The following is a 243,793-nucleotide window of genomic DNA, read 5'->3' on the forward strand; positions in this document are numbered from 1 at the left end:
TTGTTACTTTTTGGCAAATATCTCCCTAGATTTATTTTATTTACATTTTTATTTTCCTTGGTTTGAAATTCATAAAAATCTGATGTTTTTAGTTATCATGTTTGTTAGCATTTTTCTTTGGTATATGATTGGGAGAAAGGTGGGTGGAAAGAAAGGAGGAAACTAATCTATCAATAATCTATTCTAAATCATGAAATTTAAATTTTTTTAAAATAAATTTTATTTTGCATACTTAAGGCAAACATCACATTATTGGATATATATGGATAGTAAAAAGTGAAATAAATTAACATATGCATCACCTTACATAATTACCTTTTTTTAGGGCAAAAATAGCTAAATTCTACTCTTTTCACATAAAATACAGTATAATATATTAGCCATTCTTTGAATGTTTCTTTTTCGTATTCCACATACAAGGGAGAACATACCAGTATTGTTTGTGTCTAATTCTCTTAGCATCATGTTTTGTAAGCTCATCCAACTGTGGCAAATAGCAAGATTTTATTCTATTTTAGAGCTGATTAATATCCCACTATACACACACACACCACAGTTTCTTTATCCATTCATCCATTGACAGACATTTAGGTTGTTTCTGTGTCTTAACTATTGTGAATAATGCTGCAGTGAGCATAGGAGTGCAGATATCTTCATGAAGAGAGGACTTAATCTCTTCAGGGCATATACCCAAAAAGAGATTTCTGGGTCATTATAGTAGATCTTTTTTAACTTTAGAATTCCCCATACTATTTGCTATAATGCATGTACTGATATACACTTGCTCTGTGCTCGCTTCGGCAGTACATATACTAAAATTGGAATGATATACACTTACAATAAATATACTAAGTAAATTGTATTGTTAATACACTTGAATTCTTGCTTATACTTACATTATATGTGTATATAAATATACATATATTTTAAGCAATATACTTATTTGTGATGCCATCTTTCTCCTTTAATAAATTTTCACGTATAGTATGATGTTTCAACACTGTAATATATTTGTCAAACTTTTATACCTGCTCAGTATACATTATATTCAATAAGGAGAAAATGACAATGTATTTTATATCAGGTAGGATATGTTTCTTCTACTCCCTTCTTTTTTCTTTTCCACACCACTCTTATTATCATTAAATTACTCATCCAGATAAAATTAAGAAAAAAGTGCAAAATTATCTTACAAAAGTTCTCTGAGAACTTGCTTTGAATTTCACTGAATTTCTTTATAAAACTTCATTATCCTATTCATAAAACCAATTGTCCATTTATTTATGTAGACATTGTTTTTCATGTTTGTCTTTAATTTAGAAGACCGCACTGATCTTGATTTCTGTCTTTTAACAGCTTCTATTCAAAAGTTTTCTTTTTGTTCATTAATTCTGATAATTGAAAGTTGTTTCTATTACTTCTTAAAAGTCTTAGAAGTTTCTTAAAACTGTTAAGTTTAGCCATTGTTCCTTTTGTGAGTGCTTTTTACTATAATTTCAATTTGGTTACTTTTGGTATATAATAGCACAAAAAAATTATTCATTTTGTATCTGACCAGTTGTAGAACAGGACTGGTTCTGATGTTTTTTTGGCTCTGATTTTTTTAAGGCATACAATCAAATTATCTGCAAAGAATGTTTGTCAGTTCTCTCAATGTTTGTTTCCTTCATATTTCTTATTGCATTTTGGCCAACAAACTCAGAATGTTGAAAAATAACTGTTTAAATATGTCTGATGATTATTTTTGTGTGTGCCAATAACTCTGCCAACCCAACTGGTTTTAAAACTCTGGAAATGGAGAAAGAATATGGATTTGTTTTAATAAACAGATATGAGAGATTAACCAAGGAGAATTGCAGGAAACTTTAACCTTCAGTTCCAGCATTTTTTAGGAAGGAAAGCAAGCTGCGGGTTACAAAAATAGTGAGGAGAGTGCGTGGGAAACAGTTTGAGAATATTTCTGTCTCTTTTTTTTTGTCTTCTTTATAATAGGCAGAATAATAACTATCTTAGATGGACTTAGGAAGCATGAAAAATAAACTATTAATAATGATGGGCACCAAGAGATGCTCAGTAGATGACAATTAGTGTTTTTGCTAAAGGAATCTGTGGAAAGAGATAAAAATGTTTAACAAACACTAGGGAATGTTTGAAGACTGTTACTGAGTGCAACTACCAAGAAGGCAGCTATTTTTACTTATATCCAAAAGAACCCTCTGTATGTGGGAAATAAGTGAATGTTGGAAAGGGACAGAATCACAGAACACTACTTCTTCCTTTACCTTGACTTTCCATTCATTGCTTAGAGTGATGATTATTTAGAATTATCTTGTAAATATAAGGAAAAAACCATCCATCATAAATATCAAAAAATAACAATATAAAACTCTAAATGGCTTAAAGACACAGCAATTTCTTTGCATTGTGAGCTGCACTATAGTCTTTTTAACTACTACTTTCTAGGTGGTCCAGCTGAAAGTTGGTTAGGTAGAAAACTCAAAATGATTTTTTCCCACTTGTACTAGTAAAAGATTCAAAGTGAGAAATAATGGAAATGACTTTCAATTGTCAGAACTAATAAGCAAAAAGAAAACTCAGACTTTTGATATAGAAACTGTTAAAAGACAGATATCAAGAGCATAGTGTTAGATACTGATTAATAAAATAACTAAGTGATTCACATTTTCTGAAATACATGACTAATATATTTCTTTTCTTCTTGCTGGTCTATAAATAGGAGCAAACACTCATGGGAGAGAAGAACCAAACCTCTGTGGTAGAATTTGTCTTCCTGGGCCTCTCACAGGATCCAAAGACACAAGTTCTGCTCTTCTTCCTGTTTCTGGCCATCTACCTGCTCACCGTGCTGGGAAACCTGCTGATGGTCGTGCTCATTCACATAGACCCCAGGCTCCACACACCCATGTACTATTTCCTTAGAAACCTGTCCTTTGCTGATCTCTGTTTTTCTACCACCACTGTGCCCCAAGTGCTTGTCCACTTCCTGGTGAAGAGGAAAACCATTTCCTTTGTTGGATGCTCAACACAAGTAGTTGTTTTACTTCTCGTTGGGTGTACGGATTGCGCACTGCTGGCGGTGATGTCCTATGATAGGTACGTGGCCGTGTGTAAGCCGCTGCACTACTCCACCATCATGACACGCGGGGTATGTGTGCAGCTGGCTGTAGGGTCCTGGGCCAGTGGGGCCTTTGTGTCCCTGGTGGACACCACATTCACATTGCGTCTTCCCTACCGAGGAAGCAATGTCATTAACCATTTTTTCTGTGAACCTCCTGCCCTCCTGAAGCTGGCTTCAGCAGACACTTACAGAACAGAAATGGCCATCTTTGCGATGGGCGTGGTCATCCTCCTGGCTCCTGTCTCCCTCATCCTCATCTCCTACTGGAATATCATCTCCACTGTGATCCGGATGCAGTCTGGGGAGGGGAGGCTCAAGGTCTTCTCTACCTGTGGTTCTCATCTCATTGTTGTTATTCTCTTCTATGGCTCAGCCATATTTGCCTATATGAGGCCAAACTCCAGAGTAATGAATGAAAAGGATAAAATGATATCTGTGTTCTACTCAGCAGTGACCCCCATGCTGAACCCCATCATTTACAGCCTGAGAAATAAGGATGTTAAAGGGGCATTCAGGAGAGTAACTGCAACATAGTTTGGGGTGATGGTGATCTGTGAGTATAATGACAATCTTGTTGATATGGAGTGAAGGAATTTCCTTGAAAAAATTTCCTAATTTTGTCCTAGTCCTGGGTTTCTCCCACTTTTAATATTTTTTCTCAGATCATTTCAATAAATTTCCTATTCAGAGCAAAACACTTTGGTATACAGAATGAAGAAATTAAGTGAAAGAAAAATAAAGAGAAGGAAATGAGGGAGAAAGAAAAGAAGGAATGAAGAGAGAAAGAAAGAAGAAAGAGAAAAAAGAAAGTAGACAAGAAGGAGGGAAGGAAAGAAGGGAGGAAGGAAGGAAGGAAGGAAGGAAGGAAGTGGGAAGTTTGAGTGAGGCCTCTGAAAAGTTGACATTGTGCTAAGAATGAGCTGAAAAATGTTGCTTAGGAGCCATATGTACCAAGAGAGACTGACAGACCATTCCAGATAAGGGAGATGGTAACTGGTAATGTTTGGATGTCAGGATAAGATTTATAATTTTGAGAAAGATAACATTAGTCATTGTAGACTCCTAGAACTAATAAACTCAAAAATGTATCAGGATACAAAATCAATACACAAAAAATAGTGTTCCTGACAAGACCATTGAACCCACCAAGAAAGGAAAACTATTCCATTCACAGTAGCTTTAAAAATTATACACCTAAGAATTAACCTAACCAAGGAAGTAAAAGGCTTCTATAATAAAAACTAAAGTAGTCTGAATAGATTGAAAAGGACATCAGAACATGAAAAACGTCCCCTGTTCCTGGATAGACAGAACCAATCAAAATGGCCATGTTAACAGAACTGGTATATATGTTTAATGCAATCCAATCAAAATACCAACATCATTTTTCACAGAACTAGAAAAAACAATCCTAAAATTCAGATGGAACCAAAAGAGACCCAGAATAGCAAAAGTAATCCTGTGAACCAAGAGCAAAGCAAGATGCATCATAATCACAGGTTTCAAGATATACAACAAAGAAAGAGTGATTTTAAAAAACAGCATGATACTGGCACAAAAACAGACATGTTGCTCAACAGCACAGACTTGAGAATGTAGAAACAACTCTAGGCATATTCAGCCACTTGATCTTTGACAAAGATGCTGAAAACACATTGGAGAAAAAAAGACTTTTTAAAAACTGGTTCTGGGAAAACTTGTTATCCACACTTAAAAGAATAAATCTACACCAACAGCTCTTATCTTGTACTAAAATCAAAATGGATCAAAGCAACATAAATACTGAGTCTGCTGGAAGATTAAATAGGTAAAACTCTTGAAGGCATAGGCAAGGACTTTCTGAACAGAATCCTAACTGCACAAGAAATAACATCAACACTCAACAAATGGGACTATCTCAAATTAAAAAGCTTCTGCATGGCAAAAGCCCACAGAATGAAGAGACAACTTACAGAATGAGAAAAAAAATTTGGTGAGATACTTCTCAGATAGAGAGAACCAAAATCTAGAAAAAAGAACACACATGAAAAATCTTCAAAATAAAATAACCCAGTTAAAAAGTGGGAAATTCAAATAAATAGGCATTTCTCAAAAGAAGTACAATAGCCAATAAGTACATGAAAAGGTGCTCAGCATCTTTGGCCACTAGAGAAATGCAAATAACACTGAGATTCCATCTTGCTCCATAAAGAATGGCTACCATCACAAACTATAAAAACAACAAATGCTGGCAAGAGAAAAAGAACCCTTCTGCATTGTTCCCCAAGAACCCCATGTGCTCATAAGTGGGGCTCTTGGAAAGTGATTGGGTTATTGAGTCTTATAGCTGGGTTGGCCTTGTGAGGTGGGGCCTAGTCAGAAGATCCTGGTTACTGGGGACATGATCTGGTAGGATGTATCCCCCTTTCCTGCTCTTCCTTTCATGCTGATTCCTGGATACTATGCCTTGAGTGATTCTCTTCTGCCCTGCTCCTGTGTCATGCTGTCCTACCTGAGAGTCAGCTAACTATTGCCTGAAATATGAGCCAAAATAAGCCTCTCTGCCTCTAAGGAAAAACAACTGTGGGTGGAAGGAGACTGGGGGGGAAGGGGAAATATAAAGTATCAAGACCCAATATGTATATGTACCAATTTCCCAGAATGAATGTATCTATTATGTATTGGAAGCATATACTAATAAATAAAGAGAAGATCAGCCATTGTGTTTGAAATATGTCCATAGAGCTCATAGTTTTCAGAAATTCAGGATGCTGGAGTAAAAGTTTAAGTTGTATTTCAAGTGCGGTTAGAGCAAAGTAATCCAATTTGAGTTGCTTTTAAAGAAAGACTTCTAGACATTCTTTGAATGCTGATTTTTCAGGATTAGAAGGTCCGGAGTACTACTCAGCCATAAAGAACAAGAAACTAGAGACATTTAAAGCTAAATGGATGCATATTGAGGCCATACGCTTAAGTGAAATAAATAGGACACACGTGTAAATAACAAATAGTTTCTCTAGTGTGAGAAACTGAAAGTGTAAATAAGGATTAAAACAAATAATTGATAATTTGAAATAAGAAGAAAAGGTCCAAAGGGGTAGGGGAAGTGGGAGGGGAAGGGGAAAGGAAAGAAGGGAAAGAAAAAATTATGAGAAAAGGAAAAAATGGAAACAAAGTCTATGTAATAGGGAAGGGTGAAGGGGGTGAAGGGTGCACAGGTAATGGGGAAAAAATAAGAACCAAGATTCATCATGTTCAGGTACAAGCACCCAGTGATAAATGTAAATGCATTGTATACCTAAAATGTACCAATAAAAGAATTCAAGCAAAAAAAAAAAAAGTCCATATATGATAGATTTAAGAGGCTTCTATCAGAATGGTATCTACTGACAGTGAAAAAAAATTCCCAAAACTGGAAAATATTTTATTAGTAGAGCTAACAGGATTCCTGACATAGAAGAAAACAAGACACCTATTATTTAATCTTTCAATTTAGGATCTTTTCAGAACAAAGTTATAGAATATTATAGTGCTTAAAAGAGCAATCACAATACAAAGAATGAACTCAAGATATGTCCCTATACAGTAGTATGCCACATAGTGGTGTTTCAGTCCAGGACAAACTGCATACAAGGTATTGATCAGATGACATTGCCTAGTGCTGCCACAGCCATCTTCCTTTAAGTGCAGTCCAGGATGTTTCCACAGTGAAGAAATTCTTTTTCTCACTTCTCAGAATTAATCACTATCATCAGGTTACTCATGACTATACTTTAATACAAGTGGCTCAGTGTTTATTAGCTGAGAAAATTGCACAGGATATTAGAGCACTAAATAATTTGATATGATGATCAATAAGATAATCAGTTCTATACCAATTCTACAACACATGGGGGAGCTGCTGCCATAGACAGCAAGGTTTGGGATCTTGTATTCAGTAAATATATTTGATACCTGAAATACTGCTTCCCTCAGGACAATTGCTAGTTTGTGAAAGCTAAAAGTGAGGAGCAAACATCTTATATCAGAGCTGTCATGTGAGAAATCCCTGTCACACAGGCTTTGTGACACACCTACTTCATCACTGCATCCCAGATGTGCTTTCCTTGATAGTTTTGATTTTGCCATAATCAATTAAGTTATTATCTGTGGGAAGTGGAATAAGAATGACACGAAAGAAGCAATCCCAAAGCCCATGAACTACGAAAACTTAGCTAAAGACCATCCCAGTACTGCAAGTCTACATTTCTCCTGCCAGACATCTTATGTATGGCACAGACATGTTCCATTAATTTGTGCTTCTTTTCCCCTGACTTTTCCCATACTTCTGCCATGGAGCTGCTTTAGGATTCTTATCATGTAAAGAATAATGTTGCTAATTTTGGTACAACTTCCCCTTACTTTAAATACATTTATTCCATCATTCTTTCCATTTTGTTAAACACTACTGAAAGTCTTCTATTTTGAATGTCTTTATAAAGTTTGATTTAAAAAAATTACAGTGAACACTGTTGCTGAGTGTCATCTAACAGAAAGGTAGGCTTATGAAAACTTTAAGGTCTATGTATATTCCTCCACCTAATTTAATCATGCAATTTCTGGCTCTTCTGCAAATTCAAATGACAATGAAAAGTAAATGCCATGAATTAATTCAGGACACTGAGGCAGCCAGAATAAAGCAACTAAGATATTCATAAAGAGGACTTCTGGAACTCCTTCAGAAAGTGGCAACAATGATGAGATGTTTTCCAAGTGAAGGGGGACATTTCGAGAGGAGTTAATGGCAATGTGTCATTTACTGTAATAGACTAAGACAGTATACATTTACTGTATTTACACATTGAGCTTTTTTTATTGCACTTCATTTTGACTCTAAAAAATTCCTTCCCTCCAATATTTGAGTGCAGGACAGAGCACTGTGGAGTGATGAAGTCCAGTCACATGTGTACTCTGACACTGCACATGCTGTACTCTGACACTGTATACTCTGATAAACTTCTTGCCAAGACTTGTCCTGCCCATCACCACTGTACCTCCTGAGAAGTGCTATTGTTAAGTTCTCACTCCTCTGGGCCATTGCTGAGTGATGCTATTGTAGAGAATGTGTCCCCTCAGGCATTCTGAAACCAATGCTGTTGTTCAGCCACACCTCCCATGAGATTTGCCCTCCACCAAAGTTGGACCAGTAAGTGCAGCTTGTGGACCTGCCCTTGTTAGTATATTTCAATTAACTCTATCCTTTGCAGTTAATGCTTTTAAATAAGTCTTAATACAGCTTATGTCTCACAAGCTATCTTCAGGTATTTTCTTCAGTCTCTCAGCAACATGCCCCACTGCCCAAACACACGTGGGGTGTGGGTGAGACAGGCTATCACCCAAAAATGAAAGAAAGTAAGTGTTGCGGAAGACATAGAGCCAAGCAAACCCTTCCACACAGTTGATGTGAATATAAATTTGTATAGCAACTATGGAAAAAAGAATGGAAGTTTCTAAAAAAAATGAAAGTACTATAACCTTCAGTGATCTCATATTGAGTGTAATCAATGCAAATGAAATCAGTACTTTGAAGAAATATTTCTACTCACATAGTCATTGCAGCATTGCTCACAACAGCCAAAATGTGGAATCAATCTTAGTGCCTATCGACAAATGAACATAAAAAACAATGTGTTATACATAAGGAGATATTATTTAGCCTTAAAAAGAAAAAATGTATCATTTGCAAAGGTAGGAATGAATGAGAAATACTTAAATTGATGAACTTGCTAATTAATTTATTTCAATTATTCCACACTACAGGCATTCCTTGCTTAATGACCGAGTTCCATTCCTGGGACTAGGTCATTAACTGAACTGGTTGCTAAATGAGAAAATAGATATAGTACGTGCATTACAATACTCAGAAAAAAGAAATGGTCAAAGGAAATGTCAACTTGATGGCTTTGCTTTTATTTGCATAACTCTAAAACAATAGTACTGTAGAGTACAATCAGCAAAATTTACAATACTGTAAACAAAGTGTACTATACAAAAAAGACACTGAGGATCTATCAACAAGATGTACAGAACTGTACAAAAAATGGGTCATACCCAATTCAAAAATGGGCATCTGAAATGAAGAGACATTTCTCAGACAAAGAAGTAAAAGCAGCAAATAAATATATGAAAAAATGTTCAGCATCACTGGTCATTCGAGAGATGCAGATGAAAACAACACTGAGATTCTACCTCACCCCAGAAAGAGTGGCTGCTATCAAGAAATCAACCAATAACAAATCCTGGCAGGGGTGTGGGGAGAAAGCAACCCTTCTCCATTGTTGGTGGGAGTGCAGACTGGTGCAACCACTGTGGAAATCAGTATGGAGACACCTCAAAGAACTAGGGCTAGAGGTCCTGTTTGACCCAGCTATTCCCCTGCTGGGGATCTTCCCCAAAGAATTAAAAGAATCATACCATAGCAATATATGTACACCCATGTTTAAAATGGCAGTTTTTAATAGATAAAGCTCGGAAACAGTCCAAGTGCCCATCAACTGGAAACTGGATAAAGAAGATGTGGTTTTTTTATAAAACGGAGTACTACTCAGTCATAAAGAACGAGAAACTAGAGACATTTATAGATAAATGGATGCATATTGAGGGCATACTTTTAAGTGAAACAAATAGGACACGTGTAAATACTGAATAGTTTCTCTAGTGTGAGAAACTGAAAGAGTAAATAAGGATTAAAATGATTAAAATGAATAATTGATAATTTGAAATAGGAAAAGGTTCAAAGGTGTAGGGGTGGTGGGAGAGGAAGGGAAAAGGAAAGAAGGGAAAGGAAAAATTATGAAAAAAGAAAAAAATGGAAACGAAATCTATGTAAATAGGGAAGGGCGGAGGGGGTGAACGGTGCACAGGTAATGGGGGAAAAAATAAGAACCACGATACATAATGTACAGGTACAAGCACCCAATGATAAATGTAAACATATCGTATACCTAAAATGTACCAATAAAAGAATTTAAGGAAAAACAACAACAACAACAACAAAAATGGGTCATAAGTTCAGGTGCTGGGTCATAAGTCCAAACAGCACGCCTGAGTTCTAAGTCCAAACAGTCATTAAACAAGTAGGTCCTTAAAACAAGGAATTCCTGTATATACACATATCAAATTTCACTCTGTGTACCATAATTACATACAATTTATAGTTCATCAAAAACAATTAAAATGAAATGACATAAAGTGAAACAGACAAAGAGCATTGGTAGGATTTTTGTAGTTTCCTGGGGCTGTCATCTCAAATTACCAAAATTTGTTTATTAAAACAGGAAGATTAGGCTGGGGATTTAGCTCAGTGGTTCCATTGCCTGCCTCACAAGCACAAGGTTCTGAGTTCTATCCCCAGTAACAAAAAAAAAAAACAAAAAACCCAAGAAATTTAGCCTCATACAGTCCTAGAGGACAGAATTTCAAAGCTGAGCTGTCAACACAGTAGGAGTACAAACACACACAAAAGTTAGTCTTTGTTACTGAGTCTCAATTGCTGAGTCTCATTGTTGAGACAAAATACCCAATATTCAAAGTTAAAGGAGGAAAGGTCTATTTGGCTCACAGTTTGTAGAGGTTTAAGTGCATAAACAGTTGGCTCCAAGGCAGGGTGGGATGGCAGACAGATATAACAGAGGTGGAACAGTTCATGGAGGACAGAAGGTAGCAAAGCAACAAGGGACCCTGGCAACATCTTTCTTCCCCTTTCATCTTATCCAGACTACTTAGGGCAGGGAGCACTCACAACCTTAATCTTACTTTTTTTTTTTTTGGCACTGGGGATCAAACTCAGGACCTTTCGCTTGTGAGGCAGGCACAGGAACCACTGAGCTAAATCCCCAGCCCATCACACCCTTAATCTTAGTGCCTTTGAGCCTAGCATTGCACCATAAATCAATTCCAGCATCACACATTCTAGATCCACCCACCTCTGAAAAAGCCACACCTATGATTGCATGAGGCTTTGGAGGGACATCTAAACACAAGCCATAACATTCTGCCCCTGGCCTCCTAAAGACTCATGCACATCACTTCATACAAAAAAGCATTTAGTCCATCTCTAAGGGTTGCTAAAGTCCTAACAGTTTCAGCATTGCTGAAAGTCCAATGTTTTCTCTGAGATTTAAGGCAAATTCTTAGCTGAAGTCCTCTGTACATATGAAAAGAAAGTTAGGGGCCTCCATCCATCCTGCCTTTCCTGGCCCAGAGGAAGGGGCTTACAGGCTGCCATCCATCCCTCCACTCCTGGCCCAGAGGTAGGGGCTTCTGAGACACCATCCCACTGCTCCTGGTCCAGAGGAAGGGGCTTCTGGGCCACCATCCCTCCCGCCAATCCTGGCCCCTGTCTGACCTCTCCCAGGTAAGAGGAGGTGAGATGCACCAGTGCCAACAGCATGCCCTGCCTGCTGAAATGATAAGACATGTAAATGAGTCTCAAAACCAGACTTTCAGATCACATACAGCAACCCCAAAGGGAAATGAGATGGAATGCTCTAATGCTCAACCACCTGGACCCACTGAAATGACAACAAAAGGGGATCTGGAAAAAATAAAATCAGAAATAATTTCTCAGATAACAGCACAGATTGTGCTCCTAGTGCAAGATTAATAAATCTAGAGAGGAGCTGAGGAACATGATAGAATCCCAACATAGGAAACAAATTGAATCCAAAAAACAGGTGCAAATGGATTTCCAGGACATGAAAAACTCCATTGAAAGTCTACACAGCAGAATGAGCCAATGTGAGGACAGAATTTCAGATATAGAAGATAAGATTGCAATTAATGACCAGAAAAAGAAAAATTACTTCAAAATTAAAAGAGAACATGAGAAATCAATCCAGCAGGTGCTAGACGATGCAAAGAATAACGTAAGACACATCAGAGTCAATGAAGAAACAGGAGAGAGTGCAGATGACATAAAAAAACTCTTCACAGAAGTAATGGCAGAAAACTTCCCAAGCACGGGAAAAGAACTTGACATACAGATAAGTGAGGCATATAGGACGACCAATAGCCTTGATCAAAAAAAAATCTACACATAGGCAAATAATTGTTAAGATTCCAAAACTGAACAGAAGAACAAAGTCCTACAAGCAGTTAGAGAAAAGAAACAAATCACATACAAAGGAAAGCCCATCAGAATCACAGCAGGCTTCTCAACACAAACCATCAAGGCAAGAAGAGCTTGGAGGGACATATTCCAAGCCCTAAAGAAAGGAGCCTCCAACCCGGATTGATGTACCCTGCAAAACTATCTTTCAAAAGTGATGGAGAAATAAGATACTTTCATGACAAAGAGCATCTTAGGAACTTTGTGAATACCAAACCAGCACTCCAAAAAATTGTACACAATATCCTAGGAACAGACATTGAGGATCACAACCCCAGGAAGCAAAGCAGAATGAACCCATCTGGCACGACAAAAAATTGAATGTAAAAGGGGAGAACCCAACAAAAAGAAAAAGTCATGGCAATGACAAGTCAATACATTTCAGTTATAACCATCAACGTTAATGGTCTCAATTCACCAATCAAAAGAAACAGACTGGCAGAATGGGTCAAGAAGCAAAATCTAACAATATGCTGTGTGCAAGAAACACACTTAATTCAAAAGGAAACTCATAGACTGAAAGTTAAAGGGTGGAAAACAATACTCCATGCGACAGGAACCTGAAAAAAAGCAGGAGTAGCTATCCTCTTGGCAGATCAAGTAGATTTCAAACCAACACTGTTGAAGAGAGATGAAGGACACTACATCCTTGTAAAGGGAAGAATCCAAGAGGAAGAGGTGACAATCATAAATATCTATGCACCAAACACTAGTGCACCCAACTATATAAAACAAATACTAACAGACATGAAAAGTCATATATGCACTAATACAATTGTAGTGGGGGACCTCAACACCCCACTGTCACAAATAGATAGATCAACTAGACAAAAAACAAGTAATGAAATACTAGAACTCAATCGAACTCTTGAACAAATGAACTTAACAGATGTTTACAGAGTCTTCCACCCCACAAAATCAGAATACACATTCTTCTCAGCTGCACATGGGTCATTCTCCAAAATACACCAAATACTCACTAAAAGAACATGTTTAAGTGAATGCAAAGGAATTGAAGATATCCCCTGTATATTATCAGACCATAGAGCGATGAAATTGGAGATCCATAGCAAAAGAAACTCAAAAAATTTCATAAACACGTGGAAATTGAACAACAGACTTCTGAATAACCAATGGGTCACAGAGGAAATTAAAGAAGAAATCAGATAGTTCCTTCAATTAAATGACAATGACAATACAACATATGGGAATCTATGGGACATAATGAAAGCAGTCTTATGAGGGAAATTCATAGCAGTGAATACACATATTAGGAAAACAGAATGAGCCCAATTAAAAAACCTGATGATGCACCTCAAGCTTCAAGAAAAAGAAGAGCAGGACAACCCCGGAGCTCATACAAGGGAGGAAATTATAAAGATCAGAGGAGAAATCAATGCAAAGGAGACTAAGAGAACAATACAAAAAATCAATGAAGCCAAGAGATGGTTCTTCGAAAGAATCAACAAAATTGACAAACCTTTAGCCAACCTTGTCAGAAAAAGGAAAGAAAAGGCCCAAATCCATGCAATTAGGAATGAAAAGGGTGAAATGACAACAGACCCAGCAGAAATCCAGAGGATTATCAATACCTACTTCCAGAACCTATACGCCAATAAGATGGACAACACAGAAGAAATGGACAGATTCCTAGATACATATGAATTACCAAAGTTGAACGAAGAAGACCTAAAAATTCTGAACAACCCAATATCAACCAATGAAATTGAAAACGTAATTAAAAACTTATCAACTAAGAAAAGCCTGGGCCTTGATGGCTTCACTGCTGAATTCTACAAGACATTTAGAGAAGAACTGCTGCCACTACTGTTTAAACTCTACAGTGAAGTTGAAAGGGAAGCAATACTCCCAAATTCATTCCTGGAAGCAAACATCACCTTGATCCCCAAAGGAGAGAAAGACCCAACCGAAAAGGAGAACTATAGGCCAATCTCACTAATGAACATAGATGCAAAAATCCTTAATAAGATAATGGCAAACAGAATGCAGAAGATCATCAAGAAGATCATACACCATGATCAAGTGGGATTCATCCCAGGGATGCAGGGATGGTTCAATATATGCAAATCAATCAATGTAATACACTATATCAATAGAACCAAGGACAAAAACCATATGATTATCTCCATAGATGCAGAAAAAGCATTTGACAAAATCCAACATGCATTTATGATAAAAACCCTACAAAAAATTGGAATAGATGGTCTCTACCTCAAACTGATAGAAGCCATCTATGAAAAACCAACAGCCAATATCATACTAAATGGTAAAAAAATGAAATCCTTCACACTAAAATGAGGAACAATTCAAGGATGTCCACTATCCTCAATCTTGTTCAATATAGTTCTGGAAACATTAGCCACGGCAATTAGACAAGAGAAAGAAATAAAAGGAATAAAGATAGGAAATGAAGAAGTCAAATTGTCATTATTTGCAGATGACATGATACTCTATATAGAAGATCCCAAGAACTCCACCAAAAGTCTTCTACACTTAATAACCAAATTCAGTCAAGTAGCTGGTTACAAGGTCAACACACAAAAATCAATAGCTTTCCTCTACACCAATGACAGACTCACTGAGAGAGAAATAGGGCAAATAATTCCTTTCACAATAGCATCCAAAAAACTGAAATACCTAGGATTCAACCGAATGAAAGAAATCAAAGACTTCTTCTCTGAAAACTATGGCACTCTGAAAAGAGATTGAAGATGATATCAGAAAATGGACAGACATCTCCTGCTCCTGGGTAGGAAGGATTAATATAGTGAAAATGGCCATACTTCCAAAACTGCTATATAGATTTAATGCAATTCCAATTGAGATCCCAGCAGCATATTTCATGGACCTTGAGAAAATAATCCAAAAATTCACTTGGAACAAGAAGAGACCCAGAATAGCAAAAGCAATTCCAGGTAACAGAGACATGGCACGGGGTATCACAATCCCCAACCTGCAGCTATACTACAAAGTTACTGTGATAAAAACAGCATGGTACTGGCAAAGAAACAGAACTGAGGACCAGTGGAACAGGTTACAAGATGCAAAAACAACACCAGACACACTGAGCCATCTCATCTTTGATAAAGTAGCCAAACACCCTCACTGGAGGAAAGATAGCCTCTTTAATAAATGGTGCTGGAAAAATTGGGCTTCAACTTGCCAAAGATTAAAACTAGACCTGTATCTCTCGCCATGCACTAAACTAAAGTCGAAATGGATTAAAGATCTAATTATTAAAATAGAAACTCTGAACCAGTTGGAACAGAGGTTAGGTAGAACTCTTGAAAACATCAGTGTAGGAAAAGATTTTATGAACAAAACCTCAGTTGCCCGTGAACTAGCAAAAACAATCAACAAGTGAGATCTCTTCTTATTCAAAAGCTTCTGCACAGCAAGACAGACCACCAGCAGTGTGAAGAGACAACCCACAATGTGGGAAAAAATCTTCACCTGCTCTTCCTCAGACAAAGGTCTACTATCTTGAATCTATAAAGAACTTAAAAAGATCAGACCTCCCAAATTTAAAGACCCAATCCGAAAATGGGCATCTGAAATGAACAGACATTTCTCAAACAAAGAAGTAGAAATAGCAAATAAATACATGAAAAAATGTTCAACATCACTGGTCATTAGAGAGATCCAAATGAAAACAATGCTGAGATTACACCTCACTCCAGAAAGAATGGCTGCTATCATGAAATCAACCAATAACAAGTGCTGGCGGGGCTGTGGAGAAAGAGGAACCCTGCTCCACTGCTGGTGGGAGTGTAGACTGGTGCAAGCACTGTGGAAATCAGTATGGAGATACCTCAAAGAACTAGGACTGGGAATCCCATTTGACCCACTATTCCACTGCTGGGGATCTTCCCCAAAGAATTAAAAGAATCATAACACAGTGATATATGTGCACCCATGTTCATAGCAGCACAGTTTGTAATAGCTAAAACTTGGAAACAGCCCAAATGCCCATCAACTGGAGACTGGATCAAGAAAATGTGTTTTTTTTTTAAATGGAGTACTACTCAGCCATACAAAATGAGAAATTAGAGACATTTATAGCTAAGTGGATGCACATTGAGGCGATAATCTTAAGTGAAATAAATAGGACACACATGTATAAATACCAAATAGTTTCTCTGGTGTGAGAAACTGAAAGTGTAAGTAAGGACTAAAATGTATAATAGGTCATGTGAAATAGGAAGAAAAGGGGCAAAGGGGAAGGAAGTGGGAGGGCTAGGGGAAAGGATAGAAGGGAATGGGATTAATATGAGAAAATGGAAAAATAGGAATAAAATCTTTGTAAATAAGGAGGACTGGAGGAGTTGAAGGGAGGGCTGGGCAAGGGTGAAAAATAAGAACTAAGAGAGACTATGTAAAGGTGCAAATTTCCAATGATGAATGTCATTATATTGTATACCTAAAATGTACCAATGATTAGAATGAATAATCGATAATGCAAAATGGGAAGAAAAGGTCCAAAGGGGTAGGAGTAGTGGGAGGGGCAGGGGAAAGGAAAGAAGGGAAAGGAAAAATGCTGAGAAATGGAAAAAATGGAAATAAAGTCTTTGTAAATAGGGAAGGGTGAAAGGGGTGAAGGGAGGGCTAGGAATGGGGAAAAAATAAGAACCAAGATGCATTATGTAAAGGTACAATTCCCAATGAGAAATGTAATTGTGTTGTATACCTACAATGTACCAATAAAAGAATTTAACAACAAAAAAGAAAATCATACACCCTAATCAAGTGGGATTCATCTCAGGGATGCAGGGATGGTTCAACACACGCAAATCAATCAATGTAATACACTATATCAATAGAGCCAAGGACAAAAACCATATGATTATCTCCATAGACACAGAAAAAGCATTTGACAAAATCCAACACGCATTTATGATAAAAACCCTACAATAATTGGAATAGATGGTCTCTATCTCACACTGATAAAAGCCATCTAGGAAAAACCAATAGCCAATATCATACTAAATGGTCAAAAAATGAAATCCTTCACACTAAAATCAGGAACAAGACAAGGATGTCCACTATCACCACTCTTGTTCAACATAGCTTTGGAAACATTAGCCACGGCAATTAGACAAGAGAAAGAAATAAAAGGAATAAAGATAGGAAATGAAGAAGTCAAATTGTCATTATTTGCAGATGACATGATACTCTATATAGAAGACCCCAAGAACTCCACCAAAAATCTTCTACACTTAATAACCAAATTCAGTCAAGAAGCTGGTTACAAGGTCAACACACAAAAATCAATAGCTTTCCTCTACACGAATGACAGACTCACTGACAGAGAAATAGGGCAAATAATTCCTTTCACAATAGCATCCAAAAAACTGAAATACCTAGGAATCCACCTAATGAAAGAAATCAAAGTCCTCTACTCTGAAAACTAGAGCAGTCTGAAAAGAGAGATTGAAGATGATATCAGAAAATGGACAGACATCCTCTGCTCCTGGATATGAAAGATTAACATAGTGAAAATGACCATGCTTCCAAAAGTGCTATATAGATTTAATGCAATTCCAATTGAGATCCCAGCAGCATATTTCATGGACCTTGAGAAAATAATCCAAAAATTCATTTGCAACAAGAAAAGACCCAGAATAGCAAAAGCAATTCCAGGTAACAGAGACATGGCACGGGGTATCACAATCCCCAACCTGCACCTATACTACAAAGTTACTGTGATAAAAACAGCATGGTACTGGCAAAGAAACAGAACTGAGGACCAATGGAACAGGTTACAAGATGCAAAAACAACACCAGACACACTCAGCCATCTCATCTTTGATAAAGGAGCCAAACACCCTCACTGGAGGAAGGATAGCCTCTTTAATAAATGGTGCTGGAAAAATTGGGCTTCAACTTGCCAAAGATTAAAACTAGACCTATATCTCTCACCATGCACTAAACTAAAATCAAAATGGATTAAAGATCTAAATATTAAAATAGAAACTCTGAACCAGTGGGAACAGAGGTTAGGTAGAACTCTTGAAGACATCAGTGTAGGAAAAGATTTTATAAACAAAACCTCAGTTGCCCCTAAACTAGGACAAACAATCAACAAGTGGGATCTCTTCTTATTAAAAAGCTTCTGCACAGCAAGAGAAACCAGCAACAGTGTGAAGAGACAACCCACAATGTGGGAAAAAATCTTTACCTGCTCTTCCTCAGACAAAGGTCTACTATCTCAAATCTATAAAGAACTTAAAAAGATCGGACCTCCCAAATTTAAAGACCCAATCCGAAAATGGGCATCTGAAATGAACAGACATTTCTCACACAAAGAAGTAGAAATAGCAAATAAATACATGAAAAAATGTTCAACATCACTGGTCTTTTGAGAGCTGCAAATGAAAACAATGCTGAGATTACACCTCACTCCAGAAAGAATGGCTGCTATCATGAAATCAACCAATAACAAATGCTGGCGGGGCTGTGGGGAAAGAGGAACCCTGCTCCACTGCTGCTGGGAGTGTAGACTGGTGCAACCACTGTGGAAATCAGTATGGAGTTACCTCAAAGAAGTAGGACTGGGGGCAGGGGATTTAGCTCAGTGGTTTCGCAGCCTGGTGTCCAAGCTCAAGGACCCGAGTTCGATCCCCAGTACCAAAAAAAACAGAACTAGGACTGGAAGTCCTATTTAACCCTGCTATTCCCGTGCTGGGTATCTTCCCCGAAGAATTAAAAGAATAATACCACAGTGATATATGTGCACCCATATTCATAGCAGGACTGTTTATGATAGCTAAAAGTCGGAAATAGCCCTAATGCCAATCAGCTGGAGACTGAATAAAGAAAATGTGGTTTTTTTATAAAATGGAGTACTAAAGCCATAAAAAATGAGAAATTAGAGACATTTATAGCTAAGTGGATGCACATTGAGGCCATACTCTTAAGTGAAATAAATAGGACACACATGTATAAACATTGAATAGTTTCTCTCGTGTGAGAAACTGAAAGTGTAAATAAGGACTAAAATGTATAATAGGTAATGTGAAATAGGAAGAAAAGGGGCAAAGGGGAAGGAAGTGGGAGGGCTAGGGGAAAGGAAAGAAGCAAATGGATTAATATGAGAAAATGGAAAAATAGGAACAAAATCTTTGTAAATAGGGAGGAATGGAGGGGTTGAAGGGAGGGCTGGGCAAGGGTGAGAAATAAGAACCAGGAGAGATTACTTAAAGGTGCAAATTTCCAATGATGAATGTCATTATATTGTATACCTAAAATGTACCAATGATTAGAATGAATAATCATTAATGCAAAATAGGAAGAAAAGGTCCAAAGGGGTAGGGGTAGTGGGAGGGGCAGGGGAAAGGAAAGAAGGGAAAGGAAAAATGCTGAGAAATGGAAAAAATGAAAATAAAGTCTTTGTAAATAGGGAAGGGTGGACTGCGTGAAGGGAGGGCTATCCATGGGGAAAAAATAAGAACCAAGATGCATTATGTAAAGGTACAAGTTCCCAATGAGAAATTTAAATGTGTTGTATACCTAAAATGTACCAAAAAAGAATTTAAGAAAAAAAAAAGAAAAAAAGAAAGTTAAACACTTCCAACATTCAATGGCGTAAGATAGACCCTTCCATTCCAGAAGTTACAAATGGGGATACAAAGAGATGGGACCAAAGCAAGTCCAATATCCAGCAGGAGAAACATTAAATCCTGCAGCTCCACTTTTAGCATCCCTAGCAATCTGTGGCAAGTGTAAACTCCAAAGGGCTTGGGTCGCTCCACCCCTATGTCACTGCTAGTGGTTGTAGCCCCCATGGCTTATCTCTGGCGTCATCTCTGCTCCCTCCTTGCAGCTTTCCTCAAATGATGCACATTCCAGGCCTCTCTGAACTTCTTGGGTCTCCACTGCCCCTTTGGCTTCACAGTCATAGCTTCACACTCTGCCCTCTCATGGGCACACTTCCTGGCCTTCCAGGTCTTCTTCTGAGTGGAAGCCTTCCTGATCCCACAACTCTTGCATTCTGCATGCACCTAAAACCAGCACTACATGGATGACACCAAGATCTGCTGCCAACAGTAGCCAGGCTTCCTTCTCTCTTGGCTGTAGGAGTCTAGTGCCAATGAACCAAATCCTGAGGAACAACTTCCCTAGGCTTGATGCTCTGGTGGCTTTATTTTAAAACAAAGTCACTTTTGCAACTCTGAGGCTGCAAAGGGTGGGGTCCTGTTGCTTCTTGTGATGCCCTCAGTCTATCTTTTCTATTCTCTTGTTCCTTCTCAGCATTCAAGATCTCCTCTACCCTATCTTTGCAGTCCACAGCTTTACTGGAGCTTCCTTTACAGCCAAACTCAAAATGTTTTGCATCATTCTGCTGGGCTTTTTGCACTTTGGGGGGGGGGGTACTGGACTTTGAACTCAGGAGCTTGCACTTGCAAGGCAGGCAGTGGAACCACTGAGCTAAAGCCCTAGCCCTCTTTGCTCTTTATTTTCAACATAAATCTGACTGAAAGTCCCTAACAGTGTCCATGCCACAGCCTCAACATTAGACTGCCTTGAAATTTCTTCTCCCAGATCAATAGTCCACTGCCCTTAATCTTAGTCTCAGGAAAAGTCTCTGGCCATGAGCAAAATGCAGACAAACTTTCTCCCAAGCTATAACACACATTGTCTGGAGTCCAGCAGCAAATGTAGTCCTTCCCAGCAGAAACCTCCCAAGCCTGGTTTTTACGGGGCATCATTTCTATCAGCATTCTGGTCTTTCGAGCTCTGACAAGAGTCTCTCATCAAGTACAGCCTAAGGCATTCCAGCTCTACTTTTTCAGCCAGCATCTCTGAACCTTTCCAAACTCTTCCCACAAGCCAGTCCCAAATGATCTTGAACCACATGGTCAAGGATAGTCACAGCAATGATTCAACTTCTCTGATATCAAATTCTGTCTTAGTTATTTTTCTCATTGCTGAAACAAAATACCCAACAACCAAAGTTAAAGAAGAAAAGGCTTATTTAGCTCACAGTTTGTAGAGGCTTCAGTCCATAAATGGCTGGGTCCAAGGCAGGGCAGCATGGCTGACAAATATCGCAGAGAAGGAAGAGTTCATGGTGGACAGAAGGTAGCAAAGCATCATTTTGCCCCTTTCATCTTATCCAGACTACTTAGGGCAGGTAGCACTCACATTCTTTTTTTGTTTTTAGGTTGTCAGATAATGTTTATTCAAAAACCCTAAACCATTCCATGTACAAGAGAAATCATTGCAAATGTATAAAACAGCAGGCATATGAGGAGAATACCAAACATACTTTATCAGCACAAAAAAATAAGTCATAACAAGGCACAGCAAACAGAAACATACATTAGAAGTCAAAGGGTTAGTGTTGCACACAAACACAGCTTTTCTCATTTGTAGCCTTGGCAATAGCCATAGGGATATAAAATGACCTTCTGTAGCAGCTAGTAAAGAAATTGGCCCTACAAACCACATTAACAAAAGGATGCAAGAATGGATTAATGTCTAAGACAAAACTGAAAATTCAGAGCACTCATATTCTTAATCCTAGTGCCCTTGAGCCTAGCACTGCACCATGAATCATTTCCAGCTTCACGTACTCTAGGCCCAGCCACCTCTGAAAGAGCCCCACCTATGACTACATGAGGCTTTGGGGGGCATCTAGACACAAATCATAACAAGTCATAAAACCCCTTGACAATTCTTACTTTGGGATGTGCCATCTAGATGATGTAGGATATACTTATGTCATCTACTTTGAAAATTATTTTCATTATTTAAACCTGTATTTTAAAAATGCTTACAAGGTACTTGGAGGCCCCTGATGTGCACTGGGTGTTCTAAGAAATATTAATATATTCTCTGACACCAGAAGATATTCAAAGATGGCAGTGTGTGATTATAATTTTTAAATACCCCATGGATCACTTATTGTAGAAAAGCTTTAAAAAAGTTAACATCTCATTGCTCCAGGGAATGTCCTGATTATAATAGCTCTTAGAACTCGAGTTTGAAAACTTCCTTCAGGAAAATTCCCCAAGCCTAGTTCCTTAGTGGATTTGGGCTGGTTCCTTGGTGAATTGGGGATTGCTTTGGCTGGGATAGAATTAGACTCAGCCATATTTGGGAAACTGCAATGAGGTTTGTCTATTAGAATAAGGATGCGAGGGCTACAGAAACTGATGTTTCTTCATTTGCTACATCTTTTTCCATTACTGCACTGCCCTGGTTTGCACTGCCAGTGTTCTAGGTGAGAGTGGGTCAGATGCTGAGGGGGAATTAATCCTTTTAAAGAGTGAATCTTGACTCTTAATGAAAGAGGAAGGCTTTGCTTTCCACTTTGTTGCTTGTCTTTCTTTCCCATTTGGCTTCTCAGGAGAAGACATGCCCCTCTTGAATCCTGTTAAGCAAACTGCTCTGGACATGGTTAAGCTCCTGACTAAGATTACAAGAGTAAATGCAAGAGCTGTGAACAACCACTGCTTCTCTTAGCCACTAGGGTTTGGGCATTGGGAGCAGGCAGGACCAGGACAGAACCTGAGCCTCCTGCTCCAGAGGAACAGGCTAGAACAGCAACTTTGTGAGTCACCTGCAGACATTCAGACCCTCTCCTGTTCTCAGGACAACTAAATCACCCTCCTTCATGAAGACCTGGCTTGTAGAGAGTTCATAAACTCTCTTTAACCTGGTGATCAGTCCTAGGGCTAAGTCAAGACCTTATCAACTCCAAGTCAGAGCAGGTCACATAATCCCTCTTTTCATTTACAATCTTGAGGGAGTGAATGTATTACTGTGAGAGAGTTGGTATAAGCCTATTTATTCATTCATTGAACTAACTTTTTAAAACCTCTACTATTTGTTAGGTGATATTGACATTGTCATTTAATTGAGGGAACTGTCTGATTTCTTCTTTAATTTCCTCTGTCACCCATTGGTTATTCAGAAGTGTGCTGCTCAATTTCCATGTGTTTATGAAATTCTTATAGTTTCTTTTGCTATTGATCTCTAACTTCATCACACTATGGTCTAATAATACACAAGGGATAAGTTCAATTCCTTTGCATTTACTTAAACATGTTCTATGAGCGAGTATGTGGTCTATTTTGGAGAATAACCTGTGTGCAGCTGAAAAGAATGTGTATTCTGATTTTGTGGGGTGGAACAATCTGTAAACATCTGTTAAGTTTATTTGTTCAAGAGTTTGATTGAGTTCTAATATTTCATTACTTATTTTTTGTCTAGTTGATCTATCTATTTGTGACAGTGGCATAATGAGGTCTCCCACTACAATTGTATTAGTGCATATATTCCTTTTCATGTCCATTAGTATTTGTTTTATATAGTTGGGTGCACTAGTGTTTGGTGCATAGATATTTATGATTGTCATCTCTTCCTCTTGGATTCTTTCCTTTATAAGGATGTAGTGTCCTTCTTTGTCTCTATTAATCAGTGTTGGTTTGAAATCCACTTGGTCTGCAAAGAGGATAACTACTTCTGCTTTTTTTCGGGTTCTCGTCGCATGGAGAATTGTTTTCCACCCTTTAACTTTCAGTCTGTGAGTGTCCTTTTGAATTAAGTGTGTTTCTTGTATGCAGCATATTGTTGGGTTTTGCTTCTTGACCCATTCTGTCAGTCTATTTCTTTTGATTATTGAATTGAGACTATTAACATTGATGGTTATAACTGATATGTATTGACTGATCATTCTCATGACCTTTTCTTTTTGTTGGGTTCTCCCCCTTTACATTCAATTTCTTGTGGTGCCAGATGGGTTCATTCTACTTTACTTCCTGGGGTTGTGATCCTCATTGTCTTTTCCTAGGATATTGTCTAAAATGTTTTGGAGCACTGGTTTGGTATGAAGTTCCTAAGATGCTCTTTGTCATGAAAGTATCTTATTTCTCCATCCATTTTGAAAGATAGTTTTGCAGGGTACATCAATCTGGGTTGGAGGCTATTTTCCTTTAGGGCTTGGAATACATTACTACAAGCTCTTCTTGCCTTGAGGGTTTGCGTTGAGAAGTCTGTTGTGATTCTGATGGAATTTCCTTTGTATGTGATTTGTTTCTTTTTTCTAACTGCTCATAGAACTTTGTTCTTCTGTTGGGTTTCTGGAATATTAGCTATTATATGCCTATGTGTAGATTTTTTTTGATCGAGGCTATTTGGAGTCCTATATGCCTCACTTATCTGTATGTCAAGCTCTTTTCCCCTGCTTGGGAAGTTTTCTGCCATTATTTCTGTGAAGAGATCTTTTATGTCATCTGCACTCTCTCCTCCTTCTTCATTGACTCCAGTCAGTCTTATATTCTTCTTTGCATCATCTAGCAGCTGCTGGATTGATTTTTCATGTTCCCTTATAATTTTGAAGCAATTTTTCTTTTCCTGGTCACTAATTGCAATCTTATCTTCTATATCTGAAATTCTGTCCTCACATTGGCTCATTCTGCTGTATAGACTTTCAATGGATTTTTTAAGTCCTGGAAATCTATTTGCATCTGTTTTATGGATTCCATTTGTTTCCTATGTTGGGATTCTATCATATTCCTCAGCTCCTCTCTAGATTTATCAATCATATCTTTCACTATGAACACAATCTCTGCTGTTATGTGAGAAATTATTTCTGATTTCATTTTTTCCAGATCCTCTTCTGTTGCCAGTTCAGAGAGTCCAGGTGGTTGAGTATTAGAGTGTTCCATCTCATTTCCCTTCACGGTTGCTGTAGGTGATCTGGAAGTCTGGTTTTGAGACTTATGTGTCTTCTCATTGCAACGATGGAAGGGGTGGGGTGGGGGTGCTGTTGGTGCCCTCGCAGCTCATCTCCTCTGCACTGGAAGTGGTGAAACAGTGGCTCAGAAGCCCCTTTCTCTGGGCTGGGAGAAGAGGAATGGTGGCTGGGAGGCCCTTTCCTCTGTGCTGGGAGCAGTGGAACCTGTGTTAGGTGATATTGAAATACTGACTATATAAATAAATGATATATGTTGCACAATGTTGGAACAGTAATCCAATCCAGGAACATGTGAACAAATAATTAGAAGACAATGTAACAACTGCATGAAGAAGTTCCTGAAAAATTTTTTTCTGAACATCACAACAATATAGGTCTGTGGTTTGTACCACCAGTAAAAACATTAGAAATTGGTAAGCTATTTACATAACTAATGGGAGGATTGAAGACTAAGGTACCAGGGCCAGGGATTTAGTTCAGTGGTGCCATGCCTGCCTCACAAGTGTAAGGTCCTGAGTTTAATTCCCGGTATCAAAAATAAAAAATTTTAAGAAAGACTATGATACAAGAATGCTGTAGTGAAAACACTATTAACTAATGATAATTCAGAGAACTTTTGTCTGAAGCCCAGAGTAAAAGGTGAGGAAAAGGTGAAAACGTGCTGTACAGTAGTCTCCCTTATCTGTGATTTTTCTTTTCAAAGTTTCTATTTCTGTTGGTAAATCATCGATGAGGAGAAGGTTGAATACAGTATAATAAAATAGACCACATTTATGTAACATTATTATAATATATTGTTATAATTGTTTTATTTTGTTATTGATTTTTATTGTAATCTCTTACTAAAGTTTATAAATTAAACTTTATCATAGGTATGTATATATAGGAAAAACATAGTTTAATAGTATATATTGAGTTCAGTGTTATCCACCGGTGGTTTTGGAAGGTATCCCCTTAGGTAAAAGAGGACAACTGTTACAAAATTCTATTCATCTTTTAACAAAAAAGAAATGTTGTCCTTTGCAACAATATAGATCAATTTAGAAGTCATTACGTTAAGTGAAATAAACCAGGCACAGAAAGACCAATTCTGAACAACTTCACTAATGTGAAAAATCATGCTCAGTCACACAACCTGAATTCTTCTGGAATCTTTTCTCCAATAAATTATGAGGATACTCATCATCTCTTAGTTAACTAGTCAATTGTCCTAGGCATCTACCTCCTTTTCAGGCAGCCTCTACTAATACTGATGTCTGTTCTGACCCATGATTTGTCTTCTTATTTTTTAACTCCTCTAACATTATTTTCCTTGTTCTCATTTACACTGTCTGTATTCTATCATAATTTCTTCATGCATTATCTTAAATATTTATTTTAAATAATTTTTATTTTCTATTTTACTTAGAAAACACAGGCTAAATTTTTTAAAAACCCGAAGTTATTTTTAAAAGTTATTTTTTAAAAGAGAGAGAATCTCTCCTCAGCCATTTGCCCTTTTCCCACTAGAATACTACTTCCTGAGTGAAAACACTATTAACAGATTATTTCCTATGGATTGACTACCCAAGTATACAAACTAGTCTGCTATAACACAGCAATAATTTTTCTAAGAATATTTAAATTTGTTTGGAGACAGATATAGCTATAGATGCACATCCTCCCTCCCCCTCCTGGGGAATGAACTCAGGGCCTTCACACTGAACCACATTCCTAGACTTTTTTGTGTGTGTGTGTAGAACCCAGAGTCTTCATAATGAGCTACTTCCTCAGCCTTGAATGTTTTTTAAATTTTGAGACAAACTCTCACTAAGTCACTAAATTTTCCAGGCTAGGCTTAAACTTGCAAACATTTGCTTCAATCTCCCACGGCTAGGATTACAGGAATGCACCACCATACACAGTTAATTTTTGAGTTTCAATTTTTTCAAATCTATTCTAATTTCAGACTTATATGACAATTTTGGTTTATCATCAGAGTTTTAAAAATAAAAGAGTTTAAAAATAGTTTTAAACAGATTTTATTACAATCAGCTCTAATAAATTAAAAGATCAATTAATTAATACAGTAGAATCTTACTAACAAGTACTTGCAATTCTGTTGTACTAGTCTGTATGCTTTTATATATCTTTGAAATTTTTCATAGTTAAATAAAAGTTCAAAAAATTAGAACAACCTGATTAAATTTGACACTTGCCTTTGCCCCTCGTTATGTGTGCTAGAAGGTCTTTGATTCCCCTTTGTCACATTTTCCCTCAACTTTGAATTTGCTAGAGATACAGTTCCAATCCCAACAGTTAAAAATAAAAGAATGTTTAAAGTAAAAACAATGAGAATAATCAACTTCCTCGATCAGTCTCAGCAGGCATGTGTTACTTTGCTCTGTCTGTAACAACTGTTTTCTTAATCTTGCAATAATAATAGAGTCTAGATCCTAATCTCATCACTATAGTGAGATGTTATTTAGTGTTGTAAGGCAGTCTTATTGTTGCCCTAAATTCTTTAAATTGTTTATGTTTTGCTGGCTTTATGTGAATGCTATTACATATGTGTAATTTATATCACCATTTTAGAGTGTAGTGATGCTAGGTCAAGAAAAGGTAAGTATTTTGTTTTGGTCGCGCATAAACTAGACAAGCCAAGATTCTGTGTAATTTCATATTGTTTTTAAAAAATTTGAAGACTAGGGCATTTTGAATTAATTATTGCTTATACTTATATGTGTATTTAAATATTCATATATAAACATATATATATCAATTTTCTAAAGTGAAGAAGCAATTCTCTCATGCCTTTTATTAAGTAATACACTTATGTAAATAAAACCTTTATTATATTGAATTTTCATTCATACTAAGATGTTTCAATTCTGAAATATATTTATTGGGCAAATGTTTTATCTCTATTCAATATACACTAAATAAAAATACTTTTATAATACATTTTATATCTTGCATGATATGTTTCCTCTATTTCCTCATTTTCTTAATTTTTTAATTTTAATTGATATGTCACAATTATTCATATTTATCAGGCTCAGTGTGATACACATACAATTCATATTTTCCATATTAAGTTAAAATATGCTGTTTTATTTCTGTGCCTAATTTATTTTACTTAGCGTAATGTTTTCCAGCTACATTCATGTCACTACAAGTTATAGGATTTCATCCTTTTTATGGCTGAACAAAAGTCCATTGTGCATATATACCACATTTTCTCTAACCATTTATTCACTGATAGATATTCTGGGGTACCTTGATAATTGTAAATAGTGCTACCATAAGCACAACCATTTTTCCTTTATATATTTCATGTTACATCATAAACTATTTATTATAGATCTAATTTAGAATGAGCTCTACAAATTTGCTTACTAAAATCTTCTGTTAACTTGGTTGAAATTTTACTCTATTTATATATTAATTCAGAGAAATAAATAGCTTCATAAAACTGAAGATAGTATATATTTCATAGTTTTCCTCAGGTACATGGTTAATGCTTCTAAAGTGAATACTTTGTTTAACCATTGTTCTTGTTTCAATTTTTTTCATTAAAAATAAGGGGAAAGGAAAGAAGGGAAAGGAAAAATGATGAGAAATGGAAATAAAGTCTTTGTAAATAGGGAAGGGTGGAGGGCATGAAGGGAGAGCTAGGAATGGGGAAAAAATAAGAACCAAGATGCATTATGTAAAGGTACAATTCCCAATGAGAAATGTAATTGTGTTGTATACCTACAATGTACCAATAAAAGAATTTAATACAAAAAAATAGTAATAATAATAATAATAATACAGGAATGCCATACCACTTTTCTTCAATTATCAAGGCTTGAAATAGCTCTTTTTAATTAATTTTTATATGTGCAGTCAAATTATATGGAAACTGTTTTTTATTATTCTTTGAATTCCTTCTATTGTCCTTTGGGTAATATCTCAAAATGCTGAATACTAAAATTTAAAATATGCCTGGTGTTCCTTCTATTTACTTATATAACTGCCATTAGTTTAGATGATTAGCTCTAAAAACCTTAAAATAGAAAATCTTTTTGGCCTATGTTCAAGAAATGGATGTGAGGTATAATTTAAACTTTTCTACAAACAATTTTAAAAGAGAAAAAGAGACTGGTCTAATGGCAATGAATTCCTTGATTTTGCTTGAGACTATATATCTCACTTCTAAAGGTTAGCTTTGCTGGATAGATGCTGTAGTTTTAATTTTGCATGTACCCCACAGGCCCATGTGTTTAAGCCTAGATCTCTAGCCTGTGGCAGTATTAGGAGGTGATGGAACTTTTAGGAGGTAGGGCCTAGTGAAAGGAAACTAGGGTACTGGAAGCATGTCCTCAAAGGGAATAAGGGAACCCCAGTCCCTTCCTTCCTCTCTTGGCTTCCAGCTGTCATCAAGTGAGCAGATTCCCTCCTGCCGTATGCTCTTGCATGGATGTACTGCGCCACAGCGTGATGTAGTGTGCCCAAGGCAATAGGGACTGAACCTTCTGAAACCAGAATAATCTTTTCCTTTTGCAAGTTGATTATCTAGGAATGTCTTCACAGTGATGGAAAGCTAAAACAGTATAGTATAGTATAGTGTAGTATTCTTGACTGGGAGGTTTTTAATTTAACATTATAAATAAATCACCCTTTCCCCCCCTAGTCTGCAGGTTTTGTGTGGAATCTGCTGTTAATCCAATAGAGATTTCATTATACATGACTTGACATTTTCTCTTGCTGCTTTTAGGATTCTCTCTTTGTGCTTTACTTTGGCATCTTGATTATAATGTGCCTTGGATAAGAATTTTCAGATCCCTCTTCACGGATCTGGATAGGCATATCTCTCTTAATATTTGGAAAGTTTCCAGGTATTATTTTCTCAACTATGTTTTCTTTGTCTTTTTCCATTTTTTCATTTTCTGAAGTATTATGCAAATACTTATTTACTTAATGTTGTCCCTTAGGCCTTTTATTCAACAGTTTTAAGTTATTTTTTATTTATTTTCCTCTCACTGAGTTGATTCAAGAGACCTGTCTTCAAGCACAAAAATCTTTATTTGTTTGGTTTTTTGTTTTATTTTGTTTTGTTTGAGACAGGGTCTCACTATGTAGTTCAGGCTATCCTTGAGTTCACCGTGTAGCCCATGCTGGCCTCAAACTCATGGCAATCCTTCTGCCTCAGCCTCCTGAGTGCTGGGATTATAGGCATGTGCCACCATGCCTGGCTTGCAAAAACCCATTCTTCTACTTCTTGTAGTCTGTTATTATAGTTCAGAATTGTATTTTTATTTCACGATTCAGAGTAATGAGGGCTTAGAAAAACCAGATTGATAATTCCTCTTTGTTTCATCATCTACTGGGGAAAATAACAGACTCATATTGACTAAAAGAAAATTTAACAAAAGTGAAAGTAAAGACACTATTAGTAATGATAAGAGGGTGCTCAATATATGAAGTTTATGTTATTATTGCCAAAAGAGGCTATGAAAAGAGATAAGAGACTGTACAGCACAGATTAAGGATTACTTAAAGGATATTGTTGAGTACAACTACCAAAGATGTAGTCATTTTTACTGTTACCCATCAAGATCTTTTTCACATTGAATATACATGACACAGGGCTATGGTCAAAGGATGGGACCACAGATATCTTCTTTAATTTCCTATTCCTTGCTCAGAATGTTCCTTTAGGATTAGGTTATAAAATGAAAAAAAAAAGCAGCCTTCATAAGTGCCATTGGTTTACAAAGACTCAGTCATTCAAACATACATCAATTTGCTTCCCAAAACTATATAAAGGAAGGGTGAACTGTAAGGGTCACTTTAGTCTTAGTACTACAAGTCGTCAAGGGGTAAAACCAAGGATTGCTCATGTAGCATACTCACAACGATTCTTTCCCACTAGTATTACTAGAAGATTCAAGAAGAGAAAAAACCAGAAATAGATTTGTTAAAACTGCAGTACAAAAAGAAATCTCAGCATTAAACCAAAAGTACAATTTTGGATACTAATTAATAAAATAGTTAATTGACTCAGACTTTCTGAAAGAGGTGATTAATATTATTTGTTTTCTTGTTGCTTTTCTGTGAACAGAAGTAAACATTCATGGGAGAGGAGAACCAAACCTCTGTGGTAGAATTTGTCTTCCTGGGCCTCTCACAGGATCCAAAGACACAAGTTCTGCTCTTCTTCCTGTTTCTGGCCATCTACCTGCTCACCGTGCTGGGAAACCTGCTGATGGTCGTGCTCATTCACATAGACCCCAGGCTCCACACACCCATGTACTATTTCCTTAGAAACCTGTCCTTTGCTGATCTCTGTTTTTCTACCACCACTGTGCCCCAAGTGCTTGTCCACTTCCTGGTGAAAAGGAAAACCATTTCCTTTGTTGGATGCTCAACACAAGTAGTTGTTTTACTTCTCGTTGGGTGTACGGATTGCGCACTGCTGGCGGTGATGTCCTATGATAGGTACGTGGCCGTGTGTAAGCCGCTGCACTACTCCACCATCATGACACGTGGGGTATGTGTGCAGCTGGCTGTAGGGTCCTGGGCCAGTGGGGCCTTTGTGTCCCTGGTGGACACCACATTCACATTGCGTCTTCCCTACCGAGGAAGCAATGTCATTAACCATTTTTTCTGTGAACCTCCTGCCCTCCTGAAGCTGGCTTCAGCAGACACTTACAGAACAGAAATGGCCACCTTTGCGATGGGCGTGGTCATCCTCCTGGCTCCTGTCTCCCTCATCCTCATCTCCTACTGGAATATCATCTCCACTGTGATCCGGATGCAGTCTGGGGAGGGGAGGTTCAAGGTCTTCTCTACCTGTGGTTCTCATCTCATTATTGTTGGTCTCTTCTATGGCTCAGCCATATTTGCCTATATGAGGCCAAACTCCAGAGTAATGAATGAAAAGGATAAAATGATATCTGTGTTCTACTCAGCAGTGACCCCCATGCTGAACCCCATCATTTACAGCCTGAGAAATAAGGATGTTAAAGGGGCACTCAGGAGAGTAACTGCAACATAGCCTGATGGGCAATGGTGATGTCTGATTATGCTGAGTACTTCAGAAATGTGCAGAGAAACACTTGCCTTTTTTTTCTATTTACATCCCATTCTGTCTTATTTTTGCTTCCTTCTGCTTTCCTACTTCTCTTATCAGATAAGTTCAACAAATTGACTATTAAAACTACAATTATTATTTGTCATTTCAAAATAAAATTGAAAAGAGTAAAAAAGAAAGCATCTTGGTAAATGTGGAAAAAAGAAAGGAATAAAAGGAATGGAGAAAGGGGAAAAAATGAGAGGGAGAGAGAAAGGAAGAAAAAAATAAGAGTAAATACAGTCACTATTCTTCAAGTCCATACAATCTAAAAAGGAAATTTGTAAAAGTAGGAACATATCTGTATACAAAAAATTAAACAAAGAACTATATAAAGAAATAAACTTACAAATAGGAAAAAGTATACAGATAAATGGATCCATTTACTTATTTCTTGCAAGCATTTAGTAAATATTTTTTCAAGTGTTTATATATTCTCAGGTACATTCATAGGAGCTAAGAACATGGAAATAAAATACATTCTTCATGGTAATATATTTCAAAGATGGCATCAATTATAAATTTAATAATTTCTGACAAAAGAGCACATTTAACAAATAGTGAGTGGTAGATTTTCTAAATGTACATATGTAGTCAGGAAAATAGCAAAATAAAAGGGTGATAAGATGAAAGGTTTGGAATGAAAAGTGCTTTGAATTAAATATTAAAGAATCTGCCCAGCATTTAATTCTGAAAAAAATAGTTGAAGATTGGACTGTAGAATTTAAGATGTGATGATTAATCTTGATTGTCAACTTGATTGGCTTGAAAGATGCCTCGGAGATTAGTAAAACATACTTCTTGGTGTATGTTGATGGGCAATGGGAGTGTGAGTTTCTGTAGCGTATCTGGTCCTTTCCTCTTTGGCAATCGTTCCCTACTCTCTGCTTCCCAGATGCCATAGGGGGTTAAGCGCTTTCTTCCACCATGTCTTTCTGCCATGATGTTTCTGCCTTGGAGTCATCTATCCATGTATTGAAACCTCTAAAACCATGAGCCAAAATAAAAATCTCCATCTTTAAGTTTTGAGTGTCAGATATTTTGTCCCAGGAGTGGAAAATCTAACTAACACAAATGGGAACCATGATAGAAAATGATACAAGGCAACAGGAGATCTGGAAGACTGTCTTATCCCTTGGCAAGGCATTTGACTCTAATGTAGAGCAAAATTTTGTATAATATTACTATAATGATTGCCAGGTTGCTTGTCAAAAATAATATTTCTCAATAAAGAATGAGCGGGGCAGTTGACTTCAGTTATTTCCACGTAAAATAATCCCTGGTGATTCCTAATACAATTAAAAAGTATATCACTCTTTTTAAGCAATGGGATAACTATTAACGTAAGTGAGGTATGTAATTATTTGCTTACATCTAAATTCTCCATTAGATTTCAAACTTTATGACTATAAAGCAAATGACTGCTTTGCTGACCTCCGTATTACCACTGCTGTAAAGTGCCCAGCCACTGGTGTTACACAAGCAATAACCTCTTCAACTACTGAATAAAGTTGGAGTATTATAAGAAATATTGGCTAGCAAAATCAATTCAGATAGTACCTGAAAATAAAGAAAAGTGGAATTTGACACATCCAAGAATGTGTGCCAAAAGTTTTAACTAGAAAACCAAATCATTAGGTGAATTTATTAAAATGTGGTCCTACCACAGACTGTGTGAGCAGTGAAGGTGTGAAGGTGTAGGAGATATATGCTCTATGTTGTGTTAAGGACTCAAGGTAATTCTGTAGCACAATCCTGGATGAGACTTCATGTGGTAGGAAGTAGTGGGGTAGAACCAAGACAGAATCCTGGAGCTGCCAACAATTCAAAGGGGACGAGGAGTAACCCACCGAGAGTAGAGCAGCAAGAGTCTGAGACTCAGAAGCGCCCCAGTAAAGGTGTTTCAGGAAAGATTTCTGTCTCAGAGTTTAATGTAGAAATAAAAGGCAAACAAGTTTCTCAATTATTTCATTGTTGGCCTTGGCTAAAACTTTTCAACAGAATAATAGAATCACACAGTTATAGACTTTTAAAAAGAGTAAAGAATACATTCTTGAGAAGGTGCATTTAAGTTAAGAACTAATAAGAGTTCACCAGGAAAGGGAATAATGGCATGGAGGATTTTATATTTTAAGAGGGGCACCCCTACCCCTAATATAATAAAAAAATTTCTCCCACAATATCTTCTATTTCTACTTTTCTTTTACTTAAGGTAACAATCGTTTCTCTAATGTAGAGAACAGGAAATTTTTGAGTAAAGGGTCAGATAATAAATATTTTAAATTTTGTGGTCTATACGCTTCCCACATCAACTATTTGGCTCTGCTGTTATGATGAGAAAGCAGTCACAGACAATATGAAATTGAATGTATTTCAATGAAACTTATTTATAAAAGAAGGAAGATTGGATCTTGCCTCAGTGCCAGAGTTTACTGACACACTTCCTCCCCATTACTGCAACTCAAAACAATAAATCCTTAATCTAAATTTTTTAGAGGGAAAAACATGTTTTTCCCATACATAAACCCCAGATGTGGGACAGAATGACAGGTGGGTGGACTCAAATTGACAGCAGAGCAGGTCTTTATGGTTTTCAAGGGTTCCTCTTGCTAATATCCAGAAGATGGAGTTAAAATGTTTGTTTATTGGTAGGTGTTTTTGGCTTAAACAGTGCACAGATCACAAATGCTCACATTCCATTCATTGCAACTCAACCATACGGCCCCACATAAATGCAAAAGGGGGCTGGGAAGCAAGAAAAGCATGTATCTGGGATGCATAGCCTATCACAGAAAGCCTGTCACAGAACCCTGATTCTAATCATTTGATCTATAAAATATCTGGAATTTATTTTAGAAGAATACATATTTGTGAGTTACTATGGTAGTTTTTTTCTAAGTATTTAGCCATTTCTTCTAATATCATGGCCAGTCCTTCCTTCCCCATTAACTTGAAATGCTCCCATGATATATATTCAACTTCACCATGGATGTTGGCATAACTGTTAATGACTGCACTTGTTTCTTTGCATTTTGACTACTAAAGCTTTACTTTCAAATTTTATTTCAATATTTTTGGATTATTCATATTCTTTCTACTTTTTAGCATGTGAAAATCCAGTTTTGAAAATGCCATGGGAATATTGGTGGCTCTTACATTGAATTTATAAGTCATTTAGAGGGGGAAAATCACCGTTTTAAAAAATCTTAATTCCTGGGCCGGAGGTTTAGCTCAGTGGCACCAGCGCCTTCCTGGCAAGTGCAAGGTCCTGAGTTTGATCCCTGGTTCTGAAAAAAAAAGGTTAATTCTTGTAAATTAGGAACTTAGCATTTTCCTCTGGTTTTTAGTGAAGATATACACCCACACTCACACATCCTCTTTCACATGGTTGTTTTAGAGATTGTGCCATAGGTGTCATTAGATTTTATGGAGAAGCAGCTGTGATACACACATAGCAATAAGTCTGTACTTTTAAGCTTACATTGTGGAGGGTGGAATCAGACAGTAATGAAGTAAACTAAGGCATAAAAAGGCAGTTTTGTATAATGATAAATACAATAAAGAAAATAAGACAAGATACATGGCACTGTCTTCTCATTGGGTGCATGCTAATTAGAATGGTAACTTCTTTGACAAGGTAGCATTCAAGGAAAGATTAAATGATGTGGACTAGTAAAACATGCAGTTTTGACAAAAGAACATCACAAGCTCTGAGAACTGACAACTGGCTCTAACACTGGAATCATTTTGGAATGTGTGAAGGACACCACAGATGTCAATACAGTGAAGTTACAGTGAGCACAAGAGGGCAGTTTCAGATGTGGGCTGAGAGGTAGGCAGAAACAAGATCGTTTGCACCTGTGTGGAAAAGCCATGTGAGCTATTTTATATTTATGGAGGTCAGTCTGTACACTGGGGAGAAAACATTATGGCAGGAAAGAGATAGTGCAAAAAGAACTTTGAGGAAGGTATTGTTGAGCAGCATGGATTACGATGACTTGAGTTGAGATACAAGCATAGAGGATACCAAAGCAAGTACACATATGTAGAATTTACTGTATCTATAAAGTCTGTAGAATCTATGTGTTGAAACAGCATGGCAAAGGAGAAAACAATGTTTATATTTAATAGTTCGATTTGATCAATTGTATGAATAGTGATGTTGTTTGGATAGAAAAAATGAGGGCAGAATGGATTATTGAGAGATGAATCCAAATTATATTTTTGATTGAAAAGAGAGGTAGTCAATTAGATATACAAGTCTCTGATTTATGCAAGTAAATAGGTCTTTGCGTTTCGAGAGCCATGCAGATGGCATTTAAACCTTGGATGAAATTACTCAGAAAGAGATAAATATTGAGGGAAGAAAAAAAATATTGAGTGAAGAAAAGGGGAGTCTGTATTAGTACCATGGAGAACTTCCACATTCAGAAAGAGAAAGGAATCTAAAAAGGCAAGAAAGTGGAGAAGAAAAGTGACAAACCAGGAGTGTATTGTGTCTAGAAACCAAGAGAAGAAACAGTTTCAGAGGAAGACACTCATCCTCTCTGTGTTGCTCAAAAGTTGAAGAAGGAAGATGTGAAAGTGATCGTGTTTTTTAGTACACCAGTGATAGCATTAGCAAAGAAATAAAAATCGGTGGGAAGAGAACAGAACTTGACTGAGAGTGAGTTAAGGTGGTGAACAGAAAAATCAGAAAGATGAAACTCCGCTTGTGATTTTTTTCTTTGAAGTAGAGCTGAGAACACATGACAAGAACTGACAGGGATAGAGGCATGGAAAGAATTCTCGATGGAGTTAATCAGAATGTATTTTATTGTTCTAGAAATGGAAGAAAAGGGCTTAGGAGGAAGGGAATCTGCAGGAGCAGAAATTGGAGGAGGTCAGTGAGACTGAGACCCAGAGTGCTAGTGGAAGATTGTACACTTGTAAGGAAGGAAAAGACAGTAATATGTACAATCTAGGTGCAAGTGAGCAGGAAATTTGAAGGGGGGAGGTAAAGGGATTTTAGGAAGTATATGGGACAAAGTAATTAGGTGAGATGAAAGACGTGAAATAGTCTTTTTTTTAAAGGGATAAGATTTAATTCCTTATTCCCTTCCTTTTACTGTACATGTTTGCAGTATGTAATGTTTACATTCCTGGTGTGCAGTTGGTACATGTGCATAACCCAACCCAATTCCTTGTTTCCATCCCTTATCCCTTCCCCGCTTCTCCTTGTGTCTCTTGATCCCCTTCACTTTTAAGAACAATCTATCTCCCTACTTCTTCTTATCTATCTCTTCCTTTGTTCTGTATTTTTACTCTGAATTAAGATGTGTCACGTACATGTACCAACTTCCCACAAGAAATGTAAACATGTACTACACACATGTACTAATAATCTCAAATAAGAAATATTTTTAAAAGTGTGAAGACTAAGAAGTATAATAGTATATAACGTTCTGAAAGGCAAGGCTAAGTACTGCAAAAATTCCCCAAATAAAAATTAACTGCGAAGTCGAATATACTCACAATCATATTTCCAGTGGTCTTTTAAGATGTAGTGCATGAAATCAAATGCCTTCAAAAAGAATGAAGAGGAAAAACATGCTAGAATTAAGGAGGTAGCTAACATGTGGCTTAATAAAACACAAACTGTGAAGGAGATAGGATAAATTAATGGAACATGGAAGAATTATTTCAAAATATTATTAAGAGATTGATATATTTTGTCAAGATAAGCTAGAAATTGATCTTAAAAGTTAAATGTAAATTATAAAATGAATAAGAAAAAATTATAAAATATATAAATATTTACCTAAATAGAGAAGAGAAAATTATATCCAAACAGTAAAATAATTAAAAGAAAATATGGATGTCTTTGACTATGCAAATATTTTAACTTTTTCTCCATTAAAAATCTGTGTCATAAAGCTGGCTGTGGCGGTGTACACCTGTAATATGTGTACCTGGAAGATAGAGCAGGAGGATTGCAAGTTTGAGCAAAGCCTATGTGACTTAGTGAGATCCTAAGTGTTGGAGGTCTAGCTCAGTGGGAAGGGCCTGGGTTCAATACCCAGTAAAGGGAGAAAACCCTTTCATAGCGATATTAAAATGTCAAATAACAAATTAGAAAGGAACTAATTAGCCTGAGTATAATACTCAATGTATCTATGTCCTCAATCTTTAAGTTGCAAAGAACTACAATAAGAAAAATATAAACTTGTTGTGCAAATAACATAAAAAATTTAAATGGTATATGTAAGAAATTAATATAGACTTTTTGCATGTAAAACTTAATGAAAATGTTTAATATTTTAAAGAAATCTTTAGTCCTTTAATATCAAGAATATTAAATTCATTTTAACTTTGACTTACATCATAGCTCCACTTACAAGAATTTTCCAAAGGGGAAAATAATCAGTCACACATCCAAGAGATTGGCATTATTGATATAATACACACAGATGTACACATAAAACATAAACATGCAACAGTGATAACATAGCTAGTTACAGTACAAAATATCCATGTGATATAATATTATACCATCATTTAGCATTTTCAGGATGATTTAATCATTGAAGAATTAGGACTTATGTAGCCATCATTATATGCCAGATGCCTCCCTAAATGTTGAAATAGGTCTTTCGTTATTGTCAATTTAAATCTTAAAGGCTGCAGGCTAAAGTTGATACATCTAGATAGTATGCTCCATTTATAGTTATGTGGGTTGACTGAATTCTAACCTTTGAACTCTGACAACTGACCCAAGGTGCTCTATACTACCACCATGCCGTACAGGGAATAATATCTCTATGCACAAACAGGTCCATTCTACATGATCATATCAGATCAGTAAAATTTATGCCTGCCTTAAAAACAGAATAATGGGCTGGGGATTTAGCACAGTGGTGCCTTGCAACCGTTACAACGTCCCGAGTTTGATCTCCGGTTCTGAAGAAAAAAAAAAAAAAGAATAAAATTCATCTAAATATGTGTAGAGTTAAGAAAATTTTACAAGACTTTTTGCCTATTTATAGTATATTGACTTTAATTAATGTAAAAGCTTCTCATTTATTTTAACTGTTACATAAATCATAAAACATACATATTAGTGAAGTACCATGTTATGTTTTAATACATGTATATATATCATAATATTTAAACTAGGGTGAACACATTTATCTCCTCAAACGTTCATCATTTCTTTGTGGTGGAAACTTTTTTAAACCTGTCTTCTATCCTTTTGACATATGCTTCACATTATTGCTATCCAGTCACTCTACAGTGCAGTAGCATACAAGAGCTTCCTGTTCCTATCTAACTGTAGCTCAGTATCCATTAATCAGTATTCCACTATCCCTCTCCTGGGCCTTCCTCCTCTGTTTCCATAGTGATCATTTTATTTTCCATTTTTATGAGATCAAACTAAAAATTAACTTCTTTTACTGTTATAAATGAAGCAGTACTCTTCTATTTTGGGGGAAAAACATAAAAGGAGTTAGCTAATTTCCAAAACAAGTAATATTCCTCAAAAATAGTGTTGCTCATGATCAATCATGTTATTTTTGAGCTTCAAAATGGAATTCACATCTTCTTTATATGGGTTTTGTTCTAGAAATAATTTTAAATAATCTAGTAGGTGTATAACATATTTAAGTTCCCAAGAAAATGAAAATTTCTCATTTTTAAAAAAATTTAATTTATTTTTAACTGATACATAAATACATGAAAATGATACATATTATGGAGTACTTTTTGATGTTATCATACATGCATACATCGTATATTCTTTACATTAGATACACATACTAAAATTATGAACCCTTAGCAACTGTTGAAACATTTCCAGACAGGTTTAGAAAAATGGAAAGGCGCTGTTTGGTTCTGTTTGCTTTAATTATTTTACCATGGCCCTTGCTTATGACATGTCCTAACTTTCTGTTAGCATTTTATTAATTTCTTCACTGTTTGAATTTTAAACACCAGAAAATATTCTCATTTAAATACAAACACACACACACATACTGGACTATCCATAGTAGTTAATGCATAGAGAGAGGAAAAGAGTTCACATGATGCAAAACACACAAACTACTTCTAACTGGGACATTAGACAAGACTGTCAGTCTTATCTGATCCTTTAATATGATTAATTCATCTAAAAATTGTGGAAATCTCAACACTCCTCTTCCAAACATAGCTAAATCTTTCTTAAGCTTCATGTTTGAGACTATGTTTGCTGATTCTTTTCTTGGTCCACTATGGACTAAAAAGCTCTAGGGTCATGTCCAAGATGGTGACAACATTAGAAAGTCTCCACAACCTAGAAAAACAAAAAGTAAAATTTAAGGACAGCAAATAGTAGAGTTAAATAGTATGAGCCATAGCCTATAAAATGCAGAAAGGTTTAAAGAGCATTTGACAAACACGTTTACATTTCTATACTTCTGTATTAAAAGGCACATTTACACTATATTAGTTTTACTATGAGTATTTGATTCATAAGAGAAATCTTTAGACTTTGAGGAGGAATTAATTTTGAGGATCTGCCTAGAAGGTAGGGTGTGCTGGCATCATATATTTTCCAAGGAGCCTCCTCAAAGCCCCCATGACCTCCTTATTCCTCAGACTGTAAATCAGGGGGTTCAGGGCTGGGGTGACAATTGTGTAGAAAGCAGAAATTACATTGTCCTGTTTGGGATTGTGGAAGGAACTCGGTAGGACATACACGAATGTAGCAGCCCCATAATACAAGCCAACTACAGTCAGGTGAGAGGAGCAGGTGACAAGTGCTTTCTTCCTCCCCTCCTTTGAGGGCATGTGGAGCACAGTGAATAGAATTAGTGTGTAGGAGGCAACAATGGCAACAAGAGGGGGAATCAGGAAGGTCACACCCATCACATAAACCATGTGTTCATATCTGGAGGTATCTGCACAGGCCAGCTTCAGCAAGGGTAAAATCTCACAGAACAGGTGTTTGATCTTCCGGGCTTTGCAGAAGGGATAGTGCATGGTATATACAGTATACCCCAGAGCACTGAGGAAGGCCAGGATCCAGGATGAGGCCACCATGAACCAGCAGACTCTAGGCCTCATGAAGATGGTGTAGTTCAGAGGATGACAGATGGCCACATACCTGTCATAGGCCATGAAGGCCAGTAGCAGGTCCTCTGCACCACCCAGTGTAAGTTCTAGGAACATCTGAAGGGCACAGCCTCCAAAGGAGATGGTGTTTTCTTTGTGCAGAAAATCCATGAGGGCCTTGGGAGTGACAACTGATGTGAGTAGAAGGTCCATGAGAGAGAGCTGGCCAAGCAGGAGGTACATGGGCACATGGAGCCGGACATCCACTGTGATGACCAGGAGCAGCAGGCCATTGCTTGTTAGGGCCAATATGTACAGGACTGTCATTGTGGCACAGAGCAGTTCAGGAGACCCACTGTCCTTCAGGATCCCCACCAAAATGAAGCCACTTCCTAAGGTAGAGTTCCAGAGCTCCATTCTGTGTGGTTTCTTTAGTTGCCTAGAACCAGACAGATTTTCAGTAAGTTGCTAAGATGGACCATAATTTTGTACCATCAGAAACCTCTTAGAGTACCCAACATTGAATCCATGACATGATACATTTTCCATTAGTAATTGACTTTGTCTCTTGAATTCTGAATTTCTGATTCTTAATTTATCTAAATAGAAAATTCATTTAAATGAACTGAGACAAGAATAATAGCTAAACTTTAAGAGATCACTAAAGAAAATATTATTCAGGACACTAAATCTGAACAAGTATTTTTCCAAAAAGATTAAACCATCTCTATACTAAGATTAAAGAAACATTGTTACATAATTGTCTTTATTTATTTGTAAATATAGTAAAATGCTTGAATGATATTTTAAATATTCAGTTAGCTTTTGTGTAGACCTGTTTTGAATAGGAAATTCCAAACTGGCACAGGAATATGACTTACACAAAGCAATTCCACTTCTTTTTTCCAGTTATCCTAAGTCTACCTTATTTGTAGCCTTCAAGGGTGTAGACACAAGCCTGATTTGAAGTGCTCAAGTTTGTCCACCTTACATCTCTTGGCCATTACATCTGATGGAGAATCAACGTTCTACATGAACAAGAGAGAGAAGGATTCTGGAGTGTCTGAAATTACAGGATGTTGTGTTTTAGGTTTTGCTTTTAGAACTAAACTTTTAAGATTGTAAACCCATTTTTCAACAGACTATGATATATTGTGATCCTGAGAAGTCTCAGAAATATAATGGAAAAAGCCCTACACAGAAAGATTGAGAGTGTTTGTTTGGGAGAAATGATGAAAAGCAACAAAAAAAAAAACCCTATGGCGTATTGTAATCAGGATAAATAATCCTGTATTTTCTGCCTTTGACCAAGATGTTCACTCTTCCTTCTGGAATTTCAGAGCATTTATGCTGGACAAAGAACCACAGGGATCGGAAGGAAGAGTTCAGTTTTTAGAAAGCTCCTGATGGTACAGGGTACCCAGTCCCAAGGAGAAACCAACAGAGGCAAGGGCCTGAGACTGACAGGAGTCAGTATCAGGCAGCATGGAATGGGACAGATAAAGTGAACTCAGAGCATGCAGTTAAATATTTGAAAATGAAACACTCTTCTATAAATAATTTATCCATATAATGCCACATAGGCTGTAACATTTCATTGGTTTCCATGGGCCTCTTTGGAGTTCATTAGTCCTTACCAGTTAAAAGGTATGAGAAAGGGCTGGGGATTTAGCTCAGTGATTTTGCTGCCTGCTGTGCAAGTGCAAGGACTCGAGTTCAATCCCTGGTACCGAAAAAACAAGGTATGAGAAAATGCTACAAGTATAACATCACTTCTTGCTTCTACGGCACTTTGGGGGCATTCATCATCTGAGAGGCACAAAAACACATTGCCAGAGGCTAGCACAATCCAAAGGATTTAAAAACAGGTATTGAAATTCCTGTCAGGAAGCAGATACTCAACTCTGGGCTACTGTATAGACTCTGTTTCAGTCCTAATTGGTTCATTCTTCATTTCAAAACATAAAAAAATACAGAAATTGGGAAGGACAATGGAACCAAAACTACTAGAAAAGTTGGAAGACAGGGTAGTGGATGTTCTTAAGGTGGGCTTTGGACTTTATTTCTGACTCACCATGCCTAGAGGCTATGCACTTCCCCAAAGAGAAAGCCCTTACCTTAGGTGGCCAGAATTGTAGCTGCCCAACCACACAGACTTCTCTTGTTTGAAGGTTCTTTGAAGGTTAAGGATAATCCAGTAAAAATCTGGAGGGAAGATGTTTTCTTCCTCTGTGTTCAGCCTGTGTAATATTTTTCTAAATAAGTTAAGTGTCTCATAGGTTTAACTAAGTGACTATCAGTACTCTTCTTTTCCTTCCTTTAATGTGCAGGTCTTCTCAGGAGATGGCAGTGGATACAGCTGAGGCAGTCTTTGGATAGTTTACTATGGAGCAAGAGGAAGGCTTTAATGTTCTCACACCTGGGAAGAATTAGTAGAAATTGCTTTCATCATAGGTTTCCGAGGAAGGAACCCTTGTAGCCCTGTGACAATTATCAGACTGAGTTCTTGGGTCCAGATGCCCGACTCTCCTTTATTCTCACCAGCATGTGGGAATGAAGGTGAAAGCCTCAAGATTCTGGAGGAAGAAGACCTTGGAAGAGCTGCCCAAAGGAGGCACTGATGTTTGGCCACACTCTCCCTGGGGCCAGCTCCTTGTTCCACAGGAGGATCCTTGGACTTCTGATCCATGACTGCCTCTCTACTTTATCTTACACCTAATCTTCAGAGGGACTTACGCTGTCAACTAAAATGCTCCCCTGCTCCCCTGATCCTCTGGAAATATAAGTCCAGGAAATAGGTTGTTAATGAATTCTCCTGGGCATGTATCCTGGCCTGGTATTCCTGTTCTCTTCTCTCACTAAATGAGCTCTGTGGGGCCATAGGTTTGTATTCAACTCTGAAAGAGATGCCAATGGCCCATTTCTAAGTTGCTTACTGAGAGCCAGACCTGGTATTGAACCCCTGTAATCTCAGCACTTGGGAGGCTGAGACAAGAGGACCACCACCAGTTGGAGACCAGCCTGGACTACATCGTGAGTTCAAGGACAGCCTGATCGACACAGTCAGACCCTGTCTCAACCTGCACACCTGAGAAAGTGAATTGGGTGCTGAATAGACCAGGAAGCAAAGGCTGCCTCAGACCATATGGCGGGTTTCCTGGCCTACTGTAGGATGCTGCTTCCCTTCTTCATGGTGCTCTCAGGCTGTACAATTTCCAACTCATTATGACTGCTCTGGGTAAAGTCTGTAAATAGGAGATCTTCCCTTCATTGACCTCTTGCTTTGCTGTACAGCTGTGTGGGCACTTCCCTTGGTGTTACTGTTGTCTGCCACCACTGATGCTTGAAGAGAGAGTTCCATTCTTTATGCATTGAGCAGAAAGTTAAAAAGAAATTCATAACTGAAGTTGTCAAATGTGAATATTAATTAAAATATTCAAAAGTCTCCAAGAGACAGACAAATTAACCACTAAGTAAACGTCCCTAGATGGCAGTAGACTAAGAATGTCAGAAATAGGACAAGGGAACGATAACCTCATGGTTCATAAGAAATGTTCAAAATATTGTCCATGAAAAAGTTGATCTCATACGTGCAGAGTGTTAACCAAGGGGATGGGATGATTGTGCAGGTATCAGTTACAGGATTCATAATTCCAGTTAGAGAGGAGGAATAAGTTCAAAACATGTATTGTATAATACACTAACTACAGTTAATATTGATGAGCTGTATTCTTGAGAAGTGCTTAGAGAGTAGATTTTAATGTTCTCACCACACAAAATCATAAATATGTGAGCAATGCCAATGTTCACTAGCTCAATTTAGCCATTCTACAACATGTACTGATATCAATACATCATGAAGAAAAAAACAAATATATACAACTTTTATTTTTTAATTTTAAAAAATTCAGAAATTTAGTATAAAAATAGTAGAAATTGAGACTTCTAATTCCTTCATTTTGTTTTCTGTAGAGTATACCTTTGTTCGTATTTATGCATTCCACTGTTGGTAGACATAAGGGTTGTTCCTGGTTTCTGTTCTAAAGTGAAAAGTGCATATTTTACATGTGTAAAATCTCCTGTTATAGTGTGCATGTTAACTATCTCCCAAAGGTACACATGTTGCAGGTTTTGTTTCGAGGGAGGTGCTATTGGTATATGATAGGAACGTTTAATAGGTGGGGCCCAGGAAGAGGTCCTTTGATTTTTGGGAGAGTGTCCTTGAAGAGAATTGTGTGACCCTGGCTTCATCTCTCTCTTTTACTTCCTGGCAATGAATGAACAGTTTTTCTCTGTCGGATCCCCCCTGTCATTGCCATCTAGCAGGATCCCCTCAATCTTGGACTGCAACCTCCAAACTAACCCCTTTCTCTTTCGAAATTAATTATTTAGGTATTTTATTATTTTGATGGAAACTTAATGCACCTCCTTTTGGATATGTTCCTTTTATAATAAAAACTTTATGAACAAAACCATGATCCCATGGGAAATATCACAAACAATCTTGTTTTATTAAAAAGCTTTTGCACAACAAAAGATATCACAACAGAGTGAAGAGAACCCCACTGTGTGTGAAAAAACTTTTGCCAGCTGTTCTTCAGACAAAGAACTAATATCTAGAATATATAAAGAACTCAAAAAAATCAGATCCCTTCCAAATTTAAAGACTCAATTAAAAAATAGGCATCTGAAATGAATAAAGACTTTTCAGATGAAGAAGTACAAACAACAAATAAATATATGAAAAAAATGTTCGACATCACTAGCATTCAAGAGATGCAAAATTAAAACAATTCTGTGATTCTATGTCACTGCAGAAATAATGGCTGCTATTAAGAAATCAACCAATAACAAATAATGAATGGGACTATGGGGAAAAAGGAACCCTTCTCCACTGCTGGTGGGAGTGTAGACTGGTGCAACCACTGTAGAAATCAGTGTGGAGATTCTTCAAAAAACTAAAACTAGAGGTTCCTTTTGACCTAGCTATTCCCTTTCTTTGTATCTTCCTGAAAGAATTAAAAGCATCATACCTCAATGATATATGCATACCCATGTTTATAGTGGAACAGTGTGAATAGCTAAATCTCGGAAACAGCCCAAGTGCCCATAAACTGATGAATGAATAAAGATGTGAGGGTTTTTTTTTATACAATGGAGTACTATTCAGCCATAAAGAAGGATAAACTTGAGACATTTCTAGGTAAATAGATGCACCTTGAGACCATACTCTTAAGTGAAATACACACGAGTAAATATTGCATTGTTTCCCTGGTGTGAGAAACTGAAAGCAGAAATAAGGTCCAAAATGTATAATTGATATTATAAAATAGAAAGAAAATGTTCAAATAGGAAGGGGAACTAGGGAGCGGGGAGAAGGAAAGGAAAGGAAAAGAAAGAAAAAGAAGGATAAAATGGTAATGAACCTTTTGTAAATAAAGAGAGGAAGAGGAGTTGAAGGGAAAAAAAGAATCAAGATATATCATGTGCAGGTACAAATTCTCTACAATGAATATGATCATTCTCTGTATCTAAAATGTACCAATACATTTAATTAAATTTTTAAAAAATAAATAAAAAGATATTTTTCTCTTGTACTTATATAATAATTTTACTGGATATATTCTTTTTCTAATCAAGAAAATCACAACTTATTTTTAAGTTTCTTAATGTTGAAAGTAAAAGATATGAAGATTCCAGCAGCAGTTTTTCAGGAATTACTGATGAGATGAGTGAATAAAGAGGCTGAGGCATGGGAACATAAAACAAAAACCAGGTGTCAGATGACAAAAGCCTGAACGAAGGGGAGACAGTTGAAGCTGGTGCTGTGACGTCGTCCCAAAGCTCAGAGCATCTGAGCCATCCGGAGAAAGGAACACGCAGGCACATATACAAGCACACACGTGAATGAGCAGCTAGAAATAACAAATAAAGAATCTGGCAAGCATAGAAACATCCAATAAATCAGTGCAGGACACTAATTAATGAGGACAGACCCCATATTAGTAGAAGTTAATTATTAAGCCCTGCCAGCAGGTAATAACCCAGGCCAGAGGCACTGTCGCGCCTGGAGATGCTCACCACTGCTCCTCAGCCAACTGGGATTGTAAGCCCAACACCGGTAATGAATTAAAGGAATGAAGTTTAAAAGGGAAGACACTTTATAAGAATGAAAGTACAGAAAGCTATGCTGTGAGAAGTGGGCCGGGGCCCGGAACAAGTTACCCATGGGCCTTTGTCCTCAGCCCAAGTGATAGGGTCCCTTCCCCCTGGAGGTGGCACAACTTGACTGGCTGTCTTTGGATGGGTTTCAGGCCCCGAGACCCTAACTTGGGCACCATCTCCTAAGTGGACATTCCTACCTGGGCTTTGTCTCATTTTCTCTCCCCTGCTTGTCCTTGTCAGTGCCTTATCTCTGGAATTCCTAGGTTGGTTAGGAGAAACTTTTCATACAAGCTCCAGTTAGTGATTAAGTAAAGAGATGTATTTGTATCTAGTGCAGTAATATAGTGACCCTAGAGTGAGAAAACATACATAGGTCTGTGCGAGTGCGTAGTTGTGACTATATATTTAACATACTAAATGGGAGTTTTCTGTTAGGTAACCCCCTCTCCTGTTCCTCTCCTTTGTATTTTTCTGGAGGTGGGGAGGGGCAGCTAATTTAGGGGAATCTGCTTATCAGCTCTCCTGCTTAGCCTTTTAATTGCTCCCTAGAGCAACGTTTTAACTCTTCTAGTCGGGATTAGCCAGACAGCTTGAGGAGGCCCTTGTTTTCTCCTTTCCCTGCTTACAAATACTTTTCCCCTACACCAAAGAGTGGAAGATGGAAAGTGACAGCCCTTGAAGAAGTCACGAGATAGTTTAGAATTTGGACAGTGAGCTGCACAGACACCCCTATCTCTGGGCTCAGTTACAGATACCATCAATGCAGGCAGCACAGCCTCAGCAACACCATGTGCATCAGAACAAGTCTAGGCCTCAGAGCCCATTTACCCGGAGAAGTTTGCAGAAATGGCTAGTGAAAAAGCGTGCCCTGGAGGATTCATTAAAATTCACTTTCCTGGAGCAGCATTTTCAGAGGAAGTCAAATCACCTGAGCAGATGACACTGTGAAATGTCCCCCAGGACAATGCCAGGGCTCACTGTTGCCCCAAGGGTGATGGGGTGAGGCCCTGGTGACTCCCCATTCAGGAGCCCCTCCAATGCCTCTTTCCCCAAAGTCCTGCTGTGTCCATTTTTATCATGGACCCCAGCAAGAGAAGAATATAGGAAAACCTGAGTACACTGACCCCAAAACTGACATAGAGCCACCCTACAGCTATGAAGCACTTCCTCACAAGGAGAGTGGATGACAGACCTTCTGAGGAGCCAGAATCTTGCTTTCTTAGGACCCTGCCCTAGGTTCTCAGCTGCAGCCATTTCTTTCGCCAGCATAAACTGGGAATATCAGTGACTGGAGGAGCCTTTCACCTCTGATCCCAGCCACAGCCATACACCCACCTACATCCTATCCTGCCAGAATAACCACTTCCCCTTGCTTCAGTGTCCTCGGCCTTTTTGTCCCTGAAATGAATCAATCCCAGGGCAGTTGGTGTGGTCTGGCAACTCTGCCATTGACTTTCTGAGGTAAGAACTCTGTCCAGTTCTGGGATATATATACAGTTTGTAAGTCTTGATAAAAGGATGAAGAACTTACAGGGCTCTGCTTCTTGGATCCTGTAGTTCCTTGGGCTTTATTGCTCACTCAAACCTCTCTACAGTCCAGGGATCTTGCATATGTACCAATCTTCTCTACATGCAGGGATACTTTTAATCATTCTATTCTGCTGGCTAGACCTGAAGTTATAGAATTCATGATTTTGGCGTCCCAGGAAAGACTCAATACCTCTGTATACCTACATTTTCCTGCACTTCAGTAGTCTAATGTGGTTAACTGGGTGTAATGGCACACACCTGTAATCCCAGCTCTCGGGAGGTTGAGGTAGGAGGATCACCTAGAGTTCAAGGACAGCCTGAACTACATAGTGAGACTAGTGGGACCCTGTCTCAAATAAAAGTAAAAGAAGTCTGATGTGGGCCCAAGAATGTAGTACCTCAAAAGAGGACTATGTAATATTGTTTGAAGTTATTTTTCTCTGCATGACTGATTAACACTAAAAGTGCCACAAAAATCCAATGGAAATCAAGAAAGATTTTAAATACACTAAGCAAGGACATAAAGAAAACAAAAATATGCTTACAAAATTTTAGCATTATCCTCTTAATTGTCTATAATTTCCCACAAAGTGTAACAGTCCTCTATTAATTTCAACCTATTCCGAGTGTTCTTGCTTTAAGTTAAGGTTTCCAGACACCACCAGCAGTTTCCACTTGATCTGGCATGTTTTTCTCTGGTATTTCTCTTTAGATAACTCTGGAGGGGAGAAAACAACAAATGGAAAAGGAGAGAAAACAAAAGTCTTAAATCAGAGGCCAGTGACAGGTAGGTAGGATGCAGAATCCTGGTTATACCACTTTGCCCAAGCCCTGCTTCTTTTTTTTTTTTTTAATCCTCTTTGCAATCTTATCTAAATTTGGGTGCAGACATCTGGATGAATATACCCAGCTTATTATTTTCCTCTCTTTATTTCTCTTTCCATTCATATTTTTAGCCAATAAAAAATAGTATACTAAATCTGATATTTAGATAAACAGCACTCAGAATTGTTTTTGAATATATTATTGTTGTTCTTTTTTATCCTTTTATTGGTACATTTTAGGTGTATAATATAATGACATCCATCATTGGAGATAGGCACTTTTCCATACTCTCTTGGTTCTTATTTTCCCCCCTTCCCCTGCCCTCCCTTCAACCCCTCCACCTCTCCCTATTTATAAAGACTTTGTTTCCATTTTTTCATTTTCTCATATTAATTCCATTCCCTTCTTTCCTTTCCCCTACCCCTCCCACTCCTCCCTCCCCTTTGCCCCTTTTCTTCCTATTTCACATTATCTATTATACCTTTTAGTCCTTATTTACACTTTCGGTTTCTCACACTAGAGAAACTATTAGGTACTTACATATGTGTGTCCTATTTATTTCACTTAAGAGTATCACCTCAATGTGCATCCATTTTATTGTTGGTTGTTGATAGGCAAAGAAGTTATTCCAGTCAATGTTTCTCAGGTGAGAACTACACTTTGGATTTTGTAAAGATTCGATTCTTCAACAAATAATAAGACATCATTTTAAAGAAGCCATTTCTCTGGATGGCTCCTTCATTGTAGCAGAGTGCAAGGAAGACATCACCATGAAGTTTTTCAATGTCCTGTAGTTTACAATACTGTTCCTTCTCTCTTTTTTTAAAATGCTCTAACCCATGTTGACTTAGAAAGCTACTGTTCATCCTCAGCCTGTAGCTTACATAACCCTTCCTCTGAGAGTTCATTCTGTATGGTCTCATAGCATGTCATATTTTCCTTGATGCATTCACCATCACCATTGGATGATGTGTCTGTATGATCAGTTTTTCACATCTATGCAATCACCCAAGTATCAGGATGGTGCCTAATCTGGTGTAGGTTCTTAGTTAATATTCACTGAGAGAATGAAAGGAAATATATCATACGTGACTTTCAATGTAAGGCTTTTATGATTCTACCTCTTGAAAGTCCCAGCTCTCAGATAACCTGGGTTGAAAAATAAATAAAAGGAGAAATAGGTACATATAATACAAAGGAAAATTAAAGAACTTGGTGATAATTTTTTCTACTCAATACTTGCTAAATTTTCCATTCAACTATGAAAAAACTGCCTTCAAGCTAAGTGGATGTTGTGACATACACCCCATATGCTCCATGTCTTTTCCCCCTCGACCTCTTTCCCTAATACTATCAAAGGATTCCAGGGCCAACAGACCATCCTTCTTCATATTGCTAAGATTTTTAAAGTACAGAAATCTTTTTATCATAGTTAAAGTGTTGCCACGAATCCCAGGTGATGTAATGTCTTTGGGCCTTTGTAAAAATGTATCCTTTGTCTTACCTGTATTTTCATTTATCCTAAGCACAATAACTGCTGTACATCCACAAATTCCATCTTTTTCTTTCTCTTTTTTCTTGCTTCTTCTTGAGTACCTTCAAATATGCAAACTGTTTTTGTTCTGTTCTTACTGATTAACCTTCAGCTCTATATCAGCTCAACCACTGATTCTTCCAGAATTCTTTCTATCTCCAGGAAACGAGTGATCCACACATCAAGAAGGTGAAGATGGTTGAAGTATTCAAGAGATCAAGTGGCCCAAGAGCCCAGAGATTCCTCAGTTGAGGTACGTATCAAAGGGGAGAAGATGGCAAAGACATTTTTATGAATAAAATCTTAAAAATTGAACTGTTACTCAAAGTAAATTCTAAGAAGAAAACATACATATTAAACAAATGTTCAGTGTATCTGTTTATAATGAAGACAAAGATATTTTCCCAAATTTACAAAGGTGTATATGGGACTTATTTTCATGAATAACTTGTGTAAAATAAATGCTTAATAATTAGCAATTCTCAAGATGTGTGCTACCTGTTTATCTGATGGTTCACCATGATTCAGTAAAAAAATTGAGAAATTCACCAACCAGAGGGGAAACTTGGCTAAAAGAAAGAAAAAAAATACTTCATGGGATTTCTATTTCCCACTCCACAGTGTCCTGGAACAATCCAAAACTAGACTAAGCTCCTCAGAAGAGCTTCCACTGACAAAACATCTGGTTTTAAGCAAGTAAAGAAAACATAGAATGGAGCTCTGGAACTCTACCTTAGGAAGTGGCTTCATTTTGGTGGGGATCCTGAAGGACAGTGGGTCTCCTGAGCTACTCTGTGCTGCAATCACATTCCTATACACGTTGGCCCTGATCAGCAATGGCCTGCTGCTCCTGGTCATCACAGTGGATGTTCGGCTCCATGTGCCCATGTACCTCCTGCTTGGCCAGCTCTCTCTCATGGACCTCCTGTTCACATCAGTTGTCACTCCCAAGGCCCTCATGGATTTTCTGCACAGAGAAAACACCATCTCCTTTGGAGGCTGTGCCCTTCAGATGTTCCTGGCACTGACACTGGGTGGTGCAGAGGACCTGCTACTGGCCTTCATGGCCTATGACAGGTATGTGGCCATCTGTCATCCTCTGAACTACACCATCTTCATGAGGCCTAGAGTCTGCTGGTTCATGGTAGCCTTATCCTGGATCCTAGCATCACTGAATGCTTTAGGGCATACTGTATACACCATGCACTTCTCTTTCTGCATGTCCCGGGAAATCACACATATTCTCTGTGAGATTTTACCCTTGCTGAAGCTGGCTTGTGCAGACACCTCTAGATATGAACGCATGGTTTATGTGACAGGTGTGACTTTTCTGATTCCCCCTCTTGCTGTTGTTGTTGCCTCCTACACATTAATTTTGTTCACTGTGCTCCACATGCCCTCACAGGAGGGGAGGAAGAAAGCACTTGTCACCTGCTCCTCCCACCTGATTGTGGTTGCCATGTATTATGGGGCTGCTACACTCATGTATGTCCTGCCGAGTTCCTTCCACAATCCCAAACAGGACAACATCACCTCTGCTTTCTACACAATTGTCACCCCAGCCCTGAACCCCCTGATTTACAGCCTGAGGAATAAGGAGGTTGTGGGGGCTTTGAGGAGGGTCCTTGGAAAATATATGCTGCCAACACACCCCATTCTTTAAGGAGGGCTCATGGCTCACCTCTCATCATTTCTTCTCCAGGTCAGATTGCTGTACTCATGCATTCTTTAGTATCATACTCTATCTGAGATTTTACATACATGTTTTAAATGCATCCTTTATGTTTTATTTTGTAGTTGATGTGTAAAGAGACCTCAAGCTGAATTTACTCAGTACATATCCCCTAACTGCTAAAGCCCTGCATTAAAATGTTCTAGGAAAGAGGGAGCTTTGAATGACTTAGACTCACTCTGTGATAGGTGATCATCATGACACATTACCAAGTAGTCATGATAGTTAATTAACTTTCCATTTCATTATCATGTAACAGTAAGAAATAATAGTGGTTTTGGACTGAGCAAACTCCAATATCCCCATTATCCTCAGGGTCATGATGGATTCCTTTTTTTCTTTTCCTTTCTTTTATTAGTATATGGTTAATGTATGTGATGTTTACCCTCATCTTTGGGAGTGGGTATGTGTACATGATATAGCTTGCTCCTTTTTTTTAGTCCCCTTCCCACCCACTTCTCTCCCTCTGTCTCTAAATCCTCTTCCCCATTTTCATTCTTGTTGGTATTGTTATTCTCAGGTCATGTTTATGACATAAATTGTTACATTCATTGAGGTCATTAGGTTCCTTTACATGGCATAATTAATTCTATTTCTCCTTCCACTCCCTCTCTCCTTTGGTCTCCTGGACCCCTTCCCATTTTGAAGACATCCATCCCTTGTTTCCTTCTATTCTTCTACTAGGGACCCCTGAAGCATTACCAGAAACCTCTGCAGTAGGCTCCAGTCTCCTGCCCAGTGTACAATGCAGGCCTGAGGAAAAAAACTAAAAGACAGAACTAAGAGAGACAAAAAGCAGGGTGCCAGGACAACCAATGCCGATGCAACTGCAAAGGTGCTGTCCAGTCCAAGCACCTTTTTTATTGGTAATCAATTGGGGTAAAGATGAGCTATATGCAAAGATAGCACTTCATGTAAACATGCTCTGTCCTTGCAGTTTCTATGGAAATTAATGTAAGCAAGGCTTGTGAAAGACAAGACAAACCATTCTTGAATTAGAAACAGGATAGACAAAATATAGGGTTGTAATTAAAACATTGTCCTCCTAGTAAGAAGGTTTTAGTTGTAGGAACAGAATATGGGTGCAAGTTACTCTGACCTTGGCACGTAGGCTTCAGCCAGACTCACTTCTATAAACAAGCCAGTTATGGGGTTAACTCTTTACAGCCTGCTTTGGGCAAAATTGATATTGCAGTTCCCTGCATTCATCTTTTATTATTCTTTTTGTTTATTCTTTGCCTTACTCAAGTTAGAGATATCATATGTTATCTAAGATAATGTGACTAGTTTATTTCACTCAATATTATATTTTCCAGATACATCCATTTTCCTACAAATTGATAGATTCTTATAGCATTAATTGAGAAACAATCCACAGAATATACACTACACCTCCTATTTGTTAAAAAGATAACAATTTCTAAGGAACAGGAAGAGACATGTTTATACATCTGCATCTAGTTCTGAAGAGAAAAATCACATTTACTCCATAAGTATAAATACCTATATTGAGGTAGTGGAAGGGTCTAAAGAAAGGGAGCTTGGTGTTTCTAGTTGAAAACATTCACAGAGACATTTTTAAATAAGGCATTTTTTAAATGCCAAAATTTAAAATTAAATTTTAAAATGAATGAAATTGAATTTAAAGTACCCATGTTTAAACAGAGGCAATACAACAAGAAAAATATGTTGTGTGTATTGTCTGAATTGTTTTAAAATGTAAACTTACAGATACACAGATGTGTTTTGAACATCAAAATAATTATCAAGGAGACCATGTTGGGAAGTTAAAATATGTTTAAGTCTGTTCACAAAAATATATATAAAATATGTAATTCACTGGGTAGGGTAAATATGCTTTATTACATCATTTATTGGTGTGGGTGGGAAGATTTATTTTTAAAATAGGAACTTAAATTTGTTGAATGCAGAAGGTTCTAAATACTTTGGCTCATGTAGATGTAATCATTATTGAGAATAGTGCATTGTGAGAACTCAGAAATTCTTTATTGCTTTTCCTAAAATACCTTACATTGCTTAATTAATAAAGCTGCTTGTAGTATATGTGTTAAATCTAATTAAAATAAATTCTTATAAAAACTGAGAAAATTCAAAAATTTACAAAGCAAAAATCACCTGTAAAGTTTTCTTTTCCTCTTTTGTTCTGCCTATCTGTATTTTCCTAAATTTAAATGTAAATGATAATTACATACCTTGTGCCATTTTTAAATTGGTGAATCTTCTTCCATATTATGGGGGGATATTTAGATTGATGACAGAGATGGACCAGACCAGAGTCCCTGAGTTTAAATCCCTGTCCTGTCTTTATTATCTGTGTATCTTTGGGCACTAAATTAAACTTTTTTACCTCAGTTTGTTCACCTTAAAAGTTGTTACTTATGGGTTTGATATCATAGTATTATTGTATAGATTGAATAAAAAACAAACGTCAGAAATGTAGACCACACCATGTTAAATTCTGCTTAATACCTATTGGCTACTATATGGATGAATAATAAAGAGTCTTCAAAACACTTAATGTTATTTTTCTGCTTATATTTTTTTAGAAAGGAAACATTTAATTATTTGTATTGATCAAAGTTGTATCTACTTGTGGTGTACAATATGATATTTACAATATGAAGATTAACATGGTATTTTTTTATACCACACAGTATTTTCCACTTAACATAATGTCCTCAGTTCATCCATGCTGTGAAAAGGGGCAAAATTTTCTTCATGTACAAAATTTTCCTTCTTCTGAAGGTTTTCCATTGAGTATATATATAAGATTTCCTTTGTTCATCCATGCTCATAAATATACTAATGATAAATTCCTTTATAACTGAATAATTTTTTTCAATATTAATTCAACAGTGCCTATTGAAATTTCTGAATTAATAAAATATAATTTGGGATGCACAATCACAAAAGAACTAAGGGGGAATTCAGTATGTTATTTAAAATTTTAATCTCTTATTGGTTCTATACATGAGGTTGTTTTATTCCCAACAAGAAGTGATTAGACTATGCTAAAAAGCAAATAAGATAACCAAGGGACATGTCTCTTCTTCCTTAACAATACTCGACTTTCAGTCCTCATCATTCTCCACTATCATTCTCCATTTGTCATCACTGAATGTTCCTTATTTATTTTTTCTTCGATGGTGTCCATCCATATTGGATGAAGGCAAATCTTTCTTTCCTTCTTTTTTTCACCTTTATTAGTACATGCTTGCAAAACACAATGATTACATAAACTGTAGGAGATTGATGCATGTACATAACATATTTCAATTCCCTTCTTTTCCTCCCCTCCCTCCACCCTCCTTTTATTTTTCCAGCATCAGATTTATTTATTTACCTTATAAGACTTTATAAAGTTAATTATCCTATATACAGATTGAAAAATAGGCTATTAGGCCAAAGAATGTATAAAATATGTAAGATATTTGTATAAAGGTGCACTTTTAGATACATTGCCCACACTAGATTATAATATATTTTTCGTTCTCTTTTTCTTATTGACTGTCATTTGTTTCTTTTATTTCATATATATATATATATATATATAGAGAGAGAGAGAGAGAGAGAGAGAGAGAGAGAGATTATCGTATAAGGGAAACCATGTAATTTAAGCTTGTGGGCCTATTTTTTCTTTTTGTCTGTCTTTTATTTATAGATAGATAGATAGATAAAGTTTTTCATATAAGGGAAACCATGCCATATTTAAGCTTCTGTGTCTGAGTTACTTCACTTAACATGAGGGTCTCAAGGTGTATCCATTTTCCTACAAATGACTCAAGTTTATCCTTTTTACTGCAGAGTAGTACTCCATTGTGAATAAATACATTTTTAATCTGTTCATCTGTTGATGGACATATAGGCTATTTCCAAAATATAGCTATTATAAGTTGTACTGCTATAAACATAGGTATGAAAATAATACCCTTCACAATAGCACTGAGAAAAATGAAATACTTAGGAATTAACCTAACCAAAGAAGTAAAAAACCACTACAATGAAAACTATAGTACTCTGAAAAAGGCGATTGAGGAGGATATCAGAAAATGAAAAGATATCCCCTGCTCTTGGATAGGCAGAACAAATACAGTCAAAATGGCCATACTTCCAAAACTGTTACATAGTTTTAACACAATCCCAATCAAAATTCCAATAATATTCCTTGCAGAACAAAAAAAAGCAATCCTGAAATTCATATGAAACCAAAAGAGACTGTCGTTGATTAACTAATGGTCAACTTGGAATGCCCCGCTAAACTGAATCAGCGTGGTTCTGGGCATGGAAGACCCACTGGAACATTGTTACCAAGGGCATAAAAAGAGAACTTGGAGGAAGATCACTGGCTGTTGATTTTCTTGGAGAAGCTTTCTGAGGCTGGTGTTCCTGATAGGAACTTGGCTGGTCTTATTGAAGGAAGAGCTTGGGTCCTCCTGTCACTGGGAATGGCCACTATTTTCTTCAGGGAAGCTCTGGTCTTTACCTTGAGCATTGCTTCTTGGATCCAGTGCAAATACCTCAGCCTGGTGGCATAGACCTTTCACCCCTCTGGCCCAGACTTCCTAGCTTCCACCACTAATCCTTGGGCCTTCCTGGTGCAGATCCTCCATACAGACTTGCATGAGACATTGCCATGGGCTCTAGGCCTCCAGCAGGACTCATGAGATCCTCATTGCTGTAGGACCCAGGCCCTTGGCTAGATTCTTCAGGCCTTTAGTGTGTGGACAGATCTCTTGCACTCCTCTGCATTTGACTTTTTGGATGAATATCATAAAATAATCCTGTAAATTATGTGTCTCAAATTAAATCTATTCCCCTACAAATGCTAACTACAACAGAGGCCCAGAATGCAAAAGCAATTTTAACATCAAGGGCAAGGCAAGGGGCATCAAAATCCTGGACTTCAAGTTGGACTACAAAGCAACAGTGATAAAAACAGCATGGCATTAAAAAAAAGAAAACAGGTTTGTGGATCAATGCAACAGAATAGAAGATACAGAAACAACTCCAGGTGCACTCAGCTATATTATTTTTGACAATGGGACCAAATCCCTTCACATGAGGAAAGATAGCCTCTTTGACAAATGGTGCTAGAAAAACTGGCTTTCCACATGTCAAAGACTAAAACTAGATCCATATCTATCACCATGCACTAAACTGAAATCAAAATGGATTAAAGATCTAAATATTAAAACAGACACTGGGCTGGGGATTTAGCTCAGTGGTACTGCTGCCTGCCTCACAAGCACAAGGTCCTCAGTTTGATCCCTGGGACCAAAAAAAAAAAAAAGAACCCAGAAACATTTAATCTCCTGGAAGAGAAAATAGGTAAAACTTTTGAAGACATAGGTGTAAGCAAAGACTTTCTGAACAAAACCTCGGTTGAACAAGAAATAATACCAAGAATCAACAAATGGTATCATGTCAAATGTCAAATTAAAAAGCTTTTGCGCAGCAGAAGAAAGCACAAACAGAGTGAAAAGACAACCTTTAGAATGGGAAAAAAATCTTTTGCCAGATATTCCTCAGGCAAAGGACTAATATCTAGAATATATAAAGAACTAAAAAAAAAATAGAACACCCCCAAATTTAAAGAATCAATTTAAAAATGGACATCTGAAATGAAACTTCTCAGATGAAGAAACTCAAATAGCTAATAAATACATGAAAGCATGTTCAACATCCCTGGCCATTCAAGAAATGCAAATTAAAATAAGACTGAGATTCCATCTCACTCCAGAAAGAATGGCTACCATCAAAATATCAAACAAGAACAAAAGCAGGCCAGGCTGTGGGAAGAAAGGAACACTTCTGCATTGTTGGTACAACTATAGACTGATACAACCACTGTGGAAATCAATATGGAAATTCCTCAAAAAACTAAAAGTAGAAATTCCATCTGACTCAGCTGTTCACTTTTAGTAGATATCTTCCCAAAGGAGTTAAAGTCATCATATTTCAAGGATACATATATGCTAATGTATATAGCAACATAATTTATAATAACTTGATTTTGGAAACAGTGTACATGTCCATAACAGATTAATGGACAAAAAAAATGTGATTTTACACACAATGAAGTACTACTCTGTTATAAAGAAAAATAAGCTTGTCTCCTTTGTACGAAAATGTGTGGACCTTGACACCATAATGTTTAGTGAAAAAAATCAGACTTACAACCTTAAATATCACATGGTTTCTTTTATATGACAAACCCAAAGTATAAATAAAGAGCAAAGTTAAAAAAAATAGATAATAGGAGTAGAAAGACAGCTATTTCTCCAAAAGGAAGGGGACCAAGAGATAGAGGGAGAGATCACTTCTCGGCCTTTTGGCTAAGATCAAGTGAAGAGATAGAGGAAGATCGGTAAGTGAATGCAGATCCAGGCAAGCAGCTGTGTGGCTCAGATCAGTGCAGATGCAGGTGGATCCCAGCCAGGGCTCTGCCCTGACCCCAGAGGCTCAGGCACACCTGCCCAAGCCAAAGACCCATGCAGAAAAGAACTGCACAGGCCCACCATACCATCAACCACAGCCAAGGACCCACCTGGAAAAGAACTACATAGGTACACAAGCAACAGCCAGAGGCTTGCCCTGATACCATTGATAAGTGCATGGAGACCCTAACCAAAAGCCTGTGCAGACAACAGGAACTGAGATGCGCAGCCCCCAGCCAAAGGCCCTCCTAGACAACGGCTATATAGGGCCCCCAACCAGAGGCACACCTAGATAACATCCCAAGTGTGCACAGGCCACAGAAAGAAGCATGCCCAGACAACAGGTCAGCTCAGGGATTCAGAAGGCCACCACTCTGAACCCAGGAAATGGTGTACTGGTGAGCAGGAGAGTAAAGGCTGCTTGGTGGCTTGCTGAGAATTCAAGACTACTGGGTGAGCAAAGTTGCCTCAACAAAAGCACACAGGCTACATCTGTTGAAATGAGAAGACACATAAAAAAGTCTCAAAACCAGATTTGAGATCACCTAAGGCAACCCCAAAGGGCAAAGAGATGGAACAATCTGATATTCAACCACCTGGACTCCCTGAACTAGCAATGAAAGATGACCTGGAAAAAATGAAATCAGAAATAATTTCTCAGATAACAGCAGAGATTGTGCCCATAGTGCAAGACATGATTAACAAATCCAGAGTGAAGATAGATTAAAAAAAAATAGAGGAGCTGGCCACCATTCCAGTGTTCCTAGGGCAGAGGAGGTAAGCCAACCCCAGAGCCCAGGAGGAGGCTCCGGGCCACCATTCCACTGCTCCCAGGGCAGAGGACGTAAGCTGTGCCTGCGCCAGCAGCACACACCACACCCCTCTCATAGAAATGAGAAGACATGTAAAGAAGCCTCAAAAACAGATCACGTTTCCCAAAAGGAAACAAGATGGAACAATCTGATACTCAACCACATGTACTCCCTGAACTGGCAACAAAATAGGATCTGGGAAAAATGAAATCAGAAATAATTTCTCAGATAACAGCAAAGATTATTCCCATAGTTCAAGACATGATTAATAAATCTAGGGAGGACACAGATAAAAAAAATAGAGGATCTGAGGAACATAATGGAATCCCAACATAGGAAACAAATGGAATCCATAAAACAAATACAAACAGATTTCCAGGAGATTAAAGACTCCTTTGAAAGTCTACGCAGCAGAATGAACCAATGTGAGGATGGAATTTCAGATATAGAAGATAAGATTGCAATTAGTGACCAGGAAAAGAAAAATTGCTTTAAAATTGTAAGGAACCAAGAGAAATCAATCCAGCAGCTGCTAGATGATGCAAAGAAGAATAACATAAGACTGATTGGAGTCAATGAAGAAACAAGAGAGAGTACAGATGAAATAAAAAATGTGTTCACAGAAGTGAAGGCAGAAAACTTCCCAAGCAGGGGAAAAGAACTTGACATACAGATAAGTGAGGCATATAGGACTCCAACTAGCCTTGATCTACACATAGGCATATAATAGTTAGGATTCCAGAAACCCAACGGAAGAACAAAGTTCTATAAGCGGTTAGAGAAAAGAAACAAATCACATACAAAGGAAAGCCCATCAGAATCACAGCAGACTTCTCAATGCAAACCCTCAAGGCAAGAAGAGCTTGGAGTGATGTATCTCAAGCCCTAAAGGAAAACAGCCTCCAACCCAGATTGATGTACCCTGCAAAACTATCTTTCAAAATTGATGGAGAAATAAGATATTTTCATGATAAAGAGAGCCTTAGGAACTTCGTGAATACCAAACCAGCATTCCGGAAAATTTTAGACAATATCCTAGGAAAAGACAACGAGGATCACAACTCCAGGAAGCCCAGCAGAATGAATCCATTGGGTGTGACAAATTAAACGCAAAGGGGGAGAATCCAACAAAAAGAAAAAGTCATGACAAGGCTTTTAAAACTTTTGACTTCAACTCCCTAATGAGTGTATAATTCAATCCTATTATTGTACTGATTAGTATTTTTCTGATTCTAGTGTTGCACACCTTTCCTTGTGCTGTACTGCCTATCATCTTGTGTCTACTTTTTAACTGGGTTGCCTATTAATGAGCTATAAGAGTTTTTTATATATTCTGGTCATAGGTTATGTGCATTTTAAATATGGTCTGTTTCAGGACTTTTCACTTTAACGATGTCATTTAAAGTTCTAAATTTTAATGGAATCTCATTTATCAATGTTTTTCATTTATACATCATGTTTTTTTTATCCTAGGAAGTTCTTGCCTACACTAAATTCAAAACAATTTTCCCTTATAATTTCTTCTTAAAGTTTTATAGTTTTGTCCTTCATATTTAGGTTCATAGATCCTTTCAAGTTATTTTTATGTATGAAAATAAAAGGTTGAGGTTAATTTTTTATATACGGATACCAGGTGTTCTTGTGCCATTTGCTGAAAACACTATCTTTTCCTCTGTTCTTGAATTGAGTTTATACTCTATAAAATGTTAATGTTAAATAATCTTTCAAAACTCAGTGGACTATATATGTGTGGTTCTATTTCTAGATTCTCTGTTTTATCAGAATGATCTGTGTGTCTTTCCTTACACCAACACTGACTTGATTACTGTAGCTTTAGAAGAAGTCTTAAAATTAGGTACTAAATGTCTTCTAACACTGTTTTCTTTTTTCTTTTTCTTTTTACTTTTCTAGGTCCTTTGTACTCCTATGTAACTTTTAAATTTCAATATCAAACTCTTCATTTATAGCAAGTATACACAGACCTGAGTTTTTATATATACCTTGTGTTTTCTAATCCTACATGGCTAAATTCAAATACAAGTTCTAGGGGCTCCTAGAGATTTCTTTGTATTTCCTCTGTAGATGATCATTTCATCTACATATAAAGATTTTGCTTCTACCTTGCCAATCCTATCCTAATTCTGTCATTTTACTCCCAGATTATTTTGGTTTGGGCCTATGTTTCAAAGTTTAATGGACAAATGAAGAGTAGGCATATCTGCCCTTGTTCCCTGCCTTAGGGAGAAAGCATTGTATCTTCTCCATTCATATAAGCCATATTTGCTGGAACCATGGAGTACACATATTTAAGTTGTTGAGAAGATTCTGTTCTACTTCTAGTCTCTTGATAGCTTTTACCATGAATAGCTGTAGAATTTAGTTCAATACTTTTTCTCCAACTAGTGTCAGGATCATATGGCTTTTTCCTTTCCTCTTCCAAATGATGACTTTTGGGGGTGGATCTTCCAATGCTGAACCAACACTGCCATCCCTATAACAAAACCACTTTCTACATCCTGCCAGATCTGACTTCTAATAGTTGGTTTTGTTAAGCAAATTTCTATCTATGTTCATACTTTTTTCTTCTATTATCTTTATCCAGTTTTAGGATTAGCACAATGTTGAGCTCCTAAAATGAGGGGAGAAGTGTTCCTTTTTTTTCCTGCTTTAAATGTTTGATATAATTTATCAGTTAAAATATATATGAGCCTGCTGTTGTCATATAGGTAAGTTTTCGACCTAGGAATATACTTTCTTTAATAGGTGCTATTCAAATTTTATATTTCCTCCAGAGTTAGTTTCATTAATTTGTCTTCCAAAGCACTTCTTAGAAGTTGTCAAATTTATTTCAAGACAGATTTTTGTAATATGCTTTCTATATCTTTTTAAATTCTTTAAAATCTGTGGTAATGTCTCCTAGATTTTGATATTGTAATTTTTAAAATGTATAATCGATATTGTGCAATAGGAAGTAAAGGTCTAAAGGAGTAGGGGAAGTGGGAGGGGTAGGGGAAAGAAAAGAAGGGAAAAGAAAAAATATGAGAAAAGGAAAAAATGGAAACAAAGTCTTTGCAAATAGAAAAGAGTGAAGGGGGTGAAGGGAGGGCAGGGGAAGGGGAAAAAAATAAGAACCTACATCATGTAATGGTACAAGATCCCAATGATGTCTGTAACTGTGTTTTATACCTAAAATGTACCAATAAACTTAATGTGGGTGAAAAATATAAAGGAGCCAAGGAATGAAATGGAATCCATAAAAAAGATGCAAACAGATTTCCAGGAGGTTAAAAACTCCACTGAAAGTTTAGACACCAGAATGAGCAAAAGCAAGGATAGAATTTTACATATAGAAGATAGGATTGGAATAAAGATCAGGAAAAGAAGAATTTCTTTAAAATAGTAAGGGACTACAAGAAATCGATCCAGCAGCTCCTAGGCAATACCAAGAAGAATAACATAAGGCTGATCAGAGTCAATGAAGAAACAGGAGAGAGTGCAGACAACATAAAAAACTGTTCACAGAAGAAATGGCAGAAAACTTCCCAAATAGGGGAATAGAACTTGACATACAGATAAGTAAGGCATATAGGACTTCAACTAGCCATGATCAAAAAAATCTACACCTAGGCATGTAATAGTTAAGATTCCAGAAACCCAACAGAAGAACAAAATTCTGAAGGAGTGAGAGAAAAGAAACAAATCACATACAAAGGAAAGCCCATCAGAATCACAGCAGACTTCTCAATGCAAACCCACAAAGCAAGAAGAGCCTGGAGTGATGTATTTCAAGCCCTAAAGGAAAACAATCTCCAACCCAGATTGATGAACCCTGCAAAACTATGTTTCAAAATTGATGGAAAAATGATACTTCCATGACAAAGAGCACCTGAGGAACTTCATAAATACCAAACCAGCACTCCAAAAAGTTTTAGACAATATCCTAGAAAAAGACAAAGATGATCGCTACCTCAGGTAGCCCAGGAGAATGAATCCTTCAGGCACAAGAAGAAATTAAATGCAAAGAGAGAGAATCCAACAAAAAGAAAATGTCATGACAAGGATAAGTCAATGCATATCAGTTATAACCATCAATGTTAATGGTCTCAATTCACCAATCAAAAGAAATACATGGCAGAATGGGTCAAGAAGCAAGATCTAACAATATCCTGGCTACAAGAAGCACACTTAATTCAAAAAGAAACTCCTAAACTGAAAGTTAAAGGGTGGAAAAGAGTACTTCATGCTACAGGAACCAAAAAAAACCAGGAGTAGCTATCCTCTTGGCATATCAAGTGGATTTCAAACCAACATCAATTAAGAGAGAGAAAGAAGGACACTCCATCCTTGTAAAGGGAACAATCCAAGAGGAAGAGATGACAATAATTAATATATATGCACCAAACACTAGTGCACCCAACTATATTAAATATTAAAGGACATGAAAAATCATATAAGCACTATATGTCCCACTGTCACAAAGACAAATCATCTAGACACAAAATAAACAACAAAATACTAGAACTCAATCAAACTCCTAACCAATGAACTTAACAGATGTTTACAAAGTGTTCCACCCCACAAAATCATAATATAAATTCTCTTCAGCTGCACATGGGTTGTTCTCCAAAATAGATCACATACATACTCGTAGAACATATTTAAGTAAGTGCAAAGGAATTGAACTTAACCCCTATATATTATCAGACCATAGTGCAATGAAACTGGAGATCAATAGCAAAAGACCACAAGAATTTCATAAACACATGGAAATTGAACAACACAATTCTGAATAACCAATGGGTCACAGAGGAAATTAAAGAAGAAATCAGATAGTTCCTATGGTTAAATGAAAATACCAACACAACATATTGGAATCTATGGAACACAATGAAAGCAGTCTTAGGAGGGAAATTCATAGCAGTGAAAACTCATATTAGGAAAACAGAGCAAGCTCAATTACACAACCTGATGCTGAACCTCAAGCTTCTAGAAAAAGAAAAGCAGGACAAACCCAAGGCTCATACAAGGGAGAAAATTATAAAGATCAGGGAAGAAATCAATGCAAAGGAGACTAAGAGAATGATACAAAAAATTAATGAAGCCAAGAGTTGGTTCTTCAAAAGAATAAACAAAATTGGCAAACCCTTAGCCAACCTCATCAAAAAAAGGAAAGAAAAGACCTAAATCCATGTAATTAGGAATGAAAAGGGTGAAATTATAATGGACCCAGCAGAAATCCAGAGGATCACCAATATGTACTTCAAGAACCTATACGCTAATAAGATGGAAAATGTAGAAGAAATGGAAGATTCCTAGATACGTGTGAATTACCAAAGTTGAAAGAAAATGACCTAAAAGTTCTAATCAACTCAATATCAACCAATGAAATTGAAAATGTAATTAAAAACTTACCAACAAAGAAAAGCCTAGGTCCTGATGGCTTCACTGCTGAATTCTACAAGACATTTAGAGAGGAACTCCTGGCACTACTGTTTAAACTCTTCAATGAATTTGAAAGGGAAGCAATACTCCCAAATTCATTCCTGGAAGCAAGTATCCCCTTGATCTCCAAAGCAGAAAAGACCCAACCAAAAAAGAAGACTATAGGCCAATCTCACTAATGAACATAGATGCAAAAATCCTCAATAAGATATTGACAAATAAAATGCAGAAGATCATCAAGAAGATGATACATACACCCTGACCAAGTGGAATTCATCCCAGGGATGGAGGGAAGCCATCTATGAAAAACCAATAGCCAATATCATACTAAATGATCATAAACTGAAATCCTTCACACTAAAATCAGGAACAAGACAAGGATATCCTCTATCACCACTCTTGTTCAATATAGTCCTGGAAAGATTAGCCACAGCAATTAGACAAGAGAAAGAAATAAAAAGAATAAAGATAGGAAATGAAGAAGTCAAATTGTCATTATTTGCAGATGACATGATACTCTATATAGGAGATCCCAAGAACTCCACCAAAAGTCTTCTAGACTTAATTACCAAATTCAGTCAAGAAGCTGGATACAAGGTCAACACACAAAAATCAATAGGTTTCCTCTACACGAATGACAGACTCACTGAGACAGAAATAGGGCAAACAATTCCTTTCACAAAAGCAACTAAAAAACTGAAATACCTAGGAATCCACCTAACAAAAGAAATCAAAGTCCTCTACTCTGAAAACTATAGCAGTCTGAAAAAAGAGATTGAAGAGGATATCAGAAAATTGAAAGACATCCCTTGCTCCTGGGTAGGAAGAATCAACATGGTGAAAATAGCCATACTTCCAAAACTGCTATGTAGACTCAATGCAATCCCAATTGAGATCCCAGCAGGATACTTCACAGACCTGGAGAAGACAATCCAAAAATTCATTAGGAACAAGAAGGGAACTAGAGTCACAAAAGCAATTCTAGGCAATAAAGACAAAGTAGGATGTATCACAATCCCCAACTTGAAACTATGCTACAAAGTTACTGTGATTAAAAAAAAACAACAACAACAAAAAAAAAACACAGCAGGGTACTGGCAAAGAAACAGACCTGAGGACCAGTGGAACAGATTAGAAGATGCAGAAATAACTCCAGACACACTCAGCCACTTTATCTTCCACAAAGGTGTCAAATACCCTTACTGGAGGAAAGAAAGCCTCTTTTATAAATGGTGCTGGAAAAATTGGGTTTCAACTTGCCAAAGATTGAAACTAGACCTATACCTCTCACCATGCACTGAAATAAAATCAAAATGGATTAAAGATCTAAATATTAAAACAAACACTAAACCAGCTGGAAGAGAGGTTAGGTAGAACTCCTGAAGACATCGGTGTAGGAAAAGATTTTATGAACAAAACCTCAGTTGGAGGGAGGAAGCCTGGGTGGAGGACGCGGAGACATGCCCTTGTCATGGTAGCGCAGGAGTTTCCTTTGCCTTGGGGTCAGAGCTTAGAAAGACAAGGGGAGAAGAGTTTCCCGGCCATCTCTGTGACCCCAGCAGTCACATCTCACACAGCAATTTTTCTTTAACGAACTGAAAATGAATGAAAATAAAGATACTGATTCAAAAGAAAGCAGAATACGAAGATGACATTGAAAAGGACCTCGAGTGGTTAATTAATGAAAAAAACTTGATGCCAGCATAATAGAGATGACTTACGAGAAGGAAGAGAATATTAATCAGGAAGTAAAAGAAAATGAAACAGAAATAGAACACAGGAAACCACTTTCTGATCTTGATAAATCTTTGAAGGATGAGGTTTCACCAAGAGAAATGACTTTATTTCTGTCCCAAGTATTCAGTCTTTGGATCGCATATCAGATTCAGATAGCAAAGACTCTTTTCAGGAATCTAAACTAGAAAGTCAGAAAGACCTGGAGGAGGAAGAGAATGCGGAAGTAAGCAGATATATTGTGAAGAAAATTATATAAGCTAACAAGCTTCTACAGACCCAAGAACCCGTGGTTGATAAAAAGGAACAAAAACTTAAGTTCAAGGACAAATTAGTTGATCTGGAAGTTCCTCCACTAGAAAACAGTTTACTTACAAAAATTATTTTGAAAATGAAAATAATGTGTCTGGAAAACTATCACACTTATGTATTTCCAATGAGTTAGGGCAAGAAAATGTACTCCTGTCACTTACTGAAGGAAGCTTTGAAGAAAACAAGGATATGGAGATAGTGGTAGAGAAAGATGGAAAGTTTGAACTTCTGAATTTACAAGATATTGAGAGGCAGGGGGTTTTGCCCCCATTAGTAATGCTAATAGTACCAAAAATGAACCCCAGCAATTGTTACTCAGATCTCCCAACTCATCTATCAATGATGTCAAGAAAGAAGAACCCACAGCAAAGATTCAGATTACTCAGTCATCAACAGGAGAGCCACTGGCTTCTGTCCGTCAGCCACCACCCAATCCCAAGATTCATCCACTCTGCTGCCACCTCAGATTGAAATAAAGGAAATGGGAAATATCATTGGACACAGTCTGCCAATATATTTCCAGTGACCTCAACATACTATCTTTCTCTTCAACAGAAAGAACTCCAGAAACAGCTAGAAAAGAAGAGAGAAAAGCTCAAGAGAGAAGAAGAACAATGGAAAATAGAAGAAGAGAAACAAAAGAAAAAAGAGAACGACATGGTCTTCAAAGCATGGTTGCAAAAAAAGATAGAAGGTTCTAGAAATGCGGGGAATCCAGCGAGCTAAGCAAATTGAGAATATGAACAGCAGACAAGAAGAAAGAGCTCCACAAGAAGCTTTTCAATTATGGCTTAAGAAAAAGCATGAGGAGCAGATGAAAGTCAGAAGAACTAAGAAGGCAAGAGGAATGCTTATTCTTCCTCAAAGGAACAGTAGGCTGGGAAAAGGCTTTTAAACAATGGCTAAGAAGGAAACGAATAGAGAAAATAGCAGAGCAATAGGCTGTTGAAGAGAAATCTAAACAGCTACGATTGGGCATTCAAAACACTTACAGAACCACCTGTATAATATGTAAGAAGCTAAATCTTTTCAATTTACTGATCATTGTAACTGAAGGAATCTATTAAACATCTGGCAGCTGCTATTACAAAAAAAAAAAAAACCTCAGTTGCCCGTGAACTAGCACAAAGAATCAACAAGTGGGATCTCTTCTTACTAAAAAGCTTCTATACAGCAAGAGAAACCACCAACAGTGTGAAGAGACAACCCACAATGTGGGGAAAAATTTTCACCAGCGGTCCCTCAGACAAAGGTCTACTATGTAGAATACATAAAGAACTTAAAAAAATCAGACCTCCCAAATATAAAGACCCAGTCCAGAAATGGGCATCTGAAATGAACAGACATTTCTCACACAAAGAAGTAGAAATAGCAAATAAATACATGAAAAAATGTTCAACATCACTGGTCATTCGAGAGATGCAAATGAAAACAACGCTGAGATTCCACTTCACTCCAGAAAGAATGGCTGCTATCATGAAATCAACCAATAACAAATGCTGGCGGGGGTATGGAGAAAGAGGAACCCAACTCCACTGCTGGTGGGAGTGTAGACTGGTGCAAGCACTGTGGAAATCAGTATGGAGATACCTCAAAGAACTAGGACTGGAAGTCCCATTTGACCCAGCTATTCCACTGCTGGGGATCTTCCCCAAAGAATTAAAAGAATCATAACACAGTGATATATGTGCACCCATGTTCATAGCAGCACAGTTTGTAATAGCTAAAACTTGGAAACAGCCCAAATGCCCATCAACTGGAGACTGGATCAAGAAAATGTGGTTTTTTTATAAAATGGAGTACTACTCAGCCATAAAAAATGAGAAATTAGAGATATTTATAGCTAAGTGGATGCACATTGAGGCGATACCCTTAAGTGAAATAAATAGGACACACATGTGTAAATATCGAATAGTTTCTGTGGTGTGAGAAACTGAAAGTGTAAATAAGGACTAAATGTATAATAGGTCATGTGAAATAGGAAGAAAAGGGGCAAAGGGGAAGGAAGTGGGAGGGCTAAGGGAAAGGATAGAAGGGAATGGGATTAATATGAGAAAATGGAAAAATAGGAACAAAATCTTTGTAAATAGGGAGGGCTGGAGGGGTTGAAGGGAGGGCTGGGCAAAGGTGAAAAACAAGAACCAAGAGAGACTATGTAAAGGTGCAAATTTCCAATGATGAATGTCATTATATTGTATACCTAAAAATGTACCAATGATTAGAATCAATAATCGATAATGTAAAATAGGAATAAAAGGTCCAAAGGAGTGGGGGTAGTGGGAGGCACAGGGAAAAGGAAAGAAGGGAAAGGAAAAAATGATGAGAAATGGAAAACATGGAAATAAAGTCTTTGTAAATAGAGAAGGGTGGAGGGGGTGAAGAGAGGGCTAGGAATGGGGAAAAAATAAGAACCAAGATGCATCATGTAAAGGTACAATTCCCAATGAGAAATGTAATTGTGTTGTATACCTACAATGTACCAATAAAAGAATTTAATACCAAAAAAAAAGGAATCAAGAGAGATTATGTAAAAGTACAAGTTTCCAAAGATGAATGTCATTATATTGTATACCTTAAATATACCAATAAAATTAATTTTAAATAAAGAAAAGGAGACAAATAAAGAGAGAGAGGGAGGGGTGAGGCAGGGAAGAGAAAGGGGAAGAAAAAAGCAATTAAGATGTGTTATGTACAAATACTATGCACTGCAAACATATATTAACATAAACAAATAAATAAAATTTAAAGATAATAGAAAATATCTTATTTTGTTGTATATTTTTATTTAGTTTCCAAAATATATCAGAATTTAAAACGAAAACCTAACAAATAGAATATACATGGTGACAAATTTTCACCTTTGACTGAAGTTGCAATAATTGTAACTAATATAATAGCAAATCATACATAAGAGTTTTTAAAATAAGGAATACAAGATAACAAACCAAGGCCTTACCAAGGAATGTACGTATTTTTGAACATTAGGGGTGAACCACATGACAGCATCAGTGCAGAAATACAACTACATAAAAACAGATTCCCAACTCTAAAATCTGTGAGTGATATTGTTTCCAATGAACCTTTCCACTGGAAACAGGTAGAAACCAATAAATAAGGTTTTAAGGGGAAAAGATGTGGAAGAAAGAAGCAGCATAGTGTTGTGAGCCTGACAGTACTACAGTATTTTTTTTCCATAAGATATTTCTGGATTCTAAAGAAACAATCGAGCATATGATAAAGTCAACAGAAAGGGAGGTGAGGGGTCTGAGAACTTGAAAAGATGAAAAACAGATTTCAGTGGTCTTAAAATAGTAATAGGCCAGGGAGAAAAATTACGAGTTTATGCCTTACCAAATATAAGGATACTGATAAATACCACTGGCCTTAGTTGGGATATCCAAGGACCTATACCCTTGGAACTATTAATAAAATGAAAATATATAAACCATCAAGTCAAAATCAATACAATCTCTGTATAAGACAATCTGCACTTTTTTTAACTCCCTGCTTAAATAAAAATAAAATGGTTATTGGGGAAGGCAACACTCAGAACCTCAAACAGGCTTTACAATAGACCGTGCTCAATGCTCTGCATTTAACAAAATGAAATTGCAAGGCAATCCATAAATTAAGAACAAGAGCAACTGAGAGAGACAAAGGAAGAGAGGAGACAATAAATACAGCTAGGAAATCCAATATTGTAGTTATGAGACATAGTCTTTACAATAATATGAATTAAAATATATCCATGATAATATTAGACCACAGATTAAAGAATTTAATCAGAGACCTAAAAACTACCAAGAAAAAAATTCCAAAATGTTATATATGAGAGATAGAAATATTAAAATAACAGAAAGATGTTTTAATAGCATATTGTACACAAAATGAGTATTCATGAGCAAGAAGATAGGTAAGGAGGAAATATCAAAATTGGAGAATGGAAAGACATATAGCATATGTAAAACAAACAAACAAAAAATGCCTTATGGGAGTATAATTCAAATCTCAGGGAAAAACAGACAATACAATGAAAGGAATATTTGAATAGGTAATAGTTGAAAATTTTTCAAATTGATGAAAAATATCAAGCCATATTATCCAAAAGTGTGATGAAGTAAAACTCAATGGCTATGTAAATCTTAATCTCACCACATGACTACAAATTCCTTTGAGGGCAAACAATAGAAGCAAATTACAAAAAACTATGAGCTTATTATAACTAAAAGACAGGGGATGACTGTATTAGTCACTTTTCAGTGGCTGGGGAAAAGTACTTGACATAAACAACTCAAAGCAAAGAACATGTATCTTTGGCTTTTGGCTTCAAAAGTTTCATCCATGGGCATCTGGCTTCAAGGCAGAAAAAATAATAGCATCAGGAGAAAGGCATGGTACAAAAAAGATGCTCAATCCATGGCAGTCAGGAAGCAGAGGGAGAAGAGAAAAGCCAGAGAAAGAGGAAGTGGTCTGGGGACAAGAATACACTTTTCCAGGTCACAACTCCAGTGACCTACCTTTTCCAAATGGGCCCTAACTTCTAACAGCACAGTCAGCTATGAACCCATAAATGGATTAATTCACTGACAGACATAGCACCCTGTGATCCAATTTCTTTCTGAAAGTCCCACCTCTGAAAATATGTCACACACACAAGAGGTTAACATTGCTGATTTAATAGAAACACGCAGATGTACACATAAAACATTGATATTCAACAGTGATGACATAGCTAGTTACAGTACAAAACATCAATATGACATAATATACCACCACTTAGCATTTTCAGGACCATTTAATCATCTAAGAGTTAAGATTTATATAATAATAACTATATGTCAGATCCCTCACTAAATGTCTTGTATTTAGTAACTTACTTAATCCTCATAACAGTACTATGAATTAGGTCTTTTATTACTGTTAACCTACATGTTGCAAGGCTGCAGACTAAGGTCAGTACATCAAGGTAGTATACTCAAATCTACACAGTTATGTGGGTTGATTGAATTCTAACCTTTGAACTCTGGCCACTGATCCACGGTGCTCTATACTACCACCATGCCATATAGGGAAAAATATCTCCACGTATAAACAGCACTGTTGTATATGAACAAATCAACTCAGTAAAATATGTGCCTGGATTAAAAAAATAGAAGGAAATTCATCTAAATATGTGTAGAGTTTACAGGAAATTTGCCTATTTCTAGAATATTGACTTTAACTAATTTTTTAAATTTCTAATTTATTTTAACTGATACATAAAAGTATTAATGAAGTACCACATTATGTTTCAGTACATATGTACATACCGTAATATTTAAATTATGATAAAGATTTATCTCCTCAAACATTTAACTTTTTTTTATGGTGAAAGCTTTTAAAATCATCTCTTCTAGCAATTATTGTGATCTGCAGTCACCCTAACACACCAGTGGTACTTTCTCCTATCTAACTATAACTCAATGTCCATTGATCAGCATTCCTCTATCTCTCTCTTGACCCCAACCCTCCCCTGCTGCTGTAACCATTGTTTTATTTTCAACAATGAGATTGACTTAAAAATAATTTTACTATTACAAAGGAAGTAGTTATAGTGCTGTTTTATTTTTTTAATTTTTTTATTTTAAAATGTATAACTTTATTATCACACATATACAAAAATTAAAAATATTCAAAGAAAAATAATACAAGGGAAAAAAAAGCTATAATAATTGAAGGACTCCAGTTAGCAAGACAGACTCCATATTGCTGCTTGACCCACCTGCCTGTCCTTTAGATGAACCCAGAAGGAGGAAGCTTAGAAACCTCCTCCCCTTAAAAGGTCCCTTTAGAAACAATAATTAATCAACTATTGTTTTACAAATGTTCTAACAGCAGGATGTTCCACTTCTGTACCTTTTGCTTGCTTTACTTGTTCTATCCCATAGTGGGGCCTTGAAACTGTTGGCCTCAAAGGTGTATAAAACATGTTTGTCTCCCCCCCAGTCGGGGCTCAAGTCCGATGCTCAGCTCTGGTCTGGCTGGTAGTAAACTCCTGTGTGGATTTAATATTGGTCTCTGGTTGGTTCTCTCTTGCTGGGTCTAACAATAATATTCAAATATAGTAGAACACAAAACAAAACTGAAAAGTACTTAAACATTTTTACCCGTATTATTTTTTAAAAATCTCAAGCATTAACAAGACATCAGAGGATGGTGATTTGTTTTAAAAAGATTTTCGAAACTAATATTGAACAAATAGTGGTCTGGAAAAAAAAATTCTAGTTAGCTAGTAGACTCCACATAGGCCAAATTTTTTTTAAATTTAAATTTCAATACAGTCATATGACACGTGATAGAAATATATAATCTGAGAAATATGTTATATATGTCATCTGTGTGTATCACAAAATACCCCCCAGAATGCCAACTTCTAAGTGCAAACTGAAAAGGTATACATCAATCATCTGTGATGGCCCCTTGATATTATCCAAATATACAGTTAAACACGAGATACATGAGGCTACCACTGGCATAGCAGCACACTGTTTTACAGTAAACTCTTTTATATAAGTAGGATTATGCTCTAAAGGATGAAAAGCACAGCATGTTATAAGTACCTAAAACAGTAACAGTCATTTATCACACTGTTGAATACTGTGTACTGTAGATAGTTGTATGTGCTTCTTCTGGAAACACACCCTTCTCTCCTTTGATCTCAGTGATTCTTCCTTCCCAACCACTGATGAGCTCCACCTTCGTCTCTATCTACATCTCTTCCTGTAATTTTAGACACAATCTATATATGGATTCTTTCCAGATTCAAGCCTGTAACTCTGATCTCTCCCCTTCCCCTCCTGCCACACCTTTGAACCTTTTCTTTGTATTTCAGATTACCAACTATTCATTTTAGTCATTTCAATCCTTAACTAAACTTTCAGTTTCTCACACTAGAGAAACTATTCAGTATTTACAAATGTGTGTCCTATTTATTTCACTTAAGAGGATGGCCTCAATGTGCATCCATTTAGCTATAAATGTTTCTAGTTTCTGGTTCTTTATGGCTAAGTAATACTCCATTTTATAAAAAAAAAAAAACCCACATCTTCTTTATCCAGTCTCCAGTTGATGGGCACTTGGGCTGTTTCAAAGCTTTAGCTATTATAAACTGTGCCACTATAAACATGGGTGCACATATATAGCTGTGGCTAGTGGTGTTTTATTTTGGGGAAAAAATGTTAACTAATTTCAACAAACAGCAATATCATTCAAAAATAGTGTCACTCATGATCATGTTATTTTTGAACTTCAAAATGGAACTCACAGCTTTATTGTGTGGGTTTTATTCTAAAGAGAGTTTTAAATAAACTAGTAGTTGTACAGGACATTTAAGTTCCCAAGAATATGAAGCATATTGTCCTCTCCTTTTCAAAATTTTTATTTTATTTTTAACAGATTTTAAAGAATGGAAAATGAAATGCACTTATGAACTACCATGTGACATTTTTGTACATGTATGAATTTTATACTTTTTAAATCAGATACACATGACAAAAATATGAACCTTTCTGCATTGCTACAAATATCCAGGCATGGTTAGAAACTGGAAAAGTACTGTTTGGTTCTATTTGTTTTATTTGTCTGCTTTTATTCGTTTTATTTGTCTATTTTTATTTACTTTGCCATAACCTTTTCTCATAGTATGTCCTAGGTTTCTATGAGTATTTCATTAACTTCTTTACTATTTGAATTGTAAGTACTAGGAACTATTCCCATTTAAATACAAACACACACACTTTTTTTTTTTTTGGTACCAGGGATTGAACTCGGGTCCTTGCACTTGTGAAGGCAGCAGCCAGAACCACTTAGCTAATGCCCCAGTCCCCAAACATACACACTTACCAGAGCACCCATAACAGCCAATGCTTGGAGAGGCAAAGAGTGCACAAAATGCATAAACACACAAACTACTACTAATTGGGTCATTAGACAAGACTATCAGTGTTTATCTGATCTTTTAATATGATTAGCTCATCTAAAAGTTGTGGAAATCTCAACATTCCCTTTGCAAAGATGGCTGAGCCTTTCTTAGGCTACTCATTTGAAACTCTTTTCTCTGGTTCTTATCTTGGTCCATTATGGACTAAAAAGTTCTAGTGTCATGTCCAACATGGTGACGACATTAAAAACTCTCTACAAAATAGTTACCTAGAGAAACAGAGAGTAAAATTTAAAGACAGCAAATAGTAGAGTTAAATAGTATGAGCCATAGCCTATAAAATGCAGAAAGATTTAAAGAGCATTTGACAAACACGTTTACATTTCTATACTTCTGTATTGAAAGGCACATTTACACTATATTAGTTTTACTATGAGTATTTGATTCATAAGAGAAATCTTTAGACTTTGAGGAGGAATTAATTTTGAGGATCTGCCTAGAAGGTAGGGTGTGCTGGCATCATATATTTTCCAAGGAGCCTCCTCAAAGCCCCCATGACCTCCTTATTCCTCAGACTGTAAATCAGGGGGTTCAGGGCTGGGGTGACAATTGTGTAGAAAGCAGAAATTACATTGTCCTGTTTGGGATTGTGGAAGGAACTCGGTAGGACATACATGAGTGTAGCAGCCCCATAAAACATCCCAACCACAGTCAGGTGGGAGGAGCAGGTGACAAGTGCTTTCTTCCTCCCCTCCTTTGAGGGCATGTGGAGCACAGTGAATAGAATTAGTGTGTAGGAGGCAACAATGGCAACAAGAGGGGGAATCAGGAAGGTCACACCCATCACATAAACCATGCGTTCATATCTGGAGGTATCTGCACAGGCCAGCTTCAGCAAGGGTAGAATCTCACAGAACAGGTGTCTGATCTTCCAGGCTTTGCAGAAGGGATAGTACATGGTATATACAGTATACCCCAGAGCACTGAGGAAGGCCAGGATCCAGGATGAGGCCACCATGAACCAGCAGACTCTAGGCCTCATGATGATGGTGTAGTTCAGAGGATGACAGATGGCCACATACCTGTCATAGGCCATGAAGGCCAGTAGCAGGTCCTCTGCACCACCCAGTGTCAGTGCCAGGAACATCTGAAGGGCACAGCCTCCAAAGGAGATGGTGTTTTCTCTGTGCAGAAAATCCATGAGGGCCTTGGGAGTGACAACTGATGTGAACAGGAGATCCATGAGAGAGAGCTGGCCAAGCAGGAGGTACATGGGCACATGGAGCCGGACATCCACTGTGATGACCAGGAGCAGCAGGCCATTGCTGATCAGGGCCAACATGTACAGGATTGTGATTGTGGCACAGAACAGTTCAGGAGACCCACTGTCCTTCAGGATCCCCACCAAAATGAAGCCACTTCCTAAGGTGGAGTTCCAGAGCTCCATTCTGTGAGTTTCTTTACTTGCCTAAAACCAGATGGATTCTCGGTAAGGTTTTGCAAAGACATTAATTTTGTAACATCAGAAGCCCCTTACTCAGTATTGAATCCATGAGATGATATGTTTTCCATTAGTAATTGAATTCACCTAGATTTCTGAATTTCTGACTCTTAATTTATCTCACTAAAAATTCATCTACATTGAATTGGCACAAGAGTAATAGCTGAACATTAAGAGATCACTACATGAAATATTACTGAGGACATTAAACCTGAACAGGTGTATTACCAGAAAGATTAAATCATCTCTGTTGAAGTTAAGGAAACATTCTGACATACAGGTACTTGTCCAGTCTTTTAACAATAGTGTAATGTTTGAATGATATTTTAAGTATCCAGTTAGTTCTGTTTTACATAGGAAATTCCAAACTGGCACAGAAATATGACTTAAATAAAGCAATTTCATTTCTTTTTCCATTTATCCTAACTCTACATTTGTTTGTAGCATTCAAGGCTATAGACACAAGCTTCATTAGAAAAGCTTAAGTTTGTTTACCTCCCTTGGCCAGCCCTGCATTCTCCATGAACCTAAGAGACAAGGATTCTGGCATGTCTGAAACTAGGATATGTAGTGATTTAGGTGATGCTCTTAGAGCTAAACTTTTAGGTTGGTAAACCTGTTTTTAAACACATTATGATACAATGTGACCCTGGAAGTTCACAGAAATATAATAAAAAAAGCCCTCCCCACAAGGATGAGAGTGTTTGTTTGAGAGAAATGATGAAATGCAGCTAAAGAACACCTACAGGGGGCCAGGAATTTGGCTTAGTGGTTTTGCCGCTTGCCTTGCAAGCGCAAAGACCAGAGTTTGATCCCTGGTACCAAAAAAGAAAGAAAGAAAGAAAAGAAAGAAAGAAAGAAAGAAAGAAAGAAAGAAAGAAAGAAAGAAAGAAAGAAAGAAAGAAAGAAAGAAAGAAAGAAAGAAAAAGAAAGAAAGAAAGAAAGACCTACAATATGTCACAAATAGGACCAGTAATCTTATCTTTTCTGCCTTTGACCTAGATGGTCACTCTTCAATCTGGAATTTCAGAGCATTTGTTCTGGACAGGACTATAGGGATTGGGAGGAAGAGCTCTTTTTCTGGAAAACTCCTGATGTTACAGGGTACCCAGTCTCATGAAGAAGCCAACAGAGGCAAGACCCTAAGACTGACAGGAGCCAATATCGGGTATTATGGACTGAGACAGATAAAGCAAACCCAGAGCATGCAGTTAAAGATTAGAAAATGAAACACCCTTTTCTAAATAATTTATTCATATTATGGCACATAGCTTGTAACATTTCATTGGTTTCCATGGGCCTCTTTGGAGGCCACTAGTCCTTAGCAGTTAAAGGGTATGAGAAAATGCTACAAATATAACATCACTTTTTTTTTGAGACAGGGAGTTGCAGTTTAGGCTGGTCTTGAACTCCTGGCAATCCTATTGGCTTGGCCTCCCAATTGCTGGGATAACAGACATGTGCCACCACACCCAAGCAACATTACTTCTTATATGGCACTTTGGGACCGTTCATCATCTGATAGGTACAAAAATGCATTGCCAGAAGCTAGCAACAGAAACAAAGTCTAAAGACAGATATTGTAAGTCTGGCCATGAAGTAGATACTCAGGTCTGGGATATAGTACAGATTATTTATCAGTCCTAATTGGTTTGTTCTTCATGTTCAGAAAATAAAAAAAATACAGAAATAGAGAAGGGCAGTGGAGCCCAAAGCACTAGAGAAATAGGCAGAAAGAGTAGTGGATGCTGTTAAGGTTGGCTTTGGATTTTATTTTTGACTCACCACGCCTAAAGGCTATGCATTTCCCCAAAAGAGAAACGAAGTCCTTACCTTAGGTGGTCAGAATTGTAGCTGCCCAACCACACAGACTTCTCTTCTTTAAAGGTTCTTTGAAGGTTAAGGATATTCCAGCAAAAATGGGGAAGGAAGATGTAGTTTTCTTTTATTGCATTCCCTGGTGTAATTTTTGTTAAAATTACTGTCTCAAGACTCCAACTGAGCAAGTATCAGGGCCCTTCTATTCCTTCCATTAATGTGCAAGTCTTCTCTGAAGATGGCAGTGGATACAGACAGCTAAGGCAGTCTTTGGGGATTTTACTGTGAAGCAAGAGGGAGGCTTTAATGTTCTCCTACCTGAGAACAATCAGTAGAAACTGCTTCTGTCATAGGTTCCCAAGGAGGGAAACCTTGTTGCCCTGTGACAATTATCAGACTGAGTTCTTGGGTCCAGACGCCAGACTCTCCTTTATTCTCACCAGCATGTTGGAGTGAAGGCGAAAGCCTCAAGATTCTGGAGGAAGAAGACCTTGGAAGAGCTGCCCAAAGGAGGCACTGATGTTTGGCCACACTCTCTCTGGGGCCAGCTCCTTGTCCTCCCAACAGAAGGCTACTCTGACTTCTGATCCATGACATTGTCTCTCTTCTCTATCCTACACCTGTCTTCAGAGGACTTATGCTATCACTGAAATGCTTTCTGCTCCCCTGGAAATATAGGTCTAGCAAATAGGTTGTTAATGAATCCTCCTGGGCATGTTTCCTGGCCTGATATTCCTGTCCTCTTCTCTCACTAAATGAGCTCTGTGGGGCCATAGGTTTATATGTTTATATATCAGTTGCTGATGGCCCATTTCTAAATTGTGTACTGAGAGCCAGATGTGGTATTGCACACCAGCACCTGAGAGGCTGAGGCAGGAGGACCACCACCAGTTAGAGGCCAGCCTGGACTACATAGTGAGTTCAAGGCCAGCTTAATCTACACAATCAGACCCTCTCTGAACTGCACCCACACAAAAGTATATTGCCTGCTGAATAGACTAGGAAGCAAAGGCTGCCATGTGTCCATTTCCTGTGCCTCAGAGCATATGCTGGGTTTCCTGGCTTACTATAGGATACTGCTTCCCTTCTTCATGGTGCTCTCAGGCTGTATGATTTCCAACTCAATATGACTGCTCTGGGTTTGTAAACAGGAGATCTTCTCTTCATTGACCTCTGGCAATCCCATATAGCTTATGTGTGGGCATACGTCTTGGTGTTACTGTTGTCTGCCATCAGAGATGCTCAAAGAGAGCTTAATTTTTTCCAGTATTGAGCAGAAAATTAAAAATAAATCCACACAGTACTGAAGTTTTAGTGTTGATATTCATTCAAATCTTCAAAATTCTCCCTGAGATAAAAGACAGATTAACCACTAAGTAGATATACCTAGATGGCAGTGGACTAAGAAGCCCAGTAATAGGACAAGGGAGCAATATCCTCATGGTTTATAAGAAATCTCCACACAATTGTCCATAAAAAAAGTTGACCTCATAGAAGTAGAGTGGTTTCCAAGGTCCAGTGGAAGTGGATGGGGTGATTATGGAGCTGTCAGTCACAGGATTTGTATTTTCAGTTAGAGAGGAGGAATAAATCAACACCTTTATTGTATAATACACTGACTACAGTTGATATTGATGAATTGTGTCCTTGAAAACTGCTTAGAGGGTAGATTTTAATGTTCTCATTACACAAAATGATAAATAATGAGGCAACACAAATGTTAATTAGCTCAATTTAGCTATTTCACAATGTGTACCAATATCAACAAATATATACAACTTTTATTTTTAATTTTAAAAAATTCAGAAATTTAGTGTAAAAATAACAGAGATTGTAACCTTCTAACTCCGTCATTTTGTTTTCTACCTTTGTAAATATTTATCCATCTGGGTATGTTGGTAGGCATATGGATTGTTCCTGGCATTTGTTCTAAAGGGAACAGTGCATATTTTACTTATGTAAAATCTCCTGCTATAGTTTGGATGTTAAATATCCTCTAATGGCCATATGTTGCAGGTTTTGTTTCTAGGGAGGTGCTACTGAGATGTGACAGGAACCTTTAGTGGGTGGGGTCCAGTGGGTGGTCCTTTGATTTTTTGGGAGTGTGTTCCTGAAGGGGATTGTGGCACCCTGGCTTCTTCTCTTTTACTTCCTGGCCATGAATAAACCGTTTTGCTGTGCTACATCCCCCCTTGTCATTGCCATCTAGCAGTAGCACCAGAGGCCTCAATCAAAGACCGCCTCCCCAGTCTTGGACTGCATCCTCAAATTAACCCTCTGCTTCTTCTAAATTCATTTTTTAGGTTTTCCTTATATTAATAGAAATCTAATACACCTTTTTTAAGTAAGTTTATAGTAGATAATATTTACATTTTTGTGTGTGGAGTTGGCACATTTACATAAATCATCTCAGTTCCTTTTTTCTTCCCTTATCCCTTCCTTATCTCCCCTCCTCCCCCATCCCTTCATCCCTTACCCTTTGAGATGATCTATAACCCTACTTCCTATTATCCATTCTTTATTTTGCTCTTTATTTTCCTCTGAGTTTCTTATACAAAAGACACAATGTGATATTGTAAGCTTGTGTTTCGGATTTATTTCACCTAACATTATGGTTTCAAGGTGCATCCATATTCCTACAAATGACTCAATTTTATCTCTCGATGGCTGAGTAGCACTCCATGGTGTGTAAATACCACAGTTTCTTTATCTAGTCATCTATTAATGGACATATGGGCTACTTTCAAGATTTAGTTGTTATGAATAGTGCTGCTATAAACATGAGTATGCATGTATTATTGTAACATGATGTCTTTAACTCTTTCATGAAGATACCTAGAAGAGGAATAGCTGGATTGAATGGAATGTCTAGTTTTAGTTTTGTGAGGAATCTCCACACTGATTTCCATAGAGGTTGTACTAGCTTACATCCCTATGAACAACATAGAAGGATACCTTTTTCCCTGCACCCTTTCTTGCATTTGTTATAATTTGACTTCCAGATGACAGCTGCTCTGTCTGGAGTAACATGGAAGCTCAGTGTTGTGTTAATTTGCATTTCACTAATGGCCAAAGATGCTAAGCATTTCTTCATGTATTTTTTTCCATTTGTATTTCTTATTCTGTGAAGTGTCTATTCATTTTGCTGCCCCATTGTTTTCACTGGATTTTTATTCGGAAGGAGTCTAATTTTTTGAGTTACTTATGCATTCTAGATGAGTCCTCTGTTTGAGGAATAGCTGGCAAAAAATCTTTTCCCATTCTGTAGGTTATCTTTTCACTCTGTTGGTTGTTTCTTTTGATGTGAAGATTTTTAATTCAATATAATTCCATTTGTTAATTTTAAGAACTATTTCTTGTGCAAATGGAGTTCTGTTCAGAAAGTCCTTTCCTATGCCTATGACTTGAAGAATTTCGCCTATTTTGTCTTCCAGCAGGTTGTGTTTCTGATTTAACATTTAGTTCTTTGATTCATTTTGATTTTTGTTTAGTACGTAGTGAGAGAAGTAGGTCCTGATTCAATCTTCTGCATGTGAATACCCAGTTTTTCCAGTATCATCTATTAAAGAGGCTATCTTTCCTCCAGTATGTTTATAGCCCCTTTATCAAAGATCAAATAGTTGAATGTACTTGAAGTTGTTGCTGCATGCTCTATTTTGTTCCACTGATCCTCATCTCTGTTTCACTGCCAAAAACATGCTGTTTTTAACCACAGTAGCTTTGTAATGTAACTTCAAGTCCAAGATTATGATGCTTCCTGCTTTGCTTTTTATCCAGGATTGCTCTTGCTATTTTGGGCCTCCTCTGATTCCATAGGAATTTTAAGATTGTTTTCTTCAATTTTGTGAAGAGTGCTGTTGGAATTTTGAATGAGATTGTGTTAAATCTGTATATAAATTTTGAAAGTATGACCATTTTTACTATACTTGTTCTGCCTATCCAAGTGATATCTTTCCATTTTTTGATGTCCTCTTCAATTTCCTTTTCAGTTACTGTAGTTTTCATTGTAAAGGTCTTTCACTTTCTTAGTTAATTCCTAAGTATTTAACTTTTGTTGCTGCTATTGTGAATGGTATTTTTTTAATTAAGTACATTGGTACATTTAAGGGATACAATATAATGACACTCACCATTGGAAATTTGCACCTTTACATAATCCATGTTTGTTCTTATTTTTCCCCTTCCCCTGTCCTCCCTTCAATGCCTCCATCCCTCCCTATCTACAGTGACTTTGTTTCCATTTTTTACTTTTTCTCATATTAATTCCATTCTCTTCTTTCTTTTCCTCTACCCCTCTCACTTCACCCTTCCCTTTGAAATTTTCTTCCTATTTCACATTATACATTATATCTTTTAGTCCTTATTTACACTTTCAGTTTCTCACACTAGAGGAAACTATTCAGTATTGACACATGTGTGTCCTATTCATTTCACTTAAGAGTATCAACTCAATGTGCATCCATTTAGCTATAAATGTCTCCAGTTTCTCATTCATTATGGCTGAGTAATACTCAATTTTATAAAGCAAAACTAACACATTTTCTTTATCCAGTCTCCAGTAGATGGGCAATTGGGTTGCTTCCAAGTTTTAGCTAGCATGAATTGTGCTGCCATGAACATGGGTGCACATATATCACTGTGGTGTGATACTTTTAATTCTTTGGGGAATATACTCAGCAGGGGAATAGCTAGGTCAAATGGGATTTCCAGTCCTAGTTCTTTGAGGTATCTCCATACTGATTTCCACAGTGGTTGCACCAGTCTACACTCCCACCAGCAGTGGAGTTGGGTTCCTCTTTCCCCACACCCCCGCCAGTATTTTTTATTGGTTGATTTCTTGATAGAAGCCATTCTTTCTGGAGTGAGGTGGAATCTCAACATGGTTTCCACTTGCATCTATCCAAAGACCAGTGATGTCAAACATTTTTCCATATGTTTATTTTCTATTTCTACTTCTTTGTCTGAGAAATGTCTGTTCATTTTAGATGCCAATTTCTGGATTGGGTCTTTAAATTTGGGAGGTCTGATTTTTTTAAGTTCTTTATATATTCTAGATAGTAGACCTTTGTCTGAGGGAAAGCTGGTGAAAATTGTTTCTCACATTGTGGGTTGTCTCTTCACACTGTTGGTCATTTCTGTGCTGTGCAGAAGCATTTTAATAAGAGATCCCACTTGTTGATTATTTGTGCTAGTTCATGGGCAACTGAGGTTTTGTTCATAAAATCTTTTCCTACACCAATGTCTTCAAGAGTTCTACCTAACCTTCCAGCCAGTTCAGCGTTTCTGTTTTAATATTTAGATCTTTAATCTATTTTGATTTTACTTTACTGCACAGTGAGAAATAAAGGTCTAGTTTTAATCTTTGATAAGATGAAACCCAGCACCATTTATAAAAGAGGCTATCTTTCCGCCAGTGAGGGTGTTTGGCTCCTTTGTCAAAGATGAGGTGGCTGAGAGTGTCTGGAGTTCTTTCTGCATCTTATTATCTGTTCCACTGGTCGTCAGGTCTGTTTCTTTGCCAGTACCATGCTGTTTTTAACGCAGTGGCTTTGTAACATAGTTTCAAGTTGGGAATTGTGATACTCCCTGCTATGTCTCTGTTGCCCAGTATTGCTTTTGCTATTCTAGGTCTCTTCTTGTTCCAAATGAATTTTTGTACTGTTTTCTCAAGATCCGTGAAGTATGCTGCTGGGATTTTAATTGGAATTGCATTGAATTAATATAGCAGTTTTGGAAGTATGGCCATCTTCATTATGTTGATTCTTTCTATCCAGGAGCAGGGGATGTCTTTCCATTTTCTGATATCATCTTCAATCTCTCTTTTCAGAGTGCTGTAGTTTTCAGAGTTGAGGTCTTTGATTTCTTTCGTTAGGTTGATTCCTAGATATTTCAGTTTTTTGGATGCTATTGTGAAAGGAATTGTTTGCCCTATTTCTGTCTCAGTGAGTCTGTCATTGGTGTAGAGGAAAGCTATTGATTTTTGTGTGTTGACTTTATATCCAGCTACTTTACTGAATTTAGTTATTAAGTCTAGGAGACTTTTAGTGGAGTTCTTGGGGTTTTCTATATAGAGTATCATATCATTGCAAATGACAATTTGACTTCTTCATTTCCTATCTTAATTCCTTTTATTTCTTTCTCCTGTCTAATTGCTGCGGCTAATGTTTCCAAGACAATATTGAGCAAGAGTGATGATAGTGGACATCCTTGTCTTGTTCCTGACTTTAGTGTGAAGGATTTCAGTTTTTGAGCATTTAGTATGATATTGGCTCTTGGTTTTTCATAGATGTCTTTTATCAGATTGAGGTAGAGACTATCTATTCAAATTTTTTGTAGGGTTTTTATCATAGATGCATGTTGGATTTTGTTGAACGCTTTTTCTGCATCTATTCAGATGATGATCATATGGATTTTGTTCTTGGCTCTATTGATATAGTGTATTACATTGATTGATTTGCATATATTGAACCATCCCTGCATCCCTGGGATGAATCCCACTTGGTCAAGGTGTATGATATTCTTGATGACCTTCTGCATCCTATTTGCCAGTATCTTAGTAAGGATTTTTACATCTATGTTCCTTAGTGAGATTGGCCTATAGTTCTCTTTTTTGGTTGGGTCTTTCTCTGCTTTGAGGATCAAGGTGATGCTTGCTTCCAGGAATGAATTTGGGAGTATTGCTTCCCTTTCAAATTCTTTGAAGGGTTTGAACAGTAGTGGCCGGAGTTCCTATCTAAATGTCTTGTAGAATTCAATAGTGAAGCCATCAGGACCCGGCCTTTGCTTAGTTGGTAAGTTTTTAATTATATTTTCCATTTTATTGATTGATATTGGGTTGTTTAGAATTTTTAGGTCATCTTTCAACTTTGGTAATTCACACGTATCTAGGAATCTGTCCATTTCTTCTGTATTTTCCATCTTATTAGTGTATAGGTTCTAGAAGTAGGTATTGATGATCCCCTGGATTTCTGCTGGGTCCATTATAACTTCACCCTTTTCCTTCCTAATTGCATGGATTTGGGCCTTTTCTTTCCTCTTTCTGATCAGGTTGGCTAAGGTTTTGTTAATTTTGTTGATTTTTTTCAAGGAACTAACTCTTGGCTTCATTGACTTTTTTTGTATCATTCTCTTAGTCTCCATTGCATTGATTTCTGCCCTAATCTTTATGATTTCCTCCCTTGTATGAGCTTTGGATTTGTCCTGCTCCTCTTTTTCTAGATGTTTGAGGTTCAGCATCAGGTTGTGTAATTGAGCTTGCTCTGTTTTCCTAATATGTGTATTCACTGCTATGAATATCCCTCGTAAGACTGATTTCATTGTGTCCCATAGATTCCAATATGCTGTGTTGGCATTTTCATTTAATTGTAAGAACTGTCTGATTTCTTCTTTAATTTCCCCTGTGACCCACAGGTTATTCAGAAGTGTGTTGTTCAATTTCCATGTGTTTATGAAATTCTTGCAGTTTCTTTTGCTATTGATGTCCAGTTCCTTCACACTATGGTCTGATAGTATACAGAGGATAACTTCAATTCCTTCACACTTACTTAAACATGTTCTACAAGCAAGTATGTGGTCTGTTTTGGAGAATGACCCGTATGAAGCTGAACAGAATGAGTATTCTGATTTTGTGGGGTGGAACATTTTTGTAAATGTATGTTAAGTTCATTTGTTCAAGAGTTTGATTGAGTTCTAGTATTTAATTGTTAATTTTTTGTCTAGTTGATCTATCTTTGTGACAGTGGGGTATTGAGGTCCCCTGCTACTACTGTATTAGTGCTTATTTGATTTTTCATGTCTATTAGTATTTGTTTTGTATAGTTGGGCTCACTAGTGTTTGGTGCATATATATTAATGATTGTCATCTCTTCCTCTTGGATTGTTCCCTTTACAAGGATGTAGTGTCCTTCTTTCTCTCTCTTACTTGGTGTTGATTTGAAAGCCACTTGATATGCCAAGAGGATAGCTACTCTTGCTTTTTTTTGGGGGGGGGGGGTTCCTGATGCATGGAGTATTGTTTTCCACCCTTTAACTTTCAGTCTATGAGTATATTTTTCAATTAAGTATGTTTCTTGTAGGCAACATATTGTTGGAACTTGCTTCTTGACCCATTCTGCCAGTCTATTTCTTTTGATTGGTGAATTGAGACCATTAACATTGATGGTTATAACTGATATGTATTGACTTATCCTTGTCATGACTTTTCTTTTTGTTGGATTCTCCCACTTTGCATTTAATTTGTGTTGTGCCTGAAGGATTCATTCTGCTGGGCATACTGGGTTGTGATCCTCATTGTCTTTTCCTTGATATTGTCTAAAATATTTTGGAGTGCTGGTTTGGTATTCATGAAGTTCCTCAGGTGCTCTTTGTCATGCAAGTATCTTATTTCTCCATCAATTTTGAAACATAGTTTTACAGGGTACATCACTCTGGGCTGGAGGTTGTTTTCCTTTAGGGCTTGAAATACTTCACTCCAGGCTCTTTTGCCTTATGGGTTTGTTTTGAAAAGTCTGCTGTGATTCTGATCGGCTTTCCTTTGTATGTGATTTATTTCTTTTCTCTCCTTTAGAATTTTGTTCTTCTATTGGGTTTCTGGAATCTTAACTATTATATGCCTAGGTGTAGATTGTTTTGATCATGGCTAGTTGAAGTCCTATATGCCTCACTTATCTGTATGTCAAGTTCTATTCCCCTATTCAGGAAGTTTTCTGCCATTTCTTCTGTGAACAGTTTTTTATGTTGTCTGCATTCTCTCCTGTTTCTTCATTGACCCTGATCGGTCTTATGTTATTCTTCTTGGTATTGTCTAGCAGCTGCTGGATTGATTTCTTGTGGTCCCTTACTATTTTTAAGAAATTCTTCTTTTCCTGATCTTTATTCCAATCCTATCTTCTATATGTAAAATTCTATCCTTGCTTTTGCTCATTCTGGTGTGTAAACATTCAGTGGAGTTTTTAACCTCCTGGAAATCTGTTTGCATCATTTTATGGATTCCATTTGTTCCTTCATGTTCCTTAGCTCCTCTATTTTTTTATCCATGTTCTCTCTGGATTTATTAATCATGTCTTTTACTATGGACACAATCTCTGCTGTTATCTGAGAAATTATTTCTGATTTCATTTTTTCTGGGTCCTCTCTCATTGCCAGTTCAAGTAGTCCAGGTGGTTGAGTATCAGATTGTTCCATCTGGTTTCCCTTTGGGGTTGCCTTAGGTGATCTGCAATCTGGTTTTGAGACTTATTTATGTGTCTTCTCATTTCAACAGGTGCAGCCTGTTGTGCTTTTGTTGAGGTGACTTTGCTCACCCAGTAGTCTTGAATTCTCAGCAAGCCATCAAGCAGCCTTTACTCTGCTGCTCACCAGCACACCAATTCCTGAGTTTAGAAAGATGGCCTTCTGGACCTGAGCTGACCTGTTGTCTGGGTGTGCTTCTGGCTGGGACCTGTGCATACTTGGGATGTTATCTAGGTGTGCCTCTGGTTGGGGTCCCTATGTAGCTGTTGCCTGGGAGGGCCTTTGGCTGGGGGCTGTGCACCTCAGTTCCTGTTGTCTGCACAGGCTTTTGGTTAGGGTCTCCATGCACTTATCAATGGTATCAGGGCAAGCCTCTGGCTGTTGCTTGTGCACCTGTGTAGCTGTTTTCCATGTGGGTCCTTGGCTGTGACCGATGGTGTGGTGGGCCTGTGGCTGAAGCTTACGGGCCTGTGCAGTTCTATTCTGCATGGGCCTTTGGCTTGGGCAGGTGTGCCTGAGCCTCTGGGGTCAGGGCAGAGCCCTGGATGGGATCCACCTGCATCTGCACTGGTCTGAGCCACACAGCTGCTTGCCTGGATCTGCATGCACTTACCAATGGAATAGCGGACCTCTGAATGGTATTTTTACATAATTTCTTTCTCAGTGAGTTTATTATTAGCTTACAAGAATGCTATTGATTTTTATGTGTTGTTTTTGTATCTGTCTACATTACTGAATTTGATCATTAATTCTAGGAGTCTTTTGGTAGATTTTTTGGAATCTTCTTTGTAGATAATGATCCTTTCTTATACATATCCCTATTCTTTCTTTTTCTGGCTAATTGTTCTTGCTAATGTTTCAGGTACTATGTTGAACAGGAAAGGTGATAGAGGACATTCTTGTCTTGTTTCTGATTTTAGAGTTAAGGCTTTCAGGGCCAGGGATTTAGCTCAGTGGCACTGTGCCTGCCTTGCAAGCACAAGATACTGAGAGTTTGATCCCTGATACTGGGGAAAAAAGCACCTTTTAGTTTTTCCCCACTTAATATGATGTTGGCAGTAGGTTTGTCACAACTGTCTTTTATTAGATTAAGAGCAACCAGATCCCACAACTGTCAATATTTAAGTCCAATGGCCCACTAAACCTTCAATGTCAATTTTATTCAGTGTTTTTATCATGAAAGGATTTTGCATTTTGTCCAAGGCTTTTTCTTCATCTGTTGAGATGATCATGTGATTTTTGTACTTACTTCTGTTTATGTGATGTTCTACATTTACTGATTTGTGTATGTTGAACCATCCTCGCAACCCTGGGATGAAGCCTACTTGGTAAGGATGTATGATTTTTTTTATAATTTGTTGTATTCCTTTTGCCAGTGGCTTGTTGAGGACTTTTACATCTATCCTTATAAAAGAGATTGGTCTATAGTTTTCTTTTTTGGTTGGATCCATACCTGGTTTACAATCATTGTAATGGTAGCTTCTAGAAATGATTTGGGGAGTACTCCTTCCATTTAAGTTTCACTAAAAAGCTTGAAGATTATAAGGCTTAGAATTTTCCTAAGATTTTGTAGAATTCAGCTGTGAACCCATCTGCACCTATGACTTTCTTGGATTAAATAACTGCTTTAATTTCATTGCCTGTTATGGGATTATTCAGGGTTTTAAATCTACTTGGCTTAGTTTTGGTAATTCGTATAGATCTATTATTTTCTTTTGAATTCTCCAATTTGATGTTAATCTCTTTGGATTTGGCAGTGTCCATTGTGATTTCACCATTTTCCTTTCTAGTTGGAATGATTTGGGTCTTTTCTCTCCTTTTATGGTTTTATTAATTTTTTTGTTTTGTTTTGGTATCAGGGGTCAAACTCAGGTCCTCGCGCTTGTGCAGCAGGCCGCGAAACTACTGAGTTAAATCCTTGGCCCAGTTTTGTTAATTTTTAATGAGGTTTTGCTAATTTTGTTTATTCTTAAGAAGAATCAAATCTTCAATTCATTCATTCTTTTGTTTAGTTGGTTGGTTTTGGACTCAGTTTCATTGATTTCTGCTGTGATCTATTTTCTCTGTTGGATATAGGCAGTAGGCAGGGGTTCAAATGGGCTGGTGAACTTCCTGTTGACAACTGTGGGGTCTGGTTTCTCTTCTTTTCTTGAATGTTCTCTTCATACAAGATGGGTTGGTTGGTTTTAGCTTCTACTGCCTCAATCTGTGTTCCGCTATGAGCAGGATGCTGCTCCTCCCATGCAGGTGTGGGTTTTACTTGAAGGCTGGGGAACTGGACCAGTCTGCTCTCTCACATGGAGGGAACACTGCTCTGGATCCACTCTCTCATATGGAGGAGTGGATGACAAACCTGGTCTGCATGGGTCAGCTCTCTCATGTTTTAATATTCTTAATGTTGAAGGTAAAAGATATGAAAACTTCAGCAGCCATTTTTCCAAGAATAACTGGTAAAATGAGTAAATAAAGGGTGAAACATGAGAAAATTAAACAAAGAACTGCTTGTGAGATGAGAAAGGCCTGAACAAAAGAAGAGACAGCTAAAGGCTGATGTTGTGACATCTTCCTAGAACTCAGAGCATCTGAGCCCTCAGAAAACAGAACATGAAGGCACATAAACATGTGTGCCTATGCAGGAGGAGGTAGAAATAAGAATGAAAAACCTGAAAACACATACAAATATCCAGTGTAGGATACTAAACAAAGTCAATGAAGAGGCACCTGATATCAGCAGAAGTTGATTTTTAAGCCCTCCCTGCAGGTAATAATTGCCCAGGCTAGAACCACAAAGAGTGAGATGGAGAATGACAGCTCACATAGAAGTCATGAGACACACTTTAGAATTTGGACAGCGGCCTGCAGAGACCCCTATTTCTCGGATCAGTTACAGATACCATCAATGTTGGCAGCACACCCTGGGCAACACCATATGGGTAAGAACAAATCCTTAGGCTGCAGAGCCCATTTACTGGGAGAAGTTTGCAGAAATGGCTAGTGAGGAAGCATGTCCTGGAGGATTCATTAAAATTCACTTTCCTGGAGCAGCATTTTCAGAGGAAGTCATATCACTTGAGGAGATGAGACTGTGAAATGTCCCCCAGGACAGGGCCAGGGTTCATTGTTGCCCCAGGGGTAATGGGGTGGGGCCCTGGTGATTCTCCTTTCAGGAGCTCCTCCAATACCTCTTTCCCCAAAGTCCTGCTGTATTCAAATTTATCACAGACCCTAACAAGAGAAGAATATAGTAAAATCTGAGCACACTGACCCCAAAACTGACATAGAGTCACCCCATAGCTATGAAGCACTTCCTCACAAGGAGAGTGGATGACAGACCTTCTGAGGAGCCAGCATCTTGCTTTCTTAGGATCCTGCCCTAGGTTCTCAGCTGCAGGCATTTCTTTCACCAGCATAAACTGGGAATATCAGTGACTGGAGGAGACCTTCACCTCTGATCCCAGCCACAGCCATACACCCACCTACATCCTATCCTGCCAGAATAATCACTTCCCCTTACTTCAGTGTCCTGGGCCTTTTCATCACTGAAATGAATCCCAGGGCAGTTGGTGTGGTCTGGCAACACTGCTATTGACTTTCTGAGGTAAGAAGTCTGTCTGGTTCTGGGATACATGTACAGTCTGTAAGTCTTGATTAAAAGGATGAAGAACTTGCAGTGCTCTGATTCGTGGATCCTGTAGTTCCTTGGGCTTTATTGCTCACTCACTCCTCTCTACAGCCTAGGCATCTTGCACCTTTACTAATTTGTACATTCAGGGATACTTTTAATCATTTTATCCCACTAGATATAGCCAAATTCCTAGGATTCTTGATTATGGATTCCTGGGAAAAGACTCAATACCTTTGTATACTTAGATTTTCCTGGACTTCAATACTCTGATATGGGGCCCAAAAATGAATGGTACCTCAAAACATGATTTACAAAAGCCCTGCTTTTTTTCTTTCTTTGCAGCGTTATCTAAATTTGAGTGCAAACATCTGGATGAATATTCCCATCTCATTATTTTCCTCTCTTTATTTGTCTATCAGTTCATGTTATTAGCCAATGAAACAAGAGCATTCCAAATCTGATATTCACCATAAAAAGCACTCAGAATCACTTTTAATATACCTTATAGTTGTCAATAGGCAAAGAAATTACTCCTGTTAATGTTTTTCAGGTTAGAACTACAGCTTGAATTTTGTAAAGCAAAGATCTGAGTCTCCAAGAAATAATAAGACATCATTTTAAAGAAGGTATTTCTCTGGATGGCTTCTCATCCAGAGTTCATTGTGACAGAAGTGCTGGCAAGACATTACTTATTGTTTTAGGTTTTTCCAGTGTTCTCATATTTATGATGCCGTCTCCTGTGCCCCCCTTTTGTTATCCCTTGATTCACTTTCACTTAGCAAGCTTCTATTCATCCTCAGCTGTAGCTTATATAACACTTCCTCTGAGTATTCACTCTATATGGTCTCATGGTATGTCATATTTCACTTTACACATTCTCCATCACCATTGTATGACATTCTTGTGTGATTAGTTTTTCACGTTTATGCAATTATCCAACTATCAATGGAGTGACCTGGCACAGTTCATGTCCCTACTTAATATTTACTTAATGAAAGAAAGGAAATATATCATATGTGTCTCTCAATGTTCGGTTTTAATGATTCTACTTCTTAAAAGTCCCACCTCTGAAATAACCTGGGTGGTAACATAAAGATAGGAAGAATAGGTAGAGATAATACAAAGGAAAGATGAACAATTTGGTCAGGAATCATATCTTCTCTTCCAGAATGCCTTTAAGTCTTTGATCCAACTGTGAAAGACCTGCATTCATAAAGCCAGGCTAAGTGGATGTTGCCACATACACCCCACACATTCCATGTCATTTGCTCCTCAATCTCTTGCCAGACTCTATCAAATGGTTTTGGGAATGAGTAAGACAATATCCTTCCAGTTTTGCATGCTCAGATTGTTGTTGAAAATATTAGCTAACAGTAATAATATGGTTTTGGCCCTTTCCTAAAATGTCTCTTTTTTGTAAGTCACCCATTATACCATTTATCCTAAGCACAATGACTACCATCCATCAACAAATCCCACTGTTTTCCTTTTTTTCTTGACTCTTCTTCAGTAAAAATCTAACCATTACCTCTAAATAGGCAGACACTTTTACTTTCAGAACTATATCATTCCAACCATTGAATCAACTCAGAATTCTTCCTATCTCCAGCAGACTAGCAGTCCACACATCAAGGAGGTGAGGATGGTTGAATTGTGCAAGAGATCAAGTGGTCCAAGAGCCCAGAGATTCCTCTGTTGAGGCAGCTATAAAACAATAAGACCATGAAGCAAAGGGAAACATGTGCTCAAGGGGAAAAGATGGCAAAGAGCTCCTTATGAACAAAATATTAAAAACTGAATAGTTATTCCAAGTATATTTTTAAAAAGAAAATGCACATTTTAACTGATTGCCAAGTGTGTCTGATTATTATGAAGACAAGGATGGTTACATATATTTACAAAGATGCTTATGGGACTTATTCTCCTGAATACTTTAAGTAAAGTCCATTTTTAATTCAAATACACAATATATCTGTTACCTGGTTAGCTGATGGCTCATTATATTCAATAAAATTATTGACAAATTCACAAAACAGAGGGAAAGTTTAGCTAAGTGAAAGAAAAACACTTCACTGAGTTTCTATTTCCTACCCAACAGTGTCCTGGAACAATCCAAAACTAGACTAAGCTCCTTAGAAGAGCTCCCACTGACAGAACATCTGGTTCTAAACAACTAAGAAACCACAGAATGCAGCTCTGGAACTTCACCTTAGGAAGTGGCTTCATTTTGGTGGGGATCCTGAAGGACAATGGGTCTCCTGAAATACTTTGTGCTGCAATCACACTCCTATACACATTGGCCCTGATCAGCAATGGCCTGCTGCTCTTGATCATCACAGTGGATATCCGGCTCCATGTGCCCATGTACCTCCTGCTTGGCCAGCTCTCTCTCATGGACCTCCTGTTCACATCAGTTGTCACTCCCAAGGCCCTCATGGATTTTCTGTACAGAGAAAACACCATCTCCTTTGGAGGCTGTGCCCTTCAGATGTTCCTGGCACTGACACTGGGTGGTGCAGAGGACCTGCTACTGGCCTTCATGGCCTATGACAGGTATGTGGCCATCTGTCATCCTCTGAACTACATGACCTTCATGAGACCTGGAGTCTGCTGGTTCATGGTGGCCTCATCCTGGATCCTAGCATCCCTGAGTGCTCTAGGACATACTGTATACACCATGCACTTCTCTTTCTGCATGTCCCGGGAAATCACACACATTCTCTGTGAGATTCCAACCTTGCTGAAGCTGGCCTGTGCAAACACCTCCAGATATGAGCTCATGGTTTATGTGACAGGTGTGACTTTCCTCTTGCTCCCTCTTTGTGCTATTGTTGCCTCCTACACACTAATTTTGTTCACTGTGCTCCACATGCCCTCAAAGGAGGGGAGGAAGAAAGCACTTATCACCTGCTCCTCCCACCTGACTGTGGTTGGGATGTTTTATGGGGCTGCTACACTCATGTATGTCCTACCGAGTTCCTTCCACAATCCCAAACAGGACAATATCATTTCTGCTTTCTACACAATTGTCACCCCAGCCCTGAACCCCCTTATTTACAGCCTAAGGAATAAGGAGGTCATGGGGGCTTTGAGGAGGGTTCTGGGAAAATATGTGCCCCAACACACCCCTTCCTTTTAGGAGGGTTCATGGCTCACCTCTCACCATTCCTTCTCCAAGTGAGATTGCTGTACTCATGCATTCGTTAATATTACACACTATCTGAGATATTACACTTTTAAAATTTATCCTTTATGTTCTACTTTGTAGCTAATGGGTAAAGAGACTTAGCACATATCACCTTGACTGTTGAATCCCCATATTAAAAAAAGACTAGGAAAAGAGGAAACTTTGGATGGCATAGACTCACTCTGTGATAGGGCATCATCTTCACAAATTATCAGGTAAATGTGATAGTTAATTAACTGTCAATTTCAATATCATATAGCAGTATGGAGCAAATTTGCTTTTCACTGACCAATCACCAACAGGCCCATTATCATCAAGGGCTCAATGGATCCTTATATCACCAATAGAGAAAAGAATCCACAGAATACACATTTATTTTAAAAAATAACAACTACTAAGGAACCATATTAGAAATGTTTCTGCATCTGCATCCAGATCTGGGAGAAAAATCACATTTACTCCAAAAATACAAAAACCAACATCAAGATAGTGGAAGTCTCTAAAGAAAGGATTTCTGGCATTTCCAGTGGAAACTTTCACAGAGACATTTTGAAATCGGGCATTTTCACAATGCCTAAAATTAAAATTTAATCACAGTAATGAATATAATAGAATTGCAAGCACTCAGATTTAAATACAGGAGATACAATAGTAGTAAGAAAAATCTGTTGTGTTTGAATTTTTTTAAAATGTAGCCTTAGAGATATACAGATGTGTTTTGAAACATCAAAACAATTGCCAAGAAGCTTATATCATGGGCATGAAAATATATTTATGTCTGTGCCCACAAAAAAGAAATTGTAAATATGCAACTCACTAGGCTAAAAATGCTTTATTGCATTTTATTATTTATTGGTGTGGGAAGATTTATAACAAAAGATAGAAAACTGAATTTATTGAGAACAGAGTTCAAAAATACTTTGGCTTATGTAGATGCCATCATTCTTTTTTTTTAAATGTATATCCTTTTATTGGTACATTTTAGGTGTACAGTATAATGACACTCATCATTGGAAATCTGCACCTTTACATACTCTCTTGGTTCTTATTTTTTTTCCCCTTCCCCTGCCCTCTCTTCAACCCCTCTACCTCTCCCTATGTACAAAGACTTTGTTTTCCTTTTTTTCATTTTCTCATATGAATTACATTCCCTTCTATCCTTTCCCCTACCCCTTCCTCTTTGCCCCTTTTCCACCTATTTCACATTACCTATTATACCTTTTAGTCCTTATTTACACTTTCAGTTTCTCACACTAGAGAAAATATTCGGTATTTACATATGTGTGTACTATTTATTTCACTTAAGAGTATTGCCTCAATGTGAGATGCCATCATTCTTGAGAACAGTGCTTTGTGAGAACTCAGAAATTGTCTTCCTTTTGGAAATAATCTTAAATTACTGAGTTCATAAACCTGTTCTATAATGCAAGAGTTAAAGCTAATTAACACAAATCTTTATAAAAACGGAGAAAATTCAAAACTTTAGAAAGAAGGAAAAGTCATCCATAAAGTTTTCCTTTGATATTTTGTTCTGCTTATATGTATTTTGCTATTTATATGTAAGTAATCATTAAACCCCTTTCCGCATTTATAAATTGGTGATCATTCTTCCATGTTATAAGGGGATAGATTGTTGAGAGATGGAGCAAACTAGTGTTTCTGAGGGTTTTTTCCCAGTGTTTGGTTTTTATCAGTACATGTTTCCAGTACATAATGATTACATTAGTTGTGGGGAGTTGGTACATATATATGACACATTTCAGTTCTTTTTGCATTTCCTTTCCTGCCTTACCCTCCCCACTCCTTCCATTCCTGAGTTTAAGCCCTGTTCATTATCTGTGTATCTTTGGACACTTTTTGTACCTTATTTTGCTCACCTCAAAAGTTATTATAGATAAAGGCTCCTTCTCATGGTATTATTGTATAGATTGAATAAGATAATAAAGGTCAGGAATTTAGACAATACCTTGTTAAATTCTGCTTAATATACATGTTGGCTACTATACAGATGAATAATAAAGAATCTTTAGAACACGTTTTTTTCTTGTCAAAAAGTTTCCATGACATTTTAATTTCACACATTTTAGCCATTAACATTCTCAGCAATGAATCCATGTATTTGAATTAATTAGTTGCCCCAGAGGAAGAAAAGTAATGCTAACTTTTATATAACTTCCAATGTGTTAGTATTCCTTCATCTTAGACTATTTTGCAAAAGCATGTGCAGCAGGTAGAAAGAGGATCCACCTACAGAGACATTGTGATGCCCTATTGCAGTGGACTCAGCCATCCTTGTCCCCTGAGAAGTAGATGAGAACCTCTTCACTTTCATCTTGTCAAGCATGTTTCATTGCTCAAATGGCATGGGAAAAAACACCCTCCATGGCTGAGACTGTCTGGTGGGCCCAGCTGTTTCTCAAAGAGCATATTGAAATGATGGCAGTGCCACTTCTCAAATATTACTGTAGACAAGACAAGGCAAATGATAACTTAACTTTGTTCTCCATAGTTGAAAAAGTGTGTCCTGTCCTTTCTAGCTGTCTGGGTTCTTCTCTTGACGCTGTCTGGTGTCTCCTTCAGGGCCAGGCTATTGTCTTGGACATGAGATCCATAGGCCTTTTCCTGAAGCTCCTGGGGGTTTCAAGCTGACACTGCTCTCCAACAACCTGAATTCAGTAGAGATTTGGCCCCCATCATTTACAATCTCCTGCCACCATGGGAAGGATGTACCATGTGTGTGTGCATATTTGCACACTGAGAAAGTGTGCCTTCTGAGGGGTGTGGGAAGCCATGTTCCACAGGCTTCCTGCAACTGGTGAATCTGGATTAAAGGCAGCTTCATGAGATAAAGTCTCAGCACAAATTATATCTTCAGGGGCCGAGGATTTAGCTCAGTGATTTCACTGCCTACTGCGCAAGCGCAAGGACCCAAGTTCGATCCCTGGTACCAAAAAAAAAAAATATTATATCTTCAGTAGCCATGAGACAAAGACCCAATGAATTTTTGAACATCGATTTCAGGGCAAGACTAAGTACATTAAACTACATTATCTCATTTTATCTCCATGAATGTTATTGAGGGAGATAATAGTACTACCACAAATTTATCCATCATTTACCTGCATACCATTGCTTAGATTCTACTTTCTTCTACTCAAAGTATATATAGGTAGTGTAGGGATGTTTCAAGTTTACTTTTTGTCCTCTGAAGTTTTCATAATTTTATTCTATGAAAGCCACTGTCAATACATAGACTAACAGAGAAAAAACATATAAGTTTATTAATGTGAAAATTTTTGAGTCATACATATAGAATGTGACTTAAAGAGGGGCAAGATGAATGAAATTTTTAAAGAGCTCATCCTAAAGATAGAAACTTGGAATTTTGAGGGAGAGAAAGTTGGGGTAGGCTCTGGAAGGTTAGGTGAGGAGATGCACAGTGACCAACTGTTGTCTTCGGATGCAGATGAACTTTTCCAGGTAATTGACACATGGAAAATATCTCCCTGGGACACATTCAGACCCCCAAACTCTTCTTCCTATGAAATCTCTCCCTAGTTAAACAGGGGGATGTCAGATAGAAAAGCCTCTACTTACACCCAATGTTTAAAATGCAGAGAGATATAAATTTCTTTTTACTAGGTATCATGGGTGAGTAGGCTCTTTGAATACCCAAATCAAAATATACCAAAGAAATATATCTGGGTAAGTACTTTGGTCTCCCTTACTAGTTACTGTTGGATTCTGGGCTCAAACATCTCTGACTGACTTAAAAATTCTTGCTTATTAGAAAATATCTATAGTCCTATTAAGCATTGGAAAATAAGTTATTGGTAGGACACAGACTTTGCGTTTATATCTTGTTTGTTTCTCATGGCAATTCATAGAAGTAGCTGTTCATATTCATCTGAGGAAACCCGCACAGACATTCTAATTTCCTTATTCAATTATCACACATTTCTTAAATATTCACATATTTCATTTTGCCAGGAACTAAGGTTATAAAAAAGAGACAGATCCTCCCATAACTGGAAGAAGAGGGAAATGCTCTGCTCTGAGGACACATTCAGCCCCCACTCTCACAGGAGCAGCCAAAGCCTGAACTAAAGCAGTGAGTCAGCAGCCTGCCAGTCCTGGGAAAAGAAGCTGCTCATTGCTCAGGTCTCTCTGGAGCAACCTGAAGACAGGAAGTTGGCCTCAAGGAGACAGGTAAGTGAAGGAGAAGGAGAAGGAGGAGGAGAAGGAGGAGGAGGAGGAGGAGGAGGAGGAGGAGGAGGAGGAGGGGGAGGAGGAGGGGGAGGAGAAGAAGAAGAAGAAGAAGAAGAAGAAGAAGAAGAAGAAGAAGAAGAAGAAGAAGAAGAAGAAGAAGAAGAAGAAGAAGAAGAAGGAGAAGAAGAAGGAGAAGAAGAAGAAAAAGAAGAAGAAGAGGAGGAGGAGGAGGAGGAAGGTGAGAAATGGGAGTAGACAGAAAGCTACAAGAGATTCAGGTTAAATAGAAACAGAAACTGATTGGAATACTCATTTAGCTTTTGTGATATTTAGCTCCAGAATTTCTCTTTTTGACCTTTTTCATAATTGAGTATCTTTATTGATACTCTTTTAGGAGCTATCACTAAACTATTTTCCTCTACCTTTTGTCCATGTTCTCCTTTAACTTTTTGATTGTATGTAAGATGTAATTTAATATCTTTGACTATTTAAGTCCAATGATTTTTCCCCCAAAGAATTTGTTAAATTTTGGAGGATGGGCCATACTTTCCTATTTCTTTCCATGCATTTTACTGTATTATAGAAAAGTAGATATTTTGGAAATTATGATGTAGTAACTAGAAATCATACTCTTTCTCATGGTCAGGGTTTGTTCTTCATGCTTACTGTTGCTTATAATTTTTTTATTAGGAAACTTTTTTATAAAGATTATTTCACTGTGTTCACTCCAAAGTCTCTGACAATTTAGCTTAAGTTCAACTCTTTCTGTGATAGATTTTATTTTAATTGTTGGAAAAAGAAACCTGATATAGCACTAGGTGTCAGAGCATTACTTCAATACTTTACCTCTCACTTTCTGCTTATATTGAGCCTAAATAGAAACTCAGTAGATATGAAACCTGAGGGTTTTGTTAGGCATTTTCTTAGTATACATTCTGATGTTGGAATATATGTGGTTTTCTAATTGCCTATATATACCTACTTCCACATAAATCCTTTCTTCGCAGTGATTCTCAACATGTCTATAATTTCCATCATAATTTCTTCCTGCAAGCAGTAGCAGGATGCTGTTTATATATCAATATTTTCAGGGAATACCCACCCAGGGTAGCCAATTTTGTGACCTGAGATAGCTCTGAGCCAGGCAAAATGAAGAAAAGTACCACTCATCAGTTCTCCAAGGAATACCCAGCAGGTCCAAATGTACAAACAAAATGATATTAAAACAAGATCTTCTATCTTCCCTTTAAAACCAGGGACCAGAATTCTACATTGAAAATGTAGGTGTCTGTCTTTAAGACCCTTGCTAAACAGGAGAAGAGAGTGGATCTGGGACCCAAAAAAAAAAAAAAAAGCCACAACATCCACCTACCACTTTTTTTCCTGATTAAGTTTATTGGTATGTTTCAGGTCTACAACACAGTTACATTCATCATTGGGATCTTGTACCTGTACATGACGTATCTTTGTTCTTATTTTTTCCCCATTCCCCTGCCCTCCTTTCACCCCCTCCACCTTTTCCTATTTACGAAGACTTTGTTTCCAATTTTTCCTTTCCTCACATTTTTTCTTTTCCCTTCTTTCCTTTCCCCTACGCCTCCCACTTTCCCTACTCCTTTAGACCATTTCTTCCTATTTCACATTATCAATTATACATTTTGATCCTCATTTACACTTTTAGTTTCTCACGCCAGACAAACTATTAGGTATTTACATGTGTGTTCTATTTATTTCACTTAAGAGTATGGCCTCAATATGCATCCATTTAGCTATAAATGTCTCTAGTTTCTCATTCTTTATGGCTGAGTTGTACTCAATTTTATTTTTTAAAAAAACACATCTTCTTTATCCAGTCTCCAGTTGATGGGCAATTGGGCTGTTTTCCAGTTTTCGCTATTAAAAATTGTGCCGCTATAAACATGAATGTGCATATATCACTGTTCTGTGATTCTTTTAATTCTTTGGGGAAGATACCCAGCACAGGAATAGTTGGGTCAAACTAATCCTAGTTCTTTGAGGTATCTCCATACTGATTTCCACAGTGGTTGCACCCAGTCTGCACTCCTACCAACAATGAAGAAGGGTTCCTTTCTCCCCACACTCCCACCAGTATTTGTTATTGGTTGATTTCTTGATAGCAGTCATTCCTTCTGGGATGAGGTGGAATCTCAGCATTGTTTTCATCTGCATCTCTTGAATGAGCAGTGATGTTGAACATTTTTTCATATGTTTATTTGCAGCTTTTACTTGTCTAAGAAATGTCTATTCATTTCAGATGCCCATTTTTTAATTGAGTCTTTATATTTGGGCAGTCTGATTTTTTTTTAGTTCTTTATGAATTCTAGATAGTAGACTTTTGGCTGAGGAGCTGCTGGTAAAAATTTTTTCCCACATTGTAGGTTTTCTCTTAGCTCTGTTGCCCACGTAGCCCTTTTAAGTTGTGTTTTTCTTCTTCTTCTTCTTCTTCTTCTTCTTCTTCTTCTTCTTCTTCTTCTTCTTCTTCTTCTTCTTCTTCTTCTTCTTCTCCTCCTTTTTTTTTTTTTTTGGTACTGGGTCCTTGCACTTACGAGGCAGGCGACAGAACCACTGAGCTAAATCCCTGGCCCAAAAATGTGTTATACTTTTTTTTTTGTAAGTTGTGTTTTTCTTGATCCACAATTCAGTTGATTATTAGAAATTGTTGACTACTTTCCAGAGCTCCAACAGAGATGATTCAGAAAATTTTTATTTGTTTATCCATTCAGTGAAAGGGTGAAGCCTGGGGACACTTATCTCATTAAAGTTAATGTGACTGCTGTTTTAACTTGTTTTTTATACTACACATTATCTGTTACTAGACTAGCTGTTAAATTTGGATGAAATATCGTGACAGTCTGATGTCAGATTTTGAGATATTAAAGGAAAATAAGTAAAAGGTAAGTATTTGGAACATGAGAAAAAAATACTGAATTAGGCTCACTGTGACAGGCAAACCATGGAGGAACAGATCTGGAAAGCAAGTTACCTGTGAAATTTGACAGATGCTCTTTTGATCCATCTTCACATGGAGTTCCAGCTACCTCTGGACACTAGGTTGAGAGAAATCATATTGTTATGTGCTCTTTATAACAACATTTGTATTAACAACATTGTCTCCGGGGTTTTGTAGCAGTTATTGAAATAATTGTACCTGAGGAAGGGGAAACAGGAGATGGGGGAGAGGAAGTAAAAATCATCATGATGAGGTATGCATATGTACTAGCTCCCCAAGACGAATGTAATTACTATGTATCAGAAAGATACATTAACAATAAAAAACATTAAGAAGAAATATCTTATGATTATATCAACATATACATAAAAGACATTTGACAAAATGTAACACTCAGTCATGATGAAAACTCCATGCAAACTAGGAGTGGAGTGAAAAAAATGTCTTAATCATCTCTGAAATATTCCAACCCTCAATACTGTCATATGGGAGTTGCATTACAATGGGAGTTGCATTACAATGTGAGTTTTACAGGAAAGAAAGAGTCAAGCCATTGCAGATGGGATGCCTATAATAGAAATCTACTAAAGACATGGGAAAACCAAAACTAAGGGAAAACTGGTAGGAGAAGATGAATATTAAATGACCTAAGAAAACTGAAAAATAGGTAAGAGGTGGAAGGGAAGGGGAAGTAAAAATCATTAAGATGTGTCATGCACATGTATCAACTCCCCATGGTGAATATAATTATATGTTGGGCAAATATGTACTACTAAATAGGATAACAGAGAGAAATGATATATACACACCCATGTTTATAGCGGCACGGTTTGTAATAGCTAAAACTTGGAAACAGCCCAATTACCCATAAAGAAACTGGATAAAGAAGATGTGGGGTTTTTTTATAAAATGGAGTACAACTCAGCCATAAAGAATGAGAAACTAGAGACATTTATAGCTAAATGGATGCACATTGAGACCACATTCTTAAGTGAAATAAATAGGACACACATGTGTTCATACCAAAAAGTTTCTCTGGTGGGAGAAACTGAAAATGAAAATAATGATCAAAATGTATAATAGATGATGCAAAATAGGAAGAAAACATCTAAAGGGGGAGGGGAAATTGGAGGGGTATGGGAAAGAAATAAATATGAGAAAAGGAAAAAATGGAGACAAAGTCTCTGTAAATAGGGAGGGGTGGAGGAGTGGAAGGCAGCTGAGGGGAATGGGGAAAAGAATAAAAACCAAGATATATCATATAAAGGTGCAAATTCCCAATGATGAATGTCATCCTATTGTATACCTGAAATGCAGCAGTAAAATTAATAAAATAAAAGCGGGAAAACTCATTTGCATTTTCAAATTCCATCCCATAATTTAATGATTTTTCATGGAATTGATTTAAGATCAGGTACAAAAATCAGGGTACTAAGTTCCAACTCACCAAGTACCAAAAAGTAATCCATGTGGAAAATACACACAATGGTGTCTTTTGCACACACCATATACACACACAGAGAAAAATTTGTAAAAGAAGACATTAGAAAATGTAAGGGAGGATATATAATGGTCTGGCTGAGACTTTCTAAGGTCAGAAAACAGTAAAGGTAACTGGGTGTCTGTTTCTCACACAGCCATGGCAACTGCAGACTACAACACTGATGAGCCGCTGCTCAGAGACAAAGGGAAGCAAGATCTCCAAGAGATTCTGGAAAATGTGGGACTGGACACTGAGTTTTGGCTGCCCAAACTGCAAGAACACCTGGGTGTCACCTGTGCTCAGGCCTTACAATACTTAAAAGAAAAAGACCTGCAGGTCCTGAAATCCCAGGTGCAGTATTCGTGGGAAAAAAGGGCCCTGGAGAAGCTGTTTGACTTCTCACACTCAAATAGTCATCCAGAGTCACAGGAGTCACCAGTGGAGATGGCAAACAAAAGGCAGAAGCAGGCAGAACAGGCATTGCAGGAGCTAAAGGACCTGCTTTTAGAAGGAAGGCAGAGGGAGGAAGAGGCAGTGAGGAGGAAAGAAGCAGAGCTGAGGCAAGCAATGGAGATCCCTGAAGAATACTGGCCACTGCCTGAAAAGCCCCTAACACAAGTCATGGAAATCGTGCAGCAACATCTCAATCTCATGGAACAGACCTTGTCCCACAGGCAAAATCTTTCGGAGAGAGATCTGGTAAGATGGGCATCTGGAGGCCTTGCCCTGCAGGGAATTTATCAAACTGGCCAAGAAAGGGACCTGGTACAGAAGAGAGAAGAGCTACTCGGGGTCTCCAAGGAGTTCTCACTCTTTGGCCCTCAGCAGAGCACACGGATGGAAACAAAAGAATTTACATCTTCTCAAGCAGAATCCATGTTCACCCAGACTATAGAGAAGCTGGGCTTCAGTGTAACTGCCTCAGCCAAGGGTAAAGGATGGGGATTTAGGTTAGAAGGTGGCACAGATAAAAGCAAATATTCAGACTCCAGGGAAACACATCAATCACATTCTGACCACTCTTATTTTTGCTCAACCAAGTTCAGCTACATTCCCCTGGCCTGCTGCCACTTTCCCACTGATCAACTCCAGTTCTCCAAGGCTGCTCTCCAGGAACTGAAATGCATTGAACACCTCCTGGAGCATACTGCATCTCCCTTGCTGAAGCAAAGGACTGAAAATTTCTTCCACAAGTTTGGTTCTCATGCTAACCAAGGCCCTCTTCATCTGGGAGGAATCTACTGGTGGAAGGCAATTGCAGAGGGCTTCCAGAAGGACCAGCTAGATGATGTCAAGCAACAGGCATCAGAGGCCTTGGAAATTTACATAAGGGGCAGCTACAGTGGCTTTGGAGTAAAAGTTGCTGCAAGTATGAGTCTGTCAGACTCACATTCAAAAAGAGCTTCTCAGACCAAAACTCTTCAAACTCATCAAGCCAATATCCAGTTATCTGTGGCACAGACCGGTGGCCTACCAGAGGCAGATGGCCTTCTCCAGTGGAAAGCTGGCCTGGTGGCCAGGAATCAAACCTGGTGTGTCATAGACCGGGGCCTGAAGCTGGTGCCAGTTTGGGACATCATTCTTGTCAGCCACAGAAGGGATTTTAAGGATGCTCTAAAGGTGGCCAAATGCATGAAAGACAACTACACTGCTCTGACTGGCCTCACTGCCCAGATCCCATATGGAGAGGAATTCCTGAGTGCTGAGAAAGAAGCTAGAATTTTCTTAGAGGAAGTAGACTCCTGGAAGTATCTGGTCCTGAAGAACAGCTTAACAAACTGATAAATCTTATGCAAATGTTGTGTGAACAAACAGCAAGTTATCGCATTTGGATTAATATATGCCTCACAAATTCAGATCTGCAGAATTTTCTAGTAAATACAGTCAACTTTTGTAAAAAGTCTTCCTTTTATGAAACTAAATTTATTAAATCTCAGCTGCGCACACTTCTGGATCCTCATGTGTACAAAGTGACAAACTTTCCTCAGGCTCACTCCATGATACAGTGGATCTACCAGTCAGAGTCAAAGCAACAGGAAGTCTGTATCTCCCAATTTTCTGAACTGATTAAAATCTTAAAAGGAACTCAGAATGACCTCTTGGAAGTGAAGGTCAAATCTGAGTCCCCAGAAACAGTGAAAGAGGCTCAAAGAAAAGTCACTTATAAAGTTGGCTTGGCTCTTACTTCCTTTTTGAATTACCTTAAAGGGGCAGAGCAGACAGACACACAGCTCTTGTTACTTTCCATTGCAGCTGGTGCAGGATATCACTCGGTTAACAATACTTTTCAGTATCTTCTGGGTTGTGATGAGTTAAACTTTCTACTGGATGAAATGCAAACTGCCCACAATAAATACCAGCAGCTCAAAAGGAATTGCATCCACAGGGCCCAGGCATTCCTGGTGCTTGTATGTCTGACAGCCTCTGTTGGAGTCACAGCTATTTCTCCAGAAGAAAAAACACAGCGCATGGGGTTGATCAGACAATATATGGGACAATCCTTGTCCAAAGAAGTTGCAAAAGTCTTCAGTGAACCTGGAACAGGTCATGATTGGGAAAACCTGGAAGAAGACTTGAGATTGCTCATTGATAGGGATTATGAAGACATCACATCACCCTTGCAAGTTGACAAAATCAAAGAACAATTGCAAAGTCTCCTTGGGGAAAATAAACAGACATACAAACCACATGATAAAGACAATATTAAAAAGGAAGTGATAGAAAATGGAGCCTTCCAAGGTTTACTCCAGCGTCTAGGCCTAGAACATTACTTCCCAAAAAGGATGGGGAGAGCTGACTTTCATCTGATCTACAAGACTTCTGTCTACAAAACCCAGCCCAGCTCTGAACGGGAGCTTCCTTTCTATTTTCTCCAGAAGTTACTGATGCTAGATTATGGGTTGAGATATCTGGTCTTCAGAGGAGAAGAAAACATAGAACATCAGGTTTATCCAAGGGCCTCTGACCAGGAAAATGAGACTTCTGATCCATATGAGGACCTTTTTGATGATGGTTGTAGTCCTGTTCCCACTAAAGCCAGGCCACCTATTCACCCAATGGATCTCCAGATGGCAATTTTTCACTGTGCAGATGATTTTACCAGACAATATATTTTGAACAAACTTTCTATTTGTCAATTTGCCCTCCCCCTTATGGTGCCTAATCCTTGTACTGTGCAAATTGAATTCTCTCTGTGGTGTCTCAAACAAATTAGGAGGAGTTGGCAGAATAGAAGTAAATCACTGAAGGGAAACAAGTACAGTTTCAATAACCAGCAGATGTGTCATGTCTCCACATCCATTGTGTCCTTCATTAGAGTTGGGAATGGCCTCTCTGCTTCCAAATCTCAGATCATGAACTACCTTCTCAGTAAACAGAAACATGATGTGTTTTTTCACCGACACTGCAAGGTAAGCAGCAAAAACCGTCTCTTAATGGATGGTATGGTGGAAATCTGCTGGTTCTGGCCTGGGGAAGAAGATGAGGACAGATTTGACAACTGTGTGACCTTCACCAATCTTCATGGTGATGCAAAGGAACACAAGCAGCAGATTGCTTTCCTGCAGGAGGTCTCTTCTCTCATTTTGGTCCTCATGTCAGCCTCCGATGACAATGAAGAAAACCGAAAATTTGTTCGTGACCTGTGGCAGTCATCACGATTTTTGATCTGCTTGCTTGATGACAAAGAAAAAGATGTGGTCAGTAATTCTGGCAGAAAAGTAAGAATTGATATCAGGAATAGAAATGAGGCAGATTTAATAAAAGAGATCACTACTACAATCAGACGGTTGCTAGAGCTCTCTGACACTGCTCTCAGTATAGAAGGCTGTTCTCAGATTGCTCACAAGCAAGGATTCCTTATTGATGAACACCAGAGAGACTGCAAGGAAGCCAAAGAAAAGGCACAGATTATAATGGCCCTCCTGGGAGAAATGAACTTATCTCACATCAAGGAAAATTTACTACCCCTTCAGGGACAACTGTGGCATTGGTGGTGTAAAATGGACAAAGAACTCTATCATCTAAGAGAGAAGGGGAACAGGAGCATTGAACAACACAAGAGTGATATTGAAACAGAAAAACAAATAATAAGGCATAAACAGTTGAAAAAAGCTTTTCCTCCCAATGACTTAATGCAGTCCTTCCTACAAATTTTGCAACGCTCAAAAACTCAGGTCAAACTCTACTTTTTACAGTGGCTGAGTGTTTTCATGGATGGATTCACTTCAGAACACTTGGAAAATTTGCGTGAGAAGCAAAGATCTTTCTGGTCAATGATACAAACAGAAAAGCAAAAGGCACAGAAAAGCAACTCCCTGGATCATTGGCAAAAGAAACTGGAAGCCATCTCCATGGAGATCAGTGCCTGTACCTTGGGAATTGAGCAGCTTCTCAGAGAAGTTAGGCAGATGTATGAAGCTCTGGAAGAAACTTCCTGCAAAAGAGATATCGTTTTTCTCTCTCTTCCCCAAATTGCTGCAGACCTCATGGTATCTGGTGTCCCCATTGAGCTGATGGATGGGGATGCATCTTATGTGCCTCTAAAATGGGTGGTGGCTGTATTTGACAAGGTCTCTGAGAAACTTCCAGGCAAGAAACTGTTTGTTCTTTCTATCCTTGGCCTGCAGAGTTCAGGGAAGTCCACCCTGCTGAATGCTCTTTTTGGGCTGCAGTTCAGTGTCAGTGCAGGCAGGTGTACCAGGGGGGCATACATGCAGCTTCTGAAGGTGGAGGAGACCTTCACAGAGGAACTTGGATTTGATTTTCTGTTGGTTGTAGACACAGAAGGACTCAGGGCCCCAGAACTCAACAACAAATCCCAGAATAGAGACAATGAGTTGGCAACCTTTGTCATTGGACTTGGAAACTTGACTCTCATCAATATTTTTGGAGAGAATCCATCAGAGATGCAGGATATCCTACAAATAGCTGTCCAAGCCTTTCTGAGGATGAAACAAGTGAAAATCTCCCCAAGTTGCCTCTTTGTCCATCAGAATGTGGGAGAAGTTACAGCTAAAGAGCAAACCATGGAAGGACGAAGGCGACTAGAGCAGAAACTAGATGAAATGGCAGCAACTGCTGCTGAGCAAGAACAGTGTTCAGATGTATCCCGCTTCAGTGATGTCATTAAGTTTGATGTCAACACTCATGTCCACTACTTTGCTCACCTCTGGGATGGCAATCCCCCAATGGCCCCTCCTAATCCTCAATATAGTCACAATGTCCAAGAACTAAAAAGTAGAATTCTTTCAATGGCTAAACAGGAATTTAGGGGAAATATCATGAAGATATCAGATGTGAAATTGCAAGTTAAAGATTTGTGGAGAGCCCTTGTCAGTGAAAATTTTATTTTCAGTTTCAGAAATACCCGAGAGGTCGTGGCCATGAGCAAACTGGAAACCAAGTATAACCAGTGGTCCTGGAAGCTGAGGAGTCACATGCTGCACTTGCAGAATCAGCTGAACAATCAGATTCAGAATGGGAAAATTCAGACACTCAAAATAAGCTCACTGGACGATCCAATTATAAAAACATATGAAACCATTAAGGAAGATCTTGAGAAGTATTTTAATGAAGACCCAGAGAGTGAAATACTGATTCAGTGGAAAGGAAATTTTGAAAATAAGTTACTAATCCTAAAAGAGACACTTATTTCAGATGCCAAAAGAGAAGCCAATAAACGTATTACTCTTAAAGAAAGTCAAGAAACATTGGATAAGAAAAAGATGGGCTATGAAAATGAATTACTGAAGAGGAGCCGAGAGTTGGCCTTAGATGTAAAAGGTAAAGCACTGAGTGAGGAGGAGTTGCAGGAGAAATTCAATCAACTGTGGAATGAATGGGTCTATGATGTGTCCTCAAATCTTCCTCCCACAATGGAACCTAACATTGAGGTGGATTCTGAAAACATCCTTTTGGAGCATTTCATAAAGGAGAAAAACATGGTGAACTTACTAAAGACAAATTCTGGAAAAAAATTTCAAGTCAAGTATGATGAACATGTCAAAATGAGTAAGACATATGTAATTTACCGAAAACAATTAGAAGCAGGTGATGAAGAGTTAATTCATATGACTACTAACTGCATTCTTTCAAGATTTGATGAAACTGTTGCTAATATTTGGAAGCAACATCGTGATTACAATGTAAATGATTTTCATGAAATTCTGAGAATCATAGAAGAAGAAGTGATATCTGTACCCACGAAGGAAAGGTTCTCATTTACAAGTAAATACAAAATGGAATTAGCTTTGTGTTTATTCCGAAGAGCATCAAAAATTTTTAATGAAATGCATAAAGCATTCAAGACTGCAAATGATCCTGTAATCTCTCTGCAAAGTAAAAAAGATGACTTCTTCATGAGTTTCAAGATCTCCTGCCAAGGAGCAACCTCTATCAAGTCATTTGTAGATTTTCTGTGCAACAAGCTCATTCCTGCTGTGTCTACCACCATATGGAAAATCATGGCCATTAGAATTGCTGAGGACATGCAGGCTACCTGCCCTGAGTTCAATGGAAATAGGGCTAAACTGGAAAAATATATTCTCATCTCTCTGGCAGAAGAAGAAAACTTTGATAATTATTGGGAATACATTCATAACCCAGAATCCTTTTTTAAGACTTATATTGAAAAACATATTAAAAGATATTGTTTGGAAAAAGGAGGTGAAAAAATAAAGACTTTTCAAAAATAAATTTAGACATCATCAAGAAAGCTATCCTCTGTGCTATTCATGAATCCACAGAAGAAGCTAAAGATAAAAGCAGCACTGCATCTGAGTGGTTGGATTTGTTCTGTGATCACCTGGGGAACAACTTGATCTTTCCACGAACAGACTTGAGAAGCATTGAACACCAGGAGATAAAAGATATTGAGTTTCTCAAAGAAGCCATGAGTGTAGAGTTGGATGCTGCAATGATGAGAGCAGAAGAAAAGTTTTTAAGTATGCCTAAAGATGAAATGTTCCTTGTAATTGAGAAAATCCTCTCTCAACAACTCTGTGGCTGCTGGAAACAATGTCCCTTCTGTAAATCAATTTGTACCAACACAATTCCTGCACATGAAGGAGACCACAGTGTTCCATTCCACCGTCCTCAGGCTGTCAATGGATACCATTGGCATAAAACAGATGAGTTTGACATTGATTTCTGTTCTACTGCAGTGGCAAGTGATACACAGTTTGTTCTGAATGACACCCTGAAATTCCGATACAAGACCTATCGCCAGGCAGGAGGAGATTATGCCACTTGGAATATCACCCCAGATTCATCCTCCCAGACATATTGGAAATGGTTTGTCTGTTCCTTCAAATCAAAGTTAGAAGAAACATACCAGAGAAAATTTAAAAATAAAGGTGAAATCCCTGATTCATGGACCCAAATCACAAAGCAAGATGTGCTTAATGACTTGAAAAAATAACTCAGTTACTACCCCTCAAAATGAATACTTGACACAGAAAACACCTCCAGTATCTGAACAAAAATATCACAATGTATATATCATACTAAAGCACATCTGTCTTACAGCTTGAACCTTCAACGTGCCACTTTTTAAAGGAAATATGTGAAACGCAATCAACCTTTGAGAAGTTGAAGATGTCCTGTAAAAGAAAGTCTTTTTTCTCTGTGTCAGCTCCTTCTGGTTTAAAATAAGATTACTAAAATATGTGTACCTGTGATAAAATTAATTTAAACCACTAATTTTCATACTTAAAAATATTATCCTAAGTATTTTCTAAAGTATATGATGTCTCAGAGGATGTTACCTTAACAGGAAATTTAAACTCATTCCAGGCTGCCACAAAATTTTTATAGAGTAACTACATGGATATTTGAACAAATATCTAAATTTTGAATGGAAACTAAAAGTAAATTGCTTTTACTATGTCAAGTGGTGAGGAAAACTTGTCAACTCTTAATTATGAAAACATTCATGGAAATTTTATAATTTCTAAGCATAATAATACTGACAGATATTATGTTCTAGAAAAGAATAAATTACAGAATTTACTAAGATAGACTTTATTGATTCAGGAAACATTATTAAGCAAATATGGAATAGAAAAGAATTTACTATTTTCTTCAATTAACCACTGTTGTCTTCTTTGCTGGTATCTGAGTATTTCCCTTTTCATGCTACACACACACACACACACACACACACACACACACACACACAGAGAGAGCCATTCACAAAGCTTAGAGATTCAAAGCTTGGTGCTATATAGAAGTCTGAAAAGGATTAGCTCCTAGAATAAAACCATTTGGACCTTAAGGTCATGGTCAGAATAAAAATGATGTAAACTCTGAAGCCAAAATTTCTTTCTAAATGAATTCTAAAATAATTAGACCTCCTCCACAAACTTAAAGATCCAATTCAAAAATGGTCATGGGAAATAAGTAGACACATCTCAGACACAGAAGTGCAAACAGCCAACAAGTACATAAACATGCTCAACATCACTGACCATTCGAGAAACGCAAATTAAAACAAAATTGAGATTTCATCTCACTCCAGAAAGAATGACTCTTCAAGAAATCAATCAATAGCAAATGCTGGTGGGGCTACAAGTGGAAAAGGAAACCTTCTCCATTGTTGGCAGGGGTACAAATTGGTACAACCACTATTGAAAGTAGTGTTGAGATTTCTCAAAAAAATAAAACTAAAATCTCCCCAAAAGAGTGAAAGGCATCATATTACAGTGATATATAAATACCCGTGCTTATAACAGCACAATTCATAACAGCTAAATCTTGGAAGCAGCCTATATGTCCATCAACAGATGAATAGATAAAGAAAATGTGATATATATATATATATATATATATATATATATATACACACACATACACAATGGAGTACCACTCTGCCATAAAAAGGATAGACTTGAAGCATTTTTAGGTAAATGTTTACACCTCAAGACCATAATCTTAAGTGAAATAAATCAGGCACACAAGTTTAAATATAATATTACTTCACTTGCATGAGAAATCCAAAGGGTAAATAAGGGACAAAATGGGAGAGAGTTATTAGGCAGTAGGAAGAACTTTTCAAATATAAGGGGAGCAAGAGATGAAAGAAGGGAAGAGGGACAAAAAGGGAATTAAGAAACAAAACTGAAAAAAAATGGAAATAGAGCTTTTGTGAATGTGGAGAGGAAGAAGGTATGGAGGGAGGGGAGTGAAGGGGACAAAAAAAGAATTAAGAGGTCTGTGTACATGTACCCATCCTCCAAGATGAATGGAATCTTTATGTACTGCAAACCTGTACTAATAAAAAACTTTAAAAAAAAAAGAAATTTCCACATTTATTCTAGGATTTCCAATAGGCTAGCCTATAGATTTTCATAATAAACCCTGCTGATCCTTTATGTATGTGGCATTCATTGTAAAGTCTCCTGTTTCACCTCTTGCTATTTGAGTCTTCTCTCTTTTTTTCCCTGTGTAGTCTCACTAAGTGGTTGCCAACTTTATCTCTTTAGAGAACCAACTCTTTGTTTCTTTGATCTTTTGTGTTGTCTATGTAGTCCACTTCTTTTCTGCTATCTTCATTGTTTCTTCCCTTCTACTAATTTTGAACTTGGTTTGTTCTTGCTTTCTATGCCCTTGAGATATATTATTAGATTGTGCATTTAAAACCATTCTTTTTATTTTTAATATACACACTCTTTGCTATAAACTTACTCTTTGTTTTTTGGTGGGTTTTTTTGGTACCGGGGATTGAACTTGGGTCCTTGCGCTTGCGCAGCAGGCAGTGAAACCACTGAGCTAAATCCCCGGCCCCTAAACTTCCTCTTTGTGCTTCTTTTCCTGAGTCCTACAGGTTTGGGTATGCTGTGTTTCCATTTTCATTGGTTACAAGAAGTTTTAAAATTTCCATTCTGACTTCTTTGAAGAGCCACTGTTTGTGGAAAAGTGTTAAACACCAAACATCTGTATATTTTCTAGGTTTCCACTTGTTAACTTCTAATTTTACCCTATTGTGATAAAAATGATATAGGACATAATTCTAGCTTTTTAAAAGTGTTGTTAATACTTATGTGGTGGCCAGTATATGGTCTATCTAGAGAAAATTCTATACACTGATGAGAAAAATATTCATTCTGTGGCTACTTTTCATAATATTCTGTAAACATCTGTTAAATCCAATTGATCAATGATAGAGTTCAACTCTGATGATTTTTAATAATTTTTTCTTTGGCCTGCATCATCTCTCCATTAAGGAAAATGGAGTGTTGGAATTTCCAGTAGTTTGTATTATAGCCCATCTCTCTTTTAGGTTTAAGAGTTTTTTCTCCCTTTCCTTTTCTCTAACACTAGCTGTTCTGACATTAGATGCATACACATTTAAAACAAATATGACTTTTTAGAGGAGCAACCTTTCTTATACATATCCCTATTCTTTCTTTTTCTTGGCTAATTGTTCTTGCTAATGTCTCAAGCACTATGTTGAACAAGAGAGGTGAGAGATGGTATGGTTGTCTTGCTTCTGATTTTAGAGTTCAGGCTTTCAGTTTTTCCTCACTTAATATGATGTTGGCAGTAGGTTTGTCACAGAAGTCTTTTATCAGAATAAGAGCAACCGGACCCCACAACTGTCAAGATTCAAGTCTCACACCCCATTGAAACTTCTATATCTATTTTATTCAGTCTTTTGATCATGAAAGGATTTTGGATTTTGTCCAAGGCTTTTTGTTCATCTACTAAGATGATCATGTGATTTTGTCCTTACTTCTGTTTATGTGATGCTCTATGCTTACTGATTTGTGTATATTGAATCATCCTTGCAGCCCTGGAATGAAACAAACCTACTTGGTCATGACGTATGATTTTTTTGATAATTTGCTGTATTCTCTTTTCTAGTGTCTTCTTGAGGACTTTTACATCTATACTCATTAAAGAGATTGGTCTATACTTTACTTTTTTGGTTGGATCCATGTCTGGTTTAGAATCACTGTAATGGTAGCATCTAGAATGATTTGGGGAGTACTCCTTCCCTCTAAATTTCATTAAAAGGCTTGAAGACTATTGGCCTTAGAACTTTCCTTGGGTTTGGTAGAATTCACCTGTGAACTCATCTATACCTATGACCTTCTTAGTTGTTAAGAATTTAAATTACTGCTTCAATTTCACTGCCGGTTGTGGAATTATTCAGGATTTTTAAATCTTCTTGGCTCAGTTTTGGCAGTTCATATGAATCTATTCTTTTCTTCTGAATTCTCCAGTTCATTATTGAGCTCTGGTTTTTGGCAGTGTTCATTGTGTTTCACCTTTTTCTTTCTAATTGGATTGATTTGGGTCTTTCCTCTCCTATAGTTTTATTAATTTTTAATAAGATTTTGTTAATTTTGTTTATTCTTAAGAAGAGTCAAATCTTCAATTAATTCATTTTATTTTTATCTCAATTTCATTGACTTCTGCTATGATCTCTTTTCTCTGTTGGATGTAGGTCACAAAGCAGGGTTTCAAGTGGACGGTGGACTTCCTGTTGAAAATTGTGGGGTTTGGCTTCTCCCGTCTCTCCCTGGGTGTTCTCCTCATACAGGATGGGTTTGTCAGTTAGCTTTAGCTTCTGCTGCCCCAACCTGTGCTCTGCTGGGAGTTGGAAGCTGCTCCTCCCATGTAGGTTGGTCTTTTACTTGAGGGTTGGGGTGCTGCTCCGGGTCTGCTCTCTCACATGGAGGGAACACTGCTCTGGATCCACTCTCTCATATTGAGGGATGGGTGCCAGACCTGGTCTGCACTCTCATGTGGGGCCGGGTCTGCTCTCCCATGTTTTAATTTTCCTAATGTTGAAGGCAAATGATATGAAAATTTCAGCAGCACTTTTTCAAGAATAACTGGTAAAATGAGAAAATAAAGAGAGGATGAAATATGAGAACGATAAACAAAAAACTACATGTGAGATGAGAAAGGCCTGAACTAAAGCAGGAACAGTTGAAGGCTGGTGCTGTGACATCATCCCAGAACTCAGAGCATCTGAGCCCTCAGGGAACAGAACATGAAGTCACATGGACAGGTATGAATATGCATGAGAGGGTAAATTAAGAAATAAAGATCTGGAAATGCATAGAAACAGCCAACAAATCAATGAAGGATGCTAAACAAAGGTCAGTGAAGAGGCACCTGATATTAGTACAAGTTGATTATTAAGCCCTCCTTGAAGGTAATAATAGCTCAGGATAGAAGCACAAAGAGGGAGATGGAAAGTGACAGCTCACACAGAAGTCATGAGACACACTTTAGAATTTGGACAGCAGACTGCACAGACACCCCTATCTCTGGGCTCAGTTACAGATACCATCAATGTAGGCAGCACAGCCTCAGCAACACCATATGGGTAAGAACAAATCCTTAGGCTGCAGAGCCCATTTACTGGGAGAAGTTTGCAGAAATGGCTAATGAGGAAGCATGTCCTGGAGGATTCATTAAAATTCACTTTCTCAGAGCAGCATTTTCAGAGGAAATCATATCACTTGAGGAGATGAGACTGTGAAATGTCCCCCAGGACAAGGCCAGGGCTCACTGTTGCCCCAGGGGTGATGGGGTGAGACCCTGGTGATTCTCCTTTCAGGAGCTCCTCCAATACCTCTTTCCCCAAAATCCTGCTGTATTCAAATTTATCATAGACCCTAGCAAGAGAAGAATATAGTAAAATCTGAGCACACTGACCCCAAAACTGACATAGAGTCACCCCATAGCTATGAAGCACTTCCTCACAAGGAGAGTGAATGACAGACCTTCTGAGGAGCCAGAATCTTGCTTTCTTGGGTTCCTCCCCTAGGTTCTCAGCTGCAGCCATTTCTTTCGCCAGCATAAACTGGGAATATCAGTGACTGGAGGAGCCTTTCACCTCTGATCCCAGCCACAGCCATACACCCACCTACATCCTATCCTGCCAGAATAATCACTTCCCCTTGCTTCAGTGTTCTGGACCTTTTTGTCCCTGAAATGAATCAATCCCAGGGTAGTTGGTGTGGTCTGGCAACTCTGCTATTCACTTTCTGAGGTAAGAACGCTGACTGGTTCTGGGATATATGTACAGTCTGTAAGTCTTAACAAAAAGGATCAAGACCTTACACTGTTCTGCTTCATGGATCCTGCAGTTCCTTGGGCTTTATTGCTCACTCAGTCCTCTCTACAGTCTAGGCATCTTGCACATTTATTCATTTGTACATGTAGGGATACTTTTAATCATGCTATACCACTGGCTACACCTGAATTTCTAGGATTCTTGATTCTTGAGTCTTCTTGGGAGAGGCTCAATACCTTTGTATACCTACTTTTTCTGTGACTTCAAAAGTCTGATATGGGGCTAAAAATGAATAGTACCTCAGAAGAGGACTATATAATTTCATTTGAAATTCTTCTTCCCTACATGCCTGCTTAAAACTAAAAATCACGCAAAAATGCAACTGAAGACAATTTAAAAATTTAAATACACTAAACACACAGAGAAGAAAAAATTTTAGCTGTATCCTCTTAATTATCTACCATATCCCATGAAGTGCAACAATGCTCCTCTATCAATCTCAGCCTCCTCTGACTGTTCTTGCTTTAAGATTTCCACAAACCACCAGCAGTTTTCCATTTGACCTGGTATGTTTTCCCCTGTAGAAGACCCTGAAAGGGAGAAATTGGCAAGTGGAAACAGAGGGAAGGCAAAAGTCTTAAATAAGAGGCCAGTGGCAGGTAGGTAGTCTGTAGAGTCCCTGTTATACCACCTTTCACAAACCCTGCTTTTTTTCTCCTCTTTCCAGTGTTATCTAAATTTGAGGGCAGACATCTGGAGGAATATGTTGAGCTCATCATTTTACTCTTTATTTGGCTCTCCATTCTTGTTTTTAGCCAATGAAACAAAAGCATTCCAAGTCTGATATTCACCATAAAAAGCACTCAGAATCATTTTTGGCAAAGATGCTATTCCACACAGTGTTTCTAAGGTTAGAAATACAGCTGAAATTATGTAAAACAAAGGCAAGATCCGAGAAATAATACGACATCACTTTAAAGAAGGTATTTCTCTGGATGGCTTCCTGTCCAGAGTTCCTTGGAACAGAAGTGCTGGCAAAACATCACTGTATTGTTTGGGGTTTTTTCAGTTTTCTGAAGTTTCTGGTACTGTCCCTTTCTCTTTTCTGTTATGCCACGTTGCACTTTCATTTAGCATGCTCCTGTTCATCCTCAGCTGTAGCTTATATAACACTTGCTCTGAGAGTTTACTTTGTGTGATCTCATAGTATGTCATATTTTCCTTTATACTTTCACCATCACCATTGGATGACATACTTGTGTGATTTTTTTCACATCTACACAATTACCCAACTCTCAAAGGTGGTACCTGACACAGTACATTTCTTGAGTGAAACAAAGGAAATGCATCATATGTGCCTTCTAACATTAAGTTTTTATGATTCTACTGGTTAAAAGTCCCACCTCTGAGATAACCTGGGTGGTAACATAAAGATAGGAGGAATAGGTAGGGATAATATACAGGAAAGATGAACAATTTGGCTATGAATTATATCTTCTTCTCTACAATGCTCCTAAGACTTTGATCCAACTGTGAAAGACCTGCATTCAGAAAAGCAAGCTAAGTAGATGTTGGCGCACACACCCCACACATTCCATGTCATTTGCTCCTCAACCCCTTTCCCAGATACTATCAAATGGGTTTGGGAGCCAGTAGAATAATATCCTTTCTCTTATTACTCATATTTGTAAGTCAGAGGCATCTCTTTTCCATGCTCAGATTGTTGTTGAAAATCTTAGGTAATAGTAATAATATGGCTTTGGCCCTTTCCTAAAATATCACATTTTTGTAAGCCACCCAATATATCACTTATCCTATGCATAATGACTACCATGCATCAACAAATCTCATCATTTTCCTCTTTTTTTTCTTGCCTCAACTTGAGTAAAATTCTTACCTTTACCTTCAAATATGCAGATACTTTCACTTTCAGATCTATATCATCCCAACCATTGAATCAACTCAGAATTCTTCCTATCGCCACCAGACTAGCAGTCTACCCATCAAGGAGGTGAAGATGGTTGAATTGTGCAAGAGATCAAGTGGTCCAAGAGCCCAGAGATTCCTCTGTTGAGACAGCTATAAAACAATAAGACCATGAAGCAAAGGGAAACATGTGCTCAAGGAGAGAATATGGTAAAGAGTTTCTTATGAATAAAATATTAAAAACTGAATTGTTGGGGCAGGGATTTAGCTCAGTGGTTCCGGTGCCTGCTGTGCAAGTCCAAAGTCCTGAGTTCAATCCTTTTCCAAAAAAATCTGAATTGTTATTCCAAATAGATTTTAAGAAGAAAACACACATTTTAAATGAATGCCAAGTGTGTCTGATTATTATAAAGGCAAGGATGTAAACTCCTGAATACTTTAAGTAAATTTTTAATTCAATATACAAAATATGTCTGTTACCTGGTTAGCTGATGGCTCATCATATTCAATAAAATTATTAAGAAATTCTCCCCCCAGCCACCATCCCACTGCCCCAAAGGCAGAGGAGGTGAGCCAATCCCAGCACCCAGGAGGAGGCCCCATGGCCACCATTTCACCACTTCCAGGGCAGAGGAGGTGAGCCAATCCCAACACCCAGGAGGAGGCTCCCCAGCTGCCATTCCACCAATCCCAGAGCAGAAGAGATGAGCCAATCTCAATGCCCAGGAGAGGGCTCCCTGGCCGCCATTCCACAACTCCCAGGGCAGAGAAGGTGAGCCAATACCAGCACCCAGAAGAGGGCTCCCTGGCTGCCATTCCACATTCCCAGGGCAGAGGAGGTGAGCCAATCTCAGCGGCCAGGAAGAGGCTCCCCAACTGCCATTCCACCGCTCATAGGACAGAAGAGGTGAGCCAATCCCAGTGCCCAGGAAAAGGCACCATGGCCACCATTCCAGTGTTCCCAGGACAGAGGAGGTGAGCCAATCCCAGTGACCAGAAGGAGGCTCTCTGGCCATCATTCCACTGCTCCCAGGGCAGAGGAGGTGAGTCGTGTGGGCACCAGAGGCACCCCACACACACACCGGAAATGAGAAGACACATAAACAAGCCACAAAAACAGACTTCCAAATCACCTACAGCAACCTCAAAGGGTAAAGAGATGGAACAATATGATACTCAACAACCAGGACTCCCTGAACTGGCAACAAAAGAGGATCTGGAAAAAAATGAAGTTAGAAATAATTTCTCAGACAACAGCAGAGACTATGCCCATAGTGCAAGACATGATTAATAAATCTAGAGAGGACACAGATAAAAAATAGAGGAGCTGAGGAACATGGTGGAATTCCAACATAGGAAAAAAATGGAATCCATAAAACAGATACAAACAGATTTCCAGGAGATCAAAAACTCCATTGAAAGTCTATGCAGCAGAATGAACCAATATGAGGACAGAATTTCAGATCTAGAAGATAAGATTGCAATTAGTGACCAGGAAAAGAAAACTTGCTTTAAAATTGTAAGAGGCCATGAGAAATCAATCCAGCAGCTGCTAGACGATGCAAAGAAGAATAACATAAGACTGATTGGAGTCAATGAAGAAACAAGAGAGAGTGCAGATGATATTAAAAAACTGTTCACAGAAGTGATGGCAGAAAACTTCCCAAGCAGGGGAAAAGAACTGAACATACAGGTAAGTGAGGCATATAGGACTCCAACTAGCCTTGATCAAAAAAAATCTACACATAGGCATATAATTGTTAAGAAACCCAACAGAAGAACAAAGTTCTACAAGCAGTGAGAGAAAAGAAACAAATCACATACAAAGGAAAGCCCATAAGAATCACAGCAGATTTCTCACTGCAAACCCTCAAGGCAAGAAGACCTTGGAGTGATGTAGTTCAAGCCCTAAAGGAAAACAGCCTCCAACCCAGATTGATATACCCTGCAAAACTATCTTTCAAAATTGATGGAGAAATAAGATACTTTCATGATAAAGAGCACCTTAGGAATTTCATGAATACCAAACCAGCACTCCAAAAAAATTTTAGACAATGTCCTAGGAAAAGACAATGAGGATCACAACCTCAGGAAGCCCAGCAGAATGAATCCGTTGGGCATGACAAATTAAATGCAAAGGGGGAGAATCCAACAAAAAGAAAAAGTCATGACAAGGCTTTTAAAACTTTTAACTTCATCTCCCTAATGAGTGTATAACTCAGTCTTGTTATTGTACAGATTTGGATATTTCAGATTCTATTGTTGCACACCTTTCCTTGTGCTGGACTGGCTATTTATGATGTTCTTGTGTCTACATTTTAATTGGGTTGTCTGTTAATGAGCTGTAAGAGTTCTTTATATATTCTGGTCATAGGTAATATGCATTGTAAATATGGTCTCTTTAAAGTTCTAAATTTTGATGGAATTTCATTTATCAATTTTATGCATCATTTTATACATCATAATTTTTGTATCCTAAGAAGTTCTTGGCTATGCTAAATTCATAAATATTTTCCCTTATAATTTCTTCTTAAAATTTTATAATTTTAGTCTTTCATATTTAGGTTCATAGATCCTTTCAAGTTATTTTATGTATGGAAATAAAGGGTTGAGGTTAATTTTCTATATACGGATACCAGGTGTTCTAGTGCTGTTTGCTGAAAACACTATCTTTTCCTCTGCTCTTGAATTGAGTTTATATTCTATAAAATATTAATGTTAAATAATCTTTCAAAACTCAGTGGACCATATATGTGTGGTTCTATTTCTAGATTCTCTGTTTTATTACAATGATCTAGATGTCTTTCCTTACACAACACTGCCTTGATTACTGTGGCTTTAGAGGAAGTCTTAAAATTAGGTACTAAACATCTTCCGACCCTATTTTTCTTTTCTTTTTCTTTTTACTTTTCCAGGTCCTTTGTACTCTTACATAACCTTTAAATTTCAATATCCAATTCTTCATTTATAGCAAATATACATAGACCTGAATTTTTATGTATACTTTGTGTTTTCTAATCCTGCTAAATTCAAATATAAGTTCTAGGGGCTCCTAGAGATTTCTTAGTATTTTCTCTACAGATGATCATTTCATCTACATATAAAGATTTTGCTTCTACCTTGCCAATCCTATCCTAATTGTGTCATTTTATTGCCAGACTATTTTAGTTTAGGCCTAGGTTTCAAAGTTTAATGGACAGATGAAGAGCAGGCATGTCTGCCCTTGTTCCTCACCTTAGGGAGAAAGCATTGTATCTTCTCCATTCATATAAGGCGTTTTTGCTGCAAGTATGGAGTACATATCTTTGATCTGTTGAGAAGGCTCTCTTCTACTGCTAGTCTCCTGATAGTTTTTACCATGAACAGCTGTAGAATTTAGTCCAATACTTTTTCTCCAAATAGTGACAGGATCATATGGCTTTTTCCTTTCCTCTGTTAAAATGATGACTTTTGGGGGTGGATCTTCCAAGGCTGAACCAACACTGCTATCCCTATAGTAAAACCACTTTCCACATCCTGCCAGATCTGACTTCTAATAGTTTGTTTTGTTAAACAAATTTCTACCTATGTTTGTAATTTTTCCTTCTATTATCTTTATATGCTTTTAGGATTAGCACAATGTTGATTTCCTAAAATGTGAGGAGAAGTGTTCCTTCTTTTTTCTGCTTTAATTGTTTGATGTAATTTATGAGTTAAAATGTATATGAGCCTGTTGTTGTCTTATATGTAGGTTTTCAAGCTAGGAATATACTTTCTTTAATAGGTGCTATTCAAATTTTATATTTCCTCCAGAGTTAGTTTCATTAATTTGTCTTCCAAGGTACTTCTTAGAAGTTGTTGAATTTATTTCAAAACAGATTTTTGTAATATGCTTTTTATATCCTTTTAAATTCTGTAAAATCTGCGATAATGTTTCCTAGATCTTGACATTGTAACTTTAAAAATGAAGACTTTAAAAATGTATAATTGATATTGTGTAATAAGAAGAAAAGATCTAAAGGAACAGGGGAAGTGGGAGGGGTAGGGAAAGGAAAGAAGGGAAAAGAAAAAATATGAGAAAAGGACAAGAATGGAAACAAAGTCTTTGAAAACAGGGAAGGGTGGAAGGGGTGAAGGGAGGGCAGGGGAAGGGGAAAAAAATAAGAACCAAGATACTCATGTAATGGTACAAGATCCCAATGATGTATGTAACTGTATTTTATACTTAAAATGTACCAATAAACTTAATGGGAAAAAAGAGAAATTCACAAACCTGGGGAAAATTTTAGCTAAGTGAAAGAAAAAACACTTCATTGTATTTTTATTGCCCATCCTACAGTGTTCTAGAACAATCCAAAGCTAGACTGATTGTCTTTGAAGAGCTTCTACTGACAAATCATCTGGTTCTAAACAACTAAGAAACCACAGAATGCAGATCTGGAACTCCACCTTAGGAAGTAGCTTTGTCTTGGTGGGGATCCTGAAGGACAGTGGGTCTGCTGAACTACTCTGGCACAATCTCAGTCCTGTACATGTTGGCTCTGATTAGCAATGGCCTGCTGCTCCTGGTCATCACAGTGGATGTCCGGCTCCATGTGCCCATGTACCTCCTGCTTGGCCAGCTCTCTCTCATGGACCTCCTGTTCACATCAGTTGTCACTCCCGAGGCCCTCATGGATTTTCTGCACAGAGAAAACACCATCTCCTTTGGAGGCTGTGCTCTTCAGATGTTCCTGGCACTGACACTAGATGGTGCAGAGAACCTGCTACTGGCCTTCATGGCCTATGACAGGTATGTGGCTATTTGTCATTCTCTGAACTACATGACCTGCATGAGACTTAGGGTCTGCTGGTTCATGGTGTTCTCATCCTGGATCCTGTCATCCCTGAGTGCTTTAGGACATACTGTATACACCATGCACTTCTCTTTCTACATGTCCTGGAAAATCACACACATTCTCTGTGAGATTCCAACCTTGCTGAAGCTGGCCTGTACAGACACCTCCAGATATGAATGCATGGTATATGTGACAGGTGTGACTTTCCGTTTGCTCCCTCTTTCTGCCATTGTTTCCTCCTACATTCTGATTCTGTTCACTGTGTTCCTCAAGGGAGGAGGGGAAAAAAGCACTTGTCACCTGCTCCTCCTCCCACCTGATTGTGGTTGGGATGTTTTATGGGGCTTCTACACTCATGTATGTCCTACCCAGTTCCTTCCACAATTGTCATCCCAGCCCTAAACCCCCTCATTTAAAGCCTGAGGAATACAAAGGTCGTGGGGGCTTTTAGGAGGGTTCATGGCTCATCTCTCACCATTCCTTCTCCAAGTCAGATTGCTGTACTCATGCATTAATATTACACACTATCTGAGATATTACATACACTTTCTAAATTTATTCTTTATTTATCAGCTACTTTGTAGCTGATGGGTAAAGAGACTTAGCACATATCATCTTGACTGTTGAATCCCTATATTTAAAAAGGCTAGGAAAGAGGAAATTTTGGATGACAGAGACACACTGTGATAGGGGATCATCCTCACAAATTACCAAGTAAACGTGATAGTTAATTAACTGCCCATTTCAATACCATGTAGCAATAAGAAATAACTGGTTTTGCACTAAGCAAATGCCAACAGGCCATTACCATCAGTGTCTCGAAGGATGCTTATATCACTAATAGAGAAATAAATCCACAGAATACATATGAGACCTCCAATTTATTAAAAAGATAATTACTAAGGAGCAAGAATAGAAATGTCTGCATCTGCATCCAGATCTGGGGGGAAAAATCACACTTATTCAATAAGTACAAACTCCTACATGGAGATAGTGGAAGTCTCTAAAGTAAAGGAGCCTGGCATTTCCAGTGGAAACTTTCACAGAGACATTTTGAAATCGGGCATTTTTACAATGCCTAAAATTAAAATTAGATCAAAGTAATGAATATAATAGAACTTTAACTACCCAGGTTTAAACACAGGAGATGCAATAACAGTGAGAAATAATCTGTTATATGCGTTGTTTCAATTTTTTTAAAATGTAACCTTACAGATACACAGATGTGTTCTGAAACATCAAAACAATTGCCAAGGAGCTTATATCATGTTGGTAAAAATATATTTATGTCTGTGTCTACAAAAAAGGAATTGCAAAATATGTAATTCACTAGGCTAAAAATGCTGTATTGCATTATATTATTTACTGGTGTGGGAAGATTTATACCGAAAGATAGAAAACTGAATTTGTTGAGATCAGAGGTCAAACATACTTTGCCTTATGTAGATGCCATCATTCTTGAGAACAGTGCTTTGTGAGAACTCAGAAATTCTTTTCTTTTCAGAAATAATCTGAAATTGTTTAGTTCATAAAGCTGTTCTATAATATAATAGTTAAAACTAACACAAATTGTTATAAAAACAGAAAAGTCAAAAATTTAGAAAGAAACAAAAATAATCTATAAAGTTTCCTTTTACTTTTTTGTTCTGCATATATGTATTTTGCTACATTTATATGTAAATAATAATTAAACATCTTTCATCATTTATAATTTGGTGATCATCCTTCCATGTTATAAGGGGATAGATTGTTGATAGAGATGGAGGAAACTAGCATTCTTGAGTTTGTTTTTTTTCTGTGTTTACTTTTTATTAGTACATATTTCTAGTACATAATGATTACATTAGTCGTGGGGAGTTGGTACATATATATGACATATCTCAATTCTTTTTTCATCTCCTCTCCCTCCTCAGCCTCCCCCTTCCTTCCATTCCTTAGTTTAAGCCCTGTTCATTATCTGTGTATCTTTGGACACTTCTTGTACCTTATTTTGCTCACCTCAGAAGTTGTTGTACATACAGGCTCCTCCTCATGGTATTATTCCATAGATTGAATAAGTTAATAAATGGCAGGAATTTAGACAACATAATATATATGTTGGCTACTATACCAATGAAGAATAAAAAATCTTCAGAACACTTAATGTTATTTTTTGTTTTAAATTTTTAGAAATAAAACATTTCATTATTTTTATTGGAGAAAGTTGTATCAATTTATGGTATACAACATGATACAGATACATTGTGAAATTGCTAAGTCAAGCTAATTAATATGTCTTACTTTTCATGTTTCTTGTGATGAGAGCAATTAAAATGTATAGTACTTTTTTCTCTCTCAATGATTTAATAAGCTCACATTCCCTAGTTGAGCATTTACTTCCTACTGTATGTTGATCTGAGTAAAATTGAATTATTATCTGTTGATATTAGATTCTGGAAAATTTGTGTGTGTGTGTGTGTGTAAGAAATGAGGGAGAGATAACATTTAAATAACTGGTAATAGGATCAGGGATGTAGCTTGGTGGTGCTGTGCCTACCTGGCAAGTGCAAGGTCCTGAATTCGATCCATGGTACCACACACAAAAAAAAATCTAACAGAGAATGGTTTAAATTATGAGACTACTATGGACACATTCAGGAAAATAAAAATGTTGATCTTTCTAGAGGCAATATGTAATTTTTAAGTTCTAAGTTACCAATTTGGGGGAAAAAGCACTTATATAAAAAGACATAACCCTAAGAAAAGCTATACTGCTTTTTAAAGATGTATAATTTATAAGGCTTTGACACACATGATTTTGCAAATGTTTCTATATAAAAGTCAAGGAATAGATACTTTTTATTATTTAAATTATCTCCAGGGGATCGAAAAATATGTTGCTGACCATTTCAAATGAGAAATCTCATCTTTCACCTTTTGAAAATAAATCTATGAAGTCATCAACGAATTAATTCAGTGGTACTTATAGCACCCTATGATTCAATCACCTTCTGAAATCCACCCCCTCTGAATACAAGAAACTTTGGTGTACATTTTAGACCTAAACCATACCAATGCTTCTAGATATTCATGCCATATGTCTTCTCATTTCATATTGTATTAGAGTTGGCTTTGCCAGAACAATAATATAGGTGACAAGTGAAAGTTTGTGATCCGAAGTTAGATCATAAAAGGCCAGAAACTTTTACTTTAGTATTGTGGAACATTCTTTCTGAACCCAAAAAGCCATGTAAAAACCTAACTATCTTTAAGTTATTGTGCAAGGACCCCAAGCCACCCCAAGGAGGGAAGCTGAAATATCAAAATGAATGAGGCCTGACCCTTCCTTTTTCTCTCTGACACCAGTGGTGGAGTGATTCCACTGACAATTGTCATATTCTGCCTCTCACTCCCCCGCATGTCCCTGAGGGTCACCTGGAAAAATCAGCCCCAGTGAATTCCTACCACCTCTATGGTTGCTTTTTCATCTGCCCCGTAGATCCCACTGACAGGAGCCAGTGCTTGGTTGACAGCCTCAACACCCCCACCACATTCCCCATTCTAGGCTCCTCCATGCTCTACTGCCATCTCTCTGAGGGGTGGTCAGAAAACCTGCCTCATGGGGCAAAGATCAAAGAGGGACTAAGCCTCATTAATGATATCACTGAAATCCCAAGCCCCAGAGGCTGCATCTGACCCTCCCAGAGAGTCCTCTAAAGGTGGAACAGTAAGAATTTCAGCCCTGCTATTTTTGCAGAACTCCAAACTTTTGTACCACTCCGTAATAATGAAGTACGGTCAACCATACTGCCAACTTGCACGCACACAATGGACATACAAATGGGAAATTCTCACTGTGTGGATAAGTTTATAACACAGTAAATTTAACAAAACTTTTATCAGTTTGCTGTCCCATTTTTTCTGTAGAATTACTGGAGCTCCCAAACTGAATTTCCTCCTCATTCTCAAGTCAGAAGAACCTGGAGAGAAGTGGGAAAACAAGATTGGAAGTAAAAACATTAAGAATGGTGGTAGTGGGCCAGGGATTAGGCTCAGTGGTTTCGCTGCCTGCTGTGCAAGCGCAAGGACCTGAGTTCGATCCCCAGTACCAAAAAAAAAAAAAAAAAAGAATGATGGTAGCCAAGTGGATGCACATTGAGGCAATACTCTTAAGTGAAATAAATAGGACACACATGTGTAAGTACCGAATAGTTTCTCTGGTGTGAGAAACTGAAAGTGTAAATAAGGACTAAATGTAAAATAGGTAATGTGAAATAGGAAGAAAAGGGGCAAAGGGGAAGGAAGTGGGAGGGCTAGGGGAAAGGATAGAAAGGAATGGGATTAATATGAGAAAATGGAAAAATAGGAACAAAATCTTTGTAAATAGGGAGGACTGGAGGGGTTGAAGGGAGGGCTGGGCAAGGGTGAAAAATAAAAACCAAGAGAGACTATGTAAAGATGCAAATTTCCAATGTTGAATGTCATTATATTGTCTACCTAAAATGTACCAATGATTAGAATGAATAATCGATAATGCAAAATAGGAAGAAAAGGTCCAAAGGGGTAGGGGTAGTGGGAGGCACAGGGGAAAGGAAAGAAGGGAAAGGAAAAATGATGAGAAATGGAAAACATGGAAATAAAGTCTTTGTAAATAGGGAAGGGTGGAGGGGGTGAAGGGAGGGCTAGGAATGGGGAAAAAATAAGAACCAAGCTGCATTATGTAAAGGTACATTTCCCAATGAGAAATGTAATTGTGTTGTATACCTACAATGTACCAATAAAATAATTTTTAAAAAAAAGAATGATGGTAGCCAAACAGTTTCTCTAGTGTGAGAAACTGAAAGTGTAAATAAGGACTAAAAGGTATGATAGATAATGTGAAATAGGAATAAAAGGGGCAAAGGGGAAGGGGAAGTGGGAGGGGTAGGGGAAAGGAAAGAAGGGAATGGAATTAATATGAGAAGATGAAAAAATAGAAACAAAGTCTTTGTAAATAGGGAGGGATGGAAGGGTTGAAGGGGGGGCAGGGGAAGGGGGGAAAAAATAAGAACCAAGAGAGATTATGTAAAGGCGCAAATTTCCAATGATGAATGTCATTATATTGTATACCTAAAATGTGCCAACAAAATTAATTTTAAAAAATAAAATGGTCCCCAAAGCCAAAAAAAAAAAAAAAAAGAATGATGGTAGCCAGTTGATTAGTTGGCAATCAAGGTACTTTGTATTTTTCATAAGTGTTGGAAATTTTTCTCAACTTTCATATCATTGATTCCTAATTTACTCCTGATTAAAGACAAACATGACAAGTTTTTCACAAACATTCTAGAAAAGGGAATACTACCTGTCTATTGATGGAAGGAGGATGGTGAATTGTCCTCCTTTCCAAATGGAAAAGCTGAGGATGGACTTGAAAACTACATTGACTTCCATGGAAAATTTTTCTCCATGGAAATGGTGATATACGTGAGAAACAAGTTAGGTTCTTGCATGATTTCTCTTCAGTCACTGTTCTCCTCCTGTCAACTTCTGATGTACTGAACAAGGAGCAATTCTATTCTACTTGAACCATAAAGTTCACCCAAACCTTTCATGTTTTTACTTGAAAATATATAAAACATTGGGGATAAAAAGTATGTGCCTCTGGTGCCGGGGATTTAGCTCAGTGCTTCTGGCACCTGCCTCGAAAGCACAAGGTCCCAAGTTCGAACCCCAGTACCAAAAAAAAAAAGTATGTGCCTACATTTGGGGGGATCTAGAGTCTAAAAGGAGAAGAACTAACTGATAAAATTAGAACTACACTAACATAATTGCAGAAGTCTATATGGTCTTTCAATTTGAGTAACTGTGCCAACACTGTGACAAAGTATGAATGTATCACTGATGAGGACAAAAGAGATTGTCAGGAAGTAGGAAGAAAAGCACTTCTCACCGTGCATACATTGACAAAAGTAAAATTACTTCATATAAAAGAATATTACTACCCTTTCACAGACAACTACAGCATGACTGGTGAAAGAACAACAAGAAATTCCATCAACTAAGAGAAAAGGAGAACAAGAACATTGGACAATACAAGAATGAGACTGAGAAAGAAAAGCAAAACTATGTTGTGAACAATATCACTAAGTTATGTGAGAAATAGGCTTGGTCTTTTCTGTCAAAGCACAGAGCCAAAGCAACTCCATTTTGAGTTTAAATGATCTGGCCATTTACCCACTAGCCCCCACCACCCCGCTTAATATCCTGAGCTCCAAGAAATAGTGACTACCTTTTCCCAGAACATATCAGGTTTCCAAAATAAAGAAACAAGAACTGTCCATTCCAAATTGCAGATCCCCTCCTTCTCATCACCCCCTCTCACCATAAGAACCAAGGACTTTGCATTCCAAACTGCACGACCCCTCTAACTTACTTTGAATTCAGCCAATGAATTTAAAGATCAGCTGCTTCTTCTGCATTAAAGATAAAAGCAGCAACCCTCCTTTGTCCTGTGCACTTGCTGCTTCATGCTTGCGCCCTTCAGAAGTAAGACAGAAGTAGAAGGCCTTCTCCAGAATTCTCGACATCTAAGTGCTTTATTATCTGCATCAACAATTTGAGCCTAGGAACTTATTTCCAGCAGTTTTTATCCTTAATGACCTGATGAAGACACTGCTTGAAAGTATTCCTTCACACCCAGAGACTCACAAGGAGGTCTACTTTGAGTGAAAACCAAGTATGTGAGTGGGCAAAGAAATCAAGAAAGAAAACATCTACCAGAGGCTCAGATGCACACAGAGAAGCACAAATAAGTAGTCAAAGATTTCCTCAGATACTGGGAGGTGTAACTAGCAGTTCCTACCAAAGAGATGGTGAGTCTACTCTGGGGACTATGCATCTCTTAAGACAGGTGAGCTAGCTCTGTGAAGCTCTGGAAGAAGCTTGATTCCAAACAAATTCTATTTCTTTCCCCACGACCAATGGCTGCTGATCTGTTGGTGTCGGGGACTCCCAGCGAGCTGATGGAGGAGGGCGCTTCTTATGTGCCCTTGAAGTGCATGGCAGCTGTTGTGGCAAGCTCGGTTAGAAACTTGCAGACAGAGAGGTGATTTTTTGCTGTCCTTCTCCTGCAGAGCTCAGGAAAATTCACTTTGCTAACTGAACTGCTTGGGCTGCAGTTTAGTTTAAAGGAACAGTTGGGCTTGATTTTGTGCTTCTTGTGGACTCAAAAGCACTCAAGCTGACTTCCCACATGAACAAAAGGAATGGTAACCTTTGTCTTTGGACTTGGAAATTTAATGCTAATGATTTTTTGGAAAAATTTATTAGAAATTAAATGTATTCTGAAACTAGCTCTCCATTTTTTTCTCAGAATGAAACAACTAAATGTCTCCCCAAGATGCCAGTTTGCTCAGCAGAACACAGAAGGAATTATAGATACAAGTCAAAGTATGAAAGGTGAAGGTGCACTGGAGGAAAGATAGCCTCTTTAATAAATGGTGCTGGAAAAATTGGGTTTCACCTTGCCAAAGATTAAAATTAGACCTATATCTCTCACCATGCACTAAACTAAAATCAAAATGGATTAAAGGCCTAAATATTAAAACAGAAACGTTGAACTGGCTGGAACAGAGGTTATGTAGAACTGTTGAAGATATTGGTGTAGGAAAAGATTTTATAAACAAAACCTCAGTGGCCCGTGAACTAGCACAAACAATCAACAAGTGGGATCTCTTCTTATTAAAAAAGCTTCTGCACAGCAAGAGAAACCACCAGCAGTGTGAAGAGACAACCCACAATGTGGGAATCTTCACCTGTTGTTCCTCAGACAAAGGTCTACTATCTCGAATCTATAAAGAACTTCAAAAGATCAGACCTCCCAAATTTAAAGACCCAGTCTGAAAATGGGTATCTGAAATGAACAGACATATCTCAGACAAAGAAGTACAAATAGAAAATAAATACATGAAAAAAATGTTCAACATCACTGGTCATTCGAGTGATGAAAATGAAAACAATGCTGAGATTACACCTCACTCCAGAAAGAATGGCTGCTATCATGAAATCAACCAATAACAAATGCTGGCAGGGCTGTGGGGAAAGAGGAACCCTGCTCCACTGCTGGTGGGAGTGTAGACTGGTGCAACCACTGTGGAAATCAGTATGGAGATACCTCAAAGAACTAGGACTGGAATCCATTTGACCCAGCTATTCCCCTGCTGCATATCTTCCCCCAAAGAATTAAAAGAATCATACCACAGTGATATATGTGCACCCATGTTTGAAGCAGCACAAATTGTAATAGCTACAACTTGGAAACAGCCCAAATGCCCATCAACTGGAGACTGGATCAAGAAAATGTGTTTTTTTTATGAAATGGAGTACTACTCAGCCACAAAAAATGAGAAATTAGAGACATTTATAGCTAAATGGATGCACATTGAGGCAATACTCTAAAGTGAAATAAATAGGACACACATAGATAAATACCGAATAGTTTCTCTAGTGTTAGAAACTGAAAGTGTAAATAAGGACTGAAAAGTATAATAGATAATGTGAAATAGGAGGAAAAGGGGCAAAGGGGAAGGGGAGTGGGAGTGGGAGGGGTAGGGGAAAGGAAAGAAGGGAATGGAATTAATATGAGAAAATGAAAAGAATGGAAACAAAGTCTTTGTAAATAGGGAAGGGTGGAGGGGGTAAAGGGAGGGCTGGGCAAGGGTGAAAAATAAGAGCCAAAAGAGATTATGTAAAGGTGCAAATTTCCAATGATGAATGTCATTATATTGTATACCTAAAATGTACCAATGATTAGAATGAATAATTGGTAATGCAAAATAGGAAGAAAAGGTCCAAAGGGGGAAAAAATAAGAACCAAGATGCATCATGTAAAGGCACAAGTTCCCAATGAGGAATGTAAATGTGTTGTATACCTAAAATGTACCAATAAAAGAATTTAAGTAATTTAAAAAAAGAAAGAAAGGTGAAGGTGGCTGCAGGAGAGATTGTACAAAATGGCACTTGCTGCAGCCATGCATGAACAGTGCTCAGATATGTGACACTTCAGTGTTGTCATTAAGTTTGATGTCAAGAGCCAAATCCAGTACTTTGCTCGACTCTGGGAAGGTCACCTCGGTAGTACCTCTGAATCCCTGCTATAGTTACTGTGTTCCAGAACTTAACAGCAGGATTCTTAAGCTTGCTAAAGAAGAACCTAGGGGAAGTGTGTTGTACATACAAGAACTTAAACTCTACATATGAAGACCTTCATCTTCAGGTTCGGGAATACACAGCAGGTCATGGCTCTGAATAAAAGCTTATTATATAAACTTTAAATAAGTAGTGATTATCCCCACTTGATTTAACCACCCCAATTTTTCCCCAGTAACTAATTTAAAGAGGAAAAAACATCTTTTCTGAAGTGGTTAGGGTAGAATTATAATCAGGCAGCTGAAGAAGAAAATTTTCAAGGTTCACAGGAGAAAGGGAGGCATTATTTTTGCTACCTCCTCCGCCAAGCAATACCATAACATACAGGTGGCACTAAGTCTACAAGTAAGGAGAGAAGCTTACAGAAAGCAGGAACCAATGCCTTTGTTTGCTACCCTTGGAACAGACTTTCCTTTCTCTTCTTTCTTTTATGGTTGCCAGCTGTCACACACTACATTATAGAAGAACTTAACACAAAATCCTTGAAAGAAACATCTAATCTTCAGTACTGCTTGAAGAAAACGTATTCAGAAAAAATTTCAGACTAGAAGAATTAGAGATCTCAGGGATCATTGAACTAGGGATCACTCTTCAACTAAAGCATTGGGTAAGTAATGACCTGATTCACAGATCTTTTCCTCAGTGCTGATCTGAAGCTGGAAAAAGTGTGAGGCAATGCACAAAATTTAAGCAAGTATTTCATTTCCTTCATACCTTGAATGTTCCATTTGCTTCATTGGAGTCCTAACCCTGGGTGGTCCCTGGGTCATTGAGCTCTCTAGGTACCCTTGGGGAAGTCAGGATGAGTATCTTTTCCTTCTGTGTATCACAATAAGGCCAGCATTTTAAATGGTGCTGGGGGCTGATCAGACCCTCAGATACCTGTAGGGGGAATGAAAGCATAAAGTTAGACTGAAGCATGATTGAGACCACCAAGACAGGCAAAGTCAAATGGGAGAAGGCCATTGGCACTGAGAGGTGTGTGCTCGTGGTTAATAGGGGGCATTTTAGGTAAGGCAGGAGGCACTGGTCAAGAGGGTAGAAAATTTTAGAGTCCCATGGATAACGGGCCTGGGGCTGGCTGATAAACAGAAAGGTGGTGAGAGCAGCAGGGTGGCTGCTGGCTTCCTGTTATCTCTGTGCTCCTGTAGATGTGAGTAGCATCTGCTTGAGTGGGTGTCTGACTCAGGGGACCTGTCATCCTTGCCTGTTGTGAGGTGGAGGAGGAGGAGGAGGGGAGGGGGGGGAGAAGGAAGAAGAAGGAGAAGGAGAAGGAGAAGGAGGACGAGGAGGAGAAGGAGGAGAAGGAAGAAGAAGAAAAGAAGAAGAAGAGGAGGAGGAAGAAGAGGAAGAAGAAGGAGAAGAGGAAGAAGAAAGAAGAAGTAGGAGGAGGAAAGAAGAAAGAAGAAGGAGAAGGAGAAGAAGGAGAGAAGAAAAGGTTTCTGAGGATTTCTTCACATGTGACTGGGGGCTGTGTGGGCATCCTGTAAGAGAGAGAGAGGGTAGGGGTCTTTTTAGGACATGTCTTGAGGTCTTTGGGCACAGCAGAGTAGCCGGTAGTCAGGAGTAGCTGTCTGGTGGTCTTGGGCTGGATCTGTCCTTGGATGAAACCTGTCAGGAGTTTTAGGAGGCAAGGACCAAAGAGAAGGATTATAATGAACATGTCTATGAGGCCCAGGATGGGCATGAGTCATGGCATCCAGCTGCCCCTGGAAAAGGTCCACAGGCCCTTTGATTGGGCCTGTTCCTTAAGTCTGTTGACCCAGTTCTCTAGGTTTCTTGCTGCTTCTCCTATGATGCCAGATTGTTACAAAAGCAGCACTCTTCTCCCAGAAGAACACAGAGCCCTCCCGGCCCCCTTCCGGCAGTCAACAAGTCCAGTCCTTATCTATTCTGGAGAATTACAATGGCTAAAGAGTCAAGTTCACTTTGTAAGGTCAGGATAGACTTGGACATTTCTTTTAGACAACCTGAAACTTCCTCTGACTGAGACTGGTGAGTTCTGATGGAGGTGGCCAGGCCTGCTACGCCGGCCCCCATTTCTATGCTGATGTGCAAGCCTATTAATAGAGGGATCAATAGTGGGTCTCTGTGATTCCTGGGAAGTGTGTATGTGGGGACTTTAAAACCCTGGTTTCCCTGTGCTATATCAATTCGGGGGCTCAGGTACACCAGGGTGCATGTCCCAGTCAAGTTAGCGGGGAGCCAGAGGCAAGCTGAGGTGCCGCATATCCAGAAGATTCCTGAGGTGGCCAGGCAGAAGTGGTTGTGAATGGTAAGCTGGAAAATCTGAAGGATGCTTTTCATTATTGTCCAGTAACCTACAGAGAGTGCCAGTGTGGGCCCTGTCAGGGGCAGGGCCTGGCCTGGGTGTGTCATTTGGCTTGCTCCCTGATTTTTATTTTCCCAGTGTAATAAGAAGAGTGTGGTGCCTAGGTGGCATGCTCCTCACTGTTGGTCAGACAGTTGGACAAGAGAAGGCTTCGGAAGGCTGGGGTTTGCCCCAGTTTACTGAGGGACAGGACCGTGAGATTAGATCTACATGGTGCTCTGAATGACCTATGCAAAAGTGGAGGGGTTTCCTTTGTCAACAGTGATGGAAGGTGGCCCTGACCACCTATCCTCATCTCCCCAAAAGGATGGATAAGCTTTTTCAACTTGAGTAAGGTATGTATAGTGACCTTGGGATAGGGATAGTGATGTGGTAAGACTGCAGTTTACTGGCTGTAATTTGCCTAAGGGGATACCAAACATTATTTGTTTGGTGATGCAGACTTGGGTCTGGAATGTGAGCTGCTGTATTTGGGTGGCTATCAGTCCAAAGAAGGGTTCACACTGAGGGCAGACATTTACTCTGATTTTTAGAAGGTAGGCCCTTTTGAAGGTGTGGTAGGTTGGAAGGCTTGGTCCCTCTTGTTGGAATTCTGGATAGTAGTCAGAGAGGGTTGTGGTCCAGGATGAAGGTGGGGCAGAGGTGGCTACCTCAGAGGCTGATGAGATAGAGATGCAGAGCCAGCAATCTGCAGCCAGAGTAGGATTGGCCTTATCTAACATGGTGTGGATCAAGCCTAGGGGTTTTTTTAGGTAGGGGGGGAGGAGGGAAATCTCTTGGGCCAAAAGGGAGGAGAAGCAAGTGAGGAAGAGCAAGGCAAAAAGCCTGGCCCAAATGGGAGAGAATGTTATGGCATGGATTTTAGGGGCACATAGTGGGATGAGAATAAGCCCTGTCAGAAAGAGGAAGACAAGGGGGAAAGATTTATTGTCTGAGTAGCCTGAAGGGTTGTCATGGGTAAGCTCATAGAGAGGCTTTGTGAGAATTGAGAAACCTGGAATCCAGAGGTGGAAGTAACCAATGACTCCCAGGAAAGAAAGCACTTGAGTTGTAGTGGAGGTTGGGATCTGGGCAATTAGATATAGGACCCGGGTGTGGTTAGGCAGGACAAAGCCCAGATAAGTTGCTGAATTGGAGCAGATTTGGGCTTTTGAAGGAGAGACCTGATATCCCCTCCCTTCTAGGTGTTGTAGGAGGGAGAAGGTATCTTGGTGACAGGAGGAAGCTGAGAGGCTGCAGAGGAGGAGGCCATCAACATATTGTAGTAAGCAGGAGCTAGAAGGATGGAAGGAAAGGAGATCATTGGCTAAAGCTTGGCTGAAATAATGGGGGCTATCCCAGAGCTGTGAGGCAGGACCATCCAAGTAAGCTGCTGTGACTGATGGGTATCCAGATCTGTCCGCTTGAAGGCAAAGAGGGGCTGCGAGTCAGGGTGTAGAGGAATGGTGAAGAAAGCATCTTTTAAGTCAAGGACTGAGTAATGGGTAGTGGAGGGGGGATGGAGGAAAGGAGGGTGTAAGGGTTGGGGACTATAGGGTGGATGGGGAGGATTATCTGATTGACAGCTCAGAGGTCCTGGACCAGGCAGTATGACTGGTCAGCTTTGTGAATGGTGAGGAGGGGGGTGTTAAAGGGAGAGTTTGTGGGAATGAGGAGGCCATGTTTGAGGAGACATATGATGATGGGCTTTAATCTTCTAAGGGCTTGGTCTGACAGGGGATACTGGCTCTGGGCTGGGTAAGAATGGTCCCTTTTGAGGGGGATGTGAAGGGGCCAGTGGTATCGGGCAACTGAGGGAGTAGAAATGTCCCAGACTCATGGATTTAAGGATGGGGAGGAGATTGGAAAGGAGGGGTTGGAGCAAGGAGGGGCTAGTAGGAGAGCAATGATGCAGGGAGTGGTGCCAAGGATGGTCAAGGAAGGGGACAACTTTGCTAGGATGTCTCTCTCAAGGAGTAGGACAGGGCAGGTGGTGATGACCAAGAAGGCATGGGAGAACATGCAACAGGAATGTCTTCCAGCAAGAGCTGGCAAGAAAATGATGGGAGAGTAGAATGGGTCACCCTCATATCGATTAGAAATGGAACAATCTTGCCTTCCACCTTAATCATTACCCAAAGTTTGGCAGCCGTGATGGTCCAAGGGACATCCGAGCCCTTCCAGTGTGTCAGTTGTTGGAGGCCCAACCAATCAAATCTGAGAGAGCTATATTGTCTTGTGGGATGCCCTGGGAGGGGATCCCCATGGCAGTCCTGGTTGCCATGAGACAACCCATCTTCCAGTGTGGGCCCCCACATGTGGCCCAGGGCTTGGGAGAGGGCTTAGGGTTGGGGCACTCTTTGGCCCAGTGGCCTAACTGCTGACACTGAAAGAAGGGTCCTGGGGGGACACTTTCCCCACTTGGGGCCCTTGGATGGCCCATTGGTGTCTAGCTTTGGCTTTGGGTTTCTTATGGTGGAGGCAAGTAACTGTAAATCAGAGATATATCACTGGTGGGTGACCTCATTCCAGTTGTAGAACCTGAAGGTCTGGGAAACTATTTCCTGTTGGGAAGCCTAAGGGCCTGCCTTGATTTTTTGGAGCTTTTTGCAGACATCTGGAGCCAAGAGATAAGATCCATTTTGAGGATCAGCTGTCCCTCTGGACTTTCTGGATTGAGGATGGTGTACTTCCTGAGGGTGGCTGCCACCTGGGACATAAACTGAGCTGGGTTTTCACCTTTGGATTGAGGATCTCTTTAAGTTTATCACAGTTAACAGAGACTTGTGGGCAGCCTTTTGTAGCCCCTGGATGAGGTAGGTTATCATGTAATCCCTTGCCCTCTTAGCAGGGCTGGACTCTCTGATTAAAGGTCCATTGGGACCTGGCCCAGGAAACAGCTGCAGCTCTGTCCTGCAATTGAGGTTTGAGCCACTGGCAGTCATCAGCATAGGCCTGTGTGAGGTCCCATGCATGTTCCCACTCCTTGGGGGAAAGTCTAGAAGTGAGGATGACAGTTATATCATCCCAAGGGAGGTCATAAGTTTGAGCCAGGTATTGGAATTCCTGGATGTAGGTAGAGGGGTCAGGGAGGAAGGAATCAAGGCAGTGAGCAATCTGGGAGAGGTCAGTAAGTAAAAAGGGGACAAGGACTTGGATGATGCCTTCCCTGCCAGCAACTATGCTGAGGGAGAGTTGGGTGGCTGGGGCTGAAGAAGAGCTGAAGCAGAGCCCAGAATGGGTGTGAGAGGGACTAAGGAGGAAGGCAGACACATGGGTGGGAGATGTTGGAGTGAAGTTTTGTTCTGGAGGAACAGAGGGGATTTGGGATGAGGTGGAGGGGACAGTGGCAGGTTGCCAGGAGGGAAAGTGAGGGGAGCTTGCTGGAGGGTGCGGGATGGGGGAGGGCTGAGGCAAGAGGGATGGGCAGTGAGGGCTGATTCACACTGGGGAGGGGACCGAGAGTGGGTGGTTGGGGGAGTGGAAATGAGGAGGAGTTCAGCAGGGTCGCAGGAGGAACAGAGGGAGGGAAGTCTGAAAATGGCAAGGAATGCCTGGACATGAGACCTCTGAGCATTTTCCTAGCCAGCAACAATAACTGTCCAGATCCCAGAGAATTGAGAAGTCAAAGGTGCCATTTTCAGGCCATTTTGACTCATTATATAGATTGTATTGTGGTCAGGCTGAATTACAAAAGAAAATGAGACATTCTGGCTTCGGGTTGGGGGTGAGATGAAGAGGTTTGAGGTTTTTTTTTTTTTTTTTTTTTTTGGAAGCAAACGTACAGCTTTATTATGCCAGTGGACTGATCTGGGATTTCTCCACAAAGCGATCAGCCCAGAGCTGCCAGTGAACAGGGTTTACATGGGTCAAGGGAAGAAGGGTGCTGATACAGAAGCAAGGCATTTATCATCAGTTCATTGGTTGAGGAAGTTGCATTTAGTTTACATGATTTGATAGAAAAGTATACTGGATACAGACATTTACTGAGAACAAAGGATAATGAAGGAGGACATGTGTTAGGTGTGGGAGGGGGGATGAGCTGGGGGTGGTTCTTTGTCAGTTAGGTCAGCTAGTTGCAGGAAAAACCTTTATTTTGGCTCAGAAATCATTTCCTGGCTCAGTATAATTTATGCCTTGCCTTTGTTGCCCAGAACTGCCTTTACTATTCTAGGTCTCTTCTGCTTCCAAATGAATTTTAGGATAGTTTTTATCTAATTCTGTAAGATATTCTATTGGTATTTTGATTGGGATTGAATTGACTCTGTATAACAATTTTGGAAGTATGGCCATTTTCACTATATTGGTTCTTCCTATCCAAGAACAAGGAATATTTTTCCTTTTTTTTTTTTTTTTTTTAGTTTTTTGAGACAAGTTCTCACTATTCCTTCAGGCTAGCCTTGAACTCACTTTGTAGTCCAGGCTGGGCTTGAACTCACAGCGATCCTCCTGCTTCAGCCTCCCAAGTGCTGGGATCACAGGTGTGAGCCACCACACCCAGCTCCATTTTCTGACATCCTCTTCAATCTCCTTTTTCAGAGTACTGTAGTTTTCAACGTAGACGTCTTTTACTTCTTTTGTTAGATTGATTCCTAGGTATTTCATTTTTTTGGATGCTATTGTGAAAGGGATTATTTCTTTAATTTCTCTCTCCAGGAGTCTGTTATTTGTATGCAGGAAGACTATTGCCTTTTGGGGGGGGAGGGTGCTGGGGATAAAACTCGGACCCTTGCTCTTGTGAGGCAGGCGGTGGAACCACTGAGCTAAATCCCTGGCCCAACTATTGACTTTTGAGTGTTAACTTTGTATCCAGCTATGCCACTGAATTTGGTTATCAAATCTAAAAGTCTTTTGCTGGAGTTCTTGGGGTCTTCTTTATACAGTATCATGTCATCCACAAATAATGATAATTTAACTTCTTCCTTTCCTATCCTTATTCCTTTTATTTCCTTCTCTTGTCTGATTGCTGTGGCTAATGTTTCCAGATGATATACAGCAAGAGTGGTGACAGTGGACTTCCTTGTCTTGTTCCTGATTTTAGAGTGAAAGCTTTCAGTTTTTGTCCATTTAATATGATGTTGGCTGCTGGTTTGTCATAGATGGCTTTTATCAGATTGAGGTAAAGATCATCCATTCCAGTTTTCTCTAGGTTTTTTTTTTTTTATTATGAATGGGTGCCACCGGATTGTGTCAAACGCTTTTTCTGCATCTATTGAGATGATCATATGGTTTTTGTCCTTGGCTCTATTGATATAGTGTATTACATTTATTGATTTGTGTATGTTGAACCATCCCTGCATCCCTGGGATGAATCTCACTTGGTCATGGTGTATAATCTTGATGATTTGCTGCATTCTGTTTGCCAGTATCTTATTGGGGATTTTTGTATCTATGTTCGTTAGGGAGATTGGCCTATAATTCTCCTTTTTGACTGGATTCTTGTCTGGCTTTGCAATCAGGAAAACAGGGCAGGCCCTGCTGGCCACGATGACAACCCCAGCTAGGACCTTGGGAAGCAGACACAGGGCCAGAGCACAAACAAAGGCTTCGGCCTCCCCAGCGATTTTCCCCTAAAAGATGCCTAAAGAAAGAGGAATCTACAGGAGTGAGTCCTACCCTCCCCAGGCAGCACCAAGCAAGCCCCACAGCCAGGACAGTAACCAAGAACATTGTCTTTGCTCCCTGCCCTTTCTGGAAAACACATCCAAGTGCTTCCTGGCCACCAGCAACCGCCCCAGCTTCCTTCTGAAATAGGTTAATAGAACTGCTAATGCCTGGGGCTTGGCCTTTCTCACTCAGGGCTGGGAACATGCCAGGTCACTCATTGTTCTAACAGTGGGGAAAACAGAAGTAAACATCTAGCGATTCTCTGCGATAAGATCTGACACCTCACAATAGCTCACCCTGCCAGGCTCTGAGACCATCTGCCCCTGAAAACCTCCTGTCTCCCACCTCACTCATCAAGCTGCCCCACCCAGTGCCATTCCCAAATAGCATGGCCAGCAGCCTTCTCACCCCAGGGCCCTTGCACGAGACACTCCCTACCTTCCAGACCTTGTTAGCTTGGAACATCACTTGGGTGGAGCCCAGAGCCCTTTGTTGACACCTTCCCTGACTCCACTGTCACTTGCAGGTGACCCTTTGTAAGCAGGATGGGGCTGAATCTGCTGGTGTAGGAAGGGCTGGCTCCTGGAATGGAATGAGACAGAGCTTCGGGTCAGGGAGTGCACATCACCAGTCAGGTAACATCTCAGGGAAGCTTCATAACTCCATCAGGCAGGAACTGATACTCCTATGTCACAGCTGAGGAAAGTGAAAGCTACGGTTTGTTCCCTCCATGACTCCACTGTGGTGTGGTGTTGCCCTGAAGGGCTGTTCGGTCACTCATAGCATCTCGGAGAGTCAGTTAACACTCTTGGGGGTGTTGTGTCCTCCTGAGTAGGAACGGGACCACTTACCTCAAGAGTGGGCTGTAGAAACAGGCGTCCCTGCGGTCCTGTCCCCACTCGCGCCAACCGCACCTCCGTCTTCTACCGCAAGTTGACATGGCCTCCCAAAGTTGGGCCTCTTCAGAAGGTCACTTTTTTTTTTTTTTTGGTACTGGGGATCGAACTCGGGTCCTTGAGCTTGTGCAGCAGGTGGTGAAACCGCTGAGCTAAATCCCCTGCAGTCGGGCCTCTGCAGAAGGGTGAGCCCAAACTCTTCAGAAACTCCCCCGGCTCAGGTGTTGTTAGAGCAACAGGGAACAAACCAAGCTTCCAAGCCTGAGAGGGGTCATGGAACAAGCCCTAGCAGAGCAGAGATTCGAGCCTGGCTCTCGCCCAGGGGCGCCATTCCCTCTGTAGTCGAGAAGGCAGAACTCCAACCCTTCTACACAGCAATGCCTGGTGACCAGGGGACAACTGGCCAGGACCCAGTGCTGAGTCCTCAGGACCCTGTTGGGAGGGGAGATTGGTCCTCTTGTTCTATATCAGGGACTAGTGCCAGGCCTCAGAGCTTCTAGGAACCGAGGAATGGTTCACTGACTTGGGAAACAATGGGGGTTTTTTGTTTTTGTTTTTCTTTCCCAGTACCTGGGATCAAACTGGGGACCTTACACTTGCAAGGCAGGGGTGGACCACTGAGCCATATCCCCGGCCCAACAATGGTTTTTCCCTGAAGGCAATAGCTTCCATAGGACACTTATTCTTACTTATATCTGCCAGGAAGATGGGTGGGTGGGGGTTGCAGCCTGAGAATTGCTACCCAGCAGAGCAGGGGCCTTGTGCATCTGCCTGGGAGACATCAGAGCAATCAAAGGTCAAGATGGACCTGAATATATCACTGTCCCCTGGGCTGAACACATGGGTTCAGGAGACAGGGTGGGAGGGCGAGGTCTCCCCATGGCCCTTGGTCTTCACCCCACCTGGGAGCCACAGTCAAGGGAGCTGTGCCGGGGGAGCTTGGGGTCCCTTCAGCTCAGCCCCAGAAGCCCAAGACTCACACAGTCCTCCCTCTGCTGCCCTGGGCTTGGGCCCAGCTCACTGTTGAGAGTCTCCTTTTCCAAGCTGTGGGCTGCTCAGCTAGCCCAGGGAGGAGGCGGCTCCAGAGAGGTTCTGATCCCTTCTGCAAGCACCCAGAGGTGGCCTAGGACAAGACTACGACATTCTGAGTGCCCTCAAAGGGCAGGCTGTGGGCCAGGAAATGAGGCTACATGGAGGGAGAAGCAGCCTCGCTGGATAAGGAAGGGCTTTGTGCAGCGAGACGGGGAGCCCCTGCAGGGAGCAGCTCCTGTCCCTGGCCATGGGTGTCTGGGTGAAGAAGGAGCCCCAGCCCTGGGGAGAGAATCCTCTGATGCTCCTGCTCTGAGCCTCTCAAATGTTATCTCCATAATCACCACTGGGCCACATGATTCATTGTAAAGGATCTTATGGATTCTTAGACGGTTAAAAGTTGTGCAAAGGACACTGGGTGAGTGCCTGCCTTATTTGGCCAAGGTTTCCAGCATGCCCTGTGGCATCCGTGGGCTCCTCCTGGCTGCAGCACTGGGGCGTGCTGGGCACACCCGCTCCATCCCGGCACGAGACAGCAGCAGACACTCAAAGTCCCCCTGGCCCACATCCAGGTCCTGGTGTGTGAGCACGTCTTGAAGAGGCCCAGCTGCTCCAGCTTTCCCCAAAACATCTGAGTGGTTTCAGAAACTATGCTTCTGACTCCCAAGATGGCCTCAACTTCCTCCAGAGAGCGAAGGCTGGGGAGTAAACACAGCCTCCCGGCTCGCAGGTAAGTCCAGGGGTCCCCTCGAGGCTGACCCACAGATGTGTCAACACTACTTGTTTACTAAAGAGACCCAGAGACCAGGCCACAGGCTGCAAGTCAGAGCAACTCTGCTCCTTCACGTGTGCCACAGACCACCCGAAATCCAGTTGCAACCACCAAATGCTCTCTTTCCCTTTGGTGCAGAGTGAGGCCAGGTGTCCGTGTGAGGCCAGGGGCTTTCCGGTGCCCACACCTGACAGGTACAGGGCCGAGAGGAATGGCTTCACAAGTATGGAAGATCTAGGACAGAGGTCTCTGATTCCCAATAACATGAGAGTGGGGCCCCAGAGCAGTACAGGAAGGGCCACTGTTCAGACTCCTCACTGGGAGAAGTCCCTGGGCAGAGCAGGGCAGGCTGTTCTCCATGGCAGCTGGTGGATGGAGTCTCCAGCTGGGGCCTGGCACTGGAGATGCTGAAGGCCTATAGGCACCTGGGTCTCAAAATCCTCCTGCTGTGGCGACTGCAGGACATTTGGAGACAAGTGTGCGGCCCCTGGTTCTTCCCCAGCGCAGAGACCAATGTGACAGGTGCAGCCCTGATGGTGCATGCCAGTGACAACAATGACAACGCCCCATCCCTCAACTTCCCTTCTGACTCAGGAGAAAGCCACAAGGCTGGCTTGCAGCCCACTAGGAGCCAGGTTTACAGTAATGGGGCTGGCAGGAGGCCAGCAAGGCTCAATGGGCATCACTGCTGAGGCCCAGGGAGAGAGGAGGGCACAGCGGCGCATGAAACCAGCCTCGTGTCCCCTCTTTCAGTGGGGACCAGCCCTGGTGCTGAGGTCTGGTGCCAAGTCTTGGGCCAGCACTCTCGGCAGCCACGGGAGGCAGAGTGCCCACTGGTGGTCCACTGTGGGATGCCAGGACCTTAGTCCACGCTTTGTGGCCCCTGCCCACCAGCTTAGCATCTCCAGTGCCACTTTGGCCTCCCAGGACCCCCGGCCACCCTCCCAGCCCCAGTCCAGACTGGGTCTCACTTCCCATGGAGCCAGGGGTCCTCCTTCACTTCCTCCTCCACAGAGAACATTACGATGTCCCCGCAGCTGCTGGGAGGTGGCTCTGTCTCCTGCTCAGGGTAGTGAGGGGCATGGTATACCTCCAGCTCAGCTTCCAGCCCGGGACCTGCCAGGCCCACAGTGCCCGGCCCTCGGGCACCTCCATCTTCACACTCCCCATGATCACTGTGTCAGCCTTCATGAAGTAGATCTTCTCAATCTGGTTGTTGGTGTGATCTGTGGACCCCTGGGGCTCAGGGAGATCCCTGGGAGATGAGGCAGCCCCGGGAGGGCTGGCATCCAGCAGCAGCAGGCTCTTGGGGCAGGCCACCCCCACATTGGCACCGGTCTCCTCGACCCAGGGGCTGAACACATTCAGCGCTCCTGTGCCCGGCTCTGTCCCTGACCAGTCACTCCTCGGCCATGTCAGGCTCCTCCTGGATCTGGAATCTGCACGCTCCAGCTTGGGTTGGAAGGTGTGGGTCGGAGCCTGCCAGGACCCGCAGCTGAGCTCGGCAACCTGGCTAGTGGCGCTATCCAGAAGAAATGTGATGGGAACCACGGATAAGGTTTGAGATTTTTAAGAACACAAGCCTGGGGAGAAGAAAAGGGAATAGAGGAAGGGAGGTTGCCCATAGTGATGTCTGAGACCAGAAACCGGGGTTTTTGGGAAAAGGAAAGAAGGTCTTCAATTGGTTTCCCAAAGCCGAGAGAGGGAACTGGTGATTAGCCAGCAAGAAGCACAGCGGGAGGGATAGTGTACTTTTCCTGGAAGAGGGACTGCCCTAACAAAAAATGAGGAACAAGTTAATCCTCACATGGGGAACAAGTTGACTGGGATTAGGTCCTTCTCCATACCTAGGTTCCTACATTTTATTTGCATTGTCCTCAGCAGATGCTGTCTTGCCTTAGGAGTGCTGTGATTATGAGGTTTCCACACACAGCCAGCAACCGTGCAGCCTTCTGAATATTTCCCTATTCCTAAAGCAGGTCACACCAGCCTCAACATCACATGACCTAAGTCATGTAGCCTGGTCCCCAATATTTTCCTCATCTAGCTTGGTCCTCAACAAAATGGAGCCTAACTTAGGAAATGTAGGGACAGTAGGATTCTCAGGGAAGATTAGGTTAGAGGACTGGGACCCTTTAAGAGGCTTCTACATCTCAGCAAGTAGGAGGCAGCAGAGCTAACAGCCTGTGGTTTTGACATCCGCGTTTATATAGCTACATTGAGTTGGCAACCTGCACCTTTGACACCCTCTTCTGTGTAGCTACACTGTCCCACCTAAGCCCCTCTTCAAGTGGGTAACTCCTCCCAAAAATGAAAAAAAAATTTCCCCTCCAAATTCTCTTATTGGCCACCAATTCTGAACCCTAGCAGTAAGTCTAGTAAGCACTCAAGTAGTAACCCACCAGGGAGATTGGGGATGGAATCCTAACTCTAAAAGAACAGGATTGCTGGCCCATACTCAGTGGCGTCTCACCTGTGAACACTCATATTCCTCCTGCTGGAGTGGCTTTGTACCACTTCCTGCAATATCTGCAATGAAGTTTTTGCTTTGCATTGGCCTTCTCTGACTCCTTTTCTTCTTTTTATGTTGGAGAGAGAGAGACAAGCCTGCCAAGGGTGAATCTGGGGACCCCTAGACCCCAGACCCACCAAACATAACAGAAAATGATAAGAAAAACAAAAATCACTCAAACAGCAATGTCTACAGAGAACAGTTTACAAAAAAAAAATCCTTAACTAACAAACAAATCTATCTCACGTGTTAAAAATGAGCCTTTCTGGGAATTGAGATGTGACTGGGAAATGAAACTGAAAGTCTGTTTTTAGTATTGGACTCTGAACTGAGCAATAGAAGACAGCTATATGGGGGAAAGGAGTGTTTTATCTACCTCATATATTGGTAAAAACATTTAATGAGCTCTCACAATACACAGGTAATGTGTTCTCCCTGTGAAGAACTCTGTTTTGTCAGACACAGGCTCTATCACTTGTGGACTTGCAGCACAGCAATAGAGAAGCTATAGGTGCTAATACAGGGCTCAGCACACAAGTGCAAAATTATTTAAGGCTACCTCTTCCTTTTCCACACAATTTGCTGTCTCATTAACAACTTCTCTTTTGCAAAACACATTATTATGGTGTTTCAGGAAAAATGGGGCTGGCTCCGAACAGTTACATTAGTGCAATGAAGTGGTAAAATGAATACAGAGATTAGATCAAGATCTGATACTTAATAAACAATGGTGATAAAATCTGAGTCTACTTTCCATGTACCTTCATTACTTGAAGGGAACTAATGATAATAGCTACCTCAACTGGACAAATCAGCCCAAAATTTCACATCCTTACTATGTAGTATGCTAATGTCACCTAATAAATTACTCAGGAATTCATCTATTCTGAAGTGAGCAGGCATAAGTATGATCAGAGAGCTGAAGCATGAAATTTCAAGTTCATAGTAGAAAGGCAGACATTCTTCCTTCTCGGTCCTCTGGCAAGCAAAGACCTACTAACTGCAGTCAGCACTATGCTGAAAAGTAGGTACAGAAGCCCACAGAAAGCAAGAACTGGTGCCTCTGTGTCTTCCCATGGCTTACCTGAATTTGCTTTCTCTTCCGCTTTATTTCTTTGCTGCCATTTTATCACACATAAGATTTCAAAAGAGCCTACCATAGTCCAATAAAAGAGATATCTTCTTAGCCAAATTTTGATCCTGCTTAAAGGAAAGTTTCACTGACTCCAAGGAGGTTTCTGAAGCTGAGATAAGAAATTTAATTTGCAAGTTTGCTGACTCCTGTCAAAGAAAAACAATTTTCAGACCACATCAATGAGAGGCATGAAAAAGGTTTTACTAGGTAGTAATTAAAAGGTACACACTCAAAGAAATAGAGTGTGGGCCCTCAAGAAAGGAGTGCATTATTTCAAGAAAGAGGCACTTTATTTCTTGGAACTGGGAAAATTTGAGCTTCTTATGAGGGGAGTGAAAACCCAAGGGAAAGGTGGCCCACCTCCCAAGGTGTACTGGCCCATATTACAGGTATGAGCCCAGTTTTTTGGTATTTTTGTTTTTTGATTTAGATGGATGATTTAAGCATTCTTTGGATTCTCGACACCTCTTTCTTTATCTTAATATCAGGTTCCTGCTTTTGACTTTCTCAAATAAGCTGATTTGTGGACTTTCAATATTCCTGAGGAATTCTGGGTATAATGGATCTAAATTTAACCAAGGGAATGCTAATATTGATAAATTTGGGTGACTTTGACTGAGTCCTGGCAGGTGCAATCTTCTTAAGAGTCCAATTTTTTAGTTATAATTTCTTTGTCTCCTTTTTACTTATCTTTTTTTCTTCTTCTGTCCTACCTTACCCCTCAAAATACTTCAATCCCTTATTCTTATGGTGGTGCAGAAGGCCCGATCATCCATCTTCTTCTAACTATTTTTGGTTGAGGAGGGATATTGAGCCTGTCTAGCCAGGGCCAGAAAGGCTTGCCTGACTGATCTAAAGAAGACATACAAATATCGAGGTCCTATTGTTGGTGGAAACATCCTTTTTTGATAGTCTGAAAAAGAGATCAAGGACAGGTCCATATTAAACAAGCAGGAGCTGTATATTAAAAGAAAAATATTGATGACTAGTGGGTTTCAAAATTGTAGAAATCAGTAGCATTTAGCATCACCATTTGATCTTTAATATTAACCTCTATTCATTATGAGATGCTTACCATATATAACAGGTGAAGTTTAAGAGCACACAGCCTCCTCCCTGTTTTGCCTAGAATATTAGTGTCCTCCGATCTTAATTATAATAATGGTGAATGAATATACTAAATAAAAATATCTATTTTTTTTACCATTAGGTCATTAAAAGTTTTGCTATAGGACTCTATTTGGTAGAGTTGAAGACCTTTTGTAATGACTGACTCCAGATAACATGAACATAAAGTCTGAAGTAGATAACAGAAAGTTTATAACACAAAAGTAACAATGATCTGGTCATTCTTATGTTATAGGCACACTCACAGAAGAAGTTAAATCTTTACCTGAGAGGTACTTGAAAGTACAATCAAATAACATAATGGCAATATGCTAAGAGAGGCTGAAGAACACATTTTTAAATCAACTTATTGGTAAATTTAAGGTATGCAATATAATAACATTCATCATTGGAAATTTGCACCTTTACCGAATCCATCTTGTTTATTTTTCCCCATTCCCCTAACCTCCCTTCAACCCCTCCACTCATTCCTATCTACAAAGACTTTGTTTCCATTTTTTATTTTTCTCATATTAATTCCATTCCCTTCTTTCTTTTCTCCTACCCCTCCCAATTCCCCTTCCCCTTTGCATCTTTTCTTCCTATTTGACATTATCTATTATACCTTTTAGTCCTTATTTACACTTTCAGTAAATAATAGTTTCTCTCATGTGCTAAACTGAAAGTGTAAATAAGAATTAAAATGAATAATTGATAATTTGAAATAGGAAGAAAAGGTCCAAAGTGGTAGGGGAAGTGGGAGGGGAAGGGGAAAGGAAAGAAGGGAAAGGAAAAATTATGAGAAAAGGAAAAAATGGAAACAAAGTCTTTGTAAATAGGGAAGGCTGAAGCGGGTGAAGGGAGCACAGGGAATGGGGAAAAAATAAGAACCAAGATACATCATGTACAGGTGCAAGAACCCAATGATAAATGTAAACATATTGTATACCTAAAATGTACCAATAAAAGAATTTAAGAAAAGAAAAAAAATCCTTGATGTCAAACAACAAAAACAATAAAGTAAGTTGGATTTTTCAATAATTTCCTTAGCTGGAGAATTTATCCCTACAAGACCTGTAATGAAGTGGAAAAAACAATGCAGATGATGGCTAAAAAGGTCCCGACATAAAGTCTTGAATGTGAACAATTGAGAGTAAATGTTTCTAGATGAGTAAATGTTTCAACAGATAACAGCAAATGCATAGGCGAAATCCAAGTTTGAGTGACTTAATATAAGCCTTCTAGAATTTGAGGAGGAAAAAAGAATGAGAAGTAAAAAAGTCAACTCATGATTTCAAGTTTCAAATCTTGAGCAAATGGTAGTATAGTGAACAGTATTGAGCAAGTCACAAAACCACAATGTAGCAACATAGAAGAGAATAAATACATTTTTGTCACAGTAGGAGTTAGCATTACAAAGTACATCTGATTAGAAAAAATTTGTTGATGCAGTTCAAACACACATACAGTTATCCCGTTTGTAATACAATTATCTAAAGTTGTTGCCATTTTTCAATAAAATATAATTTTGCACTGTGGAAAATACTAGTGATGCTGTTAAAACTTTTATACCTCTAAAACGCAGGGGTTTAAAAGCCACTTCATGTAAATGGAAGACAAAAGTACACAGAAAGAGAAAAACATATGGGTAAGTGGTAGAGTAAGGCAAATTTTATGAATTTAAGAAAATATTTTTCAGGGTAACCCACTTTCTGGGCCCCCTTCTGTCTAAGACAAAAGCTATCTTTCTCTCAATAAAGTCTAACTACTCTTTACAAAAAAAGCAAAATATTTTTCAAGACTGAACAAAAACATATGTAAAATTTGTTCAGCTCAGAAACATAATTTAATTGCTGATGTTCAATTTCTGAATTAAGTATGTCAATTTAGTTGGCTCTCACACATTATGCACCAGGCTAAATGTGAAAAGACATTCTATAATTGCCTTTCCTGAAATCCATTCATGAAAAAGTTTTAGTCCACATTTCTCTCAAATATGTTTAATCTTCTTTCAGGAAAATGCAACAAAAACTATTGTGAATGGTCACCTTGGGTGCATTATTAGAATGCAAAGTAATGCAACAAGATACATTGAGTTATGGAGTACTGTGTAATAAAAGCCTCTTCAAAAGTTCAAAGGCAGAAGAAAACCTTACACGTGGAAGGAAGATTCATACATTGACCTCTGAAAACTGTACTTAGAAACATGCAATGAATTGCTGATGATTCAAAAGAGGAGATACACGTTTCTTTTATTGTGCAAAAAGTACTTGCAGACATGCAATAAATTGCTGATAATTCAGAGGAAAAGATAAGCACATTTTTTTCCTACTGTGCCAAAAAATAAAACCCTGCCTCTTAAAATTTCTTCTCTACCACCAATTGCAGACCACTGAAGTTTTTGTGAATTAAATTCTCCTATAAGCTCTGAAATGGACAATTTGGAAATTGAGCCTTTACTTTTCCATAATCATATTAACTTCCCTTCATATTATGTGACAACACCATTCAAAAAAGTCCCTAGTATATATTAAACACTAAAATTTCTTTTCTAACTTAAAATAATGGCCACTATATGACTTTTTTTTATTATTATCATAGCCCTCCTGTATTAAAGTTCAAAATTTCTGAGTATTTTAGAATGTTAAAACAAAAAAATGTTTCATGCAGTGCTGTTTGGGTATAATCAAAACTGTAACATACTGTTAGAAAAGTGTTACCTTATAAATATCTTATTGACACATTTTGATTCTTTTTCTACCATAATTATCATGTGCAGCAAAGTAACTGAAAAAAGAATAAATGAGGTGGTGCAAGATTGCTGCTAAATATGTTCTTCAGTGAATTCTTCCCCACTGACAAACCAAGTGGAACAACTACGTATGCAAGAAACTACAAACACGAGACATAAGCATATCAGGTAAAGTATCATAATACTCATTTTTGAGTAATAAAGCAAAACGATGCATTGAAAATGGCAGGAAGAAAAAGGAGTTGACTGCAACTTCCCTCCCTCAACACCAAGCAGCCCAGTATGGAAAAGTATGCCTCTTGCTTGAGGGAGGGAGAGAGAAATCCAGGCCTTAGAAATGAAAACCAGTCCCAAGCCTGCCAGGGCAAAAGCAGTATTGAAAAAACTCCATGACTCCTATCACCAAGCCAGTATGTGCAGACTGAGATACAAGACTGAACTGTGTTAGGTCAGCTGGCAAAGAGACTGGCTTCACCACCACTCCCTCAACGTTAGATGGCACAGAGGAAACCAGAACCCTACACTCAGAGGACCAGAGCCCAAAATCTAACACAGGGCTTTGTCTCAGAGGCCAGTGCCAAGCCCACTGGGGTGAGACCAAGCACCCAGTAAAAACTGAGGGTCCTAAACCTAGGCCAGAACTTACAGATGGAGACTCTAGTTAGTCTGAGGCATTAGGTGGAGACCTATGTGCCTGGAGGACAGATTCAAGATTTTGCTGCAACAGTCCCAGCCTTGGAGTAGGCTTGGGAAATACCTGAGGCTGTGTAGGCCACTGCAGTTGGGAAACTCAGGTACTTACCAGCTTAACAGTAGTCTTAGGACAATGGACTATTTCCACAACTAATTCCCCAACTTTGGGTAGTGTGGGGACTTGGCTAAAGAGTGAATGGTTACAACACAGAGCAAAGTGCACAAATAATTAAACTGCAGGGCAAAAGCACTTAGGCTCTGTGAGAAGTAAATAATTAAACTGTGGGTAAAACTCCACAGGCTGTGTGAGAATCGAATGGTTAAACAACAGGAAGTTTAAATTACTGTAGCAGGGTGTGTCTGGCCATTATCCTTCCCCTTATCCCAAGAAAAACTGCTTAACACAGCTTCTTGCTCAAACTGCTTTTCTCCTGCTTTTCTGTCTTACACTGACATTTGAAATAAAATCTAGAGAGTTCTTAGCTTTGGGGATTTTTTTCTCCTCAAAGTCTCTTGAATGCTGAGTACTCTGTTGAAAAGAGCCCCTGTGGGCCTCTCAGTGGCTGAACTAAGTCTCATCTCCAAGTAATCTTTTTTGTCCTAGGTTTTCCTCTGTCACACACTGCAACGGGGCAGCACAGGTATCATCAGGCCATGCTTGCATATGGAGCTCTAGAACTACCCCAGTACCAGGGAAAAAAACCTGTGTCCCAGTGAACAGGGTGTGTTTTCACCCACATTACTTCCATCAGTACCACAGACCTTGGTGTATCTCTGAAACTGCTTGTTCTTGGAGATGTGAGACTCAGTCATGAATCATTGTAGCATTAACCCAGGTGTCCAAGGTTCTGCATTTACTACCAGTACTTCAACCTTGGGTGGCACAGTGTAGAGCACGACTTCATTCACTGAGGGTCAGACAGGGTACTAAGTGCATCACTTTGCCCTGGAAATTAGTGCTTGGCCGGTAAAACCAAACACTGGGTGGATCCTAATGGTGCCCTAGTGCTAGGCCTTCCTATGTACAGAGCCTCTGTTTCAGTTTCACTGCCAGAGGAAGACACACAGTCTCACTCTAATGGACTTCTATTCCAACTAGCATCATCTGTAGATGATTGCAATAGTATTGGACTATGAGTTTAACTCAAGAATAGGCAGTTCATGGAAGCATGGGCCTTGGTCCTAGCCCAATGTTTTGCTGCTATTTGTGATGTGTAGGTTTAGTTTGATAGTTTGGTAATTTAAGAGGCCACAGGTCTGAGATAGGAGGCTGGTGTTGGTCTATCCACAGTAACTCTGCTCAGAGCCAGACACCATCCTACACTATTTGATTTATAGGCCAGTAACTATGGATGAGGCATTTGGGCCTACACTGCCTTCAGAGAAAGGATTATGAAATTAGCCTCTAGGTGCTCCTCCTCCTCCTCCTCTTCCCCCTCCCCCTGCCCCTCCTCTTCTCCTCCTCCTCCACCTCCTCCTCCCCATCCTCCTCCTCCTCCTCCTCCTTCTTCTTCTTCACTTCTTTCCTGAACAATATACCACAACAGAGTACTTGGAAAAAGCTGGGCTTACAATCCCCTTCAGAATTAAAACAACATCCAACAACTGTAACAACAGATTCCTGACAAATCTAGACCTGGGCATTGCTTCAGACTGAAATAACGGAAATAAGAGAAAATAAGCAATTTACTTAGATTTTCTGGAGAAAAGGCACAAAGAAAGCCAGATAAGGAAGATAAATAATGCCTAATCTTTCAATGATCAAATAATGTCACATGTCAATAAACATATGGACCTTTCAGCTTTCACCATGATGTCACCTAGTAATCAAAATAAGATGCTAGAATTGACTAGAATTCAATCAGTGTGTGAGAACTCTTAGATAAATTAAAACAGCTGTTTTAAGGAAAATCAATGAGCTTGCAGAAAACTAACAGAAATGTTTCAGTGCTCTAACAGAAAAAAACTAAGGCAAGGACTTCAAAAACATCAGAAATTCTTGAGCTAAATTTACACTCAATACAATTAAAAGCTTAGTTGAAGGCATCAGTAGTAGGCTACATAAAAGAGAATTAATATGAGTAAGTTTGAGATTGACTTTGAAAATACATAATTGGAGGAGATAAAACAATAAGAAAAAAAATAAACCATATGAGAATTTGGAAGGTGGTACTGTATTCAAAGATTTGAGTTATCATAATTCAAGAAGAATTTGAGAGTATCAAAGAGTTAGAAAGAAGTGATAACAAAAAATTACCCAAATCTAAATAAGAATTCAGATACAGGAAAGTCAAAGGGTAGCAGTTCAATTTGACAAACTCAAGTCTAGCTCAAAATATCTTTTTAAAATAATTATAAAAAAGATTTAAGTGTAAATATGCTGACCAAGGTCCCCAGTCGCATGGAACATGTCAAATCATGCTGCTGCAGACAGGAAGCCACCTGGTTCCACACTAAAAAGACACGGAGGACACCAGACCACCAGGCCAAGGTACTGAGTCCTGCTGCTCCCGGCCCAGAGGTAGGGGCTTCTGAGCTGCCACCCCACTGCTCCTGGTCCAGAGGAAGGGGCTTCCCGGCCACCATCCCTCCTGCTGCTCCCAGCCCACACAAAGGGCTTTTGGGTCACCTCCCCTACCGCTGCTCCCGGCCCCTGTCCAACCTCTCCCACCTCAGAGGAGGTAATCCGTGCAGGCACTAACAGCCCCCAACCCCAGTCAAAATGAGAAAACACATAAATAAGTCTCAAAACCAGACTTCCAGATCACCTACAGCAACCCCAAAGGGAAATGAGATGGAACACTCTGATACTCAATCACCTGGACCCACTGAACTGGCAACAAAAGGGGATCTGGAAAAAATGAAATCAGAAATAATTTCTCAGATAACAGGAAAAATTGTGCCCCTAGTGCAAGACATGATTAAGAAATCTAGAGAGGAGCTCAGGAACATGATGGAATCCCAACATAAGAAATAAATGGAATCCATAAAACAGATGCAAATAGATTTCCAGGACATGAAAAACTCCATTGAAAGTCTACACAGCAGAATGAGCCAATGTGAGGACAGAATTTCAGATATAGAAGATAAGATTGAAATTAGTGACCAGGAAAAGAAAAATTGCTTCAAAATTATAAGGGAACATGAGAAATCAATCCAGCAGCTGCTAGATGATGCAAAGAAGAATAACATAAGACTGACTGGAGTCAAAGAAGAAACAGGAGAGAGTGGAGATGACATAAAAAATCTCTTCATAGAAATAATGGCAGAAAACTTCCCAAGCAGGGGAAAAGAGCTTGACATACAGATAAGTAAGGCATATAGGACTCCAAATAGCCTTGATAAAAAAAAATCTACACATAGGCATATAATTGTTAAGATTCCAGAAACACAACAGAAGAACAAAGTTCTCCAAGCACTCGGAGAAAAGAAACAAATCACATACAAAGGAAAGCCCATCGGAATCACAGCAGACTTCTCAACACAAACCATCAGTGCAAGAAGAGCTTGGAGTGACATATTCCAAGCCCTAAAAGAAAACAGCCTCCAACCCAGATTGATGTACCCTGCAAAACTATCTTTCAAAACTGATGGAGAAATAAGATACTTTCATGACAAAGAGCACCTTAGCAACTTCATGAATACCAAACCAGCACTCCAAAAAATATTACACAATATCCAAGGAACAGAAATTGAGGATCACAACCCTAGGAAGCAAAGCAGAATGAACCCATCTGGCATGACAAGAAATTAAATGTAAAGGGGGAGAACCCAACAAAAAGAAAGTCATGGCAATGACAAGTCAATACGTTTCAGTTATAACCATCAATGTTAATGGTATCAATTCACCAAATAAAAGAAACAGACTGGCAGAATAGGGCAAGAAGCAAAATCCAACAATATGCTGCATACAAGAAACACACTTAATTCAAAAGAAAACTCATAGACTGAAAGTTAAAGGGTGGAAAACAATTCTCCATGAGACAGGAACCCAAAAAGAAGCAGGAGTAGCTATCCTCTTGGCAGATCAAGTAGATTTCAAATGAACACTGATTAAGAGAGACAAAGAAGGACACTCCCTCCTTGTAAAGGGAAGAATCCAAGAGGAAGAGGTGACAATCATAAATATCTATGCACCAAACACTAGTGCACCCAACTATATAAAACAAATACTAACAGACATGAAAAGTCTTATATGCACTAATACGATTGTAGTGGGGGGCCTCAACACCCCACTGTCACAAATAGATAGATCAACTAGATGAAAAATAAGTAATGAAATACTAGAACTCAATCGAACTCTTGAACAAATGAACTTAACAGATGTTTACAGAGTCTTCCACCCCACAAAATCAGAATACACATTCTTCTCAGCTGCACATGGGTCATTCTCAAAAATAGACCACATACTCACACATAGAACATGTTTAAGTAGGTGCAAAGGAATTGAAATTATCCCCTGTACATTATCAGACCATAGTGTGATGAAATTGGAGATCCATAGCAAAAGGAACTCAAAAAATTTCATAAACATGTGGAAATTGAACAACACACTTCTGAATAACCAATGGGTCACAGAGGAAATTGAAGAAATCAGACAGTTCCTTCAATTAAATGACAATGACAATACAACATATCGGAATCTATGGGACACAATGAAAGCAGTCTCACAAAGGAAATTCATAGCAGTGAATACACATATTAGGAAAACAGAACAAGCCCAATTAAAGAACCTGATGCTGAACCTCAAGCTTCTAGAAGAAGAAGAACAGGACAACCCCAAAACTCATACAAGGGAGGAAATTATAAAGATAAGAGGAGAAATCAATGCAATGGAGACTAAGACAACGATACAAAAAATCAATGAAGTCAAGAGTTGGTTCTTCGAAAGAATCAAAAAAATTGACAAACCTTTAGCCAACCTTGTCAGAAAAGGGAAAGAAAAGGCCCAAATCCATGCAATTAGGAATGAAAAGGGTGAAATGACAACAGACCCAGCAGAAATCCAGAGGATCATCAATACCTACTTCCAGAACCTATACGCCAATAAGATGGACAACACAGAAGAAATGGACAGATTCCTAGATACATATGAATTACCAAAGTTGAACAGAGAAGACCTAAACATTCTGAACAACCCAATATCAACCAATGAAATTGAAAATGTCATTAAAAACTTATCAACTAAGAAAAGCCCAGGCCCTGATGCCTTCACTGCTGAATTCTACAAGACATTTAGAGAGGAACTGCTGCCACTACTGTTGAAACTCTTCAATGAAATTGAAAGGGAAGCAATACTCCCAAATTCATTCCTGGAAGCAAGCATCACCTTGATCCCCAAAGCAGAGAAACACCCAACCAAAAAAGAGAACTATAGCCCAATCTCACTAATGAACATAGATGCAAAAATCCTTGATAAGATAATGGCAAACAGAATGCAGAAGATCATCAAGAAGATCATACACCCTGATCAAGTGGGATTTATCCTAGGGATGCAGGGATGGTTCAATATATGCAAATCAATCAATGTAATACACTATATCAATAGAGCCAAGGACAAAAACCATATGATTATCTCCACAGATGCAGAAAAAGCATTTGACAAAATCCAACATGCATTTATGATAAAAACCCTACAAAAAATTGGAATAGATGGTCTCTACCTCAAACTGATAGAAGCCATCTATGAAAAACCAACAACCAATATCATACTAAATGATCACAAACTGAAATCCTTCACACTAAAATCAGGAACAAGACAAGGATGTCCACTATCACCACTCTTGTTCAATATAGTTTTGGAAACATTAGCCACGGCAATTAGACAAGAGAAAGAAATAAAAGGAATAAAGGTAGAAAATGAAGAAGTCAAATTGTCATTATTTGCAGATGACATGATACTCTATATAGAAGACCCCAAGAACGCCACCAAAAATCTTCTACACTTAATAACCAAATTCAGTCAAGTAGCTGGTTACAAGGTCAACACACAAAAGTCAATAGCTTTCCTCTACATCAATGACAGACTCACTGAGAGAGAAATAGGGCAAATAATTCCTTTCACAATAGCATCCAAAAAACTGAAATACCTAAGAATCATCCTAATGAAAGAAATCAAAGACCTCTTCTCTGAAAACTATGGCACTCTGAAAAGAGAGATTGAAGATGATATCAGACAATGGACAGACATCCCCTGCTCCTGGGGAGGAAGGATTAATACAGTGAAAATGGCCATACTTCCAAAACTGCTATATAGATTTAATGCAATTCCAATTGAGTCCCAGCAGCATACTTCATAGACCTTGAGAAAACAATCCAAAAATTCATTTGGAACAAGAAGAGACCTTGAATAGCAAAAGCAATTCTAGGTAACAGAGATATGGCAGGGGGTATCACAATCCCCAACCTGCAACTCTACTACAAAGCTACTGTGATAAAAACAGCATGGTACTGGCAAAGAAACAGACCTGAGGACCAGTGGAACAGGTTAGAAGATGCAGAAACAATGCCAGACACACTCAGCCCTCTCATCTTCAATAAAGGAGCCAAACACCCTCACTGGAGGAAAGATAGCCTCTTTAATAAATGGTGCTGGAAAAATTGGGCTTCAACTTGCCAAAGATTAAAACTAGACCTGTATCTTTCACCACGCACTAAACTAAAATCAAAATGGATTAAAGATCTAAATATTACAATAGAAACTCTGACCCAGTTGGAACAGAGGTTAGGTAGAACCCTTGAAGACATCTGTGTAGAAAAAGATTTTATGAACAAAACCTCAGTTGCCCGTGAACTAGCACAAACAATCAACAAATGGGATCTCTTCTTATTAAAAGGCTTCTGCACAGCAAGAGAAACCAGCAGCAGTGTGAAGAGACAACCCACAATGTGGGGAAAAATCTGCTCATCCTCAGACAAAGGTCTAATAATCTATAATCGAATCTATAAAGAACTTAAAAAGATCACACCTCCCAAATTTAAAGACCCAATCCATAAATGGGCATCTGAAATGAACAGACATTTCTCAGACAAAGAAGTACAAATAGCAAATAAATACATGAAAAAATGTTCAACATCACTGGTCATTCGAGAGATCCAAATGAAAACAATGCTGAGATTCCACTTCACTCCAGAAAGAATGGCTGCTATCATGAAATCAACCAATAACAAATGCTGGCGGGGCTGTGGGGAAAGAGGAACCCAACTCCACTGTTGGTGGGAGTGTAGACTGGTGCAAGCACTGTGGAAATCAGTATGGAGACACCTCAAAGAACTAGGACTGGAAGTCCCATTTGACCCAGCTATTCCATTGCTGGGGATCTTCCCCAAAGAATTAAAAAAATCATACCACAGTGATATATGTGCATCCATGTTCATAGCAGCACAGTTTGTGATAGCTAAAACTTGGAAACAGCCCAAATGCCCATCAACTGGAGAATGGATCAAGAAAATGTGGGCTTTTTATAAAATGGAGTACTACTCAGCCATAGAAAATGAGAAATTAGAGACATTTATAGCTAAGTGGATGCACACTGAGGCAATACTCTTAAGTGAAATAAATAGGATACACATGAATAAATACCAAATAGTTTCTCTGGTGTGAGAAACTGAAAGTGTAAATAAGGACTAAATGTATAATAGGTCATGTGAAATAGGAAGAAAAGGGGCAAAGGGGAAGGAAGTGGGAGGGCTAGGGGAAAGGATAGAAGGGAATGGGATTAATATGAGAAAACGGAAAAATAGGAACAAAATCTTTGTAAATAGGGAGGACTGGAGGGGTTGAAGGGAGGGCTGGGCAAGGGTGAAAAATAAGAACCAAGAGAGACTATGTAAAGGTGCAAATTTCCAATGATGAATGTCATTATATTGTATACCTAAAATGTACCACTGATTAGAATGAATAATCGATAATGTAAAATAGGAAGAAAATGTCCAAAGGGGTAGGGGTAGTGGGAGGGGCAGGAGGAATGAAAGAAGGGAAAGGAAAAATGCTGAGAAATGGAAAAAACGGAAATAAAGTCTTTGTAAATAGGGAAGGGTGGAGGGCGTGAAGTGAGGGCTAGGAATGGGGAAAAAATAAGAGCCAAGATGCATCATGTAAAGGTACAATTCCCAATGAGAAATGTAATTGTGTTGTATACCTACAATGTACCAATAAAAGAATTTAATTAAAAAAATGCTTCTGGGAAAAGTGGTTTTCTGAAGTAGAAGATGACTCTAGACTCCATCTTTCACCCTATACTAAACTCAAACCAGAATGGATCAAATATCTAGATGTTGAAACACAAACACTGAATCTGCTGGAAGATAAAACAAGTAAAATTGTTAAAGACATAAGCATAGGCCAGAATTTTCTGAGTGGAGCCCCAGTTGTTCAAAAAGTATTACCAAGAACCAACAAATGAGATTATATCAAATGAAAAAGCTTCTGCAAAGCAAAGGAAGCAATCAACATAGTGAAGAGACAACCTACACAATGTGGAAAAAAGTTGGCATCTACTCCTGCGATGGAGGACAAATATCTAGAATATATAAAGAACTCAAAAAAAATTAGATCCTAGAGCTGGGGATGTAGCTCAGTAGTGCTGTGCTGGCCTGGCAAGCTCAAGGTCCTAAGGTTGATTACCAGTACTGCAAAAAATAAAAGAAAGAAAGAGAGAAAAAGAGAGAGAGAGAAAAGAGAAAAGAAAAAATTTAGATCCCTCCAAAATAAAAGGCCAATAAAAAAAATGGGGAATTGGAATGAATAGACACTTCTCCAAAGAAGTCAAATGGCCAATACACATATGAAAAATGTTCAGCATCTTTGGCCATTACAAAAATGCAATTCAGAACAACACTGGGATTCCATCTTACTCCAGAAAGATGGAAATCTTACTATCAGCAAGGTCTCCAAAAACAAATGCTGGTGAAGATTTTGGGGAAAATGAACCCTCCACCTTGTTGCTAGGGATATAAATTAATATAACCAGTATGGATATCACTATGGAGATTAATAAAAAACTAAAAATAGAAATTCCATATGATCCAGATGTACCTCTTCTGGGTATCTTCCTAAAAGATTTAAAGGAATCATATTGCAATGATACATGAAATCCTATATTTATAGCAGCACAACACATAATGTCTAAATCTATAGTCCCATAAACTGATGAATGCATAAAGACAATGTGCTGTTTATACTCAATGGAGTTCTACTGTGTCACAAAGAAATATAAATTTGAGTCATTTGTAGGAAAATGGATGCGCCTTAAGAAATTAACGTCAAGTAAATAAATCAGACACACGGGCATAAATATAAATTCCATTATATGAGATTCACACAATATAAAGAGAAAAATAAAAGATAGATAAAAGGAAAAAGAAATAGATCTTTTGCAAAAGAGAAAGGGAGGGACCAAGAGATGGAGAGAATGAGGAGGGAGGGGGATTGAAGGGAGGGAAATCGTTTGAAAAAAGAATTGAGATGTGTTACGTACATGAGGAATGTAATCACTAGGTACTACAAACATGTCCCAATAAAAATAATTTTGTTTTTTAAATCTCAGATTTCATAGACAATCAGACATCCCAGAGGTTCATACAGGTAGAAGCCACCTTCTGAAGGTGGATGAGAACCTCTGCATTCAACAAAACACTCAATGGAACATCACAACACTTTAGATATCCTCTTTGCCCATACTGGGGCCTAGAGTGTGATGCTGAGAGAAGATGAATGTTGTACTTATCTTTCCTCTGATTTTCACAGTACAGAAAGTCCCATTTACAGCATAGCTTATAATGCTGCTTGTCTAGATACTGTCTCCAAATACATTAAGGAAATTTCCTAGGGGAAAGGAACACATGATGTGGTTATTGGAGCAGTTAATAGCTGTTTCACTGGCATTCAAAATGGTAGATTGCAAACTTGAAAATTTCAAGATTTCTCATAGTTATGTTTTTTAATGGATCTCCTGGCTACTATGACTTACATTACTAGGCTAACTAGAGAAATGGATACATCTTTAAAACAGATTATTTCATACTGCACTATGATTCTTAATTACAACCTGTGATTACAGAAAAAGATTTTGACCAATTGATATCAAATACTGTCTTTATTCCCTGAAATCTGAGTTTGATTTTGATCACGGAGGTTCCTGGAAGCTGTTGTTATAAAGTGTATTTCCATGTCTTGGTAATTTTTAAACCCAGGGATCATGATAAGATGTTAATATATCACAATAACACTTAGAATGAAAGTAAAACCAGTTTTTCACTTCCTGCCATGAAATAAATTCAGGCCCTTATATAAGCAGTCAGAGCCTGAGCTGAAGCTGTGAGTCAACATCTTGACAACAATGGGGAAAGAACCTGCTCTGTCTGAAGCAAACTGAGGACAAGGAATTTGGCTTCAAGGAGACAAATGGGTAAAGATGAGAACTTGGGTAGACAGAAAGCTATAACAACAGATGTGGAGATGAAATTAGAAACAGAAATCAATGGAAATTGTCATAAGGAGCAGTCGGGGACTCGGACTAAGACAAGTTAACAACACAGATATAAATTTGTCATTATCTGTTATTAAAAAATAGCTATTGATATAGAAGAGAGCATGTGTTAACTTAATAATCAATAAATAATTTGATGATCTACATTGTCATATAAAACAAATCCATAATTAGGCCAAAACAAAGTGTATTTTAAAGAATTATTGGAACAAGGGGGACTACTGCAATAGGGAAAATAATACAACCATGAGAGCAACAAATATCTCTAAGCACAGACAGAATGGTGGTTTCTTTTATGAGGAAGGAAGAATCAATCAGCCTAAGAAAAGACTGAAATGGGGATACTGGAATAATCAGAAAATGTTTTTTCTAAGGTCAACAGATTATTAAGATAGGTCAGTAAGGAGTTTTATGTAGGATGAGGAAGATGGTAGGTCAATTTCAAGAGAATAGAGGAAAAGGAAAAGCAGAAAAAATGCTTGGTTGAGTTAATAGGGACATTTTTCTGTTGATCTGTGAGGATAAATAGTTCACCTAATCTTTTGTTAGTCAAAGAATGTGAATTTAAAGCATCTGTGTCTGATCTGTCCTAAGCTTCTTTAAAAAATGAAACATATACCTTAATTAAGTCATATGAGGTTCTTTGCAGTGAGCTTTTTCTTTTTTTCTTCTTAAAAATTTTATAGTACATGTTTGCAGTACCTACAGTTTACAATCATCTTGGGGAGTAGGTATATGTATATACTACAGCTTGTTTCTTTTTTTTAAATCTCCTTCCCCTTCCCTCCTCCTCCCTCCCTTCAATTCCCCTTTCCCAATTTTTATTCTCCTTGATAGTATTAATCTTAGCTCATGTTATGACATATAATGTTTACATTCATTGAGGTTATCAGGTTCCTGTACATGGTATATCTTTATTCTACTTATTTCCCCTTCTCTTTCTCCTCACCCCTCACCCTTGTTTCCTTGCACCACTTTCCTATTGCAAGAGATCCATTGCCTTGTCCCCTTCTAACTATCCTTTATTATTTTTGTTTGAACTTTGCCTCACTCAAATGAGAGATACAATACTGTATTTAAGCTTGTGTGTCTGGTTCATTTCACTCAACATATTTTCCATGTGCATCCATTTTCCTACAAATGTCTCTAATGTGTCATTCTTTATAGTCAAGCAGTATACCTATATATATAGATACCACATTTTCTTTATCCAATCATCTGTCGATGGGTATATAGGCTGCTTCCAGAATTTAACTAACATGAATTGTGCCACTATAAACATTGGTATGCATCTATCACTGTAATATAGTGTCTTATACAGTGTCTAATACAGTGTCTTAATACAGTGTAATACAGTGTCCAAAAACTCAATATTATGAATTAATACTTCATGCCTCTTTGGGGAAGGTAACTAGAAGGGGGATAGCTGGGTCATATGGGATTTCTAATTTTAGTTCTTGAGAAATCTCCATACTGATTTCCATAATGGTTGTACTAGTCTACATTCCCACCAACATTAAAGGAGGATTTGTATTTTCACCTCAGCCCTCCAGGGTTTGTTATTGTTTGATTTCTTGAAGATTGCCATTCTTTCCAGAATAAGATGGAATCTTAGCATTGTTTTAATTTGCATCTCTCTAATGGCCAGAGATGTTGAAAATTTTTTTAATATATCTGTTGACAATTTGTATTTCTGCCTCTGTCAAGTGTCTGTTCATCTCTCTTGCCCATTTCTTGACTGGGTCTTTAATTTTGAGTGGTTTAATTTCTGTAGTTCTTTACATATTCTTGGTATTAGTCCTCTGAGGACTAGCTGGCAAATTTTTTTTCATTCTGTAGGTTGTTTCTTCACACTAATTGTTTCTTTGGATGTACAGAAATTTTAGTCTGATATAATCTTACTTGTTGATTCTTGCTGTTATTTCTTGTGCAACTAAGGCTCTGTTTAGAAAATCCTTCCCTATACCTGTCTTCAAATACTTTACCTATTTTATCTTCCAGTAGGTTTAATGTTTCTGTTTTAATGTTTAGATCTTTGATCTATTTTGATATTAATTTAGTACGTGGTGAGAGATAAGGGTCCAGTTTCAATCTTTTGCAAACAGATATCCAGCTTTCCAAGCACCAGTAGCTGAGTAGACTCTTTCCTCCAACATATACTTTCGGTCCCTTTGTCAAAGACTGAATAGCTGAATGTTTCTGAGGATGTTTCTGTATCCTCAATTCTGTTTCACTGTTCCATGTATATGTTTTTATTCCAATACCGTGCCATTTTTATCACTATTGCTTTGTAGTATAGTTTGAAGTCAAGTATAGAAAGGCTTCCTGCTTTGCTTTTGTTGCCTAAAATTGCTTTTGCTATTCTGGGTCTCTTCTGGTTCCATGTGAATTTTAGGGTTGTTTTCTCTAGTTCTGTAAAGTATGCTGTTTGTATTTTAATTGTGACTGCATGGAATCTGTATAACAGTTTCAGAAGTATGACCATTTTGACAATATTAGTTCTGCCTATCCGGGAGCAGGGGCTATCTTTCCATTTTCTGATGTCCTCTTCAATATCCTTTTTCAGAGTACTGTAGCTTTCTTTGTAGAGATCTTTCACTTCCTTGGGGAGGTTAATTTCTAGGAATTCCATTTTTCTTGAAGCTACTATGAATGGTATTCTTTTCATAATGTCTTTCCCATCCCATTCACCTTTGGTGTACACAAATGCTAATGATTTTTTTGTGCTGATCTTGTATCTGCTACATTGCTGACATTGGTTAATTCTAAGAGATTTTGGGTGGAGTTCTTTGGGTCTTCCATGTAAAGAATCATGTCATCTGCAGATAATGATAATTTGAGTTCTTTCTTTTCTAAATGTGTCCCTTTTATTTCTTTCTCTTACCTGATTCCTCTGGCTAATGTTTCAAGTACTATGTTAAATACGAGTGGTGAGGCCCAGGGATTTAGTTCAGTGGCACTGCGCCTTCCTCGCAAGTGCAAGGTCCTGAGTTCAATCCCAGGTACTAAATAAATAAATAAATACAAGTGGTGATAGTGGACATCCATATCTTGTTCCTGATTTTAGGTGGAAAGCCCTTTTATGAAACAGAAGTAGGTGTTGGAATGTGTAATCATAGCAGCTTTCCAGGAATGAATAGAGCTCGTGTAAAATTTAACATTTTTAGTAATACTCATGTCTTACTAACAGTTGTTATTATTCTAAACACAGAAAAGAAAGCAACACCCATGACCTGCAAGATTAATGAAAGCTTTCACAAATAAACAGAAACTTGAACTGAGCCAAGTATAGAAACCAAAAGAAAAAGGGAATGGGAAGGCATCTTGAAATATAGCACACAAGTAAATAAACAAACTTGAAGTGGACAGAAAGTGATGCAGTGTTGCCTACAAATGAAGAGAGTTATTAGAAAGAGAACAGTTGTAAAAGATAATTATGGGAGTGGATTATTACTAGATTATAAAGAGTCTACAATATTAGGGTTAACTAATTTGATAGTGTTATAAACAAATGAAGAGTTTTTAAAATTTTGTAGAAAAAGAAGCAAATGATTTTCAGGAGACAATGTGAAGAAAGAATCAAAAGAAAGAAAAAGAAAGTAGATTCAAGTGCTTCTTATACTGAGCAGGCCTGTTTGTGACAGGGAACACAGTTATGGAAAACAACTAGAAAAGGCAGGGTTTTAAGAATAAAATTTCAATCCACAGTACATCTTAACTAGAGGACTGCCCTATCAAAAATATTCCTAATACCAAAAAGACAAAGAATAATAAATATAGTAAAATATGACAAAATTGCTCAAAATTACACTTGATCTTAGCCAAAAGGCCAAGAGGCGATAAAATTGCTCAAAATTATACAAAATGTAAGATATATTGTGAATGCTTAAAATGTTTTAGGACAAAAAAATTATACTATTATTAGGAAATGAGCTGAGAGATCAGCAAATGCAAATGTATTCTTTTTAGATCATGATACACAGTGTATTTACCATTGTTATTCTCTAATTATTTTCATTATGAAATTTGGTTTTTCATAAAATGGGCTTTTATATTTTCTTTATTAATATCTATTTCTACCCAAGTAAATATTTTAAAATGTTAATATTTCTAAAATTTTTTGACATAATTGTGAGAGGAAAGTATTTGGTGATGACTTTCTTGTTAAATAAGCTGTTTTACATAGGTCAACAAATCCACCAAGCAGCTCCTAATGTGAAGTAACAATAAGAACTTAGAAAAAAAAAAGAACTTAGAAACCATAGACTAAGAGTTAAAGTCCACAGAAACTAAAAAAGAAGCAGTAAGAGCCTAAAATAGCCCATGTTTATCAGTAATCACAATTCACAAAGCTATAATCATTTATTCATTCATCTAAAGAATCCTCAAGGTATTTCTATTTTACTTGGTTATTGTTTACTTAGCATGTAAAACATTCTGGAATTATTTAGCTTATTTATGTGTTGACAAGTTTATAGTCTGCTTTCTTTATCAAACTGCAAACTATATGGGACAGGAATCTAATCTATTTTACTAATCAATCAACCCACACCACCTTGAACATTTCCCAGCACACTGAAAATGTTTAATAAATATTGGTGGAATAAATTCTGGAATTTTTAGCATTTCTTTGCTAAATCTCTATTCTGTGTTATTTCTATCATCTGATTTGTGGAAAGGCACATTACCAGGAGGGGTACAAAAAAAAGATATTCAACAAAGAGATCTCCTTAATATAAGAGGGTGTTAGATAAACATCTAGACTTGGTGATTTGAACATATCAGACTTGTAGAGAACTTATTTTCCTGAGAAACAAAAAAGAAAAAAGTGAAAGTAGATAATAAGTGGATGAGATGTATTCACCAATTCATTTCATCAATAATTATTGATTGAGACATATATACTCCTTTAAATTATTTCTTTGAAAAATCTCATAATAAGGGAAATATAAAGAAGGTAAGAACATAGTCAGGATCCAAATTTCATTTAAATAGAATGGGAAGACCTCAATTAAATTGTCTAAAATGAAGAAGACAGAAAGTTAAGATGCTGAACATAGACACAAGATATAAAATGTGGTAAGTAGGTACAGGATTTGGAAGGCAGAGTTATTAGTATTGGGAAAAGTTTAGGAACACTATCCTATGAGAACAGATGAAGGAACACAAAGTTAGACGTTAATTATCTTGTTGAATATGAAGGTGAATGTAATTGAAGATGAGAAATTTCTGACCAAAAGTCTCCCCTATCCTCTAGAATTACAAAGTGAGGCCCCAAAGTGAAAGGAATATCACTGATATGTTTTATATAAATATTTTAGAAGCCTTATCCTCAACTCTGTGCTTCTGGGTTGCACATCCAAACAAGTCCATTAAACCTTTTCTTCTTTATTTCTTCAATCTCATTGTTTCTGATGAGATCAATAAGTGTGTGTATACTAGACATAAAATTATAAATATGTGATTCTGACTGTGGAGAGTTAAGGAACAAGAAGAATCAATGATGATTCTCTTTGCAGTTGGAGACCCTGGGAATATGAAAATAAGTTATTTTCACCTTGTGTTTTTCTCTTTATGCATAGAAGAATCATTGGATTCTAAGTACATCCTTTTGTACTTAGCATTTTCCTCATAAGGTAATGTTGTGAAGTTAATCAATATAGTTTTATATATATATATATATGATAATTGTATACTATTCCACTGTATGAATATTTCACCATTTAGTTGCCCATTTTGTTGTGGAAAGACACTTTAGCTTTTTGCAGATTGTGATTTGTTTGAATAGTGCTGCCATAAATATTCTCATGGAAGTGTATTGAGATATGTATGGATATTTCCATACACCTAAAAATGGAATTCTTGGCTTATTTCTGCCATTTTCCTTTATATGTATCCATGATGTCCTATTTTGTTTGGATTTTGTCATAATATTTGAGTACTGAGATTTATTCTACAGTATTACCCATTTAGTTAGAATGTAAAAATTAATCACCACATTTTAGGTGTTATGACTACCCTCCACTGTTATCTGGTACCTTCAAATATATTTTTCTATCAGCTTGATACATATTCACTCAATGACACCACACACACATTATACTCATCAGTATAACTCTATTACTATATTAAACCAGTTGAATTTTAATTACAGACTTTTTCCAATTTTTACATTACATAGCAACAGTTATTTCTATTCAAAGTTTTATTTGTCCCTGTAATAACCTAGATGCCATGTAATCCTGGATTCCAAATTGTATTCCTCAGGAAGAGCCAATAGTGCCATAGTATTATGTATGCAGTGCTGCTCTCAACAAATCAAATCAATATTAGTCAGGTTTAGTGTACATGAATATAGCAGTTTGTTCATTCAAGTTTTATCTGATCTTACCCAAAAAAAGACTTTAATCGGTTTCCTCCTCAAATTTTACCACAAACTAAAGAATTGTTTGTTATTAATAAGCATTTTGATAGCTCTCAATAATTATCAGTGGTTTAGAATACAGTTGAATCCACTGATGGCCAAAAAAGTCCATAGTGGCTGCCACATTCCAGGGAGTTTCCCTGATAAGCCCACATCTACCACTTCCATGCTAGACACTATGAGCTGGGCCATGTTGAAAGTCTCTTGGGACCCTCTGTTATAATATTAACCCTACATCCTCTCCCATCATAGGTTTTTCACATTTACACTTCTCAATCTACATGGGTGGGTATTAATCCTGTATTTTAAAGTATTATAAATGTCTATCAGAAATATCATATTGGGCTGGAGATTTAGCTCAGTAGTTCTGCTGCTTATCTCGCAAGCTCAAGGTCCCAAGTTTTAACCCATACCAAACAAAAAAAAAAAATCATAATATCAAGGAAGGTACCAGAGAGTCTTCCCTTCCTTTGGTGGTGGGAGGTGCTTTGACTTTCATCTTCTGTTTCTTTATAACCAGGTTCACTACCCTGACAGAAGGAACTGAGATGGAATTTACGGTATAGGATTCTTTATTTTGAATATAAATTAGTCTTGAAGGGAATTAATTTTTGACACTCTGCTTCTGATATGTCCCTAGAATAATCTCATTCATTAATGAAATCAAAGAAAACACAAACCTTCATGTTTCATTTTCTTTTAGTTACCTTATTTTTATCACCTATTTTGCAGGTCCCATCGCTAAATGATATTCTCCCATCAGCTCTGATGTAAAATAACACCTCTGATATATAGGTCAAAGTACCAACTTTGCCTAATTTGTTTTTCAGAAAACTGGAGGTAGCTCTGAATAGTTGAAACCACTGATAATTCACTCCTGCCTAAGTGTCTTAATTACTTTGTCACTGCTGAGATAAAACACCCAACACCCACAAGTTAAATGAGGAAAGGCTTATTTTAGTTCATTGTCTGTAAGGTTTTTAGTGCACACTCAGCTCATTCCAAGGTAGGGTTGCATAGCAGAGGAGAAACAGTTCATGGTGTGGCAGACAGGAAGCAGTGGAGCAAGCCTGCCTTCCTTCTTTCCCCTTATATTCCATTCCGTCCACAATCCTTCCCATTATCCACACCCAGAACAATGCTGTCAATCAGTGGACTAATTTAGTTATCACACTATTAATCCATATTAACACAACCTAGATCCAGAAAACTCTGAAAAGCCCCACCTACGAGCATGTGAGACTCTGGGGGGATATCTAGATCCAAACCATAGCACTAAGTGTCTGATGGGTGAACTTCTGACATCAGAGGCCCAAAACTCCACCCTCAGAGCATGCTAATGTGCCATTTTCTGAACATGCATTCTATGAAGAGCCATGAGGTTGATTATGCATGCACTGATCAACAACTACTCATGCCTCAGACCATGATTTCATTACCTCATAAATACCTGATTGCTGTGCTCAAGGAGGCATGATGTAGCTACCTCTCCCTCCTTCACACAATTTGCTGTCTCATAAATACACTCTTCATCTTATGCAAAACACATCATTTCTGTGATGGGTATGATCTGTTACAGGGAAAATGGGCCTGGTTCAGTAACATTAGTGCAATGACAAGTGCTAATGTGAAATCAGAGATTACAGTGACCCAAGATCTGACACTGAGAAAAATAAAAATTAAGATGGGTTATGTAACAACATAACAGAAGGAATGTAATCAGTATGTATTGCAAATGTGTACAAAAAGGAAGGGGATCAAGAGATAGATGGAAGGGAGAAAGAGGGAAGGGAAAGGGGATTTTAAAAGAAGGAATTCAAGATGTATTATGTACATGTACCAGTTTCCCACAAGGAATGTAAACAGTATGTACTACAAAATGTGCTAAGGAAAAACAAAACAGTGAAAAGAGAATCTGAGTCCACATTTCATGGAACTTCACGACTTGAAGGGAACTAGTGACAATGGCTTTTTCTTAACTAGACAAATCAACCCAAATTCTCATATCTTTGTCATGTACTAAGATAATGCCACTAATAAATTACCCAGAAATTTATCTTTTATGAAGTGATCAGGGATAAGTATGATCAAAGAGCTGAAATTTCAAGCTTTATAGTATAAAAGCAGACATTCCTCTTCCCCCATCTGCTGGCAATCAAGAATCTACTGAGTGCAGCCAGCACTACACTGAAAAGTAGGGATAGAAGTCCACAGAAAACAGGAACTGGTGACTCTGTCTTTCTCTGAATTATCTGGGTTTTCTTCCTCTTTCCCTTTGCTTCTTGCCGTTTATCACACACTAGATTTCAAAAGAGATTAACATAGTCCTTTAGAAGAGACATCTTCTAAGCCAACTTTGGACCTCCCTTAAAGAAAGAATAGGGGATAATCCCAGGAAAAGAACCAGTGATCTTAGTTGTTTTTCACTCTTTAACTAAGGGGTTATGAATGTATTGGCCTACTCCCAAAGACCAAGGTATGGATGATTATCTTTTCCTTCAATGTGGCATAAAAATGCTAGAATGTTTCACATGAAATATAAGTTAGAGGGGAGGGACAACATAAGTTAGGGGGAGGGACACTCAAACAGGATTGCCTAGAGCAGGTCAAGTTACAAAAAACAATCCTGAAGCAACAAAAATCCAGATCACTTGTTTTAAAAATATGCATTTCTCAGAATTAAGGTGTCATTGGGAAATGAAGGCAAAAACTGTATTGTCAGTATTGGAAGTGAGTCTGAAAGAAGGGTTTTGCCAATTTGGTTTTTTTTTTTTTCTTTTTTGGGTTTTTTTTTTCTTTTGTTTTTTGGGGGGTTTTTTGTATATCCATTTATTGAGACATTTTAGGTGTACAATATAATGACATTCATCATTGGAGATATGCACCTTTACATACTCTCTTGGTTCTCATTTTTCCCCCTTCCCCTGCCCCTTCAACCCCTCCATCCCTCCCTATTTACAAAGACTTTATTTCCATTTTTCCATTTTCTCATATTAATTCCATCCCCTTCTTTCCTTTACCCTACCCCTCCCACTTTCCCCTCCCCTTTGCCCCTTTTCTTCCTATTTCACATTATCTATTATAAATTTTGTTACTTATTTACACTTTCAGTTTCTCACACTAGAGAAACTATTCAGTACTTACACATGTGTGTCCTGTTTATTTCACATAAGAGTATCGCCTCAGTGTGTATCCATTTAGCAATAAATGTCTCTAATTTCTCTTTTTTGATGTCTGAGTAGTACTCCATTTTATTTTTTTAAAAAACACATTTCTGTTATCCAGTCTCCAGTTGATGGGAAACTGGGTTGCTTCCAAGTTTTAGCTATTACAAATTGTGCTGCTATGAACATGGGTGCACATATATCACTATGGCATGATTCTTTTAATTCTTTGAGGAAGATCCCCAGCAGTGGAATAGCTAGGTCAAATGGGACTTCCAGTCCTAGTTCTTTGAGGTATCTCCATACTGATTTCCACAGTGGTTGCACCAATCTACACTCCCAGCAGCAGTGGAGCAGGGTTCCTCTTTCCCCACAGCCCCGCCAGCATTTGTTATTGGTTGATTTCTTGATAACAGCCATTCTTTGTGGGGTGAGGTGGAATCTGAGCATTGTATTTCTTTGCATCTCTCGAATGACCAGTGATGTTGAACATTTTTTCATATGTTTATTTTCCATTTCTACTTCTTTGTCTGAGAAAGGTCTGTTCATTTTAGATGCCCATTTTTGGATTGAGTCTTTAAATTTGGGATGTCTGATTTTTTTGAGTTCTTTATATATTCTAGATAGCAGACCTTTGCCTGAGGGACTGCTGGTGAAAATTTTTTCCCACATTGTGGGTTGTCTCTTCACACTGCTGGTGGTTTCTCTTGCTGTGCATAAACTTTTTAGTAAAAAGAGATCCCACTTGTTGATTGTTTGTGCTAGTTCACGGGCAACTGAGGTTTTGTTCATAAAGTCTTTTCCTACCCCAATGTCTTGAAGAGTTCTACCTAACCTCTGTTCCAGCTGGTTCAGCGTTTCTGATTTTATATTTAGATCTTTAACCCATTTTGATTTTAGATTAGTGCATGGTGAGAGATATAGGTCTAGTTTTAGTCTTTGGCAAGTTGAAACCCAATTTCTCCAGCACCATTTATTAAAGAAGATCTCTTTCCTCCAGCGAGGGTATTTGGCTCCTTTGTCAAAGATGAGGTGGCTGAGTGTGTCTGGAGTTGTTTCTGCATCTTCTAATCTGTTCCACTGGTCCTCAGGTCTGTTTCTTTGCCAGTACCATGCTGTTTTTACCACAGTAGCTTTGTAGTATAATTTCAAGTTGGGGGTTGTAATAACCCCAACCATGTCTCTGTTACCTAGAATTGCTTTTGCTATTCTGGGTCTCTTCTTGTTCCAAGTGAATTTTTTGATTGTTTTCTCAAGGTCTATGAAGTATGCTGTTAGGATTTCAATTGGGATTACATTGAATCTATATAACAATTTTGGAAGCATAGCAATTTTCACTATGTTGATCCTTCCTACCCAGGAGCAAGGGATGTCTTTCCATTTTCTGATATCCCCTTCAATAACTTTTTTCAAAGTGATATAATTTTCAGAGCAGAGGTCTTTGATTTCTTTCATTAGATTGATTCCTAGGTATTTCAGTTTTTTGGATGCTATGGTGAAAGGAATTATTTGCCCTCTTTCTCTCTCAGTGAGTCTGTCATTGGTGTAGAGGAAAGCTATTGATTTTTGTGTGTTGACCTTGTAACCAGCTACTTGACTGAATTTGGTTATTAAGTCTAGAAGACTTTTGGTGGAGTTCTTGGGGTCTTCTATATAGAGTATCATGTCATCTGCAAATAATGACAATTTGAATTCTTCATTACCTATCTTTATTCCTCTTATTTCTTTCTCTTGTCTAATTGCTATAGCTAATATTTCCAAAACTATATTGAACAGGAGTGCTGATAGTGGACATCCTTTTTCTTGTTCCTGATTTTAGTGTGAAGGATTTCAGTTTTTGACCATTTAGTATGATATTGGCTCTTGGTTTTTCATAGATGGCTTTGATCAGATTGAGGTAGAGACCATCTATTCCGATTTTATGTAGGGTTTTTTTCACAAATGCATGTTGGATTTTGTCAAATGCTTTTTCTGCATCTATTAAGATGATCATATGGTTTTTGTTCTTGGCTCTATTGATATAATGTATTACACTGATTGATTTGCATATGTTGAACCATCCCTGCATCCCTGGGATGAATTCCACATGGTCAGGGTGTATGATCTTCTTGATGATCTTCTGCATTCTGTTTGCCATTATCTTATTAAGGATTTTTGCATCTATATTCATTAGTGAGATTGGCCTATAGTTCTCTTTTTGGTTGGGTCTTTCTCTGCTTTGGGGATCAAGGTGATGTTTGCTTCCATGAATGATTTTGGGAGTATTTCTTCCCTTTCAGTTTTGTTGAAGAGTTTAAACAGTAGTGGCAGCAGTTCCTCTCTAAATGTCTTGTAGAACTCAGCAGTGAAGCCATCACAGCCCATGCTTTTCTTGGTTCATAAGTTTTTAATTACATTTTCAATTTCATTGATTGATATTGGGTTGTTCAGAATTTTTAGGTCTTCTTCATTCAATTTTGGTAATTCAGTGTCTAGGAATCTGTCCATTTCTTCTGTGTTTTCCATCTTATTGGCGCATAGGATCTTGAAGTAGGTATTGATGATCCTCTGGATTTCTGCTGGGTCTGTTGTCATTTCACCCTTTTCATTCCTAATTGCATGGATTTGGGCCTTTTCTTTCCCTTTTCTGATAAGGTTGGCTAAAGGTTTGTCAATTTTGTTTATTCTTTCGAAGAACAAACTCTTGGCTTCATTGATTTTTTGTATTGTTTTCTTAGTCTCCATTGCATTGATTTCTGCCCTGATCTTTATAATTTCCTCCCTTGTATGAGCTTTGGGTTTGTCCTGCTCTTCTCATTCTAGAAGCTTGAGGTTCAGCATCAGATCGTTTAATTGTGCTCGCTCTGATTTCCTAATAAGACTATTCACTGCTATGAATTTCCCCATAAGACCGCTTTCATTATGTCCCATAGATTCCAATATGTTGTATTGTCATTGTCATTTATTTGAAGGAACTGTCTGATTTCTTCTTGAATTTCCTCTGTGACCCATTGGTTATTCAGAAGTGTGTTGTTCAATTTCCATGTGTTTATGAAGCTTTTGCAGTGTCTTTTGCTGTTGATCTCAATCACACTATGGTCTGATAATATACAGAGGATAACTTCAATTCCTTTGCACTTATCTTAATATGTTCTATGTGTGAGTATGTGGTCTATTTTGGAGAATGACCTGTGTGCAGCTGAAAAGAATGTGTATTCTGATTTTGTGGGATGAAACACTCTGTAAACATCTGTTAGGTTCATATCTTCAATAGTTTGATTGAGCTCTAGTATTTCATTGCTTGTTTTTTTTTCTAGTTGATCTATTGTTCCAGAATCACAGAAAGAAATGTACAGAGACACAGAAGTTGCATAAAAAAACAAAACCTTTAATCGCTAGCGAGGGGGACTGCCAGAAACTCATCTGATCAATGTCCACCTCATCCTTTGTTTTAACATTTCCTTTTATATCTTCTTTTAGCAATTACCTCATTTCTGGTGGTCTTAGCCAGTAAAATTTCTGTTTCTCTTTTACAACTAGTTCCTGTTAATGGTTATAGTCACAGACATATAACAAACAGATGGCACCTAAAACACATACATTGTAAACTACCCAAACATTTCTGCTTTGCTTTGCTCCAGGTTAAATGTTATCTACAGTTAGGTTACAGGTCAAAAGTTCAGTTAGCCATCACCTTAAACAATAGGAGGTACAGGAAAGGTAAATCTTAAAGGAAGAGATTAGTTATTCTACTTCAGCTACCTTAATAACTAACCTATGGTTTAAATTTTCTCTATCACTATCTATTTGTGACAATGGGGTATTGAGGTCCCCCACTACTATTGTATTAGTGCTTATATGGTTTTTCATATCCATTAATAATTGTTTTACATAGTTGGGTGCACTAGTGTTTGATGCATAGATATTTATGATTGTCATCTCTTCCTCTTGGATTGTGCCCTTTACAAGGATATAGTGTCTTTCTTCGTCTCTCTTAATCAGTGTGGGTTTGAAATCCACTTGGTCTGCAAAGAGAATAGCTACTCCTGCTTTTTTTTGGATTCCCTTTACATGGAGTATTGTTTTCCATTCTTTAACTTTCAGTCTATTAGTCTTTTTGAATTCAGTGTGTTTCTTGTATGCAACATATTGTTGGATCTTCCTTCATGACCCATTCTGCCAGTTTATTTCTTTTGATTGGTGAGTTGAGATCATTAACATTGATGGTTATAAATGATATGTATTGAGTTATCATTGTCATGACATTTTCTTTTTGTTTGATCCTCTCCCTTAACTTTTAATTTCTTGTCATGCCCAGTGGATTCATTCTGCTGGGCTTCCTGGGGTTGTGATCCTCATTGACTTTTCCTAGGATTTTCTTTAAAATTATTTGGAGTGCTGGTTTGGTATTCATGAAGTTCCTAAGATGCTCTTCGTCATGAAAATATCTTATTTCAACATCAATTTTGAAAGACAGTTTTGCAGGGTACATCAATCTGGGTTGGAGTCTGTTTTCCTTTAGGGCTTGAAACATCACTCCAAGCTCTTCTTGACTTGAGGGTTTGTGTTGAGAAGTCTGCTGTGATTCTGATGGGCTTTCCTTTGTATGCGATTTGTTTCTTTTCTCTAATTACTTGTAGAATTTTGTTCTCCTGTCGGGTTTCTGGAATCTTAACAATTATATGCCTATGTCTAGATTTTTTTGGATCAATGCTATTTGGAGTCCTATATGCCTTGCTTATCTGTATGTCAAATTCTTTTCCCCTGCTTGGGAAATTTTCTGCCATAACTTCTGTAAACAGATTTTTTATGTCATCTGCACTCTCTCCTGTTTCTTCATTGACTCCAATCAGTCTAAAGTTATTGTTCTTTGCATCATCTAGCAGCTTCTGGATTGATTTCTCATGGTCCCTTAAAATTTTAAAGAATTTTTTCTGTTCCTGGTCACTAATTGCAATCTTATCTTCTATATCTGAAATTCTGTCTTCACATTGGCTCATTCTGCTGCATAGACTTTCGATGGAGTTTTTAATCTCCTGGAAATCTATTTGCATCTGTTTTATGGATTTAATTTGTTTCCTATGATGGTATTCCATCATGTTCCTCAGCTCCTCTATTTTTTTATCTGTATCCTCTCTAGATTTATTAATCATGTCTTTGCACTATGGGCACAATCTTTGCTGTTATGTGAGAAATTATTTCCTTTCTTTTTAATTTACATATTAATTGGTACATTTTAGATATACACTACATTTACATTTATCATTGGGTGCTTGTACCTGAACATGATGTATCTTAGTTCTTATTGTTTTCTCCATTACCTGTGCACCCTTCACCCCCACCACCCTTCCCTTCCCTATTTATATAGACTTTGCTTCCATTTTTTTTCTTTTGCATAATTTTTCCTTTCCTTTCTTCCCTTTTCTCTTCCTCTCCCACCACCCCTCCACCTTTGGACCTTTGCCAATTTCAAATTATCAGTTATTTGTTTTAATCATTTTCATACTTATTTACACTTTCAGTTTCTCACACTAGAGATACTATTCCATATTTACACATGTGTATCCTATTAATTTCACTTAAGAGTATGGCCTCAATATGCATGCATTTAGCTATAAATAACTCTAGTTTTTCATTCTTTATGAATGAGTAGTACTCCATTTTATTTAAAAACCACATCTTCTTGTCAGTATGGAGATACCTCAAAGAACCAAGTCTGGAGGTCCCATTTGACCCAGCTATTCCCCTGCTGGGTATCATCTGAAAAGAATTAAAAGAAGCATAACATAGTGATATATGTGCACCCATGTTCATAGCGGCACAGTTTATAATAGCTAAACCTCGGAAGTAGCCCAAGTGCCCATCAACTGGAAACTGGATAAAGCAAATGTGGGGGTCGGGGATTTAGCTCAGTGGTTTCACCACCTGCTGTGCAAGTGCAAGGACCCGAGTTCGATCCCTGGTACAAAAAATAAAATAAAAAAGAACTCTAAGAAAATGTGGGTTTTTTTATAAAATGGAGTACTACTCAGCTGTAAAGAACGAAAAACTAGAGTCATTTATAGCTAAATGGATGCATATCGAGGCCATACTCCTAAGTGAAATAAATAGGGCACACATGTGTAAATACTGAACAGTTACTCTAGTGTGAGAAACCGATAGTGTAAACAAGAGTTAAAATGATTAAAATGAATAATTGATGATTTGAAATAGGAAAAAAAAGTCCAAAGATGAAGGAATGAAGGGAGGGGAAGGGGAAAGGAAAAGAGGGAAAGGAAAAACTATGAGAAAAGAAAAAAAATGGAAATGAAATCTATGTAAGTAGGGAAGGGTGGAGGGGGTCAAAGGCACACAGGTAATGGGGAAAAAAATAAGAACCAAGATATATCATGTACAGGTACAAACACCCAATGATAAATGTAAATGAATTGTATACTTAAAATGTACCAATAAAATGTACCAATAAAATTAATTTTTAAAAAAATCTTCTTTATCCATTTTCCAGTTGATGGGCACTTGGGCTGTTTCCAAGCTTTAGCTATTACAAACTGTGCTGCAATAAACATGGGTACACATATATCTCTGTGGTATGATTCTTTTAATTCTTTGGGGAAGATATCCAGTAGGGGAATAGTTGGGTCAAATGGGACCTCTAGTCCTAGTTCTTTGAGGTATCTCCATACCGATTTCCACAGTGGTTTCACCAGTCTGCATTCCCACCAACAATGGAGAAGGGTTCCTTTCTCTCCACACCCCTGCCAGCATTTGTTATTGGTTGATTTCTTGATAGCAGACATTCTTTGTGGGGTGAGGTGGAATCTCAGTGTTGTTTTCATCTGCATCTCTTGGATGATGAGTGATGTTGAACATTTTTTCATATATTTATTTGCTGTTTTTATTTCTTTGTCTGAGAAATGTCTGTTCATTTTGGATGCCCATTTTTGAATTGGATCTGAATTTGGGGGGTCTGATTTTTTTCCATTCTTTGTATGTTCTTGATAGTAGACCTTTGTCTGAGGTACAGCTGCTAAAAATTTCTTCCCATATTGTAGGTTTTCTCTTAGCTCTGTTGCCAGTTTCTCTTGCAGTGCAAAAGCTTTTAAATAAGATGAGATCCCAGTTGTTGATTCTTTGTGTTAGCTCCTATGCTACTGAAGATTTAAAAGTCTTTTCCTATGCCAAAGTCATTGAGAGTTTTACCTAACCTATCTTCCAGCAAGGTTAGTGCTTCTGTCTTGATATTTAGCTCTTTAATCCACTTCGATCTTAGTTTAGTGCATAGTGATAAGTATGGGTCTAGTTTTAATCTTTGGCAGATTGAAATCGAGTTTTTCCAACACCATTTATTGAACAGTCTATCTTTTCTCCAATGAGGGTGATTGGCTCCTTTGTCAAAGATGAGGTGGCTGAGTATGTCTGGAGTTTTTTCTGCATCTTCTAATCTATTCCACTGATCTTTGGGTCTGTTTCTTTGCCAGTACCATGCTGTTTTTATCACAGTAGCTTTGTAGTATAGTTTCAAGAGGGGGATTGTGATACCCCAGCCATGTCTCTGTTGCCCAGAATTGCTTTTGCTGTTCTAGGTTTCTTCTGGTTCCAAATGAATTTTTGGATTGTTTTCTCTAGTTCTGTGAAGTATATTGTTGGAATTTCAATTGGCATTGCATTAAATCTATATAGTAGTTTTGGAAGTATGGCCATTTTCACTATATTGATTCTTCCTACCCAGGAACAAGGGATATCTTTCCATTTTCTTATATCCCCAATTGATCTCCTTCTTCAGAGTGCTGTAGTTTTCAGTGTAGAGGTCTTTTGCTTCCTTTGCTAGGTTGATTCCTAGATATTTCATTTTTTTAGATGCTATTGTAAAAGGAATTATATCCTGAATTTCTCTCTCAATGGGTCTGCTATTTGCATATAAGAAGGCTATTGTTTTTTGAGTGTTGACCTTATATTCAGCAACTCTACTGAATCTGTCAATTATGTCTAGAAGACTTTTGACCAAGTTTTGGGGGTCTTCTGTGTAAAGTATCATATCATCAGCAAATAATGACAGTTTCACTTCTTCCTTTCCTATCTTTATTTCTTTTATTTCTTTCTCTTGTCTAATTGCGATGGTTAATGTTTCCAGAACAATATTGAACAGGAGTGGTGATAGTGGGCATCCTTGTCTTGTTCATGATTTTAGCATGAAAGTTTTCAGTTTTTGACCATTTAGTATGATGTTGGCTGTTGGTTTTTCATAGATAGTCTTAATCAGGTTGAGATAAAGACCTTCTGTTCCAACTTTCTGTAGCATTTTTATAATGAACGGGTACTGGATTTTGTCAAATGCTTTTTCTGCATCTATTAAGATGATCATATGGTTTTTGGCCTTGACTCTGTTAATATAGTGTATAACATTTATTGATTTATGGATTTTGAACCATCCTTGCATCCCTGGGATATATCTGACTTGGTCAGGGTGTATGATCTTCTTGATGACCCTCTGTATTCTGTTTGCCAGTATCTTGTTGAGGATTTTGGCATCTATGTTCATTAGAGAGATTAGCCTATAGTTCTCTTTTTGGGTTGGGTCTTTCCCTGGTTTTGGAATCAAAGTAACACTTGCTTCCCGGAAAGAATTTGGAAGCCTTGCTTCCCTTTCAATTTCCTTGATGAGTTTAAAGAGTAATGGCAATAGTTCTTCTTTAAACGTCTTGTAGAAGTCAGCAGTGAACCCATCAGGATCTGGGCTTTTCTTTGTTGGTAAACTTTTTATTACATTTTCAATTTCACTCATTGTAATTGGGGTGTTTAGAATTTCTATATCTTCTTCATTTAACTTTGGCAATTTGTATGTATTGAGGAATCTGTCCATTTCTTCTGTGTTTTCCATTTTATTAGAGTACAAGTTCTCAAAGTAGGTATTGATGATCCTCTGAATTTCTGTTGGATCTGTTGTGGCTTCACCTTTTTCATTCTTAATTGCATGGATTTGAGCCTTTTCTTTCCTTTTTTTGATAAGGTTGGCTAAAGGTTTATCGATTTTATTCTTTCAAAAAAACCAGCTCTTCGATTCATTGATTGTTTGTATCATTCTCTTAGTCTCCATTGCATTGATTTCTCCTCGGATCTTTATAATTTCCTTTCTTGTATGAGCTTTGGGTTTGTTATGCTCTTTTTCTAGGAGCTTGAGGTTCTGCATTAGGTTACTTAACTGAGTTCTCTCTGTTGTGCCAATATGGGCATTCGAGTTTTTGCTGCCCAGAGCAGCACTGATCAGACCCAAAGCTCAGCTTTTTCTCAGTCTCATTTGTCTACCTTTCCTGTAAATCACCATGTGCTGCCGTTGCTTGCAGGAGACTAGGACTTACTGCAGAGGTTCTGGACCTGAGTCACGTGCAAGACACTGAATCAACCCACTGCAGACAGGCAGCCACCTGTTTCCACACTACAAAGACACAGAGGATACCAGACGACCAGACCAAGGTACTGAGTCCAACTATTCCCAGCCCAGAGGTAGGGGCTTCTGAGCCATCGACCCACTGCTCATGGTCCAGAGGATGGGGCTTCCCGGTAACCATCCCTCCCACTGCTCCCAGCCCACAGGAAAGGGATTTTGGGTCACCTTCTGTCCCACTGCTACTGGTCCAGAGGAAGGGGCTTCCAGGCCAGCATCGCTCCTACGGCTCCTGGCCCAGAGGGAGGGGCTTCTAAGCCACCATTCCACTGCTCCTGGTCCAGAGGAAGGGGCTTCCCAGCCACCATCACTCCCTCTGCTCCCAGCCCACAGGAAAGGGCTTTTGGGTCACCATCCCTACTGCTGCTTGTGGCCCCTGGCCCACCTCACCCAGCTCAGAGGAGGTAATCCATGCAGGCACTAACAGCCCCCTGGCCCAGTCGAAATGAGAAAACACATAAATAAGTCTCAAAACCAGACTTCCAGATCACCTACAGCAACCCCAAAGGGAAATGAGATGGAACACTCTGATACTCAACCACCTGGACCCACTGAACTGGCAACAAAAGGGGATCTGGAAAAAATGAAATCAGAAATAATTTCTCAGATAACAGGAGAAATTGTGCCCCTAGTGCAAGACATGATTAAGAAATCTAGAGAGGAGCTCAGGAACATGATGGAATCCCAACATAAGAAATAAATGGAATCCATAAAACAGATGCAAATAGATTTCCAGGACATGAAAAACTCCATTGAAAGTCTACACAGCAGAATGAGCCAATGTGAGGACAGAATTTCAGATATAGAAGATAAGATTGCAATTAGTGACCAGGAAAAGAAAAATTGCTTCAAAATTATAAGGGAACATGAGAAATCAATCCAGCAGCTGCTAGATGATGCAAAGAAGAATAACATAAGACTGACTGGAGTCAAAGAAGAAACAGGAGAGAGTGGAGATGACATAAAAAATCTCTTCACAGAAATAATGGCAAAAAACTTCCCAAGCAGGGGAAAAGAGCTTGACATACAGATAAGTAAGGCATATAGGACTCCAAATAGCCTTGATAAAAAAAAATCTACACATAGGCATATAATTGTTAAGATTCCAGAAACACAACAGAAGAACAAAGTTCTCCAAGCACTCGGAGAAAAGAAACAAATCACATACAAAGGAAAGCCCATCGGAATCACAGCAGACTTCTCAACACAAACCATCAAGGCAAGAAGAGCTTGGAGTGACATATTCCAAGCCCTAAAAGAAAACAGCCTCCAACCCAGATCGATGTACCCTGCAAAACTATTTTTCAAAATGGATAGAGAAATAAGATACTTTCATGACAAAGAGCACCTTAGGAACTTCGTGAATACCAAACCAGCACTCCAAAGAATTTTACACAGTATCCTAGGAACAGACATTGAGGACCACAACCCCAAGAAGCAAAGCAGAATGAACCTATCCGGCATGACAAGAAATTAAATGTAAAGGGAGAGAACGCAACAAAAAAAAATCATGGCAATGACAAGTCAATACGTTTCAGTTATAACCATCAATGTTAATGGTCTCAATTCACCAATCAAAAGAAATAGACTGGCAGAATGGGTCAAGAAGCAAAATCCAACAATATGCTGCATACAAGAAACACACTTAATTCAAAAGGAAACTCATAGACTGAAAGTTAAAGGGTGGAAAACAATACTCCATGTGACAGGAACACAAAAAAAAGCAGGACTAGCTATCCTCTTGGCAGATCAAGTAGATTTCAAACCAACACTGATTAAGAGAGATTAAGAAGGACACTCCATCCTTGTAAAGGGAAGAATCCAAGAGGAAGAGATGGCAATCATTAATATCTATGCACGAAACACTAGTGCACCCAACTATATAAAACAAATACTAACAGACATGAAAAGTCATATATGCACTAATACAATTGTAGTGGGGGACCTCAACACCCCACTGTCACAAATAGATAGATCAACTAGACTAAAAATAAGTAATGAAATACTAGAGCTCAATCGAACTCTTGAACAAATGAACTTAACAGATGTTTACAGAGTCTTCCACCCCACAAAATCAGAATACACATTCTTCTCAGCTGCACATGGGTCATTCTCCAAAACAGACCACATTGTCACACATAGAACATGTTTAAGTAAGTGCAAAGGAATTGAAGTTATCCCCTGTACATTATCAGACCATAGTGCGATGAAATTGGAGATCTATAGCAAAAAGAACTCAAAAAATTTCATAAACACGTGGAAATTGAACAACACACTTCTGAATAACCAATGGATCACAGAGGAAATTGAAGAAATCAGACAGTTCCTTCAATTAAATGACAATGACAATACAACATATTGGAATCTATGGGACACAATGAAAGCAGTCTCACAAAGGAAATTCATAGCAGTGAATAAGTATATTAGGAAAACAGAACGAGCCCAATTAAACAACCTGATGCTGAACCTCAAGCTTCTAGAAAAAGAAGAGCAGGAAAACCCCAAAGCTCATACAAGGGAGGAAATTATAAAGATAAGAGGAGAAATCAATGCAATGGAGACTAAGAGAATGATACAAAAAATCAATGAAGCCAAGAGTTGGTTCTTTGAAAGAATCAACAAAATTGACAAACCTTTAGCCAACCTTGTCAGGAAAGGGAAAGTAAAGGCCCAAATCCATGCAATTAGGAATGAAAAGGGTAAAATGACAACAGACCCAGCAGAAATCCAGAGGATCATCAATACCTACTTCCAGAACCTATACGCCAATAAGATGGACAACACAGAAGAAATGGACAGATTCCTAGATACATATGAATTACCAAAGTTGAACAGAGAAGACCTAAACATTCTGAACAACCCAATATCAACCAATGAAATTGAAAATGTCATTAAAAACTTATCAACTAAGAAAAGCCCAGGCCCTGATGGCTTCACTGCTGAATTCTACAAGACATTTAGAGAGGAACTGCTGCCACTACTGTTTAAACTCTTCAATGAAATTGAAAGGGAAGCACTACTCCCGAATTCATTCCTGGAAGCAAGATCACCTTGATACCCAAAGCAGAGAAAGACCCAACTGAAAAAGAGAACTATAGGCCAATCTCACTAGTGAACATAGATGCAAAAATCCTTAATAAGATAATGGCAAACAGAATGCAGAAGATCATCAAGAAGAACATGCACCCTGATCAAGTGGGATTCATCCCAGGGATGCAGGGATGGTTCAATATACACAAATCAATCAATGTGATACACTATATCAATAGAGCCAAGGACAAAAACCATATGATTATCTCCATAGACACAGAAAAATCATTGGACAAAATCCAACATGCATTTATGATAAAAACCCTACAAAAAATTGGAATACATGGTCTCTACCTCAAACTGATAGAAGTCATCTATGAAAAACCAACAGCCAATATCATACTAAATGGTCACAAACTGAAATCCTTCACATTAAAATCAGGAACAAGACAAGGATGTCCACTATCACCACTCTTGTTCAATATAGTTCTGGAAACATTAGCCACAGCAATGAGACAAGAGAAAGAAATAAAAGGAATAAAGATAGGTAATGAAGAAGTCAAATTGTCATTATTTGCAGATGACATGATACTCTATATAGAAGACCCCAAGAACTCTACCAAAAGTCTTCTAGACTTAATAACCAAATTCAGTCAAGTAGCTGGTTACAAGGTCAACACACAAAAATCAATAGCTTTCCTCTACACCAATGACAGACTCACTGAGAGAGAAATAGGGCAAGTAATTCCTTTCACAATAGCATCCAAAAAACTGAAATACCTAGGAATCAACCTAATGAAAGAAATCAAAGACCTGTTCTCTGAAAACTATGGCACTCTGAAAAGAGAGATTGAAAATGATATCAGAAAATGGACAGACATTCCCTGCTTCTGGGTAGGAAGGATTAATAGAGTGAAAATGGCCATACTTCCAAAACTGCTATATAGATTTAATGCAATTCCAATTGAGTCCCAGCAGCACACTTCATAGACCTTGAGAAAACAATCCAAAAATTCATTTGGAACAAGAAGAGACCTTGAATAGCAAAAGCAATTTTAGGTAACAGAGATATGGCAGGGGGTATCACAATCCCCAACCTGCAACTCTACTACAAAGCTACTATGATAAAAACAGCATGGTACTGGCAAAGAAACAGACTTGAGGACCAGTGGAACAAATTAGAAGATGCAGAAACAACGCCAGACACACTCAGCCATCTCATCTTCAATAAAGGAGCCAAACACCCTCACTGGAGGAAAGATAGCCTCTTTAATAAATGGTGCTGGAAAAACTGGGTTTAAACTTTCCACAGATTAAAACTAGACCTATATCTCTCACCATGCACTAATCTAAAATCAAAATGGATTAAAGATCTAAATATTACAATAGAAACTCTGACCCAGTTGGAACAGAGGTTAGGTAGAACCCTTGAAGACATCGGTGTAGGAAAAGATTTTATGAACAAAACCTCAGTTGCCCATGAACTAGCACAAACAATCAACAAATGGGATCTATTCTTATTAAAAGGCTTCTGCACAGCAAGAGAAACCAGCAGCAGTGTGAAGAGACAACCCACAATGTGGGAAAATATCTTCACCTGCTCTTCCTCAGACAAAGGTCTACTATCTTGAATCTATAAAGAACTTAAAACGATCAGACCTCCCAAATTTAAAGACCCAGTCTGAAAATGGGCATCTGAAATGAACAGACATTTCTCAGACAAAGAAGTAGAAATAGCAAATAAATACATGAAAAAATGTTCAACATCACCGGTCATTCGAGAGATGCAAATGAAAACAACTCTGAGATTCCACCTCACACCAGAAAGAATGACTGCTATCCTGAAATCCACCAATAATAAATGCTGGTGGGGCAATGGGGAAAGAGGAACCCTGCTCCACTGCTGGTGGGAGTGTAGACTGGTGCAACCACTGTGGAAATCAGTATGGAGATACCTCAAAGTACTAGGACTGGAAGTCCCATTTGACCCAGCTATTCCATTGCTGGGGATCTTCCTCAAAGAATTAAAAGAATCATACCACAGTGATATATGTGCACCCATGTTCATGGCAGCACAGTTTGTAATAGATAAAACTTGGAAACAGCCCAAATGCCCATCAACTAGAGACTGGATCAAGAAAATGTGGTTTTTTAATAAAATGGAGTACTACTCAGCCATAAAAAATGAGAAATTAGAGACATTTATAGCTAAGTGGATGCACATTGAGGCAATACTCTTAAGTGAAATAAATAGGACACACATGTGTAAATACCAAATAGTTTCTCTGGTGTGAGAAACTGAAAGTGTAAATAAGGACTAAATGTATAATAGGTAATGTGAAATAGGAAGAAAAGGAGCAAAGGGGAAGGAAGTGGAAGGGCTAGGAGAAAGGATAGAAGGGAATGGGATTAATATGAGAAAATGGAAAAATAGGAACAAAATCTTTGTAAATAGGGAGGACTGGAGGGGTTGAAGGGAGGGCTGGGCAAGGGTGAAAAATAAGAACCAAGAGAGACTATGTAAAGGTGCAAATTTCCAATGATGAATGTCATTACATTGTATACCTAAAATGTACCAATGATTAGAATGAATAATCGATAATGTAAAATAGGGAGAAAAGGTCCAAAGGGGTAGGGGTAGTGGGAAGGGCAGGGGAAAGGAAAGAAGGGAAAGGAAAAATGCTGAGAAATGGAAAAAATGGAAATAAAGTCTTTGTAAATAGGGAAGGGTGGAGGGTGTGAAGGGAGGGCTAGGAATGGGGAAAAAATAAGAGCCAAGATGCATTATGTAAAGGTACAATTCCCAATGAGAAATGTAATTGTGTTGTATACCTACAATGTACCAATAAAAGAATTTAATACAAAAAATATATATATATGGGCACTCACTGCTATGAATTTCCTGTGTACAAATGCTTTCATTGTGTCCCATAGATTCCTGTATGTTGTACTGTCATTATCATTTACTTGTAGAAACTGTCTAATTTCTTCTTTAATTTCCTCTGTGACCTATTGGTTGCTCAGGAGAGTTTTATTCAATTTCCATGTGTTTGTGGGTGTTTTGAGGTTTCTTATGTTATTGATCTCCAATTTTATTGCACTATGGTCTGATAATATACAGGGGTAACTTCAATTCTTTTACACTTACTTAGATTTGCCCTATGAGCTAGCATGTGATCTATTTTGGAGAATGACCCGTGTGCAGCTGAAAAGAATGTGTATTCTGATATTGTGGGGTGGAACAATCTATAAACATCTATTAAGTCCATTTGTTCAATAGCTTGGTCCAGTTCTAGAAATTCATTGTTAATTTTTTTCCTAGATGATCTGTCTATTTGTGATAAAGGGGTGTTGAGGTCCCCCACTATAATTGTGTTAGTGTTTATTTGGTTTTTCGTGTCCATTAATATTTGTTTTGTATAGTTGGGGGCATTCATATTTGGTGCATAAATATTTAGGATTGTCATCTCTTCCTCTTGGCTTGTTCCTTTCACAAGGATGTAGTGACCATCTTTGTCTCTCTTAATTAGTTTTGGTTTGAAATCTACTTTGTCTGCAAATAAGATTGCTACCCCTGCTTTTTTCTGGGTTCCTGTTGCATGGAGAACTGTTTTCCATCCTTTTACTTTCAGTCTATGAATTTCCTTTTGAGTTAGGTGTGTTTCTTGTATACAGCATATTGCTGGGTTTTGCTTCTTAATCCATTCTGTCAGTCTGTTTCTTTTGATTGGTGAATTGAGGCCATTAACATTGATAGTTATAATTGAGAGATATTGACTCATCCTTGCCATGGTGTTTTATTGTTGTTAGCTCTTTTCTTATTTTTCCCCCTTTCTCTTTTGTGCCTTACCTTGCATGGTGTCTTCTCTCTGTTGGCCCTCATGGAGTTGTGACCTTCATTGTCTTTTTCTAGGATATTGCATAAAATTGTTTGGAGTGCTGGTTTGGTGTTCATGAAATTTCTCAGGTGTTCTTTGTCATGAAAGTATCTCATTTCCCCATCGATTTTGAAAGATAATTTTGCAGGATACAACAGTCTAGCTTGGAAGTTATTTTCTTTTAGGGCTTGAAATACTTTACTCCAGGCTCTCCTTGATTTGAGGGTTTGTGTTGAGAAATCTGCCATGATTATGATGGGTTTTCCTTTGTAGGTGATTTGTTTCTTTTCTCTAACTCCCTGTAGAATTTTGTTCTTCTGTTGGGTTTCTGGGATCTTGACCATTATATGTCTAGGTGTAGATTTTTTTTTAATCGTGGCTGGGTGGAGTTTTATATGCCTCACTTATCTGTGTGTCCAATTCTCCACCTCTGTCTGGGAAGTTTTCTACTATTACTTCTGTGAACAGTATTTTTATGTCTCTTGTACTTTCTCCTGTTTTTTCATGGACTCCTATGAGTCTTATGTTATTCTTCTTTGCATCGTCTAGCAGCTGTTGGATTGACTTCTCATGGTCCCTTACTATCTTTAAGAAATCTCTGTTTTCATGGTCCTTACCTGCGATCCTGTCTTCTATATCTGATATTCTGTCTTCAGATTCTCTTAGTCTGCTCTGCGTGCTTTCAGTGGAGTTTTTAATCTCCCGAATATCTGTTTGAATCTGTTCCATGCATTCCATTTCTTTCTTATGTTGGGCGATCATGGTTTCCATTTCTTTCTTATGCTGGGCATTCATGACTTCCAGCATGTTTCTGTTCTCATCTATTTTCTTGTCTGTTTCTGCTCTAGAGCCTCTAATCATGTTTTTCACTCTACTCACCATCTTTGTATTTATCTGGGAGATTATTTCTGCTTTGAATTTTTCTAGAGCCTCATGTATCTGCTTTGTTACTTCCTGTGCTATCAGTTCAGAGTGCCCAGGTGGTTGATTATCCGACTTTTCCACCTCATTTCCCCCAGAATTTCCTTTTTGTGGCCTGGAAGCCTGCATTTGTGTCTTGCTTAAATGTCTTCTCATTTTTGTTTTTGGTACTGTCCTTGGTTTAATTCCTGGGTTGATATTTCAAAATTGCTTAATGCTGGTATCTTTATTGCTTGTGTTTAAAACCCTTGTGGAATGATTGATTTTCAGAGGTGTCTTCCATTCATGGCTTGTGTTTCGGTTTTGAGGCTCTAATGACTCAGGTTATTTCATTTTCCTTATACCAGGAAGGAAAACTGATTAGATCAATTGCAACATGTTAGGCCAAATGTTACAATCAGCAATACCATAGCATCAAGTGCATCTTAGAACATGACAATTTGTGGTAGTTATTAATCTATCACATTTAACTATGTGAAGCATAGTCCCCTGTGCCTCTGTAGCATGGGACCAGGTAGCAGAAGAGCCGGAAGGTGGGCGGGGGGTGGAATTGGGCCTTGCAGGTGCCCACATGGCTAAGCAGAGCACCAGATGAAGGCATGGCTCCAAGCCATTCCTGAGACCTCACGGTGCCATGGGCAGGAACTGGAACACAGCCGAGGAGCTTCAGGCTGCCCAGCCAACCAGTGGAGAGAAGCACCAGATGAAGGCAGGGCTCCAAGAGGCTCCCAGGACCTCACTGTGCCATGGGCAGGAACCGGGACACAGCCGAGGAGCCTCAGGCTGCTTGGCTGACCCACGGAGAGAAGCCAAGAAATTATTTCTGATTTCATTTTTTCCAGATCCTCTTTTGTTGCTAGTTCAGGGAGTCCAGGTGCTTGAGTATCAGTGTTTCATCTCATTTCCCTTTGGGGTTGCTGTAGGTGATCTGGGAGTCTGGTTATGTGGCTTGTTTACCTGTCTTCTCATTTTGACGGGGGGGGGGGGTGTTCCTGGTGCCCGTGCGGCTCACCTCCTCTGTTCTCAGAGCCATGGCACGCCTACCTAGAAGCTTCCTCCATGCTGGGAGCCGCAGCATGCCTACCCAGAAGCCTCCTGCTGCCTAGGAGCCATGACGCAGTGACCTGGAGGTCTCCTCTGGGTTCAGAGCCATGGCACACCTACCCGGAAGCTTCCTCTATGCTGGGAGCCGTAGCTCACCTACCTGGAAGCCTCCTGCTGCCTGGGAGCTGTGGTGCACCAATCTGGAGGTCTCCTCTGGGCTCGGAGCTGTGTCACACCTGCTTGCTAATTTTGTACATTAATAAAACTTCTACTGATTCTACTATGTACAGACAATGTGCTCTCACTATGAAGAAATTTCAGTATTATACACACAGGCTCTGTTTCTTGTGAACTTATACCACATCCATAAAAAAGGCATAGGTAATAATACAAGGCTCAGCATGAGAGTGTAAAATTGTGTCCTCCAAGAACTCTGTAGCACCAAAGGGAATTTCCTTATTCCTCTCTCGATGTTTAGTAGAATAAGCTGACATGATTAGGTGGTAGAAACATCATATTAATCTTTCTCATGCAAAGTGAGGAAATACATCATGGTGTAAAATCATAAAGTATGATTACTCACCTCTGTATTGTTATTCACAAGTGCATATATGGTTTTTCTATAAGGAAAGGAGAGAGAGAGACATGTAGACATTTTTGAGGAATTAGAAATTTTTCTTAGGTGAATGATGGACATAAGCAAAGTGTCTTTGTAATTTCAATGAACCCAAAGTACAGAATTTGTAAAGCAAACCCATCCAAGTGTAAGTACATTTCCTCAGTGCTTTTCCCTGAGATACAGAATTGGATTTCAGGCTAGAGATGGAGAACACTGTGTTTACTCTTGCAGTCAGGTAATAATGCAGATCTTATACATAATCCAGAAGGGTAATTTCAGAGCAAGAGAGAGAGTGCCTCTCCCTTTACAGAAATGCCTCAGCATATAAAAAATTTACTATATTTGGGGGATACCACTCTCTGAGAACCAATAACTATAAGATGATAACAGTCATAACAAAAGTCTCAGAGGTTCCCATTACACACAGAATTTGGTAGCTACAGGGATCCTCCTTGATGTTTCTTACTCCCACAGATTGAATCTTTAAGTCAATTGTATGGTGAGGGAGAGTTAGAGATTAATTTCCATTTGAACATAGATTTCAGGGCAAGAATAAGTACATTAAACTACATTATCTCATTTTATTTCCATGAATGTTATTGAGGTAGGTAATAGTACTGCCACAAATAAATTCATCCATCATTTAGCTGCTTGTCATTGCTTGGGTTAACTTTCTTCTACTAAAAGTATATATAGATAAAGTAGGAAAGTTTCAATTTTACTTTTTACCTCTAAAGGTTTGGTAATTTTGTTCTGTGAAAGTCACTGTCAATACATAGACTAACAGGGGAAAAGACATACAAATTTGTTCATGTGAAAAGCATGGAGCTACACATACAGGATAAGACTCAAAGAGGGGCAAGATGGCTGAAATTTATAAAAGCTCACCCAAAAGATAGGAACTTGGAATTCTGAGGGGACAAAGTTGGTGCAGGCTCTGGAAGGTTAAGTGAGGAGATGCCCACTGACCAATTGATGTCTTGGGATGTAGATGAAGTTTTCCAGGTAATAGTCATGTGTAGCAATCTCTGCCTGGGCCATGTTCAGACCCCCAAACTCTTCTTCCTATGAAAGCTCTCCCTAGTTGAACAGGAGGATATCAGATAGAAAAGCCTCTACTTGCATCCACTATTTACTAATGTAGATAGATATAAATTTCTTTTTACTAGGTATCATGGGTTGGTAGGCTCTCTGAATACCCAACTCAACATATACAAAAGAAATATATTTGGGGTGAGTATTTTGGTCTCCCAAACCAGTTACTGTTGGATTCTGGGCTCAATCATATCTCTGACTGACTTCAAACTTCTTCTCCTTAGAAAATATCTATAGTCCTACTCAACATTAGAAAATAAGTTATTGGTGAGATGCTGACTTTGCCTTTATATCTTGTTTGTTTCTCATGGCAATTCATAGAAGTAGCTGTTCACATTCACCTGAGGAAAACTGCTCAGATATATATGCTAATTTCCTTATCATCATGTATTTCTTGAACATTCAAATATTCCATTTTGTCAGGAACTAAGGATATGAACAAGAATGAAACAGATCCTCCCATAACTGGAAGAAGAGGGAAATGCTCTGCTCTGAGGATAAATTCAGCCCCCACTCTCATAGAAGCAGCCAAATCCTGAACTGAAGCAGTGAGTCAGCAGCCTGCCAGTCTTTGGGAAAGAAGCTGGTCATTGCTCAGGTCTCTCTGGAGCAACCTGAAGACAGGGAGCTGGCCTCAAGGAGACAGGTACGTGAAGAAGAAGGTGAGAAATGGGAGTAGACAGAGTGCTACAAGAGACTCAGGTTAAATAGAAACAGAAATTGATTGGGATTTTCATGGGCAAAAATTTGAGATGCAAAGATTTAGACTTGTTAAGAACACAAATATGAACTTAACACTGTCACTGTTCCAAAAAAATGGCTACAAATCTGAGAAAAGAGGGAGAACATAATCTAAACATTGAGGAAAGAGGTGAGAGAAAGACAAAGAGAGAGACTGAATGATAACACTTACATTTTAATAACACTCTCATGACAATTAACCAGGATCCCATGAAAAAATACATTCATTGCTTTCAAAGGCATGTCCCCTAGAGGTATAAAGACTTCTCACTAGACCCCATTTCTTTAAGGTTCCACAGACCCTCTCAAGAGTGCTACACTGAGACAAGCTTTCTATCAGATGGACATTTAGGGAACAACCAATCCATAATCTGAACATAGAATTCTGCCCCTAGGTCCCCAAGGTTTATGTCCATCTCACAATGCAGAATAAATTCATTCTAAACAGTCTTGTGCTGTTAATAGTCTCATTAATCCTCAAAAATCCAAGTGCAAAATGCAATCTGAGACTCCTGGCAAACTCTGTCAGCTGTGAGTCCCTATAAAAATTAAAAAGTTACATCCTTCAATACTACAATGGAGGAACCACTGCAGAATACACGTTCTATTCCAGAATGGATAAATAGGGGAGTGGAAACCTATAATCAGCCTAAAGCAAGAACATAGCTTGACAGAATACTTGTTAGGCCCTAAATCTCCATATATAGTATCATGGACAAAATGCAACAAAGTGTAAGTCCCCAGGGACATGGATACCCCATTCCTATGGTTTTGAGTGTTCCCACCATGTGATTGTTCTCTGAGGCTTCACATTGGTGTTGACAGCTTTCCCAAGCAGGTGTGTCATGCCTTTTGCTGTTCTATTTTTTTTGGGGTGTCCACTGTGGCTCAACTTCCACAGCTCCACTAAGTATCACCACATCAAGGGCACAATTTATGTGCTCAGACCTTACAGGGCCAAGTTTTCATAGCCTGCCAGACATTCTTTCAAGATTTTTGTGTAAGACACCATGACTCCATAATTCTTGTATTTTCTATGCCTACTAAACCATCATGTCAATGATGCCAAAGCCTGCCTTCAGGAGGTGCTGTGCCAAGTCCCACTTCAACCATGGCTGCAGAAACTTCAGAGCACTTTGCCAGTAAGCCAGATCTCAAAGTGGTTTAGATTTGCAAAATATACTGGGGTTCTTTCTTAACAAAATTGTGCACTGGAAAATCTCTGCATCAAAAGTGTACAGATAGACCCCAAGGTTTGCCTTAGGAAGATGGCTTTGAAGAAGTGTGAGATTCCTCTGAGTTGTCAAGAGTTGTTCTGAGTTGCAGCACTGGGTTTCTGTTTTCCATGTTAATCTTCTTAGTGAGAGGTGACTCAACTGCCACACTCTCTGTCTCAAGCACATGTTTTTGCTCCTTCTATGAATTTGCCTGCCTTTTCACTCTGCTTCCTTTGGCCCCAAATGTCACTCAACATCTGCTGAAAAGGAGTTAGTAATACCAATGGCAAAGCCTGAATATCATCTTTTGAAATCTCCTTCTCAAAATAAACAACCCATCATTCTTAAGTTACGCTTTCCACAAAAATCATAAAGAATGGACACAATCTGCCCATGTTCTTTGCCATGGTTTTACACGAGTCACCTTCAATACAATTTCCAGTAGAATCTTCATTTCTACCTAAAGATAATTTACTGTTTTCTCATCTTTGAGCCTTCACTAGAATTGCCCATAATATTCCACATTCAGCATTGTAGGCTTTTTATAACAACTCTTCCAATTTATGCCCATGAACCAATTCCCAAAGCTCCTCTACATCTTCAAGTACAGTTACAATAATGACCCAGCACTTAGGTACCAATTTTCTGTATTAGTCTATTTCTGTTGCTCTAATAACATACATATGGCTTTTAACCTCAAAAATAATAGAAGTTTATTTAGTTTACAGTGTTCAAGACTGAAAACCCAAACACCATAAAATAGGTGCTTCTGAAAGCAGGCGGGTGGGTTGTATGTAGGAGCAAACAGTCACATCTCCAACTAGAAAGCAGAAATAGAGAAGCCAGGCTTGATGCTTTTCTAACAATCTTTAGAATATTAACCAGGGTCCCAGGAGAAAATACCTTAATCCATTTTGAGGGCACACCCCTAATGACTTATGGACTTCATATTATACTTCACTCCTGAAAGATTCCACAGCAACTTCCAATACCACTATCCTAAATACCAAGCTTCCAAATATATACACCAAGCAACTACCATGCCATATACCAATCATAACTCTCTCTCCTCTCCTCTGTTTTCCTCCCTTCTTCCTTCCCTTTCTCCCTTTCCTCCCTCCTTTTCTCTTTTTCTCTCCTCTCCCATTAAGCTTCAATTATGCATATACTCATGTGAATTCATGATGTCCCACAGTTCTCATATTTCCTCCTTATCCTCAGATTAGGTAAATTCAGATGGCCTATATTAAAGTTCTCTTTTTCTTTCTTCTGTTGCTTAATTTTCTGTTGAAGCTCTGAGTGAATCCTTCATTTAGTTTTTGCTATTTTTAGCTCCAGAATTTCTCTTTTTGATCTTTTTCATAATTATGTGCATCTTTATTGATACTCTTTCAGGAGATATCATTAACATATTTTCCTCTATCTTTTGTCCATGTTCTCCTTTAACTTTTTGATTGTATGTAAGATGTAATTTAATATCTTTGACTATTTAAGTCCAATGAATTTTTCCCACAAAGAATTTGTTAAATTTCGAAGGATGGGCCATACTTTCCTATTTCTTTCCATGCATTTTACTGTATTGTAGAAAAGTAGAGATTTTGGAAATTATGATGTAATAATTGGAAATCATACTCTTTCTCATGGTCAGGGTTTGTTCTTCGTGCTTACTGTTGCTTATAATTTTTTTTTATTTAGAAACTTTAAGAAACTTTTTATAAAGATTATTTCACTAGTGTTGGCTCAAAGTCTCTGTAATTTATCTTAAGTTCAGCTCTTTCAATGATAGAGATTTTTTTAATTGTTGGAGAAAGAAACCTCATGTAGCACTAGCTGTCAGAGCATTACTTCAATACTTTACCTCTCACTTTCTGCTTATATTGAGCCTAAATAGAAACTCAGTAGATATGAAACCTGAGGGTTTTGTTAGGCATTTTCTTAGTATACATTCTGATGTTGGAATATATGTGGTTTTCTAGTTGCCTATATACATCTACTTCCACATAAATCCTTTTTTCACAGTGATTCTCAACATGTCTATAATTTTCATCATAATTTCTTCCTGCAAGCAGTAGCAGGATGCTGTTTATATATCAATATTTTCAGGGAATACCCACCCAGGGTAGCCAATTTTGTGGCCTGAGATAGCTCTGAGCCAGGCAAAATGAAGAAAACTACCACTCATCAGTTCTTCAAGGAATACCCAGCAGGTCCAAAAGTACAAATAAAATGATTTTAAAACAAGATCTTCTATCCTCCCTTTAAAACCAGGGATGAGAATACTACATTGAAAATGTAGGCTTCTGTCTTCAAGACCTTTGCTAAACAGAGGAGGGTGGATCCAGGACTCAAAAAAAGACACAACATCCACCTACCACATTTAGTTGCATTTTTTTCATTAAGTTTATTGGTATTATTTTATGTATACAACACAGTTACATTCACCATTGCAATCTTGTATCATTACATGACATAACTTGGTTCTTACATTTTCCCCATTCCCCTGCCCTCCCTTCCCCGTTCCACCCTTCCCTATTTACAAAGACTTTGTTTCCATTTTTTCCTCTTCTCCTATTTTTTCATTTCCCTTTTTTCCTTTCCCCTACCCTTCCCACTTCCCCTACTCCTTTAGACCTTTTCTTTCTATATCACATAATCAATTATACATTTTGATCCTCATTTAAACTTTTCATTTTACATACCAGAGAAACTATTTGGTATTTACACGTGTGTCCTATTTATTTCTTAAGTTGCATTTTTTTGATCCACAATTCACTTGGTTATTAAAATTTCTTGACTATTTTCCAGAGCTCCAACAGAAATGATTCAGAAAAATTTTATTTGTTTGTCCATTCAGTGAAAGGGTGAAGCCTGGGGACACTTATCTCATGAAAGTTAATGTGACTGCAGTTTTAACTTGTTTTTTATACTACACATTATCTGTTACTAGACTAGCTGTTAAATTTGGATGAAATATTGTGACAGTCTGATGTCAGATTTTGAGATATTAAAGGAAAATAAGTAAAAGGTAAGTATTTGGAACATGAGAAAAAAATACTGAATTAGGCTCACTGTGACAGGCAAACCATGGAGGAACAGATCTGGAAAGCAAGTTACCTGTGAAATTTGACAGATGCTCTTTTGATCCATCTTCACATGAAGTTCCAGCTATCTCTGGACACTAGGTTGAGAAAAATCATATTGTTATGTGCTCTTTATAACAACAGTTGTATTAACAACATTGTCTCCGGGGTTTTGTAGCAGTTATTGAAATAATTGTACCTGAGGAAGGGGAAACAGGAGATGGGGAAGAGGAAGTAAAAATCATCATAATGAGGTATGCATATGTACTAGCTCCCCAAGACAAATGTAATTACTATGTATCAGAAAGATACATTAACAATAAAAAACATTAAGAAGAAATATCTTATGATTATATCAACATATACATAAAAGACATTTGACAAAATGTAACACTCAATCATGATGAAAACTCCTTGAAAACTAGGAGTGGAGTGAAAAAAATGTCTTAATCATCTCTGAAATATTCCAACCCTCAATACTGTCATATGGGAGTTGCATTACAATGGGAGTTTTACAGGAAAGAAAGAGTCAAGCCATTGCAGATGGGATGCCTATAATAGAAATCTACTAAAGACATGGAAAAACCAAAACTAAGGGAAAACTGGTAGGAGAAGATGAATATTAAATGACCTAAGAAAACTGAAAAATAGGTAAGAGGTGGAAGGGAAGGGGAAGTAAAAATCATTAAGATGTGTCATGCACATGTATCAACTCCCCATGGTGAATATAATTATATGTTGGGCAAATATGTACTACTAAATAGGATAACAGAGAGAAATGATATATACACACCCATGTTTATAGCGGCACGGTTTGTAATAGCTAAAACTTGGAAACAGCCCAATTACCCATAAAGAAACTGGATAAAGAAGATGTGGGGTTTTTTTATAAAATGGAGTACAACTCAGCCATAAAGAATGAGAAACTAGAGACATTTATAGCTAAATGGATGCACATTGAGACCACATTCTTAAGTGAAATAAATAGGACACACATGTGTTCATACCAAAAAGTTTCTCTGGTGGGAGAAACTGAAAATGAAAATAATGATCAAAATGTATAATAGATGATGCAAAATAGGAAGAAAACATCTAAAGGGGGAGGGGAAATTGGAGGGGTATGGGAAAGAAATAAATATGAGAAAAGGAAAAAATGGAGACAAAGTCTCTGTAAATAGGGAGGGGTGGAGGAGTGGAAGGCAGCTGAGGGGAATGGGGAAAAGAATAAAAACCAAGATATATCATATAAAGGTGCAAATTCCCAATGATGAATGTCATCCTATTGTATACCTGAAATGCAGCAGTAAAATTAATAAAATAAAAGCGGGAAAACTCATTTGCATTTTCAAATTCCATCCCATAATTTAATGATTTTTCATGGAATTGATTTAAGATCAGGTACAAAAATCAGGGTACTAAGTTCCAACTCACCAAGTACCAAAAAGTAATCCATGTGGAAAATACACACAATGGTGTCTTTTGCACACACCATATACACACACAGAGAAAAATTTGTAAAAGAAGACATTAGAAAATGTAAGGGGGGATATATAATGGTCTGGCTGAGACTTTCTAAGGTCAGAAAACAGTAAAGGTAACTGGGTGTCTGTTTCTCACACAGCCATGGCAACTGCAGACTACAACACTGATGAGCCGCTGCTCAGAGACAAAGGGAAGCAAGATCTCCAAGAGATTCTGGAAAATGTGGGACTGGACACTGAGTTTTGGCTGCCCAAACTGCAAGAACACCTGGGTGTCACCTGTGCTCAGGCCTTACAATACTTAAAAGAAAAAGACCTGCAGGTCCTGAAATCCCAGGTGCAGTATTCGTGGGAAAAAAGGGCCCTGGAGAAGCTGTTTGACTTCTCACACTCAAATAGTCATCCAGAGTCACAGGAGTCACCAGTGGAGATGGCAAACAAAAGGCAGAAGCAGGCAGAACAGGCATTGCAGGAGCTAAAGGACCTGCTTTTAGAAGGAAGGCAGAGGGAGGAAGAGGCAGTGAGGAGGAAAGAAGCAGAGCTGAGGCAAGCAATGGAGATCCCTGAAGAATACTGGCCACTGCCTGAAAAGCCCCTAACACAAGTCATGGAAATCGTGCAGCAACATCTCAATCTCATGGAACAGACCTTGTCCCACAGGCAAAATCTTTCGGAGAGAGATCTGGTAAGATGGGCATCTGGAGGCCTTGCCCTGCAGGGAATTTATCAAACTGGCCAAGAAAGGGACCTGGTACAGAAGAGAGAAGAGCTACTCAGGGTCCCCAAGGAGTTCGCACTCTTTGGCCCTCAACAGAGCACACGGATGGAAACAAAAGAATTTACATCTTCTCAAGCAGAATCCATGTTCACCCAGACTATAGAGAAGCTGGGCTTCAGTGTAACTGCCTCAGCCAAGGGTAAAGGATGGGGATTTAGGTTAGAAGGTGGCACAGATAAAAGCAAATATTCAGACTCCAGGGAAACACATCAATCACATTCTGACCACTCTTATTTTTGCTCAACCAAGTTCAGCTACATTCCCCTGGCCTGCTGCCACTTTCCCACTGATCAACTCCAGTTCTCCAAGGCTGCTCTCCAGGAACTGAAATGCATTGAACACCTCCTGGAGCATACTGCATCTCCCTTGCTGAAGCAAAGGACTGAAAATTTCTTCCACAAGTTTGGTTCTCATGCTAACCAAGGCCCTCTTCATCTGGGAGGAATCTACTGGTGGAAGGCAATTGCAGAGGGCTTCCAGAAGGACCAGCTAGATGATGTCAAGCAACAGGCATCAGAGGCCTTGGAAATTTACATAAGGGGCAGCTACAGTGGCTTTGGAGTAAAAGTTGCTGCAAGTATGAGTCTGTCAGACTCACGTTCAAAAAGAGCTTCTCAGACCAAAACTCTTCAAACTCATCAAGCCAATATCCAGTTATCTGTGGCACAGACCGGTGGCCTACCAGAGGCAGATGGCCTTCTCCAGTGGAAAGCTGGCCTGGTGGCCAGGAATCAAACCTGGTGTGTCATAGACCGGGGCCTGAAGCTGGTGCCAGTTTGGGACATCATTCTTGTCAGCCACAGAAGGGATTTTAAGGATGCTCTAAAGGTGGCCAAATTCATGAAAGACAACTACACTGCTCTGACTGGCTTCACTGCCCAGATCCCATATGGAGAGGAATTCCTGAGTGCTGAGAAAGAAGCTAGAATTTTCTTAGAGGAAGTAGACTCCTGGGAAGTATCTGATCCTGAAGAACAGCTTAACAAACTGATGAATCTTATGCAAATGTTGTGTAAAAAAACAGCAAGTTATCACATTTGGATTGATATATGCCTCACAAATTCAGATCTGCAGAATTTTCTAGTAAATACAGTCAACTTTTGTAAAAAGTCTTCCTTTTATGAAACTAAATTTATTAAATCTCAGCTGCGCACACTTCTGGATCCTCATGTGTACAAAGTGACAAACTTTCCTCAGGCTCACTCCATGATACAGTGGATCTACCAGTCAGAGTCAAAGCAACAGGAAGTCCGTATCTCCCAATTTTCTGAACTGATTAAAATCTTAAAAGGAACTCAGAATGATCTCTTGGAAGTGAAGGTCAAATCTGAGTCCCCAGAAACAGTGAAAGAGGCTCAAAGAAAAGTCACTTATAAAGTTGGCTTGGCTCTTACTTCCTTTTTGAATTACCTTAAAGGGGCAGAGCAGACAGACACACAGCTCTTGTTACTTTCCATTGCAGCTGGTGCAGGATATCACTCGGTTAACAATACTTTTCAGTATCTTCTGGGTTGTGATGAGTTAAACTTTCTACTGGATGAAATGCAAACTGCCCACAATAAATACCAGCAGCTCAAAAGGAATTGCATCCACAGGGCCCAGGCATTCCTGGTGCTTGTATGTCTGACAGCCTCTGTTGGAGTCACAGCTATTTCTCCAGAAGAAAAAACACAGCGCATGGGGTTGATCAGACAATATATGGGACAATCCTTGTCCAAGGAAGTTGCAAATGTCTTCAATGAACCTGGAACAGGTCATGATTGGGAAAACCTGGAAGAAGACTTGAGATTGCTCATTGATAGGGATTATGAAGACATCACATCACCCTTGCAAGTTGACAAAATCAAAGAACAATTGCAAAGTCTCCTTGGGGAAAATAAACAGACATACAAACCACATGATAAAGACAATATTAAAAAGGAAGTGATAGAAAATGGAGCCTTCCAAGATTTACTCCAGCGTCTAGGCCTAGAACATTACTTCCCAAAAAGGATGGGGAGAGCTGACTTTCATCTGATCTACAAGACTTCTGTCTACAAAACCCAGCCCAGCTCTGAACGGGAGCTTCCTTTCTATTTTCTCCAGAAGTTACTGATGCTAGATTATGGGTTGAGATATCTGGTCTTCAGAGGAGAAGAAAACATAGAACATCAGGTTTATCCAAGGGCCTCTGACCAGGAAAATGAGGCTTCTGATCCATATGAGGACCTTTTTGATGATGGTTGTAGTCCTGTTCCCACTAAAGCCAGGCCACCTATTCACCCAATGGATCTCCAGATGGCAATTTTTCACTGTGCAGATGATTTTACCAGACAATATATTTTGAACAAACTTTCTATTTGTCAATTTGCCCTCCCCCTTATGGTACCTAATCCTTGTACTGTGCAAATTGAATTCTCTCTGTGGTGTCTCAAACAAATTAGGAGGAGTTGGCAGAATAGAAGTAAGTCACTGAAGGGAAACAAGTACAGTTTCAATAACCAGCAGATGTGTCATGTCTCCACGTCCATTGTGTCCTTCATTAGAGTTGGGAATGGTCTCTCTGCTTCCAAATCTCAGATCATGAACTATCTTCTCAGTAAACGGAAACATGATGTGTTTTTTCACCGACACTGCAAGGGAAGCAGCAAAAACTGTCTCTTGATGGGTGGTGTGGTGGAAATCTGCTGGTTCTGGCCTGGGGAAGAAGATGAGGACAGATTTGACAACTGTGTGACCTTCACCAATCTTCATGGTGATGCAAAGGAACACAAGCAGCAGATTGCTTTCCTGCAGGAGGTCTCTTCTCTCATTGTGGTCCTCATGTCAGCCTCCGATGACAATGAAGAAAACCGAAAATTTGTTCGTGACCTGTGGCAGTCATCACGATTTTTGATCTGCTTGCTTGATGACAAAGAAAAAGATGTGGTCAGTAATTCTGGCAGAAAAGTAAGAATTGGCATCAGGAATAGAAATGAGGCAGATTTAATAAAAGAGATCACTACTACAATCAGACGGTTGCTAGAGCTCTCTGACACTGCTCTCAGTATAGAAGGCTGTTCTCAGATTGCTCGCAAGCAAGGATTCCTTATTGATGAAGACCAGAGAGACTGTAAGGAAGCCAAAGAAAAGGCACAGATTATAATGGCCCTCCTGGGAGAAATGAACTTATCTCACATCAAGGAAAATTTACTACCCCTTCAGGGACAACTGTGGCATTGGTGGTGTAAAATGGACAAAGAACTCTATCATCTAAGAGAGAAGGGGAACAGGAGCATTGAACAACACAAGAGTGATATTGAAACAGAAAAACAAATAATAAGGCATAAACAGTTGAAAAAAGCTTTTCCTCCCAATGACTTAATGCAGTCCTTCCTACAAATTTTGCAACGCTCAAAAACTCAGGTCAAACTCTACTTTTTACAGTGGCTGAGTGTTTTCATGGATGGATTCACTTCAGAACACTTGGAAAATTTGCGTGAGAAGCAAAGATCTTTCTGGTCAATGATACAAACAGAAAAGCAAAAGGCACAGAAAAGCAACTCCCTGGATCATTGGCAAAAGAAACTGGAAGCCATCTCCATGGAGATCAGTGCCTGTACCTTGGGAATTGAGCAGCTTCTCAGAGAAGTTGGGCAGATGTATGAAGCTCTGGAAGAAACTTCCTGCAAAAGAGATATCGTTTTTCTCTCTCTTCCCCAAATTGCTGCAGACCTCATGGTATCTGGTGTCCCCATTGAGCTGATGGATGGGGATGCATCTTATGTGCCTCTAAAATGGGTGGTGGCTGTATTTGACAAGGTCTCTGAGAAACTTCCAGGCAAGAAACTGTTTGTTCTTTCTATCCTTGGCCTGCAGAGTTCAGGGAAGTCCACCCTGCTGAATGCTCTTTTTGGGCTGCAGTTCAGTGTCAGTGCAGGCAGGTGTACCAGGGGGGCATACATGCAGCTTCTGAAGGTGGAGGAGACCTTCACAGAGGAACTTGGATTTGATTTTCTGTTGGTTGTAGACACAGAAGGACTCAGGGCCCCAGAACTCAACAACAAATCCCAGAATAGAGACAATGAGTTGGCAACCTTTGTCATTGGACTTGGAAACTTGACTCTCATCAATATTTTTGGAGAGAATCCATCAGAGATGCAGGATATCCTACAAATAGCTGTCCAAGCCTTTCTGAGGATGAAACAGGTGAAAATCTCCCCAAGTTGCCTCTTTGTCCATCAGAATGTGGGGGAAGTTACAGCTAAAGAGCAAACCATGGAAGGACGAAGGCGACTAGAGCAGAAACTAGATGAAATGGCAGCAACTGCTGCTGAGCAAGAACAGTGTTCAGATGTATCCCGCTTCAGTGATGTCATTAAGTTTGATGTCAACACTCATGTCCACTACTTTGCTCACCTCTGGGATGGCAATCCCCCAATGGCCCCTCCTAATCCTCAATATAGTCACAATGTCCAAGAACTAAAAAGTAGAATTCTTTCAATGGCTAAACAGGAATTTAGGGGAAATATCATGAAGATATCAGATGTGAAATTGCAAGTTAAAGATTTGTGGAGAGCCCTTGTCAGTGAAAATTTTATTTTCAGTTTCAGAAATACCCGAGAGGTCGTGGCCATGAGCAAACTGGAAACCAAGTATAACCAGTGGTCCTGGAAGCTGAGGAGTCACATGCTGCACTTGCAGAATCAGCTGAACAATCAGATTCAGAATGGGAAAATTCAGACACTCAAAATAAGCTCACTGGACGATCCAATTATAAAAACATATGAAACCATTAAGGAAGATCTTGAGAAGTATTTTAATGAAGACCCAGAGAGTGAAATACTGATTCAGTGGAAAGGAAATTTTGAAAATAAGTTACTAATCCTAAAAGAGACACTTATTTCAGATGCCAAAAGAGAAGCCAATAAACGTATTACTCTTAAAGAAAGTCAAGAAACATTGGATAAGAAAAAGATGGGCTATGAAAATGAATTATTGAAGAGGAGCCGAGAGTTGGCCTTAGATGTAAAAGGTAAAGCACTGAGTGAGGAGGAGTTGCAGGAGAAATTCAATCAACTGTGGAATGAATGGGTCTATGATGTGTCCTCAAATCTTCCTCCCACAATGGAACCTAACATTGAGGTGGATTCTGAAAACATCCTTTTGGAGCATTTCATAAAGGAGAAAAACATGGTGAACTTACTAAAGACAAATTCTGGAAAAAAATTTCAAGTCAAGTATGATGAACATGTCAAAATGAGTAAGACATATGTAATTTACCGAAAACAATTAGAAGCAGGTGATGAAGAGTTAATTCATATGACTACTAACTGCATTCTTTCAAGATTTGATGAAACTGTTGCTAATATTTGGAAGCAACATCGTGATTACAATGTAAATGATTTTCATGAAATTCTGAGAATCATAGAAGAAGAAGTGATATCTGTACCCACGAAGGAAAGGTTCTCATTTACAAGTAAATACAAAATGGAATTAGCTTTGTGTTTATTCCGAAGAGCATCAAAAATTTTTAATGAAATGCATAAAGCATTCAAGACTGCAAATGATCCTGTAATCTCTCTGCAAAGTAAAAAAGATGACTTCTTCATGAGTTTCAAGATCTCCTGCCAAGGAGCAACCTCTATCAAGTCATTTGTAGATTTTCTGTGCAACAAGCTCATTCCTGCTGTGTCTACCACCATATGGAAAATCATGGCCATTAGAATTGCTGAGGACATGCAGGCTACCTGCCCTGAGTTCAATGGAAATAGGGCTAAACTGGAAAAATATATTCTCATCTCTCTGGCAGAAGAAGAAAACTTTGATAATTATTGGGAATACATTCATAACCCAGAATCCTTTTTTAAGACTTATATTGAAAAACATATTAAAAGATATTGTTTGGAAAAAGGAGGTGAAAAAATAAAGACTTTTTCAAAAATAAATTTAGACATCATCAAGAAAGCTATCCTCTGTGCTATTCATGAATCCACAGAAGAAGCTAAAGATAAAAGCAGCACTGCATCTGAGTGGTTGGATTTGTTCTGTGATCACCTGGGGAACAACTTGATCTTTCCACGAACAGACTTGAGAAGCATTGAACACCAGGAGATAAAAGATATTGAGTTTCTCAAAGAAGCCATGAGTGTAGAGTTGGATGCTGCAATGATGAGAGCAGAAGAAAAGTTTTTAAGTATGCCTAAAGATGAAATGTTCCTTGTAATTGAGAAAATCCTCTCTCAACAACTCTGTGGCTGCTGGAAACAATGTCCCTTCTGTAAATCAATTTGTACCAACACAATTCCTGCACATGAAGGAGACCACAGTGTTCCATTCCACCGTCCTCAGGCTGTCAATGGATACCATTGGCATAAAACAGATGAGTTTGACATTGATTTCTGTTCTACTGCAGTGGCAAGTGATACACAGTTTGTTCTGAATGACACCCTGAAATTCCGATACAAGACCTATCGCCAGGCAGGAGGAGATTATGCCACTTGGAGTATCACTCCGGATTCATCCTCCCAGACATATTGGAAATGGTTTGTCTGTTCCTTCAAATCAAAGTTAGAAGAAAAATACCAGAAAAAATTTAAAAATAAAGGTGAAATCCCTGATTCATGGACCCAAATCACAAAGCAAGATGTGCTTAATGACTTGAAAAAATAACTCAGTTACCACAAAATAATACTTGACACAAAATACACCTTCTATACATGAACAAAAATATCACAGTCTATATTCCATACTACAACACATTCTTCTTATAACTAGAATCTTCAACTTCCCACTTTTTAAATGAAATACATGAAAGTGAATCAATTAAACTTTGAGTAGTTGAAGATGTCCTATAAAAGAAAGTCTTTTCTCTCTTTGTCAGCTCCTTCTGGAAAATCAAATTACTAAAATATGTGTACCTGTGATAAAATTAAATCACTAATTTCATACTAAAAAGTATTGTCCTACGTATTTCCTAAAATGCATGATATCTCAGAGGGAGCAACCTTAACAGGAAATTTAAACTCATTCCAGATTGCCACAAAATTTTTATAGAGTAACTATATGGATATTTAAACAAATATATAGATTTTGGATGGAAGCTAAAAATTGACTCTAAGGTTTTTAAGTGAATGTCTTTCACTATTTCAAGTTGTGATGAAAAGTTATCAACCCTCAATTATAAAAACATTTGTGGAGTTTTATGATTTCTAAGCATAGCAATATTTAAGTACTTCGTGTTTTAGGAAAGAATAAGTTATAAAATTTACCAAGATAAAGACTTTATCAATTTAGCAAATATTATTAAACAAATATCAGAAGTAGAAAAAATTAACTTTTTTTTTCATTTAACCATCATTGTTTTCTTCCCTGGTATCTAGGTATTTCCCTGTTCATGCTACACACACACACACACACACACACACACACACACACACAAAGATTCACAAAGCTTAGGAAGTCAAAGCCTCGTGCTATATACAAGTCTGAAAAGGATTAGTTCCTGGAATAAAATTTATGAAGACCAGAGAAAAAAGACAATTTCAATCAAGTCTGTGGACAAAGCGAAACTTCTTTATGCCATTAATAAGTACAAAAACTTTCTTTAAAGAAAAATCAAATATACTGTACATAGTTTTTTAAAACCTCATAATACTGAAAATTAATTGGATTGTATTTTAATAAAAAATTGTCCTTTTACATATAAAATGTAATTAAATGCTTATCTCCAAGTTAGACACATTTGTGACTCTTTAATCATTTGGACCTTAAAGTCATGATCAGAATAAAAGTGATGCAATCTCTGAAGCCAACAAAGGACTTGAGAAGGGAAGGAAATCATTTTTCTGCCAATCTACCCCTAATACTCAGTTCTCAAAGCTGTTAATCTAAAGGAAATATGTTGGAAAGAAGAAAATTTCTACATGTTGAATATAAAGACAGCCATTGGATTCCATTTACAGGTACAATATCTACCTCTCTATAAGCACTGAAAACAGACATCCCAGGAAATGACTGCCAAAAACCTTGAATCTTCAGAAATGGGATACAGGAATGCTGACTCTGTCCCCTTTGTCCCCTCAAAAGGCTTTAAGCATAGTCTCAGTTTCAAGTCAAATGACTACTACATCCAGAAACCTTGAGACAGAAAAATTACAAATAATGTTCTTGTACAGTATTTTTTCTGTTTTTGGAAAAATAGTCTGGTGAGAGTTTTGAAAAGATATCCTAATATGATATAACTGAAATGGTGATGGAAACAAAATCTGTTCATAGCATGATTCCTATCTTTCACATCAATGAACCTTTGAAGAAATCTAAATGCTGAATTAATATTTTCTGAATACCTTTTAAATATTTTCAATGAATTCTTAAAATCTTTTAACTAAGAATTATCATATATTGGGCCAGGGATTTAGTTCAGTGGTTCCACTGCCTACCTCGCAAGTGCAAGGTCTCGAGTTCAATCCCCAGTGCCAAAAAAAAGAATTATCACATATCATATTATTTTTGATTTTCAAGTCAAAATGAAAATCAAAAGTAAGAACTTTTTAAATTCTATTGTTATTCTCTGTTTTGCAATGAAATTTTGTTTTATTTTTAAAAATTAAAAAGGTCTTTGACAAATTCCTCATGTATGTAAGAAGTGTGGTTATTAAATGAAATTCAGTAGCTATTCTCAAGAAATCATACATGCAAAAATAGAAAAAAGCAGTTGTTATAGAAGACAAGTAGGAATGGTGATTTCTGAGATAGTTGTACAGCAAGTAATGCTGCTGTCAAGCCAAGGTCAGATTTAGAAGGAAATACAGGGTCAGTGGATTGGGGCCCACTGAGAAACAGTGGTGTGGATGAAATGGAGTCAGGAGAAATGAGATCATCAAGATGAGGAGACACTGGGTCCAGGTACAAATCAAAACTTAGAGGTCAGAGTGATAAGATTAGCAGGGATAGGGTTCACCTGGTCAGTACAATGGATCGCTCAGAGTCCCTGAAGTGGGGAACAGAGAAACAGAAATTGGGAATTGCCTCACCAGTAGATTTTAGAGAGATTTGAGTCAGTCACATAGAGTGGAAAAAGAGCCAAAGGCCTGTAGTGATGTGATTAGGGGAGTGATGGATTCTATGACACCAAATCATACAAATATATGAGTTACTTGTATGTGGATTCTAAAAATTAGAACTCATAGAAGTACATAAAACCATGGCTATCAGAGACTGAGGGGATGGCAAGGGAAAGGAGAAATGTGGGTAACAAAGTAATTTCAAGAATTTCCATGTGCCAAATCTGATATCACAGCCTCATCTATTTCTACTAAGGGCTGTCCTTTTCCTTTTCATTCTAGCTTATGTTCTCCCTAATCCTTTGGTTTAACCCATCTAAATATCCCAGGAAGGGAGATATTTTTTCTACAGACAGAGATAGTTTTATTCTTTATCAATATTCTTCCTTATTTTACTTAAAATATTGATTAACTTTATATAGCAATCAATGGAAGAAGAGATAGTTCATATGTCTGGAAGGTCAACAGTAAGAAAATAGTAACAAGGGCCAGGGATTTAGCTCAGTGGCTTCGCCACCTACTGTGTAATCTCAAGGACCCGAGTTCGATCTCCAGTACCAAAAAAAAAGAAAAAGAAAACAGTAACAAGACCCTTCAGTAACAAGACCCTTCAGATATGCTTTTGAAGGAAACAAAAGATAATCTGCTTGTAAGCGAGTAAACTTTAGACATTACTCCAATGGTTGATGTTTCATAAACTTCTGGTAATTATTTTCTTATTAGTTTTAGAACTATTGAATTAAGTGTTTCCTTGCAGTAATCCAACACTTTTCTCTCAGCCCAGTGCAATTCTACCTCTGAAAATTCCTTCTATCTCCTTTCCAGCACCCTTTGCTGCTTTAATTTCCTTGTCCCCAGTATTAATACATTTAGACTATCCTCTACTATCCCATGTTACCAAAATCATCTTTCTTACTAGGAAGAAACTTAACTTGATGGTCATAGGTATCCATCCTTAACCCATTGGATTAAAGAATTGGTCCCTCAGAAATATATCAGAGTCAAATAGTGTGATCTCAGAAATAAACATAACACCTAAAGTGTGATCAAGTACGTTGCTTCATTATCTGGTTTCTTGACTGAAGACAAAGATCAAGTGAAGTTTAATCATCAGAACTATATAACTTGCTCATATGGAAATGATTTCATACTTATATCTGAGAGTTTTTAAAAATTATCATTATTAACTATTGTTACATTAGCTGTCCCTAATCCTATGCTTGTGAAACTTATTCTTTTTACAAACCTACTTAAAAGTTTACCTTTAGCCTGGGTAGAGTAAGGGCTTGTCTTCCAATGTTGTTGATATCACAAGACTCTGAATGGATTCTGGACTCACCATCCAGGCCTCAGTCCTGCCAATATGCTTTTCAATCTTTTTCTTTGATTTTGAAATTAAAACAAGAGGTAAAAGCAAATAAAGGGATATATAAAGACCAGGAGAAAAAATGAAGTAGGAGAGAAAATGAGTGGAGGCAAATGAAGTGGTAGGAGGAAGAGGGAAAAGAACTTTCTCTGATAAAAAAAAATGAAAGGAGGAAGACAGAAAAGTTTCTCTGACAACAAAATGATACTTAGAAAAAAAGTGAAACAACATCCCTCTGAACTAATACTGTATTACAAGCAAGAAAGAAAATCTTTCACAAGCACATCTAAAGACAAAGAATCCACTTCTATATGTTGGTTTTGCTCGGAAGTCTAAAGTCCTGCTCTCAAAAGTGGGCACTGTATATAACAATGCTGATGAAATAAGTTCTGAACATGAAATATTTTGCAGTAAAGAGATATACAATTAAGCTGTTAAGAACTGAGTCCTCTCTACTCAACTGAGCTGAGGCTGAGGAACAACCATACGTTCCTTGACTTGTATGGATTTTAGGGTGTGGGTGAGAGATATAAGGAAAAAACATGCAGGTGGCTATTTGTGAGTAAGAAATAGCAAGCTCCCTAGGGCAGAGAAGCTGAGCCGGTCCCAGCACCTGGAAGGAAGCTCCCCCGCTGCCATTCCAAGCTCCTAGGGCAGAGAAGCTGAGCCACGCGGGTGCCAGAAGCATCCCTCCCCCTGTGGAAATGAGAAGACACATACACAAGCCTCAAAAACAGACTTCTGGATAACCTACAGCAACCCCAAAGGGAAACAAGATGGAAAATTCTGATACTCAACCACCTGGACTCTCTGAACTGGCAACAAAAGAGGATCTGGGAAAAATGAAATCAGAAATAATTACTCAGATAACAGCAAAGATTTTGCTCATGGTGCAAGACATGATTAATAAATCTAGACAGGACACAGATTAAAAAATAGAGGATCTGAGGAACATGATGGAATCCCAACATAGGAAACAAATGGAATCAATAAAACAGATGCAAGCAGATTTCCAGGAGATTAAAAACTCCATCGAAAGTCTGCATGGCAGAATGAACCAATGTGAGGATAGAATTTCACATATAGAAGAAAAGATTACAATTAGTGACCAGGAAAAGAAAAATCACTTTAAAATTGCAAAGGAACATGAGAAATCAATCCAGCAGCTGCTAGATGATGCAAAGAAGAATAACATAAGACTGATTGGAGTCAACGAAAAAACAGGAGAGAGTGGAGATGACATAAAAAAACTGTTCACAGAAGTGATGGCAGAAAACTTCCCAAGGAGGGGAAAAGAACTTGACATACAGATAAGTGAGGCACATAGTACTCCAGCTAGCCTTGATCAAAAAAAATCTACACATAGGCATATAATAGTTAGGATTCCAGAAACCCAATAGAAGAACAAAATTCTACAAGCAGTGAGAGAAAAAGAAACAAATCACATACAAAGGAAAGCCCATCAGAATCACAGCAGACTTCTCAATGCAAACCCTCAAGGCAAGAAAAGCTTGGAGTGATGTATCTCAAGCCCTAAAGGGAAACAGCCTCCAACCCAGATTGATGTACCCTGCAAAACTATCTTTCAAAATTGATGGAGAAATAAGATACTTTCATGAAAAAAGAGCACTTCAGGAACTTCATGATTACCAAACCAGCACTCCAAAAAATTTTAGACAATACCCTAGGAAAAGACAGTGAGGATCACAACCCCAGGAAACCCAGCAGAATGAATCCATTGGGCGTGACAAATTAAATGCAAAGAGGGAGAATCCAACAAAAAGAAAAATTTATGACAAGGCTTTGAAAACTTTTAACTTCATCTCCCTAATGAGTGTATAATTCAATCTTGTTATTGTACTGATTAGTATTTTTCTGATTCTAGAGTTGCACACCTTTCCTTGTGCTGTACTGGCTATTTATCACCTTCTTATGTCTACTTTTTAATTGGGTTGTCTATTAATGAGCTCTAAGTATTCCTTATATATTCTGGTCATAGGTTATATGCATTGCAAATATGGTCTGTTTAAGGATGACTTTTCATTTTAATGATGTCATTTAAAGTTCTAAATTTTGATGGAATCTCATTTATCAATTTTTTTCTTTTATACTTCATGTCTTTTGTATACTAGGTAGTTCTTGCCTACCCTGAATTCATAAACATTTTCCCTTATAATTTCTTCTTAAAGTTTTATACTTTCAGGCTTTCTTATTTAGGTTCATAGATCCCTTCAAGTTATTTTCATGTATGGAAATAAAGAGTTAAGGTTAATTTTTTATATACGGATACCAGGTGTTCTAGTGCCATTTGCTGAAAACAGTATCTCTTCCTCAGCTCTTGAATTGAGTTTATATTCTATAAAATGCTAATGTTAAATAATCTTTCAAAAGTCAGAGGACCATATATGTGTGGTTCTATTTCTAGATTCTCTGTTTTATTCCAATGATCTATATGTCTTTCCTTACACCAACACTGCCTTGATTACTGTAGCTTTAGAAGAAGTCTTAAAATTAGGTACTAAATGTCTCCCAACACTGTTTTGCTTTGTTTTGTTTTTTAAACTTTTCTAGGTCCTTTGTACTCATACATAACTTTTAAATTTCAATATCCAATTCTTCATTTATAGCAAGTATACACAGACCTGAATTTTTATATATACCTTGTGCTTTCTAATCCTGCTAAATTCAAATACAAGTTCTCGGGGTTCCTAGAGATTTCTTAGTATTTTCTCTGTAGATGATCATTTCATCTACATATAAACATTTTGCTTCTACCTTGCCAATCCTATCCTAATTGTGTCATTTTATTGCTAGACTATTTTGGTTTAGGCCTAGGTTTCAAAGTTTAATGGACAGATAAAGAGTAAGCAAATCTGCCCTTGTTCCCCACCTTAAGGAGGAAGCATTGTATCTTTTCCATTCATATAAGGCATTCTCGCTGGAAGTATGGAGTACATGTTTTTAATCGGTTGAGAAGGTTCTGTTCTACTTCTAGTCTCCTGATAGCTTTTACCATGAACAGCTGTAGAATTTAGTCCAATACTTTTTCTCCAAATAGTGACAGGATCATATGGCTTTTTCCTTTCCTCTGTTAAAATGATGACTTTTGGGTGTGGGTCTTCCAATGCTGAACCAACACTGCCATCCCTATAACAAAACCACTTTCTACATCCTGCCAGATCTGACTTCTAATAGTTTGTTTTGTTAAGCAAATTTCTATCTATGTTCATACTTTTTTCTTCTATTATCTTTATCCAGTTTTAGGATTAGCACAATGTTGAGTTCCTAAAATGAGGAGAGAAGTGTTCCTTCTTTTTTCTGCTTTAATTGTTTGGTATAATTTATCAGTTAAAATGTTTATGAGCCTGCTGTTGTCATATAGGTAGGTTTTCAAGCTAGGAATATACTCTCTTTAATAGGTGCTATTCAAATTTTATATTTCCTCCAGAGTTAGTTTCATTAATTTGTCTTCCAAGGTACTTCTTAGAAGTTGTCAAATTTATTTCAAAACAGATTTTTGAAATATGCTTTCTATATCCTTTTAAATTCTGTAAAATCTGTGGTAATGTCTCTTAGATCTTCATATTGTAATTTTAAAAATGTATAATTGATACTGTGTAACAGGAAGAAAAGGTCTAAAGGAGCAGGGGAAGTGGGAGGGGTAGGGGAAAGGGAAAAAGGGAAAAGAAAAAATATGAGAAAAGGGAAAAAATGGAAACAAAGCCTTTTCAAATAGGGAAGGGTGGAGGGGGTGAAGGGAGGGCAAGGGAAGGGGAAAAAAATAAGAACCAAGATACTCATGTAATGGTACAAGATCCCAGTGATGAATGTAACTGTATTTTATACCTGAAATGTACCAATAAACTTAATGGGAAAAAAAGAAAAATAAAAAAGAAAGAAAAGAAATAGCAAGCTCTCCCTGTATTCTCAGACAGAGGACAAATATCTGGAATGTATAAAGAACTAAAAAACAGACCCCCCAAATTTAAAGACCCAATCCAAAAATGATCATGTGAAATGAATAGACACTTCTCAGATAAAGAAGTACAAGCAGCCAATAAATACATGAAAAAATGCTCAATATCACTGGCCATTCAAGAAATGCAAATTATAACAACACTGAGATTTCATCTCACCCAGAAAGAATGGCTATCATCAAGAAATCAATCAATAGCAAATGCTGGGGAGACTGTAGGGGGAAAGGGGACCCTTTTCCACTATTGTTGGTAGTACAAATTGGTACAACCATGATGGAAAGTCCTTTGGCTTGAATATTCCCAAAAAACTAAAACTAAGGGCCAGAGATATAGCTCAGTGGTGCAAGGTCCTGAGTTCAATCCCTGGTACAAAAATAAATAAATAAGTAAATAAATAAACTCCTCAAAAGAGTAAAAGGTATCATATTACAGTGATACATGCATACCCATGTTTATAGCAGCACAGTTCATAATAGCTAAATCTGAGAGGTAGCCTATATGTCCATCAATAGGTGGACAGATAAAGAAAATGTGGAGATCCCAGTGAGAGGCGAGTGTGGACCAGAGCAGAGCAGCTACAGAAACTTCCAGCCAGGTCCCTACACTAACCCTGGCCCCTTGGGCCCACAAGCCCCAGCCAAAGACCTGATGGGAAAAGAGCAGCACAGGCACACAAGCAACAGCAGGAGGCCCACTCTGATACCATCAGTAAATATGCACAGAACCTACCCAGAAGCCCAACCAGATATCAGTAACTAGCGTGCTCAGTCCCCACCCAAAGGACCTCCCAGACAACAGCTACATAGGAGGGCAGGCCCTAGCCAGAGGCATGCCTAGATACCAGCCCAAGTGTGCACAGGCCCCAGCCAGAACCCCACCCAGACAACAGGACAATGCAGAGATCCAGAAGGCTACCACTCTGAACCAAGGAATCAGTGCAGTGGAGAGCAGCAGAGAAAAGGCCACTCCATGGCTCACTGATAATTGAAGACCACTGGGTGAACAAAAAGTTGCCTCAACAAAGGCACACCAGGCTGCATCTGACGAAATGAGAAGACAGGTAAACAAGTCTCAAAACCAGACTTCCAAAGGCAACCCCAAAGGGAAACAAAATGGAATAATCTGATACTCAACCACCTGGACTCCCTAAACTGGCAATGAAAGAGGATCTGGAAAAAATGAAATGAGAAATAATTCCTCAGATAACAACAGAGATTGTGCCTCTAGCACAAGACATGATTAATAAATCTAGAGCAGACACAGATTTTAAAAAAAAATAGATGAGCTGAGGAACATGTTGGAATCCCAACATAGGGAACAAATGGAATTCATAACACAGATTCAAACAGATTTTCAGGGGATGAAAAACTCCACAGAAAGTCTCCATTGGCAGCAGAATGAGCCAAAGTGAGGACAGAATTTCCAATACAGAAGACAGGATTCCAAATAGTGATAAAGAAAAGAAATTTTTCTTACAAATAGTAGGGACCAAGAGAAAAAATCCAGCAGCTGCTAGATGATGCAAAGAAGACTAACATAAGACTGATCAGAGTCAATGAAGAAACAGGAGAGAGTGCAAACAACATAGAAAAACTATTCACAGAAGCAATGGCAGAAAACTTCCCAAATGGGGGAAAGAACTTGACATACAGATAAGTGAGGCATATAGGATTCCAAGTAGCCATGATCAAAATAAATATATACCTATGCATATAATAGTTAACATTCCAGAAACCCAAAAGAAGAACAAAATTCTACAAGCAGTTAGAGAAAAGAAACAAATCACATACAAAGGAAAGCACATCAGAATCACAGCAGACTTCTCAGCACAAACCCTCAAGGCAAGAAGAGCTTGGAGTGAAGAAGTATGTCAAACCCTAAAGGAAAACAACCTCCAACCCAGATTGATGTACCCTGCAAAACTATCTTTCAAATTTGATGGAGAAATAAGATACTTTCATGACAAAGAGCACCTGAGGAACTTCATGAATACCAAACTAGCACTCCAAAAAAATTTTAAACATTATCCTAGGAAAAGATAATGAGGATCACAACCCCAGAAAAACCAACAGAATGAATCCAAGCACAACAAGAATCAAGCACAACAAGAAATTAAATGCAAAATGGGAGAATCCAACAATAAAAAGTCATGACAAGGATAACACAATATGTATCAGTTATAACCATCAATGTTAATGGCCTCAACTCACCATTCAAAAGAAATAGACTGGCAAAATGGGTCAAGAAGCAAGAAGCAACAATATGCTACATACAAGAAACATACTTAATTCAAAAAGAAACTCATACTGAAAGTTAAAGGGTGGAAAACAATACTGCATTAGTAGCTATCCTATTTGCAGATCAAACAGATTCCAAGCCAACACTGACTAAGAGGGACTAAGAAGGACACTACATCCTTGTAAGGGAAAAATCCAAGAGGAAGAGATGACAATCATAAATATCTATGCATAAATGCTAGTGTGCCCAAATATATAACAGACATGAAAAATCAAATAAGCACTAATACAATAGTAATGCAGGACCTCAATACCCCATTGTTACAAATAGATCAGCTAGACAAAAAATAAGCAATGAAATACTAGAACTCAATAAAAATCTTGAACAAATGAACTTAATAGATGTTTACAGAGTGTTCCACCTCCACAAAATCAGAATACACATTCTTCTCAGCTGCACATGGATCATTCTCCAAAATAGACCTCATACTCATTCACAGAACATGTTTAAGGAAGTCCAAAGGAATTGAAGTTATCCCCTGTATATTATCAGACCACAGTGCAATGAAATTGGACATCAATAGCAAAAGAAACTGCAAGAATTTCATAAACACATGGAAAATGAACAACACACTTCTGAATAACCAATGGGTCACAGAGGAAATTCAAGAAGAAATCAGACAGTTCCTTCAATTAAATGACAATGACAATACCACATATCAGAATCTATGGGGCACAATGAAAGCAGTCTTATGAGGGAAATTCATAGGAGTGAATACTCATATTAGGAAAACAGAGTGATCTCAAAGAACCTGATGCTGAACCTCAAACTTCTAGAAAAAGAAGAGCAGGACAAACCCAAAGCTCATACAAGGGAGAAAATTATAAAGTTCAGAGCACAAATCAATGCCTTGGAGACTAAGAGAATGATACTAATAAAATCAATGAAGCAAAGACTTGGTGCTTTGGAAGAGTAAACAAAAATGGCAAACCCTTAGCCATCCTTATCAAAAAAAGGAAAGGAAAGGCCCAAATCCATGCAATTAGGAATGAAAAAGATGAAATTTCAACAGACCCAGCAGAAATCCAGAGGATCATCAACACCTACTTCGAGAACCTATATGCCAATAAGAAAGAAAACACAGAAGAAATGGACAAATTCCTAGATACATATGAACAACCAAAGTTTAATGAAGAAGACTTAAAAATTCTAAGAAACCCAATATCAATCAACAAAATTGAAAACATAATTAAAAATGTAACAACTAAAAAAAGTCTGGGCCCTGATGGCTTCACTGCTGAATTCTATAAGACATTTAGAAAAGAAATATTGCTACTACTGTTTAAACTCTTCAGTGAAATTAAAAGAGAAGCAATACTCCCGAATTCATTCCTGGAAGCAAGCATCACCTTGATCCCCAAAGCAGAAAAAAAACACAACTGAAAAAAGAGAACTATAGGCCAATAAACATAGATGCAAAAATCCTTAATAAGATACGGGCAAATAGAATGCAGAAAATAATCAAAAGGATCCTACACCCTGACCAAGTGGGATTCATCCAAGGATGCAAAGATGGTTCAACATACACAAATCAATAAATTTAATACACTATATTAATAAAGCCAAGGACAAAAAACATACAATCATCTCAATAGATGCAGAAAAAGCATTTGACAAAATCCAACATGCATTTATGATAAAAACCCTACAAAAAATTGGAACAGACAGTCTCTACCTTAACCTGATAAAGGCCATCTATGAACTGCCAATATCATACTAAATGGTCAAAAACTGAAATCCTTCACACTAAAATCAGGAACAAGACAAGGATATCCACTATCACCACTCCTGTTCAATATAGTTTTGGAAACATTAGCCACAGCAATTAGACAAGAGAAATAAATAAAAGGAATAAAGATAAGAAATGAAGAAAGCCATTGACATTATTTGCAGACAACATGGCATTCTATATAGAAGACCCCAAGAACTCCACCAAAAGTCTTCCAGAGTTAATAACCAAATTCAGTAGAGTAGCTGGATACAAGCTCAACACACAAAAATCAGTAGCTTTCCTGTACACAAACAGACTCACTGAAAAAGGAACTGGAGAAACAAGTCCCTTCACAATAGCATCCAAAAAAAAATGAAATACCTAGGAATTAACTTAATGAAAGAAATCAAAGACCTCTACTCTGAAAAATATAGCACTCTGAAAAAAGAGATCAAAGATGATATCAGGAAATGTAAGGACAAACTTGCTCCTGAGTAGGAAGAACCAATATAGTGAAAATGGCCATATTGCCAAAACTGCTCTATAGATTCAATGCAATCCCAATTGAAATCTCAGCAGCATACTTCACACACCTTGAAAAAACAATCCAAAAATTCATTTGGAAGAAGAAGAGACCTTGAATAGCAAAAGTAATTCTAGGCAACAGAGACATTGCAGCAGTCATCACAATCCCCAACCTGAAACTATACTACAAAGCTACTGTGATAAAAACAGCATGGTACTGGCAAAGAAATAGATCTGAGGACCAGTGGAACAGATTAGAAGATGCAGAAACAACTCCAGACACACTCAGCCACCTTATCTTTGACCAAGGAGCCAAACACCCTCACTGGAGGAAAGATAGCCTCTTTAATAAATGGTGCTGAAAAACCGGGTTTAAACTTTCCAAAGATTAAAACTAGACCTATATCTCTCATCATGCACTAAACAAAACTCAAAATGGATTAAAGATCTAAATATTAAAACAGAATCGCTAAACTGGCTGGAACAGAAGTTAGGGAGAACTCTTGAAGACATTGGCGTAAGAAAAGGTTTTATGAACAAAACCTCAGTTGCCCATGAACTAGCACAAAGAATCAACAAGTGGGATCTCTTCTTATTAAAAAGCTTCTGCACAGCAAGAGAAATGACCAACAATGTGAAGAGACAACCCACAATGTCGGAAAAAATTTTCACCTGCTGTTCCTCAAACAAAGGTCTACTATCTCGAATCTATAAAGAACTTCAAAAAATCAGACCCTCCAAATTTAAAGACCCAATCCAAAAATGAGCATCTGAAATGAACAGACATTTCTCAGACAAAGAAGTAGAAATAGCAAATAAATACATGAAAAAAATGTTCAACATCACTGGTCATTCGAGAGATGCAAATGAAAACAATACTGAGATTCCACCTCACCCCAGAAAGAATGGCTGTTATCATGAAATCAACCAATAACAAATGCTGGTCGGGCTGTGGGGAAAAAGGAACCCTTTTCCCCTATTGGTAGGAGTGCAGGCTGGTGCAACCACTGTGAAAATCCATATGGAGATACTTCAAAGAACTAGGACTAGAGGTCCCATTTGACCCAGCTATTCCCCTGCTGGGGATCTTCCCCAAAGAATTAAAAGAATCACACCACAGCAATATATGTGCAACCATGTTTATAGCAGCACAGTTTGTAATAGCTAAAACATGGAAACAACCTAATTGACCACCAACTGGAGATTAGATAAAGAAAATGGGGAGGGGGGTATAGAATGGAGTACTACTCAGGCATAAAGAATGAGAAATTAGAGGCATTTATAGCTAAATGGTTGCACATTGAGGTGCTACTCTTAAGTGAAATAAATAGTACACACATGTGTAAGTACCAAATAGTATCTCTGGTGTGAGATACTGAAACTGCAAATAAGGATGAAAATGTATAATAGATAATGTGAAATAAGAAGAAAAGGTGCAAATGGGAAGGGGAACCAGGAGGAGTAGGGGAAAGAAAATTGGGGAATGGGATTAATAAGAGAAAAAGAAAAAATGGAAAAAGTCTTTGTAAATAGGGAGGGGTGGTGGGGTTGAAGGTAGGCCAGTAGAAGGGGGAACAAATAAGAATCAAGATATATTATGTAAAGGTACAAATCTCCAATGATGAATGTCATTATACTGTACACCTAAAATGTACCAATTAAATTAATTACAAAAGAAAATGTGCTATTTATATACAATGGAGTGCTACTCTTCTATAAAGAAGGATAAACTTGAAGCATTTTTATGTAAATGGGTCCACATTAAAACTATAATCTTAAGTGAAATAATTAGGCACACAAGTTTAAATATTGCATTATTTCATTTGTGTGAGAAATCCAAAGTATAAATAAGGAGCAAAATAAGAAAGAGAGACATTAGAGAGCAGGAAGAACTAGTTCAAATGGGGAGGGGAACAAGAGATAATGAGGAGGGAAGAAAGGGAAAAGGGATTTAAAGGAAAAAAGAATTGAAAGAAAAAATGGAAATAGAGCTTTTTTAAAAATTAATTTTATTGGTACAATTTAAATATATAGAATGATCACATTCAACAAAGGAATTTCTCCCTGTACATGGTATATCTTGATTCCTCTTTTTCTCCACATTGCCTTCCCACCTGTCAAGCCCCACTCCCCTCCTTATTTACAGAAGTTTTATTTCAATTTTTTTCTTTCTTTTCTCAATTCTTTTTCTTTTCCCTTCCTTTTCCCTCTTCCCCCTCACACTTTCCCTTGCATTTTGGACCGTTTCATCCTATTTCGTATTATCTGTTATACATTTTGGTCTTTATTTACCCTTTCAATTTCTCACACCAGAGAGACAATGCATTATTTACACACATGTGTCTCATTTATTTCACTGAAGAATATAGTCCCAAGTTGCATCCATTTAGCTATAAAAGTCTCAAGTTTATCTTTCTTTATGGCTGAGTAGTACTCCATTGTATAAAAGAAAAAAAAAACTCATCTTTTTTATCCATTCATTGGTTGATGGGCATTTTGGTTGTTTCCAAGATTTACCTATTACAAACTATGTCATGAAAAACATGGATGTGTATATATCATTGTGGAATGATGCTTTTAATTCTTTTAGGAAGATACCAACAGGGAAATACCTGGGTCAAATGGGACCCCTAATCCTAACTTTTCGAGGAATCTCCACACTGATTTCCACAATGGTTTCATCAGGCTGCACTCCCACAAATAGTAGAGCAGGGTTCCATTTTCCCCAGAACCCCATCAGCATTTGTTGTTGGTTGATTTCTTGATAATAGCCATTCTTTCTGGAGTGAGATGGAATCTCAGTGTTGTTTTAATTTGAATCTCTTGGGTGATCAGTGATGATGAACATTTTTCATATATTTATTTGTCATTTCTACTTCTTTGAGAAATATCTGTTCATTTCAGATGTCCATTTTTGGATTGGGTCTTTAAATTTGGAGGGGTCTGATTTTTTCAATTCTTTGTATGTTCTAGATATTAGTCCATTATCTGAGGGACTACTGGTTAAAAGTTTTCCCACTTTGTGGGTTGTCTCTTCACTCTGTTGGTGATTTCTTTTGTGGTGAAAAAAAAATTTTTAATAGGATGAGACCCCGGTTGTTGATTATTTGCACTATTTCCCTAATGACCACAGATCCAAAAATCTTCAATACAATACTAGCAAATAAAATGCAACAAATCATCAAGATTATACACCATGAGCAAGTAGGATTCATCCAGGGATGTAGGGATGGTTCAACATACACAGATCAATAAATGTAATACACCGTATCAACAGAGCTACAGTCAAAAATCACATGATCATCTCAATAGATGCAGAAAAAGCATTTGACAAAATCCAACACCTATTCATGATAAAAACCCTACAGAAAATTGGAACAGATGGCACTTTAAAAAAATTTTTATCAAACCCCAAATTTGGAGCTTTCAAGATGACCAGAAATGTCATAGTTCCAAACATAAATTTATGTCTGATAATTTTACTTTGTATTCTAATTTTTGTTGCCTTCAAATGTTGCACTTGGTTTTCTAATTTATGTGAGTGAACAAAACTTGTCAATATTATGCTTGTCCAATGATTCACACTGACTATGCTTTTTCAGAACAAATTAGTCTAATTAGTCATTTCCTATGGTCTCCTACCCTCCACTCTCTGATGTTTCCACCATATCACTCTAACCCATCATCTTAATAGCACAAATAATATTACATATTAATACTTCTGTGGTCAAAAAAATATCTCTGTTGTCTATCATCCTTCTCACAACATCCTATTCTCCCTTGTAATGAGTGTTTTGTTTCAGTTGTTCATGAGTGAATATCCAACACATGGACCACTGATTACGTGGTGCACTGTAAGTGCTAAATAATTGCTTGGTGTTTCTTTCAGCAATAAAAGCAAAAAAAAAAAAAAAAGAAAGAGAATTGATGGTTTTGGGAATAAGGAAAGTGCAGGAAATAAGCAAAATGTAAAGGCCTTTTGACTGGCACCACCATTAGACAAAAGTATTCTGATGTCTATCAAATTGTACACAATGGTGAGTAAAATATTATCCAATGGTATACTGGAAATATGAAGGTTTCTAGAACTCAAAAGATTCCACTTTGAAGTATAATTATTTGACTTACAACCTATGTTATAATGGATATATTACTCTCTCTAACTTTTTGGTTTCCTATCTCTAAAATAGGATAATATTGGTTTGTTTTTATTAAAATTAAAAATTATCATCATGTAACATATCTTCCAAATGAGATACAACTGCTGTTCAATATGTACCAGGTTTCTGCTTAGTTAATGGTACTTGCTCCCCAGCACAAGGAAATAACTGCAGTAGATGGAATAGTGTAACAACCAGACAAAATACAAGGGTCATAGGAATTATGAGAGTTGAACGTTGGATAATATCATATATTTGGGTGAAAGTTAAAATAGACCCCAGATAATGAATAATATTTAATTTTAACTTCAAGAACAATCTGGGTTTTTGTGGGGTAAATGAGACAGACTGGGGAAGACAGTGGTATTATTGATGTAAAAGATGGTGATGATAGTAACATTAGTCTTAAATTCTTGTTCACCTAGAAAATTCATTTTCCAAAATAGAATAGACTAGAGGCTAGTAGAAATAGTAAACATTGGAAAGAGTTAATGATAGTATGCTTATAAAAAGGTCAGAGAGCAGCCGGTCTCAGCACCTGGAAGGAAGCTCCCCCACTACCATCACAAGCTCCTAGGGCAGAGAAGCTGAGCCAGTCCCAGAACCCAGAAGGAAGCTCCCCTGATGCCATCCCAAGCTCCTAGGGCAGAGAGGGAGAGCCGTGTGGGCACCAGAAGCACGCCCCGCCCCCCGCCGTGGAAATGGGGAGACACATACACAAGCCTCAAAAACAGACTTCCAGATCACCTACAGCAACCCCAAAGGGAAACAAGATGGAACAATCTTATACTCAACCACCTGGACTCTCTGAACTGGCAACAAAAGAGGATCTGGGAAAAATGAAATCAGAAATAATTTCTCAGATAACAGCAAAGATTTTGCTCATGGTGCAAGACATGATTAATAAATCTAGACAGGACACAGATTAAAAAATAGAGGATCTGAGGAACATGATGGAATCCCAACATAGGAAACAAATGGAATCCATAAAACAGACACAAACATATTTCCAAGAGGTTAAAAACTCCATCGCAAGTCTGCATGGCAGAATGAACCAATGTGAGGACAGAATTTCACATATAGAAGATAAGATTGCATTTAGTGACCAGGAAAAGAAAAATTGCTTTAAAATTGTAAGGGAACATGAGAAATCAATCCAGCAGCTACTAGATGATGCAAAGAAGAATAACATAAGAATGCTTGGAGTCAATGAAGAAAGAAGAGAGAGTGCAGATGACATTAAAAAAACTGTTCACACAAGTGATGGCAGAAAACTTCCCAAGGAGGGGAAAAGAACTTGACATACAGATAAGTGAGGGATATAGGACTCCAGCTAGCCTTGATCAAAAAAAATCTACACATAGGCATAGAATAGTTAGGATTCCAGAAATCCAATAGAAGAACAAAATTCTACAAGTAGTGAGAGAAAAGAAACAAATCACATACAAAGGAAAGCCCATCAGAATCACTGCAGACTTCTCAATGCAAACTCTCAAGGCAAGAAGAGCTTGGAGAGATGTATTTCAAGCCCTAAAGGAAAACAGCCTCCAACCCAGATTGATGTACCCTGCAAAACTATCTTTCAAAATTGATGGAGAAAAAAGATACTTCCATGGTAAAGAGAACCTCAGGAACTTCATGAATACCAAACTGGCACTCCAAAAAATTTTAGACAATACCCTAGGAAAAGACAATGAGGATCACAACCCCAGGAAACCCAGCAGAATGAATCCATTGGGTGTGACAAATTAAATGCAAAGGAGGAGACTACAACAAAAAGAAAAAGACATAACAAGGCTTTTAAAACTTTTAATTTCATCTCCCTAATGAGTGTATAATTCAATCTTGTTATTGTACTGATTAGCATTTTTCCGATTCTAGAGTTGCACACCTTTCCTTGTGCTATACTGGCTATTTATCATCTTATGTCTACATTTTAATTGGGTTGTCTATTAATGAGCTCTAAGAATTCTTTATATATTCTGCTCATAGGTTATATGCATTGTAAATATGGTCTGTTTAAGGATGACTTTTCATTTTAATGATGTCATTTAAAGTTCTAAATTTTGATGGAATCTCATTTATCAATTTTTTTCTTTTGTACATCATGTTTTTTGTATCCTATGTAGTTCTTGCCTACCCTGAATTCATAAATATTTTCCCTTATAATTTCTTCTTAAAGTTTTATATTTTCAGGCTTTCTTATTTAGGTTCATAGATCCCTTCAAGTTATTTTCATGTATGGAAATAAAGGATTGAGGTTAATTTTTTATATACAGATACCAGGTGTTCTAGTGCCGTTTGCTGAAAACACTATCTCTTCCTCGGCTCTTGAATTGAGTTTATATTCTATAAAATGCTAATGTTAAATAATCTTTCAAAACTCAGTGGGCCATATATGTGTGGTTCTATTTCTAGATTCTCTGTTTTATTCCAATGATCTATATGTCTTTCCTTACACCAACACTGCCTTTATTATTGTAGCTTTAGAAGAAGTCTTAAATTTAGGTACTAAATGTATTCCAACACTGTTTTTGTTTTTGTTTTTAACTTTTCTAGGTCCTCTGTACTCCTACATAACTTTTAAATTTCAATATCCAATTCTTCATTTATAGCAAGTATACACAGACCTGAATTTTTATATATACCTTGTGCTTTCTAATCCTGCTAAATTCAAATGCAAGTTCTAGGGGCTCCTAGAGGTTTCTTAGTATTTTCTCTGTAGATGATCATTTCATCTACATATAAAGATTTTCCTTCTGCTGTGCCAATCCTATCCTAGTTGTGTCATTTTATTGCCAGACTATTTTGGTGGGGACTAGGTTTCAAAGTTTAATGGACAGATAAAGAGTTGTTCCCCACCTTAAGGAGAAAGCATTGTATCTTCTCCATTTATATAAAGCATTCTCGCTGGAAGTATGGAGTACATGTCTTTAATATGTTGAGAAGGTTCTGTTCTACTTCTAGTCTCCTGATAGCTTTTACCATGAACAGCTGTAGAATTTAGTCCAATACTTTTTCTCCAAATAGTGACAGGATCATATGGCTTTTTCCTTTCCTCTGTTAAAATGATGACTTTTGGGTGTGGATTTTCCAATGCTGAACCAACTCTGCCATCCCTATATCAAAACCACTTTCTATCTACTGCCAGATCTGACTTCTAATAGTTTGTTTTGTTACACAAATTTCTATGTTCATACATTTTTCTTCTATTATCTTTAACCAGTTTTAGGATTAGCACAATGTTGAGTTCCTAAAATGAGGGGAGAAGTGTTCCTTCTCTTTTCTGCTTTAAATGTTTGATTTAATTTATCAGTTAAAATATTTATGATCCTGTTGTTGTCATACAGGTCAGTTTTCAAGCTAGCAATATACTTTCTTTAATAGGTGCTATTCAAATGTTATATTTCCTCCCGAGTTAGTTTCATTAATTTGCCTTGCAAGGTACTTCTTAGAAGTTGTCAAATTTATTTCAAAACAGATTTTTGTAATATGCATTCTATATCCTTTTAAATTCTGTAAAATCTGTGGTAATGTCTCCTAGATCTTGATATTATAATTTTTAAAATGTATAATTGATATTGTGTAATAGGAAGAAAAGGTCAAAAGGAGCAGGGGAAGTTGGAGGGGTAGGGGAAAGGAAAGATGAGAAAAGAAAAAATAAGAGAAAAGGGAAAAAAATGGAAACAAAGTTTTTGCAAATAGGGAAGGGTGGAGGGGATGAAGGGAGGGCAGAGCAAGGGGAAAATAATAACCAAAATACTCATGTAATGGTACAAGATCCCAAAGATGAATGTAACTGTATTTTATACCTAAAATGTACCAATAAACTTTATGGGGGGAAAAATGATTCCAGGGTAGGAGAAATAGCAAGAAATTTGGACTCCAAGGGTAAGTTAGGACATGTGTCCAAAATTTCATTTTTGAATTATTTATGGCACATAAAAATGATATGTCTGAGAAATTTAATAAAATACTATCCCAAGAACAAAGCATCAGCCATGCCCCACATGGTATGAGCCACTCAAGCTGTGCAATGTGCTTTAAAATGGTATTTGGAATTAGAAAAGAGAAAGAAATAAAAGGAATAAAGATAGGAAAGGGAAAAGTGAAACTGTCATTATTTGCTGATGATATGATACTTTACATAGAAGACCCAAAAAACTCGGTCAAAAGTCTTCTAGACCTAATTGACAGATTCGGTAGAGTAGCTGGATACAAGGTCAACACTCAAAAAACAATAGCCTTCTTATACACAAATAGCAGACCCACTGAGAGAGAAATTTGGGAAATAATTCCTTTTACAATAGCATCTAAAAAAATGAAATATCTAGGAATCAATCTAACAAAGGAAGCAAAAGACCTCTACACTGAAAACTACAGCACTCTGAAGAAGGAGATCAAGGAGGATATAAGAAAATGGAAAGATATCCCTTGTTCCTGGTTAGAAAGAATCAATATCGTGAAAATGGCCATACTTCCAAAACTACTATATAGATTTAATGCAATGCCAATTGAAATTCCAACAATATACTTCACAGAACTAGAGAAAACAATTCAAAAATTCATTTGGAACCATAAGAGACCTAGAATAACAATACTAAGCAACAGAGACATGGCTGGGGATGTCACAATCCCCAACTTGAAACTATACCACAAAGCTACTGTGATAAAAACAGCATGGTACTGGCAAAGAAACAGACCTGAAGATCAGTGGAATAGATTAGAAGATGCAGAAACAACTCCAGACATACTCAGCCACCTCATCTTTGACAAAGAAGCCAACCACCCTCATTGGGGGAAAGATAGCCTATTTAATACATGATGTTGGAAAAACTGGATTTCAACCTGCCAAAGATTAAAACTAAACCCATACCTATCACCGTGCACTAAGCTAAGATCAAAGTGGATTAAAGATCTAAATATTAAGACAGAAACACTAAATTTTCTGGAAGATAAGTTAGGTAGAACTCTTGATGACATTGGCATAGGAAAAGACTGTGAACAAATCTTCAATAGCATGGGAACTAACACAAAGAATCAACAACTGGGATCTCATCTTATTAAAAAGCTTCTGCACTGCAAGAGAATCTACCAACAGAGCTAAGAGACAACCTACAATGTGGGAAGAAATTTTTAGCAGCTGTACCTCAGACAAAGGTCTACTATCAAGAATATATAAAGAATTGAAAAAAATCAGACCCCTCAAATTCAGAACCAATTCAAAAATGGGCATCTGAAATGAACAGACATTTCTCAAACAAAGAAGTAAAAGCAGCAAATAAATATATGAAAAAATGTTCAACATCACTCGTCATTTGAGAGATGCAGATGAAAACAACACCGAGATTCCACCTCACCCCACAAAGAATGGCTGCTATCAAGAAATCAACCAATAACAAATGCTGGTGGAAGTGTGGAGAAAAAGGAACCCTTCTCCATTGTTGGTGGAAGTGCAGACTGGTGCAACCACTGTGGAAATCAGTATGGAGATACCTCAAAGAACTAGGACTATACATCCCATTTGACCCAGCTATTCCTCTGGTAGGTATCTTCCCCAAAGAATTAAAAGAATCATACCACAGCGATATATGTGCACCTATGTTTATAACGTCACATAGTTTGTAATAGCTAAAGCTTGGAAACAGCCCAAGTGCCCATCAACTGGAAACTGAATAAAGAAGATGTGGATTTTTTATAAAATGGAGTACTACTCAGCCATAAAGAAGGAGAAACTAGAGCCATTTATAGCTAAGTGGATGCATATTGAGGGCATACTCTTAAGTGAAATAAATAGGACACCCATGTGTAAATACCAAATAGTTTCTCTAGTGTGAGAAACTGAAAGTGTAAATAAGGATGAAAATGATTAAAATGAATAATTGATAATTTGAAATAGGAAAAGGTCCAAAGGTGGAGGGGTGGTGGGAGGGGAAGGGGAAAGGGAAGAAGGGAAAGGAAAAATTATGAGAAAGAAAAAAAAATGGAAACAAAGTCTATGTAAATAGGGAAGGGTGGAGGGGGTGAAGGGCGCACAGGTAATGGGGAAAAAATAAGAACCAAGATACATCATGTTCAGGTACAAGCACCCAATGATAAATGTAAATGTATTGTATACCTAAAATGTACCAATAAATATATAAATTTAAAAAATGGTATTTGGTGATCTGTTTAGCTAATAATTTATTTTGCATTTCTATTTTTTAAAAAGGACCAGACAGTTATCCAGTTACCATTCATGTGAGACGGATGGAGGTAGATACTATATTCCCATTAGGTTACTTAAATTCTGTTTTATTGGTACAACCTCGTGAGAAGAGACTTAGATTGGATTCAATAAAAGTACTGTTACTAATTACATTGGTAATATAATCCCAATGCCTTGACATGAAGACAAAACTATTACTGTATTACAAATGCTTGTTTATCATATAATCACCGAAGAATGGTTAATTAACCAACTTGAGGTACAGGGACCAGTGCAAAGAGTGGAACTGTTCTGCATTTCTTGGATCAGGATAACTAAATATAAACTGTGACAAAACTAAAAATAAATGTCAACTCCAAAATCAAAACAAATAAGCACAAAAGTGACCAGGTTTAGTTTCTGGAGAGATACTCTGGAATGTTTACCAGCTCTTATTCACAAATTTACCAGGAAACAAGCTGAACTTGAGCGGAGCTTAAATCTACACCAGGTCCTCTTGGAAGTTCAAGAGCCAAGGCCCAACTGGGTGCTTTACAAGTTACAAACTCCTTGCTCTAAGGTTTTAGAATTTCCGGCATGCTAATTGGCATGGTAATCTGGCAAACGTTCATGACTGCCGCCCAGTGGCAACTACTGGGATTTGAAGCTGAAAAACTACCCAAAGATTTTAAGGTCTTTCCCCACTAGAAAAGACTATTATCTTTCAACATTTTTTTTTTATCGTAAAAGGGTATACAATATTTTGAAACCTGAAATATCCACATGTTCTAGGTTATTATAATCATCATTCCAACAGGGACGAAGATGCATGAAAGAGTTCTCTTATCAATTAGTAATGGTGTATTCAAGAGCATGCAATGGTGAAAAGCCCTGGAGATGCCATTGCACCGGTGAACCGGTGGCCCTCATGTCTTTGGCCTCTGTATTATATTCTCTTGAGGACTTCCTAACCACAAAAAATAAACTACTGTCTTTTATCAGCTTTCAGACAAGAAGTTTAAATAAGAAGCATAATTTAAGGTTGGTAGATAAATGGATAGACAAACATTCAGCCTGGAAAGTAGGTGCATTGACATTTGTTATACATTGGTTTTTTTGTTGTTGTTAAGAAGGAAGAGATAAATCTGCTCAATGAGTAGAACTAAGAATCACATTTCTCTGACATCAGAGGAATGAAATTGTAGCAATAGCTTGTTACAAATATCAGTAGTATGAGTTTTTTTATCAACTCTTGTACAGTAGTCCATGGACAGGCAATACATTCAAAACTGAGACTCAGACAGTTGAAAGATAAAAAGCACCACTGTATTATAGGAAAATGTATTTACTTTAAGGGGAAAAAGTCAAAGTAAGGTGTGCCAATGTTTACTACAAAACCCTCTCCCATGATATCATGTATCCCTTTATACATGAAAAGGCCATTTTACTTCTGTAACATTTTTCTATGAAAAGACTATTTTACTTCTGTAATATTTTTTCTATAGATCCTTAAACCCAATCCAAATATCATAGAAGTATAATCGGAGGGAAATTATATAAAACCTTTGGCCAATACTCTCTGAAACTGCCAAGGTCATAAAAATAATAAACAGATGGTGGAACTGTCACAGACAAAAAAAAATAGAAGACATCATAATTAAATGTAATGCCATTCTAGAAGAGAAAAAGGATATTAGTGGAAAACTGATGAAATGCAACTAAAATCTAAAATTTAGTTTATGTAGTTATACACGTTAACATTAAAGAAAACTGCATTGACTACAGAAACTATTTCTCTATCTCTAAATTTACTTTAAAACTAAAATCATACTCTAGAATATTGAAACTTTATATGTCTTGAATTTAAGTAGTTTAATTTCTCTCATTTTAACATCCTTTTAAAAATTTGTTTGAAATTCACAGTCCTTTGCTGTTGCATATAAATTTTTTAATGTGATAATTTAGTCAAACCTTAGGACTTTGACTGGAATTGCATTCAATACACAGATAAGCCTATGATTTGATAAGATAGACTCTTACCTTCCATGATCAAGTTATATCTCCTCATTTCCTAAGATCTTTCTTCATTTATTTTTGGAATACTTTATAGTAGAATAGAATCCAGAAAAAGGCTAACACCTAAATAGTCAATTTGTGAAACAGTTGTCCTAAGACTTACATAAGAAAAAGATAATCCTTTCAATAAATGGTGCAAGAACAATTGGGTATGACTATCTTGTCTCATACCAAAACTAAAGATTAACAAAAAATGGACCACAAACCTCAGCATAAGACTTAAAATTATTAAACTTTGAGGAAAAGTTAGCAAAATAAATCTTTATGTTCACTTTATGGTAGTGGGTTAGGCAAGAGTTTTTTACACAGGACACAAGAAAGAAATTATTTACAAAATTAAGTTTATCAAAATGAAAACTGAGTACTATTAGAAAATATAGAAAAACTTGGTGAAGAAATCAAAATGTCAAGAATTTGTACAAAACATATATCTGACCTAAAATTTGTATCCAGAACATATAAAGAACTCTGGGCTGCAGACAGGCAGGTCTGCCCATGCCCTACCGAGATCCTGAGTCGCACAGAACTCGCAGAATCAGCCCTCTGCAGACAGGCAGGTCTGTGCACACCCTACTGAGGTCCTGAGTCATGCGGAAGACGCCGAATCACCCCGCTGCAGACAGGCAGGTCTGCCCATGTCCTACTGAGGTCCTGAATCGCACAGAACATGCCAAATCAGCCCGGTGCAGACACGCAGGTCTGCCTGTGCCCTACCAAGGTTCCGAGTCACAGGGAACATGCTGAATCAGCCCGATGCAGACAGGCAGGTCTGCCCATGCCCTACTGAGGTCCCCAGCCACGCGGAATATGCCGAATCAGCCCGCTGCACACAGGAAGGTCTGTGCACGCCCTACCGAGGTCCTGAGTCACAGGGAAGACACCAAATCACCCCGCTGCAGACAGGCAGCCACCTGGTTCCACACTAAAAAGACACAGAGGACACCAGACCACCAGACCAAGGTACTGAGTCCCACTGCTCCTGGTCCAGAGGAAGGGGCTTCCCGGTCACCATCCCTCCCACTGCTCCCAGCACAGGGGAAAGGACTTTTGGGTCACCATCCCTACTGCTGCTACCCGCCCCTGTCCCACCTCTCCCAGCTCAGAGGAGATAATCCATGCAGGTGCTAACAGCCCCCCGCCCCAGTCAAAATGAGAAAACACGTAAATAAGTCTCAAAACCAGACTTACAGATCACCTACAGCAACCCCAAAGGGAAATGAGATGAAACACTCTGATACTCAACCACCTGGACCCACTAAACCGGCAACAAAAGGGGATCTGGAAAAAATGAAATCAGAAATAATTTCTCAGATAACAGGAAAAATTGTGCCCCTAGTGCAAGACATGATTAAGAAGTCTAGAGAGGAGCTCAGGAACATGATGGAATCCCAACATAAGAAATAAATGGAATCCATAAAACAGATGCAAATAGATTTCCAGGACATGAAAAACTCCACTGAAAGTCTACACAGCAGAATGAGCCAATGTGAGGACAGAATTTCAGATATAGAAGGTAAGATTGCAATTAGTGACCAGGAAAAAAAAATTGCTTCAAAATTATAAGGGAACATGAGAAATCAATCCAGCAGCTGCTAGATGATGCAAAGAAGAATAACATAAGACTGATTGGAGTCAATGAAGAAACAGGAGAGAGTGGAGATGACATAAAAAATCTCTTCACAGAAATAACGGCAGAAAACTTCCCAAGCACGGGAAAAGAACTTGACACAAAGATAAGTGAGGCATATAGGACTCCAAATAGCCTTGATCAAAAAAAAATCTACACATAGGCATATAATTGTTAAGATTCCAGAAACACAACAGAAGAACAAAGTTCTCCAAGCACTCGGAGAAAAGAAACAAATCACATACAAAGAAAAGCCCATCAGAATCGCAGCAGACTTCTCAACACAAACCATCAAGGCAAGAAGAGCTTGGAGTGACATATTCCAAACCCTAAAAGAAAACACCCTCCAGCCCAGATTGATGTACCCTGCAAAACTATCTTTCAAAACTGATGGAGAAATAAGACACATTCATGACAAAGAGCACCTTAGCAACTTTGTGAATACCAAACCAGCACTCCAAAGAATTTTACACAATATCCTAGGAACAGACATTGAGGATCACAACCCCAGGAAGCAAAGCTGAATGAACCCATCTGGCATGACAAGAAATTAAATGTAAAGGGGGAGAACCCAACAAAAAGAAAAACTCATGGCAATGATAAGTCAATACGTTTCAGTTATAACCATCAATGTTAATGGTCTCAATTCACCAATCAAAAGAAACAGACTGGCAGAATGGGTCAAGAAGCAAAATCTAACAATATGCTGTGTGCAAGAAACACACTTAATTCAAAAGGAAACTCATAGACTGAAAGTTAAAGGGTGGAAAACAATACTCCATGTGACAGGAACCCGCAAAAAAGCAGGAGTAGCTATCCTCTTTGCAGATCAAGTAGATTTCAAACCAACAATGATTAAGAGAGATAAAAAAGGACACTACATCCTTGTAAAGGGAAGAATCCAAGAGGAAGAGGTGACAATCATAAATATCTATGCACCAAACACTAGTGCACCCAACTATATAAAACAAATACTAACAGACATGAAAAGTCATATATGTACTAATACAATTGTAGTGGGGGACCTCAACACCCCACTGTCACAAATAGATAGATCAACTAGACTAAAAATAAGTAATGAAATACTAGAATTCAATCGAACTCTTGAACAAATGAACTTAACAGATGTTTACAGAGTCTTCCACCCAACAAATTCAGAATACACATTCTTCTCAGCTGCACATGGGTCATTCTCAAAAATAGACCACATACTCACACATCGAACATGTTTAAGTAGGTGCAAAGGAATTGAAGTTATCCCCTGTATATTATCAGACCATAGTGCAATGAAATTGGAGATCCATAGCAAAAGGAACTCAAAAAATTTCATAAACACGTGGAAACAGAAAAACACACTTCTGAATAACCAATGGGTCACAGAGGAAATTAAAGAAAAAAATCAGACAGTTCCTTCAATTAAATGACAATGACAATACAATATATCGGAATCTATGGGACACAATGAAAGCAGTCTTATGAGGGAAATTCATAGCAGTGAATACACATATTAGGAAAACAGAATGAGCCCAAATAAACAACCTGATGCTGAACCTCAAGCTTCTAGAAAAAGAAGAGCAGGACAAACCCAAAGCTCATACAAGGGAGGAAATTATAAAGATCAGAGGAGAAATCAATGCAATGGAGACGAAGAGAACAATACAAAAAATCAATGAAGCCAAGAGTTGGTTCTTCAAAAGAATCAACAAAATTGACAAACCTTTAGCCAACCTTGTCAGAAAAGGGAAAGAAAAGGCCCAAATCCATGCAATTAGGAATGAAAAGGGTGAAATGACAACAGACCCAGCAGAAATCCAGAGGATCATCAATACCTACTTCCAGAGCCTATACGCCAATAAGATGGACAACACAGAAGAAATGGACAGATTCCTAGGTACATGTGAATTACCAAAGTTGAATGAAGAAGACCTAAAAATTCTGAACAACCCAATATCAACCAATGAAATTGAAAATGTCATTAAAAACTTATCAACTAAGAAAAGCCCAGGCCCTGATGGCTTCACTGCTGAATTCTACAAGACATTTAGCGAGGAACTGCTGCCACTACTGTTTAAACTCTTCAGTGAAATTGAAAGGGAAGCAATACTCCCAAATTCATTCCTGGAAGCAAGCATCACCTTGATCCCCAAAGGAGAGAAAGACCCAACTGAAAAAGAGAACTATAGGCCAATCTCACTAATGAACATAGATGTAAAAATCCTTAATAAGATAATGGCAAACAGAATGCAGAAGATCATCAAGAAGAACATGCACCCTGATCAAGTGGGATTCATCCTAGGGACGCAGGGATGGTTCAACATATGCAAATCAATCAATGTAATACACTATATCAATAGAGCCAAGGACAAAAACCATATGATTATCTCCATAGACACAGAAAAATCATTGGACAAAATCCAACATGCATTTATGATAAAAACCCTACAAAAAATTGGAATAGATGGTCTCTACCTCAAACTGATAGAAGCCATCTATGAAAATCCAACAGCCAATATCATACTAAACTGAAATCCTTCACACTAAAATCAGGAACAAGACAAGGATGTCCACTATCACCACTCTTGTTCAATATAGTTCTGGAAACATTAGCCACAGCAATGAGACAAGAGAAAGAAATAAAAGGCATAAAGATAGGTAAGGAAGAAGTCAAATTGTCATTATTTGCAGATGACATGATACTCTACATAGAAGACCCCAAGAACTCCACCAAAAGTCTTCTACACTTAATAACCAAATTCAGTCAAGTAGCTGGTTACAAGGTCAACACACAAAAATCAATAGCTTTCCTCTACACCAATGACAGACTCACTGAGAGAGAAAGAGGGCAAATAATTCCTTTCACCATAGCATCCAAAAAACTGAAATACATAGGAATCATCCTAACAAAAGAAATCAAAGACCTCTTCTCTGAAAACTATGGCACTCTGAAAAGAGAGATTGAAAATGATATCAGAAAATGGACAGACATCCCCTGCTCCTGGGTAGGAAGGATTAATATAGTGAAAATGGCCATCCTTCCAAAACTGCTCTATAGATTCAATGCAATCCCAATTGAAATCTCAGCAGCATACTTCACACACCTTGAAAAAACAATCCAAAAATTCATTTGGAACAAGAGACCCAGAAGAGCAAAAGCAATTCTAGGTAACAGAGACATGGCAGGGGGTATCACAATCCCCAACCTGCAACTATACTACAAACCTACTGTGATAAAAACATCATGGTACTGGCAAAGAAACAGACTTGAGGACCAGTGGAACAGATTAGAAGATGCAGAAACAACGCCAGACACACTCAGCCATCTCATCTTCAATAAAGGAGCCAAACACCCTCACTGGAGGAATGATAGCCTCTTTAATAAATGGTGCTGGAAAAATTGGGCTTCAACTTGCCAAAGATTAAAACTAGACCTGTATCTCTCACGACGCACTAAACTAAAATCAAAATGGATTAAAGATCTAAATATTACAATAGAAACTCTGACCCAGTTGGAACAGAGGTTAGGTAGAACCCTTGAAGACATCGGTGTAGGAAAAGATTTTATGAACAAAACCTCAGTTGCCCATGAACTAGCACAAACAGTCAACAAATGGGATCTCTTCTTATTAAAAGGCTTCTGCACAGCAAGAGAAACCAGCAGCAGTGTGAAGAGACAACCCACAATGTGGGAAAAAATCTTCACCTGCTCTTCCTCAGACAAAGCTCTACTATCTCGAATCTATAAAGAACTTCAAAAGATCAGACCTCCCAAATTTAAAGACCCAATCAAAAAATGGGCATCTGAAATGAACAGACATTTCTCACACAAAGAAGTAGAAATAGCAAATAAATACATGAAAAAATGTTCAACATCACTGGTCATTCGAGAGATGCAAATGAAAACAATGCTGAGATTCCACTTCACTCCACAAAGAATGGCTGCTATCATGAAATCAACCAATAACAAATGCTGGCAGGGCTGTGGGGAAAGAGGAACCCTGCTCCACTGCTGGTGGGAGTGTAGTCTGGTGCAAGCACTGTGGAATTCAGTATGGAGATACCTCAAAGAACTAGGACTGGAAATCCCATTTGACCCTGCTATTCCACTGCTGGGGATCTTCCCCAAAGAATTAAAAGAATCATACCACAGTGATATATGTGCACCCATGTTCATAGCAGCACAGTTTGTAATAGCTAAAACTTGGAAACAGCCCAAATGCCCATCAACTGGAGACTGGATCAAGAAAATGTGGGGTTTTTTTTATAAAATGGAGTACTACTCAGCCATAAAATATTAGAAATTAGAGGCATTTATAGCTAAGTGGATGCACATTGAGGCAATACTCTTTTAAGTGAAATAAATAGGACACACATGAATAAATACCAAATAGTTTCTCTGGTGTGAGAAACTGAAAGTGTAAATAAGGACTAATGTATAATAGGCAATGTGAAATAGGAAGAAAAGGGGCAAAGGGGAAGGAAGTGGAAGGGCTAGGGGAAAGGATAGAAGGGAATGGGATTAATATGAGAAAATGGAAAAATAGGAACAAAATCTTTGTAAATAGGGAGGACTGGAGGGGTTGAAGGGAGGGCTGGGCAAGGGTGAAAAATAAGAACCAAGAGAGACTATGTAAAGGCGCAAATTTCCAATGATGAATGTCCTTCTATTGTATACCTAAAATGTACCAATGATTAGAATGAATAATCAATAATGTAAAATAGGAAGAAAAGTTCCAAAGGGGTAGGGGTAGTGGGAGGGGCAGGGGAAAGGAAAGAAGGGAAAGGAAAAATGATGAGAAATGGAAAAAATGGAAATAAAGTCTTTGTAAATAGGGAAAGGTGGAGGGCGTGAAGGGAGGGCTAGGAATGGGGAAAAAATAAGAACCAAGATGCATTATATAAAGGTACAATTCCCAATGAGAAATGTAATTGTGTTGTATACCTACAATGTACCAATAAAAGAATTTAATACAAAAAAAAAAGAACTCTGAAAACTTAAAATAATAAAATAACCCAAAAAAGAAAACAAGCAGAAGATTTGAACAGATATTTCATAAAAGAAGATATAAAATGCTCATTAAGTGCCTAAAAAGTATTCAATGTAAACAGTTATCAACGAATGCAAATTAGGGCCGGGGATTTAGCTCAGTTGTTCTGCCGCCTGCCTTGCAAGTGCAAGGTTCCGAGTTCAATCCCTGTACCAAAAAAAAAAAAAAGGAAATTAAAGCAACAGTAGGATATTATTATACACCTTTTAAATGACTAACAGTATCAATGTTGAGCAGGATGTAGAAAAATTTACTCATATACATTGCTAGGAAGAGTGCAAAATGGTATAGTCATTTTAGAAAATACAATGGCAGTATTTTATAAAGGTAAAAACACACATTTACCATAGACTCAGCTATTATACTTCTAGACATTTACCCAAGAAAATGAAAACATATGTCTACATAATAATGTTTATTGAAATATTCATAGCAATTATTCATAATAACCAAAAACTAAAACAACTTTAATGTCCACAAACTGATATAGAAATTGTACTATATTGTGATAGTCAGCTTTCTGTCATTGTAGAAAACATCTGAATAAAGTTTTATTTCAATTTGCAGTTTTGAAGATTTCAGTCCATGATCAGTTGGCCCTGTTGCTTTTGGGCCTGTGACAAGACAGCACATCATGGCAGGAGCACTTGGAAGAACAACACCATTCATCTCATGGCCAGGAAATGAAATAGAGATAAAGGACAGGACTGGAACCCCACAGTGGCCTTTGAGGGCATGGCCCAATGACTTAAGGCCCCCCCAAGCCCTATTCCCTAAAGCCTCTACCACCTCCCAATAATGTCTCTTAGGACAAAGCCTTTAATGCATGGACTTTTGAGGAACACTTAAGATCCCAAAGTTCCATATGTTATACTGAGTTTGAGTGTTTATAATGCAGCAAAAGCTAAAAGAATTTTTCTTCCCTAAAAAAATCTTAGATCAATTTTAACAGCATAACTAGATACTCAAAACTAAGTGCCTATCTTGCAAAATATTTTGGAGAAGGAAAGGGGGAAACTATTTACTTTGTAAGGATATGTCATTCCCAGATAACAAAATTGAACAAGGAGATTATAAAGAAAAGAAAATGTAAGCCAAACTGACTTGTGAGATGAAAAATCATAAATGATGATATGTTAGCAAATCTAATCTCAGTACACGTACAATAAAATAGACATGGATCATATTTTCAAGGAGTTCTCAATCCAATAGTAAACAATAATGCAATGTGGAAAGTTGCATGGAAGTCATGAAGTGGAAAACTTGGTCACCTGGTCAAAGTAGAGAGAGAATAAAATTGAATTCTTTACAGGGAAGCTGTCTTTCAACTGGCCATAGACAGATGAAATGGGTAGGTTTAGTTGTTCTGTTCTCAGCATACCACATTGTAACAGCAAAAAGCCACGTATATGTGGCCACAGAAAGTTTGCAGTTTGGATCCACATCAACAGAGAAGAGCCACATCATGATATTATATAGATGAAAGTAAATTTATTACTGCAGAAATGTGCAGCAGATATGAGCATAGTCCAATAATACATTACCACACAACCAGGCAAGGGACAGCACTAAAGATGAAAGGGAATCCTCTGGGGAAGGATTTTGCATGAGACAGAGCCTTCAGCAGAGAAGAAAGAAAGCGCCAACACTGTACTTTGTTTGTTAGTTCCTTAAATTCTGTGTTCAGACAAAAGTGGCTTGGTGCCAAAAGGCCTGTATGTCTTACAGCAGTCTCTTGAGTCTGGCTAAAACCAAGGACACTCTCACAGCACACTCAAGGCTATCTCTGCATAACATTTCTTTCCCAGAGGAAACAACCAGTTTCTCTGCAGAAAGGCAGCAGCCAAGGTCATTTCAGCAACCACCTGCATTTCGCCGACTCTCATCACTTTTAGCCTTTTCCCTGACACACATTGGGTACATTTCTCAACTCCAGTACTTACTTTCAACTTCATTGTTTACTTGCATATCTGTTTCCTCACACCCTACCCCAGAAGATGTGGCCTATGTGGATAATGGTCAATTTATTTATCATCTATTTCCTGTTATATTAGCCATGACATCACACCTATTATGTTTAGTAAAGATCTGTTGAAGTATTTAGAAAAGAGATTTATTCTAACCACTCTGGTATCTGAGTGAAAGTGTTCTTTAAAGTGAAAACAGAGGGAAGCAGGAAGGTGCTGGACCAGAGGATTGGAATATATCAATTATATCTGCATTCTAGGCCAGAAGGTTCAGACAGGAACATGATATTGAAATGAGATTCAGGTAGCAATAAAAGAAAACCAGATGGAGTGCCTTCAAAAGTTTGTTTACACAAACCCAACCTTCATCCACACCTCTAAAGATAACATGACTATTGCACTCCTTTCTCCTCAAGATGAGTATTCTGAGGGGCTAGGGGAAAGACGTGGGAGGGGTATGTAAAAGGAATGTGCTGAGTGAGGAAAAGCAATCTGGTCAGTGAACTCTGACAGGTGATTCTCATTTCTAAATTCCACCCCAAACTCATCATCTTCCTGTGCCCTAGTAAGTTGCACAAGAAAAAATCCAAAGTTTGTCAGCCAGTGGCAAGCCATAGCCAATCCTTTACATGGAAATGTCTTACCTAGACATAAATTGGACATAAGAAAGTATCTAGCACTTTCAAGGGAAATGCAAGTGAAATGATATTGAACTCTCTATGGTTCAGATGCCAAGAAAAGATTGAAGTATAGCAAAAATTTGAATCTGGGTAATGTAGTTTGCTGAGTGGTGGAATTACTGCTTTTCCTCTACCAGAAAGTTGTTTCAGGGATTGGCTGAGGACAATGGTTGCTGAAAACTACAACTTGGTATAGCACAACTTCTAGTTACATTTTATAACTGGAAAAGTCTTTACCTGGCTCTGACATCAGTCTTCCTTACTACTTGGGATATATTCCCCATAAGGGCATGCTAGACAACCAAACTAACTCAGATATATCTTTTGTCATTGCGATTCTTACCATTTTGAAGAGAAAATTCTGTGAGTAGAACTGATTGTGGGCTTCATTTTTGTCAGCTCTTTCAGATTCATTCCTAAAAGATGGACTCTAAAGACTATGATACCAAAACCTGTGCAATTTCTAGCATACTGCACTGACTCTAGGTTGGGAAGGAGGGAAACTGGAATAAAGCATTATAACAAGGAGTCGGATTTCTTTTTTTTGTTGTTTCTTTGTTTGCTCACAACTTAAGTTTCAGCCCTCCTTCTTCCCCTTGTGCCTCACATCTGGACAAGCTGATAACAAAGCCCTGGTGATATTCTGGCACCAGTAGGAGATTGAAACCACAATGCCCTACCCTCCTACAGGAACTTTCACCCAGCCCCAACCTTAACAACAATAAAAAAATAAAACCCAGCCTAGTTTCCATTCTTTGCTCTCTTAAGACATTTCAGACCTGCTTAGGATTCTTGCCCTGCTCTTTTTAGAGATTTCTATTATATAAATAGTAAATCTTCTTCATATTTTCATGGTGTGTGTCACATTATCAGTCTTGAAATCCTCTGATTTACATAAGGTTTCTTTTCCACAAAGAATCATATGCTATAAACTTGGTCCCCATTGAAGTAGTATTGAGAGGTGGTGGAATCTCTAAGAAACAGAACTTAATGGAGATTGATTATGTCACTGGGAGCACCACCCTCAGAAAGGATTCATGTCTGCATCTTTAGAGTAAATTAGACATTGTGGACCACAGAGCAGGTTATCACCAAACAAGTTCAGCTCACCTCTCTTGTTTCCTCTCATAATATGACCCCTCTTCCACAAGTGCCACTTGTCACTCTTACATGTTCTGTTATTATATACTATTACAGCCAGCTAAATTAGATAAAAATTCATACACAGTCATAGAGGGACTGGGCTCTCAGGGAAGTCAGCAGAAAAAATAAAGACATCAAAATTGTGGCTGGAGGCACATATGAAGACCAGGCCTCAAGATGGAGATGCAATGACCAAGCCTACGAGAATCACTGAGGGATAAAAAATAACTTGAGATTAAATACAATTAGCACCACCTAGTCCAGGAAATCAAGACAGGCAGTCACCCAGGTGGGTGACCAGAGCATCTGGACCCATTCCTTCCCAAAACACTTTGTTCTTTTCATGTACCCTTGCTACATGACCCACTTCCCTATTGGATCAATATTAGCTAAGCAGCTATACTTGTAATCCAATAGGTTGATTATAGCTTTACCTACAATGTACCCACATTGTGACTTTGCTGTATAAATTACCCCTGACAGTGGGCTGCTGTACCACTTCTCCTAGCACAGAGGAGGAGGCTTCTGGGCCACCTCCCAGCACAGAGGAGGTGAACCCTGCGGGTGCCAGCAGCACACACACCCACTCCCCACTGTCAAAATGAGAAGACACATAAACAAGTCTCAAAACCAAACTTGACTTCCAGATCACCTACAGCAACCCCAAAGGGAAACGAGATGAAACACTCTGATACTCAACAACCTGGTCTCCCTGAACTGGCAACAAAAGAGGATCTGGAAAAAATCAAATCAGAAATAATTTCACAGATAACAGCAGAGATTGTGCTCATAGTGTAAGACAAGATTAATAAATCTAGAGAGGAGCTCAGGAACATGATGGAATCCCAACATAGGAAACAAATAGAATCCATAAAACAGATGCAAACAGATTTCCAGGAGATTAAAAAAATCCATTGAAAGTCTACACAGCAGAATGAGCCAATGTGAGAACCGAATTTCAGATATAGAAGATAAGATTGCAATTAGTGAGGAGGAAAAGAAAAATTTCTTTAAAATTGTAAGGGACCACAAGAAATCAATCCAGAAGCTTCTAGATGATGCAAAGAAGAATAACATAAGACTGAGTGGAGTCAATGAAGAAACAGGAGAGAGTGCAGATGATATTAAAAAAACTGTTCACAGAAGTGATGGCAGAAAAATTCCCAAGGAGGGGAAGAGAACTTGGCATACAGATAAGTGAGGCATATAGGACTTCAAATAGCCTTGGTCAAAAAAAGTCTACACATAGGCATATAATTGTTAGGATTCCAGAAACCTAACAGAAGAACAAAGTTCTACAAGCAGTGAGAGAAAAGAAACAAATCACATACAAAGGAAAGCCCATCAGAATCTCAGCAGACTTCTCAACACAAACCCTCAAGGCAAGGAGAGCTTGGAGTAATGTATTCCAAGCCCTAAAGGAAAACAGACTCCAACCCAGATTGATGTACCCTGCAAAACTATCTTTCAAAATTGATGGAGAAATAAGATACTTTTATGACAAAGAGTACCTTAGGAACTCCCAAAAATTTTAGACAATATCCTAGGAAAAGACAATGAGGATCACAACCCCAAGAAGCCCAGCAGAATAAATCTGTCAGGTATGACAAGAAATTAAATGGAAAGGGGGAGAATCCAACAAAAAGAAAAAATCATGACAATGATGAGTCAATACACATCAGTTATAACCATCAATGGTAAGGGTCTCAGTTCACCAATCAAAAGAAATAGACTGGCAGAATGGGTCAAGAAACAAGATCCAACAATATGCTGCATACAAGAAACACACTTAATTCAAAAATAAACTCATAGTGCTCACTTCAGCAACACATATAGTAAAATTGGAACAATACAGAGAAGATTAGCATGGCTCCTGCGCAAGGATGACATGCAAATTCGTGAAGTGTTCCATATTTTTGTGGAACACGTTGAATCAGCCCACTGTAGACAGGCAGGTCTGCAAACGCAATACAACTCTGCAGAGTTCAACCCTACAGGAGGACAGGGAGCTCAACTTGGGACTTGCAGCCAGAAATCTGCCTGAATCTCATGGGTCTGCAACTAGCTTGCTGAGACTCAGTGACTTATATCTGCACACTGCTACCCATGTTGTCTATTGTGACAGCAGAGACATACCCTGAAAGAGGCCCTTCATCTTCATTGTTATTTTTTATTCCCAAAATTGGTATTATTAGTTTGGTTTTTTTCTCTTTTCTTTTCTTTTGCTCCTCTTACCTTTAATTTTTTTTTCCTACTCTTTGCAAATATTTGTTTTTCTCTCCTTTTTTTCTTTTCTTTTCTTCTTTCTTTTCTCTTTCTCTCTCTCTTATACTCACGCTCTTGCTGTCCCACATTGTTCATCTTCCCTTTTTGTCCCTGTTTCATCCTCATTCGGAGTTCTTCTTTATTTTCCTATCATTCTCTTTTTCCTTCTCACCTGAGTCCTCTGGCCTCACTGCTAACCTTCCCATATCCTTCTACCTATCTAGCCCTCCCTCCCCAACCCCTTCTAACTCCCCATGCCAAAAGGTAAAGTTGTTATATAGAAGAGTTTATTCACTATATGTTGGATTGGTCCTCGATCTTGATTTAATTCACACAGCTAAAGGTGATAGATTAATAACTACCACAAAATGTCATTTTTGAAGATGTACTTGATGAAATGGTGTTGCTGATTGTATCACTTGGGCTAAGGTGTTGTTATTGATCTAGTCAATGAACCTGCCTTGTATAACAAAAATGAGATAGCCTTAGAGTCATTAGAGACACAAAACTTAAAGACCAGCTATATCTGGAAGACACCTCTGAGAAGCAATTATTCCATAAGGGTTCTAATTACAAGCAACAAAGATACCTACAATAAGCAATTTCAAACTATCAACCCAGGAGTTAAAACAAGGACAGTAACAAAACAAAAATGAGAAGACATTAAAGCAAGGCACAAACTCAGACTTCCACCCCACCAAGGGTAAATCCTGGGGTAAATCAGACGGAAAAGTCCCATAACCAACTACCTGGATACCCTGAACTGATAACACAGGAAGTAACAAAACAGATGAATGAGGCTCTAGAAAAATTCAAAGCAGAAATGATCTCCCAGATATCTACAGAGATGGTCAGCAGAGTGAAAGACATGATTAGAGGATCTAGAATAGAAACAGATAAAAAAAAAAAATAGATGAGCTCAGAAACATGCTGGAAGCCATGAATACCCAGCATAAG

At 38.2% G+C, this 243,793-nt stretch overlaps 8 protein-coding genes, 1 long non-coding RNA gene, 1 other non-coding gene and 2 pseudogenes across 11 annotated transcripts; 9 read left to right on the forward strand and 3 right to left on the reverse strand.

Moving 5' to 3' along the window:
* The first annotated feature begins 2,749 nt into the window (after positions 1-2,749).
* Positions 2,750-5,844, forward strand: LOC101697434 (olfactory receptor 2D3-like). The gene has a single exon (XM_004863504.2). The coding sequence runs from the start codon at positions 2,750-2,752 to the stop codon at positions 3,671-3,673; it is 924 nt and encodes a 307-aa protein (XP_004863561.1). The 3' UTR covers positions 3,674-5,844.
* A 25,246-nt stretch (positions 5,845-31,090) lies between these two features.
* On the forward strand, positions 31,091-32,014 carry LOC101697066 (olfactory receptor 2D3). The gene has a single exon (XM_004863503.2). The coding sequence runs from the start codon at positions 31,091-31,093 to the stop codon at positions 32,012-32,014; it is 924 nt and encodes a 307-aa protein (XP_004863560.2).
* An 8,575-nt stretch (positions 32,015-40,589) lies between these two features.
* Positions 40,590-41,578, reverse strand: LOC101709587 (olfactory receptor 2AG1-like). Its single transcript, XM_004863417.2, has one exon. The coding sequence runs from the start codon at positions 41,576-41,578 to the stop codon at positions 40,628-40,630; it is 951 nt and encodes a 316-aa protein (XP_004863474.2). The 3' UTR covers positions 40,590-40,627.
* Positions 41,579-51,927: 10,349 nt separating this feature from the next.
* On the forward strand, positions 51,928-52,878 carry LOC101696698 (olfactory receptor 2AG2). Its single transcript, XM_004863502.1, has one exon. The coding sequence runs from the start codon at positions 51,928-51,930 to the stop codon at positions 52,876-52,878; it is 951 nt and encodes a 316-aa protein (XP_004863559.1).
* A 14,382-nt stretch (positions 52,879-67,260) lies between these two features.
* On the forward strand, positions 67,261-68,759 carry LOC101696344 (coiled-coil domain-containing protein 181 pseudogene; annotated as a pseudogene).
* A 7,225-nt stretch (positions 68,760-75,984) lies between these two features.
* Positions 75,985-77,360, reverse strand: LOC101709239 (olfactory receptor 2AG1). Its single transcript, XM_004863416.2, has one exon. It carries the CDS (start codon positions 77,068-77,070, stop codon positions 76,120-76,122), a length of 951 nt encoding a protein of 316 aa, XP_004863473.1. The 5' UTR covers positions 77,071-77,360; the 3' UTR covers positions 75,985-76,119.
* Positions 77,361-93,905: 16,545 nt separating this feature from the next.
* On the forward strand, positions 93,906-95,007 carry LOC101726478 (olfactory receptor 2AG2). Its single transcript, XM_004863501.2, has one exon. The coding sequence runs from the start codon at positions 93,987-93,989 to the stop codon at positions 94,935-94,937; it is 951 nt and encodes a 316-aa protein (XP_004863558.1). The 5' UTR covers positions 93,906-93,986; the 3' UTR covers positions 94,938-95,007.
* A 4,090-nt stretch (positions 95,008-99,097) lies between these two features.
* Positions 99,098-111,088, forward strand: LOC101726105 (interferon-induced very large GTPase 1-like). The gene is given in 4 exon segments (XM_087211804.1): positions 99,098-99,194; positions 103,803-105,392; positions 105,395-110,332; positions 110,335-111,088. Coding segments are annotated over 3 exon segments (7,260 nt in total). The 5' UTR covers positions 99,098-99,194; positions 103,803-103,804; the 3' UTR covers positions 111,069-111,088.
* On the reverse strand, positions 101,936-198,151 carry LOC147828017 (uncharacterized). Its single transcript, XR_015451461.1, has 6 exons — positions 196,562-198,151; positions 190,359-190,395; positions 141,359-147,764; positions 140,946-141,089; positions 133,304-133,471; positions 101,936-102,262 (listed from the first exon to the last, which is right to left on the reverse strand). It is a non-coding gene; the product is annotated as an uncharacterized LOC147828017 (long non-coding RNA).
* On the forward strand, positions 122,632-123,939 carry LOC101725758 (olfactory receptor 2AG2-like; annotated as a pseudogene).
* LOC101708863 (interferon-induced very large GTPase 1-like) lies at positions 161,658-208,960 on the forward strand. Of its 2 annotated transcripts, none has more exons than XM_087211803.1 (4): positions 161,658-161,812; positions 180,802-180,931; positions 191,913-192,151; positions 198,149-208,960. In XM_087211803.1, the coding sequence occupies exon 4, from the start codon at positions 198,151-198,153 to the stop codon at positions 205,414-205,416; it is 7,266 nt and encodes a 2,421-aa protein (XP_087067929.1). In that variant the 5' UTR covers positions 161,658-161,812; positions 180,802-180,931; positions 191,913-192,151; positions 198,149-198,150; the 3' UTR covers positions 205,417-208,960. The 2 variants fall into 2 exon arrangements, with proteins under 2 accessions (XP_087067929.1, XP_087067928.1); XM_087211802.1 differs by having other exon boundaries at positions 191,913-192,135.
* Positions 208,961-242,382: 33,422 nt separating this feature from the next.
* On the forward strand, positions 242,383-242,489 carry LOC147828018 (U6 spliceosomal RNA). The gene has a single exon (XR_015451527.1). It is a non-coding gene; the product is annotated as a U6 spliceosomal RNA (small nuclear RNA).
* Positions 242,490-243,793: the final 1,304 nt, after the last annotated feature.

This window comes from Heterocephalus glaber, unplaced genomic scaffold, assembly GCF_053883595.1.
Source record: "Heterocephalus glaber isolate CG9 unplaced genomic scaffold, H.glaber_assembly_v1.0 deba00001428, whole genome shotgun sequence".
Taxonomy (NCBI): domain Eukaryota; kingdom Metazoa; phylum Chordata; class Mammalia; order Rodentia; family Bathyergidae; genus Heterocephalus; species Heterocephalus glaber.

What these genes read in the sequence shown, in the direction of transcription:
- LOC101697066 (XM_004863503.2), top strand. Translation starts at nt 31,091, where the DNA reads ATGGGAGAGGAGAACCAAACCTCTGTGGTAGAATTTGTCTTCCTGGGC.
- LOC101697434 (XM_004863504.2), top strand. Translation starts at nt 2,750, where the DNA reads ATGGGAGAGAAGAACCAAACCTCTGTGGTAGAATTTGTCTTCCTGGGC.
- LOC101708863 (XM_087211803.1), top strand. Translation starts at nt 198,151, where the DNA reads ATGGCAACTGCAGACTACAACACTGATGAGCCGCTGCTCAGAGACAAA.
- LOC101696698 (XM_004863502.1), top strand. Translation starts at nt 51,928, where the DNA reads ATGGAGCTCTGGAACTCTACCTTAGGAAGTGGCTTCATTTTGGTGGGG.
- LOC101726478 (XM_004863501.2), top strand. Translation starts at nt 93,987, where the DNA reads ATGCAGCTCTGGAACTTCACCTTAGGAAGTGGCTTCATTTTGGTGGGG.
- LOC101709239 (XM_004863416.2), bottom strand. Translation starts at nt 77,070, where the DNA reads ATGGAGCTCTGGAACTCCACCTTAGGAAGTGGCTTCATTTTGGTGGGG.
- LOC101709587 (XM_004863417.2), bottom strand. Translation starts at nt 41,578, where the DNA reads ATGGAGCTCTGGAACTCTACCTTAGGAAGTGGCTTCATTTTGGTGGGG.